General features: G+C 41.4%; 7 protein-coding genes, 2 long non-coding RNA genes, 1 other non-coding gene and 2 pseudogenes across 29 annotated transcripts; 4 read left to right on the forward strand and 8 right to left on the reverse strand.

Annotated features, from left to right (window-relative positions):
- Positions 1 to 271: 271 nt before the first annotated feature.
- LOC129653848 (putative tripartite motif-containing protein 64B) lies at positions 272 to 10,700 on the reverse strand. 2 transcript variants are annotated; one of them, XM_055583517.1, is made up of 7 exons: positions 10,500 to 10,700; positions 8,743 to 9,157; positions 8,153 to 8,248; positions 7,008 to 7,238; positions 6,388 to 6,410; positions 4,909 to 5,006; positions 272 to 976 (listed from the first exon to the last, which is right to left on the reverse strand). In XM_055583517.1, exons 2-7 carry the CDS (start codon positions 9,151 to 9,153, stop codon positions 489 to 491), a joined length of 1,347 nt encoding a protein of 448 aa, XP_055439492.1. In that variant the 5' UTR covers positions 9,154 to 9,157; positions 10,500 to 10,700; the 3' UTR covers positions 272 to 488. The 2 variants fall into 2 exon arrangements, with proteins under 2 accessions (XP_055439492.1, XP_055439493.1); XM_055583518.1 differs by lacking the exon at positions 7,008 to 7,238.
- Positions 10,701 to 24,211: 13,511 nt separating this feature from the next.
- On the forward strand, positions 24,212 to 31,053 carry LOC129652705 (upstream-binding factor 1-like protein 1). Its single transcript, XM_055581607.1, has 3 exons — positions 24,212 to 24,365; positions 26,089 to 26,196; positions 28,476 to 31,053. The coding sequence occupies exon 3, from the start codon at positions 28,607 to 28,609 to the stop codon at positions 29,864 to 29,866; it is 1,260 nt and encodes a 419-aa protein (XP_055437582.1). The 5' UTR covers positions 24,212 to 24,365; positions 26,089 to 26,196; positions 28,476 to 28,606; the 3' UTR covers positions 29,867 to 31,053.
- An 18,185-nt stretch (positions 31,054 to 49,238) lies between these two features.
- Positions 49,239 to 50,393, forward strand: LOC129654220 (upstream-binding factor 1-like protein 1). The gene is given in 2 exon segments (XM_055583745.1): positions 49,239 to 49,422; positions 49,425 to 50,393. Coding segments are annotated over 2 exon segments (1,044 nt in total). The 5' UTR covers positions 49,239 to 49,347.
- Positions 50,394 to 62,614: 12,221 nt separating this feature from the next.
- On the reverse strand, positions 62,615 to 70,398 carry LOC129652706 (tripartite motif-containing protein 64-like). Of its 3 annotated transcripts, none has more exons than XR_008714704.1 (6): positions 70,222 to 70,398; positions 68,471 to 68,876; positions 67,850 to 67,945; positions 65,481 to 65,711; positions 64,632 to 64,756; positions 62,615 to 63,236 (listed from the first exon to the last, which is right to left on the reverse strand). XR_008714704.1 is itself a non-coding variant. In XM_055581608.1 (5 exons), the coding sequence occupies exons 2-5, from the start codon at positions 68,870 to 68,872 to the stop codon at positions 63,231 to 63,233; spliced, it is 789 nt and encodes a 262-aa protein (XP_055437583.1). In that variant the 5' UTR covers positions 68,873 to 68,876; positions 70,222 to 70,398; the 3' UTR covers positions 62,615 to 63,230. The 3 variants fall into 3 exon arrangements, 1 of the variants encoding a protein (XP_055437583.1); XR_008714703.1 differs by having other exon boundaries at positions 62,615 to 63,290; XM_055581608.1 differs by lacking the exon at positions 64,632 to 64,756 and having other exon boundaries at positions 62,615 to 63,290.
- Positions 66,447 to 66,914, reverse strand: LOC129653492 (40S ribosomal protein S19-like; annotated as a pseudogene).
- A 19,991-nt stretch (positions 70,399 to 90,389) lies between the features above and the next one.
- LOC129652703 (upstream-binding factor 1-like protein 1) lies at positions 90,390 to 189,978 on the forward strand. Of its 14 annotated transcripts, none has more exons than XR_008714699.1 (6): positions 90,390 to 90,647; positions 95,612 to 95,747; positions 97,117 to 97,225; positions 143,120 to 143,142; positions 143,998 to 144,095; positions 145,104 to 145,982. XR_008714699.1 is itself a non-coding variant. In XM_055581602.1 (6 exons), exon 6 carries the CDS (start codon positions 188,113 to 188,115, stop codon positions 189,370 to 189,372), a length of 1,260 nt encoding a protein of 419 aa, XP_055437577.1. In that variant the 5' UTR covers positions 175,926 to 176,160; positions 179,916 to 180,050; positions 182,258 to 182,392; positions 184,575 to 184,709; positions 186,076 to 186,184; positions 187,982 to 188,112; the 3' UTR covers positions 189,373 to 189,978. The 14 variants fall into 14 exon arrangements, 6 of the variants coding, with proteins under 6 accessions (XP_055437578.1, XP_055437580.1, XP_055437577.1 ...); XM_055581602.1 differs by lacking the exons at positions 90,390 to 90,647; positions 95,612 to 95,747; positions 97,117 to 97,225; ... (1 more) ...; positions 143,998 to 144,095; positions 145,104 to 145,982 and adding exons at positions 175,926 to 176,160; positions 179,916 to 180,050; positions 182,258 to 182,392; ... (1 more) ...; positions 186,076 to 186,184; positions 187,982 to 189,978; XM_055581601.1 differs by lacking the exons at positions 90,390 to 90,647; positions 95,612 to 95,747; positions 97,117 to 97,225; ... (1 more) ...; positions 143,998 to 144,095; positions 145,104 to 145,982 and adding exons at positions 175,926 to 176,176; positions 179,916 to 180,050; positions 182,258 to 182,392; positions 184,575 to 184,709; positions 187,982 to 189,978.
- Positions 113,311 to 116,902, reverse strand: LOC129652707 (uncharacterized). 2 transcript variants are annotated; one of them, XR_008714705.1, is made up of 5 exons: positions 116,759 to 116,902; positions 115,805 to 115,992; positions 115,368 to 115,517; positions 114,685 to 115,036; positions 113,311 to 113,900 (listed from the first exon to the last, which is right to left on the reverse strand). It is a non-coding gene; the product is annotated as an uncharacterized LOC129652707 (long non-coding RNA). The 2 variants fall into 2 exon arrangements; XR_008714706.1 differs by lacking the exon at positions 115,805 to 115,992.
- LOC129652704 (upstream-binding factor 1-like protein 1) lies at positions 155,766 to 168,388 on the reverse strand (annotated as a pseudogene).
- Positions 189,979 to 196,289: 6,311 nt separating the features above from the next.
- Positions 196,290 to 201,551, reverse strand: LOC129653849 (uncharacterized). The gene is made up of 3 exons (XR_008715238.1): positions 200,279 to 201,551; positions 198,016 to 198,364; positions 196,290 to 197,238 (listed from the first exon to the last, which is right to left on the reverse strand). It is a non-coding gene; the product is annotated as an uncharacterized LOC129653849 (long non-coding RNA).
- Positions 201,552 to 204,169: 2,618 nt separating this feature from the next.
- On the reverse strand, positions 204,170 to 216,602 carry LOC129652708 (PRAME family member 8-like). Of its 3 annotated transcripts, none has more exons than XM_055581612.1 (4): positions 216,460 to 216,602; positions 206,960 to 207,278; positions 206,026 to 206,598; positions 204,170 to 205,067 (listed from the first exon to the last, which is right to left on the reverse strand). In XM_055581612.1, the coding sequence occupies exons 2-4, from the start codon at positions 207,244 to 207,246 to the stop codon at positions 204,515 to 204,517; spliced, it is 1,413 nt and encodes a 470-aa protein (XP_055437587.1). In that variant the 5' UTR covers positions 207,247 to 207,278; positions 216,460 to 216,602; the 3' UTR covers positions 204,170 to 204,514. The 3 variants fall into 3 exon arrangements, with proteins under 3 accessions (XP_055437587.1, XP_055437586.1, XP_055437585.1); XM_055581611.1 differs by lacking the exon at positions 216,460 to 216,602 and adding an exon at positions 207,984 to 208,005; XM_055581610.1 differs by lacking the exon at positions 216,460 to 216,602 and having other exon boundaries at positions 206,960 to 207,499.
- LOC129654444 (U6 spliceosomal RNA) lies at positions 215,190 to 215,298 on the reverse strand. The gene has a single exon (XR_008715508.1). It is a non-coding gene; the product is annotated as a U6 spliceosomal RNA (small nuclear RNA).
- A 22,464-nt stretch (positions 216,603 to 239,066) lies between the features above and the next one.
- Positions 239,067 to 268,697, forward strand: LOC129653850 (tripartite motif-containing protein 43-like). The gene is made up of 4 exons (XM_055583519.1): positions 239,067 to 239,360; positions 263,823 to 264,228; positions 265,311 to 265,406; positions 268,472 to 268,697. The coding sequence occupies exons 2-4, from the start codon at positions 263,827 to 263,829 to the stop codon at positions 268,583 to 268,585; spliced, it is 612 nt and encodes a 203-aa protein (XP_055439494.1). The 5' UTR covers positions 239,067 to 239,360; positions 263,823 to 263,826; the 3' UTR covers positions 268,586 to 268,697.
- The last annotated feature ends 19,661 nt before the right edge of the window (positions 268,698 to 288,358 follow it).

Genomic DNA, 288,358 nt, shown 5'->3' on the forward strand with positions numbered 1-288,358 from the left:
ATTTCCCTCAAGTAGTAAAAATATTTACTAACTTGAGAAAAGTTTGCTGAAGAGTGTGATGAGATGGTATATGCTGAGAGTGAGTAAATGGTACTGGGCATTGGTTCCTTTTGGAGGTTTGGCACATGTCCCACAATGAGATAGTCCTGGTTTTATAATTTTGTATAGTTCTAAAAACCATTGATTATGTAGTTTAAAGGTAGTGACCTTTATGGTATATAAATGTAGTTTAAAATAATCCTTATTTTAAAAAGAAAAGCAATTGACTATATTCTATGAAATACTCCATAATAAATGTTTATTAAAATTTAATTAACAGATTTATGCATACAACACGTTTATGCCATTTTATAAACATACAATCACCATGTTACATTAAATAACAATTGATGCTGGACACAGTCAGGTATCCTGTGGCCTCCCATGAAGTGAAGGGCAGCAATATCCCCAGAAAAGAAGCCCCAATAATTGTCCAAAAAAATGGACATTCATGGAGATTTAAGGCAAAGGAAAGGTATCATAGGGGAGGAGAAGGCAGAAGGAAGGAAAGTATATATGAGGGAACTTCTGAAAACATCATAGAAGCTCACAGTTCCATTGTCATAATCCAAAAACACTCCTATTCTACCCAGAGGCCTTTTCACAAACTGAACTAAGGGTGGGGAGGTGGTGGACAGAATATACTGACTGTTCACCTTTGTAGAACACAGAAATAATGCTTCTTCAGCAGCAATACTGATACTGGTATCGCTTGTGAAGATGCTTTTACAGACCCCCAGAACCCAGCTGGAAGACTGGGCCACGTCCAGCTCCCAGTAATGCCTCCCGGAGGTGAAGCCCCAAGCCCCCCAGGACACAACACACGACCCGCCCTGGGGCTGTCTGGACGCGTCAGGGTGGTCATCCTCAAACAGCGCACTTCCATCATCGAGGATCGCATGGTGAATGATCGTTGTCAGACTCAGAACATTATCCACTGCAGAAACAGTAAAAATTGTGTTAGCCAGTCGAATTTCCATGTCTCTGAGAGGCAGAGGCTTTCTACACAATAAGCTTTTTAATTTTCCTTCTCCAAGGAAATCAAAACAAAGACAGCAAAGGGAGTTAGAGTGACTCTTCTCTGAAGAATAAAAGTTATTACTATCTCTGTGGCATACAGAAGTACATCAAATCAAAGAGAAAATTTAAAAAAAGACATATATCATGAACGGGTGAAGTCTGACTTAGGTCAATCTCTTCATAGTTTACTTTAGGATTCATCTAAAAGCATTGATTCTTATATTAGAAAACTTTACTTGTGTCCTTTGTACTTAATACTACTGAAACTGCAGATGGCACCTTGTTATCACGTGGACACTTATGGGGGTATAATCTGTACCTATTACATTTTCAAAGGTCAAAAGAATTGATAGAAATCCATCTGTGAATAATTTGGAAGCTTCAAAAAAGATATTCTAACTGACAGTGTTCATGCATCCCTTGCCTTAAAGTTGTTGTAAGATTGAGAGCATTATAATTCTTCTGCCAAAGCCCATTTCAATTTTTCTGTCATTTATTCCTAATTTTAGAAATAATAAATCTTCTTTGTACAATGTGTAATAAATGTAGCTATAATGAAGTGAAAGTGAAAGTGTTAGTCCTTCAGTCCTGTTTTACTCTTTGCAACCACGTGGACTGTATGTAGCCCGCCAGGCTCCTCTTTCCATGGAATTGTCCAGGCAAGAATACTGGAGTGGATTTCCATTCCCTTTTCCAGGGATCTTCCCGACCCAGGGCTCGAACCTGGGTCTCCTGCATTGCAGGCAGACTCTTTATCATCTGAGCCACCAGGAAAGCCCATACAGTAAATTAAAAGCAGCAATGACGGATTTAAGCTCAAGAGTGAAATAAACTGAGTAAACAACATATTGATGGTCACTCACAGAACTAAATATTCTGTCTCTATAATCACAGTAACAAGCTGGTTGCTCTCCCTTTGCTCATCCTATGTCATATATATATATATATATATATATGTGTGTGTGTGTGTGTGTGTGTGTGTGTGGAGGGGGGTGGGTGGGTGTGTATCTGAATTTGCATTTTCAAGAAATTACAGGTGGCAAACATCAGACTTGGTGTTTATAATCTGACTATAGAGGCAACAAAAGAGTCTCAAATGCAGTACTTGGATGCAGTCTCAGAAACCACAGAATCATCTGTTCATTTCCAAGGCAAACCATTCAATATCACAGTAATCCAAGTCTATGCCTCAACCAGTAATGCTGCAGAAAATGAAGTTGAACAGTTCTAGGAAGACCTACAAGACCTTCTAGAACTAACACCCAAAAAAGATGTCATTTTCATTATAGGGGACTGGAATAAAAAAATAGGAAGTCAAAGAATACCTGGAGTAACAGGCAAAGTACAGAATGAAGCAGGGCAAAGGCTAATAGAGTTTTGCCAAGAGAACGCACTGGTCATAGCAAACACCCTCTTCTAACAACATGTGAGAAGATTCTATACATGGATCACCAGATGGTCAATATCAAAATCAGATTGATTATATTCTTTGCAGCCAATAATGAAGAAGCTTTATACAGTCAGTAAAAACAAGACCGAGAGCTGAGTGTGGCTCAGACCATGAAATCCTTATTGCCAAATTCAGACTTAAATTGAAGAAAGTAGGGAAAACCATGAGACCATTCAGGTATGACCTAAATCAAATCCCTTGTGACTATGCAGTGGAAGTGACAAATAGATTCAGGGGATTAGATCTGATATAGAGAATGCCTGAAGAACTATGGACAGAGGTTCATGACACTGTACAGGAGGCAGTGATCAAGACCATCCCCAAGAGAAAAAAAAGCAAAAAGGTATATTGTTGTCTGAGGAGGCTTTATAAATAATGGTGAAAAGAAGAGTACATAAAGGAAAAGGAGAAAAGGAAAAATATGCCCATTTGAATGTAGAGTTCCAAAGAATAGCAAGGAGAGATAAGAAAGCCTTCCTCAGCGATCAATGCCAAGAAATAGAGGAAATCAATAGAATGCGAAAGACTAGAGATCTCTTCAAGAAAATTAGAGATACCAAGGGAATATTTCAGGCAAAAATGGGCACAAAAAAGGACAGAAATGGTATGGACCTAACAGAAGCAGAAGATAATAAGAAGAGGAGGCAAGAATACACAAAAGAACTATACAAAAAAGATGTTCATGACCCAAATAACCACGATGGTGTGATCACTCACCTAGAGCCAGACATCATGGAATGCAAAGTCAAGCAGGCCTTAGGAAGCATCACTACGAACAAAGAAGGTCAGTGGAGGTGATGGACTTCAGTTGAGCTATTTGAATCCTAAAAGATGATGCTGTGAAAGTCCTTCACTCTATATGTCAACAAATTTGGAAAACTCAGCAGTAGCCACAGGACTGGAAAAGGTCAGTTTTCATTCCAATCCCACAGAAAGGCAATGCCAAAAATGCTCAAACTACTGCACAACTGCACTCATCTCACATGCGAGTAAAGTAATGCTCAAAATTCTCCAACCCAGGCTTCAACAGTACTTGAACCCTGAACTTCCAGATGTTCAAGCTGCATTTAGAAAAGCCAGAGGAACCAGAGATCAAATTACCAACATCTGCTGGATCATCAGAAAAAAAAAAAGAGAGAGTTCAAGAAAAACATCTATTTCTGCTTCATTGAATACACAAAGCCTTTGAATGTGTGGATCACAACAAACTGGAAAATCTGAAGGAGATGGGAATACCAGACCACCTGTCTCCTGAGAAATCTGCATACAGGTCAAGAAGCAACAGTTAGAGCTGGACATGGAACAACAGACTGTTTCCAAATCGAGAAAGGCATAAGTCAAGGCTGTATATTATCACCCTGCTTATCTAACTTAAATTCAGAGTACGTCATGAGAAATGCTTGACTGGATGAAGTCCAAGCTGGAATAATGAGTGTTGGGAGAAATATAAATAGTCTCAGATATGCAGATGATACCACCCTTATGGCAGAAAGTGAAGAAGAACTAAAGAGCCTCTTAATGAAAGTGAAGTAAGAGGGTGAAAAAGTTGGGTTTAAACTCAACATTCAGAAAACTAAGATCATGGCATCTGGTCCCATCACTTCATGGGAAATAGATGGGGAAACAATAAAAAAGTGATAGACTATGGGGGGAGGGGTGTGGTCCAAAATCACTGCCAATGGTGACTGCAGCCATGGAATTAAAAGATGCTTGCTCCTTGGAAGAAAATTTATGACCAACCTAGACAGCATTTTAAAAAGCAGAGACATGACTTTGCTTACAAAGATCCATCTAGTCAAAGCTATGGTTTTTCCAGTAGTCATGTATGGATGTGAGAGTTGGACTACAAAGAAAGGTGAGCAGGGAAGAATTGATGTTTTTGAACTATGGTGTTGGAGAAGACTGTTGAGAGTCCTTTTGACATCAAGGAGATCCAGCCAGTCCATTCTAGAGGAAATTGGTCCTAAATATTCACTGGAAGGACTGATGCTAAGGCTGAAACTCCAATACTTTGGCACCTGATGTGATGAACTCACTCATTTGAAAAGTCCCTGATGCTGGGAAATACTGAAGGCGAGAGGAGAAGGGAACGACAGAGGATGAGATGGTTGGGTGGCATCACTGGTTCAGTGGACATGAGTTTGAGTAAACTCCAGGAGTTGGTGATGGACAGGGAACCCTGGTGTGCTGCAGTCCATGGGATCGCAAAGAGTCAGACAAGACTGAGTGACTGAACTGAACTGATAGAGGTAGAAAAGGTGTTAGCAACTTCAGGAATTTATGCACCACCTTCATAACCAAAAAAGAAAAAAAATGAAATAAAATGAAAATGAAAGAAGGGTTGTTCCTAAGAAGCTCTAATGAAATGTAGTCCTGATCACCAAAAGGCTGACTCTTACCTCTGAAGTTATTCAGCATGTGTAGGAATCCAGAAACAGGCCAGGAAGGGAGCTCTGGGTTCACGGGCTGAGGCTTCTGTATCTGTGCCAGATGAGTCCTGTACAAAGGACATCGATTCCATGTCAAGACCAATGGCTAATCACATAAGCATTGCAAAACAGCAGACTTTACCACAGGATCCCATATGTTCTCAGGATTCTCCTACTTTTGGTGATTTGTATATGTAATATATTCTACTCATTTGAGAATATAAAAATGTTGCCATATATTTTACTAAATAGAAATTACATCAAACTTCATTTTCCCCATTTTTCTCAAACAATATTCCAAATTTGCACTCACTAAACTTCATTCCCTTCCTCAATTCCATCGATTCAAAGATCCTGGGTATTTTACAGAGAGCAAAAAACTCAGGCTAAGCCTGTGAGACTTCACTCACAAAGTAGTCATCAAGGATGCATTCTGTGTCTAAACAGAAGTGCTTACTGACCAGACATGTTTACTCTTGTCAGTCCAGCAAAGTGACCCAGGTCCAACCTGGCTGTCCTGGTCCTGAATGTCTCACTTAGAAGTGGGCAGCAGAAAGGTGCTCTGTGTGAGGTCCTGCCTGCAGGGCGCTTGCTGTGATGGAACAGGCTGAGTCACTGCTACTCAGTATTAACAAAATCATAGTCTCTTTTCATGGTAGGGAATATGCCTCTTTCGCGCCTTTTTCACCTTTCAATCCACTAGGATAGGTGCTTCCTCTGTGATGTCTTAGAAAAATCCCTCGCTAAGTTTTATTGTGGTCAAGCTGGAGAGAATGGGTTGAGTAGGTGGAACAAAGCCTAGAATGTCAGCAGGTTTTCAGATATAGTTGATTGCAGTCAAATGAAAAGGAAACTACTGAGACCAAGGGTCAGAAATCCTTGAAATTCTTTTGAAATAAAATAGACAATGGCCAAAAAGACAATGTTGGTAATCCATATGTTAGGGTTGTGTACTTGTGGATTCACACATGGATTCAATCTGTACATTCTGGGCTATTTATTTGCTTATTTATTCCTTTATTTTATCATAGGATCATAGCTACTATTCTAACTATATTTCTTATATAGTGTGTACCAGTCAATCCCAAATTCCCAGTGTAAACTTCCTTCCCCTTTGCTTTTTTTCTGAGTGGAAAAAATTCACAAAACATTCCAGAAACTTCCAAAAATGTAAAAATTGAAAATGCCACATACCAGGGAATGACTTATGTAGCATTTACTTTATACTGTATATATTGTAAAGTTGTCTAGAGATGACAAAGTGTACAGGAGCATGTGTATTAGTTATCTGTGAATAACATGGTATTATGTATAAAGGATCCTGTCCTGGGATTTAGATATGGGGGAGGACCTGAAATCAATCCCCAGGTCCCAAGCAAGAACTGTGGGTCCACTTCATCAAAAAGACAAAAATGTTTCAGAAATCAAAAATCATTAGTGTATACTCACGTTTCCAGCACATTTTCCAAGCCCTGCAAAGGAAAAAAAACAAACAAACATGTTAATCATTAGAGTTCTGTCTGTTTCCATCTCCTTTTCCTATTCTTGTTTCATAATAAGACATGGTTTTCTAAATCTCTTCTAAGTAACACTCGGAAGCAATCTTCATAACAGACCCCAGCCTAAGACATGATGGGCTTCCTCAGGTCTCATTAAGGAAGGAAAGGGGGCAGGAAGGGTCTGCACAATGCTGCAGCAACATCTAGGTTTCCAGTGTCACTCACTGCCCACTGCTGTCTTCAGGAAGTGATCTCACCATTTATGGTAACAATTAAGGTAAACCAGACAATTGCATAAAAAGAACCATCAGTTTCATTAAAATTGATACCAGTTCTAAATATCTTGTCTGTATGACAGTAAGAACTTCAGTGTCTTCAGGAAGAGTGGGTAACAGAGAGTGCCAAGGGTTTAGGGGAATGTGTACTGAGATTTACTCCAAGAAAATTAACTTTCCCCTGGTCACAGGATCTTGCTGATTGTGTAATCATCCGTCTGGATAGGGAATATTTCAGCGTCACAGCGCTCGTCTAGAAGAGTGTTTCTCTCTGAGGATGGACCCTCTTTCTCACCTGGAGCAGCTCCATGTCCGGCTTGTGGCACACCTCAGCCAGCTCTTTGTACATTTCTTTCAGACTTTCTCTGTACTGAGACATTCTGAACACACTCTCCTTGAGTTCTTCACAAATCTCTTTGGCTTCTCGCTCCAGGGCCTCCAGATGCAGTTGTTCCTCCTCCCGGAGCAACAGAAGCATCCTCTGATATTCAAGCTTGATCATCACCTTCCTTAAGGCCACATAGTCCTGCAGAGATAGTGGATCCAAAGCATTATGTATGTTCACATTCAAAAGAAAACCTCAAATATTATTTCCTTAGTGTCATCAAGGATGTTCCTGACAAACTGCCACATGCGTTCAAAGAGTCTTGAATATTTTCAGGTCCTTATTGCCCATGCTTTCTCTGAATTCCTAATCTCTTTCCCTTTAAATCAAGTTTAAATCAAGTCATCTGAGGGACCCCAGGCTGTCTCCCAAGGAAGATTCTTCTGGGTTCTTACTCCATCAGTTATTTCCTCTCCGACCTGAGTCCTGTTTTTCTCTTGTTCCTTTCTCTGATTCTTCTAAATCTTCTTTCATGAAGTAAACCTCATTTTGAATATATGTATTTTCTTTTTTCCTGCATGCTGACTCTCTTCAGTCGTGCACAACTCTTTGTGACCTTGTGGACTATAGCTCACCAGGCTCCTCTGTCCATGGTTTCTCCAGGCAGGAATCCTGGGGTGGGCTGCTATTTCCTCCTCCAGGGCACCTTCCCAACCCAGGGATGTAATCCAGGTCTGTTGTGGCGCCCGCACTGCAGGCAGATTCTTTACCCCTGAGCCACCGGTTTTCCTCTAGGTAGGACCCTTCCTCCCTTCTCCCTCACAGTCACAGTTAGCGCAATGCGTCTTATACCCCATGTCTGAAAAGGCTTTTTCCAATCTTCAAAATGTGGCCTTGGAATACATTTCATGCCTTGGTCTTCTAATATACTAGCATTCTTTGAACTAGCATATATTAGCCTGTTCTCATTGCAATTACTGATCAGTCATTTGAAACCACTCCTCCAGGGAAGAGACCAGTAGCCTTTCACAGGAACTTACACTGACCTGAAAAAAAATCTAAGGTAAAATTACATCAATATTTATACAAATAAATAGGAACATTTTTATTCTTACCTCAAAGGACTGAGTTGTGTTAGCTTCCTCATTCAGACTGATTTGGATTTCTTCTCTCATTTTCCATAAAGAGCTCATTCTCTTCAGGAGTTTCTCCTGCAAAATACCCACAGGATTTAGTGACACAGAAGATGACACTGTAAATTTAATCCCCTTATTCATGAGAAAAGGCATTTATTAGTTACACAGAAAACTTGACTTAGGAGGCTGTTGTCAGACTTTTCCACATAATTTGATGCCAATATTTGAGTATCAAGGAATAGAACTGTATACTAGAGAACTGGGGGAAATTTACAGATAATGGAATCCATGTCCCAGGATACTGAGACTCAGACTCTAATAGCCCGAATAAGAAAGCCTCAAGCTCCCATCAGAAGCCTGTGGCCCGGGCGCCACCCTCCCCGGGATGCTGCATTTCCACACGTGTGGACAATTGGGCAACAACACTGAGAGCACACATTATATGTGAGGATCCACATTCAGAAATCCCACCTCCACTGTCTCCACCCCCATCACCATCATAGCATCCTCGTCTTCCTCTCTGACTTAGGAGCCTCTGGATCCCAAACTGCTCGAGAGGCATCACCTACCCGGGACTCCTCAGCAGCCCTGTGTATTGGACTGTGGCTATGAGCTGCGTGCTCGGGGTGCTCAGAGCAGGGCCCACAGAGCAGGGTCTGGTCAACCTCACAGAAGAGGCCTTTGGCTTCCTGGTGTGTCACACAGATCTGCTCCTCAGAGCTGTGGTCGTGGTCAGCTCTGGCCTGTCTGGCAAGGGAAGCCAGCCTCTTGAGGGCAATGTTGGTTTTGAAATCGGGCCTCTCTGATATTCCCCTGCACTCCGGGCACCTCCTTGGAGTCTGGCCTTCTTCCCAGCAAAGGCTCAGACAGGGACGGCAGAAGCTGTGCCCACAGTCTATGGTGACGGGGTCCAGGAAACAGTTCATGCAGATAGAGCAGGTGAGTTCACTCTGGAAGACCTGCAGTGTGTCTGAATCCATGTTTCTGAAAATCAAAGAAAGAAATAAGAGAGGGTAAGAGAAAAAGTCTTTCTTCTGCTCTCATCAGGAAAAATAAATCCTTTGGACAAAGTCCTGTCTTGAACTCTAATTTTCCTATTTGCTTACCTCCCCAGAACAAACCTAGAAATGGTGACTGTATACACCTTGGATTTACTATTATACAAAAGATGAAATACAATAAGAGTCCTTAGCAACTTTTTGGTTTCAAATAAACCAGGATTTCAATCATACTAAAATTATTAATACATGGGGAAGCTTAAAGATTAGTGTGAGTGTGCTCACTCCTGTCTGACTCGTTGCTACACCATGGACTATAGCCCACCAGGCTCCCCTGCCCTTGGGATTTCCCAGGTGAGAATCCTGGAAAGGGTTGCCTTTCCCTTCTCCAAGGCATCTTCCCAACTCAGCGGCTCAACCCATGTTTCCTGCATCTTCTGCATTGGTGGGTGGACTCTTTACCACGGAACTCCCTGGAAGCCCCTTAAAGATTAGAATGGAGGGTAAGTGTTGGGATGACTTCAGAGTTACTTTTATTAGCTGATTCTGACAGAAGCACACTCAGAACCTGTCACTCTCTCGACCTCCACGACTCCCTGACTGGAAGCCACACTAGCACACCCTTCGTTTCTCTCCTAATGGCCTCAGTTCCTTCCGTCATCAAAGTGACAGAAGTGCTTTTCTAAAGACAAATAAATTTGTTTACAAAGAACTTAAACTTCATACAATCAATCTTGGCTTTAATCTGATGTTCTAAAGAGTTCAGAGCTTGCTTCCAGCTTAAATAACAAAACTGCTCCTTTCAAGACAAAAAGAAGAAAAAAAAAGTCACTTCTAGTTCAGGAAAGCAAATTTTCCTGGAGTCAGTTCATATCATCAGAGCATGTCATATTTTGAACTGGTGAATGTTCAGGTATCACAATAATCAGGAAACAATAGTCAGCATGAATATAATCATTTGTAGACTGATAGCATCAAGGACCATGATAATATTAAAACAATAATAGGAGAACTTAATATGTGTTGCCTAGTATTTCTCACCATTGAATTAAATCCTTTTCTATAGATTAACTGCTTTCATCATCTCAACAATATTTACTAATTTTCTATTTTTACCCACATTTGATAAGGAGGTCACTTGATATCGTGTAGGTAAAAATAAGTTATTTGTCTGCAAATCCCACATGGAATCAATGCTTGAGGAAGTGCTGAAACATAGATAGCACTGACAGAATAAATACAACTAGCTTTTGTGTCCAGGACTGCCATTAAAGTTTTATTTTTAACTGAACATATCAGAATTTCATTGTACCTTGATCAGAACTCACCTCTGGTTGTAGTTAATGAAGTTTCCACTCCTTTTCAGCGGGTAACTCTCAAATTCAGTTCAGGATTTAGGTGCTCCGCTGCTGGTGGCAGAAGCTTTCAGAAGTCTTCACAGCTCAGCCAGCTCCACACACCACAGCTTTGGGCTCCAGAGAAGACTGAACTTGGTTCTCGCTGGATGTTTCATATTCTCCAGTGACCACGCCCATTTCTTCCAAGTGATAGGGTTACCAACTCCATGAAAAGGTATAGGTGCACATGATTAGATTTTGCACAGTTGGAAACACATCAGGATGCCAATGATTGAATTCAAATGTTTGAAACCTACTTGATCCAATTGCCACAATCCAACCTCTGATAAAAGTCTTACCATGAATTCACCTTTGTAACTCATGGAGTTTTTGTTTTGAAATAAACTATCCAAGCATAAATTTCGCACTTCCATTTAATGAACTATATTATAGTTTTAATAGCACCTACCCATCTAGACCTATCACCCACTAGATTTACTTGCCTTTCTGAATTTGCCTGCATTCATTCGGAGATATTTCTTCAGAATGAGGAATCCCTCACATTCTGTTTTTCAACCCATGTACTCAAGCTCCCCCTAAATACACATACTGCTCTGGCCAAGATAGCCAGAAGTTGTTGTTTGGAAGTAACTGAACTCCCCAGGACTGAATTTCATATCTTAATTTCACAAACTATATGATAGTCCTAATTCCAGCAACCAGTAATCTCACCAGTAACAAGTGAGAGTGTGAGTGCTAAGTCTCTTCAATTGAGTCAGACTCTTTGTGAAACCCAGGGACCGTAGCCCACCAGACTCCTCTGTCTGTGGGATAATCTAGGCAAGAATACTGGAGTGGATTGCCATGCCCTCCTCCAGGAGTTCTTCCCAACCAAGGGATCGAACCCTCAGCTCTTACGTGTCTTGCATCGGCAGGTTCTTTACCATTAGCGCCACCTGGGAAGCCCACAAGTGAGAAAAGGGACTGTGATTTTCCTTCTAGGAGTAGCAGTGACTCAGCTTTTTCCATCACAGCAAGCCCACTTGTTCTCTAAAATGCAGGAAACTTTGCCTTACCTGACATGGAATAGGGGAAGGGAATGAAGTTCAATGAGTTGAAAATTGAAATGATGTCTGAGAAAAAGAAGAAAGTTTAAATTGGATATAATTTATATTTTGAAAACATAATAGGGTAAGATTTTATATTCCCAAAAGTGCAATTGCTGGTTTTTAATTTTCTCTTTATTATAATTGAATATACTATTCATTGCACAAAGAATATTTATTATTTGTAAAATCAGGAAGAATTGATAAAAAAGATTAAAATTGTCTTAGGTCAAATAATTGTAAGGATCATATATGGAATCTAAATAGTAGATCAATATCAAGTAACTGAAAGGCAAGAGATATGTGAACATGGCTATCTGGAACATCCTTTTTGAAGTTTCCTGTATTCTTTGATGAAGTGCTATCAAATTTTTGTACCCTTGAAAATGTAATAGGTAGAGAAACCCCCCCAGTAAATATCCACGTGATAGCAAAGTGCCATCTACATGTGCCATGCATTTAACAAAAAGGACACAAGAAAAACTTTCTACTAAAAGATAAAAATAATGTTTTGGGTGAGTCCTGAAATAAAGTATCAAGGTAATGGAGCTTGTGCGTGCTCAGTTGTGTCTGACTCTGTGACTCCATGGATTATATAGCCTGCCAGGCTCCTCTGTCCATGGGATTTCCCAGGAAGAATACTGGAGGAGGTTGCCATTTCCTTTTCCAGGGGATCTTCCTGACCCAGAGATCAAACCCTATATCCTGTGTCACCTGCATTGGCAGGGAGATTTTTTTTTTGCCACTGAGCCTCCTGGGAAGCCCAAAAGTATCATGAGGCTGACATTAAATCAGACTTCACAGTTTATAATATTTGGCAAAACTAATACAATTATGTAAAGTTTAAAAATAAAATAAAACTTAAAAAAAATTAAAAAAAAAACCACAACAAAAAAGAAAAAAAAATAATATATCTCTCTTGATTTTGTTTTACTCTCTCTATGTGATTGGAGGTGTTTCTACATGCGAGAGTGATAATAATAACTTTTGTTCTTCCTAGAAAAGTAAGTGTGAACTCTCTGGGGTTTGTGCTCTGTCTTTCCTTGGAGAAGGCAAACTAAACTAACTCATTGAATAGAGAGACTTTCTCTCTGAGGATATGGAAATGCCATTAACTGATCTGGTTTTTCTCTTTCTCCCTTGGATAACATTCTCAGTCAGAAAATTACCATTCATAATGTGAGCCTTTCAGAGGATGATACAAGTGTGATGTTTTGAAATCACCATTACTGATTTTTATTTTGAAAAATAAACATATAGCAAAAAATGTAAGTGTTGCTACAGAAAAATATTGAATCAAAAATAGTGTATAAAGGCTTCAGCTCCATAGTTTGAACTCCTACAGCCCAGAATTCGAAGGACACCGCAGTGGGAGGGAGAGCAGAAAGAGGTCCTCAGGCCCCTCTGACCTGCAGGGCTGGAGACAAGCAGCCCCAACCCTGACTCAAGGTCAAGGTTTCCCCCTGGAGATGGGCGTTTGGAGTCCTAGGACAGTCCTAGACCCTGTCCTTTTTCTGGCATCATCGCTGATGGAGCCACCTCCTTCTACAGGGATGTGCCTTCCCCGAGAGCAGCGTGTGTTTCAGGAGAGCCCGGTCTGCCAGGGTCTGAGCCCGGGCCGTCCTGGTGGTCAGTGGGCTCCAGCCCCGCCACTGAGGGACCAGCCCGAGGTGGGAGCTTGGGGCTGGAGGCGCTCAGACACCCGTTCCAGGGGCTTCGGGAGGGACGCCAAGTCCGCAAGGCCACAGGGCTCCGACCCCGCATTTCTGGGAAGGATCTTGGTTTCTGTCTGCCCAGGAACCCAAAGGCCCAGTAGAGAGTCAGGAGGACGTGCATGGCAATGGGAGAATGGCCCTATTCCCGGATCTTAAATGGGCTGCGCCAGGGAACCCCAATATCTTTTTGTCTGCAAGTGCCTAACAGTCCCCAGAGTCCGGCCGTCCTGAGGATACTGTCTCCCGATGGACGTGGCCTGAGTGTCAGAAAAGAACGCAGATCCGCAGGCACCTTGTGCGGGTCTTGGCGAGAGTCAGTGTTGGAAACAGGGGTGCTGGACCACTGAGCTGGAGGGGGTCCGTGGGGATTCCGGGGCTGCGGCCTCATCGAGGCTCTCACGAGCTCCCCTGGCGCCTGAACCCTGCAGTTTCCCCGGCATTGCACCTGCCCACCTGCCGCCTCTTCCTGTGTGAGGCCCCGAGGGTGGTTCTCTGTCCAGGGTGAACTCAAGAGAGAAGCGACTGAGTCACAAAAAGAAAGATAAATATCTTGTGATATTGACCATATGTGGAATCTAAAATAATGGTACCAATGAGGTTATTTACAAAAGAAAGACACAGATGGAGAAAACAAACTTAAGGTTCCAGGCGCTAAGAAACAGGGTGGAGGATGGGAGGTATAAAGTGGAGATCTGGATGATCGTACACCCATTCCTATGCATAAAACCGTCAGAAATAAGGATCTACTGTGTAGCATGGGAAATTCTCTTCTATACTCTGTAATGATCTGTATGGGGAAAAAATCTTTTATAAAAAAGAGTGGATACATGTATTTATATAATTGATTCACTAGACTGTACAAGAGGAACTAACATAACCTTGAAAATCAAGGATATTCCAATGAAAATTGAAAAATAAATAAATTTTCTCATTTAGTAACCTTCCCTGAGTGAAGTATCAGGGCCCATCATTGAATAAATGGAAAAATGTTTTGAGGACTAGAATGGAAACACAGTATAATAAAGAAAACCTGAAGAGATAGTTGCTGAAACTTAACAGACAATATAATATTTCTTTCACAAATTGTCTATTATTTTATAGTCAATGTTGTATTGTACAAAACAATGACATAATGTTTAACTCCACAACCTAACATCAATATTTCTACTGTGCATACATATTGAATAATAGAATGAGAAGGTATGAGGTTATATGCAAGCAATGAGGATCAGGAGTCTTAGAGAAAAACCAATGACAGCTATTGTGTGTGGAGTTACAGACAGAGAGAAAAGCAATAGTGTGTAACCTAAACAGAATAACAAAACAAAAAATAAACAAATAAAAATATTCTGAAGGAAAAATTTCATGCAGAACTGAATGAAAAGAATAAAATGTGAAAGAATTTTAGTTCAGTGAGGTTGAGAATACCTGTCAGAGACTAGAGGGCTATCTCAGTGCAGTCAGTGGTATTTGGAGGAGACTGAGTGTGTCCTGTGTTGAAAAATGGAATCTGAAGGACTCTGCCTTCTGAAGAAGTGCCACAGAGCAAATGCAGGCAAACTCAGACAGACAAGTAAATCTAGTGGGTGATGAGCCTGGATGGGTCAATGAAATTAGGACTATTGATTGTTCATGAAATGAAGGTATGAAATTCATGTTTGGGGAGTTCAATTATTTCCAAACAACAAGTTCATGGATAACAAGTGTAAACCATGGTGTGACTTCACCAGAATGAAATATGTAAAGACATATATATGAAACACACACATACACATATGTGTATGAATTTTTTTTTGGTTGTGACTTTGAAAATCAGTTTCCTATCTCTTGTTGACATTATTCATTAGTATTTTATTTGTAATATGTTAGGTAGATTTTGGAAAACTTCAATAACCATAGAATAATATTTCAGAGTTTTAACTCTTTCACTCATGTATTTGCTTATTCATTCACCTTTTATTTATTGTGTGCCACGTTCTAAGTGCTGAACTGGATAGTGGGAACAGAGAAGTAAATAAGGCAAAGATTGTGCTTACTTTCTCAGAATCTGCAGTCCCCTAGTAAAATGCACCTAGGTATTTAAAGAAATTCTGTTGAATATTATGATAAGATGGTATCTCACCAGAGAGTATGTTTTAATAGAAACTAAGTTGAGCTGTACAGTCAGGAAAAACTCCCTGGAATCTATTGATGAGCTATGATATGGTGGATGACTAGGGTTTAGTGAAAAGTCTAAATGTTTGACAAAGAGAAAGGGTTTCACAATGTCTATCAAATACATGAATCCACACAGGTAGGTCACACTTGAAGAAAACTGAGATATTTCTTTAGTTTATGAGGCTGAAAAATATACCATGTCATTCTTCTACTCAAATATGTTTCAACTATGCAAGGAAGACACATTTCTTACAGTGTACATGAAACTTATGGCATGCCACTTTTATTCTAATAAAACTATTATATGTAAACCGAACATCCACTGATTATATTTGAGAAATGCTCCACAACGGTTTTTATTATTAGATAACTTAATTAACAAAGTTATACTTTCAACCTGGTTATGCTACTTTATAAACACACAATCATACTGTTCCATTAAATCACAGTGAGATCAGAGACAGACAGGTATCATCCTGTAGCCTCACGTGATGTTTCAGGGCTGTATTTTCCTTAGACAAAAAGTCACCAAATAAACTGTCACAGAACTTGGCAATTCATGGAGACCTAAGGCAACAGAAAACTCCAGATGGAAGAGAAGGAGGAAAGAAGGAAGCTATATATGAGGGGTCCTCTGGGAACACCAGAAGCTCACAGCTCCATTGTCAGAATCCAGAAACAATCCAATAAGCTGGGGGGCAGAAATTAATGATTGTTCACCTTCATAGAAAAAAAGAAGAAATGCTTCTTCAGAATCAATTCTGATAGCGGTATCACTTGTCAAGCTGTTTGTACAGACTCCCACAGTCCAGTTGGAGGAGTGGGTCACATCCGCCTTTCAGTACTGCCTCCGGGAAGTGGAAGGCCTGAGCTCCCTACACCACAAGAGTCTCTTCACTCTGGTCTGTCTGGACTTGCCATGGCAGTCATCTCAGAAAGGCTTATATTGTGAGTGGTCATTGTCTGAGTCAGAACGTTATCCACTGCAGAAAGAGCAAGTATCAGACTAGCATGTGGGATTTTCATGCCCTGAGAGGCAGAGGGTCTCTACACAAGGAGTCTTTTCATTTTCTTTCCTCCAAGAAAATAGGAAATGAATACAAAAGGGAGTTCAAACATGTGCTTCTATGAAGAACAACAGCTATTATTATATCTATAGCACATGGAAACTCCTTAAATCATGTAGAAAATGTAAATATAGATATATCATGAACTCTGTGAAATCTGGCAATGTCAAAGTCTTGACATCTTACTTGAAGAACATATAAAATTTAATTTTTTCAGTACTTTAGTATTTTACACTTTTCAGTACTTTACACAAAATGTATTTGTGTCATTTGTCTTTAATATTATTTAATATATAAACAACACTTTACTATTACATGGGTATTTTGGGGACTATAGTCTCACTTCTTAAGTTTTCAAAGTAAAAATATTTGAGGGAAATTCATCCATGTCTTATTCAAAATCTTTTGAGTGGATGTTCTGACCAGTCATGTTCACATACCCCTTGCCTTTCTGTTGTTTTGATGTTATCTAACAGCATTACATTATTCTGCCTAAGACAATTTTCGTCTATTTTCTCAAAAGTTAGTAATTATAAAAATAACAAATATTTGTGTACAGTGCATAACAAATGCAGCAGTAATATAGAACAAATGAAAAGCAAGCAAGGCCATATTTAAACTTTCAGGAATGAAATACACTGAATAACCGTACGTGATGGACTGCTACACTGACAACTGGCGCTTCTGTTAGAGCCAGGTAACCAGCTGATCCCTTCTTGCTGCCCTTCTTTCAGATTCAACGAAAAGTATGTGACAAGGCCACATGCCATTTAGCATAAATTATAGTATAGAACTATAAATTCTACACTTATAGAATTATAAATATTCTCTTATTTTCTGCTTACTACACATGATTGTCTATTCTGAAAATGGCTGGAATATGTACTCTGCTTCTCAATAAATGCATCATTTTAGTAAACATTTCTAATTTCAGTGTCAATAATACGGAAATGCTACAATGATAACTGTAATGTTCGTATCTTAAATCACCTTTTCTGAACTTGACTGACATCAGCCTTTTAATCTTTAACTTTATAATCTTTAGTGTATGAAGTCATTTTTTTTTTCGGTGATCATTGTTCTCAATAGATGTAGTAGTCTTAAAATGTTAATAAATAACAGCTTATGCACACAAAAAGCATATATTAGCCTAATGGCACCCCACTTCAGTACTCTTGCCTGGAAAATCCCATGGATGGAGGAGCCTGGTGGGCTACAGTCCATGGGGTCGCTAAGAGTCGGACACGACTGAGCGACTTCATTTTCACTTTTCACTTTCCTGCATTGGAGAAGGAAATGGCAACCCACTCCAGTGTTCTTGCCTGGAGAATCCCAGGGACGGGGGAGCCTGGTGGGCTGCCGTCTATGGGGTCGCACAGAGTCGGACACGACTGAAGTGACTTAGCAGCAGCAGCAGCCTAAAGTACCTCTTTAAAATATCTTCTTTATTTATTTATTTATTTATTTTTAAATAGGGAGGAGGGAGGAGGGTTCTGGATGGGGAACACATGTATACCTGTGGCAGATTCATTTTGATATATGGCAAAACCAATACAATATTGTAAAGTTAAATAAAATAAAATTTAAAAAAATAAAATAAATAAATATCTTCTTTAAATGAGGGAAATACAGTTTGTTCAAGAAGAGGTTCTGGGAGAACACAGTAACTTCAAGTGAAAATATGAAATAGAACTTTCTTTAACTGTTGTTCAGTCACTAAGTTGTATCCAATGCTTTGCAACCCCCTAAAACTGTAGCTCACCAGGCTCCACTGTCCCCCATTGTCTCCCAGAGTTTGCTCCAATTCATATTCATTGAGTCAGTGATATTATATAACCATTTCTTCTGCTGCCCCCTTCTCCTTTCACCTTCAGTCTTTCCCAGCATCAAGGTCTTTTCCAGTGAGTTGGCTCTTTGCATCAGGTGGCCAAAGTACTGGAGCTTTATCTTCAGCAACAGTCCTTCCAATAAATATTCAGGGTTAATTTCCTTTAGGATTGACTGCTTTGATACACATAAATAAACTCAAAATGGGTTAACAACCTAAATGTGAGACTATATACTATAAAACTCTTAGATGAAAACATAGAACACTCTTTACCATAAATCATAGCAAGATATTTTTTTTTGAGCCTTCTCTTAGAGTAAAGGAAATTTTTAAAAAAAGCAAATAGAATCTAATTAAACTCAAAACCTTCTCCACAGCAAAGGAAACTGTAAACAAAACAGAAAGAAAACCCACAGAATTGGAGGAAATATTTGAAAAAGATGAGACCAACAATAGATTTGTTTCCAAAAATTTATAAAGAGCTCATTTGGCTATATATATATATATATATATATAAAAGTAAAAAATTGGCAGGTGGCCAAAATAGAGATTTCTTCTAACAAAACATGTGAATGGCCAAGCAGCACAAGAAAAGATTCTTGACATCAATATTTAACTGGAGAAATGCAAATCAAAGCTACAATGAGATCTAACCTCACATGAGTCAGAATGACCATCATCAAAGCTACTACAAAAGGTAAACTCTGGGGAGAGTGGTAACTCAGCATTGAGACTGCTAACATGTGCATGATCATGCCCTCCTGAGACATGGATTCAGCCTGGGACCAGAGCATGCAGGCCCAGTCACTCAGCGCTTTGTGCAATAAAGTTTATTAAAGTAACAAGGATGGAGAAGGCTTCCAGCAAAGTCACTGGAAGAGGCAGGAGAGTGTCTGCCTCACTAGTTTAAGTGGGGCCTTATGTACTTCTCAGCCGGCTACTGAAAATAGATAAAAAGAAGACCTCAAGGTTGTAAGAGTTCCACCAGACCCTTTCCCAAGGCACACATCCAGAGATAATTTGGCATAAGATTAGCCGAGGAGAACAGTAATGGTCAATGTCTCAGGGGTATGAATCTTGAGAAACAGGTTTCCGGGCAAGACTGTTACAATTATAATCATTAACATAAAGCCAAAGAAAAGCATTTCCACCAGTAAGACACTGTGCTGTGTGAACATTAGTTCCTAGAGAGGCCAGTTCTCAGGCAAGATACCTTGTAGCACAAGGCATAAGGAAAGCATGAGTGAGAATGTTCACCTCCCCCTAAAGGCGACCTGGATGCCTAAACTTTAACTCTCTCAAGAGTGTGCAGAAAACGGAATCTTCCTGCTCTATTCATGGAGATATACATTGGTAAACCACTGTGGAGAGCAGTTAACGTCTCCTTAAATAACAAGAATAAAGCTGCCATGTGATTCAACAACCCCACTCCTGGGCATATATCCAGGGAAAAGTGTGGTTCAAAGGATACATGCGCCTCCATGTCCATTTCAAGTGGTTCGCAACTGTCACAACATGGAAGGAACATAAGAGTCCAAGGACAGATGAATGGATGCAGAAAATGTGTCACATATACACAATGGAATATTACTCAGCCAATAAAAGAACCAAAAATGCCATGTGCGGCAACATGCAAGGAATTGGAGACTGTCATACTGAGTGAAGTAAGTCAGAAAAAGAAAGAGCAGTATCATATGATATTGGAACCTAAGAAAATGATGCAAATAGTTATTTATAAAACAGAATCACAGGTGTAGAAAAATAACATGTAACTTGGGGCTAAGAAAGGGTGAGGGATTAATTAGGAGACTGGGATTGACACATATACATTACTATATGTGAAGCAAATAATTACTAAGAACCTACTGCATAGCACAGGGAACTCGAGGGAATACTTGGACGTATACAAAAATTTTTTTTTCAAAAGACTTATTGTTGTTATTCAGGAAATAAATCATGTCCAACTCTTTGCAACCCCATGAACTGCAGGATGCCAGGCTTCCCAGTCCTTCACTATCTCCCGAAGTTTGTTCAAACTCATGTCCGTTGAGTCAATGATGTCACTCAACCATGTCATCCTCTATCACCCCCTTCTCCTGTCTTCAATCTTTCCCTACATCAAGGTCTTTTCAAATGAGCTAAAAATAAAACCTTAATGGTAATCATGGATAGAAAAGCTAATTTTTTTTTTGTCTTCCAGTAATATCTATTTTTAAGCCCTGCATCAAACATTTGTTCCATATGTGATTTTTAGACAGTAATATTTTACCCACAGTATGTCAAGTATCCTCTTTATAAACTGAGGGTAAAAATTAGTGAATATTGCTAAGAATACTAAAATGGTTAATCCATATATCAAGAGCTAATCCAATGCCTAAAAATAGTTTTCTTGGGGATGGTTTTGACCACAGCCTCCTGTACAATGTTATGAACTTCCATCCATAGTTCTACAGGAACATGGTCAAACAGCTGAGAAAAAAGAAGGAAAAGGCAAAGAGAAAAAGGAAACATATATTCATCTGAATGAAGGGCTCCAAAGAATAGCAAGAAGAGATAAGAAAGGTTTCCTAAGTGATCAATGCAAAAAACAGAGGGAAATCTAATGGGAAAACATAGAAATCTTCAGGAGATTAGAGCTATCAAGGGAACATTTCATGCAAAGATGGGCACAATAAAGGACAGAAATGGTATGGACCTAACAGAAGCAGAAGATATTAAGAGGAGTTGGCAAGAATACACAGAAGAACTATACAAAAAAGATCTTAGTGACTCTAATAGCCATGATGGTGTGATCACTCACCTAGAGCCAGACATCCTGGAGTGCATAGTCAGTGGGCCTTAGGAAGCATCACTGCAAATAAAGCTAGTGGAGGTGATGGAATTCCAGCTGAGCTATTTCAAATCCTAAAAGATGCTGCTGCTAAAGTGCTGGTCTCAATATGCCAGCAAATTTGGAAAACTCAGCAGTGGGCCACAGGACTGGAAAAGATAAGTTTTCATTCCAATTCCAAAGAAAGGCAATGCCAAAAATGTCCAAACTATCACACATATTGCACTCACCTCACAGGCTAGCAAAGTAATGCTCAAAATTCTCCAAGCCAGGCTTCATGAACCGAGAACATCCGGAGGTTCAAGCTGAATTTGTAAAAGGCAGAGAAACAAGAGATCAGATTGCCACATCCATTGGATCATAGAAAAGGCAAGATAATTCCAGAAAAATATCTACTTCTGCTTCATTGACTGCACTGAAGCCTTTGACTGTGTGGATCATGGCAAATGGTGGAAAATTCTTAAGGGGTTGGGAATACCAGAACACCTGACCTGCCTCCTGAGAAACCTGCATGCAGTTCAAGAGGCAACAATTAGAAAGGACATGGAACAGACTGGTTCAAAATTGGGAAAGGAGTATGTCAAGGCCTTATATTGTCACCCTGCTTGTTTAACTTATAGGCAGAGTACATCAGTGAAATGCCAGGCTGGACGAAACACAAGCCAGAATCAAGATTGCCTGGAGAAATATACTAACCTCAGATATGCAGATGACACCACCCTTATGGCAGAAAGTGAAGAGGACTAAAGAGACTTGATGAAAGTGAAAGAGGAGAGTGAAAAAGCTGGCTTACAACTCAACATTCAGAAAATGAAGATCATGGTATCTGATCGCAAAACTTCATGGCATAGATATAAGGAAAGAATGGAAACAGTGACCAATTTTATTTTCTTGGGCTCCAAAATTACTGCAGATGGTGACTGCAGCCATGAAATTAAAAGACGCTTGCTCCTTGGAAGAAAAGTTATGACCAACCTGGACAGCATATTAAAAAGCAGAGACATTACTTTGCCAACAAAGGTCCATCTAGTCAAAGCTATGGTTTTCCCACTAGTCAAGTATGGATGTGAGAGTTGGGCCATAAACAAAGCTAAGTGCCGAAGAATTGATGCTTTTGAACTGTGGTGTTGGAGAAGACTCTTGAGAGTCCCTTGCACTGAGAGGAGATGAAATCAGTCAATCCTAATGGAAATCAATCCTGAATATTCGATGGAAGGACTTGTGCTGTAACTGAAGCTTCAATACTTTGGGCAACTGATGTGAAGAAGTCACTCATTAGTTAAGACTCGGACTCCAGGAAAGATTGAAGGCAGGACGAAAAGGGAATGGCAGAGGAGGAGATGGTTGGATGACATCTCAGACTCAATGGACATGAGTTTGAGTGAGCTCCAAAAGTTAGTGAAGGACAGAGAAGCCTGGCATCCTGCAGTCCATGGGATCACAAAAAGTCAGAAACTATTGAGCGACTGAACTGAACTGAAGAGGTGGTGAAGGATCTCAAAGTTGAGAAAATGTAGGCCTAGCCATTGTCCCTGCTACTGTTAAGTCACTCAGTTGTGTCCAACTCTTTGAGACCCCATAGATGACAGCCCACCAGGCTCCCCCATCCCTGGGATTCTCCAGGCAAGAACATTGGAGTGGGTGGCCATTGAAAAGTGAAAGTGAAGTCATTCAGTCGTGTCTGACTCTTAGCAACCCCATGGATAGCAGCTTATCAGGCTCCACCATCCATGGGATTTTCCAGGCAACAGTACTAGAGTGGGTTTCCATTGCCTTCTCCTGCCATTGTCCCTGGAAGTCACTATTCATTATCAGTTTTTTAGGGCTCCCACAACACCCAACCCCACACGGGGTTGCTTAAAACCAGTGTATTCTCCGATAGATCTGGAGGCTGGAAATCAAGGTGTTGGCAGGGCTGTACTCCTTCCAAAGGCTCTGAAAGAATTTGTTTTTGTCTTTTCCAGTGCCAGGTGGCTCCTGGCAATCCTCAAATTATGACATTTAAATTGAATCTGTGCTTCCTTACAGGACCTTTTCTGGTGCATTTAAAACATCCTTTTTCTTTCTCTCATCAGGACACCAGTCAGCAGATTTAGGGTCCACTCTCTACCCTGGATGTTCTCATCATGGTACCTTCACCTCGATTATGTCTGCACAGACTCTATTCTATAAATAAAGTCACAGAGATACTGGCTGTTGGGACTTGGACATAATTTGGGAGAGGGTAAGGGGCACATTTTGGAGAAGGGGATGGCAACCCACTCCAGTATTCTTGCCTAGAGAATCCCATAGACCGAGGAGCCTGGCGGCTACAGTCCATGCAGTCACAGAGGGTCTTACACGACTGAGTAACTAGCATAATGGGTGCATTAACTCACTACTTCATGAACAGAAGGAAGGAATGTTGTCCTAAATTCAAGAGGTCTCAGATTTTTCTGGGGGAAGTAAAAACCTCAATATTTTTTCCTTGCTTTGTACATAGATTACATGCAGTAGAGAAAGAAATAGTTAAAGCAAGGTTTCAGATTTGCAAGATTTTGTCCAGTGAATTCCTCTGAAGTTTTATGAAGGTTAGAATTACTGGGTCAAAGACAAATATACTTTTTAAGGATTTGAATGCATATATACAAAACATCCTAAAGTCCATCTGCTGGTTGGATCTCCTTGCAATCAAAGGAACTCTAAAGGGTCTTCTCCTAACCACAGTTCAAAAGCATCAATTCTTTGGCACTCAGCTTTCTTCACTGTCTAACTCTCACATCCATACATGACTACTAGAAAAATTGAATTTAAGGAGAACACAGGATCCTTAAAATCAGAGAGGAATGCGTATTCAATATAAAATCAGTGATGAGGACTGGGACTTCAGTTGTGGATTCTATTAACATATAGAGATTAGAGAGATTTAGTGCAGTTAGTGCTGATTGGGTTTATCCAAGAGAACTGTGATAACCTAATCAGGAAGGGGCCTCAAGGGTCCTGATAGTCGATTTCAGATGCACTGTTTCTTCTGTTCAGAGTTGTTCTGAGTTGGCTGGACTGTGGACAGCTCTGAAAGTTACAACTGCTGACCCATCCAGAGAACACAGAACTCCTGACTAGATGGGGCTGATTTTCCTACCAGCATTGAGGAGACCAAATCTACAACTTTCTGGTGAGTAAATGGTTCTGAGTAGATGGATTCATATGTCTTTCCCTCAATAATTAAAAAGAATAATTTTAATTTAGCAGTCACAGGTTAAAGAATTTCTTAAGCAAATGAAAAATCTAGTTCATAAGAATTATGTTATTACTTAGAATTCACTCTGAAACTATAGACTTACCTTCAAATCATTGGAATTTGTGAATGAACATGAGTGATTCATCGAACTTATGATTCCTTGATATAAAAGGAAAATCTGAATTTCTTTTTTTTTTTCTTCCAGTTCTGCAACTCATTTATTTTTGTACTGGTCCCAGTTTTTAAAGAGTTTCTTCCCTTTGTATTTGGAAATATAATTATTCCTAAGATATAAGTTATTAGACATATAATGCCTTCTTGTAAATGAATTTAGGCCATTTTCACATTGACCATCATGTTAGTGCTAGAGAACTGGAGAATGAAAGGAGGGCAGGCAAGATGAAGGAGAAAATGATGGTTCAGTTCAGTTCAGTTTCTCAGTTGTGTCTGACTCTCTGCAACCCCATGGAATGCAGCACACCAGGCCTTCCTGTCCATCACCAACTCCTGGAATTTACTCAAACTCATGTCCATTGAGTTGGTGATTTCTTGATGGGAAGTCCTAGACAGTTTTTCCATTTAGCATGATACTTAAAATTTGAATGAGAAACTGTGCTGTAGAACATGAAGAGTAATATATTTGTAAGGAAAAGTTGGGATTTCTGCCTTTAAATTGTCCAGTAGCAATCCAGACCTGATGATGGCTCTCAAAACAACATTGTTAACACACCAAATACCTGAAAGAAGAAGAAATTCTGCACTCACTCTGATATAGAAGTGAAAATTTTTATTAACTTCAGTCATTGATTTTGAGGCACAATATATTAGAAGGCTGGCTTCCCTGGTGGCTCAGGGGTAAGAAACTTCCTGCTAATGCAGGAGACGCAGGTTCAGTCTGTGGGTCTCAAGGGCCCCTGGAGAAGGAAACGTCAACCCACTCCAGTATTCTTGCCTGGAAAATCCCATGACAGGAGCCTGGTGGGGCTACAGTCCAAGGGCTGCAGAAGAGTCACACAGGCCTCAAGGACTAAACAACAATATTAGATGGAGCTGTGTGTTTATTGATTGATGGATTTGATGAATTTGGCTGCATCAGATCTTTCTTGCACCTTGAGGGAGCTTTAGATGGGACATGCAAACTCTTAATCACCACACAGGAACTCTGTGTCTTGGCAGGTTAACACTTAGCTGTGGAATGTGGGCTCTAATTACCTGACGAAGGACCAAATGCAGGTCCCGTCCACTGGGAGCACGGAGTCTTAAGCACTGAACCTCCAAGGAAGGCCCAGAACTGATCTTATTGTAACCTGGAATTTGAATGTTTCCAAATGGGAAAACTTTTCTGATAGTAGAGCAAATCTGATATGATTGGGACTATGTTGATATGCTAATCAAAGAAATGGATTCCCCTTACATTAAGGTCACTTAAATTGAACAGTGACATTGTCAAAGAGAAAAGAAAATTCAATTGTTAGAGTTCTCAGAACTGAAAGTTGTAGTTAAACAAAGATTAACGTTATGCTTAAGAGTCATTTTTATTAGAGAAAGAAGGAACTGCGTTTTAACAGAATAAAATAGAACATTGAACATAAGTACCTTTGTTTAGTGTAGATAACTGCGTGTGATACACTGTGTGTGATATGTCATTTTTTCTCAGGTTGCTCTATCAGAGGCGGTAAGAAGACTCTTCTTGTGTGAGTGCAGGAGACATGTGCAGAGAAGGGCTTCCCCTGCCAGCGCCTGAATACCTGCGCCTCCTCCACAGGTCAGTGTTCCTATTTGTTCGTTTCTATGAGCTTCCGATGAGACATGTTTTGTCATCTTTATATCTCAGCCAAAACAGAATCCCTGGCTTATTGTGAAGTAGTGAAGTGAAAGTCACTCAGTCGTGTCCGACTCTTTGCAACCACATGGGCTATCCAGTGGATGGAATTCTCCAGGCCAGAATACTGGAGTGGGTAGCCTTTCCCTTCTCCAGGGGATCTTCCCAACCCAGGGATCAAACTCAGGTCTTCTGCATTGCAGGCGGATTCTTTACCAGCCGAGTCACAAGGAAAGGGTCTTGTTGTATACAGTTGTATTTAATATGCCTTATTATAATGTCTATTGACCTCCCCAGAAATGAAATATTGACCACTTAAACTCTTTTTCAATCCTTACATACACATGTTTACCCTTCTCCTCTCTTCATCTTCCCTTTGCACTTCTATGACATGTTTCTTACATGAATTATATCTATTACAGCTTTCTTAGATTAATTATATCAATTATCATCTCAATTGCACATTTAGTCTATGGCCTTCTGGACTTTTCTTAGAAGGGAGCTATGCTCAGAATCCTAAGGAGTGTTAGTGTTCTAGAGAAGATTGCATTCACAGTAACATTGAGCAGAAAGTACAGAATTCCTGTCTACATCCTGCGCTCCCAGAATAAGCAGGAGTTTTCCCCCATTATCACATTATGTCTCAGAGTGGTGTGTTTATTATGATTTAGGAACCTCCACTGACACTTCATTATCACCCAAAGTCTATGGTTTCACATTAGTGTTCACTCTTGGTGTTATGCATTCTGTTAGTTTTCACTGATATACAGTGACAAGTATCCAGCTTTATGATATTCAGAAGGGTTAGACTGCTGAAAGTCATTTGTGATCACCTATTCATCAGTCCCATCACCTTAACTGCTGGGAAGCAAAGTTTCACTGTCTTCATATATTTCTCTTTTTTTCATATATTCCTTTTTCCTGGAATGCCTTATAGTTGGACTCATGAAATATGTATGTTTTTCAGCTTAGATTCATTCACTTAGAGATATGAATAAAAGAATACCCCATGTCTCTTACTGGCTTGATCGCTCATTTCTTTTTAGAACTGAGTACTATTTCGTGGTCTTAATGTACCAGAGTTGCTTTATCCTTTCATTATGGTTGTTTTCAAGTTTTGTGATTATGACCAAAGTGGCTATAAACATCCCATTGCAGGTCTTTTTTTCTTTTTTATGGATATAGGTTTTCAAACTATTTGGGCAAATACAAAGGAGCATGAGTCCTGACTTACTTGGTAGGAGGATATTTAGTTTAGTAACAAATTGCCTTATTGTCTTTCAGAAGGCTTGTACTGTTTTTCATCGCCTTAGGAAATGAATCAAATTTCCTGATATTCCACCCTCTCAGTACTTGGTCCTTCTTTGGGATTTTGACCATTCTCGTCCATGTGCTGTGGTATCTCATTGCTATTTTAAAGCCCTCTTGCTTGTCAGGCATTTTTATTTTTAACTTCCCTTCCTTTTCTCTCATCCTTTGTCCCTTGAGTGATTCCCCAGGCTCTTGTTCATTTCTTTTTTTTTTATTTATTAAATTTTATTTTATTTTTTAACTTTACAATATTGTATTGGTTTTGCCATATATCAACATGAATCTGCCACAGGTATATACGTGTTCCCCATCCTCAACCCTCCTCCCTCCCCGTGCCATCCCTCTGAGTCATCCTAGTGCACCAGCCCCAAGCAACCAGTATCGTTCATTGAACCTGGACTGGCCACTCGTTTCATATATGATATTATTCATGTTTCAATGCCATTCTCCCAAATCATCCAACCCTCTCCCTCTCCCCCAGAGTCCACAAGACTGTTCTATACATCAGTGTCCCTTTTGCTGTCTCGTATACTGGGTTATTCTTACCATCTTTCTAAATTCCATATATATGCGCTAGTATAATGTATTGGTGTTTTTTTTTTTTCTTCTGGCTTACTTCACTCTGTATAATCGGCTCCAGTATCATCCACCTCATTAGAACTGATTCTTGTTCATTTCTATGTAAAACCCACTGTGGTGAGACTGAAAGGCAAGTTGGGTTCAGGCCTGAGGATTTTTAATTGTGAAAAGAAGCTTCATAATGCTCAACAGGACTCTCAACTCAGAGGTTGGGCTGGTTTTCATTTACATTCTTGAGGGTAAATGAAATGACAGAAGGGACGTATCTCAAGTGGACTGTGCTTCTCTCCTGTGTCACATAGGAGAGTAATTTTCCTTTTCTTTCTCCACAGAAACAGAGGATCGCACACACTGCAGGACTTCAGAAATAACTCACCTGCTGAATCTTGAGAGTGAAGCAGCTGAAGATTCCGCTGAGGTGTCTGAACTGCTGGGATCACATAAGTGTCCCAAAGACCTAGAAATGGCGATGCCTAAATGCCAAGATGACTGGTCCAAGGAAGACATTGTGCGGTTACTGGAAAGTATGGAGAAAAACATTCCATCCAGTGATGGGCACACATTCAACTCAACCCAGTCAGTGATGGACTGGGAAAAAGTAGCTTTTAAAGATTTTTCTGGGGAAATGTGCAAACTCAAATGGTTAGAGGTTTCCCATAAGGTGAGAAAGTTTCGCACGCTGAGAGAATTAGTCCTGGCAGCTAAGGAAAATGTTAGCAATCCTTCCAAAAAATACAAGAAAACACAGAAAACACAAGAAAACACCAGAAAACACAAGAAACATGCTTATTTGTTCCAGAAGTCCCTGACAGCTTACCGGCACATTTCCCAAGTGATGCGACCCCAGTACATCCAAAAACACCCCAAGATAAGCAACCAGGAGCTGACCAGGGTTCCGTCTGAGGAACACAGGAAGGTGCCTGAGCAGCTGAGGGTGAGACACAGTCAGGATCTTGAGAAAGAGAAAAAGGATATTAGGGAGAAAATAGCTCTGTTCAGAGCACAGCACCCTGATCTAGTCCCAAACCCTGAGAAATCTGGTGTCCCCCAAAGAAGTGAAATGAAAGTGCCAGAGAAGTTTCAGGAGAATGTTGAAAAAGTGAAGTCTCCCCCAGAAAAGAGTTTACCCATGCAGTGGAAATTCCACGGAGAGCCCAAGAAGCCCCCGATGAATGGCTATCACAAGTTCCACCAGGATCTCTGGTCGAGCAGGGAGCTGAAAGTGGTGCCCCCGAGGGAGCGCATGGTGGAGATCAGTAGACGCTGGCAGCGGGTCCCCCAGGACCAGAAGGAGCTTTATAAGAAGCAGGCGGAGGGACTGCAGACGCAATACAAGGTGGACCTTGATCTCTGGCTCAGGACTCTGTCTCCTGAAGAATATGCTGCTTACAGAGAGGCGACCTGTGCTAAGCGTAGGAACATGAGCGTGACGGGGGGCCCGAACCCCAAGATTAGAAGGATGGGTCTGCAGTCCCCATCATCAGGGAATCTGCAAGGCAGGCTTAGAGAGGACCCGGGGCTTCAGGCTCCAGAGTTAGCATCATCAGACACGATTGGAGAACATTCTCCTACCTCAGGGAGATCAGAGGAACATGAGGAAGAGGAGGAAGGAAGCCGCTGCTCAGCCCCCAGCACTGAGGATGCAGATGGACATTCTGAGCCAGAGGACCACGGCTGCAGCTCATCATCCTCAGGGGACTCCTGTGACTCGGATTTCAACTGAGTTTAGTTCACAACCTGAAGGGACAGAACTTTCCAGCAAAAGTCCATGGGCTCTTCTCTCTATGCTTTTTCATTGCCTTCCTTCTTTCCCTCCCTCTTCATACAAAGTGGGACCTGTTGGAAAGAAGGCATCTTGTGCTGTAATTTCTGGCCTCTCCATCTACCCCACGTTCACCCTGAGAAAAAGTCAAGGCAATGACACTTCGTGGAATAAACCCTGAACTGACACAGCTGTGGGGCCACCTGGACTAGACTTGAGCTCCCTGAACTGAAAAGGTTTGCTCTCCTCACCCTCTGCCTGTCAGACGTGTGAGGGGCTCCAGGGGTCTGTGAGCCCCTTCTCTTTGACCTTGTCCCTCAGGACTCGGGCAGTGAGCTGGGGAGGGAAGATCTGATTGACTGGAAGTAGGAGACTTCCTTAAAGAAAGCTGTCAGGCCCTGATGTCTCTGGCCCTTCTCTCTGAGGTGAGGAGCTGGCCCTTCCTTACCTTGGAAGTGGGGCCGGCATGTGGGCAGCAGCATTTCCATGTGTGTGTGCATCCCGTGAACTGTCCGTGAGATTTTCTCACTGATCAAAACCTCGAAATTAAAAATGTGTAACCCCTCCACCTGAATTAGGTTTTTCTTAAAACCAGCCTCCTCTGACCCAGTGGCCCTGAATTTTCAGGCCATGTCTGAATTTCTGCAGGTTTCTGCACCTACCCCTTCCTTCTGATCTAAGTTGTAAGTAAAACATGTTTTTTACCACAGACTCAAATTGTATTATATTAGGACTTGTATAGACTGTGTGTCAGTATTTTAGTTCACAGTTACTAAATTTTTTGGGAATTCATCTACCACTATGTGTTCTTTGGAAGGAATGATGCTAAAGCTGAAACTCCAGTACTTTGGCCACCTCATGTGAAGAGTTGACTCATTGGAAAAGACTCTGATGCTGGGAGGGATTGGGGGCAGGAGGAGAAGGGGACGACAGAGGATGAGATGGCTGGATGGCATCATCGACTTGATGGACGTGAGTTTGAGTGAACTCCGGGAGTTGGTGATGGACAGGAAGGCCTGGCGTGCTTCGATTCATGGGGTCCCAAAGAGTTGGACACGACTGAGCAACTGAACTGAACTGATGGCACATTTTTATTATTTTGGTTTATTGATGTATTTGAAAGTGTATTTAAAGCTAGTGCCATCTTATTAAACTTTTTTTTTCTAAACTTCCTGGCTATTTTCATTTTTAATTCTCATGGACAATTAGTATCACACAAGTATTGTTCTTGTATATGAAAATTGCTTAATTTGGAGACTTCCTCTTCATCCATGATGTCTTAGTGGAATATTTTATTCCTCATGAACATACAGTTGGGGAACTTACTGTAGAGCACATGGAAGTCTGCCCAATTTTGTGTGGCATCCTGGATGGGAGGGAAGTGTGGGGAAGGATTGGCACAGGTATGTCCATGGTTGAGCCCCTTTGCCCTTTACCTGAAATTACCAGAATATGATTACTTTTCTTTTTCTTTTTTTTTTTTTTTTTACAGATTAATTTCCTTATTTTTCACGGAGCTCAGTCTTCTTGCAGTGCAGGGCGTGTTTCCAGTTAGGGGGAGCTGGGGCTACTCAGTGCTCCAGCTTCTCCCTGGGGTGGCTTTCCTGGTTTTGGAGCACAGCCCTAGAGCATTGGCTCAGTAGTTGTGATACATGGGCTTTGGTGCTCCAGGGCCTGGGAAATCTTCTGGGATCAGGAATCAAATCCATGTCCCCTGCATGGGAAGGCAGATTCTTAACCACTAGACCAGCAGGGAAAACCTACCACAGAATTGTAACGGACTATACTCCAATACAAATAAAAAGTCTTTAAAGAAAGAGGCAGGAAAACACAAATACTAGATGAATATAGGCTAAAATTCTGAATTTTCTAATAGAAGAAGACAACATTGGTCAAAATACTAAAATATCTATTTATCTGTTGCTTCACCTATACATGAACTGGGAATAAAACTCCAGTCTTATAGGATCTAATTTAAGATTAAGATTTAGTGCTTCCAAAATGACTTGCTCACGGTTCATTCACGTCCACAAAATGTTAAGTGGATTTCTTTCCTCTTGGAAAATCTAAACATATCTTTTGGTTGAAAAGACTCACGGAGGAAAGCAGGAAGCACTGCCCAGTGCCTGCCAGACAGCTTCTCCCTTTTATCCTAGAAATGGGATTGAAATCAGGAGTCTAGTAACTCAATCCCAGAGATACTTCTGCCTCTTTGGCAGTGGGATCCAGGGGTTCCACGTCATTGGACCTTCCTTCCCAGAACCTGCCCAGCCTGCACTTCTGACCCCTTCCCTGTAGAAGGACAGGCAGCAGCAGAAGGAACACAGGGGTCAGGGTCTCACCTCTCAGGATTCTCAGGCTGCCATTTCCTCCTCCAGGAGATCTTCCCATCCTAGGGATCAAACCCAGATCTCCCGCATTCCAGGCAGATTCTTTACCCTCTGAGCCACCAAGGAATCCCGGGCTTGGCTCTTAAATACTCCCATGAAATAAAATGACTCTACTTTCAGTTGGTGACTCATGTTTTAGTCGACAGTTTCCATCTAATCCCTGGAACTCAGGTGAGTGGGGACAAGACACTGTGGGTTGGGAAAAGGTCTTGGAAGAGCAGCTCAAATGACAAAAAAATGAACAAACTAAAACATGGCAGATATGCTTTATTCAGTGATTTTACAGAAGATTGTAGCCAGAAAGGTGTCTTCTCAGGTGGCTCTGAGGAACTGTTCAAAAGTTATAAGGGAAGCCAGAGTACAGAAGGTCATGGGCTGAAAAAACATTCAGAAAGCATCAAAAGATTACTACGGATGATGGACATGTTACATCTCAAATTAATGATTTTCATGCTTTTATATAATTGTTATTTATATTTTTATAATCTTATTTGTTATTTTGGCTGTGCTGGGTCTTTCTTGCTGAGTGCAGCCTTTTTTGGTTGTGGCGAGCAGGGGCTACTCTCAAGTTGAAATGTGTTGACTTCTTTTGATGGTGTCTCATCTCATAGCATGGGACTGGCTTGTGGGTGTCAGTGGTCATGGCCCCCAGGCTCTAGTCGGGTGCTCAATAGTCTTGGTGCTTGGGCTAGTTGCTCCACAGTCTGTGGGGTCTTCCTGGACCAGGGGGTGCTGACCAAACAATTCTTAACCACAGGCCCCCAGGGAAGTTCCTTTTCATGCTTTTCTCTATGAAAAGAGGTAAGAATCTAGACTTATTGAAGTCATGTTTCTGCTTTGCATCTTAACTCCCTCAGGATACCATCCTGTTTTCCTCTCCTTGAATTCCCCTCAGGGCACACTCTTGTGGGGGCTGCAGTGGATAACAGCCTTTTTCTGCAACATCCTCTGTTTACTGAAATGACAAATGAAATATTTATCCCCAAGCAAAGGCTTAGGAGAAGACTGAAAGTAGAACTGAGTTGTTTTTCAGTTTCTTTGTCGTGTCTGTCTGTTTGTGACCGCAAGGAAGGCAGCATGCCAGGCTTCCCTGTCCTTCCCATCTCCCACAATTTACTCAAATTCATGTCCATTGGGTTGCTGATGTCATCCAACCATCTCATCCTTTGTCAACCCCTTCTCCTCCTGCCCTCAATCTTTCCAAGGATCAGGGTTTTTTTTTTTTAACATAATGGTATGCATTTAACGGTGTTTATGATTAGTTATTATAATTTTTAAGTAATTAATTTATTATTATTATTATTTATTTTAATTGGAGGCTAATTACTTTACAATATTGTATTGGTTTTTCCATACATCAACATGAATCTGCCACGGGTGTACACGTGTTCCCCATCCTGAACCCCACTCCCACCTCCCTCCCCATACCATCCCTTGGGTCATCCCAGTGCACCAGCTCCAAGCATACTGTATCCTGCATCGAACCTGGACTGGCGATTCGTTTCTTATATGATATTATACATGTTTCAATGCGATTCTCCCAAATCATACACCCCCCACCAACAGAGTCCAAAAGACTGTTCTATACATCTGTGTCTTTTTTGCTGTCTCGCATACAGGGTTATCATCACCATCTTTCTAAATTCCATATAATGCGTTAGTATACCGTATTGGTGTTTTACTTTCTGACTTACTTCACTCTGTATAATTGGCTCCAGTTTCATCCACCTCATTAGAACTGATTCAAATGTATTCTTTTTAATGGCTGAGTAATACTCCATTGCGTGTATGTACCACCGCCTTCTTATCCATTCATCTGCTGATGGACATCTAGGTTGCTTCCATGTCCTGGCTATTATAAACAGTGCTGTGATGAACATTGGGGTACATGTGTCTCTTTCCCTTCTGGTTTCCTCTGTGTGTATGCCCAGCAGAGGGATTGCTGGGTCATAAGGCAGTTCTATTTCCAGGTTTTTAAGGAATATCCACACTGTTCTCCATAGTGGCTGTACTAGTTTGCATTCCCATCAACAGTGTAAGAGGGTTCCCTTTTCTCCATATCCTCTCCAGCATTTATTGATTGTAGACTTTTGGATCGCAGCCATTCTGACTGGCGTGAAATGGTACCTCATTGTGGTTTTGATTTGCATTTCTCTGATAATGAGTGATGTTGAGCATCTGTTCATGTGTTTGTTAGCCCTCTGTTTGTCTTCTTTGGAGAAATGTCTATTTAGTTCTTTGGCCCATTTTTTGATTGGGTCGTTTATTTTTCTGGAGTTGAGCTGTAGGAGTTGCTTGTATATTTTTGAGATTAGCTGTTTGTCAGTTGCTTCATTTGCTATGATTTTCTCCCATTCTGAAGGCTGTCTTTTCACCTTGCTTATAGTTTCTTTTGTTGTGCAGAAGCTTTTAATTTTAATTAGATCCCATTTGTTTATTTTTGCTTTTATTTCCAATATTCTGGGAGGTGGGTCTTAGAGGATCCTGCTGTGATGTATGTCGGAGAGTGTTTTGCCTAGGCTCTCGTCTAAGAGTTTTATAGTATCTGGTCTTACATTTAGATCTTTAATCCATTTTGAGTTTATTTTTGTGTATGGTGTTAGAAAGTGTTCTGGTTTCATCCTTCTACAAGTGGTTGGCCAGTTTTTCCAGCACCATTTGTTAAAGAGATTGTCTTTTCTCCATTGTATATTTTTGCCTTCTTTGTCAAAGATAAGGTGTCCATAGGTGCATGGATTTATCTCTGGGCTTTCTATTTTGTTTCATTGGTCTATATTTCTGTCTTTGTGACAGTACCATACTGTTTTGATGACTGTGGCTTTGTAGTAGAGCCTGAAGTCAGGCAGGTTGATTCCTCCAGTTTCATTCTTCTTTCTCAAGATTGCTTTGGCTATTTGAGGTTTTTTATATTTCCATACAAATTGTGAAATTATTTGTCCTAGCTCTGTGAAAAATACTGTTGGTAGCTTGATAGGGATTGCATTGAATCTATAAATTGCTTTGGGTAGTATACTCATTTTCACTATATTGATTCTTCTGATCCATGAACATGGAATATTTCTCATCTATTAGTGTCCTCTTTGATTTCTTTCACCAGTGTTTTATAGTTTTCTATATATAGGTCTTTAGTTTCTTTAGGTAGATATATTCCGAAGTATTTTATTCTATTTGTTGCAATAGTGAATGGGATTATTTCCTTAATTTCTCTTTCTATTTTCTCATTATTAGTGTATAGGAATTCAAGGGATTTCTGTGTGTTGATTTTATATCCTGCAACTTTACTATATTCATTGATTAGCTCCAATAATTTTCTGGTGGAGTCTTTAGGGTTTTCTATGTAGAGGATCATGTCATCTGCAAACAGTGAGAGTTTTACTTCTTCTTTTCCAATTTGGATTCCTTTTATTTCTTTTTCTGCTCTGATTGATGTAGCCAAAACTCCCAAAACTATGTTGAATAGTAGTGGTGAGAATGGCCACCCTTGTCTTTTTCCTGACTTCAGGGGAAATTCTTTCAATTTTTCACCATTGAGGATAATGTTTGCTGTGGGTTTGTCATATATAGCTTTTATTATGTTGAGATATGTTCCTTCTATTCCTGTTTTCTGGAGAGTTTTTATCATAAATGGATGTTAAATTTTGTCAAAGGCTTTCTCTGCATCTATTGAGATAATCATATGGCTTTTATTTTTCAATTTGTTAATGTGGTGTATTACATTGATTGATTTGTGGATATTGAAGAATCCTTGCATCCCTGGGATAAAGTCCACTTGGTCATAGTGTATTATCTTTTTAATGTGTTGTTGGATTCTGATTGTTTGAATTTTGTTAAAGATTTTTGCATCCATGTTCATCAGTGATATTGGCCTGTAGTTTTCCTTTTTTGTGGCATCTTTGTCAGGTTTTGGTATTAGGGTGATGGTGGCCTCATAGAATGAGTTTGGAAGTTTACCTTCCTCTGAAATTTTCTGGAAGAGTTTGAATAGGATAGGTGTTAGCTCTTCTCTAAATTTTTGCTGGAATTCAGTTGTGAAACCATCTGGACCTGAGATTTTGCTTGCTGGAAGATTTCTGATTACAGTTTCAATTTCCGTGCTTGTTTTGGGTCTGTTAAGATTTTCTATTTCTTCCTGGTTCAGTTTTGGAAAGTTGTACTTTTCTAAGAATTTGTCCATTTCTTCCATGTTGTCCAATTTCTGATAGTAGTCTCTTATGATCCTTTGTCTTTCTGTGTTGTCTGTTGTGATCTCTCCATTTTCATTTCTAATTTTATTGATTTGATTTTTCTCCCTTTGTTTCTTGATGAGTCTGGCTAATGGTTTGTCAATTTTTTTTATCCTTTCAAAGAACCAGCTTTTGCCTTTGTTGATTTTTGCTATGGTCGCTTTTGTTTCTTTTGCATTTATTTCTGCCCTAATTTTAAAGATTTCTTTCCTTCTACTAACTCAGGGGTTCTTCATTTCTTCATTTTCTAGTTGCTTTAGGTGTTGCATTAGATTATTTATTTGACTTTTTCTTGTTTCTTAAGGTATGCCTGTATTGCTATGAACTATCCCCTTAGCAATGCTTTTACAGTGTCACACAGGTTTTGAGTTGTTTTGTTTTCATTTTCATTCATTTCTATGCATATTTTGATTTCATTTTTGATTTATTCTGTGATTTGTTGGTTATTCAGCAGCGTGTTGTTCAACCTCCATATGTTGGAATTTTTAATATTTTTTTTTCCTGTAATTGAGATCTAATCTTATTGCACTGTGGTCAGAAAAGATGCTTGGAATGATTTCAATTTTTTTTGAATTTACCAAGGATAGAATTATGGCCCAGGATGTGTTCTATCCTGGAGAAGGTTCCATGTGTGCTTGAGAAAAAGGGGAAATTCGTTGTTTCGGGGTGAAATGTCCTATAGATATCAATTAGGTCTAACTGGTCTCTTGTATCATTTAAAGTTTGTGTTTCTTTGTTAATTTTCTGTTTAGTTGATCTATCCATAGGTGTGAGTGGGGTATTAAAGTCTCCTACTATTATTGTGTTATTGTTAATTTCCCCTTTCATACTTATTAGCATTTGTCTTACATATTGCGGTGCTCCTATGTTGGGTGCATATATATTTATAATTGTTATATCTTCTTCTTGGATTGATCCTTTGATCATTATGTAGTGTCCTTCTTTGTCTCTTTTCAAAGCCTTTGTTTTAAAGTCTATTTTATCTGATATAAGTATTGCTACTCCTGCTTTCTTTTGGTCCCTATTTGCATGGAAAATCTTTTTTCAGCCCTTCACTTTCAGTCTGTATGTGTCCCCTGTTTTGAGGTGGGTCCTTTTTAGACAACATATATAGGAGTCTTGTTTTTGTATCCATTCAGACAGTCTTTATCTTTTGGTTGGGGCATTCAACCCATTTATATTTAAAGTAATTATTGATAAGTATGATCCCATTGCCATTTACTTTAGTGTTTTGGGTTTGAATTTATACACCCTTTTTGTGTCTCCTGTCTAGAGAATATCCTTTAGCATTTGTTGGAGAGCTGGTTTGGTGGTGCTGAATTCTCTCAGATTTTGCTTGTCTGTAAAGCTTTTGATTTCTCCTTCATATTTGAAGGAGATCCTTGCTGGGTACAGTAATCTGTGCTGTAGGTTATTTTCTTTCATTACTTTAAGTATGTCTTGCCATTCCCTCTTGGCCTGAAGAGTTTCTATTTAAAGATCAGCTGTTGTCCATATGGGAATCCCCTTGTGTGTTATTTGTTGTTTTTCCCTTGCTGCTTTTAATATTTGTTCTTTGTGTTTGATCTTTGTTAATTTGATTAATATGTGTCTTGGGGTGTTTCGCCTTGGGTTTATCCTGTTTGGGACTCTCTGGGTTTCTTAGACTTGGGTGATTATTTCCTTCCCCATTTTAGGGAAGTTTTCAGCTATTATCTCCTCAAGTATTTTCTCATGGTCTTTCTTTTTGTCTTCTTCTGCTGGGACTCCTATGATTTGAATGTGTAGCATTTAATATTGTCCTGGAGGTCTCTGAGTTTGTCCTCATTTCTTTTAATTCGTTTTTATTTTTTCCTCTCTGATTCATTTATTTCTACCATTCTATATTCTACTTCACTAATCCTATCTTCTGCCTCCGTTTTTCTACTATTTGTTGCCTCCAGAGTGTTTTTTATGTCATTTATTGCATTATGCATTATATATTGACTCTTTTTTATTTCTTGTAGGTCCTTGTTAAACCTTTCTTGCATCTTCTCAATCCTTGTCTCCAGGCTATTTACCTGTGATTCCATTTTTATTTCAAGATTTTGGATCATTTCCATTATCATTATTTGGAATTCTTTATTAGGTAGATTCCCTATCTCTTCCTCTTTTGTTTGATTTGGTGGGCATTTATCCTGTTCCTTTACCTGCTGGGTATTCCTCTGTCTCTTCATCTTGTTTATATTGCTGAGTTTGGGGTGGCCTTTCTGTATTCTGACAGTTTGTTCAGTTCTCTTTATTGTGGAGTTTCCTCACTGTGGGTGGGGTTGTATTGGTGGCTTGTCAAGGTTTCTTGGTTAGGGAAGCTTGCATCGGTGTTCTGGTGGGTGGAGCTGGATTTCTTTTCTCTGGAGTGCAATGAAGTATCTAGTAATGAGCTTTGAGATGTCAATGGTTTTGGAGTAACTTTGGGCAGCCTGTATATTGAAGCTCAGGGCTATGTTCCTGTGTTGCTGTAGAATTTGCATGATAGGTCTTGCTCTGGAACTTGTTGGCCCTTGGTTGGTGCTTGGTTTCAGTGTAGGTATGGAGGTGTTTGATGAGCTCCTATCGATTAATGTTCCCTGGAGTCAGAAGTTCTCTGATGTTCTCAGGATTTGGACTTAAGCCTCCTGCTTCTGGTTTTCAATCTTATTTCTACAGTAGTCTCAAGACTTCTCCTTCTATACAGCACTGTTGATAAAACATCTAGGTTAAAGATGACAAGTTTCTCCACAGTGAGGGACACCCAGAGAGGTTCACAGAGTTACATGGAGAAGAGAAGAGGGGAGGGAGTTAGAGGTGACCCGAATGAGATGAGGTGGAATCAAAAGAGGAGAGAGCAAGCTAGCCAGTAATCACTTCCTTATGTGCACTCCACAGTCTGGACCGCTCAGAAATGTTCATGGAGTTATACAGAGAAGAGAAGAGGGAGGAAGGAGACAGAGGTGGCCAGGAGGATAAAAGGGTAGAATGAAAAGGAGAGAGACAGATCCAGCCAGTAATCAGTTCCCTAAGTGTTCTCCACCGTCTGGAACACACAGAGATTCACAGAGTTTGGTAGAGAAGAGAAGGGGGAGCGAGGAGACTGAGGTGATCTGGTGGAATAAAAGGAGAGTCCAAAGAGGGAGAGAGCAGTCAAGCCAGTAATTTCGCTCCCAAGTAAAAATGGGTACTGAAGATTGTGTTCTTAAAGGTAAAAAATTGATAATAAATACCTAAAAGCAAAGGTTAAAATTCTAGAGTAGAGGTTGGATTTTCAAAATATAATATTAAAGAAAAGAAGAAGAAGAAAAAAGTCACAAAAATTAAAAAAAATATATATATGAAGTTTGCTCTAAAAAATAGTCTTTTTTTTTTTTAAATAGTCTTTTTTTTTAAAGTAATAGTAGGTTATAAAAATGAAAATTAAATGAGTAATAGAGGACTTAAAAATTTTAAAAAAAGTTAATAAAAAAGAAAAAGAAAAGAAAAGAATGATCGTAAAAATAGTAAAAATACATCTAGGACTTTCTCTGGTGGTGTTGTGGGCAGTGTGGGGTCAGTTCATTTTCAGATAGTTCCTTGGTCTGGCTTATATTTCTCAAGATCTATAGGCCCCTTCCTATGTAGTCGGTACTAACTAGAGGGTTTTAATCTATCGGACCTGTCACTTCCAAGGCGGTTCCCTCTGTTTTAGCTTCTTCTGTTTGCTGGTCTCCTCAGTGTCTGATTTCCGCCCTGACACAAGGGGGGCAGTGGTGGACACATTTTTTAGGCTCACTTGTTCAGTCGCTCTGTGCGGAGGGAGGGCCACTGCAAACAAATAACACTGGCATGTGCTCGTAGTGTCTCAGCCACACTGGGCCTGCCCCCGCTCACGGTGAGTGCACCCTCCCTGCCCACACAGCTCAGGCTCTAGGTTGCTCTGCCGGGAATCATCCGAGGCCAGCCCTGGGCTGCATGCACCTCCCAGGTCTAAGCCTCTCAGGTTCAGGCACTCGGGTAGTCCTCAGAGGCGCAGACTCCTTTGGGCCTGTGTTTTGTGCCCTTCCCAGCTCTGAGCAGCTCGGGTGATGAGGTGTTTGGCAAGCGCAGTCACTGTGACTTATCTCTTCTCCTGTCCCTGTTGCTCGGTTTTCTGGGTGTACAACCGGCACACCTTCTCAGGTGGATGATGATTGTCCAGAACCCCGAGAAGTCTTAGTTAGCAAAGAAGACTGCTTGCAGGTTGGTAGATAATGTCTCTCTGGGGCTGCGATTGCCCCCTTCCAGCTCTGGCTGCCTGTCACTGGAGGGGGATGTTCTGCAGCCGGTTGGTTCTGTTCAACCCTTTGTTCTGTGCATGGGCCTGGCAGTGTCTTAGGGCTTTTCGCGTGGTAGCTATCCCACAGTCTGGTTTGCTAACACAAATTAGTTCACTCTGATTATCCTCGGGGCCTTCAGGCCCGATCCTTACTCTAAGCAATGCAGCCTGCGCCTCCCTGCCCAGCCCCTGCTTGCTAGTGGTGGGTGCAGGCGTCTGCGCTGCTTCTCCGCTAGGGGAGTTACTGTTGGGCTCGTAATCTGTGGGTTTCAATTATTTACTTATTTTTCATCCCTATTATGTTGCCCTCTGTGCTTCCAAGGCTTGCCACAGACTCGGCAGTGAGAGTGTTTCCTGGTGTTTGGAAACCTCTCTTTTTAAGACTCCCTTCCTGGGATGGAGCTCCATCCCTGCCTCTTTTGTCTCTTTTGTTTTTGTCTTTTATAATTTTCTTACCTCTTTTTGAAGACAATGGGCTACTTTTCTGGGTGCCTGATGTCCTCTGCCGGTATTGAGAAGTTGTTTTGTGGAATTTACTCAGCGTTTAAGTGTTCTTTTGATGAATTGGTGGGGAAGAAAGTGTTCTCCCCGTCATATTCCTCTGCCATCTTAGGACCACCTCCCTATTATTATTTTTTAAATAAATTTATTTTAATTGGAGGCTAATTACTTTACAATATTGTATTGGTTTTGCCATACATCAATATGAATCTGCCATGGGTATACTCATGTTCCCCATCCTGAACCCCTCTCCCACTTCCCTCCCTGTACCATCTCTCTGGGTCATCCCAGTGCACCAGCCCCAAGCATCCTGTATCATGTATCTGGACTGGTGATTCATTTCATATATGATATTATACATGTTTCAATGCCATTCTCTCAAATCATCCCACCCTCTCCCTCTCCCACAGAGTCCAAAAGACTGTTCTATAACTACAATATTGTAGTGGTGTTTGCCATACATTGACATGAATCAGCCATTCGTGTACAGGCATCAGGGTCTTTTATGATGAGTTGGCTCTTCCAATCAGGTGGACAAAGTACTGGAGTTTCAGCTCCAGCGTCAGTGCTTGAAATGAATATTCAGGGTTGACTTCCAGGTTTGCAGGAGATGCAGACAGGTAATTTCAGTCCAAAATGAGACAGGTCATTCTGGGTACTGACCTTCAGGAGGTGGTTAGTAGGACCTTGTTTTTGGGCAAATCAACCATCTGACTAGTTTATCTGAGCTGCCACCCTGAATACTCAGACCTAATTGCTTGCTTTCTCCCCAGATGCCCAAGGACCCCCTTGGCCATCCAGCAGTAACTAACTGGCGGCTTACAGAGTCAGACTTGCCATATCTGTCCCAGAGGCCAAACATGTGTCAGCTTAAAGGCCTGGATCTGAGTGGGGTCACAATGACAGACTTTGGTCCTGAGATCCTCCACGTTCTTCTGGAATAAGTTGCAGACACCCTCCAGGAACTGAACTTAGAGGACTATGGGATTACAGAGTCCCAGCATGAGGCCATCCTCTGCCCTGATCCACTGTTCAAGCTTGGGGCCTTCAGTCTGTGTGGGAATGTCCTATCTGGCCATCCTGGAAAAGATTCTGAGTGACACCACTGGGCTGAGCAACTTAAGTGATGAGTCTGATCCTGCCCCTCAGGAGAGTGGCAGCCCTCATGGAGCCCTTCACCTGGGCCGACTCGTCCAGCTTCAAGATAAACTCATTGAGATTATGTGGGATTTAGGACATGCAAGGTCCATCTGGCTTAGCTCCAGCCTGTGTCCTCACTGGGAAATAAGATATTCGATCCCAAGAAGCCCTTTCTGTACCACGGTTACAGTCCTCCTAGCTGGATGCATCTGTCAAAGTTTACTTCTGGTCACCTGCAAACTAAAATCTAGGCAGTAGATGCATCAGGAACAGAAAACCAATCCATGGTTTCAGACATAAGCTCAATGTGAATGGAAAGGAAAGACAATCGATCTTGCAGTGATGCTGGATTGCAAGGGGAAATGTAGACTTTGGGAGGTGTTGGAACTTTTGGGGATATGTATTTATACAATCAAATATGCACCTCAATTTTTGGAGCTGCATGTGGTTTTGCGACCCACATGTTGGAATTTTCCCTGGGTAGATGCTTCTAAAGCAATTGTCAAAAATAAAGAAACTCTTGTTGAAAACCACCTGCTGCCTTCCCTGATTTAATACTCTGTTTTCAGCTTATACCTCAGCAATCTCCAGATACTGATTTTTTTTAAAAAAGCACTGCATTGTCTATGATCCGAAACCTTACCATTCCTGCACCTTCTTTTTCTGTTAAGAGCATCTTTTAACCCTTTGCTTATTTCTTTGGCTTTCTTGTTCCTCACTGTCTCCCAGAGTTTGCCCAATTTCTTGTCCATTCCACTGGTGATACCATCCAGCCATCTCATCCTCTGATGCCCTCTTTTCCTTCTGCCCTCAATATTTCCCAGCATCAGGGACTTTTCCAATGAGTCAGCTCTTCTGATAAGATGACCAAAATACTGAAGTTTCAGCTTCAGCATCAGTCCTTCCAATGAATATTCAGGACTTATTTCCTTTAGGATTGATGGGTTTGATCTCCTTGCTGTCCAAGGGACTCTCAAGAGTCTTCCCCAGTACTACCATTTGAAAGAGTCATTTCTTCAGTGCTCAGCTTTTCTTAGGGTCCAACTCTCACACAGCCATGTATATGACTACTGGAAAAACCATAGCTTGACTATACAAAGTGGTGTAGGCAAAGTGGTGTCCCTGCTTTTTAATATGCTGACCAGGTTTGCCATAGCTTTCTGTCCAAGAAGCAAGCATCTATTCTTCAAACCACAGAACTTTATTGTTTTTCTTGCTAACTCTCAGGAAAATGAAACAGATGTAATAACAGATATGGTAATTACCACAAAGATGGAAATTCATATCCGTGAGCATCATGATCAGCATGCCGAGATGTCCAGAGGGTTACCATTAAGATGAAAGCACAGGTGATTGCAAAGTTCTGGGAATTTTCATTGTATTTCCACTCAGATTTCTGCATTTTATTGAATATTCTGTATTATCAGATCCTTTTCCATAACCAGTGTTGGAAATAAAGGCATAATCCTTTTAGAAAATCTAGAGCAAACATCGGAGAAGGCAATGGCACCCCACTCCAGTACTCTTGCCTGGAAAATCCCATGGACGGAGGAGCCTGGTATGCTGCAGTCCATGAGGTCGCTAAGAGTTAGGCATAACTGAGCGACTTCACTTTCACTTTTCACTTTCATGCATTGTAGAAGAAATGGCAACCCACTCCAGTGTTCTTGCCTGGAGAATCCCAGGGACGAGGGAGTCTGATGGGCTGCCGTCTATGGGGTCGCACAGAGTCGGACACAACTGAAGCAACTTAGCAGCAGCAGCAGCATTTTCCTAAAAGGACTTTAAATGTCTGATCACAACTCAATTATATCTCCTCCTATATCATTCCTATAATCACACCTATATCACTTCTATGTATCACTCCTATAATTGATTATATCAATTATAACTCCTCCTCCCTGACAGGCATGGAGCGGTGAGAACCAGTCTCAATCTTGTTGGCAGTGTGCAAAACATCTTACAGAACTGAGGATCTCACCTTTGACAGTGAAGGACACACAAAGACAAGAAACTGTGACTTATACACTGACTGATAGAAGCATGAAGAATACCCATGCCCAAAGTCATGGTCTGAGTCAGCAGGGAGAGCCCTGCAGAGAGCTCTTCATTCCAATAGTTCATTGGATGCTGTGTTGCCCTCTGTGTATATTAATTCACTGAACAGCCAAAGAAATAAGCAAGGAGGTAAGAGTTGCCCCAGGAGGCTTACATGGTGGCTTAGATGGCAAAGAATCTACCTGTAGTGCAGGAGACTGGGGTTCAGGTCCCCGGGAGAAGGGAACACCTACCCACTCCATATGGATACAAGTCTAGCTTTTTAGGTCCATTTAAATTCCCATTAAAGCATATTGATCTCTTCCCTTGAAAAGGCATGGTTTCAAATGACCTATCAGTAATCACAATTGGCACAGGTTAGTTCAAAAAATGCTAGTAATTGGGGAAACCACAGCATGAAAAGTGTTCCTAGGACAAATTTTGCATATTTGAATAAACTTTGTCAGACACAGAGTATAAGACACATTGCATAAATGTCACTGTGAAGGAGAGGAGAGGAATAGAGCAGTGCCTAGAGGGAAATTAGAGCCCTATATGTATTTTTAAAAACTGTACAAAATGAATTTTATCACTTTAAAGAATATTTAGAAAACCAGAGAAAAGAAGAAGAGAAAATTTAGATCCAATTTAGAGAGGAAATAACTTATGGAGTAACAGCCGTGAAGAATCCTCTTAATGATAGATCTTGAGACCCCTAGATAGCTTGATTCAAACAGGGAAAGAAACTAGGAACTCACAGAAAATGGACAGGGAGATATCTGAGACCAGAAGTTTGTCAACAACTTTCTTGATGACATGAAGGAAATAATATTTGAGGTTTTCTTTTGAATATGAACATAAGTGTGCTTTGAATCCTCTATCCCCTCAGAAATATGTGGCCTTAAGGAAGGTGATGATTACAGCTGAATATCAGAGGATGCTTCTGTTGCTCCGGGAGGAGGAGCAACTGCATTTGGACGCTCTGGAGAGAGAAGCCAAGGACATTTGTGAACAACTCGAAGAGAGTGTTCAGAATGACTCAGTACAGAGAAAGTCTGAAAGAATTGTACAGACAGCTGACTGAGATGTGCCACAAGCCGGACACGGAGCTGCTCCAGGTGAGAGAGGAGGTCCGTCCTCAGGGAGAGAAACACTCTTCTAGACGAGCGCTGTGACACTGAAATGTTACCTATCCAGACATATGGTAACAAATTCAGCAAAACTCTGTGACCAGGGGAAAGTTAATTTTCTTGGCATAAATCTCACTAGTAGTTCAGTTCAGTTCAGTCGCTCAGTTGTGTCCGAATCTTTTGGACTTCATGAATTGCAGCACTCCAGGCCTTCCTGTCGATCACCAACTCCCGGAGTTCACTCAAACTCATGTCCCTCATGTCCATCGAGTTGGTGATGCCATCCAGCCATCTCATCATCTGTCGGCCCTTTCCTCCTGCCCCCAATCTCTCCCAGCATCAGAGTCTTTTCCAATGAGTCAACTCTTGGCATGAGGTGGCCAAAGTACTGGAGTTTCAGCTTTAGCATCAGTCCTTCCAATGAACACGCAGGACTGATCTCCTTTAGGATGGACTGGTTGGATCTCTTTGCAGTCCAAGGGACTCTCTTGAGTCTTCTCCAACACCACAGTTCCAAAGCATCAATTCTTCAACGTGCAGCTTTCTTCACAGTCCAACTCTCACATCCATACATGACCACTGGAAAAACCATAGCCTTAACTAGATGGACCTTAGTGGGCAGAGTAATGTCTCTGCTTTTTAATATGCTATCTAGGTTGGTCATAACTTTCGTTCCAATCAGTAAGCGTCTTTTAATTTCATGGCTGCGATCACCATCTGCAGCGTACATTCCCCTAAACCCTTGTCACTCTCTGCTATCCACACCCTGTGGATGCTGAGGTTCTTCCTGTCATCTAGGTAAGATATTTCGTGCTGGTATCAATTTTAAAGCACTCTATAATTCGTTTTATTCAGTTGTCTGTTTTACTTTAATTGTTACTACAAATGGTGAGATTTATCCTTGAACATAGCACTAGGTAGTGAGTGACATTGGAAACTTAGATGTTGATGCATCTTGAGGCAGACCCTTCCTGCCCCCTTTCCTTCCTTAATGTGCCTGGAGGAAGCATATCATGTTTTACTTTAGGCTCGGTTATGAAGATAGCTTCTGAGTGTTCTCTAGAAAAAAATTAGAAAGCCATATCTAATACACAAACAGAAGTAGTAAAGAAGATGAAAAAGGATAGAACTCTCATGATTAATGTGATCTTTTCTTTTTTGTTTTTCTTTGATAGGGCTTGGAAAATATACTGGAAAGGCAAGTATACACTAATGATTTTTGATTTCTGAAAAATTTGTTGTCTTTTTCATGAAGTGGATTCACCATTGTTCCTTGGGACCATGGGGAATTGATTTCAAGTCCTCCCCCATTCCCAAATTCCAGGATAAAGAATCCTTTGTACATAATGCCATAGTATTTGCAGATAAATTCTAAGCATGTTCCTGTACATTTTGCCATCTCTAGTCAACTTATTACAACTAACATTTTACAGTGTAAATTAAATGCAATATAAGTCATTCCCCGGTATGTGGCATTTTCAAGTTTTACATTTTTGGAACTGTCTGTAAATGTTTTCTGATTTTTTTCCCATTCAGAACAAGGGAAAAGGAGAAAGGAAGTTTAGACTGGGAATCTGGGATTGACCTGTACACACCATGTATGAAATATAGTTAGGAAAGTAGCTCTACAAGCTCCTATTGTAAAATAAATGAATAAATAAACAAATAAATAGCCTAGAATGTACAGATTAAATCCATGTGTGAATCCATAGGTACAGAACGCTAGCATATGTATTATCAATATTGTCTTTTCGGCCATTTTCTATTTCATTTCAAAAGAACTTTAAGGACTTCTGATCCTTGGTCTCAGAAGTTTCCTTTTCATTTGACTGAAAACAAATATACCTGCAAAAGTGAAAGTAGCTCACTCGTGTCTGACTCTTTGAGACCTCATGGACTATACAGTCCATGGAATTCTCCAGGCCAGAATACTGGAGTGGGTAGCCTTTCCTTTCTCCAGGGTACCCTCCCAACCCAGGGATTGAACCCAGGTCTCCTGCATTGCAGGTGGATTCTTTACCAACTGAGTTATGAGGGAAGCCAATATACCTGAGAACCTGCTGACATTCTTGGCTTTGTTCCATCCACTCACCCCATCCTCTCCAACCTCACCAAAATAAAACTTAGTGAAGGGATTTTTCTAGGATATCACAGAGGAAGCACCTACTCTAGTGAGTTGGAAGGTGAGAAAATTATGAAAGAAACATATTCCCCACACCTGACAAGTGAGACTGTGATATTGATAATACTGAGTAGCAGTGACTCAGCCTGTTCCATCACAGCAAGCCCCCTGCAGGCAGGACCTCACAGGGAGGTGCTTCCTGCTGCCCACCAAAGAGCAATGACTTTCAGGACCAGGGCAGCCAGGTTGGACCTGCGTCACTTTGCTGGACTGACAAGAGTAAACATGTCTGGTCAGTGAGCACTTCTGTTTAGACACAGAATGCATCCTTGATGACTACTTTGTGAGTGAAGCCTCAAAGGTTTAGCCTGAATGTCTTGCTGTCTGTAAAATGCCCAGGGTCTTTGAATTGATGGAATTGAGGAAGGGAATGAAGTTCAGTGAGTGAAAACTTGGAATAATGTCTGAGAAAAATGGGAAAATTGAAATTTGAGATAATTTCTATTTAGTGGCAACATTTTTATATTCTATATATGGCAACATTTTTATATTTTCATGCAAGTAGAATATATTGTATATGCAAATCACCAAAAGTAGGAGAATCCTGAGAACATATCCTGTGGTGAAGTCTGCTGTTTTGCAATGCTCATGTGATTAACCTTTGGTCTTGAAATGGAACCGATGTCCTTTGTTACAGGGCTGACTTGGCACGGAAGCAGAAGCCTCAGCCCATGAACCCAGAGCTCCCTTCCTGGCCTCTTTATTCCTACACATGCTGAACCACTTCAGAGGTAAGAGTCAGCCTTTTGATGATCAGCACTTTAGACCTTCATAGCTTAGGAAAGAGCCTTCGTTCATTTATGATACATATTCTTGGACATGAAGGAGGTGCATAATTTCCTGAAGTTGTTAACATCTTTTCTGCCACTGTAGTCAGATTACAAACACCAAGGCTGACGTTTGCCACCTATAGTTTCCTGAAAATGCCAATCCAGACACAGATATTTAGATATATTTGACACAGGCAGCAGCAATGAATCAAAGTTCCTGATTCTCTTCATTCTCTCAGTATTTGGTGATGTCCCTCTTTGGGATTTTGATGATTCTTATACATGTGCTGTGGTATCTCATTGATGTTTTAAAGCCCTTTGCTTTTCAGGCCTTTTAATTTTATTTTTTTCCACTCCCTTCATTTTCTCTTATTCTTTGTCCCTTGAGTGAGAAACCAGTCTTTTATTTTGTTCATTTGTGTGTTAAACATCCTTTTGTGAGATTGAGTGCAAGGCATGTTGGGATGGGATCTGAGGATTTTTAACTGCCAAAGAAGCTTCGTAATGCTCAATATGAATCTCAATTCAGACTGAGACAGTTTTCATTTACATTCTTAAGGGTAAAGGGAGTGATAGAAGGGACATATTTAAGCAGAGTGTGCTTCTCTCATGTATCCCAAAGGAGAGTGGCTTTCTGTTTCTTTCTCCACAGATACATAGAATCCCACAGACTGCTGGACTTCAGAAAGAACTCACCCGCTCAATCTTGAGAGTGCAGACGGTGGAAATACCGCTGAGGTGTCTGATCTGCTGGGACCATACATTTCACAAAAACCTAGAAAACATGCTGCCTAAAAGCCAAGATGACTGGTCCAGAGAAAACATTGTTCAATTACTGGTATGTACAAAAAAAAAAAAAATCTATCCAGCGACCAGCACATGTTCAAAATAACTCAGTCAGTGATGGACTGGGAAAAAATAGCTTGTAAAGAATTTTCTGGGGAAATGTACAAACTCAAATGGTTAGAGATTTCCCATAATGTTAGAAAGCTTCATACTTTGACAGAATTAGTCCTGGAAGCTAAGGAAAATGTTCACAATCCTTCCAAAAGCAGAAAACACAAGAAACATCCTGATTTACCCAAGAACCCCTTGACAGCTTACCTCCACTTTTTTAAAGAGATGAGACCTCAGTACCTCCAAAAACACCCCAAGATGAGCAACCAGGAGCTGACCAAGGCTCCGTCTGAGGCATACAGGAAGCTGCCAGAACAGCTCAAGCTGAAATATAGTCAAGATTTCCAGAAAGAAAAGTAGGAGTTTCAGGAGAAAATGGCTCTATTTAGAGAAGAGCACCCTGATCTAGTCCAGAACTCCAAGAAAACTGATGTCCCCAAAGGAAGTCAAAGCAAAGTGCCAAATAAGTTTCAGGAAAATGTGCACACAGTGAAGTCTCCCCCAGAAAACAATTTACTCATGAAGTGTAAATTCCAAGGAGAGCCCAAGAAGCCCCCGATGAATGGCTATCACAGGTTCCACCAGGATCTCTGGTCCAGCAGAGAGCTGAAACTTGTGCCCCCGAGGGAGTGCATGGTGGAGATCAGTAGACGCTGGCAGCGGGTCCCCCAGGACCAGAAGGAGCTTTATAAGAAGCAGGCAGAGGGGCTGCAGACACAGTACAAGGTGGACCTTGATCTCTGGCTCAGGACTCTGTCTCCTGAAGAATATGCTGCTTACAGAGAGGTGACCTGTGCTAAGCCTAAGAACATGAGTGTGACGGGGGGCCTGAACCCCAATACTAGCAGGATGGGTCTGCAGTCCCCATCATCAAGGAATCTGCAAGGAAGACTTAGAGAGGACCCGGGGCTTCAGGCTCCAGAGTTAGCATAATCAGACACGACTGGAGAACATTCTCCTGCCTCAGGGAGATGAGAGGAAAATGAGGAAGAGGAGGAAGGCAGCCACTCCTCAGCCCCCAGCAGTGAGGATGAAGATGGAGATTCTGAGCCCGAGGAGCACGGCTCCAGCTCATCGTCCTCAAGGGACTCCTCTGACTCGGATTCCAGCTGGGTTTAGTTCACATCCTGAAGAGACAAAAGTCCATGGGCTCTTCTCTCTATGCCTCTTCATTGCCTTCCTTCTTTCCCTCCCTCTTCATACAAAGTAGGACCTGTTGGAAAGAAGGCATCTTGAACTGTAATCTCTGGCCTCTCCATCTACCCCAGGTTCACCCCGAGAGAAAGTCAATGCAATGTGAAGCCTCGTGGAGTAAACCCTGAGTTGTCTGGGCTGTGGGGCACATTGGACTAGACTGAGATCCCTGAACTGGAAAGGTTTGCTCTCCTCACCCTCTGCCTGCCAGACGTGTGAGGGGCTCCAGGGGTCTGTGAGCCCCTTCTCTGTGACCTTTTCCCTCAGGACACAGGCAGTGAGTGGGGAGGGAAGATCTGATTGACTGGATATAGGTGAGCTGCCTTTAAAAACATTGTCTATGCCCCTTCTCTCTGAAGTGAGGAGCTGGCCCTTCCTTACCTTGGAAGTGGGGCTGGGCACATGGGCAGCAGCATTTCTATATGTATATTCATCCTTTTAGCTATCAGTGAGATTTTATTACTGATTTCAAAAATTAGAAATTTTAAACTGCTCCATTTGAGTTAGCTTTTCCTTAAAGCCAGCATCTTTTGACTCAATTACACTAATTTTCCAGGCCACATCTAAATTCCTTCTGGTTTCTGCCACAGCCCATCATGTATTTACCGTGTGAAGTAAACTGCAAGTCACTCACTCATGCCCGACTCTTTGCGACCCCATGGACTATACAGTCCATGGAATTCTCCAGGCTAGAATACTGGAGTGAGTATCTGTTCCCTTCTCCAGGGCATCTTCCCATCCCAGTGATTGAACCTGGGATTGCAGGCAGATTCTTTACCAGCTGAGCTGCAAGGGAAGCCCCAAAATACAGGAGTGGGTAGCCTATCCCTTCTCCAGTGGATCTTCCTGACCCATGAATCAAACTAGGGTCTCCTGTTTTGCAGTCGGATTCTTTACCAACTGAGCTATCAGGGAAGCCCTTGATTTATTCATATTATGTTACTAGATTGTATTAATTAGGTGTTGTGTATAAGTAAGTTAGTCCACAGGTTGCTAAACTGGGAATTTATGTAGTAGTATGACACTACTTTTGTCATTTTGGCTTATTGATATATTTGAAAATATGTTTAAAGCCAGTGCCATCTCATTAAACTTTTCTAAACATTATTTGATGTTTTCACTTTTGGTTCTCATGGACAATTAGTATCACAATTAGTAAGTTGTGTTCTTACATGTGAAAAGGGTTGAGTTTTGAGAATTCATCATACTCCTTGATGTCTTAGTGAAATATTTTATTCTTTATAAATATACAGGCAGGGAACTACTGTGCAGCACGTGGAACTCAGCTCAGTGTTGTGACAGCCTGGATGCGAGGGGAGTTTGGGGAGAATGTACACATGTATAAGTACAGAAGAGTCCCTTCATCCATATTTTCATGAACTGGGAATACAACTCCAGTCACAGAAGATCTAATTTAAGATTAGAATTAGTGTTTCTAAAATGTCTCACAGTTCATTCACACACAAAAATTCATGAGTGGATTTCTTTCCTCCTGCCAAGTCTAAATATATATTTTACTGAGATGTGAGCTGGAGCCTAGGGTCTGCAACAAGAGAAGCCACCGCAACGGGAAGCCAGCACACTGCAGTGAAGAGCAGCCCCACTTGCACCAACCAGAGGAAGCCCACGCTCAGCAATGAAGACCGAGTGCAGAGGTTCTTGAACTCTCAGTGCTGGAGCCCTTCCTAGTTATTCTGTCCCCTCTCACTAGGAGTGGAGCCCACTGGTTTCCCTGGGGGTGAAGGCCCTGGAGGTGAGGGGCGCAGACTCTGAGTGTAAAGAGCAGCTCTGGGACCCCTGCAGCCCCCCTCCCCTGCCCCCTCCTGCACATCCTCCAAGGGGGACTCTGGGCTGAGCAGAGCCTCACCCCCGCTTTCCCAGATGTGCCAGGTATACAAACCAGTCTGGGGCCTCAGGGAAAAGCTCCCTCTCTGGACAAAACCATGTTGGATTGTCAGAGTTTCAGTGCCTATGGAGGCAGGGACAAGAACACAGAACCCAGTGTTGCCCACTCAAAGGTCTTCAGGGTCCCTTCCTGCCCTGAAGGAAGGTCCCAGCTGGCAGCCACCCCCTGAGTTCAGGGCTGAGTTATTAGGGCCCAGAACCCACTGTGGGCAGATTGGCCTTGGGCAGATAGGAGATCACCTTCCTCCTGGGTCCAGTCCCTTCAGAAGCTGCCAGGATTCCTTGGTACCACAGCAGTTTCTGCACCCTGGGGAATTTTGTGAGCTCCTGGAGAACCACAATTTTTAATGCCTAAACTTCCTTTGGTCCCTGGGCCTTGGCTACTCCTGGAGATTTTCCAGAGCTAATAGAGCAGAAGGCTTTTCCTCAGACCCTCTTGAGATCCAGTCCTTGGGAAAAGGGAGGTCTCTCCTACCACCTGCCCCTGGAAGCAGGTGTCTGAGACACTGCAGCTGAAAGAGCTGGGTCCCCTGGCTCATCCTACTTGCTAATCTGTTCTGTCCAGGGAGCTTCAGAGAAGTGGACCTCTCCATGGTTTACTCCAGGAGATGTGACATACCTCATTACCACTGAGCCTAGAGTGGGAATTGTCGGAGCCAGGGTCCCTCGGGTACCTGGGTCAGGGACCAGGAATGGTGCCTACCTTCCTGTTGAACTTGGTCTTCACCTGCCCGGGACCTACATGACACTGAACCCTGAGTCACTCAATGTCTTTCCATAGATGGACTTAAACATGTTCCTACATATTTTCTCAGAGAAAATATCAGAAAGCTAAAAGAAATAAAGTAATTTTGTTTTTTAAAATGTAACAAACAAGTAAACACAGCGATATCCAGTGATGTATATATTTATTCCTGTTATTTCTTTCTTTAAACAACAACTGCCACATTGGATCCAGATATAAACTCTTGTAAACAACCAAATATCAATTTATCACAGATTAATTCAAATCCATTTGGGGGGTTAAATGTTTATGCCAAAGAAAAACAATCTGAAATATTAATATTCTCACTATATATGTCTAGAAAAGAGTAGTTAACTTTAGTCTACAAGACCTAAATAATAATAATAAAACAATACAGATTAATGCCCTTTTGATTGATAATTTACATACTATATGTAAATGCTCCTGACAGCCAAGAACACTTCAGTCAGTCTCCCTCCTAACAGCTTTTCAGTAAACACAAGATGTTCAGTCTAACCTCAGGTTTGGGCTGTGGGATCCTTAGAGAGCAGAAAAGTGGCAGATGGCAATCCTGGAAAGTCCAGGCCCACAGAATAAGTCACAAAATTTTCTGTGATTCTTTTGGCGTCAGAAGCGAAGACCCTGCAGGTTCACCTACCACATGGTTCCATGCTTCAGCTGCAACCAGCAGAGGAATCTAGAATCATACCCATTGGTGAGCTGTGTGTGTGTGTGTGTGTGTGTGTGTGTGTGTTGGGACCAGGCACACTTGGAAGACTGATTGGAATCACTGCCCTCCCTGCCGTGCCCACCACAACCAGGGCTCTGGTTCCTTTGTTAAGCCTGCTTGTAGTCTTCCCCCCCCAGTCTGGTTCTATACTCTCTAATTTCTGGGTATGTTGTGCTGTGCAAGGCTGTGGAACCTCTGGTCCTGTAATTCCATTCTCCACGCCCACTCCCTGCACTCCTGATTCAAGGCATGGATTAGGACACGGGATCAGAGGGGTCTGAGGCCGCTGCAGCCACAGCAGGACCAACATATGCTATACCTGCACTGTACTGTGTTGCCTATCAAAATCCTGTTGCTGTGGTTTAGTTGCTCAGTCATGTACGACTCTTTGCAACCCCATGGACTGCAGCACATCAGACTTCCCTGTCCTTCACTGTCTCCTAGAGTTTGCTCAAACTCATGTCCATTGAGTCAATGATGCCATCCAACCATCTCACCGTCTGTCACCCCTTTCTTCTCCTGCCCTCAATCTTTTCCAGCATCAAAGTCTTTTGCAATAAGTCAGCTGTTCCCATCAGGTGGCCTAAGTATTACAGCTTCAGCTTCACCATCAGTCCTTCCAATGAATATTCAGAGTTGATTTCCTTTAGGATGGATTTGTTTGATCTCCTTGCAGTCAAAGGGACTCTCAAGAGGCTTTCACAGCACCACAGTTGAAAAGCATCAATTCTTCAACCCTCAACCTTCTTTACAATCCAACTCTCACATCCATACATCACTACTGGAAAAACCATAGCTTTGACTATATGAACTTTTGTCAGCAAAGTGAGGTCTCTGTTTTTTAATATGCTGTCTAAGTTTGTCAAAGTTTGTCTTCAAAGGGCAAGCATCTTTTAATTTCATGTCTGTTGTCACTGTCTGCAGTGATTTTGGAGCCCAAGAAAATAGTCTGTCACTGATTTCATTTTCTCCCCATCTATTTTCCATGAAGAGATGGGACCAGATGCTGTGATCTTTGTTTTTGGAATGTTGAGTTTTAAGCCAGCTTTTTCATTCTCCTCTTTTACATTCATCAAGAGGCTCCTTAGTTCCTCTTCACTTTCTGCCATAAGGGTGCTGTCATCTGCATATCTGAGTTTACTGATATTTCTCCTGGCAATAAGTATAATTGTTTCACCTCCCTCTTGAACCTTCCACCCATCTATTCCTCATTTCACCCCTCTAGGTCTTCACAGAGCCCCAGACTGAGCTCCCTGTGCTATAAAGCAACTGCTCACCAGCCATCTACTTTACATATGGTAATCTGAGCCACCAGGAAAGCCTGGCTCTAGGTTTATCTGCCTCAGTTCAAATGACTCAGTTCTGTTTCTTTTTTATGGCTGGGTAATAGTCCATTGTATACATGTATTTCTTCTTTATCCATTCATCCATTGATATTCATTGATACCTTGGTTTCTTTGGTTGCTTCCTTTTCCTGGCTACTGTAAATAGCACTGCAATGTTCATTGAGGTTCATGTGTATTTCTGAATTATTGCTTTCTCAGGATATATGTCCAGTAGTGGTATTGCTGAGTCATATGGTAGTTTTGTTCTAGGTCATTTATGCAAGCAAAGCACACTGCTTGCAATGTACATTAATCCTGAAAGCATTAAGTGAAAGTAACCAGATATAAAAAGTCATATTGTGTGAACCCATTTAATTGAAACTATATAAAATAAAAATTCATGAACAATAAAACTGGATTAGAGGGGTGACATGAGATAGGGAGGGGAAATGGGGCATAAATATTAATGAGCACCAATTTCTTTCTGGAATGATGGATATATTCTGAAATTAGAAAATTCTTTTTTCACAAATTTTTGTATATTACTAAAACCCACTGAATTATATACTATAGTCTATGGTATGCAACTTTTATGTTAATAGAAGTATTACATTATTTTAAAAAGAAAAGCAATTGATTGTATTCTATGAAATACTCCATAACAAATTTTTATTAAAATAAAATTTAATTACCAAACTTATACATTCAACATGATCATGCCATTTTATAAACATATTGTCATTCAGTTCAGTTCAGTTCAGTTGCTCAATCGTGTCTAACTCTTTGCGACCCCATGAATGGCAGCACGCCAGGCCTCCCTGTCCGTCACCATCTCCCGGAGTTCACTCACACTCATGTCCATCGAGTCGGTGATATCATCCATCCATCTCATCTTCTGTCATCCCCTTCTCCTCCTGCCTCCAATCCCTCCCAGAATCAGAGTCTTTTCCAATGAGTCAACTCTTGGCATGAGATGGCCAAAGTACTAGAGTTTCAGCTTTAGCATCATTCCTTCCAAAGAACACCTAGGGCTGATCTCCTTTAGAATAGACTGGTTGTATCTCCTTGCAGTCCAAGGGACTCTCAAGAGTCTTCTCCAACACTACAGTTCAAAAGCATCAATTCTTCAGTGCTCAGCTTTCTTCATACTCCAACTCTCACATCCATACATGACCGCTGGAAAAACCATAGCCTTGACTAGACGAACCTTTGTTGGCAAAGTAATGTCTCTGCTTTTCAATATGGTATCTAGGTTGGTCATAACTTTCCTTCCAAGGAGTAAGCATCTTTTAATTTCATGGCTGCAGTCACCATCTACAGTGATGTTGGAGCCCAAAAAAGTAAAGTCTGACACTGTTTCTACTGTTTCCCCATCTATTTCCCATGAAGTGGTGGGACCAGATGATATGATCTTTGTTTTCTGAATGTTGAGTTTTAAGCCAACTTTTTCACTCTCCACTTTCACTTTCACCAAGAGGCTTTTGAGTTCCTCTTCACTTTCTGCCATAAGGGTGGTGTCATCTGCATATCTGAGGTTATTGATATTTCTCCCGGCAATCTTGATTCCAGCTTGTGCTTCTTCCAGCCTAGCATTTCTCATGATGTACTCTGCATAGATGTTAAATAAGCAGGGTGACAATATACAGCCTTGATGTACTCCTTTTCCTGTTTGGAACCAGTCTGTTGTTCCATGTCCAGTTCTAACTGTTGCTTCCTGACCTGCATATAGATTTCTCAAGAGGCAGGTCAGGTGGTCTGGTATTCCCATCTCTTTCAGAATTTTCCACAGTTTATTGTGATCCACACAGTCTAAGGCTTTGGCATAGTCAATAAAGCAGAAATAGATGTTTTTCTGGAACTCTCTTGCTTTTTCCATGATCCAACGGATGTTGGCAATTTGATCTCTGGTTCCTCTGCCTTTTCTAAAACCAGCTTGAACATCAGGAAGTTCACGGTGGACGTATTTCTTAAGCCTGGCTTGGAGAATTTTGAGCATTACTTTACTAGCGTGTGAGATGAGTGCAATTGTGTGGTACTTTGAGCATTCCTTGGCATTGTTTTTCCTTGGGATTGGAATGAAAACTGACCTTTTCCAGTCCTGTGGCCACTGCTGAGTTTTCCAAATTTGCTGGCATATTGAGTGCAGCACTTTCACAGCATCATCTTTCAGGATTTGGAATAGCTCAACTGGAATTCCATCACCTCCACTAGCTTTGTTCGTAGTGATGCTTTCTAAGGCCCACTTGACTTCACATTCCAGGATGTCTGGCTCTAGGTGAGTGATCATACCATCGTGATTATCTTGGTCGTGAAGATCTTTTTTGCACAGTTATTCTGTGTATTCTTGCCACCTCTTCTTACTATCTTCTGCTTCTCTTAGGTCCATACCATTTCTGTCCTTTATCAAGCCCATCTTTGCATGAAATGTTCCCTTGGTATCTCTAATTTTCTTGAAGAGATCTCTAGTCTTTCCCATTCTCTTGTTTTCCTCTATTTCTTTGTATTGATCACTGAGGAAGGCTTTCTTATCTCTTCTTGCTATTCTTTGGAACTCTGCATTCACATGCTCATATGTTTCCTTTTCTCCTTTACTTTTCGCTTCTCTTCTTTTCACAGCTATTTGTAAGGCCTCCCCAGACAGCCATTTTGCTTTTTTGCATTTCTTTTCCAGGGGGATGGTCTTGATCCCTGTCTCCTATACAATGTCATGAACCTCATTCCATAGTTCATCAGGCACTCTATCTATCAGATCTAGGCCCTCAAATCTATTTCTCACTTCCACTGTATAATCATAAGGGATTTGATTTGGGTCATACCTGAATGGTCTAGTGGTTTTCCCTACTTTCTTCAATTTAAGTCTAAATTTGGCAATAAGGAGTTCATGATCAGAGACACAGTCATCTCCCAGTCTTGTTTTTGTTGACTGTATAGAGCTTCTCCATCTTTGGCTGCAAAGAATATAGTCAATCTGATTTTGGTGTTGACCATCTGGTGATGTCCATGTGTAGAGTCTTCCCTTGTGTTGTTGGAAGAGGGTGTTTGCTATGACCAGTGCATTTTCTTGGCAAAACTCTATAGTCTTTGCCCTGCTTCATTGCGTATTCCAAGGCCAAATTTGCCTGTTACTCCAGGTGTTTCTTGACTTCCTACTTTTGCATTCCAGTACCCTATAATGAAAAGGACATCTTTTTTTGGATGTTAGTTCTAAAGGGTCTTGTAGGTCTTCATAGAACCGTTCAACTTCAGCTTCTTCAGCATTACTGGTTGGGGCATAGACTTGGATTACTGTGATATTGAATGGTTTGCCTTGGAAACGAACAGATATCATTCTGTCGCTTTTAAGATTGCATCCAAGTACTGCATTTCAGACTCTTTTGTTGACCATGATGGCCACTCCATTTCTTCTGAGGGATTCCTGTCCACAGTAGTAGATATAATGGTCATCTGAGTTAAATTCACCCATTCCAGTCCATTTGAGTTCGCTGATTCCTAGAATGTCGACATTCACTCTTGCCATCTCTTGTTTGACCACTTCCAATTTGCCTTGATTCATGGACCTGACATTCCAGGTTCCTATGCAATATTGCTCTTTACAGCATCGGACCTTGCTTCTATCACCAGTCACATCCACAGCTGGGTATTGTGTTTGCTTTGGCTCCATCCCTTCATTCTTTCTGGAGTTATTTCTCCACTGATCCCCAGTAGCATATTGGGCACCTACTGACCTGGGGAGTTCCTCTTTCAGTATCTTATCATTTTGCCTTTTCATACTGTTCATGGGGTTCTCAAGGCAAGAATACTGAAGTGGTTTGCCATTCCCTTCTCCAGTGGACCACATTCTGTCAGATCTCTCCACCATGACCCGCCCGTCTTGGTTTGCCCAACGGGCATGGTTTAGTTTCATTGAGTTAGACAAGGTTGTGGTCCTAGTGTGATTATATTGACTAGTTTTCTATAAGTATGGTTTCAGTGTGTCTGCCCTCTGATGCCCTCTTGCAACACCTAACATCTTACTTGGGTTTCTCTTACCTTGGGCTTGGGGTATCTCTTCACAGCTGCTCCAGCAAAATGCAGCCGCTGCTCCTTACCTTGGATGAGGGGTATCTCCTCACCTCCACTCTTTCTGACCTTCAACGTGGGATAGCTCCAGTCTCACACTATTATTGTGTTATTGATAATTTCCTCTTTCATACTTGTTAGCATTTGCCTTGCATATTGCAGTGCTCCTATGTTGGGTGCATATATATTTATAATTGTTTTGTCTTCTTCTTGGGTTGATCCTTTGATCATTATGTATTGTCTTTCTTTGTCTCTTTTCATGGCCTTTACTTTAAAGTCTATTTTATCTGATGTGAGTATTGCTGCTGCTGCTGCTAAGTCACTTCAGTCCTGTCCGACTCTGTGCAACCTCATAGACGGCAGTCCACCAGGCTCCGCCATCCCTGGGATTCTCCAGGCAAGAACACCGGAGTGGATTGCCACTCCAGTGAAAAGTGAAAGTGAAGTCGCTCAATCATTTCCCACTTCTAGCGACCCCATGGTCTACAGCCTAGCAGGCTCCTCCATCCATGGGATTTTCCAGGCCAGAGTACTGGATTGGGGTGCCATCGCCTTCTCCATGAGTATTGCTACTCCTGCTTTATTTTGGTCTCCATTTGTGTGAAATATCTTTTTCCAGCCCTTCACTTTCAGTCTGTATGTGTCCCTTATTTTGAGGTGGTCTCTTGTACAGAGCATATATAGGGGTCTTAATTTTGTATGTATTCAGCCAGTCTTTGTCTTTTGGTTGGGGCATTCAACCTATTTACATCTAAGGTAATTATTGATAAGTATGATCCCGTTGCCATTTACTTTGTGGTTTTGGGTTCAAGTTTATAAACTTTTTCTGTGTTTCCTATCTAGAGAAGATCCTTTACCATTTGTTGAAGAGCTTGTGTGATGGTGCTGAATTCTCTCAGCTTTTGCTTGTTCATAAAGCTTTTCATTTCTCCTTCATATTTGAATGAGATCCTTACTGGGTATAGTACTCTGGGTTGTAGGTTTTTCTCTTTCATCACTTTAAGTACATCCTGCCATTCCCTTCTGGCCTGAAGACTTTCTATTGAAAGATCACCTGTTATCCTTATGGGAATCCCCTTGTGTGTTATTTGTTGTTTTTCTCTTACTGCTTTTAATATTTGCTCTTTGTGTTTGATCATCATTAATGAAGCAGAGAGGGAAAAAATGAGAATTAAAAGACATGAAGAGAACCTCAGAGACCTCTGGGACGATGTTAAATGCCCCAACATTAGAATCATTGAAGTCCCAGAAGAAGACAAAAAGAAAAGTCGTGAGAAAATACTTGAGGAGATAATAGTTGAAAACTTACCTAAAATGGGGAAGGAAATAGCCACCCAAGTCCATGAATCCCAGAGAGTCCCAAACTGGATAAACCTAAGGATAAACACCCCAAGACACATATTAATCATTCATTTATTGATTGGGTTGTTTCATCATTTGATATTGAGCAGCACGTGCAGCTTATGTATTTTAGACATTAAACTTTTGTCTGTTGCTTCATTTGCAAATGTTTTCTCCTGTTCTCAAGGTTGTGTTTTTGTCTTATTTATGGTTTTTTTGCTGTACAAAAACATTTTAAAATGTTTACTTATTTATTTGGCTCCCGCAGATCTTAGTTGCTGTACATGGGATCCCCTTTACATCATTCAGGATCTTTTATTGCAAAGCACAGAGTCTCTGGTTGTGGCCCGCAGGCTCGATGGTCGTGTTGCATGGGCTTCAGAGCATGTGGGCTCAGGAGTTGTGGCTCCCGCTTTTTTGTTCTGAGGCATGTGGAATCTTACTTCCTTGAACAGGAATCAAACCCTCATCCCCTGATTTCAATAGGGATTCCAAATGCTGGACCACAAGCAAGTTTCTGTGCACAAAGTTTTAAGTTTAATCAGCTCCCATTTGTAAAATATTTGTATTTTCATTCCAGGAGGTGGGTCGAAAAGGACCTTGCTGCAGTTTACATCAAAGTCTGTTCTGCCTATGTTTTCCTTCTGAATTTTACAGGGTGTGACCTTACATTTAGGTCTTTAATCCATTTTGAGTTTATTTTTATGTAGGTGGCACTAGTGGCAAAGTACACACCTGTCAGTGGAGGAGACATTAGAGACGTGGGTTTCGTCCCTGGGTTGGGAAGATCCCCTGGAGGAGGACATGGCAACCCATTCCAGTATTCTTGCCTAGAGAATCCTCATGGACAGAGGAGCCTGAAGGGCTATAGTCCATAGAGTTGGATATGACTGAAGCGACTTAGCACATATGTCCATGGTAAAGAATTATTCTCATTTCATTCTTTTACATACAATTGTCCAGTTTTCCCAGCACCACATGCTGAAGAGGCGGTCTTTTCTCCATTCTATACTGTTGCCTTTTTGTCAAAGATAAAGTGATCATACGTGTGTGGGTTTCTCTGGGAGTTCTGTCCTGTTCCACCAGTCTATATTTCTGTTTTTGTGCCAGTACTGTACTCTCTTGATTGCTGTAGTTTGTAGTATATTCTGAAGCCAGGGAGAGATTTCTCCAGCTCAATAAGCTTTTTGAAATGTGTAGATTATGTTTTTATATATGATGTAGTTTCTCTATCAACTCAGTCAGATTCCCTGGTGGCTCAGATGGTAAAGGGTCTGCCTGCAATGCGGGAGACACGGGTTTGATCCCTGGGTCAGGAAGATCCCCTGGAGAAGGCAATGGCAGTCCACTCCAGCACTCTTGCCTGGAAAAATCCCATGGACGGAGGAGCCTGATAGGCTACAGTCCATGGGGTCGCAAAGAGTCGGACATGACTGAGCGACTTCACTTTCACTTTTATGTTTGTGCTATGTGTGTGGAATTTATCTGTACATAAACAGATAAACCTTCTTATAATTGGTAAACTGGATGGGATGGCCAATATTAGGCTGTTAGCTTTGCAAAGAAAAATATAAGATGTTCCGAGTCTATCCAGCTGATCCAGATGATTTTAATTAGTCTGGTAACTTTAACAACATATCTATTAATAATGGTTTTGAAATGGAGACATGATGAAGGAAAACGATGTTAGAGATGCATAGCAGGGAGACAAGAATTCCAAGTCTGCCGGTCAAAAGAGCCCTGTGTTCCTGCTTTACCACACAGTTAGGAAAGCGTGACAGGTGTTCTTTGATCTCCAGGGAGACAAGAAACCAGTGAACACACAGGACATAGAATAATGACTGCACAGTATTCCAGGAGAGATTTTATTTCATGAAAGCAGAAATAAATTTATGCACTTAACATATCAAACTTAAAAAAAATCAAGCAATACATTTCATGAAGAAAGGTGAAGTTTCAGAAAGTCAAGTGGGCACTTACTTAACAACCTCAATTATTCACATTCCTGACACCCGGGGTCAGAGTTTTGACCTCTGATCATGGGTATCTAGAGCAAAGAAATGGTTTGAGTGGTGATGAGAAGGAGCAGTAGAGGAAACTACAAATGAGGGAACTATTGGCCACATCATAAAAGCTCAGGATTCCACCATCATAATCCAGGAACATCCCCACCTGGCCCAGAGGCTTTTTGACATATTGAGGTAACAGTGGAAAGGAGGTAAAGAGACTGTGCTGACTGTTCTCTTTGATACAAAGAAGTAGAAAAATTCCCTTGGAATCAAGGGCCATGTCACTTTCCCTTGCCCAGGAGTCATTACAAAGTCCAATGGCCCAGTTGCAACAGCCCGCCACATCCACCTCCCAGTAGTGCTGACCAGAAGTGAATGACTCAGCTCCCCAGGCAAGAAAATATTTAGATCTTGGTGGAGTGTAGTCAACATCAGGACCATCAGGACCAGCCAGAAGACATCTCAGATCTGCAAACACAGGGAGGTGATGAGTGACTCTTTCATTACGCAGCTCAATGTACACTGTAGGAAAAAGGAAACAAAATTATATTAACGAATGGTGTTTTAAATTCCTGCCGTGCATGAGCTTTATACAGTGTCTGAGTTTCTTAGCTTATGAGTAGAACTTGGAGGCAGGACAGCAAGAGAGCATGAAGAATGCAAGAGTGCAGTCTAAGATCTTCTTGTCTGTCTTCGTAAGAAGAAAATTTGAGCCAGACTAAATGGGAGAAAACATGATTTTTATCTAGGAGACCTACTGCTTAGTTTTGGCTATTGTTTTCCCTGGAACATTTGAAATAGGCAATTAAATAAAATTTACTATCAGAAAAAAAAAAGTAGTTTGCGCATATCATTAGAAAATGTTCAATAATAAATATAATATCAGTGATAACTTCAAGAGTGATAACTTTTCCTGACAAGGATTTTCACTAAAGAATTCAAGATTAAGCTAAAATTAAAAAAAAAATCATATTTTTGAAGTGGTTTCTTTGTGAGAATTTTCTGCTCTTATACCTTGAAAAACAAAAGAAGCATAAATCTATTAAAATAAGTTGCCAGCTTACTTTGCCAATCTTGCTAATAAACTTTATAAAATTTCATAGTATGCTTGTTTGTAATAAAATTGATCATAGAGAGGATTTTGTTCAATGTCCAGAAAACATGTTTTGAATTTATTACAAATCATTTTATAGACCAACTTAAAACTCTCCAAATATCTCACAACCAGTAATAACCTCCCTTCCCTAAAACTTGGAATGTACCAAATGTACAGACAGACTTGCATATTTCAAGGAAATAGTCAACAGCATGCCAGCCTGCCATTGGACATCAATTATCTTTTCCCATTATTTACTTGCTTTTTCCCCTAGATACCAGATATATATGTGAGAAACACTGGTATCTAGGGAAAAAGCAAGTGTATATACATAGAGAGTTTGCCAAGATTTCTTTTTTTTAAGATCTTATGGAAAAAAGCCCAAAGAACGATTTGGCCAGCCCAACATTGTGTATTATTCTACTATAAAGCTGTATTGTTAGTCACTTAGTCACGTCCTACTCTTTGCGACCCCATGGAGTGTAGCCTGCCAGGCTTCTCTGTCCATGGAATTTTCCAGGCAAGAATACTGGAGTGGGTTGCCATTCCCTTCCCCAGAGGTACTTCTGAACCCAGGGATCGAACCCTGGTCTCCTGCCTCGCAGGCAGATTCTTTACCGTTTGAGCTACAGGAAGTCTACTCTAAGGGTAAATTTGGTTATAAAAGTTCCCAAAATAAGTCCACAGGTTGGGCAATGAGGAAAGTCTCAGAAAGAACATGAACAGAGACACGCATTCAGCTCCCCAACCAGAGGGCTGCCTGTTACCTTGGAATTGTCTGAGCCAGTCTATGAGTCCAGGGATGGGCCACACACTGAGCTCAGGAACTACAGGCTGGGGCAGGTGCAGCTGTAACTGACTTACTCCTGCAAGAAGGGACACTTCCCAAGGACTGCAAGGAAAAAAGACCAGATTATTCATGAGATTTCTGTCCCCTTGTATCTTCTTTCCTACTTCTGTTTGTTGAAAAGGTATTACTTTCTCATTCTCTTCTAAGGAACAGTCAGAAGCTGTCTTAATAACAGAGATTAAACTAGAACATAATGGGCTTCCTCAGGGCACATTAGGGAAGGAAGGAGGCCAGGAAGAGCGTGTGCAATGATGCAGCCACATCTGGGATCCCATGCTACTCCCAAAGAGATCTCACCATCTATGATAACAATGAAAGCAAAACAGGGACCCATAAGAAGGATTTACAGAATGAAGTGGAACAGATGATGATTTCTAACAATCTTGAATAGAAAACTGGCAAAACCTCAGTGTCCCCAGGAAGTGTGAGGTAACGGAGAGTGATAAGGATTTAGCAGAACGTATATTGAGATTTACTCCAAGAAAGTTAACTGTCCCCTGGTCACAGAATTTTGCTGATTTTGGATCATCTGTCTGGATAGTACTCCTGACCACATTGGAAAATCTGGTCCTATGTGAACTAGGAAAAGGGCAAAAATATTTCAAAGATTACCAGGATATGATGAGAGAGGGATTTGAGAAATATAATGGGAGTCAAGGAGTACCATCCCTCAGCTGAGAGTAACCATATGTGAGGTAACATTTCAATGTTACAGCAACTTGTCTAGAAGAGTGTCTCTCTCTGAGGATGGACCCTCCTTTCTCACCTGGAGCAGCTCCACGTCCGGCTTGTGGCACATCTCAGTCAGCTGTCTGTATCTTTCCCTCAGACTTTCTCCCTGTTGAGTCATTGTGAACACACTCCCCTTGAGTTGTTGACAAATCTCCTTGGCTTCTTGCTCCAGGGCCTCCAGATGCAGTTTCTCATCCTCGTGAAGCAACAGAGGTATCCTCTGATATTGAACTGTAATCATGGCCTTCCTTAAGGCCACATAATTCTGCAGAGACAGTGGATTCAAAGGATTACTTATGCTCACATTCAAAAGAAAGCTTCGAATATTATTTCCCTAATACCATTGAGAACCTTTTTTTACAAACTTTCTGCCTCACACATCTAATGGTCTTGCATATTTGCTGGTCCTTCCTGTCCATCCTTTCTCTGAATTCCTATTCTCTTTCCTTGTTTAAATCAAACCATCTAAAGAGTCCCAGGTTCCCTTCCTAGGAAGATTTTTCAGGGTTCTTACTCCATCAATTATTTCCCCTCTTACCTGAAGCTTGTTTTCCTCTTGCTCCTTACCCTGATTTTTATAAATATTCTTTCATGAGATAAACCCCATCTACCACAGTTCATAAAATATGCTCTATTTTTCCTCTAGGTAACACTATATTTTTATCTTCTCTTTCAGAGTCACTCTTAGGGCAATGTCATCTTATTTTCCATGTCTGAGAAAGTGTATTCAAATCTTCAAAATTTGGCCTAAGAATACTTTTCATGCCTTGCTTTTCCTATGTACTAGCTTTCTTTGAGCTAACTTGCATTTTTGTTGTTGTTGTTTAGTTGCCCAGTCGTGTCTGACTCTATGTGACCCCATGGACCGCAGCATGCCAGGCTCCACTGTCCCTCACCATCTCCCGGAGTTTGCCCAAGTTCATGTTCCTTCATCAGTGATACTGTCCAGCCACCTCATCCTCTGACACCCTCTTCTTCTACCCTCAATCTCCCCCCCCCCTTTTTTTTTTTTACGAACGAGGCAATTTATTAACCCAGCATCATTTGTTCTAATGCTTCTTGTTGGCAGCTGCCACCTGTCCAGCGATTCTGTCCAGATCTCTCTGTCCCTGAGGCGTCAGTTTGCAGCCCCCATCTTGGTCCTTTTCCACCATTTTCAGCTCCTCCAGGGCTTGGAGGACCCGCCGGGCCAGCTCTTGGAGCCTCTGCTGAAGTGGCTGGGCATGACGCCGTTCCTCTGGCGCCCCCCATAGATCTTGGTCATGGAGCCAACCCCAGCGCCACCCCAGAGGTACAGGTGCCGTGCCATGGAAGCAGCTCATGTGTAGAACCAGTTCTCATCGTAGGGAGCAAGTTCTTTATGCTTGGCCAGCTTGACGGTGTCCACCCATTTAGGGACTTTCAGCTTCCCGGACTTTTTGAGGAAGGCTGCCAGAGCTCTGACAAACTCCTGCTGATTCACATCTTTTTTTTTTTTTTTTTTTTAGATTCATTGCCATATTTATTGTCATTGTTCAGTTGCTAAGTTGTGTCCAACTCTTTGTGACCCCTGGACAGTAGCATAGCATGCCAGGCTTCCCTGTCCCTCACTACCTCCCAGAGTTTGCTCAAATCCATGTCCATTGAGTTGGTGATGCTATTTAACCATCTCTTCCTCTGCTGCTCTCTTCTTCTTTTGCCTTCAATCTTTCCCAGCATCAGGGTTTTTTGCAGTGAATCAGCGCTTCACATCTGGTAGCCAAAGTATTGGAGCTTTAGCTTCAGTAACAATCCTTCCAATGAATACTCAGGGTTGATTTCCATCAGGATTGACTAGTTTGATCTCCTTGCAGTCCAAGGGACTCTCAAGACATCTTTTACAGTAACTCCAGGCATCGTGCGGCCTCTGTGCTGCCAGCCAGGGGAAAGGACTCTTTTTCATGAGGGACTCTTCCAATGAACTGTCTGTTTACATCATATGACCAAAGTAGTGGAGTTTCAGCTTCAGCATCAGTCCTTCCAACAAGTATTCAGGGTTGATTTCCCTTAAAATTGACTTGTTTGATCTCCTTGTTGTCCACGGGATTCTCAGGAGTCTCCTCCATCACCAGATATCAAAGGCATCAATTATTCAGCGCTCAGCCTTCTTTATGGTTCAGCTCTCACAACCATACATAAACACTGGGAAGACCATAGCTTTAGACTATACAGATATTCGTATGCAGAGAAAAGTCTTTGTGTTTCAACACACTGTTGAAAAGCAACTTGCATTAGCTTGTTCTAATTGTGATTACCAGTAAGTCATTTTAAACTATTACTTTTCCAGGGAAGAGACAAATATCCTTTAATGGAAACTTAAATCTACCTAAAATCTAGAATTATATCAATGTCTATACAAATAAATAGGAACATTTTTATTCTTACCTCAAATGACTGAGTTTTGTTAGCTTCCTGATTCAGACTGATTTTCATTTCTTCTCTCAGTTTCCATAAAGTTCTCATTCTCTTCACAAGTTTCTCCTGCAAAATACCCAGGAGATTTAGTGACCCAGAAGATGACACCATAAATTTCATCCTGTTCATGATGAAGAAAGGCAGTTGTTGGTTACATGGAAATCTTGCATAGAATGCTGTGGTCAGAGTTTTCCACATTACTTTGATTCTAATACTGATATCAAAGTATATCAGTATCAGTATTTACTTCTGTGACTTTACGGAAGTAAATACTAGAGAACTGGGGGAACTTTACAATAATGGAATCTATTTCCTAAAAAATTAAGTCTCACACTTTAATATAGCCTGACTAAGAAAGCCTCAAGGTCCCATCAGAAGCCTATGTCCCTGGTGCCACCTGCCCCGGGATGCTGCATTTCCACACGTGTGGACAATTGGGCAACAACACTGAGAGGACACACTATATGTGAGGATCCACGTTCAGAAATCCCACCTCCTCTATCTCCATCCCCACCACCATCATAGCATCCTTGTCTTCCTCTCTGACTTAGGAGCCTCTAGATCCCAAACTGCTCGAGAGGCATCACCTACCCGGGACTCCTCAGCAGCCCTGTGTATTGGACTGTGGCTGTGAGCTGCGTGCTCAGAGCAGGGCCCACAGAGCAGGGTCTGGTCAACCTCACAGAAGAGGCCTTTGGCTTCCTGGTGTGTCACACAGATCTGCTCCTCAGAGCTGTGGTCGTGGTCAGCTCTGGCCTGTCTGGCAAGGGAAGCCAGCCTCTTGAGGGCAATGTTGGTTTTGAAATCGGACCACTCTGGTATTTCCCTGCACTCAGGGCAGCTCCTTGGTGTCTGGCCTTCTTCCCAGCAAAGGCTCAAACAGGGATGGCAGAAGCTGTGCCCACAGTCTATGGTGACGGGGTCCAGGAAGCAGTTCATGCAGATGGAGCAGGTGCGTTCACTCTGGAAGACCTGCAGTGTGTCTGAATCCATGTTTCTGAAAATTAAAGAAAGAAATAAGAGAGGGTAAGAGAAAAAGTCCTTCTTCTGCCCTCATCAGGAAAGATAAATCCTTTCGACATAATCCTGTCTTGAACTCTAATTTCCCTATTTACTTACCTCCCCAGAACAAACCTAGAAATGGTGACTATATACACCATGGATTTGAACTAGTATACAAAAGATGAAATACAATAAGAGTCCTTAGCAACTTTTTTTTGTTTAAAATAAACCAGGATTTCAATCATTCTAAAATTATTAATACATGGAGAAGCTTAAAGATTAGTGTGAGTGTGCTCAGTCCTGTCTGACTCATTGCCACGCCATGGACTGTAGCCCACCAGGCTCTCCTGCCCTTGGGATTTCCCAGGCAAAAATCCTGGAAAGGGTTGCCATTTCCTTCTCCAAGAGATGTTCCCAACTCAGTGGCTGAATCTGTGTTTCCTGCATCTCCTCATTGGTGGGTGGATACTTTACCATGGAACCACCTGGGAAGCCCCTTAAAGATTAGAATGGAGAGTAAGAGTTGGGATGACTTCAGAGTTACTTTTATTAGCTGATTCTGACAGAAGCACACACAGAACCTGTCTGTCTCTCGTTCTCTAGGATTCCCTGACTGGAAGCCACACTAGCACACCCTTCGTTTCTCTCCTAATGGCCTCAGTTCCTTCCATCATCAAAATGACAGAAGTGCTTTTCTAAAGACAAATAAATTTGTTTACAAAGAACTTAAACTTCATACAATCAATGTTGGCTTTAATCTGATGTCTTAACACTAAAGAGTTCAGAGCTCGCTTCCAACTTAAATAACAAAACTGCTCCTTTCAACACAAAAAGAAGGGAAAAAAATGTCATTTCTAGTTCAGGAAAGCAAGTTTTCCTGGAGTCGGTTCATATCATCAGAGTATGTCATATTTTGAACTGGTGAATGTTCAAGTATCACAATAATCAGGAAACAATAGTCAGCATAAATATAATCATTTGTAGATTGATAGCATCAATGACCATGATAATATTAAAACAATAGGAGAACTTAATATGTGTTGCCTAGTATTTCTCAACATTGAGTTAAATCCTTTCCTATAGATTAACTGCTTTAATCATCTCAACAATATTTACTAATTTTCTATTTTTACTCACATTTTATAAGGACGTTACATGATATAGTGTGGATAAAAATAAGTTACTTGTCAGCAAATCCCACATGGAATCAATGCTTGAGGAAGTGCTCAAACTTAGATAGTACTGACAGAATAAATACAACTAGCTTTTGTGTGCAGGACTGCCATTAAAGTTTTATTTTTAACTTATCAGATTTTCATTCTACCTTGATCAGAACTCACCTTCAGTTGTAGTTAATAAAAATTTCCACTCCTTTTCAGTGGGTAACTCTCAAATTCAGTTCAGGATTTAGGTGCTCCGCTGCTGGTGGCAGAAGCTTTCAAAAGTCTTCACAGCTCAGCCAGCTCCACACACCACAGCTCAGGGCTCCAGAGAAGATTGAGCTTGGTTCTTGCTGGATGCTTTATATTCTCCAATGACCATGCCCATTTCTTCCAAGTGATAGGGTTATCAACTCCTTGAAAAGGTGTAGGTGCGCATGATTAGATTTTGCAAACTTGGAAACACATCAGGGTGCCAATGATTGAATTGAAACTTTGAAACCTACTTAATCCAATTGCCACAATCCAACATCTGATAAAAGTCTCACCATGCATTTACCTTTGTAATGTATGAGGATTTTGTTTTGGAATAAACTATCCAAGTATGAATTTCACATCTCTATTTAATGAACTATATTATAGTTTTAATAGCACCTACCCATCTAGATGACACCACCCTTATGGCAGAAAGTGAAGAGGAACTAAAAAGCCTCTTGATGAAAGTGAGAGAGGAGAGTGAAAAAGTTGGCTTAAAGCTTAACATTCAGAAAACTAAGATCATGGCATCTGGTCCCGTCAATTCATGGGAAATAGATGGGGAAATAGTGGAAACAGTGTCAGACTTTATATTTTGGGGCTCCAAAATCACTGCAGATGGTGATTGGTGATGAAATTACAAGACGCTTACTCCTTGGAAGAAAAGTTAGGACCAAGCTAGATAGAATGTTAAAAAGCAGAGACATGACTTTGTCAACAAAGGTCCATATAGTCAAGGCAATGGTTTTTCCAGTGGTCATGTATGGATGTGAGAGTTGGACTGTGAAGAAATCTGAGTGCTGAAGAATTGATGCTTTTGAAGTGTGGTGTTGGAGAAAACCCTTGAGAGTCCCTTGGACTGCAAGGAAATCCAACCAGTCCATTCTAAAGGAGATCAGTCCTGGGTGTTCATTGGAAGGACTGATGCTGAAGCTGAAACTCCAATACTTTGGCTACCTCATGAGAAGAGTTGACTCATTGGAAAAGACCCTGATGCTGGGAGGGATTAGGGACAGAGGAGAAGGGGACGACAGAGGAAGAGATGGCTGGATGGCATCACTGACTCGATACACATGATTTTGAGTAAACACCGGGAGTTAGTGATGGACAGGGAGGCCTGGCGTGCTGCGATTCATGGGCCTGCAAAGTGTCAGAAACGACTGGGAGACTGAACTGACTAACTGTCTTACCCATCTAGACCTATCACCCACTAGATTTACTTGCTTTTCTGAATTTGCCTGCATTCATTCGGTGATATTTCTTCAGAATCAGCAGTCCTTCATATTCTATTTTTCAACCAGGGTACACAAGCTCCCCAAAATACCACATACTGCTCTGACCAAGATAGCCAGAAGTTGTTGTTTGGAAAGAACTGAACTCCCCAGGATAGAATTTCATATCTTCTTTCACATATATGATAGCCCTAATTACAGCAACCAGTAATCTCAACAGTAACACGTGAGAATGTGTGCGTGCTAAGTCTCTTAGCTGAGTCAGACTCTTTGGGACTCCATGGACCATAGCCCATCAGACTATTCTGTCTGTGGGATTCTCTAGGCAAGAATCCTGGAGTGGATTACCATGCCCTCGTCCAGGGGATTTCCCAACCAAGGGATCGAACCTTCAGCTCTTATGTGTCCTGTATCGGCAGGATCTTTACCACTAGTGCCGCCTGGGAAGCCCACAAGTGAGAAAAGGGACGTGATTTTCCTTCTAGGAATTGCAGTGACTCAGCTTGTTCCATAACAGCAAGCCCTCTTGTTCTCTAAAATGCAGCCATCTTTGCCTTACCTGACTGGATAGGGGAAGGGAATGAAGTTCAACGAGTTGAAAATTGAAATAATGTCTGAGAAAAAGAGGAAAGTTTAAATTGGATATAATTTATATTTTGAAAACATAATATGGTAAGATTTTATATTCCCAAAGGTGCCATTGTTGGTTTTTCATTTTCTCTGTATTATAACTGAGTCTATTATTCATTGCACAAAGAATATTTATTATTTGTAAAATTAGGAAGAATTGACAAAAAAGATTAAAATTGTCTTAGGCCGAATAATTGTAAGGATCATATGCAGAATCTAAATATTAGATCAATATCAAGTAACTGAAAGGCAAGAGATATGTGAACATGGTTATCCAGAATATTCTTTTTTAAATTTCCTGTATTCACTGATGAATTGCTATCAAATTTTTGGACCTTTGAAAATGTAATAGGTAGAGAAAACCCCCCAATAAATATCCACATGATAGCAAAGTGCCATCTGCATGCTCCATGCATTTAAAGAATGGACACAAGAAAAAGTTTCTACTGAAAGATAAAAATAATGTTTTGGGTGAGTCCTGATAAAAAGTATCTAGATTACAGAGAATGTGCATGCTCAGGTGTGTGTGACTCTGTGACTCCATGGACTATAGCCTGCCCGGCTCCTCTGTCCATGGGATTTCCCAGGTAAGAATACTGGAGGAGGTTGCCATTTCCTTTTCCAGGGGATCTTCCTGACCGAGATCAAACCCGATCTCCTGGGTCAGCTGTATTAGCAGGCAGATTTTTTTTTTTTTTTTTTTTTTTTGCCACAGATCCTCCTTCGAAGCCCAAAAGTATCAAGAGGCTGACATTAAATCAGACTTCACAGTTTATAATATACCTCTCTTGCTTTTGTTTTACTTTCTCTATGTGATTGGAGGTGTTTCTATATGCGGTGGTGATACTAATAACATTTTTTCTTCTGAGAAAAGTCAGTCTGAACTCTTTGGGGTTTGTGCTCTGTCTTTCCTTGGAGAAGGGAAACTGAACTAACTCATTGAATAGAGAGACTTTCTCTCTGAGGATATGGAAATGCCATTAACTGACCTGGTTTTTCTCTTTCTCCCTTGGATAACATTCTCAGTCAGAAAATTACCATTCACAATGTGAGCCTTTCAGAGGACGATACAAGTGTGATGTTTTGAAATCACCATTACTGATTTTTTATTTTGAAAAATAAACATATAGCAAAAAATGTAAGTGTTGCTACAGAAAAATATTGAATCAAAAATAGTATATAAAGGCTTCAGCTCCATAGTTTGAACCCCTACAGCCCAGAATTCCAAGGTCACTGCAGTGGGAGGGAGAGCAGAAAGAGGTCCTCAGGCCCCTCTGACCTGCAGGGCTGGAGACAAGCAGACCGAACCCCAACCCCAACTCAGGGTCAAGGTTTCCCCCTGGAGATGGGCGTTTGGAGTCCTAGGGAGACCTTAGACGGTGTCCTTTTTCTGGCATCATCGCTGATGGAGCTATCTCCTTCCACTGGGACCTGCTTTCCCCAAGAGCAGCGTGTCTTTCAGGAGAACCCGGTCGCCGGGGTCTGAGCCGGGGCCACCCTGGTGGTCAGTGGGCTCCGGCCCTGCTGCTGAGGGACCCTCCCGAGGGGGCGCGGGGCTAGAGGCGCTAGGACACCTGCTCTGGGGGCTCCGGGAGGAACGCCAAGTCCGCATGGTCACAGAGCTCAGAGCCCACATTTCTGGGAAGGATCTTGGCTTCTGTCCACCCAGGAATCCACAGGCCCAGTAGGGAGTCAGGAGGACGTGTGTGGCGATGGGAGAACGGCCGTATTCCTGGATGTTAAACCGGCTGCTCCAGGGAACCCCCATATCTTTTTGTCTGCAAGTGCCTGATGGAGCCCCGGAGTCCAGGCAATCCTGAAGGTACTGTCTCCCGATGGACGTGGCCTGAGGTCAGAAAGGAACTCAGATCCGTGGGCACCATGTGTGGGTCTTGGCGAGAGTCAGTGTTGGAAACGGGTGCTGGACCATTGAGCCGGAGGGGGTCAGTGTGAATTCTGGGCCTGCGGCCTCATCGAGGCTCTCAGGAGCTCCGCTGGCGCCTGAACCCTGCAGGTTCCCTAACATTGCAACTGCCCACCCACTGCCTCTTACTGTGCGAGGCCCCTATGGTGGTTCCCTGTCCAGGGTGAACTCAGGAGAGAAACGACTGAGTCAGAAAAAGAAAGATAAATATCATGTGATATTGACCATATGTGGATCTAAAATAATGGTACATCTGAGGTTATTTACAACAGAAAGACACAGATGTAGAAAGCAAGCTTAAAGTTACCAGGTGCTAAGAAATGGGGTGGAGGATGGGAGGGATAAAGTGGAGATCTGGATGATCATACACCCATTCTTATGCATAAAACTTTAATAAATAAGGATCTACTGTGTAGCATGGGAAATTCTATTCTATACTCTGCAATAACCTGTATGGGAAATTTTTTTTTAAGTGTGGATATATGTATTTATGTATATATGCATTCACCAGGCTATACAAGAGAAACTAACACAACCTTGAAAATCAAGGATATTCCAATGAAAATTGAAAAATAAATAAATTTTCTCATCTAGTAACCTTCCGTGAGTGAAGTGTCAGGGCCCATCATAATAAATAGGAAAGCATTCTCAGGACTAGAATGCAAACACAGTACAATAAAGAAAACCTGAAGAGATAGTTGCCCAAACTTAACAGACAATGTCATATTTCTTTCCCAAATTGTCTATTATTTTCTAGTCAATCTTGTATTGTACAAAACAATGACATAATCATTAACTCCACAACCTAGCATCAATATTTCCCTGTACATATATATTGAATAATAGAGTGCAAGGACATGAGGTCATATGCAGGAATGAGGAATAGGTATAGAGTCTTAGAAAAAAACCACCAACAGCTACTGTGTGTGGAGTTACAGACATAAAGAGAAAAAAACAATAGTGTGTAACCGAAACAAAAGAACAAAACAAAAAATAAGCAAATAAAAATATTCTGAAGGAAAAAATTTCATGCAGAACTGATTGGGGCTGGTGCACTGGGACGACCCAGAGGGATGGAATGGGGAGGGAGGAGGGAGGGGGATTCGGGATGGGGAACACATGTATACCTGTGGCAGATTCATTTTGATATTTGGCAAAACTAATACAGTTATGTAAAGTCTAAAAATAAAATAAAAAAAAAAAAGAATAAGACATGAAAGGATTTTAGTTGAGATGAGGCTGAGAATACCTGTCAGCGACTAGCGGGCTATCTCAGTGCAGTCGGTGGTATGTGGGGGAGACTGAGTGTCCCGTGTTGAAAAATGGAATCTGAAGGACTCTGCTTTCTGAAGAAGTGTCAGGTGATTGCAAGCAAATTCAGACAGACAAGTAAATCTAGTGGGTGATGAGCCTGGATGGGTCAATGAAATTAGGACTATTATATTGTTCATGAAATGGTATGAAATTCATATTTGAGGATTTTAATTATTTCCAAACAACAACTTCATGGATAACAAGTGTAAACCATGGTGTGACTTCACCAGAATGAAATATGTAAATACACATATATGAAACACACATATACATACATATGTACATATTTTTGTGTATGTATATATATATCCATACTTTTGTGTATGTCTATATATATGTGTGTGTGTGTATATACACATGAGAAGAACTTGTATCAAAGGAGTCTAGTGAGATTTGAAACCATGCTGCTCCCTTTCCTTTCTTCCTCCAACAATTCCACTCTCTCATTCAGTTTCCTGTCTGTATCATTCCTACCACCAACATGAACAGGTTGTCTAGGAAGTTACAGCTCTTTAATGGGAAGATTTAAGAGATTTTTGTCTTAATTTCCAAGTTTCATTTCACTTAATAGCTTCCCATGTTGACCACATATTTTTTAAAGTAAGACAATTTTGAATTCATTGTATATATTGGAGTTATAAACTTATTGCCATGGAAGGGTTTAGGAAATTGAGAAAGTTTCCAAAATACTTGTTTGGTGTGCACAGTGCATGTGTCCTTAGCCACGTCTGACTCTTTGGGACCCTTTGGACTGTAGCCCACCAAGGTTCTCTGTCCATTGAATTTTTCAGTCAAGAATACTGGAGTAGATTGTCATTTCCTCCTCCAGGCGTTCTTCCCAACCCAGGGATCAAACCTGTGTCTCATGTGTCCCCTGCATTACATCTTATGTGAACTCTTTACCCACTGAGCCATCAGGAGGAAAAAACAAACAAACCAACAAACAAACAAACCAAAAACCTAGATGACATAGGGGCTTCCCTGATAGCTCAGTTGGTAAAGAATCTGGCTGCAATGCAGGAGATCCCAGTTTTATTCCTAACTCAGGAAGATCCAGTGAAGAAGGGAATGGCTACCCACTCCAGTATTCTTGCCTGGAGAACTCCATGGACTGTATAGTCCATGGGTGGCAAAGAGTTGCACAGCACTGAGTGACTTTCACTTTCAGATGACATAGAGGCAGGAGACCAGAAGAGGGCAAAGTCCTGTACTGTTAGGAACAAAGTACTGTACTGTTAGGAAAAAGGATTTTACTGGACTCCCCTTACACCTTGGAAACCAAAGGGGAGTCCAGTAAAATCCTTTTTAACAATAAAATTGTCTCTCACAGAAGAGCCTCCACCTAGAGTCTTTCTGGAAAAAAGTAACAGGCTATGACTTTCTGGGAATTCTGAATGGAAAAATATCAGTGCCAAGCACAGTCTACAGAAGAAACTGGGAAATGTTGTAAAAATTCTGAGATTATAAAGGGTAGGGAAATCTTAGCTATGTTTCTCTGATTACTTTTCACGGCACAGGAAAGTTGTGACCTGTGTATTGCTGCAAGTTCACAGCAAGCGGCTGAGCCTGACCATCGCCCAGTGATGGCTCCTGAAATGAGCTCCGGGGTCACAGGCCCGCACAAGGACAGCAAGACTGACTCCTTCCTGCAGTGAGGATTCCCGCAAGAGTTCCTCTTTTGGTGCCACAGGCTTCATCAGTGTTTACTAATACACATTAACCTGAAAAAGTTCATCAGAACTTTTTCTCATATTATACTAATCAGGCAGAAACATCAGGTGAATTTGTATCATTCTTTGAAAATCTTTCCAATTTTTCTTTTTGCCTGTCTGCTTCCACTGTCCTGACTCTCAGAGGCACTTGCCTCTGTTACCTGCAACCTGGGGAAAATTAGCCTACAAGCTTGAAGAAGTTTATGAATTTGAATCTTAAAAAGCATAGGTAGCAAATGTTTAGTGGTTTATACCTTGAAGCCTTCAAAACATACCACTGCAACAAAAGAGGTCAGTGGGAAAAAAGCGCCCAGAATAACTTCATATTCAGATACACAAGAGATCATATTCACTATGATGAATATTGGAGTGCATATATGTTTTCCATGTAGTCTGTTTGATTTTTTTCTAATAAAGACCCAGAAGTGAAATTGAGGGAATATATACTAATTTAGGACCATGTGATAGGAAGGTACTATTCATTAAAACCTTCAAGATTATTGTTTGAATTTTCATTACCCTAGTAGGTGGGTCGAAAAGTATCTTGCTGTGATTTACATCAGAGTATGTTTAGCTTATGTTTTCCTGTAGAATTTTATAGAGCCAGATCTTCCATTTAGGTCTTTAATCCATTTTGAGTTTTGATGTATAGTGTTAGGGTTCACTCTGATTTAATTCTTTTATAGCTGCTGCTGCTGCTGCTAAGTCGCTTCAGTTGTGTCTGACTCTGTGCGACCCCATAGACGGCAGCCCACCAGGCTTCCCCGTCCCTGGGATTCTCCAGGCAAGAACACTGGAGTGGGTTGCCATTTCCTTCTCCAATGCAAGAAAGTAAAAAGTGAAAGTGAAGTCGCTCAGTCGTGTCGGACTCTAGCGACCCCATGGACTGCAGCCCACCAGGCTCCTCCGTCGGTGGGATTTTCCAGGCAAGAGTACTGGAGTGGGGCTAGCTGTCCAGTTTTCCCAGCACCACTTACTGAAGAGGTTGTCTGCTCCACTATATATTGTTGCCTTTTTTGTCAACAGTAAGGTTACCATAGGTGTGTGGGTTTTCTCTGCGATTTCTGTCCTGTCTCCTTGATCTGCATTTCTGTTTCAGGGTGAGTACCCTGCTCTCCTGATCACTAGTATAGCCTGAGGTCAGGGAGCCGGATGCCTCCAGCTGACTCAGTTTTGAAAGTTGGTGGATGACGTGTGGTGTCCAGAGGAGCCGTGCGGTCCCTGCAGCCTCAGGGAGTCCTGGGGAGAGGCTGAGGTGATCCTGGGCTCCATGGCGCCTCCTGCCGGAGAGGCTGTGGGTGAGGAAGGTCCGGCCCAGGAGGCAAGGCCCGCAGAGGAGGCGGACAGAGCCGCTGCGGCTCGTGCGGGGAGCGGCCGGGGCCCAGCCTTGTATCGGGCGCAGCGCCACTGGTCTTCAGGCCTGTAAGTGGACTAGAGCTCACACTCAGCACCTTTCCCGACCCCGGAGGTGGACGTAGGCACAGATCTCTGATCCCAGCCTGCCACGGCAACCGACGAGTGATCCGGAGGAATTGACAGGGAATGGCAGTGATCTGAGGGTTGGTGGATGCTGAAGGCCTTGCTTTCTTCTGAATTTCCATCAACCAACCCTCCATCAGCTTACCCTGGTGATCTGGAACTTTCGGCGCCTGGGGCTCCCCCCTCCCAGAAGCCTAGGCTGAGGAAAGGGGCTGAGGCCTGATCCTGTCTGCTGCTCGGGGAACACAGGGAGCTCACACTGAAGCCGAATCGCCCCCTCATTGTTTGAGTCTCCTTTGCTGCCTGCACTGGCCTTCGGTATCCCTTGGTTCACTGGCTTTGTTTCCGTGCTGCTTGAAGAGTGGGATGCTTCAGCGCTCGTCACAGCAGAAAATAAAACTAAGTTACTTAAAAAATATATTGGTAGATTAAGTTTTTATATATGACCTGCTACCTATATTAACTTACTCAAACACATATATTTTAGACAGATAGATTTGTGCTACTTGTGTAGAATTTATCTGTACAGAGGGTAGATACACATGTTCTTCTAATGGGTAAACTAAAGGGGGGGGGGGGCGGGCAATATTAGGTGAGCTTTAAACAGAAAAAAATATGAGATGTGCCAAGTCTATCCAGAAAAATGATCTCATTCGGTCAGTAACTTTAAAAATAAATCTATGAAATAATGACTTTCAAACTTAGACATGATGAAGGAAGATGATGTTGGAGATGCATAGCAGGGAGAAGTTTCTAAATTTGCCAGTGAGAAAAATCTGTGTTACTACTTTAACCCAATAAGCTGGGGAAACATAAATGATACTCTTTGACCTCCAGCTATCTGAGAAATCAAGTGAACAGACAAGACAGAATAACAGTTGCACAATATTTCCAGAGAGATATTATTTATTTCAAGAAAACAAACAAATTTATATACTTGCTGCTGCTGCTGCTAAGTTGCTTCAGTCGTGTCCGACACTGTGTGACCCCACAGACAGCAGCCCACTAGGCTCCCCCATCCCTGGGATTCTCCAGGCAAGAACACTGGAGTGGGTTGCCATTTCCTTCTCCAGTGCAGGAAAGTGAAAAGTGAAAGTGAAGTCTCTCAGTCGTGTCCGACTCTTAGCGATCCCATGGACTGCATCCCACCAGGCGCCTCCGTCCATGGGATTTTCCAGGCAAGATTACTGGAGTGGGGTGCCATTGCTTACATTAAAAAAATAGGTTTCATAAAAGAAGATGAAGTTACAGAAGGTCAGTTCAGTTCAGTTCAGTCACTCAGTCATGTCCAACTCTTTGCGACCCCATGAATCACAGCATGCCAGGCCTCCCTGTCCATCACCAACTCCCGGAGTTCACTCAGACTCACGTCCATCGAGTCACTGATGCCATCCAGCCATCTCATCCTCTGTCGTCCCCTTCTCCTCCTGCCCCCAATCCCTCCCAGCATCAGAGTCTTTTCCAGTGAGTCAACTATTCTCATGAGGTGGCCAAAGTACTGGAGTTTCAGCTTCAGCATCATTCCCTCCAAAGAAATCCCAGGGCTGATCTCCTTCAGAATGGACTGGTTGGATCTCCTTGCAGTCCAAGGGACTCTCAAGAGTCTCCTCCAACACCACAGTTCAAAAGCATCAATTCTTCGGCGCTCAGCCTTCTTCACAGTCCAACTCTCACATCCATACATGACCACAGGAAAAACCGTAGCCTTGACTAGACAAACCCTTGTTGGCAAAGTAATGTCTCTGCTTTTGAATATGCTATCTAGGTTGGTCATAACTTTCCTTCCAAGGAGTAAGCGTCTTGTAATTTCATGGCTGCAGTCACCATCTGCAGTGATTTTGGAGCCCAGAAAAATCAAGTCTGACACTGTTTCCACTGTTTCCCCATCTATTTCCCATGAAGTGATGGGACCGGAGGCCATGATCTTCGTTTTCTGAATGTTGAGCTTTAAGCCAACTTTTTCACTCTCCTCTTTCACTTTTATCAAGTGGCTTTTGAGTTCCTCTTCACTTTCTGCCATAAGGGTGGTGTCATCTGCATATCTGAGGTTTTTGATATTTCTCCCGGCAATCTTGATTCCAGCTTGTGTTTCTTCCAGTCCAGCGTTTTTCATGATGTACTCTGCATATAAGTTAAATAAGCAGGGTGATCAAGTGGGCACTAAATTAACAATCTCCATTATTTGAATTCCTGACCCCTGGGGTCAGAGGTTTGACCGCTCCCTCATCAGTGGTGTCCAGAACAAAGAAAAGTTTGAGAGGAAAAAAGAAGGAACAGTAGAGGAAACTGCAAATGACGGAACTCTTGGACACACAGGCAAACTCACAGAACTACCACCATGAACCAGTAATACCCCCACTGGTCCCAGAGGCCTTCTGACAGATTGAGGTGATAGTGGGGAAAGGGTAATAGCCTGCACTGAGTGTTCTCTTTGATACAAAGAAGCAGAAAAATTCCCTCCGAATCAAGGACCATGTCATTCTCCCAGTATCAAGAATCATTACAAAATCCCATAGCCCAGTTGCAACAGCCCGTCACGTTCACTTCCCAATAATATTGACCTGAAGGAAATGACTCAGCTCCTCAGGCAAGAAAATAGTTAGATCTTGGTGGAGTGTTGTCGACACCAGAATGATCAGGACCAAGCCAGCAGACATCTCAGATCTTCAAACAAAGGGACATCGCAAGTGACTGTTTCATCATCTGAGGCAATGTACAGTGTGTGTGTGTGTGTGTGTGTGCACGTGCATGTGCACATACACGTTCAGTCATGTCTGACACTTTGACACCCCAATGACTCTAGCCTGCTAGGCAGCCCTGTCCATGGAATTTTCCAGGCAAGACTCCTCCTGGAGCTGAATTTTCCAGGCAAGAATACTAGAGCTGTCTGCTGTTTCCTTCTCCAGGGAATCTTCCTGATCAAGGATCGAACTCACATCTTTTGTGTTTCTTGCATTGGCAGGCAGATTTTTTACCTCTGTGCTGCCTGGGAAGCCCCATATAATAATATTACACAATAGATATTTAAAATCTCAAGCTAATGGAATTTTTATTGGTTATGACTCTGAAAATCAATTTCCTATCTCTTGTTGACATTATTGATTAGTATTTTATCTGTACTATGTTAGGTAGATTTTGGAAAACTTTAATAACCACAGAGTAATATTTCAGACTTTTGACTCTTTCTCATGTATTTGCTTATTCATCCACCTTATATTTATGTATGCCACGTTCTAAGTGCTGAACTGGATAGTGGAAACAGAGAAGTAAATAAGGCAGACTCGCTTACTCTCTCAGAATTTGAAGTCCCCTAGTAAAATGCACCTAGTTATTTAAAGAAGTTTTGTTGAATATTATGATGAAATGGTATCTGACCAGAGAGTATGTTTTAATAGAAAGCAAACTGGTCTGGACAGTCAGGAAAAACTTCCTGGAAAAGCTGTTGATGAGCTATGATATGGTGAATGACTAGGGTTTAGAGAAAGTCTAAATGTTTGACAAAGAGAAAGGGTTTCACAGTGTCTGTCAAATAAATTAATCTATACAAGTAGGTCACACTTGAAGAAAAACTGAGTTATTTCTTTAGTTTACTAGGCTGAGGTATATACCACTTCGTTCTTCTCAAATATGATTCAACTATGCAAGGAAGACACATTTCTTTAAGTGTACATGAAACTTATGACATGCAACTTTTATTCTAATAAAACTATTATAAGTAAACCAAATATCCACTGATTATATTCAAGAAATGTTCCACAAGAGTTTTAATAGATAATTTAATTAACAAAGTTATACTTTCAACCTGGTTATACTACTTTATAAACACACAATCATAATGTTCCATTAAATCACAGTGAGATCAGAGACAGTCAGGTATCATCCTGTAGCCTCATGTGGTGTTTCAGGGCTGTATGTTCCTCAGACAAGCAGGTTATCAAATAAACCATCACAGAACTTGACAATTCATGGAGACCTAAGGCAACCGAAAGCTCCAGATGGGAGGAGAAGGAGGAAGGAAGGAGACTACATATGAGGGGTCCTCTGGGAACACCAGAAGCTCACAGCTCCATTGTCAGAATCCAGAAACACTCCAACCCGTCCCAGAGGCCTTTTCACACACTGAACTGCGGGTAGGAAGCTGGGGCACAGAAATTAACGATTGTTCCTCTTCATAGAAAATAGAAGAAATGCTTCTTCAGAATCAATACCTATAGTGGAATGACTTGTCAAGCTGTTTGTACAAACTTCCACAATCCAGTTGGAGGAGAGGGTCACATCCACCTTTCAGTACTGCTTCCTGGAAGTGGAAGGCCTGAGCTCCCCACACCACAAGAGTCTCTCCACCCTGGGCTGTCTGGACAGGTCATGGCAGTCATCTCAGAAAGACTTATATTGTGAGTGGTCATTGTCTGAGTCAGAACGTTATCCACTGCAGAAAGAGCAAAAATCAGATTAGCATGTGGTATTTCCATGTCCAGGGAGGTAGAGGCTCTCTACACAATGAGTCTTTTCATTTTCTTTCCTCCAAAAAAACAGGAAATGAATACAAAAGGGAGTTCAAACAGATGATTCTATGAAGAACAACAGCTATTGCATATGGAAACTCCTCAAATCATATAGAAAAAGTAAAGAAAAAATACAGATATATCATGAACTCTGTGAAATCTGGCAATGTCAAAATATTGACAGCTTACTTCAAGAACACATAAAATTTAACTTTTTCATTACTTTAGAAAATGTATTTGTGTCACTTGTCTTTAATATTATTTAATATATAAACAGCTCTTTACTATTACATGGGTATTTTGGGGACCATAGTCTCTACCTCTTAAGTTTTCAAAGTAAAAATATTTGAGAGAAATTCATCCATGTCTTGTTTGCAAGCCTTTGAATGGATGTTCTGACAAACCATGTTCACATACTCCTTGCCTTTCTGTTGTTTTGATATTATCTATCAGCATTACGTTTATTCTACCTAAGACAATTTTCATCTATTTCCTCAAAAGTTAATAGTTATAAAAATAACAACAATTTGTGTACAATGCATAACAAATGCAACAGTAATAGAGAGCAAATTAAAACCAAGCAATGCATATTTAAAATCTCAAAAATGAAATAAATTGAATAAACTTACGTGATGGACTGCTACACTGACAAGTAAAGCTTCTGTTTAGAACCAGCTAACCAGCTGATCTCCTCCTGCCGTCCTTATTTCAGATGCAACTAAGAATATATGACAAGGTCACATGCCATTTGGCATAAAATTATAAATATTCTCTTATTTTCTGCTTACTACACGTGATTGCCTATTCTGAAAATGACTGGAATATGCACTCTGTTTCTCAATAAATGCATCATTTTAGTAAACATTTCTAATTTCAATGTCAATGATATGGAAATGCTAGCATTGATAATAACTGAAATGTTAGTATCTTAAATCACCTTATGTAAAGTTGACTGACATCAGCCTTTTAATCTTTAATTTTATCATCTTTAGTGTATGAAATCATTTTTTTTTTCCTGGTGGTCATTGTTTTCAATAGATAGATTAGTCTCAAAATGTTAATAAATAACAGCTTATACACACACAAAACATATAGTAGCCTAAATTACCACTTTAAAATATCTTAATTTCTTTAAATGGAGAACATATCATTTTTTAAACAAGCGGTTCTAGGAGAACACATAGCTCCAAGTGAAAATATGTAATAGAACATTCTTTAACTGTTCAGTCGCTAAGTCATATCCAACGCCTTGCAACCCCCCAAAACTGTAGCTCACCAGGCTCCACAGTCCCCCACTGTTTCCCACAGTTTGCTCAAATTCATATCCATTGAGTTGGTGGTACTATCTAACCATCTTTTCTGTGGCGCCCTTCTCCTTTTGCCTTCAATCTTTCCCAGCATCAAGATCTTTTCCAGTGAATTGGCTCTTTGCATCAGGTGGCCAAAGTATTGGAGCTTTGTCTTCAGCAACAGTCTTCCAATAAATATTCAGGGCTAATTTCCTTTGGGATTGACTGCTCTGATACACATGCTGTTGCTGCTGCAGCTAAATCACATCAGTCATGTCCAAAACTGTGCGACCCCATAGACGGCAGCCCACCAGGCTCCTCTGTCCCTTATATTCTCCAGGCAAGAATACTGGAGTGGGTTGTCATTTCCTTCTCCAGTGCATGAAAGTGAAAAGTGAAAGTGAAGTCGCTCAGTCATGTCCAACTCTATGCAATAAACTCAAAATGGATTAAAGACCTAAATGTGAGACTGCTGCTGCTGCTAAGTCGCTTCAGTCATGTCTGACTCTGTGCAACCCCACAGATGGCAGACCACCAGGCTCTGCCATCCCTGGGATTCTCCAGGCAAGAACACTGGAGTGAGTTGCCATTTCCTTCTCCAATGCATGAAAGTGAAAAGTGAAAGTGAAGTCACTAAGTGTCCGACTCTTCATGACCCCATGGACTGCAGCCTACCAGGCTCCTCAGTCCATGGGATTTTCCAGGCAAGAGTACTGGAGTGGGGTGCCATTGCCTTCTCTTACTATAGTATATAGTAAATGTGAGACTATATACTATAAAACTCTTAGAAGAAAACAGACAGAACATTTTTTACCATAAATCATAGCAAGATTTTTTTTGAGCCTTCTCCTAAAGGAAATTTTTTAAAAAATAAGCAAATGGAATCTAATTAAACTCAAAAGCTTCTCCACAGCATGGGAAACTGTAAACAAAACAGAAAGAAACCCACAGGATGGGAGAAAATATTTGAAAAAGATGAGACCAACAACAGATTTATCTCCAAAAATGTATAAAGAGCTCATGTGGCTCAGTATAAAAAAAAGTAAAAAACGGGCAGATGAGCTAAACAGACATTTTTTCCAAAGAAAACATACAAATGTCCAAGAAACACATGAAAGATTCTTGACATCAATGTTTACTGGAGAAATGCAAACCAAAGCTACAATGATATCTAACCTCACATGAGTCAGAATGACCATCATCAAAGCTACTACAAGCAGTAAATGCTGGGGAGAGTGGAAGCTCAGCGTTGAGACTGCTAACCTGTGCATGAACGTGGCCTCCGGAGGCGTGGATTCAACCCAGGACCAAAAGACGCAGGCCCACTCAGCACTTTGTGCAATAAAGTTTATTAAAGTAACAGTGAAAGCTTGATGGAGAAGACTTCCAGCAAAGTCACTGGAAGAGGCAGGAGAGTGCCTGCCTCACTAGTTTAAGCGGGGCCTTATGTACTTCTCAACTGGATGCTGAGAATAGATAAAAAGAAGACCTCAAGGTTGTAAGAGTTCCACTAGACCCTTTCCCAAGGCACACATCCTGAGATAATTTGGCACAAGATTAGCCGGGGAGAACAGTACTGGGCAATGGCTCAGGGGTACGAGTTTTGAGAAACAGGTTCCAGGGCAAGATTTGTCACATTAGCAAATGTGATTAATGTTATAATCATTAACACAGAGCCTAATAAAAGCATTTCCACCAGTAAGATAGTGTGCTGTGTGACCATTAGTTCCTAGAGAGGCCAATTCTCAGGCAAGATACCTTGTTGCACAAGGCATAAGGAAAGCATGAGTGAGAATGTTCACCTCCTCCTTAAAGGCGACCTGGACTGCCTAAGGGTTAACTCTCTCAAGAGTGTGGAGAAAAGGGAAACTTCCTCCTCTATTCATTGGGATATACATTGGTAAACCACCATGGAGAACAGTAAAAGCTTCCTTAAGAAACAAAAATAAAGCTACTATATGATCTAACAACCCCACTCCTGGGCATATATCCAGGGAAAAATGTGGTTTAAAAGGATACACGCACTTCCATGTTCATTGACAAATGGTTTGCAACTGTCAATACATGTAAGGAACATAAGTGTCCAAGGACAGATGACTGGATGCAGAAAATGTGTTACATATATACAGTGGAATATTACTCAGACATAAGAAGAACCAAAATACCATGTGCGGTGACATGCAAGGAATGGAGACTGTCATACTGCGTTAAGTAAGTCAGAAAAGAAAAAGCAGTATCATATGATATTGGAATCTAAGAAAATAATGCATATAGCGATTTATAAAACAGAATCACAGGTGTAGAAAAAATAACATGTAACTTGGGGCTAAGAAGGGGTGAGGGATTAATTAGGAGACTGGGACTGACACATACACGTTACTACATATGAAATCAATAATTAATAAGAACCTACTGTTTAGCACAGGGAACTCAAGTGAATACTTGGGAATGCTGTATATAAAAAATAATCTTAAAAAAGAGTTATTGTTGTTATTTAGGAAATAAGTCATGTCTGACTCTTTGCAACCCCATGAACTGCAGCACGCCAGGCTTCCTTGTCCTTCACTATCTCTGGAAGTTTGCTCAAACTCATGTCCATTGAGTCAATGATGCCATTCAACCGTGTCAGGCTCTGTCACCCCCTTCTCCTATCTTCAATCTTTCCCTGCATCAAGGTGTTTTCAAATGAGCTAGCTCTTTGAATCAGGTGGCAAAAAGTACTGGAGCTTCAGCTTCGGCTTCAGTCTTTCCAATGAACACTCAGGGTTGATTTTCTTTAGGATTGACTGGTTTGATCTCCTTCCTGTCCAAGGAACTCTCATGAGTCTTCTCTGGCACCACGGCTTGAAAGCACCAATTCTTTGGCACTCAGCCTTCTTTATGATTCAACTCTCACATGACTACTGGAAAAATCATAGCTTTTATTATAGGGACCTTTGTTGGCAAAGAGATGTCTCTGCTTTTTTATATGCTGTCTAGCTTGGCCATAGCTTTCCTTCCAAGGAGCAAGTGGCTTCCAATTTTGTGGCTGTAGTTATTGGCTGCAGAGATTTTGGAGCCCAAGAAAATAAAATGTGTCACAGGTTCCACTTTTCCCCTATCTATTTGCCATAAAGTGATGGAACAGGATGCCATTAGTTTTTTGAATGATGAGTTTGAAGCCAGCTTTTTCACTCTCCTCTTTCATCCTCATCAAGAAGCTTTTAAGTTCCTCTTTGTTTTCTGCTGTAAAAGTGGTATCATCTGCATATCTGAGGTTGATATTTCTCCTAGCAATCTTGACTCTACTTGTGAGTGATTCAGCCTAGCATTTGGCATGATGTACTCTGCATAGAAGTTAAAGAAGCAGGGTGACAATATACAGTCTTGACATCCTCCTTTCCCAATGTTGAACCACTCTCTTGTTCCAAGTATGGTTCCAACTCTTGCTTCCTTTCCTGCACACAATCTTCTTAGAAAACAGGTAAGGTAATCTGGTATTCCCATCTTTTTAAGAATTTTCCACAGTTTTATTTGATTCACATAGTCAAAGGCTTTAGAGTAGTCAATGAAGCAGATGTAATACATTTTTTGGAATTTCCTTACTTTTCCTATGGTCCAACAGATGTTGGCAATTGGATCTCTGATTCTCAGCCTTTTCTAAATGTAGCTTGCACATCTGGAAGTTCTCTGTTAACAAACTGCCGAACCCTAGCTTGAAGGGTTTTGAGCATAATCTTGATAGCATGTTAAATGATTGCAGTTGCACAGTCGTCTGAACATTCTTTGCCGTTTCTTTCTTTCAGACTGGAAGAAAAACTGACCATTTCCAGTCCTGTGGCCACTACAAGTTTTCCAAGTTTGCTGACATATTGAGTGCAGCACTTTAACAGCATCATCTTTAGTGACTTGAAATAGCTCAGCCTGAATTCCATCACCTCCACTATCTTTGTTCCTAGTAATATATCTTAAGGCCCACTTTTTTCACACTCCAGGATGTCTGACTCTAGGTGAGTGATCACACCATTGTGTGATCACATCCAGGTCATTAAGACCTTTTTAGTATAGTTCTGTGTATTCTTGCCACTGCTCCTTAATCTCTCTGATTCTGTTATGTCCTTGATATTTCTGTCCTTTATTGTGTCCATCTTTGCAAGAAGGTTCCTTTGGTATCCCCAATTTTCTTGAAAAGATCTCTAGTCTTTCCCATTTTCCTCTATTTTTTTGCATTTCTTACCTTTCCTTGCTATTCTCTGGAACTCTGCATTCAGTTGGGTATCTCTTTCCCTTTCCCTATTGCTTGCTTCTCTCGTTTCCCCAGCTATTTGTAAGGTCTCCTCGGACAAGCACTTTGTCTTCTTGCACTGATTTCTTGGATCACAGCCTTGTGTAACTCAAGGAAGCTATGAGTCATACCTTGCAGGGCCACCAAACATAGACGAGTCATGGTGGAAAGTTCTGACAAAACATGGTCCACTGGAGAATGGAATGTGTTCTTGCCCCATGAACCTCATGAACAGTATAGAAAACAGAGGTGAGATTTTATATATAAATATATATATGATTCACTTTGCTATACACCTGAAACTAATACAATATTGTACATCAACTATATTTCAAAAAAATTAAAAATAAGTAAAGAAATTTTCCCATCTAGTATCTTTCCCTGAGTGGAGCACCATGACCCATCTTTGATTAAATATGAAAATGTTTTGAGGAATAGAATGCAAACAGAATCAAAATAAAGAAAATCTTAAAAGATAGTTGCCCAAACTTCATAGACAGTATCACATTTCTTTCTCAGATTGTTTATGATTTTTTTAGTCTATCCTGCAGTGTACAGGAGAAGGCAATGGCACCCCACTCCAGTACTCTTTCCTGGAAAATCCCATGGATGGAGGAGCCTGGTAGGCTGCAGTCCATGGGGTCTCGAAGAGTCGGACACGACTGAGCGACTTCACTTTCACTTTTCACTTTCCTGCATTGGAGAAGGAAATGACAACCCACTCCAGTGTTCTTGCCTGGAGAATCCCAGGGATGGGGGAGCATGGTGGCTACCGTCTATGGGGTCACACAGAGTTGGACACGACTGAAGTGACTTAGCAGCAGCAGCAGTGTACAACTATGCAATAATCCTTAATTTCACAACTTAACATCAATGTTTCAAATGTACATACATATTGAATAATAGAATGAAAGGGTATGAGATGATATGCAAGGAATGACTAAAAGGAACAGAGTCTTAGAGAATAACCACCACCCGCTGTTCTGTGTGCAGTTATAGCCAGAGCAAAACAATAGTGTGTAACCAAAGTGAGCCTCGGAGGGAAGAATTTCATGGAAAACTGAATGAATAAAAGTTAAAAGACTTTAGTTCTGAAGTGGTTGAGGCCATCCGTCAAACAGCAGAAGCCGAGTAGTAAGTGGTCTTACTGGGGAGCTTGACTGTTTGGGGTTGAAAAACGGAATGTGAAGAACTCCTTTTCCTGAAGAAATATCCAGGAAGTAATGCAGGCAAATTCAGGCAAAACTAGTGGGTCGCTTCAATTAGGACTATAATAAACTTCTATAAATGGAGATATGAAATTTATAATTGGGGAGTTCATTTATTAACCAAAATTCATGGACTGGAAGTGTGAACTCAATCTGTGACTCTTTACCTGAGATTGCTGCTACTGCTACTGCTGCTAAGTCGCTTCAGTCGTGTCCGACTCTGTGTGACCCCATGGACGGCAGCCCACCAGGCTCCTCCGTACCTGGGATTCTCCAGGCAAGAATACTGGAGTGGGTTGCCATTTCCTTCTCCAATGCATGAAAGTGAAGTCGCTCAGTCATGTGTGACGCTCAGCGACCCCATGGACTGCAGCCTACCAGGCTCCTCCATCCATGGGATTTTCCAGGCAAGAGTACTGGAGTGGGGTGCCATTGCCTTCTCTTGAGATTGGATTATGATAATTGGATTAAGTAAATTTTTGAAGGTTTGGCTTCGATCCTTGGCATCTAGATTTACAATTCTTGAGAAATCTAATCACACGTTCCTATACCTTTGTGCAGGGTTGATAACCCTATCACTTTGAGGAAGTGGACCTGGTTCAGAGGATATATAAAGCAACCAGCAAAGATCCAAGCTCATTCTTCTTCAGAGCCCAGAGCTGTTGCCTTTGGAATTGACTGTACCGTGGAGACTTGAACCTGTTTGCCACCAGGAAGTGAGGAACTAAATTCTGAACTGAATTTAACAGAGTTACTTACTGAACAAGACAGAAGACTTCTGTAACAGTACTGAGGTGAGTTCTAATCCAGGTACAATGAATTTGAGCTATGTACAGTTAAAAATGAAACTTTAATGGTAATCATGGATAGAAAAGCTATTTTTTTTGTCTTCCAGTGATATCTATTTTTAAGCCCTGCATCAAACATTTGTTCCATATGTGATTTTTAGACAAGTAACATTTTACCCATAGTATGTCAAGTATTTTATTTATAAACTGGGGGTAAAAATTAGTGAATATTGCTGAAAATACTAAAATGGTTAAATCATATAACGGGAGCTAACCCAATGCCTAAAAACAATTTTCCTGGGGATGGTTTTGACCACCGCCTCCTGTACAGTGTTATGAATTTCCATCCATAGTTCTACAGGAACATGGTCACTTCTTACAAACAGCTGAGAAAAGAAGAGAAGCAAAAGGCAAAGAAAAAAAGGAAATATATATCCATCTGAATGCAGAGATCCAAAGAATAGCAAGGAGAGATAAGAAAGGCTTCCTAAGTGATCAGTGCAAAGAAATAGAGGAAAATCATAATGGGAAAAAAAATAGAAATCTTCAGGAGCTATCAAGGGAACACTTCATGGAAAGAAGGGCACAATAAAGGACAGAAATGGTATGGACCTAACAGAAGCAGAAGATATTTTGAGGAAGTGGGAAGAATACACAGAAGAACTATACAAAAAAAAAAAAAAAAAAAAAAAAAAGATCTTAGTGACTCTAATAGCCATAATGGTGTGATCATTCACCTAGATCCAGACATCCTGGAGTGCTTAGTCAAGTGGGCCTTAGGAAGCATCACTGCAAATAAAGCTAGTGGAGGTGATGGAATTCCAGCTGAGCTATTTCAAATCCTAAAAGATGATGCTGTTAAAGTGCTGGTCTCGATAGGCCAGCAAATTTGGAAAACTCAGCAGTGGCCACAGGACTGGAAAAGGTCAGTTTTCATTCCAGTTCCAAAGAAAGGCAATGCCAAAAATGATCAAACTACCACACAAATTGCACTCACCCCACAGGCTAGCAAAGTAATGCTCAAAATTCTCCAAGCCAGGCTTCATGAACCAAGAACATCCAGAGATTCAAGCTGAATGTAAAAGGCAGAGAAACAAGAGATCAAATTGCCAACATCCATTGGATCATAGAAAAGGCAAGATAATTCCAGAAAAATATCTACTTTTGCTTCACTGACTGCACTGAAGCCTTTGACTGTGTGAATCAAGGCAAATGGTGGGAAATTCTTCAGGAGATGGGGATATCAGAACACCTGACCTGCCTCCTGAGAAACCTGTATGCAGGTCAAGAGGCAACAATTAGAAAAGGACATGGAACAGACTGATTCAAAATTGGAAATAGAGTATGTTAGGCCGTATATTGTCCCCCTGCTTATTTAACTTATAGGCAGAGTAGGCCATGTGAAATGCCAGGGTGGATGAAGCACAAGCCAAAATCAAGATTGCCTGGAGAAATATCACTGACCTCAGATATGCAGAGGACACCACCCTTATGGCAGAAAGTAAAGAAGGACTAAAAAGCCTCTTAATGAAAGTGAAAGAGGAGAGTGAAAAACATGGCTTACAACTCAACATTCAGAAAATGAAGATCGTGGCATCTGGTCCCATCACTTCATGGCATAGAGATAAGGAAACAATGGAAACAGCAACAAATTTTATTTTCTTGAGCTCCAAAATCACTGCAGATGGTGACTGCAGCCAAGAAATTAAAAGACGCTTGCTCTTTTGAAGAAAATTTATGACCAACCTAGACAGCATATTAAAAAGCAGAGACATTATTTTGCCGACAAGGTCCATCTAGTCAAAGCTATGGCCTTACCACTAGTCATGTATGGATGGGAGAGTTGGGCCATAAACAAAGCTGAGTGCCAAAGGATTGATGCTTTTGAACTGTGGTGTTGGAGAAGACTCTTGAGAGTTCCTTGCACTGAGAGGAGATGAAATCAGTCAATCGTAAAGGAAATCAATCCTGAATATTCAATGGAAGGACTTGTGCTGAAACTGAAGCTTCAATACTTTGGGTAACTAATGGGAAGAACTCATTCATTAGTTAAGACTCTGACTCCAGGAAAGATTGAAGGCAGGATGAAAAGGGGATGACAGAGGATGAGATGGTTGGCATCCCAGACTCAATGGATATGAGTTTGAGCAAGCTCTGAGAGTTGGTTATGGACAGGGAAGCCTGGCATCCTGCAGTCAATGGGTTCACAAAGAGTCAGAAACTATTGACCTATTGAACTGAACTGAAGAGGTGGTGAAGGACCTCAAAGTTGAGAAGATGAAGGCCTAGCCATTGTCCCTGGAGGTCACTAATTTTATCAGTTTCCTAGGGCTCCCACAACACCCGACCCCACACGGGGTGGCTTAAAACCAGTGTATTCTCTGACAGATCTGGAGGCTGGAAATCAAGGTGTTTGCAGGGCTGTACTCCTTCCAAAGGCTCTGAAAGAATTTGTTTTTTTCTCTTCCAGTGCCAAGTGGCTCCTGGAAATCCTCAAATTATGACATTTAACTTGAATCTCTGCCTCCTTACAGGACCTTTTCTGGTGCATCTAAAACATCCCTCTTCTTTCTCTCATCAGGACACCTGTCAGCAAATTTAGGGTCTGCTCTCTACCCTGGATGGTCTCATCGTGGTACCTTCACCTCGATTATGTCTGCAAAGTTCTAATCTAAAAATAAAGTCACAGAGATACTGGCTATCGGGATTTGGACATAATTTTGGAGAAGAAAAGGGGCACATTTTGGAGAAGGGCATGGCAACGCACTCCAGTATTCTTGCCTGGAGAATCCCATAGACCGAGGAGCCTGGCGGCTACAGTCCATGCGGTCACAGAGGGTCGTACAACTGAGTCACTAGCACAATGGGTGCATTAACTCACTACTTCATGAACAGAATGAAAGAATGCTGTCCTAAATTCAAGGGGTCTCAGATTTTTCTGGGGAAAGTAAAAACCTCAATATTTTTTCTTTATTTGTACATAGATTATATGCAATAGAGAGAGAAATAGTTAAAGCAAGGTTTCAGATTTGTGAGGTTTTGTCCAGTGAATTCCTTTGAGATTTTTTCAAGGTTAGAATTACTGGGTCAAAGGCAAATATACTTTTTAAGGATTTGAATGCATATATACAAAACATCCTAAAGTCCATCGGCTGGTTGGATCACCTAGTGGTCAAAGAGATTCTCAAGAGTCTTCTCCAACACAAAAGTTCAAAAGCATCAGTTCTTCAGTGCTCAGCTCTGTCTTTATAGTTCAGTTCTCACATCCATACGTGACTACTGGGAAAACCATTGCTCTGACTAGAGGCACCTTTATTGGCAAAGAAGTATCTCTACTTTTTAATATGCTGTCTAGGTTGGTCATAACTTTTCTTCCAAGGAGTAAGTGTCTTTTAATTTCATAGCTGCAGTCACTATCGGCAGTGATTTTGGAGCCCCCCAAAAATAAAGTCTGTCACTGTTTCCCCATCTATTTGCCATGAAGTGATGGGACCAGATGCCACGATCTTCGTTTTTTGAATGTTGACTTTAGGCCAACTTTTTCACTCTCTTCTTTCACTTTCATCTAAGAGGCTCTTTAGTTCTTTGCTTTCTGCCATAAAGGGTGGTGTCATCTGAGTATCTGAGGTTATTGATATTTCTCCCGGCAATCTTGACTCCAGCTTGTGCTTCATCTAGCACAGCGTTCCTCGTGATGTATTCTGCATAGAAGTTAAATAAGCAGGGTGACAATATACAGCTTTCATGTACTCCTTTCCCTATTTGGAACTTGAACGTTTTAGAAGTTTTGTTTTTTTTTTTTTCTCTAATAGTGAATCTGCTAATATTTAACCTTAATTTTGCATTATAAATAATGCAACATTTATTGATTCCCTTAATTTTTATGGGTGATAAAATATTTTATTAAAACTAATTAGAACTACTGACCTCTGCAAACTATTTATGTGAATGTCATGTATGTAATAAAAATAGCTGTGCTTTTTCATGAGCAGTTCATCAAAAACTATGAATTATATAGAGAGAGCAAAACATTTATTTTTAGCAAATCCCATCTACTAACTACCATGGAATCCTCCAAAAAGTTTAGCAATCCAGTGTATATTTTGATATATGATTTCAGCTGTGCCTGTGCACATCCATAAGTAAAAGTATATACCCCAAATGATGCCATAGTTATTGACTGTTTTTCAGAGCTAAGTGTCAAAATATTTCACTGATTTAGGTTTTCCAAATGATGTCCTACTGTTACATGTTTCACAAGTATTAGTTGCCAAGTATATTTATATATAATTTTGGAAATAGAAGAAGTCAATTTCAAGACAGTTATGAAATCTGTTATTGAAAACATTCTTTGGCCTATTAACTAGTCATTTCAAGCCAGATATGCTTTTGACCATGTTGGGTTGAATCAAATTGTTCTCAACAATGCAACTGTATTTTAAAAAATGCAATGTTCCTATTTAATCACTCTAAAATCAGAATTAAATCAATCATTAATGCCAGAATTTGGAGCCTCTTTTTCTCAAATTCTTAAACTAATCTACAATAATTATTCATATTTTTATCTATTCTACACACTGGTAGAATTTGGATTAGAACTGAAGGGGTTTTAATGACCATTGTAAATTTGGTATGTTATTAGACCCTAGAATTTGTGAATAAAGGGCAGAAATTATCAAATCATAGAAGGAAACATATTCAAATATCTTAGTAAACTATAATCAAATATGGAGGGAATTTAAGGAGAATGCAGGATCTTTAAAATCTGAGAGGAATGGGTGTTCAATATAAAATCAGTGATGAGGACTGGGACTTAAGTTGTAGACTCTATTAACATAGAGAGATTAGAAAGAGATTCTGTGCACTGAGTGCTGATTGGGTTTATCCAAGGGAACTGTGGTAATCTAATCAGGAAGGAGCCTCAAGGGTCCTGATAGTTGGATCTCAGATGCACTGTTTCTTCTGTTCAGACTTGCTGTGAGTTGGCTGGACCGTGGTCAACTCTGAAAGTTACAGCTGCTGACCCATCCAGAGAACATAGAACTCCTGACTGGTTGGGACTGATTTTCGTACTGATATTGAGGAGACCAAATCTATAGCTTTCTGGTGAGTGAATTGTTCTGAGTAGATGGATTCATATGTCTTTCCCTCAATAATTAAAAAGAATAATTTTAATTTAGCAGTCACAGGCTAAAGAATTTCTTAAGCAAATGAAAAATCTAGTTCATAAGAATTATGTTATTACTTAGAATTCACTCTGAAACTATAGGCTTACCTTCAAATCATTGGAATTTGTGAATGAACATGAGTGATTCTATGAACTTATGATTCCATGATATAAAAGGGAACTTTGAGTTTCTTGATGGGAGGTCCTAGACTGTTTTTCCATTTAGCATTATACCTAAAATTTGATTGAGAAACTGTGCTGTAGAACATGAAGAGTAATATATTTGTAAGGAGAATATGTGTAAGGATTTCTGCCTTTAAATTGTCCAATAGCAATCCAGACCTGATGATGGCTCTCAAAACAACATTGGTAACACACCAAATACCTGAAAGAAAAAGAAATTCTGCACTCACTCTGATATAGAAGTGAAAACTTTTATTAACTTCAGTCATTTATTTTGAAGCACAATATATTAGATGGCTGGCTTCCCTGGTGGCTCAGGGGAAAAGAAGCTGCCTGCTAATGCAGGAGACACAGGTTTGATCCATGGATCTCAAGGGCCCCTGGAGAAGGAAATGTCAACCCACTCCAGTATTCTTGCCTGGAAAATCCCATGGATAGGAGCCTGGTGGGGCTACAGTCCAAGGGGTTTCAGAAGAGTCACACAGGCCTCAGGGACTAAACAACTACAATATTAGATGGAGCTGTGTGTTTATTGATTGATGGATTTGATGAATTTGGCTGCACCAGATCTTTCTTGCACCTTGAGGGATCTTTAGATGGGGCATGCAAACTCTTAGTCACCACACAGGAACTCTGTGTCTTGGCAGGTGAACACTTTGCTGTGGAATATGGACTCTAATTCCCTGAGGAAGGACCAAATGCTGGTCCCGTCCACCGGGAGCACAGAGTCTTAGGCACTGAACCTCTGAGGAAGTCCCAGAACTGATATTATTGTAACCTGGAATTTGTATGTTTCCAAACGGGAACACTTTTCTGATAGTAGAGCAAATCTGATATGATTGGGAGTATGCTGATGTGCTAATCAAAGAAATGGATTTCCCCTTACATTAAGGTCACTTAAATTGAACAGTGACATTGTCAAAGAGAAGAGAAAATTCAATTGTTAGAGTTCTCAGAACTGAAAGTTGTAGTTAAAGATAAATATTATGCTTAAGAGTCATTTTTATTAGAGATAGAAGGGACTGAGTTTTAATAGTATAAAATAGAACATTGAACGTAAGTACCTTTGTTTAGAGTAGATAACTGTGTGTGATACACTGTGTGTGATGTGTCATTGTTTCTCAGGTTGCTCTGTCAGAGGCAGTCAGAAGACTCCTCTTGTGTGAGTGCAGGAGACACGTGCAGAGAAGGGCTTCCCCTGCCAGTGCCTGAAGTAGCTGCGCCTCCTCCACAGGTCAGTGTTCCTATTTGTTCATTTCTATGAGCTTCCGATGGACATGTTTTGTTATCTTTATATCTCAGCCAAAACAGAGAGTCCCTGCTTATTGTGAAGTAGTGAACTGAAAGTCGCTCAGTCGTGTCTGACTCTTTGTGACCCCGTGGGCTATCCAGTGCATGAAATTCTCCAGGCCAGAATACTGGAGTGGGTAGCCTTTCCCTTCTCCAGGGGATCTTCCCAACCCAGGGATCAAATCCAGGTCTTCCGCATTGCAGGCGGATTCTCTACCAGCTGAGTCACAAGGAAAGGTCTTGTTGTATACAGTTGTATTTAATATGCCTTATTATAATGTCTATTGACCTCCCCAGAAATGAAACATTGACCACTTAAACTCTTTTACAATCCTTACATACACATGTTTACCCTTCTCCTCTCTTCATCTTCCCTTTGTACTTCTATGACATGTTTCTTAGATGAATTATATCTATTATCATCTCACTGCACATTCAGTCTATGGCCTTCTGGACTTTTCTTAGAAGAGAGCTAGGCTCAGAGTCCTAAGGAGTATTACTGTTCTAGAGAAGATTGCATTCACAGTAACATTGAGCAGAAAGTACAGAATTCCTGTCTACATCCTGCCTCCCCAGAATAAACATGCATTTTCCCCCCATTATCACATTATGTTTCAGAGTGGTGTGTTTATTATGACTTAGGAACCTCCACTGACACTTCATTATCACCCAAAGTCTATGGTTTCACATTAGTGTTCACTCTTGGTGTTGTGCATTCTGTTAGTTTTCACTGATACACGGTGACAAGTATCCAGCTTTATAATATCCAGAAGTGTTAGACTGCTGAAAGTCATTTGTGATCACCTATTCATCAGACCCACCACCCTAACTGCTGGGAAGCAAAGTTTATTTCACTGTCCTCATATATTTCTCTTCTTTTCCATATATTCCTCTTTCCGGGAATGTCTTATATTTGGACTCATGAAATATGTATGCTTTTCAGCTTAGCTCCATTCACTTAGAGATATAAATAAAATAATACTCCTTCTCTGTTGCTGGCTTGATCGCTCATTTATTTTAGAACTGAGTACTATTTCTTGGCCTTGATATACCAGAGTTTCTTTATCCATTCATCTTGGTGGCTTTCAAGTTTTGTAATTATGCCCAAAGTGGCTATAAACATCCCATTGCAGGTCTTTTTTTCTTTTTTATGGATATAGATTTTCAAATAATTTGGACAAATACAAAGGAGCATGAGTCCTGACTTATGTGGTAGGAGGATATTTAGTTTAGTAACAAATGGGGCTTATTCTCTTTCAGAAGGCTTGTACTGTTTCTCATCACCTTAGGAAATGACTCCAATTTCCTGATATCCATCCTCAGTACTTGGTCCTTCTTTGGGATTTTGACCTTTCTTGTCCGTGTGCTGTGGTATCTGATTGCTATTTTAAAGCCCTCTTGCTTGTCAAAAATTTCAATTTTTAACTTCCCTTCCTTTTCTCTCATCCTTTGTCCCGTGAGTGAGTCCTCAGGCTCTTGTTCATTTCTGTGTAAAACCCAATGTGGTGAGACTGGAAGGCAAGTTGGGGTCAGGCCTGAGGATTTTTAATTGTGAAAAGAAGCTTCATAATGCTCAACAGGACTCTCAACTCAGATTTTCAGAGATTTTTCATTTACGTTCTTGAGGGTAAATGAAATGACAGAAGGGACGTATCCCAAGTGGCCTGTGCTTCTCTCCTGTGTCACATAGGAGAGTAACTTTCCTTTTCTTTCTCCACAGAAACAGAGGATCGCACATACTGCAGGACTTTAGAAATAACTCACCTTCTGAATCTTGAGAGTGAAGCAGCTGAAGATTCTGCTGAGGTGTCTGAACTGCTGGGATCACATAAGTGTCCCCCAAACCTAGAAATGGCTATGGCTAAATGCCAAGATGACTGGTCCAAGGAAGACATTGTGCGGTTACTGGAAAGTATGGAGAAAAGCATTCCATCCAGTGATGGGCACACGTTCAAATCAACCCAGTCAGTGATGGACTGGGAAAAAGTAGCTTTTAAAGATTTTTCTTGGGAAATGTGCAAACTCAAATGGTTAGAGGTTTCCCATAAGGTGAGAAAGTTTCGCACGCTGAAAGAATTAGTCCTGGAAGCTAAGGAGAATGTTAGCAATCCTTCCAAAAAACACAAGAAAACACAGAAAACACAAGAAAACACCAGAAAACACAAGAAACATGCTTATTTGTTCCAGAAATCCCTGACGGCTTACCAGCACATTTCCCAAGTGATGCGACCTCAGTACATCCAAAAACACCCCAAGATAAGCAACCAGGAGCTGACCAGCGTTCTTTCTGAGGAGCACAGGAAGGTGCCTGAGCAGTTGAGGGTGAAACAGTCAGGATCTTGAGAAAGAGAAAAAGGATATTAGGGAGAAGATAGCTCTGTTCAGAGCACAGCACCCTGATGTAGTCCCAAACCCTGAGAAATCTGGTGTCCCCCAAAGAAGTGAAATGAAAGGGCCAGAGAAGTTTCAGGAGAATGTTGAAAAAGTGAAGTCTCCCCCAGAAAAGAGTTTACCCATGCAGTGGAAATTCCATGGAGAGCCCAAGAAGCCCCCGATGAATGGCTATCACAAGTTCCACCAGGATCTCTGGTCGAGCAGGGAGCTGAAAGTGGTGCTCCCGAGGGAGCGCATGGTGGAGATCAGTAGACGCTGGCAGCGGGTCCCCCAGGACCAGAAGGAGCTTTATAAGAAGCAGGCGGAGGGACTGCAGACGCAATACAAGGTGGACCTTGATCTCTGGCTCAGGACTCTGTCTCCTGAAGAATATGCTGCTTACAGAGAGGCGACCTATGCTAAGTGTAAGAACATAAGCATGAGGGGGGTGCTGAACCCCAAGATTAGAAGGATGGGTCTGCAATCCCCATCATCAGGGAATCTGCAAGGAAGACTTAGAGAGGACCCGGGGCTTCAGGCTGCAGAGTTAGCATCATCAGACATGACTGGAGAACATTCTCCTGCCTCAGGGAGATCAGAAGAAAATGAGGAAGAGGAGAAAGGCAGCTGCTGGTCAGCCCCCAGCAGTGAGGATGAAGATGGATATTCTGAGGCGGAGGACCATGGCTCCAGCTCATCATCCTCAGGGGACTCCTCTGCCTTGGATTCCAACTGAATTTAGTTCACAACCTGAAGAGACAGAACTTTCAGCAAAACTCCATGGGCTCTTCTCTGCATGCCTTTTCATTGCCTTCTTTCCCTCCCTCTTCATACAAAGTGGGACCTGTTGGAAAGAATGAATTTTGTACTGTAATTTCTAGCCTTTCCATCCACCCCATGTTCACCCTGAGAGAGTCAATGCAATGACGCCTTGTGGAATAAACCCTGAGCTGTCTGGACTGCAGGGCACCCTGGACTAGACTGAGCTCCCTGAACTGGAAAGGTTTGCTCTCCTCACCCTCTGCGGGCCAGATGTGTGAGGGGCTCTAGGGGCCTGTGAGCCCCTTCTCTGTGACCTTGTCCCTCAGGACTCAGGCAGTGAGCTGGGTAAGGCTCCAGTACTCTTGCCTGGAAAATCCCATGGACGGAGGAGCCTGGTGGGCTGCAGTCCATGGGGTCTCGAGGAGTCGGACACGACTGAGCAACATCACTTTCACTTTTCACTTTCCTGCATTGGAGAAGGAAATGGCAACCCACTCCAGTGTTCTTGCCTGGAGAATCCCAGGGACGGCGGAGCCTGGTGGGCTGCCATCTATGGGGTCGCACAGAGTCGGACACGACTAAAGCAACTTAGCAACAGCAGCAGCAGCAGGAGACTTGCCTTAAAGAAAGCTGTCAGTCCCTGATGTCTCTGGCCCTTCTCTCTAAAGTGAGGAGCTGGCCCTTCCTTACCTTCAAAGTGGGGCAGGCACGTGGACAGCAGCATTTCCATGTGTGTGCATCCTGTGAACTGTCCATGAGATTTTCTTACTGATCAAAACCTCAAAACTAAAAATGTGTAACCCCTCCACCTGAATTAGCTTTTCCTTAAAACCAGCCTCCTTTGACCCAGTGGCCCTGAGTTTTCAGGCCATGTCTGAATTTCTGCAGGTTTCTGCCCCACCGCCTTCCTCCTGCTCCAGGTTGTAAGTGAATCATGTTTTTACCATAGACTCAAATTGCATGGGCTTCCCTGGTGGCTCAGACAGTAAAGCGTCTGCCTGCAATATGGGAGACCCGGGTTCGATTTCTGCATCAGGAGGATCCCCTGGAGAAGGAAATGGCAATCCACTCCAGCACTCTTGCCTGGAAAATCACATAGATGGAGGAGCCTGATAGGCTACAGTCCACGGGGTCGCAAAGAGTCAGACACGCCTGAGCGACTTCACTTTCACTTTTCACTTTCAAATTGTATTATATTATGACTTTTATAGTTTGTGTGTCACTATTTTAATTCACAGTTATTAAACTGGGAATTCATCTACCACTGACACATTTTTATTATTTTGGTTTATTGATGTATTTGCAACTGTATTTAAAGCTGGTGCCATCTCATTAAACTTTTTTTTTTCTAAACGTTGCTGACTATTTTCATTTTTTATTCTCGTGGGCAATTAGTATCACACAAGTATTCTTGTATATGAAAAGTGTTGAATTTGGAGACTTCCTGTTCATCCATGATGTCTTAGTGGAGTATTTTATTCCTCATGAATATACAGTTGGGGAACTACTGTAGAGCACATGGAACTCTGCTCAAATTTGTGTGGCAGCCAGGATGGGAGGGAAGTGTGGGGAAGGATGGGCACAGGTATATTCATGGCCAAGCCTCTTTGCTCTTTACCTGAAATTACCAAATTACCAGAATATTATTACTTCGATCCTCTCTCTCTTTTTCTTTCTTTCCTTCTGTCTTTCTTTCTTTTTTTTACAGATTAATTCCTTATTTTTCAATGAGCTCAGTCTTCTTGCTGTGCAGGGCATGTTTCCAGTTAGGGGAAGCTGGGGCAACTCAGTGCTTGGGCTCCTCCCTGGGGTGGTTTCCCAGGTTTTGGAGCAGGGCCCTAGAGCAATGGCTCAGTAGTTGTGATACATGGGCTTTGGTGCTCCAGGGCCTGTGAGATCTTCTGGGACGAGGAATCAAACCTATATCCCCTGCATGGGAAGGTAGATTCTTAACCACTAGACCAACAGGGAAGACCTACCACAGAATTATAACTGGCTATACTGTAATACAAATAAAAATTGTTTAAAGAAACAGGCAGGAAAACACAAATACCAGATGAATATAGGCTAAAATTCTGAATTTTCTAATAGAAGAAGACAACATTCGTCAAAATACTAAAATATATATTTATCTGTTGCTTCACATATACATGAACTGGGAATGAAACTCCAGTCCTATAGGATCTAATTTAAGATTAAGATTTTGTGCTTCCAAAATGACTTGCTCACAGTTCATTCACACCCACAAAATGTTAAGTGGATTTCTTTCCCCTAGGAAAATCTAAACATATCTTTTGGTTGAAAAGACTCACGGAGGAAAGCAGGAAGCACTGCCCAGTGCCTGCCAGACAGCTTCTCCCTTTTATCCTAGAAATAAAATTGAAGCCAGGAGTCTAGAACTCAACCCCAGAGATACTTCTGCCTCTTCGGCTGTGGGACCCTGCTGCTCCACGTCATTAGACCTTCCTTCCCAGAACCTGCCCAGCCTGCACTTCTGATCCCTTCCCTGTAGAAGGACAGGTGCGGGGCAGCAGCAGGAGGAGGCAAGCGGGGTCAGGGGCTCACCTCTCAAGATTCTCAGGCTGCCATTTCCTCCTCCAGGAGATCTTCCCATCCTAGGGATCAAACCCAGATCTTCCGCATTCCAGGAAGATTCTTTACCCTCTGAGCCACTGAGGAAGCTCGGGCTTGGCTCTTAAATACTCCCATGAAATAAAATGACTCTACTTTTAGGTGGTGACTCCTGTTTTAGTCGACAGTTTCCATCTAATCCCTGGAACTCAGGTGAGTGGGGACAAGACACTGTGGGCTGGGAAAAGGTCTTGGAAGAGCAGGTCAAATGACAAAAAAATGAACAAACTAAAACAGGGCAAATATGCTTTATTCAGTGATTTTACAGAAGATTGTAGCCAGAAAGGTGTCTTCTCAGGTGGCTCTGAGGAACTGTTCAAAAGTATTAAGGGGAGCCAGAGTGCATAAGGTCATGGGCAGAAAAAACATTCAAAAAGCATCAAAAGATTACAGTGGATGATAACCTTGATACATTTCAAATTAATGATTTTCATGCTTTTAAACAATTGTTATTTATTTATTTTTAGAATCTTATTTATTTGTTTGCTTATTTTGGCTGTGCTGGCTCTTCCTCTCTGAGGGCAGCCTTTTCTGGTTGTGGCGAGCAGGGGCTACTGTCGAGCTGAAATGTGTTGACTTCTCCTTTTGATGGCGTCTCATCGCAGAGTCTGGGACCAGGGTGTGGGCATTAGTGGTCATGGCCCCCAGGCTCTAGTCAGGTGCTCAGTAGTCGTGGTGTTTGGGCTTAGTTGCTCCACAGTCTGTGGGGTCTTCCTAGACAGGGATCCAACCTGTATCCCAGGTGCTGACCAAACAATTCTTAACCACAGGCCCCCAGGGAAGTCCCTTTTCATGATTTTCTCTATGAAAAGAGGCAAGAGTCTGGGCTTATTGAAGTCATGTTTATGATATGCATCTTAACTCCCTCAGGACACCGTCCTGTTTTCCTCTCCTTGAACTCCCCTCAGGGCACACTGTCTTGGCGGGGCTGCAGTGGATAATGGCCTTTTAGGGCAACATCCTTTGTTTACTGAAATGACAAGTGAAATATTTAACCCTAAGCAAAAGCTTAGGAGATGACTGGAAGTAGAATTGAGTTGCTGTTCAGTTGCTCTGTCATGTCCATCTATTTGTGACTCCATGGAATGCAGCTTGCCAGGCTTCCCTGTCCTTCACCATCTCCCACAGTTTGCTCAAATTCATGTCCATTGAGTGATGATGCCATCCAACCATCTCATCCTTTGTTGACGCCTTCTCCTCCTGCCCTCAATCTTTCCCAGGATCAGGTTTTTTTTTTTTTTTTTTTTTTTGCATAATGGTATATATTTAACGGTGTTTATGTTTAGTTATTATAAATTAATTAATTTATTTTAATTGGAGGCTAAATACAATATTGTAGTGGTGTTTGCCGTACATTGACATGAAGCGACCACGGGTGTACAGGTGACAAGTAGGCTCTTCCAAACAGGTGGCCAAGGTAATGGAGTTTCAACTTCAGCATCAGTGCTTACAACGAATATTCAGGGTTGATTTCCTTTTGGATTGACTGGTTTGATCTCCTTGCAGTTCAAGGGAATCTCAAGAGTCTTCTCAAGCACCACAGTTTGAAAGCATCAGTTCTTCAGTGCTCAGCCTTCTTTATGATCCAACTCTCACATCCATAGATGACTACTAGAAAAACCACTGCTTTGACTAAAGAAAACACTGCACACACCTGTGCTGTAAAAAGTTCATGATCTCTACAGTGGCCCTGGAGAGTATCACGAAGGTCCTGAATATGGTGCAGCTGGACTGTATCCAGGAGGTGCAAGTGACCTGGATCTGGCATCTGTCCATCCTGGCCACCTTTGCTCCTCTCCTGGGTCAGACGAGCAATGTGCAGAGACCCCGTCTCTCCCGCATTCACAGTCTGCCCGTGAGAAGCAGCAACTGGAAGTTGTTCGATTTCCCCCTCAGTTTCTAAGCTGCACCATCTCCAGTCTCTCTATCTGGACTCTCCCTCCTTGTCTGAACCTGCCTGGACCAGATGCTCAGGTGAGGGTGGACCGCTGCCTGGGAAACACTGAACACAACACTGGCATGTCAAGCACACGGGGTCCTTTGTGTTTCTATCCTGAGCTGTGGTGTCACTTCACCTCAGAAATCAAGGGGGAGGAACAGACAACACACTAGAAATCTCTGGATGGGGCGTTTGGATCCAATGAGGGAAGGCATGGGTTCTTCCTTAGGAAGTGAAAGCTATGTCAGATGACTAAGAAAATAGGTAAGTGAAGAGGGCATTAAAGAACGGACACCACCTCAGACCCAAGTAATCTGAAACAAAAGGTCTGAGGAATTCCCTGGTGGTCCAGTACTTAGGACTCTTCTCTTTTGGGGCTGAAAGTCCAGGTTTGATCCCTGGTGAAGGAAGAATTTTCACAACCTCTGCAGTGTGCACAGAAAAAAAAAATGAAAACAGTAAGTTCAGGAGAGAGACAGAGAGAAAAGCTCTGTGCTTAACAGATTCCTGAACACAATGAACTTGTCTCAAATCACCAGTCCCTAAAAGGGTGCCTTTTGCGCCCAATCAGATCAGATCAGATGCTCAGTCGTGTCCGACTCTTTTCGACCCCATGAATAGCAGCACGCCAGGCCTCCCTGTCCATCAACAACTCCTGGAGTTCACTGAGATTCACGTCCATCGAGTCAGTGATGCATCCAGCCATCTCATCCTCTGTAGTCCCCTTCTCCTCTTGCCCCCAATCCCTCCCAGCATCAGAGTCTTTTCCAATGAGTCAACTCTTCCCATGAGGTGGCCAAAGTACTGGAGTTTCAGCTTCAGCATCATTCCTTCCAAAGAAATCCCAGGGCTGATCTCCTACAGAATGGACTGGTTGGATCTCCTTGCAGTCCAAGGGACTCTCAAGAGTCTTCTCCAACACCACAGTTCAAAAGCATCAATTCTTCAGCTCTCAGCCTTCTTCACAGTCCAACTCTCACATCCATACATGACCACAGGAAAAACCATAGCCTTGACTGGACGGACCTTTGTTGGCAAAGTAATGTCTCTGCTTTTGAATATGCTATCTAGGTCGGTCCTAACTTTCCTTCTAAGGAGTAAGCGTCTTTTAATTTCATGGCTGCAGTCACCATCTGCTGTGATTTTGGAGCCCAGAAAAATAAAGTCTGACACTGTTTCCACTGTTTCCCCATGGGAAATACCCATGAAGTGATGGCACTGGATGCCATGATCTTTGTTTTCTGAATGTTGAGCTGTAAGCTCCACTTTCACATTCATCAAGAGGCTTTTTAGTTCCTCTTCACTTTCTGCCACAAGGGTGGTGTCATCTGCATATCTGAGGTTATTGATATTTCTCACGGCAATCTTGATTCCAGCTTGTGTTTCTTCCAGTCCAGCATTTCTCATGATGTACTCTGCATATAAGTTAAATAAGCAGGGTGACAATATACAGCCTTGATGTACTCCTTTTCCTATTTGGAACCAGTCTGTTGTTCCATGTCCAGTTCTAACTGTTGCTTCCTGACTTGCATACAAATTTCTCAAGAGGCAGATCAGGTGGTCTGGTATTCCCATCTCTTTCAGAATTTTCCACAGTTTATTATGATCCACACAGTCAAAGGCTTTGGCATAGTCAATAAAGCAGAAATAGATGCTTTTCTGGAACTCTCTTGCTTTTTCCATGATCCAGCAGATGTTGGCAATTTGATCTCTGGTTCCTCTGCCTTTTCTAAAACCAGCTTGAACATCAGGAAGTTCATGGTTCACATATTGCTGAAGCCTGGCTTGGAGAATTTTGAGCATTACTTTACTAGCATGTGAGATGAGTGCAATTGTGTGGTAGTTTGAGCATTCTTTGGCATTGCCTTTCTATGGGATTGGAATGAAAACTGACCTTTTCCAGTCCTGTTAACACTGCTGAGTTTTCCAAATTTGCTGGCATATTAAGTGCAGCACTTTCACAGCATGATCTTTCAGGATTTGAAATAGCTCAACTGGAATTCCATCACCTCCACTAGCTTTGTTCATAGTGATGCTTTCTAAGGCCTACTTGACTTCACATTCCAGGATGTCTGGCTCTAGGTCAGTGATCACACCATGGTGATTATCTGGGTCATGAAGATCTTTTTTGTACAGTTCTTCTGTGTATTCTTGCCATCTCTTCTTAATATCTTCTGCTTCTGTTAGGACCATACCATTTCTGTCCTTTATTGAGCCCATCTTTGCATGAAATGTTCCTTTGGTATCTCTGATTTTCTTGAAGAGACCTCTAGTCTTTCCCATTCTGTTGTTTTCCTCTATTTCTTTGCATTGATTGCTGAAGAAGGCTTTCTTATCTCTTCTTGCTATTCTTTGGAACTCTGCATTCAGATGTTTATATCTTTCCTTTTCTCCTTTGCTTTTCGCTTCTCTTCTTTCACAGCTATTTGTAAGGCCTCCCCAGACAGCCATTTTGCTTTTTTGCATTTCTTTTCCAGGGGGATGGTCTTGATCCCTGTCTCCTGTACAATGTCACGAACCTCATTCCATAGTTCATCAGGCACTCTATCTATCAGATCTAGGTCCTTAAATCTATTTCTCACTTCCACTGTATAATCATAAGGGATTTGAAACTTATTGCTCCCAATAAGTTAGTTAATATTTAAGTTATGCATAATTCTGAGAGGATCATAGTGGAGCAGGAGCCAGAGAGCATCCAAAGCTTTAGGTGGTTTGCAGGAGATGCAGAGAGGTAGTGCCAGGCCAAAATGAGACAGGTCATTCTGGGTACTGACCTTCAGGAGGTGGTTAGAAGGACCTTGTCTTAGGGCAAATCACCTATCTGACAAGTTTAGCTCAGCTGTAACCCTGAATTCTCAGACCTAATTGTTTGCTTTCTCCCCAGATGCCCAAGGACCCCCTTGGCCCACCTGGCAGTAACTAACTGGCAGCTTACAGAGTCAGACTTGCCCCATCTGTCCCAGAGCCCAAACATGTGTCAGCTCAAAGGCCTGGATGTGAGTGTGGTCACCATGACGGACTTTAGTCCTGAGATCCTCCACATTCTTCTGGAACAAGTTACAGCCACCCTCCAGGAATGAACTTAGAGTGGTGTGGGATCACAGAATCCAAATGTGAGTCCATTCCGTCTGCCCTGAGCCGCTGTTCAAGCTTGTGACCTTCAGTCTGTGTGGGAATATCCTCTCTGACCATCCTGGAGAAGCTTCTGAGTCACACCACTGGGCTGAGCAAATTAAGTGAGGAGTTTGATCCTACCCCTCAGGAGAGCAGCAGCCCTCATGGAGCCCTCCACCTGGGCTGACTCGTCCAGCTTCAAGATAAACTCATTGAGATTTTGTGGGATTTATGACATCCAAGGTCCATCTGGCTTAGCTCCAGCCTGTGTCCTCACTGGGGCAATAAGACATTCGATCTTGAGGAGCCCTTTCTGTACCACTGTTTCACTCCTGCCTAGTTGGATGCATCTGTCAAAGTTTACTTCTGGTCACCTTCAAGCTAAAATCTAGGCAGCAGACGCATCAGGAATGGAAAACCAATCGATGGTTTCAGACATCATCTTAACATGAAGGGAAAGGAAAGACGATCCTGTGGGGATGCTGGATTGCAATGGGAAATGTAGACTCTGGGAGGTGTTGAAACTTTTGGGGATATGTATTCATACAATCAAATATGCACTTCAATTTTTGGAGCTGCATATGGGTTTGAGATCCACATGTTGGAATTTTCCCTGGGTAGATGCTTCTAAAGCAATTGCCGTAAATAAAGAAACCCCTGTTGAAAACCAACTGCTGCCTTCCCTGATTTAGTACTCTCTTTTTCAGCTTATACCTCAGCAATCTCCAGTTATTGATTTTTAAAAAAAGCACTGTGTTGTCTATGATCCGAAACCTTACAATTCCTGCACATTCTTTCTTCTGTTAAGAGCACCTCTTAGTCCTTTGCTTATTTCTTTGGCTTTCCTGTTCATCACTGTCTCCCAGAGTTTGCCCAATTTCATGTCCATTCCACTGGTGTTACCATCCAGCCATCTCATCCTCTGATGTCCTCTTTTCCTTCTGCCCTCAATATTTCCCAGTATCAGGGACTTTGCCAATGAGTCAGCTGTTCACATAAGATGACCAAAATACTGGAGCTTCAGCTTCGGCATCAGTCCTTCCAATGAATATTCAGGACTGATTTCCTTTAGGATTGACGGGTTTGATCTCCTTGCTGTCCAAGGGACTCTCAAGAGTCTTCCCCAGTACTACAATTTGAAAGAGTCAGTTCTTCAGCGCTCAACTTTTCTTATGGTCCAACTCTCACATAGCCATGTATATGGCTACTGGAAAAACCATAGCTTGACTATACAAAGTGATGTAGGCAAAATGGTGTTCCTGCTTTTTAATATGCTGACCAGGTTTGCCATAGCTTTCTACCCAAGAAGTAAGCATCAGAACTTTATTGTTTTTCTTGCTCACTCTCAGGAAAATGAAACAGATATATTAACAGATATGGAAATTCATATCTGTTAGCATCATGATCAGCATGCTGAAATGTCCAGATGAAATTTCATTAAGATTAATTAAGATGAAATTTCATTAAGATGAAACCACTGGTGATTGCAAAGTTCTGGGAATTTTTGTTGTATTTCCACTCAACTTTCTGTATTTTATTGAATATTCTCTGTTATCAGATTCTTTTCAATGACCAGTGTTGAAAATAAAGCCATAATCCTTTTAGAAAATCTAGAGCAAGCACACAATGAATTGGAGAAATGGAGACAGGGTTTAAACAGCTCACATGAAGAAAGGGAAAGAGGAGCTCAGTTATTTAGATTTCACAGATAAAGAAGCATATACAGTATTTACTTTCTCTGACATAGTTCACTTAGTATAATGCCCTCGAAATTCATCCTGCTTTGTGGAATATGGTAGAATATCTTTCTTTTCATGGCATAATAATACATATATACATGTTTGTATATATATATATATATATATACACATACATACATACATACATATATATACACACACACTTATGAGAAAGAAGTTCATGAGAGATGCTTCTTCTATCTGTAGCATTAGAAAGTGTTTTTATTTGGGAAAAACTAAAAAGTATGGTAAAAAATGGAGTTTTCCTTCATAAGTAATTTTCATGAACATATGTATTTACCAGAAGAGTTATTTCTTCTATATGTTTATATTTGTGGTATTAGCACCTGGCCTAGCATTGATTTACCTCGAGTTGTCATTTTAGTAAATAATAATATTTCACCAAATGCTGATGATAAAGTTTTCTATGGATCATGCATTTATAACCATTTACTGACTTGCCAGTCTCTGTGATCAGTTATGAGACCACAGGGACATTGTTCCTTACCATTTATTGGACAATATCTAACTTGGTAGTTTGTTAAGAAAAAAAAAATTAGTACATATTGGTATTTTACAATCCAGCAATTTTGCTCCTTTCAGATGACTTGAAACATTCTTTCCATGCAAACACAAGCACATGGAAGCTTAGAGCAGCTTTATTCCTCATTGCCAAAGCTTGAAAGGAACCAAGCTGTCCTTTAGTAGGTTAAAGAGCCAATGAACTGTGATATATACAGACAATGAAATGGTATTAAACCATGAAAAGTCATGGAGGAAACCACAATGTCTATTACTAAGTGAAAGAACCAATCTGAGAAGCCTACATACAGTGAGCTCAACCACATGGCATTTTAAAAAAGGTAGACTCAGAGAACAATGAAATAATCAGTATATTTTCCAGGGGTAGAGGTGGAGGAGGGATAAACAGGCAGAGCAGACACTCTGTGTGATTTTACAATGTCCTTATATACTTGGTAGAAGTCATAGAACACACAACACCAAGAGGGAAGCACCATATAAACTCTCCACTTTGCATGGTGATGATATGTCAATGTGGGCCCATCAGTTATAACAAATATACCAGTAGAATGTGGAATGTTGACAGCTGGGGATGCAATGCATGTGGAGGGAGAAGGATTTAGTGGAAACTCTCTGCACCGTGTCTTCTATTTTACTTTGAACACAAAATTGCTCTTCAATGTAAAGTCTACCTTAAAAAGGATAATTGAAATCCAGTTCTGAAATATTATTCTAAATATTTTTAAAGGAACTATTTTTTGAATGATCTTTGAAATCCATTTTAATGAAATTTTTCTTTGGAGACTCCAAATCCACATGCATCCTTTCACTAAATTTCCTTTATAATTTTAAAAGACAGTGTATATCTTCTATGTTTATATAATGTGTGTTAGTCGCTCAGTCATGTCCGACTCTTTGCAACCCCATGGACTGTAGCCTGACAAGCTCCTCTGTCCATGGGATTCTCCAGACAAGAATACTGGAGTGGCTTGTCATTCCCTTCTCCAGAGGACCTTCCTGACCCAGGGATCGAACCCTGCTCTCCTGCATTTCAGGCAGGTTCTTTGCCATTTGAGCTAAGGGGAAGTCCTTATGTTTATAAAAATCACAGCACAAATGCATTTGCTTTACAGCAGATGTTTATAGGATGCTGAACCCCACAGCCCTGCTTGCAACATTAATTCATGTCCTCTGAGCTGATGCACCAGCAGGTCTCCTAGGAGTCCTAAGGCTCAGGATGTCTGTCCCCAGAGAGGAGGGGAATCTTTCCTATGAGCAACTCTTGTCCCTTCCTCTGATGGCTACTAAAGCAGCTTAGGGGAATTCTGATTCTTTCATGGCCTCATGTACGTGCTGAGCCTTCCTTCTTTCCTTCCTGTTATAGGAATGTAGAGTAAGCCTGAGGAATGAGGAATCCTTTGGGTGTCTGCTAGCAAGGGAAAAGAAGGCAAAGACTCATTTATTGAGCTCATACTCTATAACAGGTTCAGTGACAAGGCCTTAACATGTTTCATCTTATTGATTTATAGGATAAGACTTCCCTGGTGGCTCAGATGGTAAAGAAATTGTCTACAATGTGGGAGACCTGGGGTCAATCCCTGGGTGAGGAAGATCCCCTGGAGAAGGGAATAGCAACCCACTGTACTCCCCCCAGCCCAAGATCCACTTCATTCCCAGAGCCAACAATACCAGCTCTTGAATCTTCAGCAGGAGCCTCCATTTGGGTGCCCTTTGTTTATGGTCTCTGTGTTGGTTAAATTTATGTGACATTATAAGAGTGGGTATTTCTGAGATGATGTTCCAGGAATAAAGCAACATTTAAACCCATCAAATGAGTGAAGACATCCGCCCTCACCTACACAGTTGGGTTTCATCCGATTCCTGGGAGCCTGAACGGAACAAGTTACTGTCTTCTCTCCCTCATTCTCTTCTTGCCTGTGAACATAGCTACTTCTGGCTCTTGAGATGAGACTCCAGGACCTACCTGAGTAGTGCCCTGGTTCTCAGGCCTTTAGCCTCCCACTTGGAGTTACATCACAAGCTCCCCCCATTTTCAGTCCTAAGCACTGGCCTGAGTTATGAAGTGGATTTTTTGGTCCTCTCCTTTAGAGAGAGCAGACCATGAGACTCCTCCATCTCTGTAGCCTCTTTGAACCCCTTCTCATAATAATCCATTCTAATGCATATACACAGCATTCTTGACTGGCATTGGTTTGAACTCCTCAGATCCTGTTACTCCAGGACATTTTTCTAGAATAAATGTACCCCAACTGCAGGTGCTTAAACCTCAGGATGTGGAAGTGAGAGTTGATTATGAATTCTAAGATGTATATAGGAAGTATTTTTGACAACAGGCTGATATGTTAATGATCAAACATGCTACTATTCTTCTCTGAATAGGGAGAAACAGTAGGTGTTACGGGAATAATGTCACTCTCCCAAAGACATGACCTACTCCCACAAAATGATGCATTTTCTTAATGTGGCTTAGAAATACTAAAGCCATGCTATATGCCTGTATGGTTTTAGTATTATGCTCAAAGGAAATTGTATAACTTTACTGTATGTCTTTACTATAGCTTATTCAAGGAGGACCACTACACACGCTTGACAGGGATGGGTTGGTGAGGACAAGAGACTGGGCTCATCTGCAGTGTGAATGATGCTTCTAGGATGGAGGGTCTTGACATGTGTGGTGAAGCCCTTTCCTAGCACAGAAAGGTCAGGGACTGGGACTTACGGACGCACCAGGAGAACCTTGAGGACAGCTGGCGCCCTAATTTAGAGCTCTTCACTCCAGTGACTCCTTGGCTACTGAGCATGTTCCCCTTGCTGTGTGTGCAGTAAGCCACTGAACAGCCACTGCAGTAAGCTAGGAGGTAGCGGATGTCCGAGACAGAATAGAGAACTAGTGGGAATAAAGGGATTTCTGAGCATAGACAATCCTGTGTGTTTGCTTTCATCACTACCTGGAGATTCCAGAGGTGAAGACAGACAAACACGATAATGTATCGTGAAGGGCACCGGATACATATACAATGCAGGTTTCTTTATTTGTGACCATTTATTTCCAATCACTACTCAAGGGTAATGTGCATACAAGATTTTCTTGCAGGAAATTAATTCATGTTTGTTATGCTATAAACCCATGTCTCTGAAGGTCCCATCGCCAACCAGAGTCTGCATTTCCCCTTGCAGTCCTGCAAACCCACAGTATCATCTTTCCTTTCCATTCATGTTGAGCTGATGTTTGAAACCATGGATTGGTTTTCCAGTCCTGATGCATGGACTCACTCAGGATGGACTCACCTTGGGACTCTGTGATTCCAAACTGCTCTAAGTTCAATTCCTGTAGGGTGGCTGCAAATTGTTCCAGAAGAATGTGGAGGATCTCAGGACTAAAGTCTGTCATGGTGACCCCACCCAGATCCAGGCCTTTGAGCTGACACATGTTTGGGCTCTGGGACAGATGGGGCAAGTCCGACTCTGTAAGCTGCCAGTTAGTTACTGCCGGGTGGGCCAAGGGGGTCCTCGGGCATCTGGGGAGAAAGCAAGCAATTAGGTCTGAGAATTCAGAGTGGAAACTGAGCTAAACTTGTCAGATAGGTGATTTGCTCTAAGACAAGGTCCTTCTAACAACCTCTTGAATGTCAGTACCCAGAATGACCTGTCTCATTTTGGCCTGGCACTACCTCTCTGCATCTCCTGCAAACCACCTGCAGCTTTGGATGCTCTCTGGCTCCTGCTCCACTATGATCCTCTCAGAATTATGCATAACTTAAATATTAACTAACTTATCGGGAGCAAAAGGCAATCTTTTAGGGACCGGTGATTTGAGACAAGTTCATCGTGTTCAGGAATCTGGTAAGCACAGAGCTTTTCTGTCTCTCTCCCGAACTTTGTTTTCATTTTTCTTTTCTGGCTACACTGCACAGGTTGTGAAAATTCTTGCCTCACCAGAGATCAAACCTGGACTTTCAACCCCGAAAGAGAAGAGTCCTAACCACTGGACCACCAGGGAATTACTCAGACCTTGTCTTTCAAATTGCTTGCGTCAGAGGTGGTTTCCCTTCTTTAATGCCCTCTTCACATACCTATTTTCTTAGTCATCTGACATAGCTTTCACTTCCTAAGGAAGAACCCATGCCTTCCCTCACTGGATCCAAATGCCCCATCCAGAGATTTCTAGTGTGTTGTCTGCTCCTCCCCCTTGATTTCCGAGGTGAAGTGACACCATAGCTCAGGATAGAAACACAAAGGACCCCATGTGCTTGACATGCCAGTGTTGTGTTCAGTGTTTCCCAGGCAGCGGTCCACCCTCACCTGAGCGTCTGGTCCAGGCAGGTTCAGACAAGGAGGGAGAGTCCAGATAGACAGACTGGAGACGGTGCCACTTAGAAACTGAGTGGGGAATCGAACAACTTCCTGCTGCTGCTCCTCACGGGCAGATCGTGAATGCGGGAGAGACGGGGTTTCTGCACATTGCTCGTCTGACCCAGGAGAGGAGCAAAGGTGGCCAGGATGGACAGATGCCAGATCCAGGTCACTCGCACCTCCTGGATACAGTCTAGCTGCACCATATTCAGGACCGTCGTGATACTGTCCAGGGGACATTGCAGAGATCGTCAGCTTCTTACAGCCCAGGTGTGTGCAGGATTTTCTCTGCATCACCCACCTGGGGAGGTAGGGGAGGAAGTTATCCAGGGTCCTTTCCTTCAAGCAAAGGTTTACTTATACCTTTAAGGGAGCCAAGGCCTGGTGTGTCCTTAAGCTCTGCTCCACCACTGGTGCCATTCCTGAGTGTGAGCACCCTTGAGTGCTGGCTCCAGCCCACACGCTCCAGAAATTCTGGCCAGTATTCCGTGAATCTAGCACCTGTGGTTTGCACCTCCTATGAGGAACAGGAGATGGACAGGGATGCCTTACCATCCACACAGACTGCAGCCACAGACTCAGAAATAGACCACAGACCAACCCATATGTTTACCTCACATGTCTCTCCTCACCTGCTGCTTCGTCAGCTCCCCTCTGTGCCTCTCTGTTCTCCAGCTCCCTTTCTCCCTCTCTCCTCTCCAGGTCTCCACTTCTAGTAGGATTAAGCCTCATGGGAAGGGGATGGTGCATGTTCTCTCAACCTTCCTTGCATCTCAGGCACCCTTGCATGTCAGGAAGGCATTTTGCACTGTGAGTCAAGGCCTCTGAGCCTCTCCACTGCCACCCTCAGAGCCCTCAGGTCCATCCATGGGTCACCCACTTGGCCCACCCCAGAGGTCTCTTCCAGGGTGCCCAGGACCCTATCAAGCCACCTGGATCTGGTACACCTGGAGTGAACCTTCTGGGCCAGCAGGACATCAAGAGCTTCCAGCCCTGCTCATTAGGGCACCACATGAGGCAGGGCAAGGATACCCCCAGAGGCAGGCAGACAAAAGGGACAGGCTTGCACCATGATCCCAAGGTCTTGATGTGTCCCCCATGGGTTGCATCCATGAAGAGGGGTGGGAAGAGCTCCTTAGGCAGAAACTCCAGATAAGAATAGACCAAGGCATCTTCCTTGAGCAGGTGCATTCTCTCCAGGTCCAGGAGCCTACGGGGGTTCCAGACACTCATCCTGACTCTGCTTCAGGAGGAATCCTGTGGAAAATGCCAGTGAGCATATCATCCATGTCAGGCCAAGCAGGAGCAGACCTAAGACAATCTCCCAACCCTTCAGAGGAATCTACTCAGGACTAAGGCTCTGCTCTGGCAGGGTGGACGTGCCTCAGTTAGGCCACATGCCATTCAGGCCTCAATGGGCACAAAGCTATAGCTCTTTCCCTATTGGATTCAGAACAAGCCTCTCACAAGTACCAATGAGGAGGAACGGCAACCACCAGCCCATTCAGTTCCATACAGTGCTTGGATTAATCCAAGTCCCACCTGGAAGTGGGTAGCAGGAAGACAGAAAACTCACTCCAGTCTTTATGAGGGGATGATGTCAGAGCATCATTTAAAGCCCTAAATCAACGAGAAGAGGAAAATCATGTGGACCAACACAGCCTCCATTCTCAGTTACCCCTAACATGAATGTCATTTGTGAAAGAATTGTATATTTTAATTCATGAAACAAAATTCCCAAAAGGTATTTTAAATACATACTTTAAATGTCTTTAAAAGATGTTTTAAAATGATAGAAGTTAAAGCACTAGTTAAAATGTTTGAGTTAAGGCAAAAACAACACTGAGAGGCAAAATTAAACCTGAAATGTCTTAATTGGAAAGAACTGATTTTTTAATAACTCTCCCTGCACTAGGGATACATGCCATCCTTCAAGATTAGCTAACCACTAGTCAGAAACAACTGAGCGACTGACCTGAATTGAGTAAGAAAAGAGCATCCTTATATGAAGGTGGTAACTTACTACTCTAATGTGCCTGGTGGGGTGCTCAGACCTCAAATCCTGTAGAGATCCCCTCTAATGTCTCCAGAACCAGGAAATTCTGCACCTCTTCTTCAGTGCTTGAGAATTTTATGTCTTTCTTGTTCTATCACTCCTCTGCCCCACTGCAAATGAAACCAGAACAGTATATCTGATTAGATTACAGAGGGACCATTGGATTGACCCTGATTGGATCATCATACTTCTCTAGATTAGTTGATTGAATCATATACACATCACCAAACAGAGAGTGATAGGGTGGTCAGGTAATCAAGGACCTATTCACTGATTCACTTCACAAATATTGACTGTATTCTACTAATATGGACAGTTATAGTCTCATGGGTCAAGCATGAAAGGGATTATTGATTCCTGCCCTTGGACAAGAAAGAACAGAAGTTGACAGAATCATTGTTGGGGGAATTTTGTTCAAGTCAAAATTAGCAAAGTGTCCTTCAATTAAAACAGCTCAGGAAAGCGGTGGTGTTGTCATCAAAGAAAACAAAATACACTCATTCCTGTATGAGATTTTCACTCAGGTGTTATGTAGGAAACACAGGAGATTCTGAGCCTGTTCAGGCAGCAAGGGAAGAGCTTTGGGGGATGTGATTGGTTTTGTAGGCCTAAGCCAAGCCTTCTCTGAAGGTGGACAGGTCAAAACCTCAGTGAGAGTAAGAGTGGTTCTGGACAGTTTGGAGCTGAGCATTCCTAAAGGGACATCGTGAATGATCCCAAGAATGGAAAATAAAGGTTTCCTTTTCATTTTTATATTTTGAGAAACAGGTAAATTTAAATATTTTATGTTCCCTGTGGTTCAGTCATAAAAAATCTGATTGCCAATGCAGGAGACATGGGTTTGATCCCTGGTCTGGGAAGATCCTACATGACGTGAGGCACATAAACCCGCGTGCCACAACTGTTGAGTCTGTGCTCTAAATCCTGGGAGCTGAAACTACTGAAAGTCGAGCACTCTATAGAGTTTTCTCTGCAACAAGAGAAGCCACCTGCATGAGAAGCGTGCGCACCAGGACTAGAGAGTAGCCCCCTTGCCCCAGCTGGAGAAAAGCAGGAACAACAGTGAAGACCTAAACCCACTAAAAGAAATACAATAAATTTCAAGGAAAGGAGATAGGAAAAGAGAGAGTCTCAGAGGAGACACTGTCACCTTGGAGGCTGTTCTTTCCCAGAGAGTTGAGATCCACACAGCACACTGAGGGTGGCCACTGTGGGCAACAGAGTGCTTCCACCCCACCAGTAACTGGAGATCCATGAGATGTAAATACAGAATGCAGAATAATATCATGGACGGCATTTATCATTTACATTGAAAGTCTCTTTATTTCTGATCATTTCCACAACTGTGCATACAGAAATAACTGGAACATGTGTGTCTCAGACTGAACCTTCCAGAAATTCAGTTTCATATTTGACTGTATAAACACATCTCTAAAAAAGTCACATCAATTCCACGAGTCAACATGCCCTTTTGGAATCCTGCACCCCTGCTGGATCACGTTTTCTCAATCACACTGAGCTAATATCAGAAACCAGGGCTGTGTTTTCCCTTCATAATGGATGTCAAGTGTCCAGAAGAAAGCTTCTGAGAGAAGCAACCAACTAGGCATGGTATTACAGAATTATGTGTTGGGACTCAGGTGACCACACATGTCATCACCTCAGTGAGGACAGGGGCTGGGGCTAACCCAAATCTTCCCAGGACGTTCTAAGTCTATAAGGATCGCCCTCAGCTCAGCCTTTATCTGAGCAAGTCTCTTCAAATGAAGGATACCCAGAGAGCTGTAAGTCTCCTGAGGGGCCGGATAAAGCTCTAGATTTAAATCAGGGAGCCTGTCAGTATGACGCAGGAGACTCTCCAGGATGGCCATGGAGATGAGGTTTCTGCACATGATGAGGACTCAGCTGGGAGCAGCAGCTCAGGGTGGTCAGAAAGGCCATGAGGTGGACATCCGTGATCCCACACAGGATTAAGTCCAGTTCTTCCAGAGTGCCTGCAACTTTCTCCAGTAGAACTTGAAGGAGCTCGGGACTGAAGTCCATCAGGGTAACACCACTAAGATTCAGGCCCTTCAGCTGACAGATTTTTGGACACCAGGACAGATGGGTCAGGTCTGATTCTGTAAGCAGACAGTTGGTGATTGAGATGTTGTCCAAGGGGGTCTTCAAGCACCTGGCAGGGGGGTGGGGGGGGACAAGCAATTAGATGAGGGAAAACAAAGTGGCAGGTGAGTTCCAGAGGAGAAGTCAATGATTGGCCCAAAGGTGATAAAAGTTCAATATCCAGAATGCCCAATCTCATTCTAGGCTGAGTCCTGCCATTTTCTTAGTGTGACTGGATCACATTCACATGATCTTGAAAGCCATCTTTCCTCATCTGTCAAGCAGAGTAGAGTACACTCTACTTCCTTAGCAGGATGAATGGAGATAATGGAATGCACTAGAACATGATCAGAGGAGAGTGTGACACAAAGTGTCCATCAGGGTGGACATCGCTGAGTGTTAGTTCTGGGAGATGAGATAAAAATGCTTTTCATTTAGATTGCCACTCAAGTTTCATTCTTTTACAAGTGGTTGACCAGTTTTCCCAGCACCACTTGTTAAAGAGATTGTCTTTTTTCCATTGTATATTCTTGCTTCCTTTGTCAAAGATAAGGTGTCCATAGGTGCGTGGGTTTATCTCTGGGCTTTGCATTTTGTTCCATTGATCTATATTTCTGTCTTTGTGCCACTATCATACTGTCTTGATGACTGTGGCTTTGTAGTAGAGCCTGAAGTCAGGCAGGTTGATTCCTCCAGTTCCATTGTTCTTTCTCAAGATTGCTTTGGCTATTCGAGGTTCTTTGTATTTCCATACAAATTGTGAAGTTATTTGTTCTAGCTCTGTGAAAAATACCGTTGGTAGCTTGATAGGGATTGCATTGAATCTATAGATTGCTTTGGATAGTATACCCGTTTTCACTGTATTGATTCTTCTGATCCATGAACATGGTATATTTCTCATCTATTAGTGTCCTCTTTGATTTCTTTCACCAGTGTTTTATAGTTTTCTATATATAGGTCTTTAGTTTCTTTAGGTAGATATATTCCTAAGTATTTTATTCTTTTCGTTGCAATGGTGAATGAAATTGTTTCCTTAATTTCTCTTTCTATTTTCTCATTATTAGTGTATAGGAATGCAAGGGATTTCTGTGTGTTGATTTTATATCCTGCACCTTTACTATATTCATTGATTAGCTCTAGTAATTTTCTGGTGGAGTCTTTAGGGTTTTCTATGTAGAGGATCATGTCATCTGCAAACAGTGAGAATTTTACTTCTTCTTTTCCAATTTGGATTCCTTTTATTTCTTTTTCTGCTCTGATTGCTGTGGCCAAAACTTCCAAAACTATGTTGGATAGTAGTGGTGAAAGTGGGCACCCTTGTCTTGTTCCTGACATTAGGGGAAATGCTTTCAATTTTTCACCATCGAGGATAATGTTTGCTGTGGGTTTGTTTTATTATGTTGAGGTATGTTCCTTTCTATTCCTGCTTTCTGGAGAGTTTTTTTTTTTATCATAAATGGATGTTGAATTTTATCAAAGGCTTTCTCTCCATCTATTGAGATAATCATATGGCTTTAATTTTTCAATTTGTTAATGTGGTGAATTACATTGATTGATTTGTAGATATTGAAGAATCCTTGCATCCCTGGGATAAAGCCCACTTGGTCATGGTGTATGATCTTTTTAATGTGCTGTTGGATTCTGATTGCTAGAATTTTGTTAAGGATTTTTGCATCTATGTTCATCAGTGATATTGGCCTGTAATTTTCTTGTTTTGTGGCATCTTTGTCAGGTTTTGGTATTAGGGTGATGGTGGCCTCTTTCTAACACCATACCCAAAAATAAACTCAAAATGGATTAAAAATTTAAATGTAAGACCAGAAACTGTAAAACTCCTAGAGGAAAACAGAGGCAAAACACTCTCCCACATAAATCACAGATGGATCCTCTATGACCCACCTCCCAGAATATTGGAAATAAAAGAAAAAAATAAACAAATGGGACCTAATTAAACTTAAAAGCTTTTGCACAACAAAGGAAACTATAAGCAAGGTGAAAAGACAGCCTTCAGAATGGGAGAAAATAATAGCAAATGAAGCAACTGACAAATAATTAATCTGAAAAATATGCAAGCAACTCCTGCAGCTCAAGTCAAGAAAAATAAACGATCCAGTCAAAAAATGGGCCAAAGAACTAAGCAGATATTTCTCCAAAGAAGACATGCAGGTGGCTAACAAACACATGAAAAGATGCTCAACATCACTCATTATCAGAGAAATGCAAATCAAAACCACAATGAGGTACCATTTCACACCAGTCAGAATGGCTGCGATCCAAAAGTCTACAAGCAATAAATGCTGGAGAGGATGTGGAGAAAAGCGAACCCTCTTACACTGTTGGTGGGAATGCAAACTAGTACAGCCACTATGGAGAACAGTGTGGAGATTCCTTAAAAACTGGAAATAGGACTGCCATATGACCCAGCAACCCCATTGTTGGGCATACACACTGAGAAAACCAGAATTGAAAGAGATACATGTACCCAAATGTTCATCGCAGCACTGTTTATAATAGCCATGACATGGAAGCAACCTAGATGTCTATCCGCAGATGAATGGATAAGAAAGCTGTGGTGCATATACACAATGGAATATTACTCAGCCATTAAAAAGAATACATTTGAATCAGTTCTAATGAGGTGGATGAAACTGGAGTCATCTATTACACAGAGTGAAGTAAGCCAGAAAGAAAAACACCAATACAGTATACTAACGCATATATATGGAATCTAGAAAGGTGGTAACAATAACCCTATATTCTTGACAGCAAAAGAGACACAGATGTATAGAACAGTCTTTTGGACTCTGTGGGAGAGGGCGGGGGTGGGATGATTTGGGAAAATTGCATTGAAACATATATATTATCATATGTGTAATGAATCACCAGTCCAGGTTTGATGCATGAGACAGGGTGCTCAGGGCTGGTGTGCTGGGATTATCTGGTGGGATGGTATGGGGAGGCAGGTGGGAGGGGGGTTCAAGATGGGGAAAACATGTACACCCATGGCAGATTCATGTCAATGTATGGCAAAACCACTACAATAATATAAACTAATTAGCCTCCAATTAAAATAAATATATTTAAATTAAAAAAATAGAAATCCACATGCATCCTTTTACTAAATGTTCTTTATAATTTTAAAAGACAATTTATATCTTCTATATTTATTTATATCACAGCACAAATGCATTTACATTACTGCAGATATTTATAGGATGTTGAACCCCACAGCCCTGCTTGCAACATTAATTCATGTCCTCTGGGCTGATGTACCAGCAGGTCACTTAGGAGTCCTGAGACTCAGGATGTCTGTCCCCAGAGAGGAGGGGAATCTTTCCTATGACCAACTCCTGCCCCTTCCTGTGAGGGCTACTAAAGCAGCTTGGGGAAATTCTGATTCATTCATGGCCTCATGTAAGTGCTGAGCCCTCCTTCTTTCCTTCCTGTCATATGAATATAGAGTAAGCCTGAGGAACAAAGACTCCTGGGGGTGTCTGCTAGCAAGGGAAAAGAAGACAAGGACTCATTTATTGAGCTCATACCAGGTCCAGGGACAAGGCATCAACATGTTTCATCTTACTGATTTACAGGATAAGACTTCCCTGGTGGCTCAGATGGTAAAGACATTGTCTACAATGTGGGAGATCCAGGTTCGATCCCTGCATGAGGAAGATCCCTTGGAGAAGGGAATAGTAACCCACTGCTGTACTCTCCCCAGCCCAAGATCCACTCCATCCCCAGAGCCAACAATACCAGCTCTTGAATCTTCAGCAGGAGCCTCCTTTTGGGTGCCCTTTGTTTATGGTCTCTGTGTTGGTTAAATTTATGTGACATTATAAGAGTGGGTATTTCTGAGATGATGTTCCAGGAATAGAGCAGCATTTAAACCCATCAAATGAGTGAAGACATCCGCCCTCACCTACACAGTTGGGTTTCATCTGATTCCTGGGGTCCTCAATGGAAAAAGGTATTGTCTTTTCTCTCTCATTCTCTTCTTGCCCATGAGCATAGCCATTTCTGGCTCTTGAGATGAGACTCCAGGACTTACTCAAGTAGTGCCCTGGTCCTCAGGCCTTTAGCCTCCCGCTTGGAATTACATCACGAGTTTCCCCATTTTCAGTCCTAAGCATTGGTCTGAGTAATCAAAGTGGATGTGCTGGTCCTCTCCTTTAGAGAAAGCAGATCATGAGACTCCTCCATCTCTGTAGCCTCTTTGAATCCATTTCTATAATAATCCCTTCTAATGCATATATGCATCATTTTTGACCAACATGCCTTGAACTGCTCAGATCCTGTTACTCTAGGACACTTTTCTAGAATAAATGTACCCCATCTTCAGGTGCTTAAATCTCAGGATGTGGAAGTGAGTGTAGAGACAGTTGACTATGAATTCTAAGATGTATTTAGGAAGTGCTTTTGACAACAGGTTATTATGTTGATGATAAAACATGCTACAATTCTCCCCTGAATAGGCAGAGACAGTAGGTGTTACAGGAATAATGTCACTGTCCCAAAGACATGACCTACTCCCACAAAAGGATGCATTTTCTTAATGTGGCTTAGAAATACTAAAGCCCTGCTATATTCCTGTATGGTTTTAGTATTATGCTCAAAGGAAATTGTATAACTTTACTGTATGTCTTTACTATAGCTTATTCAAGGAGGACCACTACACACACTTGACAGGGACGGTTGGACAAGAGACTGGGCTCCTCTGCAGTGTGGATGATGCTTCTTGGATGGAGGGTCTTGACGTGTGTGGTGAAGCTCTTTCCTAGCACAGAAAGGTCAGGGACTGGGACCTATGGACCCACCAGGAGAACCCTGAGGACAGCTTGCTTCCAGGGTCATGGGTGCCCTAACGTAGGGCTCTTCACTCCAATGACTCCTTGGCCACTGAGCATGTTCCCCTTACTTTGTTTGCAGTAAGCCACTGAACAGCCACCACAGTAAGCTAGGAGGTAGCGGATATCTGAGACAGAAGAGAGAACTAGTGGGAATAGAGGGATTTCTGAGCATAGTAATCCTGTGTGTTTTCTTTCATCACTACCTGGAGATTCCTGAGGTGAAAACAGACAAACACGATAATGCATGATGAAGGGCACTAGATACAAATACAAGGCGGGTTTCATTATTTGTGACCATTTATTTCCAATCCCCACCCAAGGGTAATGCCACATGTGCATACAAAATTTCCTTCCGGAAATTAATTCATGTTTTTCATGCTATAAACCCATGTCTCTGAAGGTCCCATCACCAACCAGAGTCTGCATTTCCCCTTGCAGTCCTGCACCCCTGCAGTATCATCTTTCCTTCTCCCATTCACGTTGAGCTGATCACTTAAATTGCTCAACCCAGTAGTGTGACTCAGAAGCTTTTCCAGGATGGCCAGAGAGGACGTTCCCACACAGATTGAAGGTCCCAAGCTTTAAGAGTGGCTCAGGGCAGACAGGATGGACTCATGTTGGGACTCTGTGAACCCACACCACTCTAAGTTCATTTCCTGGAAGGTGGCTGCAACTTGTTCCAGAAGAACGTGGAGGATCTCAGGACTAAAGTCCGTCATGGTGACCCCATTCAGATCCAGACCTTTGAGCTGACACATGCTGGGCTCTGGGACAGATGGGGCAAGTCTGACTCTAAGCTGCCAGTTAGTTACTGCTGGATGGGCCAAAGCAATCCCCGGGCATCTGGGGAGAAAGTAAGCAATTAGGTCTGAGAAATCAGGGTGACAGCTGAGCTAAAGTTGTGATATAGGTGATTTGCCCAAAGACAAAGTCCTTCTAACCACCTCCTGAAAGTCAGTACCCAGAATGACTGTCTCATTTTGGCCTGGCAGTACCTCTCTGCATCACCTGCAAACCCCCTGCAGCTTTGTATGATCTCTGGCTTCTGTTCCACTACTATCCTTTCAGAATTATGCATTTCTTAAATATTAACTAACTTATCGGGAGCAAAAGGCAATCTTTTAGGGACTGGTGATTTGAGATAAGTTCATCGTGTTCAGGAATCTGGTAAGCACAGAGCTTTTCTCTCTGTCTCTCTCCTGAACTTACCGTTTTCATTTTTCTTTTCTGGCCACACCGCACAGGTTGTGAAAATTTCTTCCCCCACCAGGGATCAAACCTGGAATTTCAGCCCCAAAAGAGAAAAGTCCTAACCACTGGACCACCAGGGAATTCCTCAGGACTTTTCTTGCAAATTGCTTGGGTCTGAGGTGGTGTCCGTTCTGCAATGCCCTCTTCACTTACCTATTTTCTTAGTCATCTGACATAGCTTTCCCTTCCTAAGGAAGAACGCATGCCCGCCCTCACTGGATCCAAACTGCCCCATCCAGAGATTTCTAGTGTGTTGTCAGCTCCTCCGCCTTGATTTCCGAGGTGAAGTGATTCCACAGCTCAGGATAGAAACACAAAGGACCCCGTGTGCTTGACATGCCAGTGTTGTGTTCACTGTTTCCCAGGCAGCGGTCCACCCGCACCTGAGCGTCTGGTCCAGGCAGGTTCAGACAAGGAGGGAGAGTCCAGATAGAGAGACTGGAGACGGTGCCACTTAGAAACTGAGGGGGAAATCGGACAACTTCCTGCTGCTGCTCCTCATGGGCGGACAGTGAATGCGGGAGAGACGGGGTCTCTGCACATTGCTCGTCTGACCCAGGAGAGGAGCAAACGTGGCCAGGATGGAGAGATACCAGATCCAGGTCACTTGCACCTCCTGGATACAGTCCAGCTGCACCATATTCAGGACCTTCGTGATACTGTCTGGGGCTATTGCAGAGATCATGAGCTTCTTACAGCACAGGGGTGTGCAGGATTTTCTCTAGTCAAAGCGTGGTTTTTCCAGTAGTCATCTATGGATGTGAGAGTTGGATCAAAAAGAAGGTTGAGCACTGAAGAACCGATGCTTTCAAACTATGGTATTGTGAAGACTCTCAAGAGTCCCTTGGAATGCAAAGAGATCAAACCAGTCAATCCTAAAGGAAGTCAACCCTGAATATTGCAAGCACTGATGCTGAAGCTGAAACTCCAGTAGTTTGTCCACCTGATTGGAAGAGCTGACTCATAAAAGACCCTGATGTCTGTATACCATGGCTGATTCACATCAATGTATGGCAAACACCACTACAACATTGTAAAGTAATTAGCCTCCAATAAAAATAAATTAGTTAATTTAAAAATTGTAATAACTAATCATAAACACTGTTAAATATGTATACCATTATGATAATAAAAAGAAAAGAAAAAAACCCTGATCCTGGGAAAGATTGAGGGCAGGAGGAGAACGGGTCCATAAAGGATGAGATGGTTGGATGGCATCACCAACTCAATGGACATGAATTTGACCAAACTGTGGGAGATGGTGAAGGGTGGGGAACCCTGGCGTGCTGCATTCCATGGGGTCACAAAGAGACGCACACGACAGAGCAACTGAACAACTCAGTTCACTTCCAGTCTTCTCCTAAGCTTTTGCTTGGGGATAAATATTTCACTTGTCATTTCAGTAAACGAAGGATGTTGCAGTAAAAGGCTGTTATCCACTGCAGCCCCCACAAGACAGTGTGCCCTGAGGGGAATTCAAGGAGAGGAAAACAGGACGGTGTCCTGAGGGAGTTAAGATGCATATCATAAACATGACTTCAATAAGCCCAGACTCTTGCCTCTTTTCATAGAGAAAAGCATGAAAAGGAACTTCCCTGGTTGTCCTGTGGTTAAGAATTCACTGGTCAGAGCCAGGGATACAGGTTGGATCCCTGTCTAGGAAGACCCACGGACTGTAGAGCAACTAAGCCCAAGCACCACAACTACTGAGCACCCAACTAGAGCCTGGGGGGCCATGACCACTGACGCCCACACCCCGATCCCACGATCTGCGATGAGAGATGCCACCAAAAGGAAAAGTCAACACATTTCAACTCAAGAGTAGCCCCTGCTCACCACAACTAGAAAAGGCTGTGCTCAGCAAGGAAGACCCAGCACAGCCAGACATAAGGAAACAAATAAATAAGATTATAAAAAGAAATAAATAACAATTGTTTAAAAGCATGAAAATCATTAATTTGAGATGTATCAAGGTTATCATCCACTGTAATCTTTTGATGCTTTTTGAATGTTTTTTAAGCCCATGACCTTGGGTACACTGGCTCCTCTTATAACTTTCAAACAGTTCCTCAAAACGACCTGAGAAGACACCCTTCTGGCTACAATCTTCTGTAAAAATCACTGAATAAAGCGTATTTGTCACGTTTTAGTTTGTTCAATTTTGTCATTTGACCTGCTCTTCCAAGACCTTTTACCAACCCACAGTGTCTTGTCCCTGCTCACCTGAGTTCCAGGGATTAGATGGAAACTGTCCACTAAAACAGGAGTCGCCACCTGAAAGTAAAGTCATTTTATTTCATGGGAGTATTTAAGAGCCAAGCCCGGGCTTCCTCGGTGGCTCAGAGGGTAAAGGATCTGCCTGAAATGAGGGAGATCTGGGTTTGATCCCTGGGATGGGAAGATCTCCTGGAGGAGGAAATGGCAGCCTGAGAATCCTGAGAGGTGAGTCCCTGACCCCTGCTTTCCTCCTGCTGCTGCCCCGCACCTGTCCTCCTACAGTGAAGGGATCAGAAGTGCAGGCTGGGCAGCTTCTGAGAAGGAAGGTCTAATGACGTGGACCAGCCGGGTCCCACAGACAAAGAGGCAGAAGTATCTCTGGGGCTGAGTTGCTAGACTCCTGGCTTCAGTCCCATTTCTAGAATAAAAGGGAGAAGCTGTCTGGCAATCAGTGAGCAGTGCTTCCTGCTTTTGTCCCTGAGTTTTTTCAACCAGAAGATACATTTAGATTTTCCTAGAGGAAAGAAATCCACTTGACATTTAATGTGGGTGTAAATGAACTGTGAGCCAGTTATTTTGGAAGCACTAAATCTAATCTTAAATTAGATCCTATAAGACTGGAGTTTTATTATTTTTTTTTTTTAATTTTATTTTATTTTTAAACTTTACATAACTGTATTAGATTTGCCAAATATCAAAATGAATCCGCCACAGGTATACATGTGTTCCCCATCCTGAACCCTCCTCCCTCCTCCCTCCCCATTCCATCCCTCTGGGTCGTCCCAGTGCACCAGCCCCAAGCATCCAGTATCGTGCATCGAACCTGGACTGGCAACTCATTTCATACATGATATTTACATGTTTCAATGCCATTCTCCCAAATCTTCCCACCCTCTCCCTCTCCCACAGAGTCCATAAGACTGTTCTATACATCAGTGTCTCTTTCGCTGTCTCGTACACAGGGTTATTGTTACCATCTTTCTAAATTCCATATATATGCGTTAGTATACTGTATTGGTGTTTTTCTTTCTGGCTTACTTCACTCTGTATTGATAAGACTGGAGTTTTATTCCCAGTTCATGTATGGTGAAGCAACAAATAAATACATATTTTAGTATTTTACCAATGTTGTCTTCTTCTATTAGAAACTTCAGAATTTTAATCTTGAATATTTTCTGGTCCTTGTTGCCCATGCTTTCTCTGAATTCCTAAACTCTTTTCCTGTTTAAATCAAGTTATCTAAGGGATCCCATGCTGTCTCCCAATAGTTCAGTGTGTGAAAAGGCCTCTGCGTAGGATTGGAGTGTTTCTGGATTCTGACAATGGAGCTGTGAGCTTCTGGTGTTCCCAGAGGACCCCTCATATGTAGTCTCCTTCCTTCCTCCTTCTCTTCCATCTGGAGCTTTCGGTTGCCTTAGGTCTCCATGAATTGTCAAGTTCTGTGACAGTTTATTTGGTGACTTTTTGTCTGAGGAAAATACAGCCCTGAAACATCGTGTGAGGCTACAGGATGATACCTGACTGTCTCTGATCTCCCTGTGATTTAATGGAACATTATGATTGTGTGTTTATAAAGTAGAATAACCAGGGTTCCTATTCTATTAATTATTTCCTCTCCACCCTGAGTCTTGTTTTTCTCTTGTTCCTTTCCCCGATTTTCTAAATATTCTTTCATGAAGTAGATCCCATTTTGTACATATGTATCTTTTCAAATGATAGCTTTGTTTGGGTGTATTCCCAAGAGTGAGATTTCTGGATCATATGTTTAGTTTTCTGAGGAACCTCCATACTGTTTTCCATGGCAGCTGTACCAGCTTACATTCCCACCAGGAGTGTAGGAATATCACATTGTATATTAAGCAATATTCTTTGGAGAAAAAAGGAAAGAATGCATAAAAGTAGAATATGAAGAAATGAAGTAGAAAATTATAAACAAATAAAAATATAAACTTAAAAACTAAGTTTTTAAAGATCAATAATTTAGATTATGATCTTAATTAAGCAAAAGAGGAAGTAAATATATATTAGGATAAAAATGGAGATGTAATCCAGATACAAATGGGATTTAAATAATTACAAGTTAATACTCTAACCTAAAATTCCAGATTATGTAGATAGTTTCCCAGGAAAAAGATAAATTAGCAACAATGACATAAATAAACAGAAAAATTAGGATACTAATTATTGTAAAATAGGTTGGAAAGGTGATTTAAAAAATATGACTAAACAAAGAACTGTGATCAGAGAGTTTCAAAGATGAACTTTATCCAATATTTAGAAAAGAGATAGATTTAGCTTAAATTATAGACCATAAGAAAATGGGAGAAAACTCCTAAACTCATTATAGAGAGACAATACAATATTAATAACAAAACATGACAACGAGTGTACAAAGAAGGAAAACATAGTTCGATGACAGTTTAAATTATGACTGCAAATAAAATATTATTAATTGGAATTTAGCAGTGATATCTTCAGGTAGGATTCCAGGAATATGAGAGTAAAAAATCAGAATCTTTAACACATTTTATGACAGCCATAGATGTTTAAAGTTACTTGATAAAATTTAGCAGATATTCTTAATAAACCCTGACTAAATTAAGAAACAAAAGAAACTTTCTTAGGATGTCCTGTCTTAGGATAGAATAGTTTTCACTTGTAAGCAATGAGAAGCCCATTCTGACTATTATTATTAGCTTTAAACAATACATTCTAGCACATGCAATAAGAAAAGAACAGTAAATAATCAGTACTCTCAATGGAAAAGAGCAAAACTATCCATATTTTTGATAAAAATTGAAACCTAAGAAATCTAAGTCTGCTGTTCCTCTTAAGGGAAATGTTCAAAGTGGCTGTGTACATTATGAATACACAAAATTAATAGATTTTTCTTTGTTTTACATAACCAGCTATAAATGAAAATAAAGTTAACCTATTCAAAATGGCAACAAAAACTATAAAATAATTAGAAATAACTTTAACAAGACCAGTATAATATTATATCAAGAGATCCATAAAGCATTTCTAAAAGAAACTAATCAATATGTTGACTAGAGGAAAGATTTACCATGTTCTTGGTAACACGATAGCAAAAAAGTGTCAGTACTTCTTGTTAATATATGAATTACAATAAATTTTACTAGAAGGCCTACTATTAAAGTGATTTAGAATTCTTTTGAAAGAAAAGTATCCAAGAAGATAATATTGGTTTAGCCTGTGTAAATTAGTAAAACGGAAAATAAAGTAATAGATTACAGAGTAGTCTATTTTGTGAGTATAGTTTGTGAGTATATGTGCATATGTACGTATATGTATGTATAAGGTAAAGATAATATCTCTGTTCACTGTGAAATGATAAATTTTTTTATATCAATAGTGCTGTTAAATTGTCTTTCCTCCTGAAAGAAAAGAGAATTGGATATCCCTCCTATTGTTATACACAAGTACACACATACATGCACACAAAGGTTAAAATTAATAAAATTATTATAAGTGAATTATAGGAAAGTCATCATAATCCTAGGAAAAATGTTAGCAGAATATTTGAATATTCTATGAGTCTGAAGACTCATAATAATGTCTAGAATCCAAGGAGGAAAAGTAGATATTTAAGTCTGATTAAAGAAAAATTGAAAATTATTTCAATAAAGATCCCATGAGTGAGGTCAAGTATATAGTTGGGAGACAACTTCAGGGCACATAAAAGATATAGCATTAATACTTATACTATGTATTCAGCTCTTACATTTCATAGCATGCAGATGAATAACCATAAAAATAGGCAAGGACTTGTTTAGAATAGACAAATGACAGAAGAATAAATTCAAATGAACAGTAACCAAACAAAATTTTTCTCAGACTTACTTATAGTAAAATGCAAATGAAAATAATAATGAAATATCTCTTTTTACCAATCATAATGGAAACAAAATCACTTTGAGGCTGGACAGCAGTTGGGTCCTTTTTCAAATGAAGCCGTGGCATTTTCTCTGTCGACAGTCAGGCCACAGGACCATGCTGCTCTCTTAAGAGCTGGCAGAGCACTTGTACATCCTAGAACGGCTAGCAAGTTTCTCACCCACAAAACTGAGTATCCAGGAATGATTAGACAGCTGAGGTCAAGTGTCTTTATTGTTCCTTATCTGTATACTATCTTTCCAGTTCCTATAGAGAGTGAATACATTAATCTGCAGATATGAATAATCTTGCCCATTAACTCATAGTATAAATTTTCAAAGTATCATCTGTTTCCTTCTGTGTTTTTTTTACATAACTTTCTTCAGGTTGAATTAGTAGAACACTGTCCACCTAAACTCAATCCTTGTGATAACCTTTTCCTTTTTTTTCCCCTCCAGTTTTATTGAGCTATGATTGACACACATCTCTATATAAGTTTAAGGTGTATTTGATTAAGGTGTAAATGATTTTACTACATACATAGTGAAATGACTACCACAATAAAATTTATTGAATATTTCCTATCTCATATGATACAAAATTAAAGAAATAGAAAAAAAATTCATTGCGATAAGAACTCAGATTTACTGTATTAAATTTTTTCATATGTAACATACAGAAGTATTAATTACTTTGTCATATTGTACATTATACCACTAGTACTTCTCTATCTTATAACTGGAAGTTTGTACATTTTGACCACCTTCATCCAATTTCCCCTCTCTTGATCGATCTTCTTCCACCTTTGGAAACCATAAATCTGAACTCTTTTCTATGACACTTTGGTTTTGAAGAATAATTAACCTTCAGTTCACTTAAGTTCAGCTCAGTTCAGCTGTTCACTCATGTCTGACTCTTTGTTACCCCATGGACTGCAGCACGCCAGGCCTCCCTATCCATCACCAACTCCTGGAGTTTACTCAAACTCAAGCCCATTGAGTCAGTGATGCCATCCAACCATTCCATCCTCTGTTGTCCCCTTCTTCTCCTGCCTTCAATCTTTCCCAAGATCAGGGTCTTTTCAAATGAGTTAGCTCTTCGCATCAGGTGGCCAAAGTATGGGAGTTTCAGATTCAGCATCAGTTCTCTCAGTGAACACTCAACAGGGACTGATTGCATCTCCTTGTGGTCTAATGGACTCTCAAGAGTCTTTTCCAAAACCATAGTTCAAAAGATTCAATTCTTCTGCACTCAGCTTTCTTTATACTCCAACTCTCACATCCATACATCAGCTCAGTTCAGTTCAGTTCAGTTGCTCAGTCGTGTCAGACTCTTTGCGACCCCATGAATTGCAGCACGCCAGGCCTCCCTGTCCATCACCAACTCCCGCAGTTCACTCAGACTAATATCCATCGAGTCAGTGATGCCATCCAACCATCTCATCCTCTGTCTTCTTCTTCTTCTCCTGCCTTCAATCTTTCCCAGCATCAGGGTCTTTTCCAATGAGTCAGCTCTTCCTATCAGGTGGACAAAGTACTGGAGCTTCAGCTTCAGCATCAGTTCTTCCAATGATTATTGAGGACTGATTTCCTTTAGGATGGACTGGTTGGATCTCCTTGCCGTCCAAGGGACTCTCAATAGTCTTCTCCAACACCACAGTTCAAAGCATGCATTCTTTGGTGCTCAGCTTTCTTTATGGTCTAATTCTCATATCCATACATGACTACTGGAAAAATCATTGCTTTGAATATGTGACCTTTGTTGGCAAATTAATGCCTCTATTTTTAATTTGGTGTCTAGGTTTTTATAGCTTTTCTTCCAAGGAGAAAACATTTTTTAATGTCACCATCTGCAGTGATTTTGGAGTGCAAGAAAGTAAAGTCTGTCACTGTTTCCATTGTTTCCCCATCCTTTTGCCATGAAGTAATGGGGCTGGATGCTATAATGTTAGTTTTTGTGATGTTGGGTTTGAAGCCAGCTTTTTCACTCTCCTCTTTCACCTTCATCAAGAGGTTCTTTAGTTCACTTTGCTTTCTGCCATAAGAGTGGTGTCATCTGGATATCTGAGGTTACTGATATTTCTCCTGCAATCTTGATTCCAGTTTGTGCTTCATCCAGCTTGGCATTTGGCATGATGTACTCTGCATACAAGTTAAAAGAGCAGTGTGATAATATACAGCCTTGATGTACTCCTTTCGCAATTTGGAACCAGTCTGTTGTTCCATGTCCAGTTCTAACTGTTGCTTCTTGACCTGCATACAGGTTTCTCAGGAGGCAGGTAAGATGGTCTGATATTCCCATCTCTTTAAGAATGTTCCACAGTTTGATGTGATCCCCACAGTCAAAGGCTTTAGCATAGTCAATGAAGCAAAAGAAGATAATGGGAGGGAGGAGCCAAGATGGCGGAGGAGTAGGACGGGGAGAACACTTTCTCCCCCACAAATTCATCAAAAGAGCATTTAAACATCGAGTAAATTCCACAAAACAACTTCCGAATGCCGGCAGAGGACATCAGGCACCCAGAAAAGCAGCCCAACTCTTCGAAAGGAGGTAGGAAAAAATATAAAAGACAAAAAAAGAGACAAAAGAGGGAGGGACGGAGTTCCGTCCCGGGAAGGGAGTCTTAAAAAGAGAGAAGTTTCCAAACACCAGGAAACCCTCTCACTGCCGAATCTGTGCCGAGCTTTGGAAGCACAGAGGGCAACATAAAAGGGAGGGGGAAAAAAAAATAAACAATTAAAAATCGCGGATTGTGAGCCCTACGGGAACTCCCCCAGCGGAGAAGCAGCGCAGACGCCTGCACACGGCATTAGCAAGCGGGGGCTGGGCAGGGAAGCGCGGCGCGGGCTGTGTCCCTTAGAGTAAGAATCGGGCCGAATGTCCTGAGCGCTATCTGAGCGAAATAATTTGGGCTAGCAAACCAGACTGTGGGATATCTACCACGCGACAAGCCAGCCCTAACCTAAGACACCGCCAGGCCCGCGCACAGAACAAAGGACTGAATAGAGATAGCCGGCTGCAGACCTCCCCCTCCGGTGACAGGCAACCAGAGCCGGAAGGGGGCAATCGCAGCCCCAGAGAGACACTATCTATAAAACTGTAAGCAGGCTTCTTTGCTAACTAAAACTTCTTGGGGGTCTGGACGGTCAACATCTGCCTGAGAAGGTGCGCCGGTTTTACACCCAGATAACCGAGTGGCGGGGAGGCGATAAGTCACAGCATTGGCGCCCGCCAAGCACCTCATCGCCTGAGCTGCTCGACCTGGGAAGAACACAAAACGCAGGCCCAACCGAGTCTGCGCCTCTGAGGACTACCCGAGTGCCTGAACCTGAGCGGCTTGGACCTGGGAGCTCAGTCCAGGGCCGGCCTCTGATTGTTCCCGGCGGAACAACCTAGAGCCCAAGCAGTGTGGGCAGGGAGGTTACACGCGCCGTGAGCGGGGGCAGACCCAGTGTGGCCGAGGCACTTCGAGCGCACGCCAGTGTTATCTGTTTGCAGCATCCCTCCCTCCCTCCCCACAGCGCGGCTGAACAAGTGAGCCTAAATTAAAAAAAAAAAAAAAAAAAAATAGGGTCCTCCACCGTCCCCTTTGTGTCAGGGCGGGAACCAGACACTGAAGAGACCAGCAAACAGAAGAAGCTCTAACAGAGGGAAACGCCTTGGAAGCTACAGGCCATAGATTAAAACCCTGTGGTTACTACGGATTACATAGGAAGGGGCCTATAGATCTTGAGAAATATAAGTCGGACTAAGGAACTGCCAAAAATGAACTGAACCCACAATACTCACAACAAAACCAGAGAAAGACCTAGATATATTTTTACTATTTTTACGATCAATCTTTCTTTCTTTCTTTTTTTTTAATTAAAAAAAAATTTTTTTTAAGTCCTCTATTGTCCTTTAATTTTCACTTTTATAACTATTACTTTGCAAAAAAAAAAAAAAAGACCCTATTTTTTTTTTTTTCTTCTTCAGCAAACTTCATATATATATTTTATAATTTTTTGACCGTGGTTTTTTTTTTTTTTTCTTTTTTCTTTTTCTTCTTTTCTTTAACATTGCATTTTTGAAATTCCAAACTCTACTCTAGATTTTTAATTTTAGCCTTTTGATATATGTTATCAATTTTGTACCTATAGTTTTTTTCATAATTGCTGTGACTTTTTTTTTTTCCCTCTGTTTCTTTCTCTTCTTCTTTTATATAACATCGTATATCTGCAATTCCAAACTCTACTCAAGATTTTTAATTTATGCTTTTTGGTATTTGATATCAATTTTGTACCTGTATTTTCTTTATAATTTTTGCGACATTGTTTTTGTTGGTTTGTTTGTTTTCTCTCTTTATTTTTCTTCTTCTTCTTTTTTTTTTTTTTTTTTTTTTTTTAACGTTGTATTTTTGAAATTCCAAACTCTACTCTGGATTTTTAATTTTTGCTGTTTGGTATTAGTTATCAATTTTGTACCTGTAGTTTCTTTATTACTTTCACGACCTTGTTTGTTTTTCTTTGTTCGTTTTTTCTCTCTTTCTTTTCCTTCTCCTTTTCATTAACATCGCATTTTTGAAATTCCAAACTCTACTCTAATTTCTAATTTTTGTTTTTATGTATTTGTTACCAATTTTGTACCTTTAAGAACCCAATCTTCAGGACCCATTTTTCACTAGTGTACGAGATTACTGGCTTGACTGCTCTCTCTCCCTTTGGACTCTCCATTTTCTCCACCAGGTCACCTGTATCTCCTCCCTAACCCCTCTCTACTCTACCCAACTCTGTGAATTTCTGTGTGTTCCAGACGGTGGAGAACACTTAAGGAACTGATTACTGGCTGGATCTGTCTCCCGCCTTTTCATTTCCCCCTTTTATCCTTCTGGCCACCTCTGTCTCCTGCCTCCTTCTTCTCTTCCCTGTATAACTCCGTGAACATCTCTGAGTGGTCCAGTTGTGGAGTGCACATAAGGAAGTGACTACTGGCTAGCCCACTCTCTCCACTATTGATTCCACCTCATCTCATTTGGGTCACCTCTAACTCCCTCCTCCCTCTTCTCTTCTCCATGTAACGCTGTGAACCTCTCTGAGTGACCCTCACAGTAGAGAAACTTTTCATCTTTAACGTAGATGTTTTATCAGTGGTGCTGTATAGAAGGAGAAGTTTTGAAACTACTGTAAAATTAAGACCGATAACTGGAAGTAGGAGGCTTAAGTCCAATCCCTGACTCCAGGGAACTCCTGACTCCAAGGAACATTAATTGACAGGAGCTCATCAAACGCCTCCATACCGACACTGAAACCAAGCACCACACAAGGGCCAACAAGTTCCAGGGAAAGACATAACAAGCAAATTCTCCAGCAACAAAGGAACACAGCCCTGAGCTTAAAGATACAGGCTGCCCAAAGTCACCCCAAAACCATAGACATCTCATAACTCATTACTGGACATTTCATTACACTCCAGAGAGAAGAAATACAGCTCCATCCACCAGAACATCGACAAAAGCTTCCCTAACCAGGAAACCTTGACAAGCCACCTGTACAAACCCACACACAGCGAGGAAACGCCACAATAAAGAGAACTCCACAAACTGCCAGAATACAGAAAGGACACCCCAAACTCAGCAATTTAAACAAGATGAAGAGACAGAGGAATAGCCAGCAGATAAAGGAACAGGATAAATGCCCACCAAACCAAACCAAAGAGGAAGAGATAGGGAATCTACCTGATAAAGAATTCCGAATAATGATAGTGAAATTGATCCAAAATCTTGAAATTAAAATGGAATCACAGATAAATAGCCTGGAGGCAAGGATTGAGAAGATGCAAGAAAGGTTTAACAAGGACTTAGAAGAAATAAAAAAGAGTCAATATATAATGAATAATGCAATAAGTGAAATTAAAAACACTCTGGAGGCAACAAATAGTAGAATAACAGAGGCAGAAGATAGGATTAGTGAATTAGAAGATAGAATGGTAGAAATAAATGAATCAGAGAGGATAAAAGAAAAACGAATTAAAAGAAATGAGGACAATCTCAGAGACCTCCAGGACAATATTAAACGCTACAACATTCGAATCATAGGGGTCCCAGAAGAAGAAGACAAAAAGAAAGACCATGAGAAAATACTTGAGGAGATAATAGTTGAAAACTTCCCTAAAATGGGGAAGGAAATAATCACCCAAGTCCAAGAAACCCAGAGAGTCCCAAATAGGATAAACCCAAGGCGAAACACCCCAAGACACATAGTAATCAAATTAACAAAGATCAAACACAAAGAACAAATATTAAAAGCAGCAAGGGAAAAACAACAAATAACACACAAGGGAATTCCCATAAGGATAACAGCTGATCTTTCAATAGAAACTCTTCAAGCCAGGAGGGAATGGCAAGACATACTTAAAATGATGAAAGAAAATAATCTACAGCCCAGATTATTGTACCCAGCAAGGATTTCATTCAAGTATGAAGGAGAAATCAAAAGCTTTTCAGACAAGCAAAAGCTGAGAGAATTCTGCACCACCAAACCAGCTCTCCAACAAATACTAAAGGATATTCTCTAGACAGGAAACACAAAAATTGTGTATAAATTCGAACCCAAAACAATAAAGTAAATGGCAACGGGGTCATACTTATCAGTAATTACCTTAAACGTAAATGGGTTGAATGCCCCAACCAAAAGACAAAGACTGGCTGAATGGATACAAAAACAAGACCCCTGCATATGTTGTCTACAAGAGACCCACCTCAAAACAGGGGACACATACAGACTGAAAGTGAAGGGCTGGAAAAAGATTTTCCATGCGAATAGGGACCAAAAGAAAGCAGGAGTAGCAATACTCATATCAGATAAAATAGACTTTAAAACAAAGACTGTGAAAAGAGACAAAGATGGTCACTACATAATGATCAAAGGATCAATCCAAGAAGAAGATATAACAATTATAAATATATATGCACCCAACACGGGAGCACCGCAGTATGTAAGACAAATGCTAACAAGTATGAAAGAAGAAATTAACAATAACACAATAATAGTGGGAGACTTTAATACCCCACTCACACCTATGGATAGATCAACTAAACAGAAAATTAACAAGGAAACACAAACTTTAAACGATACAATAGACCAGTTAGACCTAATTGATATCTATAGGACATTTCATCCCAAAACAATGAATTTCACCTTCTTCTCAAGTGCACATGGAACCTTCTCCAGGATAGATCACATCCTGGGCCATAAAGCTAGCCTTGGTAAATTCAAAAAAATAGAAATCATTCCAAGCATCTTTTCTGACCACAATGCAGTAAGATTAGATCTCAATTACAGGAGAAAAACTATTAAAAAATCCAACATATGGAGGCTGAACAACACGCTGCTGAATAACCAACAAATCACAGAAGAAATCAAAAAAGAAATCAAAATTTGCATAGAAACGAATGAAAATGAAAACACAACAACCCAAAACCTGTGGGACACGGTAAAAGCAGTCCTAAGGGGAAAGTTCATAGCAATACAGGCACACCTCAAGAAACAAGAAAAAAGTCAAATAAACAACCTAACTCTACACCTAAAGCAACTAGAAAAGGAAGAAATGAAAAACCCCAGGGTTAGTAGAAGGAAAGAAATCTTAAAAATTAGAGCAGAAATAAATGCAAAAGAAACAAAAGAGACCATAGCAAAAATCAACAAAACCAAAAGCTGGTTCTTTGAAAGGATAAATAAAATTGACAAACCATTAGCCAGACTCATCAAGAAACAAAGGGAGAAAAATCAAATCAATAAAATTAGAAATGAAAATGGAGAGATCACAACAGACAACACAGAAATACAAAGGATCATAAGAGAGTACTATCAACAATTATATGCCAATAAAATGGACAACGTGGAAGAAATGGACAAATTCTTAGAAAAGTACAACTTTCCAAAACTCGATCAGGAAGAAATAGAAAATCTTAACAGACCCATCACAAGCACGGAAATTGAAACTGTAATCAAAAATCTTCCAGCAAACAAAAGCCCAGGTCCAGACGGCTTCACAGCTGAATTCTACCAAAAATTTAGAGAAGAGCTAACACCTATCCTGCTCAAACTCTTCCAGAAAATTGCAGAGGATGGTAAACTTCCAAACTCATTCTATGAGGCCACCATCACCCTAATACCAAAACCTGACAAAGATCCCACAAAAAAAGAAAACTACAGGCCAATATCACTGATGAACATAGATGCAAAAATCCTTAACAAAATTCTAGCAATCAGAATCCAACAACACATTAAAAAGATCATACACCATGACCAAGTGGGCTTTATCCCAGGGATGCAAGGATTCTTCAATATCCGCAAATCAATCAATGTAATACACCACATTAACAAATTGAAAAATAAAAACCATATGATTATCTCAATAGATGCAGAGAAAGCCTTTGACAAAATTCAACATCCATTTATGATCAAAACTCTCCAGAAAGCAGGAATAGAAGGAACCTACCTCAACATAATCAAAGCTATATATGACAAACCCACAGCAAACATTATCCTCAATGGTGAAAAATTGAAAGCATTTCCTCTAAAGTCAGGAACAAGACAAGGGTGCCCACTTTCACCATTACTATTCAACATAGTTTTGGAAGTTTTGGCCACAGCAATCAGAGCAGAAAAAGAAATAAAAGGAATCCAAATTGGAAAAGAAGAAGTAAAGCTCTCACTGTTTGCAGACGACATGATCCTCTACATAGAAAACCCTAAAGACTCCACCAGAAAATTACTAGAACTAATCAATGACTAGAGTAAAGTTGCAGGATATAAAATCAACACACAGAAATCACTTGCATTCCTATACACTAATAATGAGAAAACAGAAAGAGAAATTAAGGAAACAATTCCATTCACCATTGCAACGGAAAGAATAAAATACTTAGGAATATATCTACCTAAAGAATCTAAAGACCTATATATAGAAAACTATAAAACACTGGTGAAAGAAATCAAAGAGGACACTAACAGATGGAGAAATATACCATGTTCATGGATTGGAAGAATCAATGTAGTGAAAATGAGTATACTACCCAAAGCAATCTATAGATTCAATGCAATCCCTATCAAGCTACCAACAGCATTCTTCACAGAGCTAGAACAAATAATTTCACAATTTGTATGGAAAAACAAAAAACCTCGAATAGCCAAAGCGATCTTGAGAAAGAAGAATGGAACTGGAGGAATCAACCTACCTGACTTCAGGCTCTACTACAAAGCCACAGTTATCAAGACAGTATGGTACTGGCACAAAGACAGAAATATAGATCAATGGAACAAAATAGAAAGCCCAGAGATAAATCCACGCACATATGGACACCTTATCTTCGACAAAGGAGGCAAGAATATACAATGGATTAAAGACAATCTCTTTAACAAGTGGTGCTGGGAACTCTGGTCAACCACTTGTAAAAGAATGAAACTAGAACACTTTCTAACACCATACACAAAAATAAACTCAAAATGGATTAAAGATCTAAACGTAAGACCAGAAACTATAAAACTCCTAGAGGAGAACATAGGCAAAACACTCTCTGACATACATCACAGCAGGATCCTCTATGACCCACCTCCCAGAATATTGGAAATAAAAGCAAAAATAAACAAATGGGACCTAATTAACCTTAAAAGCTTCTGCACATCAAAGGAAACTATTAGCAAGGTGAAAAGACAGCCTTCAGAATGGGAGAAGATAATAGCAAATGAAGCAACTGACAAACAACTAATCTCGAGAATATACAAGCAACTCCTACAGCTCAACTCCAGAAAAATAAATGACCCAATCAAAAAATGGGCCAAAGAACTAAATAGACATTTCTCCAAAGAAGACATAAAGATGGCTAACAAACACATGAAAAGATGCTCAACATCACTCATTATCAGAGAAATGCAAATCAAAACCACTATGAGGTACCATTTCACGCCAGTCAGAATGGCTGCAATCCAAAAGTCTACAAGTAATAAATGCTGGAGAGGGTGTGGAGAAAAGGGAACCCTCTTACACTGTTGGTGGGAATGCAAACTAGTGCAGCCACTATGGAGAACAGTGTGGAGATTCCTTAAAAAACTGGAAATAGACATGCCTTATGATCCAGCAATCCCACTGCTGGGCATACACACTGAGAAAACCAGAAGGGAAAGAGACACGAGTACCCCAATGTTCATCGCAGCACTGTTTATAATAGCCAGGACATGGAAGCAACCTAGATGTCCATCAGCAGATGAATGGATAAGAAAGCTGTGGTACATATACACAATGGAGTATTATTCAGCCATTAAAAAGAATACATTTGAATCAGTTCTAATGAGGTGGATGAAACTGGAGCCTATTATACAGAGTGAAGTAAGCCAGAAAGAAAAACACCAATACAGTATACTAACGCATATATATGGAATTTAGAAAGATGGTAACAATAACCCTGTGTACGAGACAGCAAAAGAGACACTGATGTATAGAACAGTCTTATGGACTCTGTGGGAGAGGGAGAGGGTGGGAAGATTTGGGAGAATGGCATTGAAACATGTAAATATCATGTATGAAATGAGTTGCCAGTCCAGGTTCGATGCACGATACTGGATGCTTGGGGCTGGTGCACTGGGACGACCCAGAGGGATGGAATGGGGAGGGAGGAGGGAGGAGGGTTCAGGATGGGGAACACATGTATACCTGTGGCGGATTCATTTTGATATTTGGCAAATCTAATACAGTTATGTAAAGTTTAAAAATAAAATAAAATTAAAAAAAAAAAAAAAAAAAAAAAAGAAGATAATGGGATTCTTTTGCTTTTTCTATGATCCAATGGGTGTTGGCAATATGATATCTGGTTCCTCTGCCTTTTCTAAATTCAGTTTGAATATCTGCAAGTTCTCAGTTCACATACTGTTGAAGTGTAACTTGCAGAGTTTTGAGGATTACTTTGCTAGCATGTGAGATGAGTGCTATTGTGTGGTAATTTGAACATTCTCTGGCATTGCCTTTCTTTGGGATTAGAATGAAAACTAACCTTTTCCAGTCCTGTGGCCACTGCTGAGTTTTCCAAATTTTCTGGCATAATGAGTGCAGCACTTTATAACATTATTATTAAATCACAGAAGTGGCTATTTGAGGCAGTGTTTGGAGTCAAAACATTGACTTTAGTTTCAGTGAAATAAAAAGCACTGAGAACAACAACACAAAAACTTTCTAAAATTTTTGTGTTTAATGAAAGTACTGAATTTCTAAATGTGGAAGAAAAAAAGTAGATAACACTTAAGGATGAAATCAGTGGGAATATGAGACCTGATTTATTAATTGTCACTCTAGAGTTATATGACCATGTGGAAGAAGATGAACCAAACTCAATATTGGAAGGTGTTTCACGTAGTCTACTATGGAGAGAAACATCATTTAGATAAAATAGAGGAAAGCAAGGAGATTTTTCAGGTCAAAGAAAGTCAATACAATATGGACCTAAAGCAGAAATTTTAAGGCAGATATATGAGGAGCTCAAGGAATTGTGCCATAAGCCAGACATGGAGCTGATCGAGGTAAGGACCGAGGCCTGGAGAGTCATGGTGTTCCCTGGATAATACTCACCTCTCCTTTGTCTTTCATCATGTGTTTTAAATCATGCTTTCTATTGCTGTGTTCAGAGTTTTATCTGTCCGGGAAATGCTAATGACAAAGGACCATTCTTGCCATACCCAAGAATTGCAAAGCTTCATGGGAAAGTAGGTAAAAGAAATCCTAGAGAATCCTTCTTAAATACTCCTAATATTCAATTTCTGAAAAACTGCCACAGAGCAGCATGCTTGAAGATGTACCAGTTGGCATATGGACCTGGCAATAATGAGAAACTGGGAATCCCTGCAACTCATTTCCCTTTCTGTTTCTGTGTGCATGATACTGTGCTGAAATGTGGATTCACTTACCCTTGGAAACAAGAAACTATGTCTCTGCTCTGAATGCTGTGAAATACACTAAGACATTTTTTCTGTTTCTCTCTTTACAGCATTATGAATACATGTGGAAAAGGTAAGCTTGCCCACCACATTTTCAAGTTTGATAATTGTAACTGTGATTAGTCAGTTGGCACTGAAATGAGAGCATGAATTATCAGGACACTATAACCTCTTTCAGGATATATTTAGATTTCTTTTTCTCCAAAGATAGAGTTTTGCATGTTGTTTTACCCGAGGTGGAGCTGGGCAAGGGAATTACTTGCAGAATTTTGTGCAAAGATCACATAAGGACAGCTACCATTGCTGATTTTAAGTTTTAGAAAAAAAAAAAAAAAACCACAGAGGGAATGTACCCAAAGTCATGAAAGGATTATGTGCAGGAAATAAGGGTTGATAGAAACCTAACAGAATCAGAGAGAGAATGGGCCAACAGAGGATCATCTGGGTGCAGAGTTTCCATGTGCAGCACATGGGGAGGTGAAAACGAAAGACTCTATGATGCCCTCAGGAAAACTGAGTCCCAAGAATTGGAATTGCTACCCAAGCCAAGCTCCTCAACCACTAGCTGTGGTTGTACAGACACTGAGCATTTCTGTGGTGATGTGAGTGGATTAAAAGTCAGAGTGCCCCTCTTGAATGTCCTTCATTTCAAGTCATTTTCCATAGCCCTGAGATTGGCTGCAGGAAACCAGATACTGTCATGACTGATTTGAACTTAATGCTATGATTGCTGTGTTAGCCCTGGGATAGATGAGATAGAATATTATTTGATCTTGATAACATAAATCCTCTAGTTTGAGGGATTACTTTCATGGGACCGGAACCTAAGTTTGAGGATTGAAGTGAAGCCTTTTCAGGGTCATGCAGCCAGAATTACTGTGATTAAAATTTGAGCTCCAGAAGAGTAATGAAGTGTCCTTTCTTGCAGGGGTGAGTCAGTGAAGCTGCACCTGCCCTGGCCTGTAGTCCGACAACTTAGTGCATGGCCCATCCCTGGACTCATAGACTGGCTCAACCAATTCCAAGGTAACAGGCAGCCCTCTGGTGGGGGTGGGATACAATGGCCTCTGTTTCTGTCCTATGGGTTACCTTTCCCCACTGTCCAGTCTGTGGACTATGCTGGAAATTTTAATATCCACACTTACCCTTATAGGAGAATAATGTATGGAGTAAAACTAAATGGCATCTGGGAAAAAAAAAAAAACATTTATAATGAGTGGTAGTAAGCTATCTAGAGGGTAAACAATAGGAAAACATAGTGGATGGTCTGTAGCGGGCTGAGGTACATTATTGACTGTTTAAAAGTAACATGTAACTCTGCATGTACATTCAGTACATATCAAGTTTTACAGAATGAATGTTATATTTGGTTTTGAGATGCTTAGAAAATTTTAACTTGGTTTATAAAATGCTTTGTAATAAATACAAAATATTAATCCTCTATATGGTCAAATTTATTACAAACATAAAAGGAAATTTTATACACAGTTTACACAAAACATTGGCAAAGTAAGCTGACAATTTCTTTCATTAGATTTATCCCTTTTCGCTTTAAGGTATGCTGGCATAAAATTCTCACAAAGAAACTACTTCAAAAAATAAGACATTTTGCTTTCATTTTAACTTTGCATGCTTTAGTAAAAAATCTTGTCAGGAAAAGTGAAAACAGTTTAGGAGTTATTACTATTATTGGTATTACTGTGCATTTTCTGAGGAGAAGGGTGAGGTATATTGGTTTCTGATAGTGAACTTTTTAATTAATTGACAATTTCAAATGTAGAAATTGTAGAAGTGATGGCCAAGAGGTAGCAGTAGGTCTCATAGATACAAATCATTTCTCCCATTTGGTCTGGCTTGAATCTTATGGAGACAGACCTGTAGATCTTGGACTGCAAAAGATTTCTCAAGCTCGCCTTGCTGTCTTGATTCCAATTCTAGCCACAAGTTAGGAAACCTAGACACTCTACAAAGCCAATGTCCATCGTGAATTTATAACACTAGTTGCTAAGATAATTTTTTCCCTTCTTCCTGCAGTGTCATTGCACTGGATAATGAAAGAGTCACTCCTCGTGTCCCTGTGTTTGAAGATCTGAGATGTCTGCTGGCTGGTCCTGATGGTCCTGGTGTCAACAACACTTCACCAAGATCTAAATATTTTCTTGCCTGGGGAGCCGAGTCGTTCACTTCTGATCAATGCTACTGGGAGGTGGATGTGGCGGGCTATTGCAACTGGGCCATTGGATTTTGTAATGATTGTTGGGAACGGTTCTTGACTCAGAGGGAGTTTTTCTACTTCTTTGTATCAGAGAGAACAATCAGTGCAGTTTCTTTACCGCCTCCCCACTGTCACCTCAATATGTCAAAAAGCCTCTGGGTTGGGTGCGGGTGTTCCTGGATTTTGACGGTGGTGCCGTGAGCTTCGTGAATGTGGCCAATAGTTCTCTCATTTGCAGTTTCCTCTTCTGCTCCTTTTCCTCTCCTCGCAGACCTTTTCTATGCTCTGGACACTCTTGATCAAGGACAATGTAGAAATCTGAAAACAGGTATCAGAAATGTAAATAATTGACATCACTAGTTTAATGTCTGCTTGATTTTCTGTAACTTTGCCTTCCTTTATGAAGCATATTGATTGATTTGTTTAAGGGTTGACATGTTAAATGCATGGGCTTCCTGGATGGCTCAGCCATAAAGAATCCTCCTGCCAAGCAGCAGACTTGGGTTTACTCCCTGGTCAGGAAGATCCCCCGGAGTAGGAGATGGCAACCCACTCCAGTATTCCTGCCTGGAAAAAATCCCATGGACAGAGGAGTCTGACCGCTACAGCCCATGGGGTCACAAAGAGTTGGACATGACTGAATGACTAAGCATGTGTCAACTGTATAAAGTTGTATAAAATGTTAAATAAAACTCTCTTTGAATACTGTGCAATTTTTATTCTATGTCTTCTCTGTTAATTTCCAAGGTAGTTGGATGCCAAAGAACTCCTGGCTCTGTTTACCCAGTTAGTGGGTTAAAGCAAGATTTGGAATTCTCTTATCTCTTTTATGCATATACCTCATCAAACCTCAGTTTTAAAACCTCTTTTTTCATGATGTAATTTGTAAAGCTATTGGACTAAATGAGGACATCCTGTTGGGTAGACTCAGCATATCTTGTGCTTTTTTTCTGTAAAACTCACAATCTAATATTGGCTGACCCATCTAGCTTAGGAGGTTTATGTCTGCCATATGTACAGATAAATCCCAAGTAACAAAACCAACCTGCTTGAAATATAACTGTTTCAATAAATAGCTATACAAAGTCATAATGAAAAATATGCTCCACCACTGTTAAAAAGCTTATAAAGTATAACCAACATCACAAGGAAAAACAATAATATTATTTAACAAAAATGTTGAATGGGCTACCTATAACATTCATAAGCTCAAGAAATCACAGACACACTAAATATAAATGCATACATATCTTAACAGAATGACATAGAGAAAATAAGATTTCATACCTTTTAAAGTTCAGAAATTTTAATTGAGGAGAGACATCAAATCACAGAAATCTTGAAATTTAAAGATTGAAATTTACCAGAATAAACAGCAAAACTTTTTGTTGAGTGTAATAAAGAATACTTCAGTTCAGTCGCTCACCTGTGTCTGACTCTTTGCGACCCCATGAATCTCAGCACCTGAGGTTTCCCTCTCCATCACCCACTCCCGGTTTCCACCGAAATCCATGTCCATCGAGTACGTGATGCCATCCAACTATCTCATCCTCTGTCGTCCCCTTCTCCTCCTGCCCTCAATCTTTCCCAGCATCAGGGTCTTTTCCAATGAGTCAGCTCTTCCCATCAGGTGGCCTAAGTATTGGAGTTTCAGCCTCAACATCAGTCCTTCCAGTGAACACCAAGGACTGATCTCCTTTAGGAAGGACTGGTTGGATTTCCTTGCAGTCTAAGGGACTCTCAAGAGTCTTCTCCAACACCACAGTTCAAAAGCATCACAGTCTAACTCTCACATCCATACATGACCACAGGAAAAGCCATAGCCTTGACTAGACGAACATTTGTTGGCAAAGTAATGTCTCTGCTTTTGAATATGCTATCCAGGTTGGTCATAACTTTCCTTCCAAGGAGTAAGCGTCTTTTAATTTCATTGCTGCAATCACCATCTGCAATGATTTGGAGCCCAGAAAAATAAAGTCTGACACTGTTTCCACTGTTTCCCCATCTATTTCCCATGAGGTGATGGGACCGGATGCCATGATCTTCGTTTTCTGAATGTTGAGCTTTAAGCCAACTTTTTCACTCTCCACTTTCACTTTCATCAAGAGGCTTTTGAGTTCCTCTTCACTTTCTGCCATAAGGGTGGTGTCATCTGCATATCTGAGGTTATTGATATTTCTCCCGGCAATCTTGATTCCAGCTTGTGCTTCTTCCAGCCCAGCGTTTCTCATGATGTACTCTGCATATAAGTTAAATAAGCAGGGGGACAATATACAGCCTTGACAGACTCCTTTTCCTATTTGGAACCAGGCTGTTGTTTCATGTCCACTTCTAACTGTTGCTTCCTGACCTGCATACAAATCTTTCAAGAGGCAGATCAGGTGGTCTGGTATTCCCATCTCTTTCAGAATTTTCCACAGTTTATTGTGATCCACACAGTCAAAGGCTTTGGCATAGTCAATAATGCAGAAATAGATGCTTTTCTGGAGGTCTCTTGCTTTTTCCATGATCCAGCAGATGCTGGCAATTTGATCTCTGGTTTCTCTGCCTTTTGTAAAACCAGCTTGAACATCAGGAAGTTCACGGTTCACATATTGCTGAAGCCTAGCTTGGAGAATTTTGAGCATTACTTTACTAGCATGTGAGATGAGTGCAATTGTGAGGTAGTTTGAGCATTCTTTGGCATTGCCTTTCTCTGGGATTGGAATGAAAACTGACCTTTTCCAGTCCTGTGGCCACTGCTGAGTTTTCCAAATTTGCTGGTATATTGAGTGCAACACTTTCACAGCATCATCTTTCAGGATTTGAAATATCTCAACTGGAATTCCATCACCTCCACTAGCTTTGTTCTTAGTGATGCTTTCTAAGGCCCACTTGACTTCACATTCCAGGATGTCTGGCTCTAGGTCAATGATCACACCATCGTGATTATCTGGGTCATGAATATCTTTTTTGTACAGTTCTTCTGTGTATTCTTGCCATCTCTTCTTAATATCTTCTGCTTCTGTTAGGACCATACCATTTTGGTCCTTTATCAAGCCCATCTTTGCATGAAAGTTTCCCTTGATATCTCTGATTTTCTTGAAGAGATCTCTAGTCTTTCCCATTCTGTTGTTTTCCTCTATTTCTTTGCATTGATCGCGGAAGGAGGCTTTCTTATCTCTTCTTGCTATTCTTTGGAGCTCTGCATTCAGATGCTTATATCTTTCCCTTTGCTTTTTGCTTCTCTTCTTTTCACAGCTATTTGTAAGGCCTCCCCAGACAGCCATTTTGCTTTTTTGCATTTCTTTTCCATGGGGATGGTCTTGATCCCTGTCTCCTGTACAATGTCACGAACCTCATTCCATAGTTCATCAGGCACTCTATCTATCAGATCTAGGCCCTTAAATCTATTTCTCACTTCCACTGTATAATCATAAGGGATTTGATTTAGGTCATACCTGAATGGTCTAGTGGTTTTCCCTACTTTCTTCAATTTAAGTCTGAATTTGGCAATAAGGAGTTCATGATCTGAGCCACAGTCAGCTCCTGGTCTTGTTTTTGCTGACTGTATAGAGCTTCTCCATCTTTGGCTACAAAGAATATAATCAATCTGATTTGCTGTTGACCATCTGGTGATGTCCATGTGTAGAGTCTTCTCTTGTGTTATTGGAAGAGGGTGTTTTCTATGACCAGTGCATTTTCTTGGCAAAACTCTATTAGTCTTTGCCCTGCTTCATTCCATATTCCAAGGCCAAATTTGCCTGTTACTCCAGGTGTTTCTTGACTTCCTACTTTTGCATTCCAGTCCCCTATATTGAAAAGGACATCTTTTTTGGGTGTTAGTTCTAAAAGGTCTTGTAGGTCTTCATAGAACCATTCAACTTCAGCTTCTTCAGCATTACTGGTTGGGGCATAGATTTGGATTACTGTGATATTGAATGGTTTGCCTTGGAAATGAGCAGAGATCATTCTGTCTTTTTTGAGATTGTATCCAAGTACTGCATTTCAGACTCTTTTGTTGACTGTGATGGCTACTCTATTTCTTCTGAGGGATTCCTGCCCACAGTAGTAGATATAATGGTCATCTGAGTTAAATTCACCCATTCCAGTCCATTTTAGTTCGCCGACTCCTAGAATGTCGATATTCACTCTTGCCATCTCTTGTTTGACCACTTCCAATTTGCCTTGATTCATGGACCTGACATTCCAGGTTCCTATGCAATATTGCTCTTTACAGCATCAGACCTTGCTTCTATCACCAGTCACATCCACAGCTGGGTATTATTTTTGCTTTGGCTCCATCCCTTCATTCTTTCTGGAGTTATTTCTCCACTGATCTCCAGTAGCATATTGGGCACCTACCGACCTGGGGAGTTCCTCTTTCAGTATCCTATCATTTTGCCTTTTCATACTGTTCATGGGGTTCTCAAGGCAAGAATACTGAAGTGGTTTGCCATTCCCTTCTCCAGTGGACCACATTCTGTCAGATCTCTCCACCATGACCCGCCCATATTGGGTTGCCCCACGGGCATGGCTTAGTTTCATCAAGTTAGACAAGGCTGTGGTCCTAGTGTGTTTAGATTAACTAGTTTTCTGTGAGTATGGTTTTAGTGTGTTTGCCCTCTGATGCCCTCTTGCAACACCTACCATCTTTCTTGGGTTTCTCTTACCTTGGGCATGGGGTATCTTTTCATGGCTGCTCCAGCAAAGCACAGCCTCTGCTCCTTACCTTGGATAAGGGGTATCTCCTCACCGCCGCCTTTCCTGACCTTCAACGTGGGATAGCTCCTCTAGGCCCTCCAACACGACAATTCAAACACATCAATTCTTCAGCACTCAGCTTTCTTCACAGTCCAACTCTCACATGCATACATAACTACTGGAAAAACAATAGCCTTGACTAGATGGATCATTGTTGGCAAAGTTATGTCTCTGCTTTTCAATATGCTGCCTAGGTTGGTCATAACTTTCCTTCCAAGGAGTAAGTGTCTTTTAATTTCATTGCTGCAATTGCCATCTTCAGTGATTTTGGAGCCCAGAAAAATAAAGTCTGACACTGTTTCCACTGTTTCCCCATCTATCTGCCATGAAGTGATGGAACCAGATAATATGATCTTAGTTTTCTGAATATTGAGCTTTAAGCCAACAAGAAAAAGAAAATTGTATTTAAAATTCTTTTAGTTAATCCAATCTTCAGTTTCAAAATAATAGTACATTACTACCATGTGGTGTAATAGGAGTCATAAATACTACACTATCCAGCAAATCCATTTCTGAGGATTTAGTGAAGAAAACTAAAAGACTAACCTGAAAAGATACATGCACCCCAGTGTTCATTCTAGTGAATATAATTCTGTGTCCATTTATTGGAAGTTAGTCTGAGATGCAGGTGTATGTCTTGAAGGAGTCAAGGGGTAAACTGCTGCCTATGTTTCTAAGATTCAAACTCACAGGTTTCTTCTGGTGTCCAGGCTCATTTCCTCCAGGTAGCATCAACTGAAAGGCAGGTCTGGCTGCCCACTGCTTGAACGTCTACTCCAAAGGTAAGGTTGGTCTAAAGGAAAGTCCGCTTTACTTTGGAGACCAGCAATTGTCAGAGAGGTCCCACATGTCCAAATTCCCACTCCTCACTGATAATTTGAGGGTAAGGGTTTTTAAATAGGGAGTTTAGGGTGTGTAGGAGAAAAAAAAGGGCTCCACACAGAAACAGCGCCGTCAGGTCCAAAGTCATCTTGAAATTGGTCATGAGGTTGTCTGACTAGCATCATCTGATTGTTTTAAGTAGAGTTAATTTTCAAGTCTAGAGTCATTTATATTTTTCCAGTTTCTCTGAGGCCAGTTCTTGGAATTGTGCCACTTACGGCATGGACAGTCTGGTTGTCATGCAGTTACCTTCTGTCAGGTGGGGCTTCTAGTTTCTACAAAACTGGTCAAAGCATATGGCTCAAAATATTATGCATAGTGTTTGGAGAGGAATTAAAGGTTCTTGACTTTGCTTAATGACTAAATTATTATTATTTTATCTTGTTTGACTGCTTTTCCTTTGTATCTGGGTTTTCTCACTTCTTAGATTACATTTATTCTTTGACTAAAATTTTTCTACAGACAAAAGACAGGCTGAGGATGTTGGGGGTGGAGGGAGGAAGGAGCATAGGGTTCTGCTCTATTTCAGGGGTAGGTGAGAGAGGTAAGTACCTCTGAGAGTCAGGACAGTGGAGTCAGACAAGAGAAAAATTAGAAAGATTCTCTAAGAATTGTACTGGAGTGCAGCCCCGGCTGATCCAGGGAGTTCGAAGGGGAGATGGCTTCAGCGAACTGGATACAATAGTTTTCTTTAAATATTAATTAAAGATATAAAGAGTAATAGAATGAGGATAGCTCAGCAGGAAAATTCAGTGGAGAAAAGAGGCTGAGTAGCTTGGTTTACACGGAAAACCAATGTAACTTCAAGCCAAGAAGTTTGCACCACTTACGTAAGCCAAAGGCATCCTTCCATTCTCCCGTGGGAGAAGAGACACTGAGGCCTCCCCAGTCGGATCTTAGAAGCCCAGGCAAAATTAGTAAGCTTGGTGGGCCTCTGTGGTCCAGATGGAAACCCAGCCAGAGGTTGAGAGAAAGAATGACATGGGGAGACCAAGCTTCAGTGAGCAAGGCCCATAGCTTTATTTTCAACAGGGGTTTTAAACCATAAGTTGCACATAGAGGATAATAGGGGGTGTGAAATCATGCAAAGTCAGCAGTCTTTGATCCTTATCGAAACCAGGGTTTCTTTTCTGCAAACTTATCGTATACAAATGGTTTAGGTGATTTACATCATCTTCTGGCCAGAAGGCCTGTTAAAATGTTAACTCATTTTATGACTCTGACAAAGGTTTGTCAACCATAAGACTTATTTTCTCTAAGAGTAATTATTTTAAGGTTTGGCGCCATCCTCCGAAGGTGTTAGATAAAGTTGCATTCCTATAGGGCAGAGGTGCAGTGGGTTTACAACAAAGGAAAGAATTTATTACCTTAAGGGTCTAAAGTTGCTAACACCAAGGCCACTACTTATTTTTTCTACATACCAACTATATTAATACACTTCCAAGGATACAATACAGGGGATGTGGAAACTTGGCAGCAAGCATTGGCTCATCAATGAAATCTCTTACTAGTTTTGTTCTGACAGCTTCTAACTCTCTGAGAGGCTCTAAGCTATTTGAATATCTTAAGCTTCCCGTGCCTCTCGTGATTGGGAGACTAAACAATTGTATGCATAGCTGTAGGAGTCCAGGTAAACCTGTCAGGCAAGTTAGAGAGCCATCTTAGGGGTTTGGATTTAAACACTCCTATTATGCCCAGGAACTTTATTAACTGGAGCTGTAAGTTAACTCTTTTTCAGAGAGAGCAAAATGGTGGTGGGGTACAGCCCCCCGTAAAGTCAGCAGTGAGAGCACAAAGCAGTAAAGTAGGCAGACTCTGCTTTTGGGGGTAGATGCTCGAGAATATCCAGGGGGACTCCTGAGGCTCGATCCCACCTTTGTGTATGCCGAGCCTCCTTCCTCATGACCTTTGCCACCAGCGGAGTTCCTCACGCTGGCTCCCGGCAGAATTGTGCACATTTATCTGATGTTTGTGCAAGTATAATGCAATATGAGATAAAGATTTTGATGGAAACTTTTCAAGTGACTGTCTATCATTTGTAAATACATTGATACAAAAGAGAAACTCTTCAAGGAATCCTCTGCAGGGATGAGTCAGTGCTGCTGTCCGTGTGCCAACTGATGAACCCAAGACTTGGTCCAGAAGCCATCACTGGACGGACGGGCTGGCTCAGCCACTTTCAAGATGAGTTTGGCCCATTGGTGGAACCACACATTGGGGTCTTTCCATAATGGTTCTGTATTGTCAATCTTAACCTCTTTACCAATCTTCAATTTAAATATTTAAAGTCATATTTCTACGAAGATAATATGGACAAATCTACCTGAAAGTTGGTGAAATGATAATGGGATTCAAGCCTATTATATATATATTTTTGTATAATGAGAGAAGACTCTGAAAGAAGGGTCCCTTAAGACCTGGAATTATTCTTAGATATGTCAGTTGCTCACGTGCATGAGTCTCATGCATGCTCAGTCACTTCAGTCATGTCCAACTCTTTGCGATCCCATGGACTGTAGCCCAGCAGGCTCCTCTATCCATGGGAATCTCCATGTGAGAATGCTGCAGTGAGTTGCTTTGCCCTCCTGCCGGGGATCTTCCAGACCCAGTAATCGAACGTGTGCCTCCTCTGACTCCTCACTGCAGGCGGATTCTTTACCTCTGAGACACCAGGGAAGCCCAGAGTCACAGAGAACTATAAATTAATTCAGGACATTTGAATTACAAGTTAAATGCAAATAGAAATTATGATAGGGTACCTTACAGTTAAAAAAATTTCCCCTAAACATTCTTGGTAGTTAAATTTGTTAATTGGTTATGCCATTCACCGTCTCATCCTTCGTCGCCCCCTTCTTCTCCTGCCTTCATCTTTCCCAGCACTAGGGACTTTTCCAATGAGTTGTCTGTTTGAATCAGGTGGCCAAAGTACTGGAGCTTCAGCTTCAGCATTAGTCTTTCCAGTGAATATTCAGGACTGATTTCCTTTAGGATAGACTGGTTTGATCTCCTTGCATTTCAATGGAGGAAGTTTAGGCCTTAAAAATCGTGGTTCTCCAGGAGCTCACAAAATTTCCCAGGGTGCAGAAAGCCCTGTGATACCAAGGAATCCTGGCAGCTTCTGAAGGGACTGAACCCAGGAGGGAGGTGATCTCCTACCTGCCCAAGGCCAATCTGCCCACAGTGGTGCGGGGCCCCAGTAGACTTGGCCCTGGACTCAAGGGGTGGCTGCCCTCTGGGACCTTCCTTCAGGGCAGGAAGGGACCCTGCAGACCTTTGAGGGGGCAACATTGGGCTCTGTGTTCTCATCCCTGCCTCTGTAGGCACTGAAACTCTGACAGTCCAATGTAGTTTTGTCCAGAGAGGGAGCTTTACCCTGAGGCCCCAGACCGGCTCATGTACCTGGCACATCTGGGAAAGCGGGCGTGAGGCTCTGCTCAGCCCAGAGTCCCCCCTGGAAGATGTGCAGGAGGGGGCAGGGGAGGGGGGCTGCAGGGGTCCCAGAACTGCTCTTTACACTCAGAGTCTGCGCCCCTCACCTCCAGGGCCTGCACCTCCATGGGAACCAGTGGGCTCCACTCCTGGATAGAGGGGGCAGAATATCTAGGAAGGGTTCCAGGACTGAGAGTTCAAGAACTTCTGCCCTTCATTGAAAGAGAAGCTTCAGACAAGGAAAGGGGAGACCAAGAATCCTGAGAGCTGAGTCCCTGACCCCTGCTTTCCTTATGCTGCTGCCCCGTACCCGTCCTTCTACAGTGAAGGGATCAGAAGTGCAGGCTGGGCAGGTTCTGGGAAGGAAGGTCTAATGAAGTAGAGCACTGGGTCATGCTGGCAAAAATGCAGAAATATCTCTGCGGCTGAGTTGCTAGATTCCTGGCTTCAATTTCATTTCTAGGGGAAAGGGAGAAGCTGTCTGGCCATCAGTGAGCAGTGTCTCCCTCTGTTCTCTGTGAGTTTTTCAACCAAAAGATATGTTTAGATTTGCCAGGAGGAAAGAAATCCACTTAACATTTTGTGGGTGTGAATGAACTGTGGGTCAGTTTTAGAAGCACTAAATCTAATCTTAAATTAGATCTTTTATGATTGCAGTTTTATTCCCAGTTCATGACTGGGTAGATGAGGCAACAAATACAGATTTATAATTCTAACAAATGCCATCTGCTTCTATTAGAAAATTCAGACTTTGAACTTATATTGCTCTAGTATTTGTATTTTTCTGCATCTGTTTTTAAAACTTTTCATTATGTATTGGCATATAGCTGAATAGCAATGTGGTAAGCCTTTTCTGGTGATTTAGTGGTTAAGAATACCCCCGCCAGTTAGGGGACATGGGTTCGATCTCGGGTCTGGGAAGATCCCACAGGCCATAGTGCAAGTGAGCCCATGTGCCACAGCTGCTGAGCCAATGAGCTGGAGCCCGTGTCTGCAAGAGAAGCCACCCCAATGAGAAGCCCGCACACTGCAAGGAAGAGGAGCCCCACTTTCTGGGCTAGAGAAAGCCCTTGGTCAGCAATGAAGACCCAATGCAGCCGAAAACAAAAAATAAGTAATCATAGAAATATTGTGATAGTTTCAGGTGAGCAGCAAAGGGACTCAGCCCCGCAGACACGTGTGTCCATTCTCCTCAAACCTCCCTCCCATCCGTGCGGCCACATGACACTGGGCAGACTTCCATGTGCTGTACGGTAGGTTCCCTGCCTGTACATTTATAAAGAATAAAATATTTCCCTAAGACATCAAGGAGTAAGATGAACTCTCAAAACCCATCCCTTTTCGTATATAAGAACACAACTACTTCTGTGATACTAACAGTGCATGAGAGCCAAAAATGAATATTTTTCATTTTCAGCCAAGAATATCTAGAAAAGTTTAATGAGATGATGGTTTACACTCATTTTCAAATATATAAATAAACCAAAATATTAAAAGTAATGTCATTCTGCTACATAAAAATTCCCAAAAAATTTAGTAACCTATGGACTAAAATGCTTATACAAAACACCTGTTTAATACAATCACATAACATATTGCAAAAAACCAAGTCTATGGTAAAAACATGATTCCCTACAATCTTCAGCATGAGGAATGGGTTGGGGCAGAAACCAGAAGAAATTTAGATCTGGCCTGGAAAATTAGTGCCATTGAGTCAAAGGATGATGGTTTTAAGGAAAAGCTAACTCAAATGTAGCAGTTTTAAATTTTAATTTATAATTTTTGAAATCAGTAAGAAAAATCTCACTGATAACTCAAAGAATAAATATATAGAGAGAAATGCTGCTGCCCACATGCCCATCCTTGCTTCCAAGATAAGGAAGGGCCAGCCCCTCACCTCAGAGAGAAGGGACAGAGACAATTGTCTTAAAGGCAAGTCTCCTACTTCCAGTCAATCAGATCTTCCCTCCCCAGCTCACTGCCTGAGACCTGAGAGACAAGGTCACAGAGAAGGGGGGGTCACAGACCCCTGCAGCCCCTCACACGTCTGGCCCGCAGAGGGTGAGGAGAGCAAACCTTCCCAGTTTAGGGAGCTCAGTCTAGTCCAGGGGGCCCCACAGCCCAGTCAGCTCAGGGTTTATTCCAGGAGGCGTCATTGCATTGACTTTCTCTCGAGGTGAATGTGGGGTAGATGGAGAGGCCAGAAATTAGAGCACAAGATGCCTTCTTTCCAACAGGTCCCACTTTGTATGAAGAGGGAGAGAAAGAAGGAAGACAATGAAGAGGCAATAGAGAGAAGGGCCCATGGATTTTTGCTGGAAAGTTCTTTGTCCCTTCAGGTTGTGAAGCAAAACTCAGTTGGAATCCTAGTCAGAGGAGTCCCCTGAGGACAATGAGCTGGAGCTGCTGTCCTCCAGCTCAGAATCTCCATCTTCATCCTCGGTGCTGGGGGCTGAGGAGCTGCTGTCTGCCTCCTCTTCCTTGTTTTCCTCTGATCTCCCTGAGGCAGGAGAGTGTTCTCCAATCGTGTCTGATGTTTCTGACTCTTCAGACTGAAGCCCCAGGTCCTCTCTAAGTCTTCCTTTCAGGTTCCCTGATGATGGGGACTGCAGACCCATCCTTCTAATCTTGGGGTTTGGGGCCCCCGTCATGCTCGTGTTCTTGCGCTTAGCACAAGTCGCCTCTCTGTAAGCAGCATATTCTTCAGGAGACAGAGTCCTGAGCCAGAGATCAAGGTCCACCTTTTACTGTGTCTGCAGTCCCTCCGCCTGCATCTTATAAAGCTCCTTCTGGTCCTGGGGGACCCACTGCCAGCATCTACTGACTCCACCATGCGCTCCCGCGAGGGTACCACTTTCAACTCCCTGCTCGACCAGAGATCCTGGTGGAACTTGTGATAGCCATTCATCGGGGGCTTCTTGGGCTCTCCATGGAATTTCCACTTTATGGGTAAATTGTTTTCTGGGGGAGGCTTCACTTTTTGCACATGTTCCTGAAACTTCTTTGGCACTTTGCTTCGACTTCCTTTGGGGACATCAGGTTTCTTGGAGTTCTGGACTAGTTCAGGGTGCTGTTCTCTGAACAGAACCATTTTCTCCTGAAACTCCTGCTTTCTCTTTCTGGAAATCTTGACTGTATTTCAGCTTGAGCTGTTTGGGCAGCTTCCTGTATTCCTTAGACAGAACCTTGGTCAGCTCCTGGTTGCTCATCTTGGGGTGTTTTTGGAGGTACTGAGGTCTCATCTCTTTAAAAAAGCGAAGGTAAACTGTCAGGGGCCTTTTGGGTAAATCAGGATGTTTCTTGTGGTTTCTGCTTTTGGAAGGATTGTTAACATTTTCCTTAGCTTCCTGGATTAATTCTTTCAAAGTGCGGAACTTTGTCAAGTTACAAGAAATCTCTAACCATTTGAGTTTGCATTTTTCCCCAGAAAAATCTTTAAAAGCTACTTTTTCCCAGTCCATCATTGACTGGGTCGTTTTGAATGTGTGCCTGTCATTGGATGGAATGCTTTTCTCCATATATTCCAGTAACTGCACAATGTCTTCTTTGGACCAGTCATCTTGGCTTTTAGGCAGCACCATTTCTAGGTCTTTGGGACAATTATATGGTCCTGGAAGTTCAGCCATCTCAGCAGAATTTCCAGCATCTGCACTCTCAAGATTCAGCAGGTGAGTGTGATGATTCTGTGAAGAAAGAAAAAGAAAGTTACTCTCCTGTGTGACACATGAGAGAAGAACATATCACTTGGGATATGTCTCTTCTATCATTTTATTTACCCTTAAGAATGTAAATGAAAACTGGCTTAGTCTGAATTGGGATTCATGTTGAACATTATGAAGTTTCCTTTGCAGAGTTAAGTATCTTCAGACCCCATTCACTCTGCCTTCCAAACAATTTCACCAGAGAGTGTTTTACATATAAAGGAGCAAACTAAAAGACTGGCTACTCACTCAAGGGACAAAGAATACGAGAAAATGAAGGGAGTTAATAAAATTAAGTGCCTGAAAAGCAAAGGACTTTAAAACAGCAATGCCAAACCACAGCACATGGATAAGAATGGTCAAAATCCCAAAGACGGCCATCACCACATACTGAGAGGATGGGGAGAATCAGGAATTAATTGATGAATTTCTGATTCATTGATGAATTACTGATTGAAGAATTCATTGATGAATCAGGATTCATCATCAATTGATTCACTTATGATGGGAATTCAAAATAGTACAGGCCTTCTGAAAGACAGGAAAAGGGAATGGCAACCCACTCCAATATTCTTGCCTGGAGAATTTCATGGACAGAGGAGCCTGGTGAGTTACAGTCCATGGGGTCACAAAGGGTTGGACATGACTGAATGACTAACACTTTCTGAAAGACAACATGGTGGTTTGTTACAAAACTAAATATCCTCCTACCATGGAATTCCATAATCATCTTCTTCTACATTTGCTAAAATCAGGTGAATCCATTTAGAAAAAGTGCAGATGGATACTTCTAGTAGCTTTGCTCATGGTAGATGAATGGATAAAGAAACTCTGGTACATCCAGGCCATGGAATAGTATTCACTGCTAAAAAGAAATGAGTGAGAAAGCTAGCAAGAGACATGGAGTATAGTTGAATGCATATCACTAAGTGAAAGAAGTTAACCTGAAAAGGATACATATTTCATGAGTCCAACAATAAGACATTCCAGAAAAAGAAAAATATAGAGTGAAATAATCCTTGGTTTCCAGCAGTTAAGGTTAGAGGACTGATGAACAGGTGATCACAAAAGATTTTTAGGGCATATAGCACTTTCATATATTATACTGGGGGGTACCTGTCACTATACATCAGTGTAAAACTAGTAGAATAAACAAAACCAAGAATGAACGCTAATGTAAAATCAGGAACTTTGGGTGACGATGAAGTATCAATTGTAATAAATACACCACTCTGATACATTATGTGATAATGGGGAAACTGTGTGTGTGTGTGCCTTTGTTTTGAGGAGGCAGGATATATATGGGAACTCTCTGTATTCTACTGAGATTTAATGTGAATATAATCTCTTAAATAGTAACACTCCCTGGATTCCAGAGAATAGCTACATTCTTCTTCCTTTTTATTAATTTCTTTTGATTGGAGGATGATTGCATTAGAGATTGTATTGGTTTCTGCCATACAACAATGTGAATCAGCTATGGGTATAGAAAGAAGTGTCCAGGTGGCCATGGACTGAATGTGGAACTGAGATAATAATTGATATGATTCATCGAACAACAGAAGTGCCATCGAAGATGAAGACAAGTGTAAACATGTTTATGTAAGAGTCAAAGACTCGAAGGGCTAAATATTTCTTTTCAGATAACATCAATAGACATTGTATTAAGGCCTATTAAATAAAATTTATTTTATTGGGCTCCAAAATCACTATGGATTGTAGCAGCAGCCACCAAATTAAAAGAAGCTTGCTCCTCAGGAGAAAAGCTATGACAAATCTAGACAGCATACTAAGAAAGCAGAGACATCATTTTACTGACAAAACTCCATATAGTCAAAGCCATGGTTTTTCCAGTGGTCATATATGGATGTGAGAATTGGACCCTAAAGAAGGCTGAGTGTTGAAAAATTGATGCTTTCAAACTGTGGTGCTGGAGAAGACTCTTGAGAGTTATTTGGACTGCAAGGAGATCCAACCAGTCAATCCTAAAGGAAATCAGTCCTGAATATTCATTGGAAGGACTGATGCTGAAGCTGAAACTCTGATACTTCGGCCACCTGATGTGAAGAACTGACTCATTGGAAAAGACCCTGATGCTGGGAAAGACTGAGGGTGGGAGGAGAAGTTGTCGATGGAGGATGAAATGGTTGGATGGCATCACTGATGTGAAGAACATGAATTTGAGTAGGTTCTGGGAGTTGATGATCCTCAGGGAAGCCTGGTGTGCTGCAGTCCATGGGGTCGCAGAGAGTCAGACATGACTGAGGGACTGAACTGAACTGATACTCCCAAAGATTTTTCACATTTGGAAATATGTAGATTCCAAGTTAAAATGCAAAAGAGTGCTGGCCCTTCCCTGGTGGTCCAGTGGCTAAGACTCTGTGCTCCCAGTGCAGGGCATCGGGGTTCCATCCCCCTCAGGGAACTAGATCCCACAGGCCACAGCAAAGTGCTCACATGCCAGGACTAGTAGTTCATGGATGGTGACCAAGTGTTTGCATGCCTCAACCAAGTATCCCACACATCTCTAGCTAAGAACCAGAACATACAAGTAAATAAATGAAATTTAAAAATAAATACTTAAAAATAATAGTGCTATCTAATATAGTGGGCATAAAAATAAACGGCTGAAATTAATCAAGATTTCCATTTCTATATCAGACTGAGTGAAGAATTTTCTCTGCTTTTTCGTATTTGGTGTCACCAATGTTATGTATTGAGAGTCATCACCAGTATCTAGGTTATCACTGGACATTTCAAAGAATGAGCCCCACCATTTCCTGAAGAAATATTACACTTCACATTCTACAACAGTTTCTCAATCAAGTTTTAGGCATCATGCCAAATGTAAAAACTATTTGTATAGGATTTCCCATCCCCAAATTCACATTTTAGTTTTACACCATGGAAACCATAAGTTAGAAGAATCATTCATTTTCATTTACAAATTTCAAACATTGGAAGATATTATAATTCTCTAGCTCCAGAGTGAACTGAAAGCAATTACAAATTTTTTTATTAGCTGGGAGTACTTCACCTGCTTCAGAAATTCTGAAGGCTGCTGAGTGTCGAATTTTATATATATATAGAAAGAAGCAAGAATTCCACTACTTAGAACTCTTTACTCACCATAAGATTGCAGAATTGGTCTCATCAATTCCGGTAGGAGAATCCACCCAATCAGGTCCAAAATTCTATGCTCTCTGGATGGGTCAGCACCTGCTACTTTCAGAGTTTACCAGGGTTCAGACAACTCAAAACATCTCTGAACAGGAAAAAAAGAAAACAGAAATATCACTTTTGAGATGCTTGACTATCAGGATTCTTGAAGTCCCTCCTAGGTTACTACAGTTCTCTCGGATAAACCCAATCAACTCTGAATAGATTCATGCCATTTCTCATCTCGATTAACTTCCACTGCCTAAGTCCTCCAGGGATGGTTTATTCTCACCATTGATTTTTATAATAATTATCCATTCTGTTCTCATATTGAGGGTCTCACATTCTACTCCAATTCCCTGGATATTTTAGTATACTTTAATAAGGTAGTTTAATATGCATCTTTCCATGTTGTGATAATCCCTGACCTTTTTTTTCACATGATCTAGCAGGTCAGGAAGCAACAGCTAAAACTGGACATGGAACAACAGACTGGTTCCAAATAGGAAAAGAGGTATGTCAAGGCTGTATACTGTCACCCTGCTTATTTAACTTATATGCAGAGTACATCATGAGAAATGCTGGGCTGGAAGAAGCACAAGCTGGAATCAAGATTGCTGGGAGAAATATCAATAACCTCAGATATGCAGATGACACCACCCTTGTGGCAGAAAGTGAAGAGGAACTAATAAGCCTCTTATGAAAGTGAAAGTGGAGAGTGAAAAAGTTGGCTTAAAGCTCAACTTTCAGAAAACGAAGATCATGGCATCTGGTCCCATCACTTCATGGGAAATAGATGGGGAAACAGTGGAAACAGCATCAGGCTTTATTTTTTGAGCTCTAAAATCACTGCAGATGGTGACTGCAGCCATGAAATTAAAAGACGCTTACTCCTTGGAAGGAAAGTTATGACCAACCTAGATAGCATATTCAAAAGCAGAGATGTTACTGTGCCAACAAAGGTCCATCTAGTCAAGGCTATGGTTTTTCCAGTGGTCATGTATGGATATGAGAGTTGGACTATGAAGAAAGCTGAGCACAGAAGAATTGATACTTTTGAATTGTGGTGTTGGAGAAGACTCTTGAGAGTCCCTTGGACTGCAAGGACATCCAACCAGTCCATTCTAAAGGAGATCAGTCCTGGGTGTTCATTGGAAGGACTGATACTAAAGCTGAAACTCCAGTACTTTGGCCACCTCATGCGAAGAGTTGACTCATTGGAAAAGACCCTGATGCTGGGAGGAATTGGGGGCAGGAGGAGAAGGGGATGACAGAGGATGAGATGGCTGGATGGTATCACCGAGTCGATGGACATGAGTTTGAGTAGACTCCGGGTTTTGATGATAGCCAGGGAGGCCTGGCATGCTGTGATTCATGGGGTCGCAAAGAGTTGGACAGGACTGAGTGACTGAACTGAACTGAACTGAACTGAGGATCTACTAACAGGTCAAGTTTAGAATGGACTTTTTAACCCCTTCAGTTCTAATCCATTTCTATCACCATATAGCATACATGAAAATATGAATAATTATTGAGGATAATTTTGGAACTAGAGAAACAGAGCCTCCAAATTCTGTCATCCTTGGCTAATTTAATTCTGATTATATGGTGATTAAATATGAGCAATTCATTTTTAAAAATCCATGGGCATTGTTGAAAGCAATTGGATTAAACCTGAGGTGGTCTAAAGTATGTCTAGCATGATATGATTACTTATTAGATCAAATAGTGCTTGATAATATCAGACTTCATGATTTTTTGAAACTGGCTTCATCTATTTTCAAATTTAATTATAATTGTACATTCCATCTAGTGATTAAGTGACAAACAATAGAATATGATTGGAAAAAATGAAATAAATATTTACTTTACAAAACAATTAAAAGATATGGCTTAATTTTCGATATATATATTTTTACTTATTGGTATACACAGGCAAAACTGAAATCATATACAAAAATATATGTGGGAAATGCTAATATTCTTGGAAATGTTCATGGCAGTAAACTGCTGGGGTCCAGCCCCGGCTGATCCAGGGTATTCGAAGCGCGGACAGCTTCGGCGAGGATCAGGATACAATAGCTTCAATTAGATATTAATTAGAGATGTAAAGAGTAATAGGATGCGGATAGCTCAGTAGGAAAATTCAGTGGAGAAAAGAGGCTGAGTAGCTTGGTTTATGCGGGAGACCAATAAAACTTCAAGACAAGAAGTTTGCACCACTTACGGAGGCCGCAGGCATCCTTCCGTTCTCCCGAAGGAGAGGAGACACTGAGGCCTCCCCGGTCGGGTCTTAGAAGCCCAGGCAAAATTAGTAAGCTTGGTGGGTTCTGCGCTCTAGATGGAGACTCAGCCAGAGTGAGAGAGCGAGCGACATGGGGAGACCAGTATTTCGAGAAACTGATCCCAATTCTTTATTTTCCATGGTCTACTTTTATACACTGAGATGTTATGCAAAAGTCATGCAGGGTCAGCAGTCCTGACTTTTATCAAAGTCAGGTGCTTCATACAAATGTATACAGAGGTCTTAGGGGTGTTACATCATCTTCTGGCCAGGGGGGCCTGCTGACAATTTATGACCCTCTCCTTGTGACAGCGGTCAGTCAACCAGGACACTTATCTTTCCAGGGGTGATTATTCTTAAAACAGACGCCACCCAAATAAAGTTACATTCCTATAGGGTGAGGGTGTAGTGGGTTTTAGTTAAGGAAAGAATTTGCTTAGCCTAAGGTCTAACGTGATTAATATCAAAGGTTCAGAGGTCTATAGTTCTAATTAGTTTTAATATGCTATTATAAAAATTAATTAAGGGAATCCATAAATGTTGCATTTTTATGCTTATAATATCAAATTCAGACTAAGTTTTAGAAGATTCAGTATTATTGAAAATAAATAACTTACAATATATTAAGTAGAAAGCAAGTAAATTAATAATTAAATTATTATTATGAAGTATTAAACACTATTCAACTATTAATTTGGCAAATCTTTGAGAGATAATATCCAGTTTTATTGACAGTAAAAATGTTTACCTTCACATACTTTGATATGTTTGTGTGAGATTAACAGAGGATGTTTTCATTATATGCATTAAAATTCTTAAAAAATATGTTTGCTTCTCACCCAGTAATGGTAGTCCTAGAAAAATATTCTAAGGAATTCATTGGCCAAACTTGGCAAATCTGAAACCTTACCATAACAGTTTCTCTCCCTACTGCATATAACTACCTACAAAGCAAAGCAAGAAAAAAAATAAATAAATAAGTGAGATTTTTACTTTCCCCAGCAAAACATTAGACCTCAGATTTGAGGGCAATAATCTTTCATTATGCTGGATGAGGTAGTGAGATCAATGTCCCCCTTATGCCCTCCCAAATCATATTCAAATCCCAACAGCCAGTACCTCTAAATATGACCTATTTTAGAAATAAAGTCTTTGCTGATGTAATCACCTGGAGGATGTCAGGATGAGGCCATTCAGGGTAGAGAGTGGATCCAAATTCTGCTGACTGGAGTCCTGATAAAAGAAAAAAGAGGGGTGTTTTGATGCAGCAAGGAACATCATATGGAGAGGCAGAATTTAAAGTAATCTGTCATAATTTAAGAATTCCAGGAGCTACCAGACACTGGAAGAGACAGACAAATCCCTTTAGAGCCTTTGGAGGAATTATGGCCCTGCCAACACCTTGATTTCCAGCCTCCAGGACTGTCAGAGAATACACCAGTTTTAAGCCATCCCATGTGGGTTCATGTGCTGTGGGAGCCCTAGGAAACTGATAAACATGGTGACCTCCATGGACAGTGGCTAGCCCTTCATTTTCACCACCCTCTCTTCTGTGCCTTCAAATACAGCACTTAGCACCTAAACATGAGGCAACAGGGCTGTGAGACTCTGGTCTCTAACAATAATATAAACATGTGCCTGTGTGTGCGTGTTGGTCGCTCATTTGTGTCCGACTCTGCAGCCCATGGATTGTAGCCCTCCAGGCTTTTCTGTGCATGGGATTCTCCAGGCAAGAATACTGGAGTGGGTTGTCATTTACTTCTCCAGGGGATTGTCCGGATCCAGGGATCAAACCCAGGTCTCCTGCATTGCAGCCAGATGCTTTACTGTCTGAACTACTAGGTAAGCCCAACTGCCAATTCAATCATTTAGTGCTATCCTAACAGACTGGTTCCAAATAGGAAAAGGAGTTTGTCAAGGCTGTATATTGTCACCCTGTTTATTTAACTTATATGCAGTGTATATCATGAGAAACACTGGACTGGAAGAAACACAAACTGGAATCAAGATTGCCAGGAGAAATATCAATAACCTCAGATATGCAGATGACACCACCCTTATGGCAGAAAGTGAAGAGGAACTCAAAAGCCTCTTGATGAAAGTGAAAGTGGAGAGTGAAAAAGTTGGCTTAAAGCTCAACATTCAGAAAACGAAGATCATGGCATCCGGTCCCACCACTTCATGGGAAATAGATAGGGAAACAGTGGAAACAGTGTCAGACTTTATTTTTCTGGGCTCCAAAATCACTGCAGATGGTGACTGCAGCCATGAAATTAAAAGAGGCTTACTCCTTGGAAGGAAAGTTATGACCAACCTAGATAGCATATTCAAAAGCAGAGACATTACTTTGCCAACAAGGGTTTGTCTAGTCAAGGCTATGGCTTTTCCTGTGGTCATGTATGGATGTGAGAGTTGGACTGTGAAGAAAGCTGAGCGCCGAAGAATTGATGCTTTTGAACTGTGGTGTTGGAGAAGACTCTTGAGAGTCCCTTGGACTGCAAGGAGATCCAACCAGTCCATCCTAAAGGAGATCAGTCCTGCGTGTTCATTGGAAGGACTGATGCTAAAGCTGAAACTCCAGTACTTTGGCCACCTCATGAGAAGAGTTGACTCATTGGAAAAGACTCTGATGCTGGGAGGGATTGGGGGCAGAAGGAGAAGGGGACGACAGAGGATGAGATGGCTGGATGGCATCAGTGACTCGATGGACGTGAGTCTCAGTGAACTCCGGGAGTTGGTGATGGACAGGGAGGCTTGGTCTGCTGTGATTCATGGGGTTGCAAAGAGTCGGACACTATTGAGCGACTGATCTGATCTGATCTGAACTTCTTTCATGCACTGATACCTGTACTATGAAGTTTTTAACCTAGTAAATAAAATATTGGCCTTCTCAGGTGGTGCTAGTGACAAGAAAGAACCCATCTGCCAATGCAGGTGACGTCAGGGACTCAAGTTCCAGTCCTGGGTCAGGAAGATCCCCTGCAGGAGGACATGGCAACCTACTCCAGTGTTCTTGCCTGGAGAATCCCATGGAGAGAGGAGCCTGTGTTCATGGGGTCATAAAGAGTCAGAGAGGAATGAAGCAAATCAGCATGCAGGCATGCACATAGAAAAAATATTAATCAATATATCTAAAATTATAAGATCTTGACTCTAGCAAGGATGTACATGTTACTCCTATGAGGAAAATATAGACACTACATCACTGAACTCTACCTCTTCTCCCTTCTCACCATGACTCTACGGAAATTATGGGTACTACATATACAGCTACTTTTCCCTATGTTTTTTTTCATTTGATACTAAGGGGAAATAAACTTCTGCCTATCCCCTTCTGAAATACAGAAGAGGCTTTGGTGTAAATTTATATTTCCATCATTTCATCAGCAGAATTCTATTACATATACTATAAATGGATTATAGAAACCACAAGGGAGAATCATTCATCTTTAACTTTTTTCTTGTAGAAGCAAATATTTAAAAGGCATCATTTTTTTGAGATTCATATCACAAAATACTATTGGTTCAATCAACTATTATTTGCAGTAGTTAAGCTGTTTCTTATTTCCTTCCACACACACACTCCGCAGAGTCATACACATACACACTCATGTATGCCAATAAAATACTGTTGAGAAAATTTTTTCATTCAAAGACTCATCCAAATACTTCTGCTTTCCTGGGTGCTAATATTAAGAAAGTGAGATTTCTCAAAACAAAGAAAAGTCTGGGTGTTTCACCAATGGGATAATTTTTGTGGTGTGTCTCTCTTACTCTTCCTAGCTAATGATTTCTTTCTTTCTGTCAGTACCTTTAATTCTTGGGAGAAAATATTGGCTGCATGTCAGTATGTTACAAATTAAAGACCCATTGTTAATATTCTTAATATTTAATTTGTAAGGACTGGCCTTAGTGCACAGGAGACACTGGAAGTCAGAACTGTGGCTTCTCAGGAGGATTCTCCAGGCTCTGCTGATCCTTTGCTGTCTGTTTCACTTATGCCACAGCTCTTCCACAGGACAGGACATAGTGCAGACATGAAATTGTTCCTTCAGTTACCCAGGTATTAAAGGGAGTCACTGCTGTTTAAGAAATACAAATAATTGTCTCAGAATGGTCTGGGTGGAGGATGTTCCAAGTCCAGTGATCTCCCTGACATATCTGCTAAATCTGTGGGACTCATCTTTTCTTGGACAAGAAAAGTCTCCCAACTCCACAGAATCAACTCAGGTTCTGGAACATATTCTAGACCTTGGTTAGTTGCAACTATTTTGAGCTTACCTAAATTCAGATAAAAAAGAAATCTCTTTCTTTAATTTCAGTAATTTAAAAGAACGAAAGTGTCTTTCAAGCACATAAAATTAAAAGTATTGGCTATTACAATTTTCCTCTTCTCCCTTTACAGCTTTTCCAGAGGCTTGGTTCTCACCCTGAGATGGTCCTTGGCTCTCTCCCAAAGTACACTCTGCTCTTTCCACAACACAGATTCCCAGTCTTTTAAGACCTAAGGATACCTACAAATATATAAGGTAATGAAATAAGAATGCATAAATTACTTAATATTACCAATCAATAAGAGAAAAAATTAAATTTTGTGCCCATGATTACCATTAAAGATTCATTATTAACTGAACATAGCACAAATTCATCATACTTGGATCGGAACTTACCTCAGTACTGTTACAGACATGCTCTCTCTTGTTCAGTAACTCTCTTAAATTCAGTCCAGGGCTTAGGTGCCCACCTCCTGGTGGCAAAAACTTTCAAAAGTCTCCACAGTCCAGTCAATTCCAAATTCAACAGCTCTGGGCTCTGGAGAAGATAAGCTTGGCTCCTTGCTGGATGCTTGATATGCTCTCCAAAGGTCATGCCCACTTCCTTCAAGTGATAGGGTTCTCAACCCTGGGGAAAGCATGATTCAATTTTTCAAGAGTTGTAAATGCATTCAGAGGACAACAGGAGAATGCAAACGTTTTGAAACCTACTTAATACAATCATCATAATCCAATCTCAGGTAAAAAGTCAGAGGTTGACTGCACATTCCTAGTTCTTGAAGTTCTGTTTGAAAAATAATTGAACTCCTCAATTATGAATTCATATCTCCATTTATAAAATTTTATTGTAGCCCCAATTCGTGTGACCCATGACCACCCAATATTTGTGGTAACCTGTCTGAATTTGCCTGAATTACTTTCTTGATATTTTATCAGAAAGAGTTCTTCACATTCCATTTTTCACCTGGAGCAATCAAGCTCCCCAATCATACCACTTAATACTCTTGCCTTCTGCTGTTTCATGGATGTTCTCAACCTCTTAAGAACTAAAATTCTCTTAAATTTCATACTTTTCATTCAGTTTTCCATGAAAGTCTTCCCTCTGAGGATTTGATATTTGCTTTTTTTGTTGTTCTGTTTTGATTTTGATTATACACTATTGCTTTCACTCTGTCTATAACTGCACACACTGCTCACACAACAGCTGTTGGTGGTTATTCTCTTAGGCTCTGGCCTTTAGTCATTCCCTGAACGTCATCTCATACTTTATCATTCTATTATTCAATATTTAAGCACATTTGACATATTGATACTAGGTTGTGAAATTAATGATTATGGCATAGTTGTATACTACAGGGTAGACTAAAAGAATCATAGACAATCGATTAAACAACTATGATATTGTCTGTGAAGTTTGGGCAACTATCTCTTAAGAGATTCTTTATTTTGACTGTGCTTACATTATATTCCTCAAAACATTTTCCAGTTTATCAAAGAGGGCCATAATGCTCTACTCAAGGAAAGATACTAGACTGGGAAATTTATATTCTTATTTATTTTTAATTTTAAAAAAATTTTAAAAAATTTAATTATTTAATTATTATATATTATATAAATTATATTTATTATATAGTATATATTTATATATAATATAATTTATTAATATTTATAATAATATTGTATATAATATATTATATATCATATTTTAATTATTATATATTATATAATATATTTTATTATATATTGATTTATATATTTATATATTTATAATATAATAAATATATATTATATATTTATAATAATATATATTTATATAATATATAACTTATATAATAAATTATATATAATATATAATTTATATAATATATAATACATTATATAATATAATATATAATTTATATAATATATAATACATTATATAATATAATATATAATTTATATAATATTATATATAATATGTATTTTATTATATATTTATTTATAAATACATATTTATTTATATCTTTACTATATATATTTATATATATTTATTATAATATATACTTATATATTATATATAAAATATATATGTATTCATAGGAATGTGTATTTCATCTATAGTAATGTGTATATGTCAATCACAATCTCCTAATTAATCCCTCCCCACTTCCTAGCTCCTAAGATATTTTTTAGTAAGTTATCTTTTCCTACATCTGTAAATCTATTTGTAAATAGCTTTATTTGTTTCATTTTCTTAGATTCCAATATCATATGATGCTGATCTTTCTTTTTCTGCCTTACTTTACTCAGTATGACAGTCTTAAGGTCCATGCATGTCTCTACAAATGGCATTTTTGGTTCTTCTTAGTGGTTGAATAATATCCTATTGTATATATGCATTACATCTTTTTTATCCATTCATCTGTCCATGGACATTTAGGTTCCTTCCAGGTCTTGACAACTGTAAACAACTTGTCAATGAATGTTTGGGTTTGTGTATTCTTTTGAACCACATTTTTCTTTGGATACATGCCCAGGAATGGAATTGCTGGATCATACGGTAGCTCTACTTTTAGTTTCGTAAGGAATTTTAAGTGTTCTTCATGGTGGCCTTACCAATGTACATCCAGGTAAACAGTGTAGACAGGTTCCCTTTTCTCCATATCCTCTCCAGAATTTCCTGCTAGTAGTAAATTTGATGACCACCATTTTGATTGGTATGAGGTTATATCTCATTGTAGTTGTGATTTGTTTTTCTCCTGTAATTATTTGGTGTTGAGAATTATTTCATGTACTGCTTGGCCATTTGTATGTCTTCTTTGAAGAAATGTCTATTTAAGTCATCTGCCTATTTTTTAATTATTATTTTTAATATTGAACTACATGAGCTCTTTATAAAATTTTCAAGACAAACCCCTTGTTGGTCCCATCATTTTAAGATATTTTCTTCCATTCTGTGGGTTTTCTATTTGTTTTGTTTACAGTTTCCTTTGCTGTGGAAAACCTTGTGAGTTTAATTAGGTTCCATGTGTTGTTTTTTTTTTTTAATTTCCTTTACTGAAGGAGAAGACTGGCAAAATATATTGCTATGATTTATGGCAAGGAGAGTTCTGCCTGTGTTTTCATCTAAGAGTTTAATAATATCTGGTCTTACTTTTAGGTCTTTAATCCATTTGAGTTTGTTCGTGTTTATTAAACCAGTCAATCCAAATGGAATAAACCCTGAATATTCATTCAAGGACTGAGGCTGAAGATAAAGCTACAATACTTTGGTCACCTGATGCAAAGAGCCAACTTATTTGAAAACACGTTGATGCTGAAAAGATTGAAGGGAAAAGGACAAGAGAGCAGCTGAAATGGTGGTTAGACAGCATCACCAACTCAGTGGACATGAATTTGAGCAAACTCTGGGATATAGCAAACTCTTAAGGAGAGTGGAGCCTGCCGTATTACAGTTTATGGGATTGAAGAGCTATGGACACCATTTAGTGCCTGAAGAAAAACAATGATATTAAAGGATGTTCTGTTTCAGGTTTTCACATGAAGCTGTCCTGTTCTCCCAGAACCATTTTTTTTTTTTTTTAGCAGACTGTCTTTCCTTCCTTGTAAAGAAATGAAGGTACTTTTAAACTAATGATTTAGGCTGATATATGTCTTTTTGTGTGTGTTTGTGTGTGTAAGATAACTGGTTTATTAACATATTGAGACCAATACATCTAATTGAGAACAGGATCAGCAGGGAAGAAAAACTTCACACACTGAAGAATATAAAATTAAAGATTAAAAGACCCTGATATCAGTCAAGTTTAAATAAGGTGATTTGAGATACCAAGATTTCAGTTATTATCATTGTTAGCATTTCCATATTATTATTTTTTAATTAATTTATATTAACTAGAGGCTAATTAATTTACAATATTGTAGTGGTTTTTGCCATGCATTGACATGAAACAGCCATGGGTGTACATGTGTCCCCATTTGAACCCCTCTCCTACTTCCCTCCCCATCCCATCCCTCAGGGTCATCCCAGTGCACAGGCCCTGAGTGCCCTGTCTCATGTATCGAACCTGGACTGGTGATCTGTTTCACATATGGTAATACACATGTTTCAATGCTATTCTCTCAAATCATCACACCCTCGCCTTCTCCCACAGAGTCCAAGAGTCTGTTCTTTACATCTATGTCTCTTTTGCTGTCTCGCATATAGGGTCATTGTTCCCATCTTTCAAAATTCGATGTATATGGTGTTATTCTTTCTGATTTACTTCATTGTGTATAATAAGCTGCAGTTTCATCCACCTCTTTAGAACTGATTCAAATGCATTCTTTTTAATAGCTGAGTAATATTCATTCCCATCACTTCATGGGAAATAGATGGGGAAACAGTGGAAACAGTGTCAGACTTTATTTTTGGGGGCTCCAAAATCATTGCAGATGGTGACTGCAGCCATGAAATTAAAAGACGCTTACTCCTTGGAAGGAAAGTTATGTCCAACCTAGATAACATAATCAAAAGCAGAGACATTACTTTGCCAACAAAGGTCCATCTAGTCAAGGCTATGATTTTTCCTGTGGTCATGTATGGATGTGAGAGTTGGACTGTGAAGAAGGCTGAGCACCGAAGAATTGATGCTTTTGAACTGTGGTGTTGGAGAAGACTCTTGAGAGTCCCTTGGACTGCAAGGAGATCCAACCAGTCCATCCTAAAGGAGATCAGTCCTGGGTGTTCTTTGGAAAGAATGATGCTAAAGCTGAAACTCCAGTACTTTGGCCACCTCATGCAAAGAATGACTCATTGGAAAAGACTCTGATGCTGGGAGGGATTGGGGGCAGGAGGAGAAGGGGACAGCAGAGGATGAGATGGCTGGATGGCATCACCAACTCGACGGACATTAGTTTGAATGAACTCCGGGAGTTGGTGATGGACAGGGAGGCCTGGTTTGCTGTGATTCATGGGGTTGCAAAGAGTCAGACACGACTGAGTGACTGAACTGAACTGAACTTGGGGCTAAGAAGGGGTGAGGGATTAATTAGGAGTCTGAGATTGAGACATACACATTACTATATATGAAGTAAATAATGAGTAAGAACCTACTGTATAGCACAGGGAACTCAAGTGAATACTTGAGAATGCTGTATATAAACAATAATCTTAAAAAAGAGTTATTGTTGTTACTTGGGAAATAAGTCATGTCCAACTCTTTGCAACCCTTTGAACTGCAGCATGCCAGGCTTCCTTGTCCTTCACTATCTCCGGAAGTTTGCTCAAACTCATGTTTCATCCCCTGTCACCCCCTTCTGCCTTCAATCTTTCCCTGCATCAAGGTCTTTTCAAATGAGCAAGACCTTTGTATCACGCGGCCAAAGTACTGGAGCTTCAGCTTCAGCTTCAGTTCTTCCAATGAATATTAAGGGTTGAATTTCTTCAGGATTGACTGGTTTGATCTCCTTGCTGTCCAAGGAACTCTCAAGCATCTTCTCCAGCATCACAGCTTGAAAGCACCAATTCTTTGGCACTCAGCCTCCTTCATAATCCAACACTCACATGACTACTGGAAAAATCATAGCTTTTACTATAAGGACCTTTGTTGGCAAAGTGATGTGTCTGCTTTTTAATACGATGTCTAGGTTGGTCATAGCTTTTCTTCCAAGGAGCAAGTGGCTTCCAATTTTGTGGCTATAGTTATTGGCTGCAGAGGTTTTGGAGCCCAAGAAAATAATATCTGTCACAGGTTCCACTTTTCCCCCATCTATTTGCCATGAAGAGATGGAACCAGATGCAAGGATTTAGTTTTTTCAATGATGAGTTTTAAGCCAGCTTTTTCACTCCCTTATTTCATCCTCATCAAGAAGTTTTTAAGTTCCTCTTTGTTTCCTGCTGTAAAAGTGGTATCATCTGTGTATCTGAGGTTGTGATATTTCTTCCAGCAATCTTGACTCTACTTGTCAGTCATTCAGCCTGGCATTTGGCATGATGTACTCTGCATAGAAGTTAAAGAAGCAGGGTGACAATATACAGCCTTGACATCCTCATTTCCCAACCTTGAATCACTCTCTTGTTCCAAGTCTGGTTACAAATATTGCTTCTTTTCCTGCATACAGTCTTCTTAGAAAACAGGTAAGTTAGTCTGGTATTCCCATCTCTTTAAGAATTTTCCACAGTTTTATTTGGTTCACATAGTCAAAGGTCTTAGAGTAGTCAATGAAGCAGATGTAATTCTTTTTTTTTTTTTAATTTCCTTAGTTTTCCTATGATCCAACAGATGTTGACAATTGGATCTCTGATTCCTCAGCCTTTTCTAAATGAAGCTCGCACATCTGGAAGTTCTCTGTTCACACACTGCCGAAGCCTAATTGAAGGATTTTAGCATAATCTTGCTAGCATATGAAATGATCGCAGTTGCACAGTAGTCTGCACATTCTTTGCCATTTCTTTTTTTCAGACTGGAAGAAAAACTGACCATTTCCAGTCCCATGACCACTACAAATTTTCCAAATTTGCTGGCATATTGAGTGCAGCACTTTCACCATCTTTAACAATTTGAAATAGCTCAGCCTGAATTCCATCACCTCCACTAGCTTTGTTCCTAGTAATATCTCTTAAGGCCCACTTTTTTCACACTTCAGGATGTCTGACTCTAGGTGAGTGACCACACCATTGTGGTGATCCAGGTCATTAAGACCTTTTTAGTATAGTTCTTCTGTGTATTCTTGCCACTGCTCCTTAATCTCTCTGCTTCTGTTATCTCCTTGATATGTCTGTCCTTTATTGTGTCCATCTTGACAAGAAGTGTTCCCTTTGTATCCTCAGTTTCCTTGAAGAGATCTCTAGTCTTTCCCATTTTCCTCTATTCCTTTGCATTTCTTACCTTTCCTTGCTATTCTCTGGAACTCTGCATTCAGTTGGGTATCTCTTTCCCTTTCCCTATTGCTTGCTTCTCTTGTTTCCCCAGCTATTTGTAAGGTCTCCTTGGACAAGCACTTTGCCTTCTTGCACTGATTGCGTGGATCACAGGCTTGTGTAACTCAAGGAAGCTATGAGTCATACCTGCAGGGCCACCAAAGATGGACGAGTCATGGTGGAGAGTTCTGACAAAACGTGTTGCACTGGAGAAGGGAATGGCAAACCACTTCAGTGTTCTCACCTCAAGAACCTCATGAACAGTATGGAAAACGGAGGTGAGATTATATATATATATACATACATATATATATATATATATATATATATAATTCACTTTGCTATACACCTGAAACTAATACAATATTGTACGTCAACTTTATATTTCAAAAAAAATTAAAAATAAGTGAAGAAATTTTCCCGTCTAGTATCTTTCTCTGAGTGGAGCACCATAACACATCTTTGATTAAATATGAAAATGTTTTGAGGAATAGAATGCAAACAGATCAAAACAAAGAAAATCTTAAAAGATAGTTGTCCAAACTTCATAGACCGTATCACATTTCTTTCACAGATTGTCTATGATTGTTTTAGTCTATCCTGCAGTGTACAACTATGCACTAATCCCTAACTTCACAACCTAGCATCAGTATTTCAAATATAGATATATATTGAACAATAGAATGAAAGGGTATGAGATGATATGCAGGGAATGACTAAAAGGAACAGAGTCTTAGAGAATAACCACCATCTGCTGTTCTGTGTGTAGTTATAGCCAGAGCAAAACAATAGTATGTAAACAAAACAAGCCTTAGATGGAAGAATTTCATGGAAAATTGAATGAAAAGAATAAAATTGAAGAGACTTTAGTTCTGAAGGGGTTGAGGACTTCCATCAAACAGCAGAAGGCAAGAGTAGTAAGTGCTATTATTGGAGAGCTTGACTGTTCTGGGTTAAAAGACGGAATGTGAAAAACTCCTCTTCCTGAAGGAATATCCCGGAAGTAATGCAGGCAAATTCAGACAGGTAACCAAAACTAGTGGGTCACTTCAGTTAGGACTATAATAAACTTCTATGAATGGAGATACAAAATTTATAATGGAAGAGTTCATTTATTAACCAAACTTCATGGATTGGAAGTGTGAACTCAGTCTGTGACTCTTTACCTGAGATTGGATTTTGGTAATTAGATTAAGTAAATTTTGGAAGGTTTGACTTCAATCCTTGGCATCTAGATGTGTTTACAATTCTTGAGAAATCTAATCTCGTGCTACTGCACCTTTGTGCAGGGTTGATAACCCTATTACTTTGAGGAAGTGGACCCGGTCTTCAGAGGATATATAAAGCATCCATCGAAGATCCAAGCTCATTCCTCTCCAGATCCCAGAGCAGTTGCCTTCGGAATTGACTGGACTGTGGAGACTTGAAGGTGTTTGCAACTAGGAAGTAAGCAACTAAACCCTGAACTGAATTTAACAGAGTTACTTACTGAATAAGAGAGAAGTCTTCTGTAACAGTACTGAGGTGAGTTCTGATCCAGGTACAATGAATTTTTCCTATGTTTAGTTAAAAATAAAACCTTAATGGTAATCATGGATAGAAAAGCTAATTTTTTTTGGTCTTCCAGTAATATCTATTTTTAAGCCCTGCATCAAACATTTGTTCCATGTGTGATTTTTAGACAGTAATATTTTATCCACAGTGTGTCAAGTATCCTCTTTATAAACTGGGGGTAAAATTAGTGAATATTGCTGAGAATACTAAAATGGTTAATCCATATATCAAGAGCTAATCCAATGCCTAAAAATAGTTTTCTTGGGGATGGTTTTGACCACCGCCTCCTGTACAATGTTATGAACTTCCATCCATAGTTCCACAGGAACATGGTCAAACAGCTGAGAAAAAAGATGGAAAAGGCAAGGAAAAAAAGGAATAATATATTCATCTGAATGCAGAGCTCCAAAGAATAACAAGAAGAGATAAGAAAGGTTTCCTAAGTGATCGATGCAAAAAAATAGAGGGAAATCTATTAGGAAAAAATAGAAATCTTCAGGAAATTAGAGCTATCAAGGGAACATTTCATGGAAAGATGGGCACAATAAAGGAGAGAAATGGCATGGACCTAACAGAAGCAGAAGATATTAAGAGGAGTTGGCAAGAATACAGAGAAGAACTATACAAAAAAGATCTTAGTGACTCTAATAGCCATGATGGTGTGATCACTCACCTAGAGCCTGACATCCTGGAGTGCTTAGTATAGTGGTCCTTAGGAAGCATCACTGCAAATAAAGCTAGTGGAGGTGATGGAATTCCAGCTGAGCTATTTCAAATCCTAAAAGATGATGCTGTTAAAGTGGTCTTAATATGCCAGCAAATTTGGAAAACTCATCAGTGGCCAAAGGACTGGAAAAGACAAGTTTTCATTCCAATTCCAAAGAAAGGCAATGCCAAAAATGATCAAACTACCACACGAATTACATTCACCTGACAGGCTAGCAAAGTAATGCTCAAAATTCTCCAAACCAGGCTTCATGAACCGAGAACATCCGGAGGTTCAAGCTGAATTTGTAAAAGGCAGAGAAACAAGAGATCAAATTGCCACATCCATTGGATCATAGAAAAGGCAAGATAATTCCAGAAAAATATCTACTTCTGCTTCATTGACTGCACTAAAGCCTTTGACTGTGTGGATCATGGCAAATAGTGGAAAATTCTTAAGGGGATGGGAATACCAGAACACCTGACCTGCCTCCTGAGAAACCTGCATGCAGTTCAAGAGGCAACAATTAGAAAGGACATGGAACAGACTGGTTCAAAATTGGGAAAGGAGTACGTCAAGGCCTTATATTGTCCCCCTGCTTGTTTAACTTATAGGCAGAGTACATCAGTGAAATGCCAGGCTGGATGAAGCACAAGCCAGAATCAGGATTGCCTGGAGAAATATACTAACCTCAGATATGCAGAGGACACCACCCTTATGGCAGAAAGTAAAGAAGGACTAAAGAGACTTGATGAAAGTGAAAGAGGAGAGTGAAAAAGCTGGCTTACAACTCAACATTCAGAAAATGAAGATCATGGTATCTGATCGCAAAACTTCATGGCATAGATATAAGGAAAGAATGGAAACAGTGACCAATTTTATTTTCTTGGGCTCCAAAATTACTGCAGATGGTGACCGCAGCCATGAAATTAAAAGACGCTAACTCCTTGGAAGAAAAGTTATGACCAACCTGGACAGCATATTAAAAAGCAGAGACATTACTTTGCCAACAAAGGTCCATCTAGTCAAAGCTATGGTTTTCCCACTAGTCAAGTACAGTTGTGAGAGTTGGGCCATAAACAAAGCTGAGTGCTGAAGAATTTGTGCTTTTGAACTGTGGTGTTGGAGAAGACTCTTGAGAGTCGCTTGCACTGAGAGGAGATGAAATCAGTCAATCTTAACGGAACTCAATCCTGAATATTCAATGGAAGAACTTGTGCTGTAACTGAAGCTTCAATACTTTGGGCAACTGATGTGAAGAAGTCACTCATTAGTTAAGACTCGGACTCCAGGAAAGATTGAAGGCAGGATGAAAAGGGAATGACAGAGGATGAGATGGTTGGATGGCATCCCAGACTCAATGGACATGAATTTGAGTGAGCTCCAAAAGCTAGTGAAGGACAGAGAAGCCTGGCATCCTGCAGTCCATGGGGTCACAAGAAGTCAGAAACTATTGAGCGACTGAACTGAACTGAAGAAGTGGTGAAGGACCTCAAAGTTGAGAAAATGAAGGCCTACCCATTGTCCTTGCTACTGTTAAGTCACTCAGTTGTGTCCAACTCTTTGGGACCCCATAGATGACAGCCCACCAGGCTCCCCTGTCCCTGGGGTTCTCCAGGCAAGAACATTGGAGTGGGTTTCCATTGAAAAGTGAAAGGGAAGTCACTCAGTCATGTCTGACTCTTAGCAACCCCATGGATAGCAGCTTACCAGGCTCCTCCATCCATGGGGTTTTCCAGGCAACAGTACTAGAGTGGGTTTCCATTGCCTTCTCCCGCCATTGTCCCTGGAAGTCACTATTTTTTTTTTTATCAGTTTTTTAGGGCTTCCACAACACCCGACCCCACATGGGGGTTGCTTAAAACCAGTGTATTCTCTGACAGATCTGGAGGCTGGAAATCAAAGTGTTGGCAGGGCCATACTCTTTTCAAAGTCTCTAAAATAATTTGTCTTTATCTCTTCCAGTGCCAGGTGGCTCCTGGCAATCCTCAAGTTATGACATTGAACTTGAATCTTTGCTTCCTTACAACACCTTTTCTGGTACATCTAAAACATCCCTCTGCTTTCTCTCATCAGGACACCGGTCAGCAGATTTAGGGTCCACTCTCTACCCTGGATGGTCTCATCGTGGTACCTTCGCCTCGATTATGTCTGCACAGACTCTATTCTAAAAATAAAGTTACAGAGATACTGGCTGTTGGGACTTGGACATAATTTGGGAGAGGGTAAGGGGCACATTTTGGAGAAGGGATGGCAACCCACTCCAGTATTCTTGCCTGGAGAATCCCATAGACCAAGAAGCCTGGTGGCTACAGTCCATGCGGTCACAGAGGGTCGGACACAACTGAGTAACTAGCACAATGGGTGCATTAACTCACTACTTCATGAACAGAAGGAAAGAATGTTGTCCTAAATTCAGGAGGTCTCAGATTTTTCTGGGGAAAGTAAAAACCTCAATATTTTTTCCTTGCTTTGTACATAGATTACATGCAGTAGAGAAAGAAATAGTTAAAGCAAAGTTTCAGATTTGTGAGGTTTTGTCCAATGAATTCCTTTGAAGTTTTATCAAGGTTAGAATTACTGGGTCAAGGACAAATATACTTTTTAAGGATTTGAATGCATATGTACAAAACATCCTAAAGTCCATTTGCTGGTTGGATCTCCTTGCAATCAAAGGAACTCTAAAGAGTCTTCTCCTACACCACAGCTCAAAAGCATCAATTCTTTGGCACTCAGCTTTCTTCACTGTCTAACTCTCACATCCATACATGACTACTAGAAAAATTGAATTTAAGGAGAACACAAGATCCTTAAAATCAGAGAGGAATGCATATTCAATATAAAATCAGTGATGAGGACTGGGACTTCAGTTGTGGATTCTATTAACATATACAGATTAGAGAGATTTAGTGCAGTTAGTGCTGATTGGGTTTATCCAAGAGAACTGTGATAACCTAATCAGGAAGGGGCCTCAAGGGTCCTGATAGTCGATTTCAGATGCACTGTTTCTTCTGTTCAGAGTTGTTCTGAGTGGCTGGACCGTGGACAGCTCTGAAAGTTACAGCTGCTGACCCATCCAGAGAACACAGAACTCCTGACTGGATGGGACTGATTTTCATACCAGCATTGAGGAGACCAAATCTACAACTTTCTGGTGAGTAAATGGTTCTGAGTAGATGGATTCATTTGTCTTCCCCTCAAAAATTAAAAAGAATAATTTTAATTTAGCAGTCACAGGCTTAAGAATTTCTTAAGCAAATGAAAAATCTAGTTCATAAGAATTATGTTATTACTTAGAATTCACTCTGAAACTATAGACTTACCTTCAAATCATTGGAATTTGTGAATGAACATGAGTGATTCTACGAACATGAGTGATCTACGAACTGGAAAAACCATCACTCTGACTAGACGGACCTTTGTTGGCAAAGTAGTGTCTCTACTTTTTAATATGCTGTCTAGGTTGGTCGTAACTTTTCTTCCAAGGAGTAAGCGTCTTAATTTCATGGCTGCAGTCACTTTCGGCAGTGATTTCGGAGCCTAGAAAAATAAAGTCTGTCACTGTTTCCCCATCTATTTGCCATGAAGTGATGGGACCAGATGCCATGATCTTTGTTTTTTGAATGTTGAGTTTAAGCCAACTTTTTTACTCTCCTCTTTCACTTTCATCAAGAGGCTCTTTAGTTCTTTGCTTTCTGCCATAAGGGTGTGTCATCTGGGTATCTGAGGTTATTGATATTTCTCCCGGCAATCTTGGTTCCAGCTTGTGCTTCATCTAGCACAGCGTTCCTCATGATGTATTCTGCATAGAAGGTAAATAATCAGGGTGACAAAATACAGCTTTCATGTAGTCCTTTCCCTGTTTGGAACCTGAACGTTTTAGAAGTTTTTTATTTTCTCTAATAGTGAATCTGCTAATATTTAATCTTAATTTTGTGTTATAAACTATGCACCATTTATTGATTCCCTTAATTTTCATGATGATAAAATATTATATTAAAACTAATTAGAACTACTGACCTCTGCAAATTGTTTATGTGAATGTCATGTATGTAATAAAAATCACTGTGCTTTTTCAAAAGCAGTTCATCAAAATCTATGAATTATATGTATAGAGATGAAACATTTATTTTTAGCAAATCCCATCTACTAACTACCATGAATCCTCCAAAAAGTTTAGCAATCCAGTGTATATTTGGATATATGATTTCAGCTTTGCCTGTGCACATCCATAAGTAAAAGTATATACCCACAATGATGCCAGTTATTTCCCGTTTTTTGAAGCTATGTATCAAAATATGTCACTGATTTAGGTTTTCCAAATTATATCTTACTCTTACATGTTTCACAAGTACTAGTTTCAAAGTATATTTATATATAATTTAGGAAATAGAAGAAATCAATTTCAAGACCGTTATGAAATCTGTTATTGGTCTAATAACTAGGCATTTCAAGCTAGATATACTTTTGACCATGTTGGGTGAATCAAATTGTTCTCAACAAACAACTGTATCTTTTAAAAATGCAATGTTCCTGTTTAATCACTCTAAAATCAGAATTAGATCAATCTTGGATGCCAGAATTTGGAGCCTCTTTTTCTCAAATTCCCAAACTAATCTACAATAATTATACAATAATATCTAGTATACAATAATATCTATTCTATAGATAAAATATATAGAATAGATAAATTTGGATTGAACTGAAGGGGTTTTAATGACCACTGTAAATTTGATACGTTGTTAAATCCTAGAGCTTGTGAATAAAGGGCAGAAATTATCAAAACATGGAAGGATACATATTCAAATGTCTTAGTAAACTAAAATCAAATATGGAGGGAATTTAAGAATGCAAGATCCTTGAAATCAGAGAGGAATGGGTGTTGAATATAAAATCAGTGATGAGGACTGGGACTTCAGTTGTGGATTCTATTAACATATAGAGATTAGAGAGAGATTTAGTGAGGTTAGAGTTGATTGGCGGAGAAGGCAATGGCACCCCACTCCAGCACTCTTGCCTGGCAAATCCCATGGATGGAGGAGCCTGGTAGGCTGCAGTCCATGGGGCCGCTAGGAGTAGGACATGACTGAGCAACTTCACTTTCACTTTTCACTTTCATGCACTGGAGAAGGAAATGGCAACCGACTCCAGTGTTCTTGCTTGGAGAATTCCAGGGACAGGGGAACCTGGTGGGCTGCCGACTATGGGGTCACACAGAGTCGGACAGGACTGAGTGACTTAGCAGCAGCAGGAGCAACAGTGTTGATTGGGTTTATCCAAGGGGACTGTGGTAATCTAATCAGGAAGGGGCCTCAAGGGTCCTGATAGTGGGATCTCAGATGCACTGTTTCTCCTGTTCAGAGTTGTTCTGAGTGTCTGGACCGTGGACAGCTCTGAAAGTTACAGCTGCTGACCCATCCAGAGAACACAGAACTCCTGGCTGGATGGGACTGATTTTCATACCAGCATTGAGGAGACCAAATCTACAACTTTCTGGTGAGTAAATGGTTCTGAGTAGATGGATTCATATATCTTCCCCTCAAAAATTAAAAAGAATAATTTTAATTTAGCAGTCACAGGCTTAAGAATTTCTTAAGCAAATGAAAAATCTAGTTCATAAGAATTATGTTATTACTTAGAATTCACTCTGAAACTATAGACTTACCTTCAAATCATTGGAATTTGTGAATGAACATGAGTGATTCTACGAACTGGAAAAACCATCACTCTGACTAGACGGACCTTTGTTGGCAAAGTAGTGTCTCTACTTTTTAATATGCTGTCTAGGTTAATCATTACTTTTCTTCCAAGGAGTAAGCGTCTTTTAATTTCATGGCTGCGGTCACCATCGGCAGTGATTTCGGAGCCTAGAAAAATAAAGTCTGTCACTGTTTCCCCATCTATTTGCCATGAAGTGATGGGACCAGATGCCATGATCTTTGTTTTTTGAATGTTGAGTTTAAGCCAACTTTTTTACTCTCCTCTTTCACTTTCATCAAGAGGCTCTTTAGTTCTTTGCTTTCTGCCATAAGGGTGGTGTCATCTGGGTATCTGAGGTTATTGATATTTCTCCCGGCAATCTTGGTTCCAGCTTGTGCTTCATCTAGCACAGCGTTCCTCATGATGTATTCTGCATAGAAGGTAAATAATCAGGGTGACAAAATACAGCTTTCATGTAGTCCTTTCCCTGTTTGGAACCTGAACGTTTTAGAAGTTTTTTATTTTCTCTAATAGTGAACCTGCTAATATTTAATCTTAATTTTGTGTTATAAACAATGCACCATTTATTGATTCCCTTAATTTTTATGATGATAAAATATTATATTAAAACTAATTAGAACTACTGACCTCTGCAAACTGTTTATGTGAATGTCATGCATGTAATAAAAATCACTGTGCTTTTTCAAGAGCAGTTCATCGAAAACTATGAATTAAATGTATAGAGATGAAACATTTATTTTTAGCAAATCCCATCTACTAACTACCATGAATCCTCCAAAAAGCTTAGCAATCCAGTGTATATTTGGATATATGATTTCAGCTTTGCCTGTGCACATCCATAAGTAAAAGTATATACCCACAATGATGCCAGTTATTTCCCGTTTTTTGAAGCTATGTATCAAAATATCTCACTGATTTAGGTTTTCCAAATTATATCTTAATCTTACATGTTTCACAAGTACTAGTTTCAAAGTATATTTATACATAATTTAGGAAATAGAAGAAATCAATTTCAAGACTGTTATGAAATCTGTTATTGGTCTAGTAACTAGTCATTTCAAGCTAGATATACTTTTGACCATGTTGGGTTGAATCAAATTGTTCTCAACAAAGCAACTGTATTTTTTAAAAAGCTATGTTCCTGTTTAATCACTCTAAAATCAGAATTAGATCAATCTTGGATGCCAGAATTTGGAGCCTCTTTTTCTCAAATTCCCAAACTAATCTACAATAATTATTCATATTTTTATCTATTCTATAGATAAAATATATAGAGTAGATAAATTTGGATTGAACTGAAGGGGTTTTAATGACCACTGTAAATTTGATATGTTGTTAAACCATAGAGCTTGTGAATAAAGGGCAGAAATTATCAAAACATGGAAGGATACATATTCAAATGTCTTACTAAACTAAAATCAAATATGAAGGGAATTTAAGGAGAATGCAGGATCCTTAAAATCAGAGAGGAATGCGTATTCAATATAAAATCAGTGATGAGGACTGGGACTTCAGTTGTGGATTCTATTAACATATAGAGATTAGAGAGAGATTTAGTGAGGTTAGTGTTGATTGGCAGAGAAGGCAATGGCAACCCACGTGAGTACTCTTGCCTGCCAAATCCCACGGACAGAGGAGCCTGGTGGGCTGCAGTCCATGGGGTTGCGAAGAGTCGGACACGACTGAGTGACTTCACTTTCACTTTTCACTTTCATGCATTGGAGAAGGAAATGGCAACCCACTCCAGCGTTCTTGCCTGGAGAATCCCAGGGATGGGGGAGCCTGGTGGGCTGCCGGCTACGGGGTCTCACAGAGTCGGACAGGACTGAGTGACTTAGCAGCAGCAGGAGCAACAGTGTTGATTGGGTTTATCCAAGGGGACTGTGGTAATCTAATCAGGAAGGGGCCTCAAGGGTCCTGATAGTGGGATCTCAGATGCACTGTTTCTTCTGTTCAGAGTTGTTCTGAGTGTCTGGACCGTGGACAGCTCTGAAAGTTACAGCTGCTGACTCATCCAGAGAACACAGAAGTCCTGGCTGGATGGGACTGATTTTCATACCAGCATTGAGGAGACCAAATCTACAACTTTCTGGTGAGTAAATGGTTCTGAGTAGATGGATTCATATATCTTCCCCTCAAAACTTAAAAAGAATAATTTTAATTTAGCAGTCACAGGCTAAAGAATTTCTTAAGCAAATGAAAAATCTAGTTCATAAGAATTATGTTATTACTTAGAATTCACTCTGAAACTATAGACTTGCCTTCAAATCATTGGAATGTGTGAGTGAACATGAGTAATTCTATGAACTTAGGATTCCATGATATAAAAGGAAAATATGAATTTCTTGATGGGAAGTCCTAGACAGTTTTTCCATTTAGCATGATACCTAAAATTTGAATGAGAAACTGTGCTGTAGAACATGAAGAGTAATATATTTGTAAGGAGAATATGTGTAAGGATTTCTGCCTTTAAATTGTCCAATAGCAATCCAGACCTGATGATGGCTCTCAAAACAACATTGTTAACACACCAAATACCTGAAAGAAGAAGAAATTCTGCACTCACTCTGATATAGAAGTGAAAGCTTTTGTTAACTTCAGTCATTGATTTTGAAGCACAATATATTAGAAGGCTGGCTTCCCTGGTGGCTCAGGGGTAAGAAACTTCCTGCTAATGCAGGAGACACAGGTTCAGTCTGTGGGTCTCAAGGGCCCCTGGAGAAGGAAACGTCAACCCACTCCAGTACTCTTGCCTGGAAAATCCCATGACAGGAGCCTCGGTGGGGCTACAGTCCAAGGGCTGCAGACGAGTCACACAGGCCTCAGGGATTAAACAACTACAATATTAGAAGGAACTGTGTGTTAATTGATTGATGGATTTGATGAATTTGGCTGCACCAGATCTTTCTTGCACCTTGAGGGAGCTTTAGATGGGACATGCAAACTCTTAGTCCCCACACAGGAACTCTGTGTCTTGGCAGGTTAACACTTTGCTGTGGAATGTGGGCTCTAATTCCCTGACCAAGGACCAAATGCTGGTCCCGTCCACTGGGAGCGCAGATTCTTAGCCCCTGAACCTCCAAGGAAGTCCCTGAACTGATCTTATAGTGACCTGGAATTTGTATGTTTCCAAACAGGAAAACTTTTCTGATAGTAGAGCAAATCTGATATGATTGGGAGTATGTTGATGTGCTAATCAAAGAAATGGATTCCCCTTACATTAAGGTCACTTAAATTGAACAGTGACATTGTCAAAGAGAAGAGAAAATTCAATTGTTAGAGTTCTCAGAACTGAAAGTTGTAGTTAAAGATAAATGTTATGCTTAAGAGTCATTTTTATTAGAGATAGAAGGGACTGGGTTTTAACAGAATAAAATAGAACATTGAATGTAAGTACCTTTGTTTAGTCTAGATAACTGTGTGTGATACACTGTGTGTGATGTGTCATTTTTTCTCAGGTTGCTCTGTCAGAGGCGGTAAGAAGACTCTTCTTGTGTGAGTGCAGGAGACACGTGCAGAGAAGGGCTTCCCCTGCCAGCACCTGAAGTACCTGCGCCTCCTCCACAGGTCAGTCTTCCTATTTGTTCATTTCTATGAGCTTCTGATGAGACATGTTTTGTCATCTTTATATCTCAGCTAAAACAGAGTGTCCCTGGCTTATTGTGAAGTAGTGAAGTGAAAGTCTCTCAGTCATGTCCGACTCTTTGGGACCACATGGGCTATCCAGTGGATGGAATTCTTTAGGCCAGAATACTGGAGTTGGTAGCCTTTCCCTTCTCCAGGGGATCTTCACAACCCAGGGATCAAACCCAGGTCTTCCGCATTGCAGGCGGATCCTTTACCAGCTGAGTCACAGGAAAGGGTCTTCTTGTTTACAGTTGTACTTAATATGCCTTATGAGCTCCCCAGAAATGAAATATTGACCACTTAAACTCTTTTTCAATCCTTACATACACATGTTTACCCTTCTCCTCTCTTCATCTTCCCTTTGCACTTCTATGACATGTTTCTTAGATGAATTATATCTATTACAGCTTTCTTAGATTAATTATATCAAGTATCATCTCAACTGCACATTCAGTCTATGGCCATCTGGACTTTTCTTAGGAGGGAGCTATGCTCAGAATCCTAAGGAGTGTTAGTGTTCTAGAGAAGATTGCATTCACAGTAATATTGAGCAGAAAGTACAGAATTCCTGTCTACATCCTGCACTCCCAGAATAAACAGGCCTTTTGCCCCTGTTACCACATTATGTCTCAGAGTGGTGTGTTTATTATGATTTAGGAACCTCCACTGACACTTCATTATCACCCAAAGTCTATGGTTTAACATTAATGCTCACTCTTGGTGTTGTGCATTCTGTTAGTTTTCACTGATACACAGTGACGAGTATCCAGCTTTATAATATCCAGAAGTGTTAGACTGATGAAAGTCATTTGTGATCACCTATTCATCAGTCCCATCCTCTTAACTGCTGGGAAGCAAGGTTTATTTCACTGTCCTCATATATTTCTCTTTTTTTCCATATATTCCTTTTTCCTGAAATGTCTTATAGTTGGACTCATGAAATATGTATGTTTTTCAGCTTAGATTCATTCACTTAGAGATATGAATAAAAGAATACCCCATGTCTCTTACTGGCTTGATTGCTCATTTCTTTTTAGAACTGAGTACTATTTCGTGGTCTTAATGTACCAGAGTTGCTTTATCCATTCATTATGGTTGTTTTCAAGTTTTGTGATTATGACCAAAGTGGCTATAAACATCCCATTGCAGGTCTTTTTTTCTTTTTTATGGATATAGGTTTTCAAATTATTTGGGCAAATACAAAGGAGCATGAGTCCTGACTTACTTGGTAGGAGGATATTTAGTTTAGTAACAAATTGCCTTATTGTCTTTCAGAAGGCTTGTACTGTTTTTCATCGCCTTAGGAATGAATCAAAGTTCCTGATATTCCACCCTCTCAGTACTTGGTCCTTCTTTGGGATTTTGACCATTCTCGTCCATGTGCTGTGGTATCTCATTGCTATTTTAAAGCCCTCTTGCTTGTCGGGCATTTTTATTTTTAACTTCCCTTCCTTTTCTCTCATCCTTTGTCCCTTGAGTGAGTCCCCAGGCTCTTGTTCATTTCTATGTAAAACCCACTGTGATGAAACTGGAAGGCAAGTTGGGTTCAGGCCTGAGGATTTTTAATTGTGAAAAGAAGCTTCATAATGCTCAACAGGACTCTCAACTCAGAGGTTGGGCTGGTTTTCATTTACATTCTTGGGGGTAAATAAAATGACGGAAGGGACATATCCCAAGCGGTCTGTGCTTCTCTCTTGTGTCACATAGGAGAGTAAGTTTCCTCTTCTTTCTCCACAGAACCAGAGGATCGCACACACTGCAGGACTTCAGAAATAACTCACCTGCTGAATCTTGAGAGTGAAGCAGCTGAAGATTCTGCTGAGGTGTCTGAACTGCTGGGATCACATAAGTGTCCCAAAGACCTAGAAATGGCGATGCCTAAACGGCAAGATGACTGGTCCAAGGAAGACATTGTGCGGTTACTGGAAAGTATGGAGAAAAACATTCCATCCAGTGATGGGCACACATTCAACTCAACCCAGTCAGTGATGGACTGGGAAAAAGTAGCTTTTAAAGATTTTTCTGGGGAAATGTGCAAACTCAAATGGTTAGAGGTTTCCCATAAGGTGAGAAAGTTTCGCACGCTGAGAGAATTAGTCCTGGCAGCTAAGGAAAATGTTAGCAATCCTTCCAAAAAACACAAGAAAACACAGAAAACACAAGAAAACACCAGGAAACACAAGAAACATGCTTATTTGTTCCAGAAGTCCCTGACAGCTTACCGGCACATTTCCCAAGTGATGCGACCCCAGTACATCCAAAAACACCCCAAGATAAGCAACCAGGAGCTGACCAGGGTTCCGTCTGAGGAACGCAGGAAGGTGCCTGAGCAGCTGAGGGTGAAACACAGTCAGGATCTTGAGAAAGAGAAAAAGGATATTAGGGAGAAGATAGCTCTGTTCAGAGCACAGCACCCTGATCTAGTCCCAAACCCTGAGAAATCTGGTGTCCCCCAAAGAAGTGAAATGAAAGTGCCAGAGAAGTTTCAGGAGAATGTTGAAAAAGTGAAGTCTCCCCCAGAAAAGAGTTTACCCATGCACTGGAAATTCCATGGAGAGCCCAAGAAGCCCCCGATGAATGGCTATCACAAGTTCCACCAGGATCTCTGGTTGAGCAGGGAGCTGAAAGTGGTGCCCCCGAGGGAGCGCATGGTGGAGATCAGTAGACGCTGGCAGCGGGTCCCCCAGGACCAGAAGGAGCTTTATAAGAAGCAGGCGCAGGGACTGCAGATGCAATACAAGGTGGACCTTGATCTCTGGCTCAGGACTCTGTCTCCTGAAGAATATGCTGCTTACAGAGAGGCGACCTGTGCTAAGCGTAAGAACATGAGCGTGACGGGGGGCCCGAACCCCAAGATTAGAAGGATGGGTCTGCAGTCCCCATCATCAGGGAATCTGCAAGGAAGGCTTAGAGAGGACCCGGGGCTTCAGGCTGCAGAGTTAGCATCATCAGACACGACTGGAGAACATTCTCCTGCCTCAGGGAGATCAGAGGAAAACGAGGAAGAGGAGGAAGGCAGCCGCTCCTCAGCCCCCAGCAGTGAGGATGAAGACGGAGATTCTGAGCCGGAGGACCACGGCTCCAGCTCATCGTCCTCAGGGGACTCCTCTGACTCGGATTCCAACTGAGTTTAGTTCACAACCTGAAGAGACAGAACTTTCAGCAAAAGTCCATGGGCTCGTCTCTCCATGCTTTTTCATTGCCTTCCTTCTTTCCCTCCCTCTTCATACAAAGTGGGACCTTTTGGAAAGAAGGCATCTTGAGCTGTAATTTCTAGCCTTTCCATCCACCCCATGTTCACCCTGAGAGAAAGTCAATGCAATGACGCCTCGTGGAATAAACCCTGAGCTGACTGGGCTGTGGGGCTCCCTGGACTAGACTGAGCTCCCTGAACTGGAAAGGCTTGCTCTCCTCACCCTCTGCCTGTCAGACGTGTGAGGGGCTCCAGGGGTGTGTGAGCCCCTTCTCTGTGACCTTGTCCCTCAGGACTCAGGCAGTGAGCTGGGGAGGGAAGATCTGATTGACTGGAAGTGGGAGACTTGCCTTAAAGAAAGCTGTCAGGCCCTGATTTCTCTGGCCCTTTTCTCTGAGGTGAGGAGCTGGCCCTTCCTTACCTTGGAAGTGGGGCCGGCACGTGGGCAGCAGCATTTCCATGTGTGTGTGCATCCTGTGAACTGTCCATGAGATTTTCTCACTGATCAAAATCTCAAAATTAAAAATGTGTAACCCCTCCACCTGAATTAGGTTTTCCTTAAAACCAGCCTCTTTTGACCCAGTGCCCTGAGTTTTCAGGCCATGTATGAATTTCTACAGGTTTCTGCCCCAGCCCCTTCCTCCTGCTCTAGGTTACAAGTGAATCATGTTTTTACCATACACTCAAATTGTATTATGTTATGACTTGTATGGTTTGAGCGTCAGTATTTTAATTCACAGATACTAAACTGTTCGGGAATTCATTTACCACTATGACACATTTTTATTATTTTGGCTTATTGATGTATTTGAAAGCGTGTTTAAATCTAATGCCATCTCATTAAACTTTTTTTCCTAAACTTTCCTGGCTATTTTCATTTTTGATCCTCATGGACAATTAGTATCATACAAGTATTGTTCTTGTATATGAAAAGTGTTGAATTTGGAGACTTCCTCTTCATCCATGATGTCTTAGTGGGGTATTTTATTCCTCATGAATATACAGTTGGGGAACTACTGTAGAGCACATGGAACTCTGCTCAATTTTGTGTGGCAGCCAGGATGGGAGGGAAGTGTGGGGAAGGATGGGCACAGGTATATTCATGGCCAAGCCCCTTTGCTCTTTACCTGAAATTACCACAATATTAAAACTTCTCTCTCTCTCTCTTTTCACAGATTAATTTACTTATTTTTCATAGATCTTGGTCTTCTTGCAGTGCAGGACACATTTCCAGTTAGGGGGAGCTGGGGCAACTCAGTGCTCCAGCTTCTCCCTGGGGTGGTTTCCCTGGGTTTGGAGCAGGGCCCTAGAGCAGTGGCCCAGTAGTTGTGACACATGGGCTTTGGTGCTCCAGGGCCTGTGAGATCTTCTGGGACCAGGAATCAAACCCATGTCCCCTGCATGGGAAGGCAGATTCTTAACCATTGGACCAGCAGGGAAGACCTACCACAGAATTATAACTGTCTATACTGCAATACAAAATAAAAACTGTTTAAAGAAACAGGCAGGAAAATACACATACGAGATGAATATAGGCTAAAATTCTGAATTTTCTAATAGAAGAAGACAACATTTGTTAAAATACTAAAATATCTATTTATCTGTTACTTCACCTATACATGTATACCTGTGGCGGATTCATTATGATATTTGGCAAAACTAATACAATTATGTAAAGTTTAAAAATAAAATAAAATTTAAAAAAATAATAATAAAGGAAAATATCTATCAAAAAAAAATTAAGATTTAGTGTTTCCAAAATGACTTGCTCACAGTTCATTCACGTCCACAAAATGTTAAGTGGATTTCTTTCCTCTTGGAAAATCTAAACATATCTTTTGGTTGAAAAGACTCAGGGAGGAAAGCAGGAAGCACTGCCCAGTGCCTGCCAGACAGCTTCTCCCTTTTATCCTAGAAATGAAATTGAAGCCAGGAGTCTAGCAGCTCAACCCCAGACATACTTCTGCCGCTTTGGCTGTGGGACCTGGCTGCTCCACGTCATTAGACCTTCCTTCCCAGAACCTGCCCAGCCTGCACTTCTGACCCCTTCACTGTAGAAGGACATGTGCGGGGCAGCAGGAGGCAAGCGGGGTCAGGGACTCACCTCTCAGGATTCTCAGGCTGCCATTTCCTCCTCCAGGAGATCTTCCCATCCCAGGGATCAAACCCAGATCTCCTGCATTCCAGGAAGATTCTTTACCCTCGAACCACTGAGGAAGCCCGAGCTTGGCTCTTAAAAACTCCCATGAAATAAAGCGACTCTACATTCAGGTGGTGACTCCTGTTTTAGTCGACAGTTTCCATCTAATCCCTGGAACTCAGGTGAGTGGGGACAAGACACTGTGGGCTGGGAAAAGGTATTGGAAGAGCAGGTCAAATGACAAGAAAATGAACAAACTAAAACATGGCAAATATGCTTTATTCAGTATTTTACAGAAGATCGTAGCCAGAAAGGTGTCTTCTTATGTGGCTCTGAGGAACTGTTCACAAGTTATAAGGGGAGCCAGAACACAAATGGTCAGGGGCTGAAAACCATTCAGAAAGCACCAAAAGATTACTGTGGATCAAAAGATTACATGTGTATGATCATGATACATCTCAAATTAATGATTTTCATGCTTTTAAACAATCGTTATTTATTTATTTTTAGAATCTTATTTATTTGTTTGCTTATTTTGGCTATGCTGGGTCTCTTTTGCTGAGTGCAGCCTTTTCTGGTTGTGGCGAGCAGGGGCTACTCTCGAGCTGAAATGTGTTGACTTCTCCTTTTGGCGGCGTCTCATCGCAGAGCGTGGGACCGGGGTGTGGGCATCGGTGGTCATGGCCCCCAGGCTCTAGTCGGGTGCTCAGTAGTTGTGGTGCTTGGGCTTAGTTGCTCCACAGTCTGTGGGGTCTTCCTAGACAGGGATCCAACCTGTATCTCTGTCTCCTACCAGTGAATTCTTAACCATAGGAACCCCAGGGAAGTTCCTTTTCATGCGTTTCTCTATGAAAAGAGGCAAGAGTCTGGGCTTATTGAAGTCCTGTTTGGAACTGAGTTGTTATTCAGTTGCTCTGTCGTGTGCGTCTCTTTGTGACCCCATGGAATGCAGCATGTCAGGCTTCCCTGTCCTTCACCATCTCCCTCAGTTTGCTCAAATTCATGTCCATTGTGTCGGTGATGCCATCCAACCATCTCATCCTTTTTGGTCCCCTTCTCCTCCTGCCCTCAATCTTTTCCAGGATCAGGTTTTTTGTTTTTTGTTTTTTTTTTTCCCCTTCATAATGGTATATATATTTAATGGTGTTTATGATTAGTTATTATAATTCTTAAATGAATTAATTTATTTTTATTGGAGGCTAATTACTTTACAATAATGTAGTGGTGTTTGTCATACAGGGACATGAATCAGCCATGGGTGTACAGGGTGTAATGTACGGAGTTAAGGAAAGCGAGGTTCAGAAAAAGAATGAGACCTGCACTTTACAGGAACAAATCACCTTTAATGAGGTGAGAAGGGGCAGCAGTCAGATTAGTGAGCTGCTTCACTAACATAAGAAAAGAATAAGTATATATAGGCATGTATGTGGAAAGCTACTGTCTTAAGGGGGCCTGTTTGCCAAGGTTGTTCAGAGTAGTTATCTCTTAAAAGGCTGGGGCAAGGAATTTTGGAGATCGGCCAGAGGCTGGACCGGCTGGGAGCTGGGCCTAGTGTCCATTTTTTTCTTTGGGTGAGAGAGTTCTTTGTTTTGCATAGAATGGTGGAGAGGACGTGGAGGGGAGTTTTAATTCCAGGCTATTTTGAGCTGTGCAACTTTCCTTCACAGAGATCAGGGTCTTTTACGATGAGTCAGCTTTTCCAATCAGGTGGCCAAAGTACTGGAGTTTCAGCTTCAGCATCAGTGCTTGCAATGAATATTCACAGTTGACTTCCTTTAAGATTGATTGGTTTGATCTGCTTGCAGTTCAAGGGACTCTCAGGAGTCTTCACAATACCACAGTTTGAAAGCATCGGTTCTTCAGTGCTCAGCCTTCTTTATGATCCCACTCTCACATCCATACATGACTACTGGAAAAACCACCGCTTTCACTAGAGAAAAGCCTGCACACCCCTGTGTTGTAAGAAGCTCATGATCTCTACAGTGGCCCTGGACAGTATCACGAAGGTCCTGAATATGGTGCAGCTGGACTGTATCCAGGAGATGCAAGTGACCTGGATCTGGCATCTGTCCATCCTGGCCATGTTTGCTCCTCTCCTGGGTCAGACGAGCAACGTGCAGAAACCCCGTCTCTCCGGCATTCATGGTCTGCCCATGAGGAGCAGCAACAGGAAGTTGTTCAATTTCCCACTCAGTTTCTAAGCGGCACCGTCTCCAGTCTGTCTGTCTGGACTCTCCCTCCTTGTCTGAACCTGCCTGGACCAGATGCTCAGGTGAGGGTGGACCACTGCCTGGGAAACAGTGAACAAAACACTGGCATGTCAAGCACACGGGGTCCTTTGTGTTTCTATCCTGAGCTGTGGAATCACTTCACCTCAGAAATCAGGGGGAGGAGCAGACAACACACTAGAAATATCTGGATGGGGCGTTTGGATCCAATGAGGGAAGGCATGGGTTCTTCCTTAGGAAGGGAAAGCTATGTCAGATGACTAAGAAAATAGGTAAGTGAAGAGGGCATTAAAGAACAGACACCACCTCAGACCCGAGTAATCTGAAACAAAAGGTCTGAGGAATTCCCTGGTGGTCCAGTGGTTAGGACTCTTCTCTTTTGGGGCTGAAAGTCCAGGTTTGATCCCTGGTGGGGGAAGTAAACTTCACAATCTGTGTGGTGTGGCCAGTAAAGAAAAATGAAAACAGAAAGTTCGGGAAAGAGACAGAGAGAAAAGTTCTGTGCTTACCAGATTCCTAAACACGATGAACTTGTCTCAAATCACCGGTCCCTAAAAGATTGCCTTTTGCTCCCGATAAGTTAGTTAATATTTAAGAAATGCATAATTCTGATAGGATCATAGTGGAGCAGGAGCCAGAGATCATACAAAGCTGCAGGGGGTTTGAAGGTGATGCAGAGAGGTAGTGCCGGGCCAAAATGAGACGGGTGACCTTTAGGAGGTGGTTAGTAGGACCTTGTCTTTGGGCAAATCACTTATCTCACAACTTTAGCTCAGCTGCCACCCTGATTTCTCAGTCCTAATTGCTTGCTTTCTCCCCAGATGCCTGAGGACCCCCTTGGCCCACCTGGCAGTAACTAACTGGCAGCTTACAGAGTCAGACTTGCCCCATCTGTCCCAGAGCCCAAACATGTGTCAGCTCAAAGGCCTGGATCTGAGTGGGGTCACCATTATGGACTTTAGCCCTGAGATCCTCCACGTTCTTTTGGAACAAGTTGCAGCCACCCTCGAGGAACATAACTTAGAGTGGTGTTGGATCACAGAGTCCCAACATGAGTCCATCCTGAGTGAGTCCATGCATCAGGAATGGAAAACCAATCCATGGTTTCAGACATCAGTTCAACTCGAATGGAAAGGAAAGATGATACTGCAGGGGTGCAGGACTGCAAGGGGAAATGCAGACTCTGGTTGGCGATGGGACCTTCAGAGACATGGGTTTATTGCATGACAAACATGAATTAATTTCCGGAAGGAAATCTTGTATGCTCATGTGGCATTACCCTTGGGTGGGGATTGGAAATAAATGGTCACAAATAAAGAAACCTGCATTGTATTTGTATCCGGTGCCCTTCATAATACATTATCGTGTTTGTCTGTTTTCACCTCAGGAATCTCCAAGTAGTGATGAAAGCAAACACACAGGATTGTCTATGCTCAGAAATCCCACTATTCCCACTAGTTCTCTATTCTGTCTCAGACATCCGCTACCTCCTAGCTTACTGCAGTGGCTGTTCAGTGGCTTACTGCACACACAGCAAGGGGAACATACTCAATGGCCAAGGAGTCATTGGAGTGAAGAGCTCTACGTTAGGGTACCCATGACCCTGGACGCGAGCTGTCCTCAGGGTTCTCCTGGTGGGACCATAGTCCCAGTCCCTGACCTTTCTGTGCTAGGAAAGGGCTTCACTACACACATCAAGACCCTCCATCCTAGAAGTGTCATCCACACTGCAGAGGTGCCCAGTCTCTTGTCAAGCATGTGTAGTGGTCCTCCTTGAATAATAGAATATCTCCTGGCAAATAGAAGAGGAAAAGGCTGAGGTAGTGACAGATTTCCTCTTCTTGGACTCTAAAATCACTGCAGATGGTGACTGAAGCCATGATATCAAAAGACAACTACTTTTTGTCAGGAAAGCTCTATGACTAACCTTAAACATTTTGTTGAGGAGCAGAGGCATTACTCTGCTGACAAAGGCCTGCATAGTCAAAGCTACAGTCTTGTCAGTGGTCACCTGTGTGTTTGAAAGCTGGACGGTAAAGAAGGCAGCACCAAAGAACTGATGCCTTCAAACTGTGATGCTGGAGAAGACTCCTGAAAATCCCTTGGACTGCAAGGAGATCAAGCCAGTCACTCTGAAAAGGAATCAACCCTGAATTCTCATTGGAAGGACTGATGCTGACACTGAAGCTCCAGGATTTTGGTCATCTTATGCAAACGGCCGACTCATTGGAAAAGTCCCTGGTGCTGGGAAATATTGAGGGCAGTAGGAAAAGAAGGCATGAGAGGATGAGATGGCTGGATGGTATCATCAATGGAATGGACATGAAATTGACAAGCTCCGGGAGATGGTGAGGAATAGGAAAGCCAAAGAAATAAGCAAAGGGTTAAGAGATGCTCTTAACAGAAGAAAGAACGTGCAGAAATGGTAAGGTTTTGGATCATAGACAACTCAGTACTCTTTTTTTAATCAGTAACTGGAGATTGCTGAGGAATAAGCTGAAAAGGAGAGCAATAGATCATGGAAGGCAGCAGTTGGTTTTCAACAAGAGTTTCTTTATTTCTGACAGTTGCTTTACAAACATCTACCCAGGGAAAATTCCAACATGTGGGTCTCAAACCCACATGCAGCTCCAAACATTGAGGTTTATATATGATTGTATAAATACATATCCCCAAAAGTTCCAACACCTCCCAGAGTCTACATTTCCCCTTGCAATCCAGCACCTCTTCAGGATCATCTTTCCTTTTCCCATTCACATTGAGCTGATGTCTGAAACCATGGATTGCTTTTCCATTCCTGATGCATCTATTGCCAAGATTTTAGTTTGCAGGTGACCAGAAGTAAACTTTGACAGACGCATCCAGCTAGGAGGAGGGTAACAGTGGTACAGAAAAGGCTCCTTGGGATAGAATGCCTTAATGCCCTAGTGAGGATACAGGCTGGATCTAAGCCAGATGGAGCTTGGATATCCTAAATCCCACATAATCTCAATGAGTTTATCTTGAAGTTGGACGAGTCAGCCGAGGTGGAGGGCTCCATGAGGCTACAGCTCTCCTGAGGGGAAGGACCAAACTCATCATTTAAGGTGCTCAGCCCAGTGGTGTGACTCAGAAGCTTCTCCAGGATGGCCAGAAAGGAGATACCATGCAGACACAGGTCCCAAGCTTGAAGGGCAGACAGGTTGGAGTCACGTTGGGACTCTGTGATCTAATACCGATCTAGGTTCAGTTCCTAGAGTGTGGCTTGTTCCAAAGAACAATTTGTTCCAAAAGAACATGGAGAATCTCAGGACTAAAGTCCATCGTGGTGACCCCACTCAGATCCAGGCCCCTGAGCTGATGCAAGTTTGGGCTCTGGGACAGATGGGGCAAGTCTGACTCTGTAAGCTGCCAGTTAGTTACTGCTGGGTGGGCCAAGGGGGTCCTCAGGCATCTGGGGAGAAAGCAAGCAATTAGGTCTGAGAAATCAGGGTGGCAGCTGAGCTAAAGTTGTGAGATAAGTGATTTGCCCAAGGACAAGGTCCTACTAACCACCTCCTGAAGGTGACCCATGTCATTTTGGCCTGGCACTACCTCTCTGCATCACCTGCAAACCACCTGCAGCTTTGTATGATCTCTGGCTCCTGCTCTACTACGACCCTCTCAGAATTATGCATTTCTTAAAAATTAACTAACTTATCGGGAGCAAAAGGCAATCTTTTAGGGACCGGTGATTTGAGACAAGTTCATCGTCTTCAGGATCTGGTAAGCACAGAGCTTTTCTCTCTGTCTCTCTCCTGAACTTTCTGCTTTCATATTTCTTTACTGGCCACACTGCACAGGTTGTGAAATTTACTTCCCCCACCAGGGGTCAAACCTGGACTTTCAGCTCCGAAAGAGAAGAGTCCTAACCACTGGACCACCAGGGAATTCCTCAGACCTTTTGTTTCAGATTACTTGGGTCTGAGGTGGTGTCCGTTCTTTAATGCCCTCTTCACTTACCTATTTTCTTAGTCATCTGACATAGCTTTCCCTTCCTAAGGAAGAACCCATGCCTTCCCTCATTGGATCCAAACGCCCCATCCAGATATTTCTAGTGTGTTGTCTGCTCCTCCCCCTTGATTTCCGAGGTGAAGTGATTCCACAGCTCAGGACAGAAACACAAAGGACCCCATGTGCTTGACATGCCAGTGTTGTGTTCAGTGTTTCCCAGGCAGCGGTCCACCCTCACCTGAGCGTCTAGTCCAGGCAGGTTCAGACAAGGAGGGAGAGTCCAGATAGACAGACTGGAGATGGTGCAGCTTAGAAACTGAGGGGAAATCGAAAAACTTCCTGCTGCTGCTCCTCACGGGCAGACCGTGAATGGGGGAGACATGGGGCCTCTGCACGTTGTTCATCTGACCCAGGAGAGGAGCAAACGTGGCCAGGATGGACAGATGCCAGATCCAGGTGACTTGCACCTCCTGATACAGTCCAGCTGCACCATATTCAGGACCTTCGTGATACTGTCCAGGGGCATTGCAGAGATCATCTGCTTCTTACAGCACAGGTGTGTTCAGGCTTTTCTCTGTGCCACCCACCTGGGGAGGTAGGAGAGGAAGTTATCCAGGGTCCTTTTCTTCAGACAAAGGTCTGTGTATACTTTTAAGGGAGCCAAGGCCTGGTGTGTCCTTGAGCTCTGCTCCACCACTGGTGCCATTCCTGAGTGTGAGCACCCTTGACTGCTGGCTCCAGACCACACGCTCCAGAAATTCTGGTCAGTAGTCCATGAATCTAGCACCTGCAGTTTGCACCTCCTAAGAGGACCAGGAGATTGACAGGGATGCATTACCATCCACACAGACTGCAGCCACAGACTCAGAAATAGACCACAGACTGCCCTCTGTATTTCCCTCACGTCTCTCTCGTCACCTGCTTCCTCGCCGGCTCCCCTCTGTGCCTCTCTGTTCTCCAGCTCCCTTTCTCCCGCTTTCCTCTCCAGGTCTCCACTTCTAGTAGGATTAAGCCTCATGGGAAGGGGATGGGGCATGTTCTCTCAACCTCCCTTGCATCTTAGGCACCCTTACATATCAGGAAGGCATTTCTCACAGAGAGCCAAGGCCTCTAAGCCTCTCCATTGCCAGCCTCAGAGTCCTCGGGTCTGTCCATGGGTTGCCGAATTGGCCCACCCCAGAAGTCTCTTCCGGGATGCCCAGGACCCTATCAAGCTACCTGGATCTTGTTCCCCTGGAGTGAACCTTCTGGGCCAGCAGGACATCAAGTGCTTCCAGCCCTGCTCATAAGGGACCCACATAAGGCAGGGCAATGAGCCCCCCAGAGGGAGGCAGACAAAGGGACAGGCTTACACCATGATCCCAAGGTCTTGATGTGTTCCCCCATGGATTGTGTCCATGAAGAGGGGTGGGAAGAGCTCCCTGGGCAGAAACTCCAGATAAGAATAGACCAAGGCATCTTCCTTGAGCAGGTGCATTCTCTCCAGGTCCAGGAGCCTACGGGGGTTCCGGACACTCATCCTGACTCTGCTTCAGGAGGAATCCTGTGGTAAATGCCAGTGAGCATATCATCCATGTCAGGCCAAGCAGGAGCAGACCTAAGACAATATCCCAACCCTTCAGAGAAACCTACTCAGGACTAAGGCTCTGCTCCGGCAGGGGTGGAAGTGCCTCAGTTAGGCCACATGCCATTCAGGCCTCAATGGGCACAATGCTATAGCTCCTTCCCTATTGGATTCAGAACAAGCCTCTCACAAGTTCCAATCCAGAGGAATGGCAACCACTAGCCCATTCAGTTCCATACAGTGCTTGGATTAATCCAAGTCCCACCTGGAAGTGGTAGCAGGAATTCTGAAAACTCACTCCAGTCTTGATGAGGGAATGATGTCAGAGCATCATTTAGAACCTTAAATCAATAAGAGGAAGGTCATGTGGACCAACACAGCCTCCATCCTCAGTTACCCTTAACATGAATGCCATTTGTGTCAGAACTGTGTAGGTGAAATTCATGAAACAAAACTCCAAAAAGATATTTTAAATGCATATGTTAAATGTCTTTAAAAGATATTTTTAAATGATAGAAGTTAAAGCACTAATTAAAATGTTTGAGTTCAGGCAAAACTACACTGAGAGGCAAAATTAAACCTGAAACGTGTTCGTTGGAAAGAACTGATTTTTTTAACAACTCTCCCTTCACTAGGGATACATGGCACCCTTCAAGATTAGCTAACCACTAGTAAGAGAAGAGAAGGCTTCCCTCGTAGCTCAGTTGGTAAATCATCTGCCTGCAATGCAGGGGGCCCAGGTTCAATTCCTGGGTCAGGATGATCCCCTGGAGAAGGAAATGGCAACCCACTCTAGCATTCTTGTCTGGAGAATCCCATGGACAGAGGAGCCCGACAGGCTACAGTCCATGGGATCGCAAGAGTCGGACACGACTTGGCGACTAAACCACCACCACCAGTAAGAGAAGAGTGTCCTTATATGAGGGTGGAAACTTACTGCTCTAATCTGCCTGGTGGGGTGCTCACAATTCAAACCCTGTGAGAACCCCTCTGATGTCTCCAGAGCCAGGAAATTCTGCACCTCTTCTCCAGTGCTTGAGACTTTTATAAGTCTTTTTGTTCTGTCATCCCTCTGTCCCACTGCTAACCCAACCGGAACAGTATATCTGATTAGATTACAGAGGGACCATTGACTGACCCTGATTGGATCATCATACTTCTCTAGATTAGTTGATTGAATCATATACACATCACCAAACAGAGACTGATGGAGTGGTCAGGTAATCAAGGACCTGTTCACTGATTCACTTCACAAATATTGACTGTATTCTACTAATATGGACAGTTATATTCTTGTGGATCAAGCATGAAAGGGATTATTGATTCCTGCCCTTGGCCAAGAAAGAACAAAAGTTGACAGAATCATTGCTGGGGGAATTTTGGTCAAGTCAAAATTAGCAAAATGTCCTTGAGTTAAAACAGCTCACGAAAGCAGTCGTGTTGTCATGAAAGAAAACAAAATACACTCATTCCTGTATGAGATTTTCACTCAGGTGTTATGTAGGAAACACAGGTGATTCTAAGCCTATTTGGGCAGCAAGGGAAGAGCTTTGGGGGATGTGATTGGTTTTCCAGGCCTAAGCCAAGCCTTCTCTGAAGGTAGACAGGTCAAAACCTCAGTGAGAGTAAGAGTGGTTCTGGACAGTTTGGAGCTGAGCATTCCTAAAGGGACATCATGAATGATCACAAAGATGGAAAATAAAGATTTCTTTTTCATTTTTATATTTTGAGAAACAGGGAAATTTAAATACACTACTCTGGGTGATATTAAGATAGCAAAAGAGGGCTTCCCTGTGGTTCAGTCATAAAAAATCTGACTGCCAATGCAGGAGACATGGGTCTGATCCCTGGTCTGGGAAGATCCCATATGACATGAGGCATATAAACCCGCTTGCCACAACTGTCGGAGAAGGCAATGGCACCCCACTCCAGTACTCTTGCCTGGAAAATCCATGGACAGAGGAGCCTGGTAGGCTGCAGTCCATGGCATCGCTAAGAGTCGGGAATGACTGGCGACTTCACTTTCACTTTTCACTCTCATGCATTGGAGAAGGAAATGGCAACCCACTCCAGTGTTCTTGCCAGGAGAATCCCAGGGACGGGGAAGCCTGGTGGGCTGCCGTCTCTGGGGTCGCACAGAGTCAGACATGACTGAGGCGACTTAGCAGCAGCAGCAGCAGCAGCAGCAGCCACAACTGTTGAGTCTGTGCTCTAAATCCTGGGATCCAAAACTACCGAAAGTCAAGCACTCTAGAGTTTGCTCTATAACAAGAGAAGCCACCTCCGTGAGAAGCCTGCACACCACGACTAGAGAGCAGCCCCCTTTCCCCAGCTAGAGAAAAGCAGGAACAACAGTGAAGACCCAAGGGCACAAACGGAAATGCAATAAATTTCAAGGAAAAGAGACAGGAAAAGAGAGAGGCTTAGAGGAAACACTGTCACCTTAGAGGCTCTTCTTTCCCAGAGAGTTGAGATCAGCACAGCACACTGAGGGTGGGCACTGTGGGCTCTTTGGGAACTTGGAATCAGAGAAGAAATGAACCTGCTTCAGTCCCCAGTAACCCTGCCATCCAGAGCTTTTCTTTAAGTTGTGTTTTTTTTGTTGTTGTTGTTGTTCTCACTGAGGACACTTTCCAGATGGCTATTCCCCCCTCCATTTTTCAGGGGTCTTAGAAGTCAAATAAATCATAATTTCACTGGCCCCTTTTCTACTGTACTTAGATGATTACTGTTTCCTCAGACCTAGCTAAATCCACACAGATTCTGATCAAGTTGACACCGTTAGGCCCAGAAATAAAATTCTGCTATTTCTCTTCATAAATACCACCATCTTTTCTGCACTTAATACCAAAGCTCTTATGGTGTTAGCATACTACCTCGTTCAGGGATGACTTCCACTTTGAGACGCATCATACAAGGATTTCTTTGAAGCTGAATGTCACATGCAAAGGGGGACCTTTTATCCATCTATAAGAATTTTCCATGCCTCTCACGCACCCCAGTTATTTGATGCCTGAACAATTCTTATACACCTCTGACCACCAAGGTGAAGACTCCCTGAAGGGTGTTCTCTGTCTGAGTCACTTTGGGGAAGATTGGTTTCACCATATTTCTCTCATGACCTTTACATAAAAAGCATTAAAATGGATTCTACTCATGACATTTTAAACATAAACATGATGAAAAAAAATATATATATGTGTGTAACTGAGTCACTTTGCCCTACAGTTAAGATGAGACACAATAATTTAACTAAAATTATTTTTAATTGTGTGTTTAAATTGTGTTTATTTTTAATTGTGTGTTTAAGTAAAAACACAATGATTTAACTATACTTCAGTAAAAACTTTTTTAAAAAAAACCTGGGACTTCTGAGATGGTCCAGAGTTTAAGAATCTATCTTACAGTGCAGGGGATGCCAGTTGAATCCCTGGTCCAGGAATATGTCTCATACCACAGGGCAACTAAGCCCATGAGCAGCAACCATGAGCCCATGTGTAGCAACAAGTTAAGGCTGTGGACTGGAGCCTGTGCTCCAGAATGAGAGACGCCACCTCAAGGAGAAGCCCGAGCACTGCGATGAAGAGCAGCTGTGTGCACCACAGCTAGAGAAAGCTATGCAGCAAGGAAGACCTAGCACAGCCAAAACAAAATCAATCAATCAGAAAATAGTCTCTGAAGAAAGCTCATGGGCTGATATGGAGCTCTGCCACAGTGGCCAGATTCCAAGTTGGTCATTCTCGGGTATGCGGGAATCTGGGGGATATTCAGAAGGATCTTTCCTGCCTGAGCTTTCATCATTGTGCCAAAGAAAATCAGAGACAGACACGGGGTTAAGTGTTGAAGACAAATTTTATTCAGCATGATGACAATAGACTGCCAAATGGGCTTCTTTTGACATTCCTCCCGAATTTGGCTTCTCCAGCTCCCCTGTGGACTTGATGAATTACTGCCACCGGACCACAATTGATTTTCACTAATCATTATTTAATTTGTTCTAACTTTTTTTTCAAATGGTTCATGTCTTGTGCCTCTCTTCAGTGTATTATGAATTTATAAATTTAACTAGCTATATAACTCATAGCCCATCTACTTTATAAAATAGTGTCTCCTGCAGTACCCAATGGGAACCCAGGCTTCTAACATAGGTAAATATCTTGAGGCTATCAATCACATTTAAAACCACATAGAGAATATTTGTAATAGTACATATCTAGATATGAGAAGAGGGATCCGGGAAAAATATTTTCTGCATCATTATAGACTAGTAAGACAGGAGATCCAGAGAATCATAAGAAATATTTTATAATGAATCTGCAGCTGATTGAGGGAGAGAGTAGGGAGCTGAGAATAAAAATGGCCAACTATAAGTTATATGGTGTAAAGGCATTTTATTATACATCTTGATATGCTGATGTCAAAACATGCTCTACTAAGTCTTCCTCGATAGGGAAGAACAAGAGTAGGTATGGGAATAAAATAAAACTTATTGACATGACCTAGCCTTCAAAAGACATACTTCTGAAATATACTTCTGGTATAAACATAACAAAACCATATTTCATGCCTGTATGATTTTAGTGTTTTTCTCATAGGAATATGCATGTAAGTACCCACTCTTGACAGGATGTGCTATTGAGGACCACTGAGTGTATTTCCTTTGCTGTTTGTATTAACCACCAGAACTAAGTAAGGAAACCATGAAGAAAAAAGATAACTAGGGAATGATGGAGTTTCAGATGATACGCAACAGAGGGCTTCCACTCCACCAGTAACTGGACATCCATGAGATGTAAATACAGAAAGCAGAATAATATCACGGATGCCATTTATCATTTACACTGAACGTCTCTTTATTTCTGATCATTTCTACAAGTGTGCATACAGAAATAACTTGAACATCTGTGTCTCAGATTGAATCTTCCAGAAACTCAGTTTCATATTTGACTCTATAAACACATCTCTAGAAAAGTCACATCAATTCCTCAAGTCAACACTCCCTTTTGGAATCCTGCACCCCTGCTGGATCCGGTTTTTCAATCACACTGAGCTTATATCAGAAACCAGGGCTGTGTTTTCCCTTCATAATGGATGTATGTCCTAGATTTCAGTTTTCAAGTGTCCAGAAGAAAGCTTCTGATAGAAGCAACCGACTAGGCAGTGTATTACAGAATTATGTGTTGGGACTCAGGTGAGCACACATGTCATCACCACAGTGAGGACAGGGGCTGAGGCTAACCCAAATCTTCCTGGGACGTTCTAAGTCTGTAAGGATCACCCTTAGCTTAGCCTTTATCTGAGCAAGGCTCTCCAAATTAAGGACACCCAGAGAGCTGTAACTCTCCCGAGGGGCTGGATAAAGCTCTACATTTAAATCAGGGAGCCTGTCAGTATGACGCAGCACACTCTCCAGGACAGCCATGGAGATGAGGTTTCCGCACATGGTGAGGACCCTGAGCTGGGAGCAGCAGCTCAGGGCAGGCAGAAAGCCCATGAGGTGGACGTCCGTGATCCCACACAGATTTAAGTCCAGTTCTTCCAGAGTGCCTGCAACTTTCTCCAGTAGGACTTGAAGGAGCTTGGGATTAAAGTCGGTCAGGGTGACGCCACTAAGATTCAGGCCCTTCAGCTGACAGATTTTTGGACACCAGGACAGATGGGTCAGGTCTGATTCTGTAAGCAGGCAGTTGGTGATTGAGATGTTGTCCAAGGGGGTCTTCAAGCACCTGGGGTGGAGGGGGGGAAGAAGCAATTAGATGAGGGAAACCAAAGTAGCAGTTGAGTTCCAGAGGAGAACTCAATGATTGGCCCAAAGCTGATACAGTTCAAATTCCAGAATGTCCAGTCTCATTCTAGGTTGAGTCCTGCCATTTTCTTAGTGTGACTGGATCACATTCACATGATCTTGAAAGCCATCTTTCCTCATCTGTCAAGCAGAGTACAGTACACTCTACTTCCTTAGCAGGATGAATAGACATAATGGAATGCACTAGAACATGATCAGAGGAGAGCATGACACAAAGTGTCCATCAGGGTGGACACCAAGAGTGTTAGTTCTGGGAGATGAGATAAAAAATGCTTTTCATTTAGATCGCCACTCTGTGGGTGAGCTGCCAGTCATATACCTCTGGCCAGGTGAGGCTCTTGGCATACCTGCAGAAAGGGGCTGCCAGTCTTTAGGGACTCCCAGCCCTATGACATCTACAAACTTTCTATCACTTTTTACATTCTTTTGGCTCTGCTTTGCTACCATCATCTCCAGAACCATGCATTTCCCATGTATTAATTACCTTATATGCAGCAAAAGGCCACCTGTCACTGACTTGGACTTTAAAACAGGCTCCTTGTGGTCACAGGTTAGTGACCACAGAGTTCTTTTCACAACGCTCAGGCTGATGTGATTTTCCTCTTCAATGCCCCCTTCGCTTACCTATACATAAATCTTCAGAACACAGAAATCTCTCCCCAAGAAGAAATCACATACACACTTGCACTAGATCTAGGCCCCCTAACTTGTGGGTTCCCAGCATGGTGTCCCTTTCCAGAGCTTCTGTAACCGACTCCCCCCACCTGGATTGCTGTGCTTCTGTAATACTGCATTTCACAGTGGAGCAGCAGATGAGACACTTCCCTTGATATTCTACCATTGTGTCCACTGTTAATCAGCTGCTGGTAGAGCCTCACCTGAGCATCTGGTCCAGACGGCCTTCAAGGAAGGATGGAGCTTCCATGCAGAGTTCCCGGAGGTTCTGCAGCCGGAGGATCTGAGAGGTCAATTTCAGAAGATCCTGATGGTTCTGCTCCTCAACAGCAGACCCACGAATGTGGGAGAGAATGAGACTCTGAACATTGCTCATCTGACCTAGGAGAGGAGCAAACTGGGCCAGGGTGGACAGCTTCTGGGTGAAACTCAGTTTCACCATCTGTACACAGTCCAGCTTCACCATCCTGAGAACTTTCTTCATATTTTCCTTGGACATTGAAATAATCTTCATCTTCTTACAGCACAGGTGTATGGAGGCTTTTCTCTGCTCCACCCACCTGAAGAGGTAGGTAAGGAATTTCTCCAGGGGCTTTTTCATAAGACAAAGTTCTATGTACACTTCTAAGGGAGTCAAGGGGTGCCTTTTCCTGGACATGTCCTCAGCCACTGGAACCAGCAGTGAGCTTGAGGGCATGTGGCCCTTGCCTCCAGACCACATGTTCCAGAAGTCCTGGCCGGTATTCCTTAAGTCCAGCACCTGCAGCTTGCCCCTCCTGTGGGGAAACAGCAGATGGGTGGGGTGAGATTATCCAAAATCCACACTGAATGAACCCACAGCCTCAGAGTTCAGGCAACATCCCATTTCCCCGTCTGTGCTCTTACTTCACAGTCCTGCTCTCACTTGTTGTGTTTCTTTCCTTTCTTGCTCCCTCTCCCCCAGCTCTTTTTTCTCTCCCATCCTTCCTATTATATATTTGTAAGGGATTTCCCAAAATGATCTCAGCAATTCTTCTGAAAAAGCCTCTGAGCTTTTACAGAAGCCTCTGGTCCACCACTTGGTAATCCACTCTGCCTGGCACCATGTGTCTCTTCCAGGAATCCAAGACCCTGCCAGGCTCCCTGGATCTGACTCACCTGGGGTGAACCTTCTGGGCAAGCAGGACATCAAGGCCTTCCAGCACTGCTTGTAAGGTTCTTTGGTGAGGCTTTTGCATCAGGCCCCCCAGAGGCAGGCGGGCAAAGGGCCAGGCTGGCACCATAGCCTTCAGGGTCTCCCTGCGTCGGCCAAAGACGGCAGCCATGAAGAGTGGTGGGTAGAGCTCTGTGGGCAGAAACTCCAAAGTCGAGATGGCTAAGGGCTCGTCTCTCAGCAGGCCAATTGCTGCCAAGTTCACAAGTCTGGGAGGATTGTGAACACTCATCCTGACTCTTCTCTGAATTGAATCCTGGGAAACTGCAAAGAGACAAGACATCCTTCTCAGAACAATCATAACCATCAGGGTAGTCTCTCTCCCCACACTTCAGAGAAATCAAATCAAGGTCACAGTCATTGCTCCGGCAATGATGAATCAGAATGGAAGACTTCGGTGTGTCTGGATTCCAGTCTGGGTTTGTGTCCCTAAGGCCAGAGCTCTCCCCATCCTGCCACTAGAGCAAGAATCTAACAAGTTGCAGGAAGGAAGAAAGCCAACTGGAGGCTCATCTGTTTCCATCCACTGCTTTCCTTAATGCATGTCCCTCTTGCACATCTGCACCAGGAGACTGAAAAAGCTGACTCTGTTTTTATGGTGAAAAAAAGAAAAAAAAAAGAACTATTGCTTAAAGCCCAAACTATGGGGACAGGAGTTCATGCAGAACACAGCTTCCATCCTCAGTTCCCAAAGTCAACTTAGCTGGGAAAGATTAAGGAGATACTTGTAAAGGGAATGCCATTTGTGTATAGAGTAAAAACCTTAAATGTCAAGAAACAGCATGTGAAACAGATGTCTTTAAAAAGAAAAACTGCTGGTTAAGACTTTTAAATAATAGAAACCAAAGCACAAATCAAAATGTTTAGAATGGAAGCAAAAGTATACTTTGAGGCAAAAAGATAGATTTAAATTTAACCTAAAGAAGAGAAAAAAGTAAACTCTCCATGCCATGTCAAACTGCGTTATACCATTCATTGCATGCTGGCCATTGGCAGAACATCCCTCACAGACCCTCAGGTCTGATGTGGTCGGGTGGGGGTGCTGCTCAGACCTCAGACTTGGTGGAGAACACAAGGAGTGACTCCAGAGTGAGAAGTTTCTGCGTCTATTCTTTGGTGCTGGGGCATTTTATGGAACTTTTTAACCACATCTTTTTTCCTTTCAACTGCTAACTTCCAATCAGTAGGCATTACCTGATTGGATTCCAGAGCATCCCTCAGGTTCATCCTGATTGGGTTACTGCCAGTCTCCAGATGAATTGATTGAGTCAGATCATCATTCATTCATCTTTCATTCATGAAAGAAAAAGAATTGGGGGAGGGGGAATCTAGGACTTATTCAGTGATTCACTATACAAAATAGATTGAGTTTTGTTAATATGGCCACTGAAATAAAAAGATGCTTACTCCTTAGAGGAAAAGTTATGACCAATCTAGAGAGCATATTACAAAGCAGAGACATTATTTTGCATGAAATGTTCCCTTGGTATTTCTAATTTTCTTGAAGAGATCTCTAGTCTCTCCTGCCCTATTATTTTCCTCTATTTCTTTGCATTTTTCACTTAAAATGGATTTCTTATCTCTCCTTGCTGTTTTCTGGAACTCTGCATTCAGATGGATATATTTTTCCTTTTCTCCTTTGCCTTTCACTTCTTTTTTTTTTTTTTTTCTAGCTATTTTTAAGGCCTCCTCAGACAAACATTTTGCCTTTTAGCATTTCTTTTCTTGGGGATGGTTTTGATCACCACCTCCTGTACAATGTTACAAACCTCTGTCCACAGTTCTTCAAGCACTTTATCTATCAGATCTATTCCCTTGAATCTATTTGTCACTTCCACTGTATAATCATGAGTCTTCCCTGATAGCTCAGTTAGTAAAGAATCTGTATGCAATGCAGGAGACCCAGTTCCATTCCTGGGTCCGGAAGATGCACTAGAGAAGGGATGGGCTATCCACTCCAGTGTTCTTGGGCTTCCCTTGTGGCTCAGCTGGTAAAGAAATTGCCTGAAATGTGGAAGATCTGGGCTTGATCTCTGGGTTGGGAAGATACCCTGGAGAAGTGAAAGGCTCCCCACTCCATTATTCTGGCCTGGACAATTCCATTGACTGTATTGTCCATGGGTCTCAAAGAATCGGACACAACTGAGTGACTTTCACTTTTTTGATTTAGGTTAGACCTGAATGGCCTAGTGGTTTTCCCTACATTCTTCAATTTGAGTCTGAATTCGGCAAGAAGTTCATGATCTGGCCACAGTCAACTCCCAGACTTGTTTTTGCTGGCTATATAGAGTCTCTCATTTTTGACTACAAGGAATATAATCAACCTGTTTTGGTATTGACCATTTGGTGATATCCATGTGTAGAGTCTTCTCTTGGGTTAATGGAAAGGGTGTTTGCTATGACAGGTGTGTTCTTTTCACAACACTCTGTTAGCCTCTGCCTGCTTCATTTTGTACTGCAAGGTCAAACTTGTCTGTTACTCTTGACTTCCTACATTTTCATTCTAGCCTCCTATGATGAAAAGGTCATCTTTTTTTGTTTTTAGCTCTAGAAGGTCACATAGGTCTTCATAGAACCGTTCAACTTCAGTTTTCAGCGTTAGTCGTTGGGGCATCAATTCAGTTCCGTCACTCAGTCGTGTCTGACTCTTTGTGACCCCATGGACCGCAGCCAGGTTTCCCTGTCCATCACCAACCCCTGGGGCTTTCTCAAACTTATGTCAATCATTGGACATGTCCATGGTTTGCCTTGGAAAAGAGCCGAGATCATTCTGTCATTTTTGAGACTATACCCAAGTATTGCATTTCAGATTCTTTTGTTGACTATGAAGGCTACTACATTTCTTCAAAGAGATTCTTTCCCATAGTAGTAGATATAATGGTCATCTGAATTAAATTCGCCCATTCCTGTCATAGCTGAAGGGATGAGAAGGACTCCTCCAATTGTCAGATCACATAAATGTTGGAAAAGGCTGTGATGTTAGTGGAAATGTGGAAATTTCAAAATTCAAGGTGGTGATGTTCCTCTGGGATCACAGTTACTATGAGATCAAAAAGAAGAATGTTTTAAAGTTGAAATGAATTTTCTGAAAATAGCTCGAGGCCTGATATGGAAGCTAAAAAAGTGGTCAGACTCCAAATTGGTCATCCTTGAGTATGTGGGAATCTGGGGGATACTTGAAGAACGCTTCCTGCCTGAGCAGTAATCAGCTGAGGGAGTTCTTTCCAAGGAAAATCAGACGCAGACACAGGTGTAAGTGGCTACATCAAATTTTATTTAGGACAATGATAATACAGATAAGGATACCCTAGCATCTCAGGTCATCCAACTTCAACAGATACAGGTGGTAGGGACTCACAATTCAGAAGCAGTGTGTTTCTTGGCTGGTAATTGCCTATGAGGAGGAATCAGGTCTGCAAAGGATCTTGGCTGAACCAAACTAGTAGATTTTTTGCTGAGGGCAGCCCAGATGAACTGGATACTAATAGTGGCAGTGAGGAAGTTTGATCAGATTCTTGGGGAGACCAGATATCAAGACCAGATCAGATCAGATACGATCAGTCGCTCAGTTGTGTCCGACTCTTTGCGACTCCATGAATTGTAGCACGCCAGGCCTTCCTGTCCCTCACCAACTCCCGGAGTTCACTGAGACTCACGTCCATCGAGTCACTGATGCCATCCAGCCATCTCATCCTCTGTCGTCCCCTTCTCCTCTTGCCCCCAGTCCCTCCCAGCATCAGAGTCTTTTCCAATGAGTCAACTCTTCGCGTGAGGTGGTCAAAGTACTGGAGTTTCAGCTTTAGCATAAGTCCTTCCAAAGAAATCCCAGGGCTGATCTCCTTCAGAATGGACTGGTTGGATCTCCTTGCATTCCAAGGGACTCTCAAGAGTCTTCTCCAACACCACAGTTCAAAAGCATCAATTCTTCGGCGCTCAGCCTTCTTCACAGTCCAACTCTCACATCCATACATGACCACAGGAAAAACCATAGAGCTAACATCCAAAAAAGATGTCCTTTTCATTATAGGGGACTGGAATGCAAAAGTAGGAAGTCAAGAAACACCTGGAGTAACAGGCAAATTTGGCCTTGGAATATGCAATGAAGCAGGGCAAAGACTAATAGAGTTTTGCCAAGAAAATGCACTGGTCATAACAAACACCCTCTTCCAACAACACAAGAGAAGACTCTATATATGGACATCAGCAGATGGTCAACACCGAAATCAGATTGATTATATTCTTTGCAGCCAAAGATGGTGAAGCTCTATACAGTCAGCAAAAACAAGACCAGGAGCTGACTGTGGCTCAGACCATGAACTCCTTATTGCCAAATTCAGACTTAAATCTAAGAAAGTAGGGAAAACCACTAGACCATTCAGGTATGACCTAAATCAAATCCTTTATGATTATACAGATATCAAGAGTGGGTTTTTTTGCTGAACTGACTTAGAATTATTATTCAAACTGGAATTTACAAGGAAGCCCTCTGATAATTCGAGGAGAAGGATCACGAGCCTGAATAAATTTTGGTGAAACAATGCTTTCCCTGCCTCATTTGTGTAACCCAGTGAGCAGGTGCATCTAGCGGGGACTCGGTAGACATTCTCCCTCAGTTCCACTTGCCGTCTTCTCCTACACTTTCCTTTGGAGACAATAACTTCACTTGCCATGTCAGTAAACAAAGGTTATTGCAGCCCAAAGGCCGTCATCCACTGCAGCCCCAAGACAGTGTGCCCTGAGGGCAGTTCAAGGAGGAGAAGAAGGTCGGTGTCCTGAGGCGGTCACCATGAACATCACATGGATGACTTCAATAAGACCAGACTCCTGCCTCTTTCCATACAGAGAAAAAAAAAAAAGAAAGAAAAAATTCCCTGGTGGTCCAGTGATTAAGAATCCACCAGTCAGTGCAAGGGATACAGGTTAGATCCCTGGTCTGGGAAAATCCCACGGGCTGCAGAGCAACTAAGCCCAAGCCCCACAAGCACCGGACTGGGGCCTGGGAGCCGTGACTACTGAAGTACATACACCCTGGCGCCATGCTCTGCAATGAGAGAAGCCACCAAAATGAGAAACCAGTGCATTTCTACTTCTCTAGTGCCCCTGCTCGCCACAACAAGAGAAAGGCTGTGCATAGCAAGGAAGACCCAGAACAGCCAAAATAAGTAAAATTTAAAATGCATGAAAATTAGTGAGATGTATCATTTTTATCATGTGCAATAATTCTTTGATATTTTCTGATTTTTTTTTTAACACCAAATGATTTTATATACTGTAAGGTTAGGTAAGTTACTTCAGTCGTGTCCGACTCTGTGCGACCCATCGGGCTCTCCTTATAACTTTTTTTTTTTTCCTCCTTATAACTTTTGAACAGTTCCTTAGAGCTATCTGAGAAGCCACCCTTCTGCCTATAATCTGTAGTCACCAAATAAAACATATTTCTCACCTTTTAGGTTGTGTATTTGTCATTTGATATGCTCTTCCGAGACCTTTTCCCAATGCACATGTCCTGGCCCCACTCACCTGAGTTCCAGGAGTTACATGGAAACTGCCAATGAAAACATTAGCCACCCCCTGAAAGTAGAGAGAGATTTTATTTGGTAGCAATGTTTAGGACCCAAGCCCAGGAGACAGAATCTCAGATGCTCTGAGAAAACTGCTCCAAGAAGGCAGGAGGGGGAGTCATGTGATAACATTTGTAAAAAGGGAGAAGGCAGTCTGAACATCAAAGATTGTTGTTGTTCAGTCACTCAGTCTGACTTTGCAATCCCAGGGGCTGCTGTAAGAAAAATCAGATTTCAAGTGAAGGAATTTAGCATACTGCATATGTGAAGATGCAAGCCTCTGGGCTCATTGAATTCATTCCTTTCATATGCACCTCAGCTCTCTGGGGCCAAATCCTGTTTCCTTGTTCAACTTAAGGAGTGGTAGATGCCCCAGATGGCTGCTTCTTTCACTCCCTGAGCTCCTCAGAGATCACCATGGGGAGCAGTGACATCTGTTGGACTGGAGGTCTGGGAGCCCTCATTCACATTTGGACGCCATAGAAATCTCTGGTGACTGTGTCATTTCTTGTTTATTGAAATGGCAAGAGATGTCTTCATTTCACAAAACTTTCTGTACCTTCTATTCAATAATATTGTGAACCCAAAAATGCTCTAAATATAATGTCTACATCCTAAAGGAAATCAGTCCTGAATATTCATTGGAAGGACTGATGCTGAGGCTGAAACTCAAATAACTTTGGCCACCTGAGGCAAAGAACTGACTCATTTGAAAAGACCCTGATGCTGGGAAAGATTGAAGGCAGAAGAAGGGGATGACAGAGGATGAGATGGTTGGATGGCACCACCGACTCAACAGACATGAGTCTGAGGAATCTCCGGGAGTTAGTGATAGACAGGGAGGCCTGGTGTGCTGCAGGCTGTGGGGTCACAAAGGGTTGGACACGACTGAGCAACTGAACTGAACTAAAGTGAACTATTAAAAATATCCTTGGCAATCTTTCGACTCAAAATTTTGTTGATCTACATATTTTTTTAAAGAAACAATTCTTGTTCATTTACGGCTAAAATCAGTTTTTAAATCACATTGTTTTTTGAGTCTTCTAAGCAAGTACAATATTTTTAAATTACCCACGTGACTTCTTAAAAATAGCATATTGCCTCAATTAACTTTAGAGTGTTTTCTATATAAACCACTGAGCAAATATTTATACTCAATGATATTACCGGAAGACACAAATTTTTAAATATTTATTTATTTATTTATTTGGCTGCCCTGGGTCTTAGTCATGCACACAGGATCTTTGATCTTCCTTGTGACCCTGTGTGTGGGTATTGTGTGTGTGTGTGTGTGCCTATACATGTTCAGTTTGCTCCAACTCTTTGTGACCCCATGGACTGTAGCCCACCAGGCTCCTCTATCCATGGAATTTTCTAGGCAGGAGTACTGGAGTAGGGTGTCATTTCCTTCTCCAGGGGTTCTTCCCGACCCAGGGATAGAACCCATGTCTTCTGTGTCTCCTGCATTGGCAGGCAGATTCTTTGTCACTGGGCCACCTGGGAAATCTGAGGGATCATTCAGTTGTGGCATGCAAATACTTAGTTTCAGGATATGAAATCTAGTTTCTTGACCAGAGATTGAACCAGGGCCCACTGCGCTGGGAGCATGGAGTCATACCCACTGGATCACCAGGGAAGTTCCAGGACAGCAAGGTTTATTGAAAATTCTAAAGTATACACTCCTGATTACAAAACTGATTTTTATTCTGAGGTGCTGTGGCCAGGGAAGCAGGTAGGGATTGAAAGTGGTTGATGCACAGTTTGGGAAAAAGAAACTAGAGAGAGAATTAAAGTTTCAAAGATGGAACTGGGGGACTTAAGACTTCTTGGATCAAGAGCCCTCTTCTTTGGGGCCAGGTCACTTTTTTTTAGTGTCTCGGCACACAGAAAGTATCTGTTGTGTTATGATAAAATCAGTCCTGTGTCCCCGGTCACATCTCCCATTGCTATATTTTGCTTTTATTCTTTTCCCATGGGGTTTTTCTCATGGCTTAGCCAGAGCAACAGGTGGCTGACTATTAACCCCTGCACTCTGGTCTGATCTACAAGCAGCTGGCCTAGAGACCTGAGGCTCAGAATGTCTATCACTGAAGATGAATCCAGTCTCTCCTACTCCCTCCCATCCCCAGCCCCCACCCTCACCCCCGCCCCCCGCACTGGGTACTGGAACAGTCTGGACGAATCCTGACTCATTGGTAAGCACATGTAATATGTGAGTCCAGTTTCAGCATCCAGATTTTTCTTTCCTCTGTTGTAAACAACAGTGGGAACAAAGTTGAAACAAAGTGCAAGGGATGAAGACTCATGCTATTCATGAGGAGGGAGAAGACTGTAAAAAAAAAAAAAAAAATTGTGAAGTGCTTACATAATAATGAGCTCTTGTTCAACAACTCCAGAGCCCAGCCCTCAACAGGCAATATCTCATTTTGTGAAAGTCACTCAGTCATGTCTGACTCTTTGTGAACCCATGCACTATACAGTCCATGGAATTCTCCAGGGCAGAATACTGGAGAGGTCAGCCTTTCTGTTCTCCAGGGGATCTTCCCAACCCAGGGATTGAACCCATCTGAATTGCAGATGGATTATTTACCAGCTGAGGCTCCAGGGAAGCCTAAAAAATATGGAATGCTTCATGAATTTGTGTGTCATCCTTGTGCAGGGGCCATGACAAACTTCTCTGTATCGTTACAATTTCAGTATATGTGCTGCCAAAGCGAGAGCAAATATCTCGTTAGATCCTACTAAAAATCCCATAAACTGTACGTGCATCATTATATTCACTGTGGGGGAACCAAAGATCTGCCTAAGGTCCTCTAAGCCCTATATCCCCTTCCATCAGATCAGAAACAATTGCAGCCTCTGAATCCTTAGCAAGGAAACTTTTTATTTGTCTCCATTAGTTTAGACACACGGTGAGGGTTAAATTTATGTGTCAACTTCACTGTGAGTTGAGATGCCCAGATCACAGGTCAAAGATTAACACTAGGAGAATCTGCAAGGGAACTCCTAGGAGAGATTAGCATTGAAATCAGTAATTGAGTCAAGACATCAGCCCTCACCAGTATGGGTGGGCATCACTTTATCATCTGGGGGCTTGGATGGAACAAAGGCAACTGTTCGCCTTCTCTCTCTTCTTGGCCATGAATACTGGAGCCTCTAGCTCCTGAACCTGGAAAACTCCAGTACATACACAAGTGGCTCCCTGGTTCTCAGATCTTTAGTTTTGACTTAGAGCTACACCATCACTTCCATTGCTTTTCAACCTTAAGATTAGGCCTGAATTATACCATTAAGATTAGGTCTGAATTATACCATTAAGTCAGAGAAGGCAATGGCACCCCACTCCTGTACTTTTGCCTAGAAAACCCCATGGACGGAGGAGCCTGGTAGGCTGCAGTTCATGGGGTCGCGAAGAGTAGGACACGACTGAGCGACTTCACTTTCACTTTTCATTTTCATGCACTGGAGAAGGAAATGGCAACCCACTCCAGTGTTCTTGCCTGGAGAATCCCAGGGACGGGGAAGCCTGGTGGGCTGCCGTCTCTGGGGTCGCACAGAGTTGGACACGACTGAAGCGACTTAGCAGCAGTAGCAGGATACCATTAAGAACAGAGCGTGAGCGGCTGCGGCAGCGCACAGAGCGTGGCCTAGAGGAGCTACCCCACGTCCGAGGTCAGGGGCAGTAGCCGGGAGGAGCTACCCCACGTCCGAGGTCAGGGGCAGTAGCCGGGAGGACCCCATGCAAAGGGGCGGCGACCAAGAGGAGTTACCCCATGTCCGAGGTCAGGGGCTGTGGCCGGGAGGAGCTACCCCACGTCCGAGGTCAGGGACGGCAGCCAAGAACGCCAGGCTGCAACACCGAAGGAGCAGCTGAGAGGACTTACCCTGCGTCCGAGGTCAGGGGCAGCAGCCGGGAAGAGCTACCTCACGTCGAGGTCAGGGGCGGCGGCAGCCGGGAGGAGCTACCCCAAGTCCGAGGTCAGGGGCGGCGGCCAAGAATGCCAAGCTGCGACAACGCAAAAGCGGAGAGGAGCTATAGCCGCACGAGGCCAGGGGCGGCAGCAGGGAGGAGCTACCCCTGCCGGCGCCGGGTGGGAGGAGCAACCCCACGTCCAAGCAGCGGTGGCTGCGCAGGCCCAGGAGGGCCTAGAGGAGCTATTCCACGTCAAGGTCAGGAGGGGCGGTGGTGAGGAGATACTCCTCGTTTTAGAAAAGGCAGAGGAACCAGAGATCAAATTGCCAACATCCGCTGGATCATGGAAAAAGCAAGAGAGTTCCAGAAAAACATCTATTTCTGTTTTATTGACTATGCCAAAGCTTTTGACTGTGTGGATCACAGTAAACTGTGGACAATTCTGAAAGAGATGGGGATACCAGACCACATGACCTACCTCTTGAGAAATCTGTATGCAGGTCAGGAAGCAACAGTTAAAACTGGACCTGGAACGACAGACTGGTTCCAAATAGGAAAAGGAGTACGTCAAGGATGTATATTGTCACCCTGCTTATTTAACTTCTATGCAGAGTACATCATGAAAAACACTGGACTGGAAGAAACACAATCTGGAATCAAGATTGCCAGGAGAAATATCAATAACCTCAGATATGCAGATGACACCACCCTTATGGCAGAAAGTGAAGAGGAACTACAAAGGCTATTGATGAAAGTGAAAGAGGAGAGTGAAAAAGTTGGCTTAAAGCTCAACATTCAGAAAACGAAGATCATGGCATCTGGTCCCATCACTTCATGGGAAATAGATGGGGAAACAGTGGAAACAGTGTCAGACTTTATTTTTCTGGGCTCAAAAATCACTGCAGATGGTCATCGAAGCCATAAAATTACAAGAGGCTTACTCCTTGGAAGGAAAGTTATGACCAATCTAGATAGCATATTCAAAAGCAGGGACATTACTTTACCAACAAAGGTCCGTGTAGTCAAGGCTATGGTTTTTCCTGTGGTCATGTATGGATGTGAGAGTTGGACTGTGAAGAAAGCTGAGCGCTGAAGAACTGATGCTTTTGAACTGTGGTGTTGGAGAAGACTCTTGCAAGTCTCTTGGACTGCAAGGAGATCCAACCAGTCCATTCTGAAGGAGATCAGCCCTGGGATTTCTTTGGAAGGAATGATGGTAAAGCTGAAACTCCAGTACTTTGGCCACCTCATGCGAAGAGTTGACTCACTGGAAAAGACTCTGATGCTGGGAGGGATTGGGGGCAAGAGGGGAAGGGGACGACAGAGGATGAGATGGCTGGATGGCATTACTGACTTGATGGATGTGAGTCTGAATGAACTCTGGGAGTTGGTGATGCACTGGGAGGCCTAGCATGCTGTGATTCATTGAGTCGCACAGAGTCGGACACGACTGAGTGACTGAACTGAACTGAAGTGAATACCATTAAGATTAGGTCTGAATTATACCACAGCCTTTTCTAGTTCTCTAGGCAACAGATAGAAGATGGTGGGACTATGAGTTTAGTTCAGTCACTCAGTCGTGTCCAGTTCTTTGAAACTCCATGGACTACTGCACGCCAGACTTCCCTGTCCATCATCAACTCCCAGAACCTACTCACTTATGTCCATCGAGTTGGTGATGCGATCCAACCATCTCATCTTCTGTCATTCCCTTCTCCTCCTGCCTTCAATCTTTCGCAGCATCAGGGTCTTTTCCAAGGAGTCAGTTCTGTGCATCAGTGGCCAAAGTATTGGAGCTTCAGCTTGAGCATCAGTCCTTTCAATGAATATTCAGGACTGATCTCCTTTAGATGGACTGGTGGATCTCCTTGCAGTCCAAGGGACTCTCAAGAGTCTTCAACACCACCGTGGGACTATAGAGTCTGTAATCATGTCAGCTTCTTCTGAAACTATGTATGTGTCTGTACCAGGTGCATCTTGAACAACACATGGTTCAACTGCTCAGGGTCACTTAAACGAAGATTTATGTTTTTAACAGTAGTTAAAAAAATCATATGTAGTTGACTGAATCTGAGGATGATGAACAGAGGATAGGGAGAGCTGACTGTGAGTTATATGTAATACATAACATATATTTCTTTTACATTTGAACATTCTGATGTCCAGACAAGCTACCCTTGACTTTTCTAATAGGGGGAGACTGGAACTATAATGGAAACTATCAACCTATTCTAATATGATCAACCACCCAAACTAATATAAATCTAGAATGTGGTGTGGAAATAAAATCCATGTCAATTTTTTTTTTTTTTTTACATTTTAGCATTTTACTAAAAAGCCTTTGAATGTCTGGTCACAACTCAATTATATCTCCTCCTATGTCATTCCTATAATCACTCCTATATCACTTCTATATATCACTCCTATAACTGATTATATCGATTATAACTCCTCCTCCCTGACAGGCATGGAACAGTGAGAACCAGTCTCAATCTTGTTGGCAGTGTGCAAAACTTAACAGAACTGAGGACCTCGCCTTTGACAGTGAAGGACACACAAAGGCAAGAAACTGTGACTTATACACCGACTGATAGAAGCATGAAGAATACCCATGCCCAAGGTCATGGCCTGAGTCAGCAGGGAGAGCCCTGCAGAGAGCTCTTCATTCCAATAGTTCATTGGATGCTGCGTTACCCTCCGTGTGTATTAATCCACTGAACAGCCAAAGAAATAAGCAAGGAGGTAAGAGTTGCCCCCAGGAGGCTTATATTACATGGTGGCTCAGATGGCAAAGAATCTACCTATAGTGCAGGAGACTGGGGTTCAAGCCCTGGATCGGGAAGGTCCCCTGGAGAAGGCAATCGTTACCCATTCCAATATTCTTCTCTGGAGAATCCCATGAACAAAAGAGGCTACTCTTTAGGGGTCTTAAGGAGTTGGACACAATGGAATAACTAAGCACGCATGCACACACACACAGAGAACAATATATCATGGAGGACAGGAGTTGGTTTTCCATGAGCATCTCTTTATTTATTTATCTTTTCATTCATTTTTATTGAGTAGATTTGCATTACAATGTCATGTTAGTTTCTTGCTTAACAACGAAATAAGTCATATCGATCTATATATCCACTCTCGTTTTAGATTTCCTTCCTGTTTAGATCACCAAGAAGATAACTTTCTTCCTGACAGTTTCTTTACAACTATCTTCCCAAGGATAATTGCAACATGTGGGTTTCCAGCACGTATCCAGGTGTCATATCAGATTCTAGAAGCACATGTCCATGCCAGTCCGACCCCTCTCAGAGTCTACATTTCCACAGCAACCCCCACCCCCGAGGATCGCTATTCCTTTTCACATCCACATTGAGCACATGTCTGAAACCATGCTGTTTTCCCTCCACAATATCCCCATGTTTTAGATTTCAGTTTCCAAGCACACAGAAGAAAGCTCCTGATGGAGCCAGTGCTCTAGGCAGGGGCAGTATACCTGTGTAAAATAGGCACCACGTGATGCCCTCACCACAGGGATGACGGGGCTGAAGCTAAGCCACATGGCCCTGGGACATCCTGAGGCTCTCAGCATTTCCAATAGCTGAGCCCGGCAAGTCTCGCTTCCAGGAAAATACCCTGAGGTCTGTAACTCTCCTGAGGGGCAGGATGACGCTCTTGCATTAAACCGGGCAGCCCAGTGGGGTGTTGGACCAGCTTCTCCATGACAGCCTGGACAGGAGGTTTCCCGCCCAGACTGAAGTGCCTGAGCTGGGAGCAGTGGCTCAGGGCAGACAAGATGGCCTCCACCCAGGAGTCCTTGATCCCACACAGACCTAAGTCCAGTCAGTCCTGCAGCGTGGCTGCAACTTTCTCCAGCAGAATGTGGAGGACCTCACGTCTAAAGTCAGTCATGGTGACCCCACTCAGGTCCAGGCCCTTTAGCTGACTGATGTTTGGGCTCTGGGACTGGTGGGTCGAGTCTGATTCTGTCAGCCAGCAGTTGGTTATTGACAGGTCATTCAAGGGGGACGTCAGGCACCTGGGGAGAAACCAAATAATTAGTTCTTGGAAACTGGGGTGCTAGGTTGCACACACGCGATAGACAAATGGTTTGTACAGAACTAACATTGGTCTGACCATCAATTCAGGTCAATATACTGATTGTCAAGTCTCACGCTAGGCTGAGTACTGTCACCTTCACTGCAGGATTAAGTCACATCACAGAATCTGGAAGGTACACCTCCTCATCTGTCAAGTAGAGTACAACACACCTCACTTCCTTATGGATGAATGAAGGTCATGGAATCACTAGAACAGTGAGAGCCAGAGAGAGTCTCCATCGAGTTTGGACATCACTGAATATTAGTGTTGGGAGATGAGATTTAAAAATGATTTCAGTTAAGGCTTCAGTCAAGGTTGAGCTCTAGATGCCTATATCTCTGGCCAGGGCGGCTCTAGTGAGACATGCATAAGGAACCAACTTACACAAGATCCCACAACATGAAATGTGATGCCAGACCAAAGGGGCTTACATACATCCCTGCATCGTCTTCAACTTTCTATCACTTTTTATTATCCTTTTCTCTCAGCTTGATTAACCTCATCTCCAGAATCATGCTTTTCCCACATGTTAATTAACAGGTCCACTGTGGGCACAAACCTGTGGAGCATAGAGCTTCTCTTCAAGAATGCTTGGATCTGATGTAGTTTCCTCACTTCAATGTCATTTCTAACTTACTTAATTTTATCATTTCAACATAGACACCTCCACAAAAGGAGGGAATTACAAATGTTGGGATGCAAACATCCCAGTCAATCCTCTGTATCTCCCCAGCCGGGTATCTCACAAGAGCCACGAGACCAGTTCAGCCCCCTACCCCCTACATTTGTGTGGTTATGGGATGCCATGCTTTAGAAGAGTGCAAGAAACGAGAGGGCACTTTTGAAATTCTAGGGTTGTATTCAGTGTTACCCAGCTCATGGTCCACTCTCACCTGAGCATCTGGTTCAGGCATCCTTCAGGGAGGGAGGGAGGGAGAGAGATCTCCAGATGGAGATCCAGGAGGTGGCCCAGCCTCAGGAACTGAGAGGTAATTTGGACAAAGTGATCCTGCTCCTGCTTCATGAAGGCAGTCAGGTGGATGGGAGAGAGGCAGAGTCTCTGCAAATTATTCATCTTTCCCAGAAAAGGAGCAAACGTGGCCAGCATGGGCAGATGCCAGGGCCAATTCCCACTCACCTGGACACAGTCCAGCTGCACCATGCTCAGGACCTTCACAGTGCCGTCCACGGGCATAGAGAGAGTCTTCAGCTTCTTGCTGCACAGGTGGATGGAGGATTTACTCTGCTTCAACCACCTGAGGATGTAGGTGAGGAAGTTGTCCAGGGTCCTTTTCTTCAGGCAAAGATCTATAAAAACCTTCAGTGGAGCCAAGCGCTGCTTTTTGGTTGAGCTCTGCTCAGCCACTGGTGCCATTTGTGAGCCTGAGCACCAGACCACATGCTCCAGAAGTTCTGGCCAGTATTTCGTAAATCCAGGACCCTCAGTTTGCACCTCTTAGGGTAAGGAGACTAATTGGGATGCATTCAAATCTTCACAGAATTAAAATAAAAAAACAAAACAACCTCATAATTTGACAACAGCCTGCCCACCTCTGCTGTAACTTAACGTTCCTGATGTCGTCTGCTGCCTTGCTCCCTACCTCTCTGCCTCACTTTCCTCCATCTCCCTTTGACCTCTTATCCTTTCTATTTCTCCACTTTAGTAACTTATGCATGACTTTGAGAAGGTAGGGAATGTTCTTTCAGGCTCCCATTCACTAAAGGCACTCATATGCTTCCAGAAGCTATTTCCCTTAGCATGCAAAGGCTTCTTCATTGCCATCTTCAGAACCCTTTCCATCCACTTGCCCTCAACCCAGCTGTCTCCTCTGGGACACCCAGGATTTTATCAGGGTGCCTTGATCACACTCACCTGGAACGAACCTTCTGGGTCAGCAGGACATCAAGTGCTTCCAGAACTACTTGAAAGGGCCCCCAACGAGGCAGGGCAATGAGGCTCCCCAGAGGCAGGCAGACAAAGGGAAAGGCTTGCACCATGGGCTCAGGGTCTCGATGTGTCTCCCATAGAATGCCTCCATAAAGAGGGGTGGGAAGAGCTCCCTGGGCAGATCTTCCAAAGCAGAAAAGGCCAAAGCGTCATTCCTCAGCAGGTGCTTTCCTGCCAGATCCAGGACTCTGGGTGGGTTCCAGACGTTCGTCCTGACTCTACAAGAAAAGGAGTCCTGTGGAAACCGCCAAGGAACAAGGCGTCCATGTCAGGCCAAGAGGAGCACACCTAAGACAATCTCCCAACCTTTCAGAAGGACCTACTAGGTCCAAGGTCACTGCTCTGGCAGGGGTGGAAGTGCCTCAGTTAGCTCATAGGACACTGGCCAAAGAGGAAAAAAGACAGTCACTAGCCTGTTCAGTTCCATCCATTGCTTTGCATGATGCAGGTCCCCCTAGAAAGTGGATACCTAGAAGCCTGAGAGTTCACTCCAGTCTTTATTTGGGGAAGAGTTTCAAATCATCCTTAGAGCCCTACATTAATGGGCAGATGAGAGTCATATGGACCAGCACAGCCGCTAACCTCAGTTACCATCAACATGAATGCCATTGTGTTCAAAATATCTTAAATTTCATGAAATAAAATGCTAAATGGATGTTTTTCATTAAAAATATCTCCTTTGTAAAGTCATTTAAAATTATACAGAGTGAAGTAAGCCAGAGAGAAAAACACCAATACAGTATACTAACGCATATATATATGGAATTTAGAAAGATGGTAATGACAACCCTGTATGTGAGACAGCAAAAGAGACACAGATGTGTAGAACAGTCTTTTGGACTCTGTGGGAGAGGGAGAGGGTGGGATGATTTGGGAGAATGGCATTGAAACATGTATAATATCATATATGTAACGAATCGCCAGTCCAAGTTCGATGCATGATACTGGTTGCTTAGGGCTGGTGCACTGGACGACCCAGAGGGATGGTACGGGGAGGGACGAGGGAGGGGGGTTCGGGATGGGGAACACGTGTATACCTGTGGTAGATTCATATTGAGGTATGGCAAAACCAATACAATATTGTAAAGTAATTAACCTCCAATTAAAATAAATAAATTTATATTAAAAAAATTGATATCAGCTAAAGCACAAATCAAAATGTTTGAGATTCAGGCAAAATTGCACTGCTAGGCAAAATCACACCCCGTTCCAGTACTCTTGCCTGGAAAATCCCATGGACGGAGGAGCCTGGTGGGCTGCAGTCCATGGGGTCGCTAAGAATCGGACACGACTGAGCGACTTCACTTTCACTTTTCTCTTTCATTCATTGGAGAAGGAAATGGCAACCCACTCCAGTGTTCTTGCCTGGAGAATCCCAAGGACGGCGGAGCCTGGTGGGCTGCCATCTATGGGGTCGCACAGAGTCAGACACGACTGAAGCGACTTAGGATAGCATAGCATAGGCAAAATCAAGACATGAAATGTGTTCATGTGAGAGAAATGGTTTTTTTTGAAAACTCTCACTACATCCAGAGATACAGGCCACCCTTCAAGGTTAGCTCGACAATGGTAAAAAAAAAAAAAAAAAAAAAAAGGTATTCTTATATGAGGGAGGTGAGTTCCTGCTCTGATGTGTCTGGAAAGGTGCTCTGATGTGTCTGGAAAGGTACTCAGACGTCAGATGCATGGAGAACCCTGCTGGTGTCTCCAGAGTATGAAGATTCTGCATCTCTTCTCTAGTACAACCTTTTATTCTCATCATCCCTCTGTCCCACTACTAACCCAATAAGAAAGGGATACATGTTTAGATTACTGAGTACCCATTGGATTTATCCTGATTGGATCATCATATTTCTCTAGGTTAGTTGATTGAATCTGAGACACATTTAGGAGGCAGAGAAAGACAGGGTGGCTGGATAATCAAGGACCCATTCACTGATTCACAAAGACACTATTCAGGGTGATATTAAGGTAGTGAAGGAGGGCTGCCCTGTGGCTCATTGGTAAATAATCTGATGGCAGTGAAGAGATCAGGGTTTGATCCATGGTCACAGAAGATAGCCCAAGTCAAGGAGCAACTAACCCAGGGCCCCACGACTACTGAGCCTGTGCTCTAGAGCTGGGAATGAAACTACTGAAACCCATGCCCTCCAGAGCCCACTCTACAGCACAGAGGGCGCTGCAGGGAGGGGCCCCTCAACCACAGGGCACCCCCACTTCCATCAACTAGAGAAAATGTACTCAGCACCACAGACCTTGGGCAACGAAAAATAAATAAAACAGCTTTTTTTTTTAAAAGGTAGCAAAGGAGAGTGGCTCAGAGGAGACAGAGTCACCTTAGTGTTTTTCTCAGAAAGTTGGGAGCAGTACACCAAACTGCATGCAAAGATTCAGGCTAAAATATGAGAAGAGGAAGAAGTGCAAATTCTGTCATCAAGACTTTTCCCAAGACCGAGAGGCTCTGAAGGTGGGCCCTGGGGGGCGCTTTGAGAACTTGGAGTCAGAGAAGAAATAAATGTGGGCCATTCCCAAACGGTCAACCAGAGGCAGCTGCTACCAGGAGACATCCACCTATTTCTTTATGTTTTTCACACTAAGGACATTTTCCAGAAGGCAAATTTCCCCAGCCATTTTTCCAGAATCTTAGAAGCCAAACCATAATTTTATTGGCCCCTTTCCAGTGTATTTACATCATTACTCAAACTTAGCTAAGAGCAACACAAATTCTGACCAAGGTGATGGAATTAAGCACAGAAATAAAATTCTGTTATTTTCTTCATAAGTACCAACATCTTTTCTGCACTAAGTACAGAAGCTCTCCTTGGTGTCCAAATTTCTGCTACATTCAGGGATGACACCCACTTTGGGCTGCATCATGCAAAGATACCTTTGAAGTTTAAGGTCATACATAAAGGGAGACGCTTTCCCCATCTCCAAGAATTTCCCATGCCTCTCTCCAGGCCTATGTATTTGATGCCCAGGCAATCCTTACATACTGCTGGCTACCAAGGTGACGACTCCGCTGAGGGTGTCCTCCCACTTGGTCTCTGGGGACGATCCCTTTCACCATATTTGTACCATAGGTATGAATAGCCTTAGCATAAGAAAGGGTTTAATGGATTCAACTCAATAGGTGTTTTAAATCCCAGGTCAGCAATCCCTTTTATCAATAACCTTCAATTAGTTAGATTAGTAAAAATAATAAGCATAAAAATCTCTGTTATTGAACAGAAACTGAGTGAGCCACCATGTATGTGGGCACTTCTTATTCACTCCTTCAGATAACCTTCAGGGAAAAGGTAAACTTTACTCAGATTTTTCCCCATTCTAGGCTGGTGAACCAAGGTCACTGCTCAGTTCAGCTGCTCAGTCATGTCCAACTCTTTGCAATCCCATGAATCGCAGCATGCCAGGCCTCCCTGTCCATCACCAACTCCCATCGTCCACCCAAACCCATGTCTGTCCAGTCAGTGATGCCATCCAAATATCTCATTCTCTGTCATCCCCTTCTCCTCCTGCCCTCCATCTTTCCAAGCATCAGGGTCTTTTCAAATGAGTCAGCTCTTTGCATCAGGTGGCCAAAGTATTGGAGTTTCAGCTTCAGCATCAGTCCTTCCAATGAACATCCAGGACTGATCTCCTTTAGGATGGACTGGATGGATCTTCTTGCAGTCCAAGGGACTCTCAAGAGTCTTCTCCAACACCACAGTTCAGAAGCATCAATTCTTTGGTGCTCAGCTTTCTTTAGAGTCCAACTCTCACATCCATAAAAGACCACTGGAAAAACCATAGCCTTGACTAGATGGACCTTTGTTGGCAAAATAATGTCTCTGCTTTTTAATATGCTATCTAGGTTGGTCATACCTTTCCTTCCAAGGAGTAAGAGACTTTAAATTTCATGTTTGCAGTCACCATCTGCAGTGACGTTGGAGCCCATAGAAATAAAGTCAGACACTGTGTGCACTGTTTCCCCATCTATCTGCCATGAAGTGATGGGACCGGATGCCATGATGTTCGTTTTCTGAATGTTGAGCTTTAAGCCAACTTTTTCACTCTCCTCTTTCACTTTCATCAAGAGGCTTTTTAGTTCCTCTTCACTTTCTGCCATAAGGGTGGTGTCATCTGCATATCTGAGGTTATTGATATTTCACCCAGCAATCTTGATTCCAGTTTGTGCTTCTTCCAGCCCAGCATTTCTCATGATGTACTCTGCATATAAGTTAAATAAGCCGGGTGACAATATACAGCCTTGACGTACTCCTTTCCCTATTTGTAACCAGTCTGTTGTTCCATGTCCAGTTCTAACTGTTGCTTCCTGACCTGCATATAGGTTTCTCAAGAGGCAGGTCAGGTGGTCTGGTATGCCCATCTCTTTCAGAATTTTCCAGTTTATTGTGATCCACACAGTCAAAAGTTTTGGCATAGTCAATAAAGCAGAAATAGATGTTTTTCTGGAACTCTCTTGATTTTTCGATGATCCAGTGGATGTTGGCAATTTGATCATTATAGGGGACTGGAATGCAAAAGTAGGAAGTCAAGAAACACCTGGAGTAACAGGCAAATTTGGCTTTGGAGTACAGAATGAAGCTAATAGAGTTCTGCCAAGAGAACACATTGGTCATAGCAAACACCCTCTTCCAACACTACAAGAGAAGACTCTACACATGGACATCACCAGATGGTCAACACCGAAATCAGATTGATTATATTCTTTGCAGCCAAAAATGGAGAAGCTCTATACAATCAACAAAAACAAGACCAGGAGCTGACTGTGGCTCAGATCATGAATTCTTTATTTCCAAATTCAGACTGAAATTGAAGAAAGTTGAGAAAACCACTAGACCATTCAGGTATGAGCTAAATCAAATCCCTTATGACTATAACGTGGAAGTGAGAAATAGATTTAAGGGACTACATCTGATAGACCGAATGCCTGATGAACTATGGATGGAGGTTCATGACATTGTACAGGAGACAGGGATCAAAGCCATCCCCCTAGAAAAGAAATGCAAAAAAGCAAAATGGCTGTCTGAGGAGGCCTTACAAATAGCTGTGAAAAGAAGGGAAGCAAAAAGCAAAGGAGAAAAGGAAAGATATACCCATTTGAATGCAGACTTCCAAAGAATAGCAAGGAGAGATAAGAAAGCCTTCCTCAGTGATCAATGCAAAGAAATAGAGAAAAACAACAGAATGGGAAAGACTAGAGATCTGTCAAGAAAATAGAGATACCAAGGGAACATTTCATGCAAAGATGTGCTCAATAAAGGACAGAAATGTTAGGGACCTAACAGAAGCAGAAGATATTAAGAAGAGGAGGCAAGAATACACAGAACTGTACAAAAAAGATCTTCATGACCCAGATAATCATGATTGTGTGATCACTCAGCTAGAGCCAGATATCCTGGAATGTGAAGTCAAGTGGTCCTTTGGAAGCATCACTATGAACAAAACTAGTGGAGGTGATGGAATTCCAGTTGAGATATTTCAAATCCTGGAAGACGATGCTGTGAAAGTGATGCACTCAATATGCCAGCAAATTTGGAAAACTCAGCAGTGGCCAAAGGACTGGAAAAGGTCAGTTTTCATTCCAATCTCAAATAAAGGCAATGCCAAAGAATGCTCAAACTACTGCACAATTGCATTCATCTCACACACTAGTAAAGTAATGCTCAAAATTCTCCAAGCCAGGCTTCAGGAATACATGAACCGTGAACTTCCAGATGTTCAAGCTGGTTTTAGAAAAGGCAGAGGAACCAGAGATCAAATTGCCAACATCCGCTGGATCATGGCAAAAGCAAGAGAGTTCCAAAAAAACATCTATTTCTGCTTTATTGACTATGCCAAAGCCTTTGGCTTTTAGGTCACTGCTAAGTAGAGTTATTACCCTTTTATGTGCAGAGAATGATCAGTTGATGGGGTCAGAAGGGCTCTCCCAAGTAGCCAGGAAACCTATGTTGAAAATGACTGTCTGAGAGACTTCATGTGATGTTATTGGAAATCTTGAATTTGAGAAGTCTGGACTTGGGATGTTTCTATACAATCACAGCTTTTATGAGATCCAAAAGCAGCATTGTTCTAAAGGCTCACATTTCTTCCCCTTGGGGTCAGCACCTCCAGTCCAGTGACAAATAAAAGTGACTTTTAATCTACTTAATAAATGCTAATATGTGTGTGAAGAAAAGTGAAGTCTCTTACACTGTTGGTGGGAATGTAAATTAGTGTAGCCACTGTGGAAAACAGTATGGAGGTTCCTCCAAATACTAAAAGTGGAGTTGCTATCTGATCCAGCCATCCCACTCCTCAGTTATAGGAGCTCAGTCTGGGGCCCTAAAGCCTTTATATGCTATCTTTGATTCAATATTTTTCTGTAACACCACTTACATTTTTTGCTAGAAATGCTTACATTTTTATTCATATTGTTTTTGTTTAGAACAGAATCGCTTGATATTTTAAAAGATTACACAATAAATACAGCACAAACTTTAAATTAAACAGATAATAATACACACAAATAATGAATCTAATCAGTTTACCAATATCATAAATTCATGAGAGAGGAAACTGGACTTGTTTATAGTAAGACAGAAATAAGCTTTCTCACCTATGTATATTACAAAGATAATACTTACTACTTTATGAAAAGTTACATCTAATATGGAAATGTCCTCAAATTTTATATAACTCAAATTCATCAAACTCATTTATAGGCTCTGTCATTTTTAGCTATTTTGGACAAAACTCACTATTTGCCTTTACTCTTCCATGCATTTTTTCATCAAGTAATTTATAACAAGGGGCTCTGGAGTTATTGGTCTCACTCTAGAGAGAGAATTAATCAGGCCACACCTTCATCCAAACAACTACTTTCCAATCAATAAAATTCCTGACACAGTCATCTAATTTAAAAATTCCATGTCTTAGATTATATATTCCATATGATATATTGTATATGACACCAAGATTAGAATTTTCAGACTATGTTCAGGAACTAAGAAATAGGACAGTAACTAGTGGCTTCAATCTCCAGAATAATGGATGCCAGCTATTTCCCCCTATTGATCTAGAAAGGAAAAAAAATAAATAGGGATTTTTTTTTTGTGCCCCCACATTAAGATAGTTTTAATTTTTTTGTAACTAACAGTGAGAATTTCAAGGAGAGAGGACAGAGAAATTGGGAACAATGGGTCAGAACACGGGGTGGGGAAGGACTAGGAAATATCTTAAAAGCTACTTTATTTCAGTCTATCAGTGACTGAGATGAGTGAATGTGTGGCCAGCGTTGAACAGGTGATTATTCTCTGTATCTTCCAGTAACCTCACAGTGTCATCTTGGCCACTGGGGAACTCCATTTCAAAGATTTGGGGCCACTTACAAGAGGTCAGTTATGCAGTCATCCTAACAAGAGCTCCAACTTCCTCACACTCAAGACTCAGCAGGTGAATTATTTCTTGAAGGTCTGTAGTATGTATGATGCAATGATTCAACAGAGCAAGGGAAGAAAATTCCTTTCCTTTGTTTCATACATGATATAATCACACCACACCTTTATATGTCAATTCTATAATTTAACTGACACTTAAGAATAAAAATGAAAATTGTTGCAAAATCCAATTTGAAATTTATGTTTAGTTATCAGATGCATTATTTGTACTCTTTGAAATGTCCCTTGCCTCTTCAGCCTGTGTAACACCCAGTTTTATAGGGTTTATCCTAAATGGAACTTAACAAAAAATGAATCATTCAATCAAGAAGTTTAGGATCAGATATGTAATCCAGGAATCCAGGTGTAAAAAGTGGAGTAAAAAGGTCAAAATGAAAAGAGAAGTGGCTGAAGGGAAAGGATTTTCACTCCATACGGCACTGAATGGTCTCCGGTGAATTGCAGGCCTGAGGGTATAATAAAGGATATGGAGATAAAATGAGATCAACGGAGAAGGTCCTTCCTGAACTCTGTAATAAGATAAGAAAACACGTCTGGCTCTTAAGATCTTATGAATTGGTATATTATAAATTGAACTTGAAATTGTCACTTCATATATTCTTATGTGCATGAGAAGGAATGCTTTCTAGTGAACCATACTGCTTCTCCTTTCAAATGACCAAGGTACAATGAGCAGTATATAGCAATTACAATATTTATTAAGTATAACACTATATCACAGAGTTCTGTTTTTTTGTCATCTGAATTATTCTTTCAAATGTAAAGTGGTTTTGGCCTTTCCACTGCTAAGGAATATACCACTTTAGACTTACTATAATTCATTGTCAACATAAATACTGGTGGTCACCATCACGTGAAGCTGTATTTTCTGCTTCCATATCATTTTATGGAGGGTCTTCATCTTCCATTAGATTATACTGATTTCTTCAGTTCAGTTCAGTTCAGTTCTGTTGCTCAGTCATGCCTGACTCTTTGCGGCCCCATGAACCACAGCACGCCAGGCCTCCTTGTCCATCACCAACTTCTGGAGTCTACCCAAACCCATGTCCATTGAGTAGGTGATGCCATCCAACCATCTCATCCTCTGTCGTTCCCTTCTCCTCTTGCCCTCAATCTTTCCCAGCATCAGGGTCTTTTCAAATGAGTCAGCTCTTCACATCAGGTGGCCAAAGTATTGGAGTTTCAGCTTCAACGTCAGTCCTTCCAATGAACACCCAAGACTGATCTGCTTTAGGACAGACTGGTTGGATCTCCTTGCAGCCCAAGGGATTCTCAAGAATCCTCCAACACCACAGTTCAAAAGCATCAATTATTTGGTGCTCAGCTTTCTTTGGAGTCCAACTCTCACATTCATACATGACTATGGGAAAAACCATAGCCTTGACTAGACAGACCATTGTGGACAAAGTAATGTCTCTGCTTTTTAATATGCTGTCTAGGTTGGTCATAACTTTCCTTCCAAGAACTAAGAGTCTTTTTATTTCTGGCTGCAAAAACCATCTGCAGTGATTTTAGAGCCCCCCAAAATAAAGTCAGCCACTGTTACCACTGTTTCCCCATCTATTTGCCATGAATTGATGGGACTGGATGCCATGATCTTGGTTTTCTGAATGTTTCACTTTAAGCCAACTTAAGAGGCTCTTTAGTTCTTCACTGTCTGCCATAAGTGTGGTGTCATCTGCATATCTGAGGTTATTGATATTTCTCCCAGCAATCTTGATTCCAGCTTGTGCTTCCTCCAGCCCAGCATTTCTCATGATGTACTCTGCATAGAAGTTAAATAAGCAGGGTGATAATATACAGCCTTAACATACTCCTTTTCCTATTTGGAACCAGTCTGTTATTCCATGTCCAGTTCTAACTGCTGCTTCCTGACCTGCATATAGGTTTCTCAAGAGGCAGGTCAGGTGGTCTGGTATTCCCATCTCCTTCAGAATTTTCCAGTTTATTGTGATCTACACAGTCAAAGACTTTGGCATAGTCAATAAAGCAGAAATAGATGTTTTTTCTTAAACTCTCTTGCTTTTTCGAAGATCCAGTAGATGTTGGCAATTTGATTTCTGGTCCTCTGCCTTTTCTAAAACCAGCTTGAACATCTGGAAGTTCACAGTTCACGTATTGCTGAAGCTTGGCTTGGATAATTTTGAGCATTACTTTACTTAGGAAAACTCAAAATCAACATTATCAAAAATATGCAGTAGTTATTTTTAAATTCAAAAGAATGGAATTTTTTGACATACTGAACTTAGGGTGGAGAGTTGGTGAAGAGACTATAATGATTGTTCACCTTTTCAGAACATAGAGGAAATGTTTCATCAGAATCAATACTGATAGTGGTATCACTAGACAAGATGTCCTTACAGACCCCCAGAATCCAGCTGGAGGACTGTGCCACATCCAGCTCCCAGTAATGCCTCCCAGAGGTGAAGGCCTGAAATCCCCAGGACATAACCCATGTCCCACCCCAGGGCTGTCTGGACACACCGTGGTGGTCATCTTCAAACATCACATGTCCATCATCAAGGCTCATATAGTGAGTGGTCATTGTCTGAGTCAGAATGTTGTCCATTGCAGAAAGAGCAAAATTGAAGTTAACCAGTGAGATTTCCATGTCTCTGAGAGGCATAAGCTCTCTACTCAGTAAATTTTTCCATTTTCTCTCCTTCAAGGAAGCATAAAACAAAGACAGCAAAGGGAGTTCAGGGTGACTCTTCTCTGAAGAATAAAAGTTATTACTATCTCTATGGCATATAGAAACACCTCAAGTCATATAGAAAATTAAAAAAAAAATAAGAGCTATATAATGAACCATGTAAAGTCAGATTTAGTGGCATTCTCTTGATAGTTTACTTTAGGACTCACTTAAAATATTGTTTTTTATTTATATTAGAAAGCTTTCTTTGTGTCCTTTGTATTTAATACTATGAAACATGTAGATCACATTTTGCTATCATGGGGATATTTATCTGGGTATATTCTCTACCCATTATATTTTGAAAGGTCCAAAAAATTAATAGAAATCATCGGTGAATAATTTGGAGGCTTCTAAGATGTTCAGGCTCAGTTCAGTCGCTCAGTCATGTCCGATTCTTTGCGACCCCATGAATCACAGCACTCCAGGCCTCCCTGTCCATCACCAACTCCCGGAGTTCACTCAGACTCACATCCATCAAGTCAGTGATGCCATCCAGCCATCTCATCCTCTGTCATCCCCTTCTCCTCCTGCCTTCAATATTTCCCAGCATCAGGGTCTTTTCCAATGGGTCAGTTCTTCACATGAGGTGGCCAAAGTACTGGAGTTTCAGCTTCAGCACCATTCCCTCCAAAGAAATCCCAGGGCTGATCTCCTTCAGAATGGACTGGTTGGATCTCCTTGCAGCCCAAGGGACTCTCAAGAGTCTTCTCCAACACCACAGTTCAAAAACATCAATTCTTCAGCGCTCAGCCTTCTTCACAGTCCAACTCTCACATCCATACATGACCACAGGAAAAACCATAGCCTTGACTAGGCGGACCTTTGTTGGCAAAGTAATGTCTCTGCTTTTGAATATGCTATCTAGGTTGGTCATAACTTTCCTTTCAAGGAGTAAGCGTCTTTTAATTTCATGGCTGAAGTCATCATCTGCAGTGATTTTGGAGCCCCCAAAAATGTTTCCACTGTTTCCCCATCTATTTCCCAAGAAGTGATGGGACTGGATGCCATGATCTTTGTTTTCTGAATGTTGAGCTTTAAGCCAACATTTTCACTCTCCACTTTCACTTTCATCAAGAGGCTTTTTAGTTCCTCTTCACTTTCTGCCATAAGGGTGGTGTCATCTGCATATCTGAGGTTATTGATATTTCTCCCAGCAATCTTGATTCCAGACATTTCTCCAAAGAAAACGTACAGATGGCTAGCACACACATGAAAAGATGCTCAACATCACTCATTATCAGAGAAATGCAAATCGAAACCATAATGAGCTACCATCTCAGGCTGATCAGAATGGCTGCTATTAAATAGTCTACAAACAATAAATGCTGGAGAGGGTGTTGAGAAAAAGGAACTCTCTTACACTGTTGGTGGGAATGCAAACTAGTACACCCACTATGGAGAACAGTTTTTCCTTAAAAAAACTGGAAATAGAATTACCATACGACCCAGCAATCCCACTGCTGGGCATACACACCGAGGAAACCAGAATTGAAAGAGATACGTGTACCCCACTGTTCATCACAGCGCTGTTTACAATAGCCAGGACACGGAAGCAACCTGGATGTCCATCGGCAGATGAATGGATAAGAAAGCTGAGTTACATATATGCAATGGAATATTACTCAACTATTAAAAAGAATGCATTTGAATCAGTTCTAATGAGATGGATGAAACTGGAGCCTATTATACAGAGTGAAGTAAGTTAGAAAGAAAACCACCAATACAGTATATTAACGCATATATATGGAATTTAGAAAGATGATAATGATGACCCTATATGCAAGACAAGAAAAGAGACACAGATGGAGAGAACAGACTTTTGGACTCTGTGGGAGAAGGCGAGGATGGGTTGATTTGAGAGAATAACATTGAAACATATATATTATCATATTTGAAATAGATCGCCAGTCCAGGTTCAGCACGTGAGACAGGGTGCTCAGGGCTGGTGCATTGAGATGACCCTGAGGGATGGGATGGGGAGGGAGGTGGAAAGGAGGGTCAGGATGGGTAACACATGTACACCCATGGCTGATTCAGGCTGGGTAACACATGTACACCCATGGAAAGGAGGGTCAGGATGAGTAATACATGTACACCCATGGAAAGGAGGGTCAGGATGGGTAATACATATACACCCATGTACACCATGGTTTTTTATGGCAAAAACCAGCACAATATTGTAAAGTAATTAGCCTCCAATTAAAAAAAAAGATGCAGCTTTACATTCTAGAAGATCTGTAAGAGGAACCAAGATCTTCATTTCTATGCAAACATTCCTTCACTGAGCTCCAGGCATGTGTTCGGATTTCTGGAGAAGAAAGATTGCGCACTGAATCTACCCAAAGTCATCATTCTTATGTGTGAAAAAGGATATTCCTCAAGATCACCTTCCAAAGTTTTCTCCTTATATAGATGACTTCTAGGCAGGGTTGGTGTTTCTTGATGTTGAAGGTAGAGGTGTCTTGAGGTAGAGGTAGCAGCCTTGAATGCTCCTAAAGTTTCCCGCATACTCAGATGAGTCTTTCAATTTCTCTGTCAGGTTTTCTTGTAAACTAGACACAAATTGTTGAGGAATAAACCAGAAACCTGACGGTTGCTTATGAAACCCGTATCTGAGGTCGTCCTTAGCTGAAAGAAATAAGTAATAGAGAGTTCCAGAAAAACATCTATTTCTGCTTTATTGACTATGCCAAAGCCTTTGACTGGTGTGGATCACAATAAACTGTGGAAAATTCTGAAGGAGATGGGAATACCAGACCACCTGACCTGCCTCTTGAGAAACCTATATACAGGTCAGGAAGCAACAGTTAGAACCAGACATGGAACAATAGACTGGTTCCAAATAGGAAAAGAAGTACATCAAGGCTGTATATTGTCACCCTGCTTATTTAACTTCTATGCAGAGTACATCATGAGAAATGCTGGGCTGGAGGAAGCACAAGCTGGAATCAAGATTGCCAGGAGAAATATCAATAACCTCAGATATGCAGATGACACCACCCTTATGGCAGAAAGTGAAGAGGAATTAAAAAGCCTCTTGATGAAAGTGAAAGAGGAGAGTGAAAAGTTTGGCTTAAAGCTCAACATTCAGAAAACTAAGATCATGGCATCTGGTCCCATCACTTCATGGGAAATAGATGGGAAAACACTGGAAACAGTGTCAGACTTTATTTTTGGGGGCTCCAAAATCATTGCAGATGATGATTGCAGCCATGAAATTAAAAGATGCTTACTCCTTTGAAGGAAAGTTATGACCAACCTAGATACTATATTTTAAAGCAGAGTATTACCTTGCCAACAAAGGTCTGTCTAGTCAAGGCTATGGTTTTTCCAGTGGTCATATATGGATGAGAGAGTTGGACCGTGAAGAAAGCTGAGGGCCGAAGAATTGATGCTTTTGAACTGTGGTGTTGGAGAAGACTCTTGAGAGTCCCTTGGGCTGCAAGGAGATCCAACCAGTCTATCCTAAAGGAAATCAGTCCTGAATATTCATTGGAAGGACTGATGCTGAAGCTGAAACTCCAATACTTCGGCCACCTCATGCAAAGAGTTGACTCATTGGAAAAGACTCTGATGCTGGGAGGGATTGGGAGCAGGAGGAGAAGGGGACGACAGAGGATGAGATGGCTGGATGGCATCACCGACTCGATGGACGTGAGTTTGAGTGAACTCCGGGAGTTGGTGATGGACAGGGAGGCCTGGAGTGCTGTGATTCATGGGGTCACAAAGAGTCGGACACGACTGAGTGACTGAACTGAACTGAACTGAAGATATCTTCCCTAGAGGGGAAAAAGAAATGGGAATGTTATAGTAAACAAAGATTCTGTAGCGCTTTTTTGGCTTAACTGTTGCCAGGGGAGAAGCTTTTCTTTCTGTTAGGTTCTGCTTTCTTTGGAGGACGTGAGGGCGCCCTCTCCTGGTTTCCTGCCTCTATGTCATCGATAATAGGTTTTCACACCAAACTATAAACTGGGTTTTTAAGAAACATTCTCAAATTTCCTGAACTCTCATGGCAATAGCTTTTCACCCCAATGAAAAGAGAAAGTGTTAGTCTCTCAGTCATATCCGACTCTTTGCGACCCCGTGAACTGCAGCACGCCAGGCTTTCCTGTCTCTCACCATTTCCCGGAGTTTGCCCATGTTCATGTTCATTGAATTAGTGATGCTATTCGACCGTCTCATCCTCTGTCAAACTCTTCTCCTCCTGCCCTCAGTCTTTCCCAGCATCAGGGTCTTTGCCAATGAGTTGGCTCTTCACATCAGGTGGCTAAATTATTGGAGCTTCAGCACCAGTCCTTCCAGTGTATACTCAGAGTTGATTTCTTCCTTTTAGGACTGACTGGTTTGATCTCCTATCCAACGAACTCTCAAGAGTCTTCTCCAACACCACGGTTCAAAAGCATCAATTTAAAAGTTTAGATATAGAGACCTTTTTTAAAAAATTTCTTCATTTAAAAAATCTCAAAGACAAAACATCAAAAGCGTTTATTTTGCTCACAAATGCACCATGTGGGCAAGGCATGGGAAGCAATAGCTGGTCTTGGCTCCACTCAGCTGAGCCAGCTTAAAGGCTGAGGTATATAGGTATCTGAAAGCTTGCTCACTCACACATCTCTCAGTTGCTCTCACTAGCCACTAAGACTTTAACCAGGGCTATCAACAGAAATACGGACACATAACCCTTTGTTTAACTTGGGCTTCTTTACAGCATGGTGGTTGTGTTCCAGCAGTGAGTATCCCAAGAGAGACGAAAGCGAAAGTTGTGTAATTTTTAGATCTAACCTTGGAGGCTTCATAGTATCATATCTGCTGTACGCTTTAGCTCAAAGCATATACAGCCCCTTCCGAGTTGAAAGGGAGAAAATGCACTCCTTGTCATGATTGTTGGTGTGACAAAGATTTAAAGAGATTTAAAGACCAAAAATATTGCTGTGAATATTTTCAGAAAATGCAGTCTACCATAAATGTTCCTTTTTCCTCATCCCCATATAAATAATAAAAATGACGTCCACAAAAATAGTAATCAAACATTATTTTAATGAATTGACAGTAGAAAGTACGTTTGTCTAGCTCAGATAATATGAAATCAATTATCTTATAATTGCTAAGTTATTAATCTGATATTTTAAACTCCATGAGAGCAGGAGAATGACTGTTTTGCTTAATCCTTGTATCTCCAACACCTGGTGGGATTCTGCCGTTTATCAAATAAATGTTTAAATTTTCTAAGTAAAGGAATATATAAGTGAATAAACTTTATATTAAAAGTCACTTCTTCCTATGTAACTCATTCCCACTGTCTTTTACACATGTTTATATTTTAGAATCTTAATACCAACTTTTATATCAATATATGTTTTAGTGTGATCCACTCAAATATAGTGATAATTCAAAGTTCTTGAGGATTATAATCTTGCCAAGGTGGGTGTACGGTCAGGCCACTCATGATGGATGTTCTCTGGTGCCTTGTCCATCCTCTGCCAGTCCAGTGCCTGCTTCAGCTACACCTTACTTATAGGACTGACCTTCTATATACTTGCCCCAGGCCCCAGCTAATGATTATTCTAACCTTTGGTGGTGGTTCAGTCACTAAGTCCAGTCTGACTCTTGCGACCCCATGGAGTGTAGCTCACAAGGCTCCTCTGTCCATGGGATTTCCCAGGCAAGAAAATTGGAGTTTGTTGCCATTTTTGTCTCCAGGGATCTACCTGACCCAGGGATCAAACCCCCATCTCCTGCTTTGCAGGTGGTCTCCTGCATTGCAGGCTGATTCTTTACTGTGAGCCACCAGGGAAGCCCGTTCTAACCTTTAGATCAGAACATTTCCACCTGGAGGGCTTATCAAAGAGGGGGTGGTGGGCTTGGCCCTCTCTTGGTTTCCCTGGTAACTGATGAGCTAACCTGATGTCACTTTCCCCTATAACTGCCACCGCCACCTCCCTCTCCCCCGGAATGAAGACTGCTGCCCCCTCTTGCTGGCTGCCCAGGGCATGCTGTGGATGTTGCTCCAAAACCTTGCTTATATCAATGACGGCTGGCTGTTTCCTCAGTCTTAAATCTGGGCAAGTACAGGCCTGCGGAGTGCAGCCTGACTGGGGTTGGGGGGTGGGTGTCAATACCCAATAGTATTTTCCCTACTTAAGAAAAGAAACCAGCCATCTGAAATTAGAGCTATTTTTTAATACGTCTATTTGGCTGTGCCAGGTCTTAGCTGCGGCACATGGGATATTTGATCTTCACTGTGGCTGAGCAATCTTCTGTTACCGCATATGGGATCTATTCCCTGACCAGGGATGGAACCTGGGCCCCCTGAACTGGGAGCTGGAGTCTTAGCCACAGGACCACCAGGGAAGTCCCAGAGCAATTTTTTAAAAATCAGATACATTATCAAAGTTTGAACTGCTCTTTAAAAAAATTACCTACCTTCTTCCAATGACTAAAATACACCCAGGAGTCAATTCAGTCACTGTGAAAACAAAATTCAAATCCTTTTGAAACATTACATGTATTTGTAATTTACTTCAAATATATGTAAATATAGAAGACTTAAGGAAACCTCAGTCTATTAGTCATGCTCTCCTTTTATGGGCTCTGCACGAAGGCCTAATCTCTGTTGAGTGGGCCCGTATCCTTCTCTCTGTCCCTCACCTCAGTGGAAACATGGAAATTGACCAAACCTGATTTCTAAGGTAGAAAAAAAGTTTCTGTTTTGTTGCTCATAAAATAGCTCATGCTTTGATTGCCTCACATGTTACATTGTATGTGTTGGGGGACTTTCATGTCTGGACTACATTCATTAGTTGTAAGATTAGTGAATGGTTTACTTTGAAGTGCTGCATGGAGTTTCATTTGCTCATCAATGAATGCTTAATCTAGTTTCCTAAATCAAGGATGCTTGTCAGTTTCAATTCCCTTCAATAATATTTCTTGCTAACAAGGATGAAATTACATTACAGGGGAATGGAGAGGACCCTGTGATAAGCTTTAGGATGCTTTCCATTTTGAATGTGGACGTGAATGCAGTCAGGTGAATTTCCTATAGCTCCTGCTGCTGCTGCTAAGTGCTTTAGTCGTGTCCAACTCTTTGTGACCCCATGGACGGTAGCCTGCCAGGCTCCTCTGCCCATGGGATTCTCCAGGCAACAATACTGGAATGGGTTGCCATGTCCTCCTCCAGGGTATTTTCCCAACCCAGGGATCGAAACTGTGTCTCTGGCAGCTCCTGCATCAGAGGCAGATTCTTCACCACTGTGCCCCCTGTGAAGCCCACTAAGCTCTCTCAAGGCCTGTTGTCTCTGGGGTGACACAGATGCATACATACGGGTTAGTCTGAGAGTGACAGTGATAAAATACAACTGTAATCTACTTGTTAAATTTCTGATAAATTCTTACCAGTACGGCTCTTAACAAAAGGGTAGTAGGGAGCATGAGAGCAAGGAGACCCTACTCTGACTTTGTCTTCAATAAGGTTTGCACTGGATCTCCTTGCCTTATTCCTGATTTTGGAGGCAATGCTTTCAGCTTTTTATTTTAAAGATTTATTCATTTATTGGCTGTGGTGGGTCTTTGTTGCTATACACAGGCATTCATTCTCTGGTTGTGGTGAGCAGGGGCTACTCTCTGGTTGCTGTGTGCAGGCGTCTCAATGACAGTGGCTTCTCTTGTCATGGACCATGGACTCCAGGTTCACGGGCTGCAGTCGTTGTAGCGCATGGCCTCAGTACTTGTGGCACACAAGCTTAGTTGCTCTTGAAGCAGGTGGGATCTTCCTGGAACAGGGATCGAGCTGCTGTTCCCTGTGCAGCAAGGCAGACTTCTAACCACTGGGTCACCAGGGAAGCCCTCAGTTTTTCACCATTGAGTGTGATGTCAGCTGTTGATTTGCCATATATGGCTTCATTATGGTGAGGTAGGTTGCCTCTATGCCCACTTTCTGGAGAGTTTTTATCATAAATGGATTTTGAATGTTATCAAAAGCTTTTTCTGTATCTATTGATATGATCATCTGGTTTTATTCATCACTTTGTTAATGTGGTGTATCACACTGATTTGTGGATCCTGAAAACTTCTTGCATACATGGGATAAATCCCACTTGATCATGGAGTATAATCCTTTAAATGTATTGTTGGATTTGGTTTGCTAATATTTTGTGGAGCATTTTTGCATAAAATTAACACTCCTGCACCATGGGTGGGAATGCAAATCTGTACAACCACTTTGGAGAACATAATGTAGATTCCTTAACAAAACTGAAAATAGAGCCACCATTTGATGCTGCAATCCCATTCCTTGGGCACCTATCTGGAGAAAACCAGAATGCGAAAAGATACACCCACCCCAGTTTTCATAGTAGCACTATTCACAATAGTCAAAACACAGAGGCAACCTAAATATCCATCAACAGAGGAATGGTTAAATATGTGACTACATATGCACAATGGAATTTTACTCAGTCATGAAAAAATGAAATGTCATTTGCAGCAACATGGATAGACCTAGAAATTGTCACACTGAGTGAAGTAAGTCAGACAAAGATAAGTATGTGTTATCACTTATATGTCAAGTCTTAAAAAAAAAAACAACTGGTACAAATGAACATACTTACAAAACAGAAATAGTGTCACAGATCTAAAAAAAACAAACAAACAACTATGGTTACCAAGAGCAAAGGGAAGGGGGACAACTTTGGAGATTGTGGTTAACATATACACACTGCTACTGCTAAGCGCTTCAGTCATGTCTGACTCTGTGCAACCCAATAGACAGCAGTCCACCAGGCTCCCCCATCCCTGGGATCCTCCAGGCAATAACACTGGAGTGGGTTGCCATTTCCTTCTCCAATGCATGAAAGTGAAAAGTGAAAGGGAAGTCACTCAGCCGTGTCCGACTCTTAGCGACCCCATGGACTGCAGCCTACCAGGCTCCTCCATCCATGGGAATTTCCAGGCAAGAATACTGGAGTGGGCTGCCATTGCCTTCTCTGATATATACACTAGTGTATATAAAACAGAAAGCTAATAAGATGGTACTGCATAGCACAGGGAACTACTCTCTAGTGACCTACAGGAGGAAAGAATCTAAAAATGAGTGGGTATATGTCTATATATAAGTGATTCAGTTTGCTATGCAGCAGAAATTAACAAATTATAAATCAGCTATACTCCAACAAGAACTAAATAAAAATAAATACCCAGAAAAGGTGTGTTGTGTTTACATTTTATGCCAAAAGAAAATGTAAGCACTCCACATTTTTTCTATATATCTATATACAGAGAAAGAATGTTATAGCTCCTCCATATCATTGCCTGTAAATTATAGTGAGAACTAATAAGAAAGCATTTTATCTTTATTGTGTTATGATTTACATTTTGTAAAAATTCATCTATTGAAAGGAAACAATTTTTAGTAAGTACACTCAATTGTATAAGCATCGCAAAAATCCAGTTTTAGAACATTCTCATTAACCTCAAAAATTTCCTTCATCCTGTTTTCAGTCAATTCTCTCATTTACCTCCAGCCCTAGTTACCTCCAGCTGGCCTGATACCTGTATTTATACATTTGATTTTTTTTTATACATTTCATACAACTGGAATCAACATGTAATCTTTAGCCTTTTGCTTCTTTGTTAGCCTGTTTCTGAGATTCATTCATGTTATACCATTTATCAGTACTTCATTCCTTTTTATTGTTAAATAATATACCATTGTAGAGAGATACCTCATTTTAATTCATTCACCATTTGGATATCGGAATGCTTCAAGTTTTGGACTATTTTGAATAATGCTACTATAACATTCATGTACAAGTTTTTGTGTGAATATATTTTTTTCATTTATCATAGGTAGATTCTTAGGAGTAGAATTCCTGAACTACGCCATGTTTATGTTTAACTTCTCAATATGATGTCAAACTGTTCTCAAAAGTGACTGTGGCAGTTTACATTCTCAGCAGCAATGTGTGAGGGCTTCATTTTCTCCATATCCTTGTCAACACTTAGTATCTGTCCCTTTGATTATCGTTATTTTGGTGAGTGGAAAATAATTTATAATTTACTAATTATCAGTGATGTTGAGCGTCTTTTCATGTGCTTGTGGCCTTTTGTACATGAGTAGAATAATAAAGCAGGGTAATTTGCAAAGAGAGGAATGAGGTGACATCATTGTTACTATTTTTAAAAGTAGTCAGTCATGATCTCTCCACCAAAAAGAAAGCATTTGGAGAGAAACCTGAAAGGAGTGGGGAAAAGCATTCCAGGCAGAGGAAACAAGAAGTGCAAATGTCCTAGAGTGAGAGCAGTTTTCATACATTCTAAGTAAACCAGGAGGACAGAGGAGATGAAGCAAAGTGGCAGAGCGGTGATGGAAGGCAAGTAACAGAGATGGGCTGGCAGGAGTGCAGGTCTTATAGGGGTTTAAAATTAGGGATTTAAGACAAGACCCAGTTTCCCCCTCAGTCAGTCTATCCCATCAGGAAGCATCCATAAGCCTCTTATCCTTCTCCATCAGAGGGCACACAGAAAACTAACCAATCTAATCACATGGACCACAACCTTGTCTAATTCAATGAAACTGTGAGCCATGCTGAGTAGGGCCAGCAAAGACGGATGGGTCATGGTGAAGAGTTCTGACAGAATGTGGTCCATTGGAGAAGAGAAAGGCAAACCATTTCAGTATTCTTGCCTTGAGAACCCCATGAACAGTATGAAAAGGCAAAAAGATAGGACACTGAAAGATGAACTCCCCAAGTCGGTAGGTGCCCAATATGTTACTGGAGATCAGTGGAGAAACAACTCCAGAAAGAAGGAAGAGATGGAGTCAAAGCAAAAACAATACCCAGTTGTGGATGTGACTGGTGATGGAAGCAAGCTTCAATTCTGTAAGAGCAATACTGCATAGGAACCTGGTATGATAGGCCCATGAATCAAAGCAAATTGGAAGTGGTCAAACAGGAGATGGCAAGAGTGAACGTCGACATTTTAGGAATCAGTGAATTAAAATGGACTGGAATGGGTGAATTTAACTCAGATGACCATTATATCTACTACTGTGGGAAAGAATGCCTTAGAATAAATGAAGTAGCCATAATAGTCAGTAAAAGAGTCGGAAACACAGTTCAGTTCAGTTAAGTTGCTCAGTTGTGTCTGACTCTTAGCGACCCCATGAACCACAGCATGACAGGCCTCCCTATACATCAGTCGTCCCCTTCTCCTCCTGCCCTCAATCTTTCCCAACACCAGGGTCTTCTCAAATGACTCAGCTGTTCACATCAGGTGGCCAAAGTATTGGAGTTTCAGCTTCAGCATCAGTCCTTCCAAGGAATATTCAGAACTGATTTCCTTTAGGATGGACTGGTTGGATTTCCTTGCCATCCAAGGGACTCTCAAGAGTCTTCTCCAACACCACAGTTCAAAAGCATCAATTCTTCTGTGCTCAGCTTTCTTTATAGTCCAACTCTCACATCCATACATGGCCAAGAAAAAACCATAGTCTTGATGAGACGGACCTCTCTTCACAAAGTAATGTCTATGTTTTTCAATATGCTGTCTAGGTTGGTCATAACATTCCTTCCAAGAAGTAAGCATCTTTTAATTTCATGGCTGCAATCACCATCTGCAGTGATTTTGGAACCCAGAAAAATAAAGTCTGACAATGTTTCCACTGTTTCCCCATCTATTTCCCATGAAGTGATGGGACCGGATGCCATGATCTTAGTTTCCTGAATGTTGAGCTTTCAGCCAACTTTTTCATACTCCTCTTTCACTTTCATCAAGAGGCTCTTTAGTTCTTCACTTTCTTTTATAAGGGTGGTGTCATCTGCATATCTGAGGTTATTGATATTTCTTCTGGAAAACTTGATTCCAGCTTGTGCTTCCTCCAGCCCCACATTTCTCATGATGTACTCTGCAGTACTTGGACGCAATCTCAAAAACAACTGTTCATTTCCAAGGCAAACCATTCAATATCACATTAATCCAAGTCTATGCCCCGACCAGTATTGTTGAAGAAGCTGAACAGTTCCATGTACCTACAAGAACTTCTAGAACTAATACCCAAAAAAGATGTCCTTTTCATTATAGGGTACTGGAACACAAAAGTAGAAAGTAACACTTGGAGTAACAGGCAAATTTGGCGTTGGAGTACCGAATGAAGCAGAGCAAAGGCTAAAAGAGTTTTGCCAAGAGAATGCACTGCTCATAGCAAACACCCTCTTCCAACAACACAAGAGAAGACTCTACACATGGACATCACCAGATGGTCAACACCGAAATCAGATTGATTATATTCTTTTCAGCCAAAGATGGAGAAGCTCTATACAGTCAGCAAAAACAAGACCAGAAGCTGACTGTGGCTCAGATCATGAACTCCTTATTGCCAAATTCAGACTTAAATTGAAGAAAGTAGGGAAAATCACTAGACCATTCAGGTATGACCTAAATCAAATCCCTTACAATTATACAGTCTAAGTGAGAAATAGATTTAAGGGACTAGATCTGATAGGCAGAGTGCCTGATGAACTATACATAGAGGTTCATGACATTGTACAGGAAAAAGGGATCAAGAACATCCCCAAGAAAAAGAAATGCAAAAAAGCAAAATGGCTGTCTGAGGAGGCCTTACAAATAGCTGTGAAAAGAAGAGAAGAGAAAACCAAAGGAGAAAAGGAAAGATATACCCATTTGAAGAGCAAGGAGAGATAAGAAAGCCTTCCTCAGTTATGAATACAAAGAAATAGAGGAAAACAATAAAAGGGGAAAGACTAGAGATCTCTTCAAGAAAGTTAGAGATACCAAGGGAACATTTCATGCAAAGATTGGCTCAATAAAGGACAGAAATGGTATGGACCTAAAAGAAGCAGAAGATATTAAGAAGAGGTGGCAAGAATACACAGAAGAACTGTACAAAAAATAACTTCATGACCCAGATAATCACGATGGTATGATCACTCACCTAGAGCCAAACATCATGGAATCTAAAGTCAAGTGGGCCTTAGGAAGCATCACTATGAACAAAGGTAGTGGAGGTGATGGAATTCCAGTTGAGCTATTTCAAATCCTGGAAGATGATGCTGTGAAAGTGCTGCACTCAATATCCCAGCAAATTTGGAAAACTCAGCAGTGGCCACAGGACTGGAAATGGTCAGTTTTCATTCCAATCCCTAAGAAATGCAACGCCAAAGAATGTGGAAACTACCACACAATTGCACTCATCTCACACGCTAGTAAAGTAATGCTCAAAGTTCTCCAAGCCAGGCTTCAATAACACGTGAACCATGAAGTTCCAGATGTTCAATCTGGTTTGAGAAAAGGCAGAGGAACCAGAGATATAATTGACAATATCTGCTGGATCATCAAAAAAGCATGAGAGTTCCAGAAAAACATCTATTTCTAAAAACATCTATTTTGACTATGCCAAATTCTTTGACTGTGTGGATCACAACAAACTGTAAAATTCTAAAAGAGATGGGAATACCAGGCCACTTGACCTGCCTCTTCAGAATCCTGTATGCAGGTCAGGAAGCAACAGTTAGAACTGGACATGGAACAACAGACTGGTTCCAAATAGGAAAAGGAGTATGTTAAGGCTGTATATTATCACCCTGCTTATTTAACTTATGTGTAGAGTACATCATGAGAATTGCTGGGCTGGATGAAGCACAAGCTGGAATCAAGATAGCTGGGATGAATATCAATAACCTCAGATATGCAGATGACACCACCCTTATGGCAGAAAGGGAAAAAGACCTAAAGAGCTTCTTGATGAAAGTGAAAGAGGAGAGTGAAAAAGTTGGCTTAAAGCTCAACATTCAGAAAACAAAGATCATGGAATCCGGTCCCATCACTTCATGGCAAATAGATGGAGAAACAGAGGAAACAGTGGCTGACTTTATTTTGGGGGGGTCCAAAATCACTGCAGATGGAGACTGCAGCCATGAAATTAAAAGATGCTTACTCCTTGGAAGGAAAGTTGTGACAAGCCTAGACAGCATATTAAAAAGCAGAGACATAACTTTGCCAGCAAAGAGCCGTTTAGTCAATGCTGTGGTTTTTCCAGTAGTTATGTATGGTTGTGAGAGTTGGAGTATAAAGAAAGCTGAGCACTGAAGAATTGACGCTTTTGAACTGTGGTGTTGGAGAAGACTCTTGAGAGTCTGTTAGACAGCAAGGAGATCCAACCAGTCCCTCCTAAAGGAGATAAGTCCTGAGTGTTCACTGGGAGAACTGATGTTGAATCTGAAACTCCCATACTTTGGCCACCTGCTGTGAAGAGCTGACTCATTTGAAAAGACCCTGATCCTGGGAAAGACTGAAAGCAGGAGAAGAAGAGGACAACAGAGGATAAAATGGTTGGATGACATCACTGACTCAATGGACTTGAGTTTGAGTAAACTCCGGGAGTTAGAGATGGACAGGGAGGCCTGGCATGCTGCAATCCATGGGGTAACAAAGAGTCAGACATGACTGAGCAGCTGAACTGAGCTGAACTGAAGTGAACTGAAGGCTATTCTTCAAAACCAAAGAATGGCATTGAAACATGTATAATATAATATGTGAAACAAGTCACCAGTCCAGGTTCTATGCATGATACAGGTTGCTTGGGGCTGGTGTACTGGGATGACCCAGAGGAATGGTATAAGGAGGAAGGTGGGAGGGGGGTTAAGGTTGGGGAACATGTGTACAACCCGTGGTGGATTCATGTTGATGTATGGCAAAATCAATACTATATTGTAAAGTAATTAGCCTCCAATTAAAATAAATAAATTTATATTTAAAAAAAGACAACAACAACAAAAAAAACAAAGATTCTCATAGAAAAGAGTTCAGATTTATGGTTTCAAAAGGTGTGGGAGGATCAATTGAGAGAGGGGAAATTGGATGAAGGTGGTTAAAATGTACAAACTTCCAGTTATAAGATAAAGAAGTACTAGTGATATAATGTACAATATGATAAAAAATTAATACTACTGTATATTATATATGAAAATTGTTAATACAGTAAATCTAAGTTCTTATCGCAAAGAATTTTTTTTCTATTTCTTTAATTTTGTATCATATGAGATAGGAGATGTTCAATAAACTTTATTGAGGTAGTCATTTCACTATGTATGTAGTAAAATCATTTACACCTTAATTAAATACACCTTAAACTTATATAGTGATGTGTGTCAATTATAGCTCAATAAAACTGGAGGGGAAAAAAAAGGAAAAGGTTATTATAAGAATTGAGATCAACCTGAAGAAAGTTATGTAAAAAAAATACAGAAGGAAACAGATGATACTTTGAAAATTTATACTATGAGTTAATGGACAAGATTATTCATATCTGCAGATTAATGTATTCACTCTCTATAGGAACTGGAAAGATAGTATATAGATAAGGAACAATAAAGACACTTGACCTCAGCTGTCTAATCATTCCTGGATACTCAGTTTTGTGGGTGAGAAACTTGCTAGCCGTTCTCGGATGTACAAGTGCTCTGCTAGCTCTTAAGAGAGCAGCGTGGTCCTGTGGCCTGACTGTCGACAGAGAAAATGCCACGGCTTCATTTGAAAAAGGACCCAACTGCTGTCCAGCCTCAAAGTGATTTTGTTTCCATTATGATTGGTAAAAAGAGATATTTCATTATTATTTTCATTTTCATTACTGAAATTATTATTTTCATTTTCATTTCATTTTCATTACTATAAGTCTGAGAAAATTTTTGTTTGGTTACTGTTCATCTGAATTTGTTCTTCTGTCATTTGGCTATTCTAAACAACTCCTTGCCTATTTTTATGCTTATTCATCTGCACGCTATGAAATACAAGAGCTGAATACATAGTATAAGTATTAATACTATATCCTTTATGTGCCCTGAAATTGTCTTCCAAATATATACTTGACCTCACTCATGGGATCTTTATTAAAATAGTTCTCAATTTTTCTTTAATCAGACTTAAATACGTACATTTTCTCCTTGGATTCTAGACATTATTATAAGTCTTCATACTCATAGAATATTCAAATATTCTGCTAACATCTTTCCTATGATTATGATGACTTTCCTGTAATTCACATAATAATTTTATTTATTTACCTTTGTAGGCATGTGTGTGTGTGTGTATTTGTATATAACAATAGGAGGGATATCCAATTCTCTTTTCTTTGAGGAGGAAAGACAATTTTAACAGCACTATTGATATAAACCAAAAAATAATCATCATTTCACAGTGAACAGAGATATTATCTTTACCTTATACATACATACACATACATATGCACATATACTCACAAACGTACTCTGTAGTCTATTACTCCATTTTCTGTTTTACTAATTTATACATGCTAAGCCAATATTATCTTCTTGGATATTTTTCTTTCAAAATAATTGTAAATCACTTTAATATTAGGCCTTCTACTAAAATTTCTTGTAATTCATATATTAACTTAAGAAGCACTGTCACTTTTTTGCTATCGTGTTACCAAGAACATGGTAAATCTTTCCTTTAGTCAACATATTGATTAGTTTCTTTTAGAAATGCTTTATGGATCTCTTAATATAGATATTATACTGGTTCTTGTTAAAATTATTTCTAATTATTTTACAGTTTTTGTTGCCATTTTGAATAGGTTAACTTTATTTTCATCTATAGCTGGTTATGTAAAACAAAGAAAAATCAATTTATTTTGTGTATTTATAATGTACACAGGAGAAGGCAATGGCACCCCACTCCAGTACTCTTGCCTGGAAAATCCCATGGACGAAGGAGCCTGGTAGGCAGCAGTCCATGAGGTCGCTAAGAGTCGGACACGACTGAGTGACTTCACTTTCAGTTTTCACTTTTTTATGCATTGGACAAGGAAATGGCAACCCACTCCAGTGTTCTTGCCTGGAGAATCCCAGGGACGGGGAAGCCTGGTGGGCTGCCGTCTATGGGGTCGCACAGAGTCGGACACGACTGAAGCAACTTCGCAGCATAATGTACACAGCCACTTTGAACAGTTCCCCTAAGAGGACCAGCAGACTTAGATTTCTTAGATTTCAATTTTTATCAAAAATATGGATAATTTTACTCTTTTCCATTGATAGTATTGATTATTTACTGTTCTTTTCTTATTGCATTTGCTAGAATGTATTGTTTAAAGTTGATAATAATAGTCAAAATGGGCTTCTCATTGCTTACAAGTGAAAACTATTCTATCCTAAGACAGGACATCCCAAGAAAGTTTCTTTTGTTTCTTATTTTAGTCAGGGTTTATTAAGAATATCTGCTAAATTTCATCAAGTAGCTTTAAACATCTATGGCTGTACTTATTTGGCACTCTTCATTAACACCATGGTGTCATAAAATGTGTTAAAGTTCCTGATTTGTACTCTCATATTTCTGGAATCCTACCTGAAGATCTCACTGATAAATTCCAATTAATAATATTTTATTTGCAGTCATAATTTAAACTGTCATTGAACTATGTTTTCCTTCTTTGTACACTTGTTGTCATGTTTTGGTATTAATATTGTATTGTCTTTTCCTTCTTTGTACACTCATCATGTTTTGTTATTAATATTGTATTGTCTTTCTATAATGAGTTTCGGAGCCTTCTCCCATTTTCTTATGCTCTATAATTTAAACTAAATCTATCTCTTTTCTAAATATCGGATAACGTTCATCTTTGAAACTTTCTGATCACAGTTCTTTGTTTAGTAATATATTTTAAATCACCTTTCCAACCTATTTTACAATAATTAGTATCCTAATTTTCCATTTATGTCAGTGTTGCTAATTTATCTTTTTGCTAGGAAAATATCTACATAATCTAGAATTTTAGAAAGTTAGAGTATTCACTTGTAATTATTTAAATCTCATGTGTATCTGGATTATATCTCCATTTTTATCCTAATATGTATTTACTTCCTATTTTGCTTAATTGAGATCATAATCTACATTATTGATCTTTAAAATTAGTTTTTAAGTTTATCTTTTTGTTTATAATTTTCTACTTCATTTCTTCATATTCTACTTTTATGCATTCTTTCCTTTTTTCTCCAAAGAATATTGCTTAATATACAGTGTGATGTTCCGACACTCCTGGTGGGAATGTAAGCTGGTACAGCAGCCATGGAAAACAGTATGGAGGTTCCTCAGAAAACTAAGCATAAAATTACCATATGATCCAGAAATCTCACTCTTGGGAATACACCCAGACAAAACTATAATTAGAAAAGATACATGCAACCCTGTGTTCATAGCAGCACTATTCACAATAGTCCAAATATGGAAGCAACCTAAATATCCATTGACAACTGAATGGATGAAGATGTGGTCCATATATACAATGGAATACTACTCAGTTCAGTTCAGTTCAGTCACTCAGTCGTGTCCGACTCTTTGCGACCCCATGAATCACAGCATGCCAGGCCTCCCTGTCCATCACCAACTCCCGGAGTTCACTGAGACTCACGTCCATCGAGTCGGTGATGCCATCCAGCCATTTCATCCTCTGTCGTCCCCTTCTCCTCCTGCCCCCAATCCCTGCCAGCATCAGAGTCTTTTCCAATGAGTCAACTCTTTGCATGAGGTGGCCTTAGCATCATTCCTTCCAAAGAAATCCCAGGGCTGATCTCCTTTAGAATGGACTGGTTGGATCTCCTTGCAGTCCAAGGGACTCTCAAGAGTCTTCTCCAACACCACAGTTCAAAAGCATCAATTCTTCAGCTCTCAGCCTTCTTCACAGTCCAACTCTCACATCCATACATGACCACTGGAAAAACCATAGCCTTGACTAGATGGACCTTTGTTGGCAAAGTAATGTCTCTGCTTTTCAATATGCTATCTAGGCTGGTCATAACTTTTCTTCCAAGGAGTAAGCGTCTTTTAATTTCATGGCTGCAGTCACCATCTGCAGTGATTTTGGAGCCCAGAAAAATAAAGTCTGACACTGTTTCCTCTGTTTCCCCATCTATTTCCCATGAAGTGATGGGACCAGATGCCATGATCTTCATTTTCTGAATGTTGAGTTTTAAGCCAACTTTTCACTCTCCTCTTTTCACTTTCATCAAGAGGCTTTTTAGTTCCTCTTCACTTTCTGCCATAAAGGTGGTGTCATCTGCATATCTGAGGTTATTGATATTTCTCCTGGCAATCCTGATTCCAGCTTGTGCTTCTTCCAGCCCAGTGTTTCTCATGATGTACTCTGCATATAAGTTAAATAAGCAGGGTGACAATATACAGCCTTGACGTACTCCTTTTCCTATTTGGAACCAGTCTGTTGTTCCATGTCCAGTTCTAACTGTTGCTTCCTGACCTGCATACAAATTTCTCAAGAGGCAGAATGAAATAGTGCCATTTTCAGCAACATGGAACCAACTAAATTTTATATTATTATACTAAGAGAAACAAGTCATAAAAGGACAAGTATTATATAATATCACTTAAATATAGAACCTAAAATATTGCACAAGTGAACTTATCTACAAAACACTAAAAGACTCATAGACATAGATATTAGCCTTATGGTTGCCACAGGAAAGGGGAGAGAGAGAGGAAAGGACTGGGAGTTCAGGGTTGGTAGATGCAAACAATTACATTTAGAATGGATAAACAACAAGTCCTAATGCATAGCAAAGGGAACTGTATTCAGTATCCTGTGATAAACCATAATGGATAAGAGTATTTAAAAAGAATATATATATAAAGAATGTATATATGTGTATAACTGAGTCACTTTGGACTAAATGCTTCAACCAAAAGGCAAAGATTGGCTAAATGGATGCAAATACAAAATGGGTTGAATGCCCCAACCAAAAGACAAGGGCTGGCTGAATGGATACAAAAATAAGACCACTATATATGCTGTCTACAAGAGACCCATCTTAGGCCTAGGGACACATACAGACTGAAAGTGAGGGGCTGAAAAAAGATATTCCATGCAAATGGAAATAGACTTTAAAATAAAGACCATTACAAGAGACAAGGAAGGACACCACATAATGACCACAGGATCAATCTAAGAAGAAGATACAGCAATTATAAATATATATGCACCCAACATAGGAACACATCAATAAATGAGGCAAATGCTAACAACTATTAAAGGGGAAGTTGACAGTAACACAATAGTAGTGGGGGACTTTAATATTCCACTCACACCAATGGACAGATCATCCAGACAGAAAATTAATAAGGAAGCACAAGGTTTAATTGATACATTGGACCAGTTTGACCTAATTAATATCTATGAGGCATTTCACCCAAAAACAATAGATTTCACTTTTTTCCTCAAGAACGAGATAGATCACATCTTGGGTCACAATCAACTCTTGGTAAATTTAAGAAAAGCCTGAAAACATTTCAAGCATCTTTACTGACTACAATGATATCAACTACAGAAAAAAAGTTATAAAAAGAACCCACGAACACATGGAGATGAAATAATACGCTTCTGAGTAACTAAGAGATCACTAAAGAAATGAAGGAGAAAATTAAAAAAAAAAATACCTAAAAGCAAATGACAATGAAAATACAACCACTCAAACCCTATGAAATGCAGTGAAAGTCAATAGAATCACCCACTCAATGGACATGAGTTTGAGCAAGTTCTAGGAGTTGGTGATGGACAGTGAAGCTTGGCATGCTGCAGTCCATGGGGTCATAAAGAGTTGGACACAGCTGAGTGACTGAACTGAAGAGGGAAGTTTATAGCAATACAAGCCTTACCTCAAGAATACAGTTCAGTTTAGTTCAGTTGCTCAGTCGTGTCAGACTCTTTGTGACCCCATGAATTGCAGCATACCAGGCCTCCCTGTCCATCACCAACTCCCAGAGCTCACCCAAACTCATATCCTTCGAGTCGGTGATGCCATCTCATCCTCTGTCCTCCCCTTCTCCTCCTGCCCCCAATCCCTGCCAGCATCAGAGTCTTTTCCAATGAGTCAACTCTTTGCATGAGGTGGTCAAAGTATTGGAGTTTCACCTTTAGCATCATTCCTTCCAAAGAACACCCAGGACTGATCTCCTTTAGAATGGACTGGTTGGATCTCCTTGCAGTCCAAGGGACTTTCAAGAGTCTTCTCCAACACCACAGTTCAAAAGTGTCAATTCTTCAGCGCTCATCTTTCTTCACAGTCCAACTCTGACATCCATACATGACCACTGGAAAAACCATAGCCTTGACTAGATGGACCTTTGTTGGCAAAGTAATGTCTCTGCTTTTCAATATGCTATCAAGGTTGGTCATAACTTTCCTTCCAAGGATACAAGAGAAACATAAATTAACCACCTAACCTTACACTTAAAGCAACTAGAAAAAGAACAAAGAAACCCCAAAGTTAGTAGAAGGAAAGAAATCATAAAGTTCAGAGCTGAAATAAACAAAAATGAAATGAAGAAGACAATAGCAAAGATCAATAAAACTATTAGTAAAAACTGATTCTTTGAGGAGATAAACAAAATTGAAAAACCGTTAGCCAGACTCATCAAGAAAGAAAGGGAGAAGACTCAGATCAATAAAATTGGAAATGTATAAGTATTATTTTAAAAAGGTAAAATTCTACTTTGATCAGTGGCCAGGATGAGAGAAACACCTGCCATATTAAGCAACACTGTTAACTGTAATGCTCCCAGTGACGTCTGGCATGGAATTTTTTTTATCCCTGGAGAGAGATTCACATGCTGGTATGATCAGCAACCTGAACAGGGAATAGAGTTGAACCCCATATCCTCTGTTGGGTTAAGTATCTGTTCCCATCTCAGCCAGCCCTCTTGCACCCACTGAAGGAGATATATTTTTGTTATTCATGTTGTGAAAGAAAGTGAAAGTGAAAGTTTCTTAGTCGTGTGCAACTCCTTGCAACCCAATGGACTGTTCATGGAATTCTCCAGGCCAGAATCAGAAGGAGTGGGTAGCCTTTCCCTTCTCCAGGGGATCTTCCCAACCCAGGAATGAAACCGGGGTCTCCCACATTGCAGGCGGATTCTTTACCACCTGAAGTATTAGGAAAGCCCATTAATGTTGTAATTGTTGCTATTGAACTGTGTGTGTCGATTATGATCTTGGAGACCCTTGAGTGGTCCTGAAGAGAGATCTTAGTTCCCTGCCCGAGAATTGAACCTGGGTAACCTGGATGAAAACTGGGAATATAACCATTAGATGACCAGGCGCTACAGGCTAGAAACAAAATGGCCCAGGTTCTTGCCTCCATTTGAAAGGAAAATGTTTTAAGGAGTTTCTTAGTAGAGACACAGCACAAAGAGTGAGAGGAAACACAATTTGTTTATTTAAGACTGAAGCAAGGCAAAATGCACACCTGGAGCTAAAGGGTGTGAGTGTCCTCCCTAATGAGGAGGAGTGCAGTAAGGAGGTGATTAAATCTTTACATAGGGCAGTTCTTCTGGGTATTTGCTTACCTTTGGCCAATTGTTGCACTTCTTTCCCTGTTCTAAAACAGTTCCCAACATAAGTGCACATTTTTTTCCAGGATATATTCAGTACAGAGGCTTGTGGGAGCTTGGCATCAACTATTATGGGGTGGTTCCCACTCCTTTTTTACTCCTATGAATCTTTCTGCACTTGTACAGTCTGGGAGCTTTCATTGACCTCAGGAGTGGTCATCTCATGCTCTTTACTCCAAATGAGCTCATCTCCTGTGATTAACTTTGTCCTTGGAGCATCTAGGGAAAACAAAATTCAGTTTTACTCTTCTTGAAAACTTCCAGCTGCTCTGCTAAGGGTCCATCTACCTCCTACCTCAATTACAATTTATAAAAAGGGGAAATCATCACATGCAGAATATAGCCTTCACTTGTGGTCACTGGAGGTTTCTGAAGTAGGGGAAGGTCAGGCTGTCCACTGAAGCAAATGAACAATCTTCTCATATTTTTAAAGATTTGGAGTTAACCAAAAGGAGTCTTTCATACATATTTTTTTTTCTCTTAGTCTCTGATTTTGAGCTATTTAACTAGGATATACCTGTTTATTCATATTGGATAGAAATAGGAATCCAGATGAATTTTTAATCTCCTAATTTTGTCACTTTTGGACAAAACTGAGGAACACAGGGTGATATCCTCTAAAGGGGAAAGTAATACCCCATAAAAATATAGTGATTTCAATCCTGACTTATTTTTTAGCTTTTCCTGGGAATTATGTTATTTTTTCCAGGAACCTGGGCTTAAGAGCAGGCATAGACTTCCCTTCAGTTATTTGGCTTCTACATTAAATAATTCACAGAATCAATGTACTCTCTGCTTCTGGTTTTCTCTATTTATTTCTCTCTCTGTCTTGAACACACACACACACACACACACACACATGAACACACACACACACATACAAACAAATGCCTAGATAGAAAGTATACAAAATAATAATAAATCCCAGTTGTTGATTTTGTTATTTTGATGTTTAATGGAGAAGAGTACAGAGGAAAAGACTATGGTGCTGTTTCCATTTATTTCCTTGATTTCTCCCACCTAATTTATTTATAACAACATATTTCTAGATCTTATTGTTAGACTCTATAAGTAAGTTTCCAATTCACCAAGTAGATGAACATACAGGAAAGCCTCATACAAAATTCTTCTATAGACAGTTTATTCAAACTGCATGGTGTGTTCAAGTTTTCCTGTTTCCACTGCTCTTATGACATCATCCAAGCTTTTCCTTCAGCTCATATAAGTAATTATGTTGGTAACAAAGTCCAGGATGAGTATCTTTGCCAGTCTCCTCTTATAAATTAAATTCTTCCCAAAATTATGGTGGATTCTGATTTGTGAACCAAAATGAGAGGAGCTAAAGTCCCATCACTTCATGGGAAATAGATGGGGAAACAGTGGAAACAGCGTCAGACTTTATTATTTTGGGCTCCAAAATCACTGCAGATGGTGACTGCAGCCATGAAATTAAAAGACGCTTGCTCCTTGGAAGAAAAGTTATGACTAACCTAGACAGCATATTCAAAAGCAGAGACATTACTTTGCCAACAAAGGTCCGTCTAGTCAAGGCTATGGTTTTTCCTGTGGTCATGTATGGATGTGAGAGTTGGACTGTGAAGAAGTCTGAGCACCGAAGAATTGATGCTTTTGAACTGTGGTGTTGGAGAAGACTCGAGAGTCCCTTGGACTGCAAGGAGATCCAACCAGTCCATTCTGAAGGAGATCAGCCCTGGGATTTCTTTGGAAGGAATGATGCTAAGGCTGAAACTCCAGTACTTTGGCCACCTCATGAGAAGAGTTGACTCATTGGAAAAGACTCTGATGCTGGGTGGGATTCGGGGCAGGAGGAGAAGGGAACGACAGAGGATGAGATGGCTGGATGGCACTGACTCAATGGACATGAGTCTGAGTGAACTCTTAGAGTTGGTGATGGACAGGGAGGCCTGGTGTGCTGCGATTCATGGGGTTGCAAAGAGTCTGACACGACTGAGTGACTGAACTGAACTGAAAGAAGTGAGAGAAGTAGAGTAACTGGAGCTAAGGTGGCTGAAGCCCTTGGAGAGGTCAAATGAAATTTTTACAAAGTAGACACTCCCTCTGGTAATAGAAATAAGGTTCAATGTTGTAAAGAACAATATTTCATAGGAACCTGGAATGTTAGGTCCATGAATCAAGGCAAATTGGAAGTGATCAAACAGGAGATGGCAAGAGTGAACATCAGCAGTCTAGGAATCAACGAAATAAGACGGACAGGAATGAGTGAATTTAACTCAGATACCCATTATATCTACTACTGTGGGCAGGAATCCCTTAGAAGAAATGGAGCAGCCATCACAGTCAACAAAACGATTGCAGTACTTGGATGCAATCTGAAAAACAACATAATGATCTCTGTTCGTTTCTAAGGCAAACCATTCAATATCACGGTAATCCAAGTCTATACTTTGACCAGTAATGCTGAAGAAGCGGAAGTTGAACTGTTCTATGAAGACCTACAAGACCTTCTAGAACTAACACCCAAAAAAGATGTCCTTTTCATTACAGGGGACTAGAATACAAAAGTAGGAAGTCAATAAACACCTGGAGTGACAGGTAAATTTGGCCTTGGAGTACAGAATGAAGCAGGGCAAAGGCTAACAGAGTTCTGCCAAGAGAACACACTTGTCATAGAAAACACCCTCTTCCAACAACACAAGAGAAGACTCTACACATAGACATCACCAGATGGTCAACATTGAATTCAGATTGATTATATCCTTTGCAGCCAACAATGGAGAAACTCTATACAGGCAGCAAAAACAAGACTGGGAGCTGACTGTGGCTCAGATCATGAACTTCTTATTGCTAAATTCAAACTTAAATTGAAGAAAGTGGGAAAAACCACTAGACCACTCAGATATGACCTAAATCAAATCCCTTATGACTATAGAGTGGAAGTGAGAAATAGATTTAAGGGACTCTATCCGATAGAGTGTCTGATGAACAACAGACAGAGGTTCATGACATTGTACAGGAGACAGGGAGCAAGACCATCCCCAAGAAAAATAAATACAAAAAAGAAAAATGGCTGTCTGAGGAGGCCTTACAAATAGCTGTGAAAAGAAGAGAGGAGAAAGGCAAAGGAGAAAAGGAAACATATACCCATTTGAATGCAGAGTTCCAAAAAATAGCAAGGAGAGACAAGAAAGCCTTCCTCAGTGATCAATGCAAAGAAATAGAGGAAAACAATAGAATGGGAAAGACTAGAGATCTCTTCAAGAAAATTAGAAATACCAAGGGAACATTTCATGCACAGATGGGCTCAATAAAGGACAGAAATGGTATGGACCTAACAGAAGCAGAAGATCTTAAAAAGAAGTGACAAGAATACACAGAAGAACTGTACAAAAAAGATCTTCACGACCCAGATAATTATGAAGGTGTGATCACTCACACTCACCTAGAGCCGGACATCCTTGAATGTGAAGTCAGGTGGACATTAGGAAGCATCACTACAAATAAAGCTAGTGGAGGTGATGAAATTCCAGTTGAGCTATTTCAAATCCTAAAAGATGATACTGTGAAAGTGCTGCACCCAATATGCCAGCAAATTTGGAAAATTCTGCAGTGGTCACAGGACTGGAAATGGTCAGTTTCATTCCAAACCCTAAGAAATAAATGCCAAAGAATGCTCAAACTACCAGACAATTGCACTCATCTCACACACTAGTAAAGTAATGCTCAAAATTCTCCAAGCCAGGCTTCAGCAATACGTGAACCATGAAGTTCCAGATGTTCAAGCTGGTTTTAGAAAACGCAGAGAAACCAGAGATCAAATTGCCAATATCCTCTGGATCATCAAAACAGCTAGAGAATTCCAAAAAAAATATCTATTTCTGCTTTATGGACTATGCCAAATTCTTTGTGTGGATCACAATAAACTGTGGAAAATTCTAAAAGAGATGGGAACACCTGATCTGCCTCTTGATAAACCTGTATGCAGGTCAGTAAGCAACAGTTAGAACTGGACATGGAACAACAGACTGGTTCCAAATAGGAAAAGGAGTACGTCAAGGCTGTATATTGTAACCCTGCTTATTTAACTTATATGCAGAGTACATCATGAGAAACGCTGGGCTGGAGGAAGCACAAGCTGGAATAGGATTGCAGGGAGAAATATCAATAACCTCAGATATGCAGATGACACCACCCTTATGGCAGAAAGTGAAGAGGAACTAAAGAGCCTCTTGATGAAAGTGAAAGAGGAGAGTGAAAAAGTTGGCTTAAAACTCAACATTCAGAAAACTAAGATCATGACATCCAGTCCCATCACTTCATGGCCAATAGATGGGGAAACAGTGGCTGGCATTATTTTTCTGGGCTCCAAAATCACTGCAGATGGTGACTGCAGCCATGAAATTAAAAGATGCTTACTCTTTGGAAGGAAAGTTATGACCAACCTAGACAGGATATTAAAAAGCAGAGATATTACTTGGCCAACAAAGCCTGTCTAGTCAAAGCTATGGTTTTCCCAGTAGTCATGTATGGATGTGACAGTTGGACTGTGAAGAAAGCTGAGCACTGAAGAATTTATGTTTTTGAACTGTGGTGTTGGAGAAGACTCTTGAGAGTCCCTTGGACTGCAAGGAGATCCAACCAGTCTATCCTAAAGCAGATCAGTCCTGGGTGTTCATTGGAGGGACTGATGTTGAAGCTGAAGCTCCAATACTTGGGCTACCTGATGCAGAGAGCTGACTCTTTTGAAAAAACCCTGGTGCTGGGAAAGATTGAGGACAGGAGGAGAAGGAGATGACAGAGAATAAGATGGTTCGATGGCATCACGGACACAACAGACAACATGGGTTTAGTTGTACTCCAGGGGTTGGCGATGGACAGGGAGGCTTGGCATGCTGCATTGTATTTGGTCTCAAAGAGTGAGACACAAGTGAGCGACTGAAGTGAACTGAGACACTCCCTCTATTCAGGGTATTTCTCAAATTGAGGTGGTTTTTTTGTGGAGAGAAGGGGTTGGGAAGTTGGACAATGAACAGAATTTCATATCCCACTAAGGATCTGAGGGTATCTTATGCAATGGAATTGCAAGATTGGTAATACACTATGATCTTTTCCACACACAAAAAAACTCACATCTAGGTAGAAATTGTAACTTTATTGTTATATGTGCAGAGGTACACAAAATAAAAAAGTAATGTCGGGGTAAACTTATTATTTTCAATCTTTAATTTCCAAAAGAATATATTATTCAAGATTCAAATTGGGGACTTTCCTAGTGGCCCAGTGGTGAAGAATCCCCCTGCCAATTCAGGAGACATAGAATTGATCCCTGATCTGGCAAGATCCCACATGTCTCGGAGCAACTAAGCCCATGTACCACAACTAGTGAGCCTATGTGCTGCAACTACTGAAGCCTGCGTACCTGGAGCCCGTCCTCTGCAACAAGAGAAGCCACCACAATGAGAAGCCTGAGCACTGCAATGAAGAACAGCCCCCTCTCCACAGCAAAGGGTAGCCCTCCCACTCAACTAGAAAAAGACCCAGCACGGCTATAAACAAATAGATAAAGATTAAAATTTTAACATCATAAGAATATGTTCCACTTTTTTAGCCACAGCTTTATGTGATAAGAGCAGATTGGTGATGATCATTTCATGTAGTAGAAAGACAGTGTTTTGAATTTTGCTGTCAGGTATCCTCCCTGAGTGAAACACCATGGTCAATTGTTGATTAAGCAGGAAAATATCTTATGGTGCATGAATAGGATGCAAACCAAGACAAGATAAAGAAAACCTTTGGAGACAATTGTCTGAAACTTAGCAGACAAACCCATATTTCTTTCAGAAAAAAAATGTCTATTGTCATTTTTAGTCAATCGTGTGATATACAACTATAACATGATCATTAAGCCTACACCATAGCATCGATATTCCCATTATGCATATGTTGAACAATACAATGAGATGGAATGAGGTAATAACCAGGGTGCTAGAGCAAGAGATGGAGTCTTAGAAAAGAGCCACCGATTGCTATTGTGTGCACAGTTATAGATGAAAAGAAAGAAAAAAATAAAAGCACTAGTGTGCTACCAAAAACAACAAAAACAAAGACTCAGAGGGAAGAAATTCATGGAGAACTCAAAGAGCAGTATACAATTTCAGAGATTTTCAGTTCAGATGAGGTCAACAAGATTCATCAAATAGTAGGGGGCCATTTCTGCCGGTGCTGTAAGTGGGATTACTAGGGAGCTTGACTGAACTGACTTGAAAAACAGAATTAGAATGATTCCTACTTCTGAAGAATTATACAGCATCACTGACTCAGTGGACATGAAGATGAGCAAACTCTGCAAGACAGTGGATGACAGAGGAGCCCGGCGTGCTATAGTCCATAAGGTCCCAAAGAGTAGGACATAACTTAGTGGCTGAACAACAATGCAGTTCATTGAATACATATATAAAATTCATACTTTGGAATTTCATTTATTTTAAAAACAGCAATTCCAGGGATTAAAAATATGAACTTAAGGAATAACTATGTCACTAGATATCTGATTGTGGCACTTGAATTAAGTAGGTTTCAAAGGTTTCACTTCAGTCATTAGCACTAAGGTATGTTTCAACTCTGTAAAAATCTAATTATACTTTGCATTTTCTATAAAAATCTAACCAGGTATCTAACCTATATCTTTTCACAGATTTGATAACCCTGTCACTGGGAGGAAATGGGCATGGTCATTGGAGAATATATAAAGCATCCAGCAAAAAGCCAAGCTCATTCTTCTCCAGAGCCCTGGGCTGTTGTGTTTGGAGTTGGCTGGGCTGTGGAGTCTTTTACAAGTTACTGCCACAAAGCACGCAGAAGGCAATGGCTCCCCACTCCAGTACTCTTGCCTGGAAAATCCCATGGACGGAGGAGCCTGGAAGGCTGCAGTCTATGGGGTCGCTGAGGGTCAGACACGACTGAGCGACTTCACCTTCACTTTTCACCTTTGTGCATTGGAGAAGGAAATGGCAACCCACTCCAGTGTTCTTGCCTGGAGAATCCCAGGGACGGGGGAGCCTGGTGGGCTGCCGTCTATGGGGTCGCACAGAGTCGGACATGACTGAAGCGACTTAACAGCAGCAGCAGCAGCCACAAAGCAGTAAACACTTAATCCTTGAACTGAATTTAACAGTTACTTACTGAACAAGAGTAGAACATTGCATTAACAGTACCCAAAGTGAGTTGTGATAAATGTGCAATGAATTTCTGCTATGTACATTTAAAAATGAATCTAAAGCTAAGTTTTGGCTTTTTTTCCCCCCTGTTGGTAGTATCTGTATATGAATACTAGATCAATCATTTATTCATTGTGTGATTTGTAGACAATAATTTATTTCACCCACACTATGTCAAGTGCCCTCTTTTTAAGATGTATGTTAAGACAGAAAATTAGTTAATAATATCATTGTGAAAGTTAAAATAGGTAATCCATAGAAGAAAAGTGGATCCAATGCCAAGAATTAATAAACATATGAGCCTCTCCTATTATCATTATCATTCAGTTCAGTTCAGTCTCTCAGTCGTGTGCTACTCTTTGCGACCCCATGAATCGTAGCACGCCAGGCCTCCCTGTCCATCACCAACTCCTGGAGTTCACTCAGACTCATGTCCATCAAGTCAGTGATGCCATCCAGCCATCTCATCCTCTGTCGTCCCCTTCTCCTCCTGCCCCCAATCCCTCCCAGCATCAGAGTCTTTTCCAATGAGTCAACTCTTCGCATGAGGTGGCCAAAGTACTGGAGTTTCAGCTTTAGCATCAGTCCTTCCAAAGAACACCCAGGACTGAATACTGGAGTGGGTTGCCATTCCCTTTTCCAGGGGATCTTCCTGACCAAGGGATTGAACCTAGGTCTCCCACATTGCACGCAGATTCTTTACCATTTGAGCCACCAGGGAGGCCTATAAAATGAGGAACATATTAGCAGATAATTTTTGAGCTTATACTATTTTTTTTCAAATGGTTTCACATTCGTTGATGATTCACATTCTTCCCTGACTATATTCATAATTCTGATGGCTGTTAAATGTTTTGCTATCTCCTTGATTCCTCTTATATTTACTGATTATCTTTACCAGAGTTGGCTAATTTATTGTATCCATGACATTGTCAAAAACCCAGGTCTCCCATTTCTCTGTTCCCTTCAGGATATATGCTTTGATCTCCAAGCAAATTCACTTTGTGGTCACAAAAAACAGCCCCATTCATCACCTTCAAAAACTGTCCAGACCAACCCCAAATTGTTGACTCTTTGTTGTTTGTTTTAATGGGAAAAAAGAAACAGAAAATTGACAAAACACTTATAATAATATTTTTTTCAAACTTCATGTGCCAAATAAGATTAAGTGGATACATATCCATTAACTGCTATCACTGGCAGAAGGATAGTTGTTTTAAGGAGGGTTGTTTTAGGTGGAATATGATCAAGATTCTGTGGCAGAGGATTGTGTTGGAATTGGATGAGAGCTGAATCCCTGATGGAAAAGCTGTGTCTGACAGTATCCTGTCATGAGGGCACTCGATTACCCAGCATCCTCTTTCCATTGCATGCAATACATCACCTGTCCTGCTCTATACACTAAGGTGTTGCTATGAATGGGAAGTAAGTTTCATGCCCCATGATACTGCTTGTGGTTTTTAAAAGGCACTTCTTTTAAAGCTCACGGCAACATAATGTTCTTTCTTTTTTCTTTTCTCTCTTCAGAAACATGAGTTCCAAAAGCTTCCAGAATGAAGTCACCTGTTCCCTATGTGTGAAGTATTTCATAGACCCAGTCACACTGGGCTCTGGACACAGCTTCTGTATGCCATGTCTCTGTCTCTACTGGGAGGAAGGCGAACGGCCTCCTCACTGCCCTGTGTGCAAGGAAACATCCCATCAACTGAACCTGAAAACCAACACTGATTTGAGGAAACTGGTATTTCTTGCCAGACAGAAAGGACTCTATGACTTACCCAATCGTGCAGGAGAGATATGTGAGATACACAGATATACCAAGAAATTCTTCTGTAAAGTCACCAAGGATGTGCGTTGTTTACTCTGCTGTATGTCTGAGCAGCAGGGCACTCCCAGGCATGGTTCCCTTCAGTGGACGGCTGAGGAATACCGGGTAAGCAAGGGCTAAGAGGGAAGTTTGAATCTGGGGGACTTTCTGTTTGAGAGTGAATGCCAAAGAAAATGAAGATAACTATTCTTCATTCATGTCAAAAATAAAGCAGATGCTAACTAACATTGTGGACCAGGTCCTAGGATAAATTATTTAAGAAAGGACGTCCTCAATCTTAAGCACTTAAGGTTTTACATTTTAAATTCTTACAACTCAAGCTGATGGTGAGGATGAGGTTAATTGTGTTTGGATTTGTACTAAGTCCATGTGAGACCAAGGTGGGCAAACTTGCTAATTTCAGTGACCCTTGTGCCCTGTATGTGCATAATGATTACTGTGCATGATGGCAATAGTCTACTTCCCTGGTGGCTCAGATGGTAAAGTGTCTGCCTACAATGTGGGAGACCCCGGTTCGATCCCTGGGTCGGGAAGATCCTCTGGAGAAGGAAATAGCAACCCACTCCAGTACTCTGGCCTGGAAAATCCCATGGACGGAGGAGTCTGCAATAGTCTAATCTAATAGAGTCTAATCAGAAACACTGCCTTTTAGCTAAAAGAATAGAGTAGTAGGAGATGAGAACTAGCAGCCAGACAACTGAAATCTGAGATGGACTTTGCATGATAAAAATTGGCGAGGTGAAATAAAGTTCGAGAGCCAATTTTCTCTATGGAGAAGCAGCCTCTTCAATGTTTTCTGTCTTCTCTAGTTATAAACATCCTACATAGTAGCCTTGTTTTTTTAGTCACTTATTCTGACTCTTTTGCAACTCTCTTGACTGAGCCTGCCAGGCACCTTTGTCTATGGTATTTCCCAGACAAGAGTATGAGAATGAGTGTTTCCTTCTCCAGGGGATCTTCTCTACCCAGGACTCAAACCTGCATCTGTTGCATTGTCAGATGGATCCTTTACCACTGAGCCACCAGGGAAGCCCACACAGTAGATACTTGGGCTTAAAAGTGAAACGAAATGAACACTGTCCCTTCTCTAGCGATCATCTGATATTCTCTACTATCCTTCTTACCCTAGGATCTGAAAAATTTTGCTACCAAGTTCTCTGATAATCAAACTGTTGGTTTTTTTGCAGCAAAAGCTTCTGAACATAATGAGGTCCATGTGGAAAAAGATACAAGAAAATAAAAGAAATCTGAACAGAGAAACCAACAAAATCAGAACATGGGATGTAAGCAAGAAATTCTATTTCATTCAGCACAGAATTGGGACACATGATGTTTATTCTAAACCTACGTTTGAACTAAATATTCTAATGTTTATGTTTCAATATGGGTGACAGACCAATTACAAAAGGCTTTCCTGTAATCATGTGGAACGGAGTCCATCCCTTTGTAGGATTTCTTTCTAAAATCAAAATATTGAACTGAAAGATCTTACTTCCTGGCTAACACCATAACATACCAACAGTTATAGAAAAATCACAGTCATAATTTGTCAATGAGATAAACCCAGGGCTTCTCACAGGGAAATTTTTTGAAACTTCAGGAAGACAGCTCTAACTATTTAGTTAGAAAAGGACAAATTGAAGTTGGAAATACATGCGGTGCCAGGCAAGTAAACATGTGAGAGTTGAAGACTAGAAACTAGAGGAATCATGTGAATATTGAGCTTCTACATAGTTCATGTAGGTTGACACATGTATTTCATTAGAGACGCAGAGCTGAGAGATATGGCTGGAAATGGAGGATAGATGAGTTTCAAACATGACCTAAATTCATTGCAGAGAAATTTGGATCTATCATTTGTTGATTCAAAAATGTGAATTGAGCACCCTACATAAAAGTGGTGAAATAGAAGTATATCTAGATTCTTGAGTAAGTAAACATTTAAGGATGTGAAACATATAAACAAGCAATATTTAAAGACACTTCTCTCCACTATAAAGAAAATTTAAATTGGACTGTGTGAATGACAAGGAGATATAACAAAAGTATCTCAATTATTCAAAGATGATATAAGGTTATAGTTTACAACGTTTGTCCTTTGAAACGTTGAGTGGCAGATATGTCATGATAACTGTTCTAAGCCAGTGTAGAAATAGATGAAAGGAACAGATTTCCTTGTACTCACAGATCAAATGGAGTAATGAAGAGAGTCAATTAACAATTCTATACATAACATTTGTGGCACAATCCAATGTGGTAAGTGCTTTTGAGAATAACAGCAATAAAGCCAAGTAATAAAATTTTGTAATTTTATTAAAAAAATAATTTTTACAAAATTGAATTTTACATATGATCAGAAAAGACTTACAAAGCAGGATTATGTTTGGGCAGAGATTTGCTTTACGGTAGAAATCAGGGCAGGGGAATTTCTGTGGAAAGAGGTTTTTTAGGGAGAGATAACTAAATCAACACATCTCAAACTAAACTTACTCTTTTCCCAGAGCACACTTGCCATTGTTTACTCTATTGTGTCAACTTAGAGACATTGGAAGCCAGATCTGAAAGTTGAGAAATTCTTAAAGGAAACTTTAGGAAATAATTACCCACAGATAATGGGAAATGATAGAATTCAAGAGATATTCTTGATGGTAGAGAAATAAAAAAAACAGGAAGCACTTGATGTGTAATGTTAAGAGGAAAAATTTAAAAACTGAGACCTAGTTTCTACTCTGAAGGTGGGGCATCATTGAGGATAGAAACAAAGGAGGAAGTACCATTTTGTGTTAAGAAAATATTAGAGTTTGAGAATGTGAAACTTTGAGTTTCTGGCAGATATTCTAACACAAATAGGTAGTATGCAACTGGGTGAACGAGGATGGACCTTGTGTGAAAGACTTGGTCTGGACAGGAACATTTCACAGTTTTCTGCATATTCTAGGCATGAGATGGAGATCACAATAGTGTTTTAAGGATGAAAAGAAAAACATTTTTACATCGGGAGATAACTGGAGGAATCTCTGTATTAACGGGTCAATCAGGGAAAGAAGATGTGGTTAAAGTAGACTGATAGAGTGAAATAAGAGAAGGGGGGTTGTTTGAAGCCCAAGGTGTATAGGTTTAATAAAGGAAGGATTGGGGCAACTGGAAGGAGTTCTTAGAAACATGCAGAGTAAAAACTATGGGGACTCAGCAAAGGAGGTTCCTGATAAGAGGAATGTGGTTTCATTAAAGAAGACCTGGAAATTGAAAAGAGTTTGCTGCTTTGATGAAAGATTGAGTTCCACAAATGAGTACTGTGAACATACACTCATGATCAAAAAATCTGCCCATTGAAAGTAAAGACAATACAAGAGAGAAGCCAGTGAAGACTTTGGTCAATGGTGTATGTCTTGTTTTTCTTAAGTGTGAATCATTTTTAAAGTTTAAAGGAAAGAAGGAAAGTAGAAAGTGAAAAAAAAGGGAAGAAGATGGGAATTAAGACTAGAAGGTAGTTGTCTGTTGACCAGTGTCTCTTAGGAAAGGGTGGAAGCCAGTTAAGGCATGGAGTGTTCAGCATCAGACAGGGGAGTCACGCTGCACTCATGTGCACGAGGTTCTGCCTTGCATGCAGGTTGTGGACCCGAAAGTAAATATTTTAGGAAGATGTTATCTAGTTCCGTGAATATTTGCTATTATTTCTTTATGGCAAAGAGTCAGTCTATAGGTGAATATGTGAGGATAAGATAGACTCAGTAGTTTTAGTCATTAGTGTACCCCATATATTATATAAAACAATTATTAAATCACAAATTCAAGTTTTTAAGAAGTGTGAATATTTGTGGCAGTGTTTAGCATCAAAATGTTGATTTCAGGCTCAATAAAATAAAAAGCAACTGCGTGTTAAGTAGTTTCAGTCGTGCTCGACTTTGTGCCATCCTATGGACTGTGTGGCCTGCCAGGCTCCTCTGTCTATTGGGATTCTCTAGGCAAGAATACTGGAGTGAGTTGCCATGCCCTCCTCCAGGGGACCATCCCCACCCAGGGATCGAACCCTTGTCTCTTACATCTCCTGCATGGCAGGCAGCTTCTTTACCACTAGAGCCACCTGAAAAGTGCCCCTCACCAAAAAAAAAAAAAAAAAAAAAAAAAGGCAACTAGAACAAAAAAAAATGGATTCCCAGATTTTTGTTTTTAATGAACATACCAAAATTTCTAAATGTTAGAAGTACCTGTGGCGGATTCTTTCTGATATTTGGCAAAACTAATACAATTATGTAAAGTTTAAAAATAAAATAAAATTTTTAAAAAAAGAAGATAAATAGTGGGTAACAGTCATGGATGTGACCTGATTAATTCATTGTCTCCCCAGAGCTACGTGAGTACGCAGAAGAAGATGAAACAGACTGAATATCTGAAGGTGTTTCACTTAGTCTATGATGAAGAGAAGCATCATTTAGAGAAAACAGAAGAGGAAAGCAAATAGATTTTTCAACAACTCAAAGAAAGTCAATACAATATGGACCTGAAGCAGAAACTTTGAGGGCAGATATATGAGGAGCTCAAGGAATTTGTGCCATAAGCCAGACATGGAGCTGATCCAGGTAAGGACAGAGGACTGGAGAGTCATGGTGTTCCCTGGATAATACCCACCTCTTCTTTGCTTTCCGTCTAGTGTTTGAAATCATGTTTTCTGTTGCTGCGATAAGAGTTTTATCTGTCCAAGTAATGCTAATGACCAAGAGCCCTTCTTGCCAAACACAAGATCTGCAAAGCTTCATGGAGAAGTAGGCAAGAAATCGAGAATAATTCTTCTTAAATTCTTCTAATATACATTTGATTACTGAACAACTGCCACAGAGAAGGTGTTTAAAGATGTATGGATTGGCACCTGGACCTGGCAATGAAAAATTTGCGAATCCCTATAACTCGTTTCCCCTCCTGTTTCTGTGTACATGATACAATGTGCTGAAATTTGGGTTAACCCATCCTTGGAAATGAGAAAATAATGTTCACTGTGAATCTTGTGAAGTGTATTAACATGTTATTTTTTTTGTTGTTTCTCTCTGCACAGCTTTATGAAAACATGTCCAAAAGGTAAATTGCCTTCATTTTCAAGTTTTGGTAATTGTAACTGTGATCAGTCAGTTGATGCTAAAATGGGAGCATGAGTTATCAGGACACTAAAACCTCTTTCTTGGTATATTTAGATTCCCCTTTCTCCAAAGGTAGACTTTTGTGTGTTGCTTTACCCAGGGTGGAGCTGGGCAGGGGAATTACTTGTAGGATTTTGGGCAAAGATCTCATGACAACAACTACCATTGCTGATTTTAATTTTTAGAAAAAGAAAAACACCAAGGGAATGTACCCAAAGTCATGACAGAATAGTGTGGAAGAAGTAAGGATTGTATAGAAACCTAATGTGGAATCAGGGAGAGAATGGGCCAACAGAGGATCATCCGGGTGCAGGGTTTCCATGTGCAGCATATGGGGAGGTGAAAACGAAAGACTCTATGATGCCCTCAGGAAAAGCGGGTCCCAAGAATTGGGATTGCTACCCAAGCTAAGCTCCTCAACCACTAGCTGTGTTTGCACAGACACTGAGCATTTTTGTGGTGACTAGAGTGAATTAAAAGTCAGAGTGCCCCTCTTGAATGTCTTTCATTTCAAGTCATTTTGTGTAGCCCTGAGATTGGCTGCGAGGAATCAGATATGGTCATGACTGATTTGAATTGGATTAGGATTGCAGTGTTAGCAAATGGGGTAGGATTTTATTTGATTTTCATAAAATAAATTGCCACTGGTCACATTCTCTAGGTTGGGGAATTACTTTTATGGCCCTGGAATCTAACTATGAAGATTTAACGGAAATCCACAGAAGTGTGTGGACGTAATTACTGTGATGAAAATGTGAGCTCCAGAAGAGTAATGAAGTGCCCTTTCCTGCAGGGGTGAGTCAGTGCAGCCGCGCACGCCCCGGCCTGCAGCCCCACAGCTCACCGCGTGGCCCGTCCCTGGACTCATAGACTGGCCCCACCAATTCCAAGGAACAGGCAGCCTTCTGGTGGGGGTGGGATACACTGGCCTCTGTTACTGTCCTATGGGTTACCTTTCCCCATTGTCCAATCTGTGGACTGTGCTGGAAATTTTAATATCCACACTTACCCTTATAGGAGAATATTGTATATGGAAAAAAACTAAATGGCATCTGGAAAAAAGACATTTATAATGAGAGGTAGTAAGCTATCTTCCATGGTGGTTCAGACGGAAAGAGTCTGCCTGTAATGAAGAAAACCTAGGTTTGATCCTTGGGTTGGGAAGATGCCCTGGAGGGGAGGGCATGGCAACCCACTCCAGGGTTCTTGCCTGGAGAATCCCCATGGACAGAGGAGCTGGCATGCTACAGTCCATGGGGTTGCAAAGAGTAAGACACGATTGAGCGATGAAGCACAACATGGTAAGGTATCTGGGGGGTAAAAAACAGGAAAAGACAACTGACACTTGAAGCAGACTGAGGTATAGTGTTGACAGTTTACATGAAGCGTGTAACTCTGCAAGTACATTCAGGACATCCCAAGTTTTAGGTAAGGGAGGTTATCAACGGTTGTGAGATGCTTAGAGAGTTTTAAGCTGGTTTATAAAACTCTTTGTAATAAATACAAAGCATACTTCACTCACATCATACAAAAATCCTCTCTATGGTCAAGTTTGTTATAAACATAAAAGGAAATTTTATACACAGTTTATACACAACATTGGCAAAGTAAGCTGAGCACTTCTTTTGTGAAAAGATTTTTCCCTTTTCTTTTCAAGGTATGCTGGCAGAAAATTCTCACAAAGAAACCACTTCAAAAAATACAAGTTTTTTGTTTCAATTTAATTTTTGATGCTGTAGTGGAAATTTCTTGTTGTCAGGAAAAGTGATCAGCGTTTTATTACTATTATTTTTATTAGAGTGTATTTTCTGTGGAGATAGCAAGCTACTTTTGTTTCTGACAGTGAAGTTTTAATTAACTGCCAATTTCAAATGTTCCAGGGAAAATAATGACCAAAACATAGCAATAGGTCTCATAGACAGAAATTATGACTGCTCCCATTTGGTCTGGCTCAATTCTTCTCATGAAGACAGACCTATAGATCATGGATTGCAAAAGATTCCTCAAGTTCTCTTGCTGTTCTGCCTCTAATTTCTAGTCATATGTTAGGAAACTCAGACACTCTACAGAGCTCATGTCCATCAGGAATTTATAACACTAGCTGCTAACGTAACTTTTCCTTCTTCCTGCAGTGTACATTGCGTTGGATAATGAAAGAGTCACTCGTCATGTCCCTGTGTTTGAAGATCTGAGACGTGTGCAGGCTGGTCCTGATGGTCCTGGGGTTGACTACACTCCACCAAGATCTAAATATTTTCATGCCTGGGGAGCTGAGTCATTCACTTCTGGTCAGCACTATTGGGAGGTGGATGTGGCGGGCTGTTGCAACTGGGCCATTGGACTTTGTAATGATTCTTGGACGAGAGACAGTGACATGGTCCTTGACTCAGAGGGAATTTTTCTACTTCTTTGTACCAGAGAGAACAATCAGTGCAGTTTCTTTACCACCTCCCCACTATCACCTCAATATGTCAGAAAGACTCTAGGCCATGTGGGGGTGTTCCTGGATTATAATGGTGGTGTCGTGAGCTTTGTGAATGTGGCCAATAGTTCTGTCATTTGTAGTTTCCTCTCCTTCTCTTTCCCTCTCAAACCTTTTCTGTGCTCTGGATACTCATGATCAAGGACATTTTATAAATTTGAAAACAGGTGTCAGAAATGTTGATAACTGGCACCACTAGTTTGTGTCTGTACAATTTTCTATAATTTCACCTTCCTTTATGAAATGTGTTTATTTTTAAAGGATTGATATGTTAACTGTATAAATTTGTATAAATTTTTAAATAAAAATGATATATCTTGGAATACTGTATGCTCTTTATTCTATGTCTTGTCTGCTCCTTTGATTTCTAGGGTAACTCGATGTCAAAAATCACCTTGCTCTGTTTACCCAGCTTAGTGGGATAAGGCAGAATTGGAGTTCTCATTTCCCTGCTGAACATATTACTTCATCAAGTCTCAGTTTTAAAATCTCTTTTTCATGATGTTATTTGTAAAGCTTCTGAACTAGATGACAGCATCTTGTTGGGTTGACTCAGAGCATCTTACATATTTCTTTGTAAAATTCACAACCTAATATTGGTCATCCCATCTAGTTTCCCCACTATTAGAAGGTTTGTGTCTGCAACATGTACAGATCAGGGAAGGCAATGGCACCCCACTCCAGTACTCTTGCCTGGAAAATCCCATGGACAGAGCAGCCGGTAGGCTGCAGTCCATGGGGTTGCAGAGTCAGACATGACTAAGCAACTTCACTTTCACTTTTCACTTTCATGCATTGGAGAAGGAAATGGCAACCCACTCCAGTGTTCTTGCCTGGAGATTCCCAGGGATGGTGGAGCCTGGTGGGCTGCCTTCTTTGGGGTCACACAGAGTTGGACATGACTAAACCAACTTAGCAGTAGTAGCAGCATGTACAGATAAATCCCAAATAAGTAACATAAACCTACCTGCTTGAAATAAATCTGCTTTAACAAGTTAATAGGTGTACAAACTCATAACAAAAAGATGTTTCACCAATATTAAAATGGCTTAATATATGTTCAGTTCAGTCTCTCAGTTGTGTCTGACTCTTTGTGACCCCATGAACTGCAGCATGCCAGGCCTCCCTGTCCATCACCAACTACCAGAGTCTACCCAAACCCATGTCCACTGAGTCAGTGATGCCATCCAACTATCTCATCCTCCATCATCCTCCTGCTCTCAATCTTTCCCAGCACCAGGGTCTTTTCAAATGAGTCAGCTCTTCGCATCAGGTGGCCAAAGTATTGGAGTTTCAGCTTTAGCATCATTCCTTCCAAAGAAATCCCAGGGCTGATCTCCTTCACAATGGACTGGTTGGATCTCCTTGCAGTCCAAGGGACTCTCAATAATCTTCTCCAACACCACAGTTCAAAAGCATTAGTTCTTTGGCACTGAGCTTTCTTTACAGTCCAACTCTCACATCCATACATGACCATTGGAAAAACCATAGCCTTGACTAGACTGACTTTTGTTGACAAAGTAATGTCTCTGCTTTTTAATATGCTGTCTAGGTTGGTCATAACTTTTCTTCCGAGGAGTAAGCATCTTTCAATTTCATGGCTGCAACCACCATCTGCAGTGATTTTGGAGCCCCCCAAAATAAAGTCAGCCACTGTTTCCACTGTTTCCCTTCTATTTCCCATGAAGTGATGGGACCAGATGCCATGATCTTAGTTTTCTGAATGTTGAACTTTAAGCCAACTTTTTCACTCTACTCTTTCACTTTCATCAAGAGGCTCTTTAGTTCTTCTTCACTTTCTGCCATAAGGGTGGTGTCATCTGCATATCTGAGTGCCAGGGTCCAGCCCCAGCTGATCCAGGATATTCAAAGGGGAGATGGTGTCGGCGACTTATTTAAATATTCATCAAAGATATAAAGAGTAATAGAATGAAGATAGCTCTGTAGGAAAATTCAGTGGAGAAAGGAGGCTGAGTAGCTTGGTTTACACGGAAAATCAATATCACCTGTGACACCAGGTTAGCTCTGACCACGGAGGCTGCAGGCGCCCTCTCAAATAGCGGAAGGTGCCCCACCTCAGACACCTTCTCGAGTGGGTCTAAGAAACCCAGGCAAATAAATGGTCGCAGAAGACCTCCACACTCCAGATGGAGACTCAGCTGGAAATTGAGAAAAAGAATGACATGGGGAGACCAAGCTTTGGTGAGCAAGGCCCGTAGCTTTATTTTCAACAGGGGTTTTTATACCCTAAGTTACACATAGAGGATAATAGGGGATGCAAAGTCAGCAGTCTTTGATCCTTATCAAAAACTAGGGTTTCTTTCCTGCAAATTTATCGTATACAAATGGTTTAGGTGATTTACATCATCTTCTGGCCAGAAGGCCTATTAACTTTATGACTCTTGACAAAGGTTTGTCAATCGTAAGACTTATTTTCTCTGAGTAATTATTTTAAGGTTTGGCGCCATCTTCCGAAAGTGTTAGATAAAATTGCATTCCTATAGGGCAGATGTGTAATGGGTTTACAACAAAGGAAAGAATTTATTACCTTAAGGGTCTAAAGTTGCTAGCACCAAGGCCACTACTTATTTTTTCTACATACCAACTATATTAATTAATACACATTCAACGATACAATACAGGGGATGTGGAAACTTGGCAGCAAGCATTGGCTCATCAATGAAATCTTTTACTAGTTTTATTCTGACAGTTTCTAACTCTCTGAGAGGCTCTAAGCTATTTGAATATCTTGAGCTTCCCATGCCCCTCGAGGCTGGGAGACTGTAAACAATCATATGCATAGCTGTAGGAGTCCAGGTAAACTTGTCAGGCTAGTTAGAGAGCTATCTGAGGGGTTTGGACTTAAACACTTCTAATGCCCAGGAACTTTATTAATTGGAGCTGTAAGTTAACTCTTTGTCAGAGAGAGCGAGATGGTGGTGGGGGACAGCCCCCAGTAAAATCAGAGGTGAGAGCACAAAGCAATAAAGTAGGTAGACTCTGGTTTTTTGGGGGTAGATGCTCGATAATATCCAGGGGGACTCCTGAGGCTCGATCCCGCCTTTGCGTATGCTGAGCCTCCTTCTTCATGACCTTTGCCACGAGTGGAGTGCCTCTCGCTGGCTCCTGGCATCTGAGGTTATTGATATTTCTCCTGGTAATCTTGATTCCAGCTTGTGCTTCTTCCAGCCCAGCGTTTCTCATGAGGTACTCTGCATAGAAGTTAAATAAGCAGGGTGACAATATACAGCCTTGACATACTCCTTTTCCTATTTGGAACCAGTCTGTTGTTCCATATCCAGTTCTAACTGTTGCTTCCTGACCTGCATACAGGTTTCTCAAGAGGCAGGTCAGGTGGTCTGATATTCCCATCTCTTGAAGAATTTTCCACCATTTATTGTGATCCACACAGTCAAAGGCTTGGGCATAGTCAATAAAGCAGAAATGGATGTTTTTCTGGAACTCTCTTGCTTTTTTGATGATCCAGTGGATGTTGGCAATTTGATCTCTGCTTTTTCTAAAACCAGCTTGAACATTCAGAAGTTCACAGTTCATGTATTGCTGAAGCCTGGCTTGGAGAATTTTTTTATATAAATTTATTTATTTTAATTGGAGGTTAATTACTTTACAATATTGTATTGGTTTTGCCATATATCAACATGAATCCACCACGGGTGTACACATGTTCCCCATCCTGAACCCCCCTCCCTCCTCCATCCCCATACCACCCCTCAGGGTCGTCCCAGTGCACCAGCCCCAAGCATCCAGTATCATGCATCGAACCTGGACTGGTGATTCATTTTTGAGCATTACTTTACTAGCGTGTGAGATGAGTGCAGTTGTGCGGTAGTTTGAGCATTCTTTGGCATTGCCTTTCTTTGGGATTGGAATGAAAACTGACCTTTTCCTGTCCTGTGGCCACTGCTGAGTTTTCCAAATTTGCTGACATATTGAGTGCAGCATTTTCACAGTATCATCTCTTAGGATTTGAAATAGCTCAACTGGAATTCCATCACCTCCACTAGCTTTGTTCATAGTGATGCTTCCTAAGGCCCATTTGACTTCACATTCCAGGATATTTGGCTCTAGCTGAGTGTGAGTGATCACACCGTAGTGATTGTCTGGGACATGAAGATCTTTTTTTTTTTTTTTTTTGGTATAGTTCTCCTGTGTATTCTTGCCACTTCTTCTTAATATCTTCTGTTTCTTATTACATGTAGCCAATAGCAGATGGAAAAGAGTGAAATATGTTACCTTTAAAATTCATAAGATAAAGAAATTCTCTATCACAGACAATTAAATATTAATACATATATATATATATATATATATTAACAGAATGACACTGACAGAGAAAATAAGACTGGATACCTTGGAAATTTCAGAAATTTTAATGGAGAGACCTCAAGACACAGAAATCTTGAAAGTTTACTTACCAGAATAGACTGTAAAGTTTTTTGCAGTGTAAAATAAAGAATACAGAAGAAAAAGAAAATCATATTTAAAATTTTTTTAAAGTTGATAAAATCTTGAAAGTTTCAATATAATAGTACATTACTACAATATGATTTATATAATTCATAAACCCCACATGATCCAGCAAATCCACTTCTACTTTTTGAAGAAAACAAAAAGACCAGCTGGAAAAAGATAACACATACTGCAGTGTTCATTGTGGTGAATTTGATTTCCCGTGTCCCTTTACCAGAAATTAGTCTGGGCTTTTTCCTCTCCTCCTGTGTTGCAGAAGTCTGTCTTGAAGGAGTCAATGGGTAATAAATTGCTACTTATGTTTTTAAGATTCCAATTCAGGGCTTCCCTGGTGGGGCTCAGTGGTAAAAATAATCTACCTGCCAATGCAGGAGAGACGTGTTTGATCCCTGATTCAGGAAGATCTCACACGCCCTGGAGGAGCTAAACCTGAGCACCACAGCTATTGAGTCTGTGGTCTGGAGCCTGGGAGCTGCAACTACTGAGCCCACACATCACAGCTACTGAAGCCAGAGCATCCTAGAGCCTGGGCTCCACAGCCAGAGAAGTGAGGGCAATGAGAAGCCCAAGCACAGAAACTAGAGTTGCCCTGCTTGATGTATCTAGAGAAAAGCCTGCTCAGCAACAAAGATCCAGTGCAGCCAAAAATAAATAAATTAATAAAATTATTCAAATGGATAAATTTACTCTAGTGCACAGGCTAATTTTCCCCAGGTAGCATTAAATGAAAGGCAGGTCTGGCTGCTCACCACTTGAAAGGCAATACTCCAGAGGCAAGGCTAGTTGAAAGGAAAGATTGCTTTACTTTGGAGACCAGAAACTGCCGGAGTAATCCTGTATGTCCAAAGGCCCATTCCCCGCTAACAGTCTGTAAGCAAGAACTTTTACATGGGGAGTTCCAGGGGTATATAAAAGAAAGGAGGGGACTCCATGCAGAAACAGCACACAGATCACTCTAACGGCAGAGAGTGAAAAGGAACTAAGAGCCTCTTAAGAGTTTTAAGAGGATGAAAGAGGAGAGTGAAAAAGCTGGCTTAAAACTCAACATTCAAAAGAGAAAGGTCATGGCATCTGGTACCATCACTTCATAGCAAATAGAAGGGGGAAAAGTGGAAGCAGTGACAGATTTTATTTTCTTGGGCTCCGACATCACTGTGGACAGTGACTGCAGCTATGAAATTAAAAGATGCTTGCTCCTAGGAAGAACAGCTATGACAAACCTAGATAGAGTATTAAAAAGCAGAGACATCACTTTGCCAACAAAGGTCCATGTAGTCAAAGTGATGGTTTTCCCAGTAGTTATGTACAAACGTAAGAAGGCGTGCAGGCTAACTTGCTTCAGTCGTATCCGACTCTTTGTGACCCTATGGACTATGTAGCCCGCCAGGCTCCTCTGTCCATGGGATTCTCCAGGTAAGAATACTGGAGTAGGTCATTTCCTCCTCCAGGGGATCTTCCCAACCCAAGGATTGAACTTGCATCCCTTACACTTACTGCATTGACAGGCAGGTTGTTTCCCACTAGTGCCACCTGGGAAGCCCCACAAATGTGAGAGTTGGACCATAAAGCAGGCTGAGTGCTGAAAAGTTGATGATTTCAAATTGTGGTGCTGGAGAAGATTCTTGAGAGTCCCTTGGACAGCAAGGAGATCCAACCAGTCCATCCTAAAGGAAATCAGTCCTGAATATTTATTGGAAGGACTAATGTTGAAGTTGAAACTCCAATACTTTGGCCACGTAATGCGAAGAACTGAATCATTTGAAGACCCTGATGCTGGGAAAGATTGAAGGCGGGAGGAGAAGGGGATAACAGAGGATGAAGTGGATGGATGACATCACCGACTCAATGGACATGAATTTAAATAAACTTCGGTAATTGGTGATGGACAGGCAGGCCTGGTGTGCTGCAGTCCATGGGGTCGAAAAGAGTTGGACACGAATGAGCAACTGAACTGAACTGATGCTGAAGTTGAAGCTCCAATACTTCAGCCATCTGATGCAAAAAGCCAACTCTTTGGAAAAGACCCTGATACTGGGAACGATTGAAAGCAAAAGGGGAAAGAAGCAGCAGAGGATGAGATGGTTAGATAGCATCACCTACTCAATGGACATGAATTTGAGCAAACTCTGGGAGATAGTAGAGGACAGAGGAGCCTGGTGTACTACAGTCCATGGGGTTGCCAAGAATTGGACACAACTTAGTGAATGAACAACAACAACATGTCATGGACAGTCTGGTAATCAGGCAGTTAACTTCTTCCATCAAGTGGGAATTTTAGCTTCTACAAAACCGCTCAAAGCATATGGATCAGAATATTATTTATAGTCCTTGAAGAGGAACTAAAGGTCCTTGACTTTGCTTAATGACTAAACTGTGATTATTTCATCTTGTTTCATTGTTTTTCCTTTGTTTCCGGATTTTCTCACTTCTTTGATTAAATTTATATTTTGATTAAAGTTTTTCTAGAGACAAAAGGATGTTCAAGCTGGTTTTAGAAAAGGCAGAGGAACCAGACATCAAATTGCCAACATCCGCTGGATCATCAAAAAAGCAAGAGAGTTCCAGAAAAACATCCATTTCTGTTTTATTGACTGTGCCAAAGCCTTTGACTGTGTGGATCACAATAAACTGTGGAAAATTCTGAAGGAGATGGGAATGCCAGACCACCTGACCTGCCTCTTGAGAAACCTATATGCAGGTCAGGAAGCAACAGTTAGAACTGGACATGGAACAACAGACTGGTTACAAATAGGAAAAGGAGTATGTCAAGGCTGTATATTGTCACCCTGCTTATTTAACTTCTATGCAGAGTACATCATGAGAAACGCTGGACTGGAAGAAACACAAGCTGGAATCAAGATTGCCAGGAGAAATATCAATAGCCTCAGATATGCAGATGACCCTTATGGCAGAAAGTGAAGAGGAACTACAAAGGCTATTGATGAAAGTGAAAGAGGAGAGTGAAAAAGTTGGCTTAAAGCTCAACGTTCAGAAAACGAAGATCATGGCATTTGGTCCCATCACTTCATGGCAAATAGATGGGGAAACAGTGTCAGACTTTATTTTGGGGGGCTCCAAAATCACTACAGATGGTGACTGCAGCCATGAAATTAAAAGACGCTTACTCCTTGGAAGGAAAGTTATGACCAATCTAGATAGCATATTCAAAAGCAGAGACATTACTTTGCCAACAAAGGTCCATCTAGTCAAGGCTATGGTTTTTCCAGTGGTCATGTATGGATGGGAGAGTTGGACCTTGAAGAAAGCTGAGACTGAAGAATTGATGCTTTTGAACTGTGGTGTTAGAGAAGACTCTTGAGAGTCCCTTGGACTGCAAGGAGATCCAACCAGTCCATTCTGAAGGAGATCAGCCCTGGGATTTCTTTGGAAGGAATGACACAAAAGCTGAAACTCCAGTACTTTGGCCACCTCATGCGAAGAGTTGACTTATTGGAAAAGACTCTGATGCTGGGAGGGATTGGGGGCAGGAGGAGAAGGGGATGACAGAGGATGAGATGGCTGGATGGCATCACCAACTCGATGGACGTGAGTCTGAGTGAACTCTGGGAGTTGGTGATGGACAGGGAGGCCTGGCGTGCTGCGATTCATGGGGTCGCAAAGAGTTGGACACGATTGAGCAACTGAACTGAACTGAGAGATAAAAGGTGGGCTAAGGACATTGGAGGCAGGAGAAAGGAGCGTAGGGTCCTGCTCTGTTTCAGTAACAGGTGAGCGAGGCAAGGACCTCTGAAAGTCAGGCCAGTGGAAGCAGACAAGAGAAAAATTAGAAAGATACTCTAAGAATGATGCAAATTTATCTGGTGTTTGTGCATGAGAAAAAGGTTTGATGAAACATTTTCAGGTGAATATGTATGACATTCATAAACACTATGATGAAACATAAAGGGAAGCTCTTTTTAAATTTTTTAATTTCTTTATTTTTTTAATATAAATTTATTTATTTTAATTAGAGGTTAATTACTTTACAATATTGTATTGGTTTTTCTTTATTTTAATTGGAAGCTAATTAATTTACAATATTGTAGGGGTTTTTAAGAGCGATACATTGACATGAATCAGCCATGGGTGCACATCTGTTCCCCATCCTGAGGAGTCTCTGCAGGAATGAGTCAGCGCTGCTCTCTATGTACCAGTCTGTGAACCCAGAATTCAATCCAGGAGCCATCACTGGACTGAGGGACAGACTCAACCATTTCCAAGATAATGTAGCCCATTGGTGAAACCACACATCCCCGTCCTCTGAACATGGTTTTGCATTGGCAATCTTAACCACTGTGTTCAGTTCAGTTCAGTTCAGTCACTCTGATGCACTTCCCTGGTAGCTCAAATGGTAAAGAATCTGCCTGCAATTCTGGAGACCTGGGTTCGATCCCTGGCTTGGGAAGATCCCCTGGAGGAGGGCATGGCAACCCACTCCACTATTCTTGCCTGCAGAATCCACATGGATAGAGGAGCCTGGCGGGCTACAGTCCCATGGGGTCTCAAAGAGTGGGACACAAGTGATCAACTAAGCAGAGCAAACAGTAACATGGATGAGGTACTTCACATTTTAAAAAATTTCCCTTAAACATTTCTCAGTAAGTAATTTTGTTACAATGAACACTACAGTTGATATATGAATAACTAAGTATGCAAAGCAATTTTTATGAACAAGAAAATAATACAAGTTGGTGACTGAAGAAAAACTATGTAGAGCCAAACCTGGAGGACAACTGGAAGAGAAGGGAAAACCAGACCTCCTACGTGACAGGGAGTGAAAGGCAGAAAATCACTAGTAGGGAATCTCTTCTAAGGAGGTGCATTTAAGTTTTTCTTTTCAGTGTAGATTTTCTCAACTACCATCTCATAATAATCCTGACAATGTGATCACCAGGTATTTCAGTCTAAGAATAGTCACTTTCTCCCCCAAACCAAAGACGCAGTGGAGGCAACACATATTACTAAGGACTTGCAGCAATGCACAGGTCATGAACGTCCTTGTGGCCTGAAAAGCAACCAGAGAGAAGTAGCCATGATCCCCCTTCCCCTTTATAATCTCAGAGTTTTTAGGAATTGTCTAGTGGGGTTAGATAGCTGGTATCTAGATAGAATACCAGATATGCTGGTAATGCCTGAATCTGATATTTTTTCCAATCAGAACTGTCCAGAAAGTCTTTGTCTATTTTTTGGTTTTTAGTGTTTCTTTTTTTTTAATCTAGGGAAATTCTACATAGAGTGACTCTATTATGTCAAAGACAGTTGCCACTTTAAAACTGAGTTTTACTGGATTCTTCTTTTGTTTTCACAGTGCTAAGTTTCCTAAAATAACAAAATCACCAACTCCATTCACAGGCTGTTTGACAATGTGGAAAGTTGGAGGTGTAGACGTGACCATCAAGATGCATCTTTGAATTCTGAAAGATCTAACTAGTTTGCTGTGGGAGCGACCAAGGGGAAAGCTGTCTAGAAAACATCACTGGGCGCAGAATGAAGTGGGCGGGGAATGGAATTACAGGACCAGAGGTTCAGCAGGCTTGCACAGTGAGGCATAGCCAGAAATTAGGTAGAATATCAACTGGAATGTGGGGGAAATACTGGGAGCAGGTTTAGCAAAGGAGTCAGAGCCCTGGGTGTGGTGTGCGTGGCAGGGAGGGCAGTGATTCCAATCAGTCTTTCCCGGTATTCCTGATCTCACCAGATACACACACACACACACACACACACACACACACACAGATCACATTTGTGGATTCCTCTCCTGTTTGCACCATAATCATGGAACCACGTGGTCCGTGAATCTGCAGTTTATGCTTCTTAGACCAAGGGAGCCACAGAAAAATTTTGTGACCTATCTGGTGGCCGGACCTCTCAGCCTTGTCATCTGCCATTTATCTGGTGTCTAAGGACCCCACAGCCCAAACCGGAAGTCAGAGTACCTGAGATTTGTTGAAAAGCTGCCAGGAGGATGACTAGAGGTGTCATGGTTGTCAGCAGCATTTGCAGATACTATGTAAATTATCAACTAAAAGGGATGTTAATCTGTACTGTTCTACTATTATTATTTAGGTCTTGTAGAATAAAGTTGGGCTTCCCAGATAGCTCAGTTGGTAAAGAATCCACCAGCTGTGCAAGAGACCCCGGTTCAATTCCTGGGTCAGTAAGATTGGCTGGAGAAGGGATAGGCTATCCAGGGCTTCCCTTGTGGCTCAGCTGGTAAAGTTAACCATTTTTTCTAGATACATAACTAATGTTAACACTTTAGCTTTTACTACTTGGCATAAAAATTTAACTCCCTCAAGGTGGATTTGAATTTACCTATGAGAAAATTGACATTTGGTTGCTAACACGAGTTTATTTATGCATCCAGTGTGAGGGTTGTTGTTTAAAGAAAGAAATAACAAAAATATATCACTGGATATATAAATATATATCACTGTGTTTATTTGTTATATTTTAAAACGCAAATCATTTTATTTCATTTGCCTTTCTATTTTCTTCAGAAAAAATATGTAGCTACATGTTTAAGTCCATCTATGGAAAGACTTTGAGTGACTCAGGGTTCAGTGTCATGGAGGTCCCGGGCAGGTGAAGATCAAGTTCAACAGGAAGGTAGGCACCGTTCCTGGTCCCCCAACCAGGTACCTGAGAGAGCCTGGCTCCGACCATTCCAGCTCTAGGCTCAGTGGTAATGAGGAACTTCACGTCTCCTGGAGCAAAGCATGGAGAGGCCCACTTCTCTGACGTCCCCTGGACAGAATACAGAAACAAGTAGGAGGAGCCAGGGGACTGGGGACCCAGCTCTTTCAGCTGCAGGGTCTCAGACACCTGCTTCCAGAGCCTGGTGGTAGGAGAGACCTCTCTTTTCCCAAGAACTGGATCTCAAGAGGGTCTGAGGAAAAGCCTGCTCCATTAGCTCTGGAAAATCCCCAGGAGTAGCCAAGGCCCAGGAACCAGGAGGAAGTTTAGGGATTAAAAATCATGGTTCTCCAGGAGCTCACAAATATCCCCAGGGTGGAGAAAACCCTGTGGTACTGAGGAATCCTGGCAGCTTCTGAAGGGACTGGACCCAGGAGGGAGGTGATCTCCTATCCGCCCAAGGCCAATCTGCCCACAGTGCTGCGGGGCCCCACTAGACTGAACCCTGGACTCCAGGGGTGGCTGCCCGCTGGGACCTTCCTTCAGAGCAGATAGGGACCCTGCAGACCTTTGAGGGGGCGACACTGGGCTCTGTGTTCTCGTCCCTGCCTCCGTAGGCACTGAATCTCTAACAGCCCAATGTGGTTTTGTCCAGAGAGGGAGCTTTTCCCTGAAGCCCCAGACTGGCTCGTGTACCTGGTGCATCTGGGAAAGCAGCGGTGAGGCTCTGCTCAGCCCAGAGTCCCCCCTGGAGGATGTGCAGGAGGGGGCGGGGGGCTGCAGGGGTCCCAGAGCTGCTCTTTACACTCAGAGTCTGTGCCCCTCACCTCCAGGGCCTGCACCTCCAGGGAAACCAAAGAGCTCCACTCCTGGAGAGAAGGGACAGAATAACTAGGAAGGACTCAGGACTGAGAGTTCAAGAACTCCTGCTCTTCATTGAAGGAGAAGCTGCAGACAAGGAAAGGGGAGACCAAGAATCCTGAATGCTGAGTCCCTGACCCCTGCTCTCCTCCTGCTGCTGCCCCGCACTTGTCCTTCCGCAGTGAAGGGGTCAGAAGTGCAGGCTGGGCAGGTTCTGAGAAGGAAGATCTAATGACATGGAGCAGCTGGGTCTCACAGCCAAAGAGGCAGAAATACCTCTGGGGCTGAGTTGCTAGATCCTTGGATTCAGTTCCATTTCTAGGGGAAAAGGACGAAGCTCTCTGGCAGTGTGAGCAGTGCCTCGCACTCTTCTTCTTGAGTTTTTTCAATCAAAAGATATGTTTAGATTTGCCAGGAGGAAAGAAATCCACTTAACATATTGTGGATGTGAATGAACTGTGAGCCAGTCACTTTAGAAACACTAAATCTAATCTTAAATTCGATCTTAAACTATTGGAGTTTTATTCCCAGTTCATGAATGGATAGGTGAGGCAATAAATATAGATTCATTATTTTAACCAATGCCATCTTCTTCCACTAGAAAATTCAGAATTTAAGCCTATATTCATTTAGTATTTATAATTTTAAAAAAGAAGCTTTTTATTTTGTACTGTATACCAGTCCATCCTAAGGGAGATCAGTCCTGGGTGTTCATTGGAAGGACTGATGTTGAAACTAAAACTTCAATACTCTGGGCCACCTGATCCAAAGAGTTGACTCATTTGAAAAGACCCTGGTGCTGGGAAAGATTGAGGGCAGAAGGAGAAGGGGATGACAGAGGATGAGATGGTTGGATGGCATCACTGACTCAATGGAAATGGGTTTGGGTGGACTCCAGGAGTTGGTGATGGACATGGAGGCCTGGCATGTTGGGTTTCATGGGGTCTCAAAGAGTCGGACATGACTGAGCAACCGAACTGAACTGAACAGCCAATTTACAATTTTAGAGTAAATGTACAACGTAGTAAACAATGTACAATGGTTCCTTGATGGACTGGTGGTTAAGAATCCCCCTGCTAATGCAGGGGACAGGGTTCCATTCCTTCTCTGGGAATATCCCACATGCCTCGGAGCAACTAAGCTTATGCGCCACAACTACTGAGCCAGCACTCCAGAGCCTGTGTGCTGAAATAAGAGGAGTCACTGTAGTGAGAAGCCCAAGCACCACAGCAAAGAGTAGCCCCCATTTATTGCAACTAGAGAAAGCAGGTTCACAGCCAGGAAGCCAAAATAAATAAACCTTTAGAAGAAAAAAAAATGCTGTGATAGTTTCAGCTGAAAAGCAAAAGGACTCAGCCATGCATATATACGCATCCATTCTCCTCCAAACCTCCCTCCCATTCAGTCAGCAACATAACAATTGAGCAGAGTTCCATGTGTTTTATAGTAGGTGCCCTACCTGTATATTTATAAAGAATAAAGTATTTCACTAAGGTATCAAGGAGTAAGGTGAACCCTCAAAACTCTACTCTTTTCATATATAGGAACACAACTTCATGTAAAGAAACTGCCTGCCAATGCAGGATACCCCAGGTTTGATCCCTGGGCTGGGAAGATCCCCTGGAGGAGGAAATAGCAACCTACTGTACTCTTGCCTGGAGAATCCCATGGACAGAAGAGCCAGACAGGCTATAGTCCATGGGGTCACAAAGACTCAGACATGACTCAGCATGCATGCATGCACTTGTGTGATACTAACTGTCCATGAGAACCAAAAATGAAGCTAGCCAAGAATATTTAGAAAAGTTTAATGAGATGGCACTAGCTTTAAACACATTTTAAAATGAACTAAAATTACAAAAGCAGTCCCATAATGGTACATGAATTCCCAAATAGTTTAGTAATCTCTGCACTAAGACACTTACCCAGATCATGGGCAAATGCATAGCATAGTACAAATAAATCAAATGTATGGCAAAAAGCATGATTCCCTTACAACCAGGAGCATGAGGAACGGATTGGAACAGAAACCAGAGAAATTTAAACGTGGCCAAGATAATTAGTGCCACTGAGTCACAGGAGGCTGGTTTTAAGGAAAAGCTAATGCACAGAGTCGGACAAGACTGAAGCAACTTAGCAGCAGCAATGCAGATCAAGGAGTTTTAAATTTTTAATTTCTAATGATTGAGATAAGAAAATCTCATTGAAAGTTAAAAGTACAAAAATACATATAGAATTATTACTGCCCACATGCCCATCTCCATTTCGAAGATAAGGAAGGGCCAACTCCTCACTTCAGAGAGAAGGGAGAAAGACGTCAGAAGCTTGACAATGTTGCTAAAGGAAACTTCTCTATGTCCAGTCAATCGTATCTTCCCCTCCACAGTTCACTGCAGGAGTCCTGAGGGACAAGATCACTCACAGAGAAACGGGGAGTCACAGACTCCTGGGAGCTCCGTCACATCTATGGTGGGCAGAGAATCCAATGGACGGAAAAGCCTGGTGGACTTCAGTCCAGAGGGTAGTAAAGAGTCAGACACGACTGAAGCGACTGAGCAGGCACACACATTTACTGAATACAGGTTAAATAACCGTGGTGACAAAGTACAGCCTTGCTGTACTCCTTTCCCAGTTTGGAACTAGTCTGCTGTTCCATGTCTGGTTCTAACTCTTCCTTCTTGATGCACACAGCAGGTGTCTCAGGAGACAAGTAAGGTGGTCTCCTACTCCAAGCTCATTAAGAATTGTCCACGACTTGTTGTGATCCACACAGTCAAAGCTTTAGTGTAGTCAGTGAAGCACAAGTGGATGTTTTTCTAGAATTCCTTTGCTTTCGCCATGATCCAACAAATGTTGGCAATTGAATATCAGGTTCCTCTGCCTCTTTGAAATCTAGCTTGTACATCTGGAAGTTCTTGGTGCATGTACTACTGAAGTCTAGCATGAAGGATTTTGAGCATAAACTTGCTAGCATGTAAAATGAGGGCAATTATAGGGTAGTTGATCATTCTTTACCATTGCCCTTCATTGGAATGAAAAGTGACCTTTTCCAGTCCTGTGGCCACTACTGAGCTTTCCAAATTTGATGAAATATGGAGTGCAACAGTTTAATGGCATCATCCTTTAGGAATTAAATAGCTCAGCTGGAATTCCATCACCTCCACTAGCTTTGTTTGTTGTAATACTTTCTAAGACCAACTTTACTTCATATTCCAGGATCTTTGGCTCTAGGTTAGTGACCTCAGCATCATGGCTATCCAGGTCATTAAGAACCTTCTTGAATAGTTCTTCTCTGTATTCTTGCCATGTCTTCTTAATCCCTTCTGTTTCTGTTCAGTCCTTAATGTTTCTGTTGTTTATCATTCCTACCCTTGCACAAAACAGTCCTTGATATCTCCAATTTTTTGAAGAGATCTCAAGTCTTTCCATTCCCTTGTTTACCTCTATTTTTTGCATTGTTCATTTAAGAAGGCCTTCTTACTTCTCCTTGCTAGTCTTGGAACTCTGTGTTCAGTTGAACATATTTTTCCTTTTCACCCTTGCTTTGATTTTTTTCCTTTCCTCAGCTATTTGTTAAACCTCCTCAGACAACCACTTTGCTTTCTTGCATTTACTTTTTATTTGGGATGGTTTTGGTCACTGTCTCCTGTACTATGTTACTAACTTTCCTCCATAGTTCTTCAGGCATTCTGTCTGTCAAATCTAATACATTGAGTCTATTTATGACTTTCAGTGTATGATCATAAGGGATTTGATTTAGCTCATATCTGAAGGTCCTAGAGGTTTTCCCTACTTTCTTCAATTTAAGGCTGAATTTTGCAATAAGAACTCACAATGTGAGCCATAGTCAACTCCACATCTTGTTTTTACTGACTATATAGAGATTCTCCACTTTTGGCTACAAAAAAAAAAATAATAATAATAATCAATCTGATTTTGGTATTGATCAAAATGCACTCTATGTATGGTGATGTCCATGCATAGAGTCATCTCTTGGGCTTTTGGCAAGGGTGTTTGCTATGACCAGTTTAGTCTCTTGACAAAATTCTGTTAGCCTTTGCCCTGCTTCATTTCATACTGCAAGGCCAAACTTGACTGATAGTCCAGGTTTCTCTTGACTTCATACATTTGCAATCCAATATATTATGATTAAAAAGACATCTTTCTTTTAACGTTAGTTCTAGAAGGTGCTGTAGGTCTTCATAAAATTGGTCAACTTCAGTTTCTTCCACATCAGTGGTTGGAGCACAGACTTGGATTTCTGTAGTGTTGAATCATTTGCCTTGGAAACAAACTGAAATCATTTTGTCATTTTTGTGATTGCACCCAAGTACTAAAGGAACTTAGGAGCCTCTTGATGAAAGTGAAAGAGGAGAGTGAAAAAGCTGGCTTAAAACTCAACATGCAAAATACTAAGATCATGGCATCTGGTCCCATCACTTAATGGCAGATAGTTGGGGGAACAATGGAAACAGTGAGAGACTTTATTTTGCAGGGCTCCAAAATCACTGCAGATGGTGACTGCAGCCATGAAATTAAAGACGCTTGCTCCTTGGAAGATGTTATGGCCAACCTGGACAGCGTATTGGAGAAGGCAATGGCACCCCACTCCAGTATTCTTGCCTGGAAAATC

This window comes from Bubalus kerabau, chromosome 5 (genome assembly GCF_029407905.1).
Source record: "Bubalus kerabau isolate K-KA32 ecotype Philippines breed swamp buffalo chromosome 5, PCC_UOA_SB_1v2, whole genome shotgun sequence".
Taxonomy (NCBI): domain Eukaryota; kingdom Metazoa; phylum Chordata; class Mammalia; order Artiodactyla; family Bovidae; genus Bubalus; species Bubalus kerabau.

What these genes read in the sequence shown, in the direction of transcription:
- LOC129653848 (XM_055583517.1), bottom strand. Translation starts at nt 9,153, where the DNA reads ATGGATTCAGACACACTGCAGGTCTTCCAGAGTGAACTCACCTGCTCT. An exon ending in CGGACATGGAGCTGCTCCAG is followed by an intron (nt 6,411 to 7,007) that starts GTGAGAAAGAGG and finishes TTTCCTTTGCAG; the next exon opens with GGCTTGGAAAATGTGCTGGA. An exon ending in CATGCTGAATAACTTCAGAG is followed by an intron (nt 977 to 4,908) that starts GTAAGAGTCAGC and finishes CTGTTTCTGCAG; the next exon opens with TGGATAATGTTCTGAGTCTG.
- LOC129652705 (XM_055581607.1), top strand. Translation starts at nt 28,607, where the DNA reads ATGGCGATGCCTAAATGCCAAGATGACTGGTCCAAGGAAGACATTGTG.
- LOC129652706 (XM_055581608.1), bottom strand. Translation starts at nt 68,872, where the DNA reads ATGGATTCAGACACACTGCAGGTCTTCCAGAGTGAACGCACCTGCTCC. An exon ending in GGGCTGCTGAGGAGTCCCGG is followed by an intron (nt 67,946 to 68,470) that starts GTAGGTGATGCC and finishes GGTATTTTGCAG; the next exon opens with GAGAAACTTGTGAAGAGAAT. An exon ending in CGGACGTGGAGCTGCTCCAG is followed by an intron (nt 63,291 to 65,480) that starts GTGAGAAAGGAG and finishes TTTTTCCTACAG; the next exon opens with TGTACATTGAGCTGCGTAAT.
- LOC129652703 (XM_055581601.1), top strand. Translation starts at nt 184,658, where the DNA reads ATGGGACTGATTTTCATACCAGCATTGAGGAGACCAAATCTACAACTT. An exon ending in ACCAAATCTACAACTTTCTG is followed by an intron (nt 184,710 to 187,981) that starts GTGAGTAAATGG and finishes CTTTCTCCACAG; the next exon opens with AACCAGAGGATCGCACACAC.
- LOC129652708 (XM_055581610.1), bottom strand. Translation starts at nt 207,321, where the DNA reads ATGGTTATGATTGTTCTGAGAAGGATGTCTTGTCTCTTTGCAGTTTCC. An exon ending in GCCCAGAAGGTTCACCCCAG is followed by an intron (nt 206,599 to 206,959) that starts GTGAGTCAGATC and finishes GTTTCCCCACAG; the next exon opens with GAGGGGCAAGCTGCAGGTGC. An exon ending in CGTCTGGACCAGATGCTCAG is followed by an intron (nt 205,068 to 206,025) that starts GTGAGGCTCTAC and finishes CCTCCACCCCAG; the next exon opens with GTGCTTGAAGACCCCCTTGG.
- LOC129653850 (XM_055583519.1), top strand. Translation starts at nt 263,827, where the DNA reads ATGAGTTCCAAAAGCTTCCAGAATGAAGTCACCTGTTCCCTATGTGTG. An exon ending in GGACGGCTGAGGAATACCGG is followed by an intron (nt 264,229 to 265,310) that starts GTAAGCAAGGGC and finishes GTTTTTTTGCAG; the next exon opens with CAAAAGCTTCTGAACATAAT. An exon ending in ACAAAATCAGAACATGGGAT is followed by an intron (nt 265,407 to 268,471) that starts GTAAGCAAGAAA and finishes TTGTCTCCCCAG; the next exon opens with AGCTACGTGAGTACGCAGAA.